This window comes from Cavia porcellus, unplaced genomic scaffold, assembly GCF_034190915.1.
Source record: "Cavia porcellus strain 051 isolate PalLab524CR breed Dunkin Hartley unplaced genomic scaffold, mCavPor4.1 scaffold_2, whole genome shotgun sequence".
NCBI classification, from domain to species: domain Eukaryota; kingdom Metazoa; phylum Chordata; class Mammalia; order Rodentia; family Caviidae; genus Cavia; species Cavia porcellus.
In genome coordinates this window covers 73,070,599-73,283,445 of record NW_026947485.1, presented here as the reverse complement: position 1 = coordinate 73,283,445, position 212,847 = coordinate 73,070,599, and the positions used below count along the sequence as shown (strand labels likewise).

Here is a 212,847-nt window from a genome sequence, read left to right as displayed (position 1 = left end):
TGCTGAAATCCACATAGTAAGTACACTGAGATGGCATATATGCTTTTTTTGAAAGCTGATTCTCATGAATTACAGTAGTGAGTTTATTCATCCTGTTTACTAAAATACCTACATAAAATACACCAAAACTTGGAGCAGTAGTTTTATGTAAATGTTCATGAGTTTATTATCATTAATATAATTATTGATCCATTCATACTTTGTGCAATAATGTATGTAGAGATTGAGTTACCAATTAAAAACTTTGACCTCTTTATGGTCATAAAAATGTGTTTTCTTGTTTGGAGGAATAGCCACTAACCCTGCTGAAGAGTAACTGCTGTATTTTCTGCTCAATTTCTACACAGCCCCATGAGACTGATCTCAAGTTGCTCTTATCTCCCTGAGTGCACTTCTTGCCCTCGCTTTGTAATGCCCGTCCAGGGTGCCTGCTTCTGCTCCTGCCCCATACCAGATTGCTTTCTTATCCCCAGGAAAGAGCAGGACCCCACCAGGAGGGCTCATCCCGCTGTCATCTAAGCTTCACATTCACTTCTTGTCCATAGAGGTTCTGAGGGTTTGCTTCAGGGACAGTAATGAGCACTAGCTCCACTCTTTCTGAAGCTTCCCAGATAAAGGCTGCCCAGCCTTGAGATACGAGAGCTGACTCCTGAGACACACACAGCCCCAGGGTACCCATCAGCATTGTAAGCATACTTACTGTTCTCCATCACCCCCTGGACAGCTGGCAGGTGGGTCTGACTGCCATCTTTTTTGCGTGAGATTCCGAAGCACAGGAGTAAAATGTTCACCTTAATGGCCTGGTCTGCATTAATACTCTGCTTTGTAGGGGAACAGCCCCTGTGCTTTCCCTTGAGATGCAAATGGGAGGGGTGCACCTGTCTCAGGTATTCTAGAGGTCATGACAAGCCTTAAAAGATGAGATTTGAGGGGAAGGGAAGAGAATGAATTAAACTAAGGTAAAAACTTGGAAGAATAAGGCATTCAAAGGGGCAATGGTGAGGGGGGAGGTGGGGTAGAGGGCCAGGGAGCCCCAGCGCTGCTCGGGAGTGGTTTATGAGGGAGTCCTGAGAGACGCTTCATGGCAGAGCAAGGAGTGGGCTGGAAAAAGGGTGCATGAGCAGAAAGCCCCAAGGAGGCCCTGCTGAGGACTAGGAAGGTGCACAGGGGACTGCCCAGCTCTAGCAGGACTGCTGCTTTATAACTTGATACTCCCGTATCTCAGTTATTTTCTCTTGCTGCTGAGACCAAAATACTTGATACAGTTAAGGGGGAAAAGTTCATTTGGCTCACTGTCTGTAGAGGTTTCAGGGCATAGGGCTAGCTTCAAGACAGGGTAGTATGGCAGAGGAGAAACAGTCTGTGGTGGGCAAAACGTAGCAAAATGCTGCACCACGCAGTCTAGATGCAGCCACCTCTGAAAAAGCCCCACCTAGTACTTCATGAGGCTTTGGGAGGAGAGACACAGATACAGAACAACACTAGTGTAAGCAATATATAGAAATTCTGCTGTATTTTCTTCAAATGTAATACTGTATAATACTGAAAAATGTTTTTGAGGCAAAATCTCTTTCTGTGTTCAGTTAGCAGCAGGCACATCATTGTTTTCTGGCACATGGCTCTGCCCTACAGTCATACCAGTCAAGTGGTGAATCCTGACCTGAAGCTTCTGCCAGTGCTATGCCCCACTGAAGTCCCAGGGGCCCCAGGTGAAGACAGTTGATAGTTGGAGGAGGAGTAGATCTCAGAGGAGAAGCCTGCTTTTCCTGTTAGAACACTAAACTGAAATGTCCAGGCCACCTGGTTAAACATACCCCTCGGCTGAATTTGAGGAGAGCCTCCTGCTGTGCTTCATTGTTAGAGTATCTTCCAGCCCTGTTGCTGCACAAACAAGAAGCATTGCTTTTATCAAAGAGGGAAGGAGGGTAGAGGGTTAGAGAAACCCCTGAAGATCAGAGGCCCCTAAGATTGCCAGTACTTCCTTGGATTCATTCATTAGGAAATGCCTTAAAAATGAACCTTTCGGGGGCTGGGGATTTAGCTCAGCAGCATAAGCGCCTGCCTTGCAAGCAGGCAGTCGTGAGTTCGATCCCTGGCACCGATAAAAAGGAAAAAGACAAAAAAAAAAAAAAAAAAAAATGAACCTTTCTTGTCAAATTGGGGTACCCAAGCGATTGGGAAATACAAAGGTGTGATATATGGTAAGCTATGAACTCTCCTTTGAGACTCAGAGTGATGTGACACAAGCCAAAAACTGCATCTACTCAGAGTCAGCACAGCAAATCCACAGGGCTGCGGGGCCCAGCCCTGTAGGCCTGGAAAGGTGAGGTCTGGGGGGAAAGAGCCTAGATTCCAACTGTGGCTGCTGTTGTTTTGAACTGCTGTGGCCTTCCAGCCGTCTTGCTTCTCCGGAGCACTCACTACATGTAAACCCATCCTGCTAGGAGTAGATGCTCAGTGGATTGTAGTGTTTGTTTTTTTGACCCATTGCCCATGTCACACAGGATAAAGTCTACAGCTGATCAGTGAGAAAACAAAGGTTTAACACAACCTGATAATTATTGTCCCATGTTAGAATCTTGAGAAACATGGCTGTATTTCTTTCAGATTTTTGACCATGGTGGCTGTCTTTGTATACTTAGTTTATATAATGAAATCACAAAGAAATTTCAGTCTCACAAGCTGATTACCTGCCTTACCAAGGAGCTGTTTTGAAAAGCTTGCTCCCCATAGAACTGTGCCTCACCAGACTGGCGAGCACAGGCGAAGGAGAACCACTTCTGCCAGGCTGAGCCTGCACAGGTGGTGTGCTCCCTGGCCCTTCCTCCCTTGCTGTCTTACGGAGTCTTCAGCAAGGTAAGGCTGCAGGGTGATGCAGCTGACCTAGGGCTCTGAGCAGTGCGCTATCCTCCATGGCCCAGGTGGGATTCCTTTACTTCCCTTACCAGGAAGTTCTCATACACTGTTCTCCAGGACTGTCTGCTGGAGGTTGAACCCAAGCCTCAGGGCATGCCAACTGCTGTATTCCCAGCCCGGATTCAGGGTTTGAAGCAGTTCCCAAACTTCCAGGTACGAATCAATCTTGGAGATTTTGCTCGAAAGCAGATTCTAATAGCTAAAAAATTAGGGGGTACAGGGGAGATTCTGTGTTTCTAGCAAAGGCCCAAGGGAAACTACCATTGTTGCTCTGTAGACCACCTTTGAATAGCAAGGTTTGAAAATATTCTCTCCAGAAGAACCTGGTTGCAGTAAACCACCATTTGTACATACATTTGTCTGTACTAAGCCCTAACCATGGTGGTCAGGGTGTTTTGGTTTTTTTCTTTTTTGTTTATGGTACTAGAAATTGAACTCAGGGCCTTCACACTGAACTACATCCTCTTACCTGATTTTTAGTTTGAGACAGGATCTCACTAAGTTGCTGAATTGCCCAGACTGGGCTTGAAATCCTTCTGCCTATGTCTTGATGAGTGCTGGGATTGCAGGCATGTGCCACCAGGCTTGGCTTGTTCAGGATTTCTGATAACATGCTACCAGGAGATGACATCCAGAGCAGGATGGTGTGACTCACACTTTTAATTTCACAAGTGCTATCCAAGCAGAGCATCCCTTGTCTCGGTGCTAGAACCAGGAGTTTCAGGCAGTTTGTACTTAAGAGTATTACAAATATGTAATAGCTGACTGCCTTTTTGTCTGCAGTCCTGGGCACTAAACCCAGGGCCTCGTGTGCTGCACTGAACTATATACCCAACTCTAGATTTAGAAGTAGGGTCTCGGTAAGTTGCCCAGGCTCATTCTGAACTCTTGATCCTCCTGCCCAGCTACCTGAGTAGCTGGGATTGCAGGTATGTGCCACTGGGCCCCGCTGATGAGCTGTGTGCAGATACGTAAAAGATGCAGTCTGTCCTGAGCACAGAATCTTTCCATGCTCTTCCTGCTACCGGTGCGTAGCCTGTGAGCAGTTGTATACAGTATTTTTAGAGCACTGCATTTTGACTAACCTGTCAAATGAAATCTGGCCCACTTGTGGTATGTCAGCACTTCAGAAATCTTGGATTTTGGAGCATTTTGGATTTCAGGGTTTTAGATTACGGGTATTCAACTTTTATATGATTTCCTTTGGGTATTGAAACTACTGAATGTATCTCAGGTTCCGGTTGTACTTTCCTGGCAGCCACTCCTCATTCTCAGCCTAAGGGTTTTGTACTCAGTCTTCCCCATTTAAAAAGATACCCTTTGACCTCTCTGGTAAACAGAAGTTAGGTGTCTCAGTGGGTCTGGCTTTGAGTGCATCTTTAGGGAGTCCTTGAAGCTAGAAATTGATCACCTATGTGGGGCTAAAGCAAGGCCAGCCCAGAAAAAAACAGACCAAAACAAGCTGTGTAAACAAGTTGTTACAGCGCCAGGAAGGCAAGAGGCCCAGGCCTGCCAAGCAATGGGTGGCTAGGCAAAGAGGCTGAAATTGACATGATCTTTCCCAGCATATAAATAAAGGTGCTACAGTGGTGGTACAGTTCCTTTCCCCCCATCAGGAAGATAAGGGTTCCATCTGACCCCAACTTTGTCTTTTCTTTATTTTGCTCATCCTCTCTGGTCCTTAAATCCCAAGAACCTCAGGACCCGCATTGGGTCAACGTGCAGCATGCATCCTTAATAAAGGCCACACACAACCTTGCCTTTCTCAGGTAATGCATTATTTCCTTTCTTTTTTAAGTTGTAGTTGTGATTTTAAAAACAAAAAAAAGTTTACGATTTTCTGTTTTATGTTCATTAAGTACATTACACTATGGTGTAACCATCACCATACCATGCCCTTCCAAAATTTTTCCAGCTTCCCAGACCAGAACTCTCGTTCCAATCACCAGTAACACCCTCCACCCCAGCCCTGGCAACCCCATCATACTCCCTGTCACTAGGACCAGTCCACCTTCCTCACAGAGACGAACATTAGCGTGTTTGGCCTGTGGTGTGTGGGTAGGAGATTATACTGTGGGTCCTGCATTTGTCAGCGTGCTGTGTGTTGTCCCAGATTGCTGCCATTCTGGAAACCTTGCTGCTGAAGTCCTTCGTTACTCAGCCAGGAAGCTATGCTTTGATGCCACACTGGCTGTGGCCAATGGGGTGGGCTACACATGCATGGGCCCTGCAGGAGGTCTTCCAGAGGACTGAGCCAGGCCGTCCTCAATCACATAGAGCAAAGTGCATTACATCTGAGGCTTCCCTCGCTCCTGTCAGAAAATTAAGTCCCTTGACACCATACCTTCTATTACTCCCTTTTCCCAACATTCAATTCATTATTAACCATTATAAGTAAGAACTTAGTCATGCAGAGCTATAATTATAGGGCTTCCCAAGGCCCAGAGGATTCCAGAGTTGGCAAAACCTCAGAGGCTCACCGTTTAACATACATAATTTGCTAAAAATAATTTTCTAAAAATGAGTGTGTGGAAGATTGCCGGTGGAAGCAGCATGAAGACACAGCTGCAGCAGCCACCATGCTGGATAGGCAACAGACCTCAGCCCCAGCATAGCCAGGGTCTCATTGGGATCTTGCAGAGATTCACTGGACCAAGGCGCAGGGACATCTCAATGCCGCCATCTGGAAGAGGTGTGGGTCTTCAGGACTTCATTTTCAAAGGTAAGCTTTTCAGAGCAGAGAAGGGTAACATTTAATAAAAAAATTTTTAAAAAAAAAGTAACAGCATTGTCATTCTATAGGGAGGAGAGCCCCTACTCAGCAAGGCAACCTTCTCTATCTAAGACCAAGAAATACTGTAAAAAGTGTCATCTGTATTTTAAAAGTAAACAAACTTGTAGGTAAAGGATCAAAACAGATTACTGCAGGCCGCTTCTGCCCTACAGCACCCATCCAGGGTCACTCGCATTCCTTATCAACACCAAGATGTCCAATGTGTCCCCAGGAGAAAGGGCATGGCATGGCCTGGCCCACAAAGCCCTCGCACACGCCTTGTCCCAGCAGAATTATCAGCAGTGGGCACAGTCACTCACAGAAGGGACCATGTGTGGCTGATAAATTCCATGGAGACTCATCAAATACTAAGTCAGTCTAACAACATATCTAAGGATTTCTATGTTGCTGAATTGTTTAAAATTTTTATTTATTGGTTTACTCGTATTTGTAGAAGCATTATTCACAATAGCCAAAAGGTAAAAGCAATCCAAATGTCCATCAAAGTGCTATAGAATTGTTAAGAAACTAGAGAGACCAGGGGGAATTGAGGAAGACTTTAATGATGCACCATCCCAGCTATTAGAAATGTTTAAAACTAGGCTGGGTCTTGAACCACAGTGGAGCTGTCTTTTCATACTATTTGTGACGTCAGACAAGTAGAGATACAGGAGGAAAACCAAGGCAGCCAGTCTCCTGAGCAGTGCACCTTACCCTCGCCATAGAGGAAACACATCTTGTGTATCTCAGGTGTTAGGATGCTGTGAAGCTGGTGTATAACCCCATTTGCTAGTTTTATCCGTGTTGCTACCCAGTGTTGTCTCTCTAGGGAAGAGATTCTCATGAGAGAGAGAACCACCTGAAGTGTCCCCCCTCAGGAAAGTGCAGGGCCGCATTCCCAAGGCAGGGGCAGCAAGAAGAGCTGCTTGCCCAAGCGCGGATTTTAGAGGGGGAGGAAGGCTGGGTTTCTCTCTGAGTTCTGCTTTACTCTCCTCTTTGGGTTCTCTATAAGCAAACTTAATAGAGAGCAGCACTCCTGACATCTTCCTCTTGGAGCATAGTTTTTTATCAGGCAAGGATGGTATCTGGTCAGGGCCATCAGCTGTGTGATGGTGTTTCTTAGCTGATTGTTTTGAGTGTTGGTAGGAGGCAGCGAAACATGAGCAGACTCCTAAGATTGCTAGAACTATCCCAACTAGGGTTTTGAACCCTACACAAGTTGAAAACCAGCCTCTCTACAAAGTGCCTGGACACCATTCTTGCCACTTTTGAACTGAGTCATGAGCCAGTTTTTGGATCTTGGCAGTGATGTCTTAATTATTTTATCATTGTCATTAATTTTTAGACAACATTTGGTTAGACTACTTTCTAAATATTCCTTGTTTGCAGGGGCAGCTGGGAGGTAATCTGAGGCCTGTCTGCTTTGGTAAATGGCCTTCTCATTTTCCAAGCCTGTTGAGCCAGTTGATTACAGGCCTTCACGGTGTCCCTGATGATAAGTTGAAACACCGCTTATAACCCAATGGTGTGGCTGGGCCCATGGGTGGGGCTGTGGTATCCCACTAGTGTCTTGTATCATTGGGAGGGACTTCAGTTTTGTTTAAAAATCACCTGTTCTTTGTCGTCTTTTTTCCTAGCATAGACCTTAAACCAGGTTTCATAAGGTAGGGAGGACTTGGATCCTAACTGGCGTACGGCTGTTTATTTCCTGGGTCACAGACTGAGAAGGTCATCTGATGGTGAGTAGAAGTTTCTCTATGTATGCTTGCACACTCAGATATAGCACAGCAGGGTTCTTGTTTTAATGTTTTTTTTACTGCATGGTATAAATACAGTGGAAACATTGTTTTAAGGATTTTTTTTTCTTAGTCTGAAGCAATAACAGAATTGTAACAGAAATGAAAGCAGTCATATGTGGTTCTCATAACTCCATGACAATCTCAGGCTTTGCCCATGTCAGCTGGTCAGCCTCTAGAGTGACCAGAGCAGGGCTGTTGACTGGCAGTAGCTCAGTCTCCCCACAGGGGCGGCCAGTCTGGTCTGGATCCTGTCAGCCAGTCCACTTGCCTTGGGCTGTCAGCCTCAGCCAGCTGTGGTGGATCCAAGGCACAGCTCCTGCGACTTTAGCACCTGTAGGTTAGACAAGACTGCAGTGTGGGGCCCATCCCAAATGGCCCTGGTGTGGTAGGATTCTACCTTTTGACCCAAACAGTCTCTGGTTTAAAGAGGCAAATTGGGTCTGTTAAATTTTTCTCTTGTACCTTCTCATGGATACCTTGCATGGCTTTTTTTTTTTTCATTTTTATCAGTACCAGGGATCAAACTCACGACCACATACTTGCAAGGAAGGCGCTTATGCCGCTGAGCTAAATCCCCAGCCCCCTTGCATGGCTATTTTTTAAGCCTGTATTTGTCTCCTTAGTTAATTATTTTTTTAGTTGGCAGATACCACCTTTAATTTGACCTAGTTGGGAGTGGCCAGCCGAACAAGATTTTCTAAGGGTCATACGCTGTTTGTTTAATGGGGTACACAAAGGAGGGCCATCATGGGAGTTTATAACATCTTAAGTGTGCTTTTTTATATGATTTTTTAGCAGTTGTTTGCATGCCTGGTTTATGTGCTATACCTTTTCAGAGCTTTGAGGCCAGTAGCTGTGTGTAATTTTTATTTTTAACATCTGCATGCACTCTTGAACCATTGCAGCCATGAACACATCCCCATTGTTTGACCCCAAAGTGAGGGACAGTCTGATTGAATGATGTCCTTTGACAGTACTTTGGTTACTGTCAGTGCTTTCTCTGACAGGTGGGGAAGGCTTCCACTCACCCCAAGAAGATGCAGACTGGCCCCAGCATACATCCAGAACCTCCTGCTTGGGGCACCCCGGTGAATTCCACAAGCAAGTTTTTACATAAGGTAGCACCCGCATCTTAGATGCCTGGGGTCCTGGTGGGCTTTTGTTTTGGGTTGTTCTGTACACAAGTTAGGCACTTTTTGCAAACAGCTCAGGTTACGGCAGTAAGCCATAACATGGAAATGAGGACTTAGGTCTTTCGTGTCATTTTTTCCATGTGAGACCCTTGGTGGAACTGCCTCACTAACCTAGGGCCATCATTTCAGGGGTAGCCAGTCTCCTGTCAGAGACTTCACCATTCTCCCTTGATACCAGCCTCAGGCTCCTTGGCAAACCATGTCTTTTTAATTAACGTATACTTTGGGTTCTCTAGAATTGGGGGTTTGTGGATGAAGGGCAGGACTAGGACCTTTTGGGTTATGGGGCTGCCACAGCAGCTTTTTGGTCTCCTGTGGTCTCTATGGTATCAGTCTGCTGATATCACCTGCAGTGTGTAGCAGCCACTTTCCTTGGTGCCCACACAGCATATAGGAACTACAGAATTACTTTATATTTTATCTTCTTTCCCCCAGCAGTCAGGAGCCCTCTCTCCCTGTATGTGACTCCATGAACAAGTAGCATGGCAAAGGCATATGTAGATTCAGGAAGAATGTTAGCCTTTTTGTCACTACCTAGTTACAGGGCCCTTGTCAGGCGATTAGCTCAACCAGAGGTTCTGGTAGGCAGAGCCTGGGCCTCTCCCACAGTGTCCAATGTCACCCCTGCATGAGCTGCTTGTTGGACCTTGTCTAATATAACCTGCTCCTGTCTGTAAAATACTGAACATCTGGGCCTTGCAGAAGGCAATCTGACAGATCTCCAGAGCTTGAGAATTCTTTATAGTTTCCACACAGCCATGGAAGAGACTTCTGGTTCCCCTGGAAGCAAAGTGGCTGGATGCAGAGTGTCTCTATCTAGGAAGACATGAAGATTTTCACATGGGAGCGCTGATGCCAAATCATGGGTCATCCTTGGGTTGGGAGCCAGTGGTGCCCACTCTAATACCCAGCTGTCTCAGCATCAGCGTGTCAGCTTCCTGCATCAGGGCAGTGGTCAGCTTAGGATCACAGAGTCCAGCCGTTTTGACCTGGGTGACCAGGTCTGTGACCTGGGTGAAGACTCCAATAGCCATTTTCTTTCATTCATGGACACACAGGAAGAGGGGTTTAGTTATGTCTGGCCGTCTTTAGGCTTGGGCTTGAAATTTGGGATCCAGGTGCTACACAATCTCGGGGTGTCCCGTCTCTCAGTGACCTCTGTCTCTACAACCCCCACCCCCGCTGCCACCCTACACACTGCAGCTAACGGATCTTTCCCTTTGGTTTGTTTGTTTGTTTGTTTGTTTGTTTTTGGTCTTTTTCCTATTTATCGGTAACGGGGATCGAACTCACAATATGCCACTGAGCTAAATCCCCAGCCCCTTTCCCTTTGTTTTTGAGCTGTTGTTTGGCCTCCACTTGGCTTCTTGGTCACAGTTCACACACACTTTAGTGGCTGCTTCCAGGAGCTGAGCGGCATTTGTGCCTGCAGAGCCTTCTCGCCTCTGTTCTTTCTTACCTGATGTCCTGTGGGCTCACCCTCCATTTCCAGTTACCCCAATGTACCCTTCCATCAACCCTGCTCTCTTGTCCCTGCAGCAGGCCCCCCACATAGAAAGACAGCCAGTCAGTTTCATGGAGTCCTCAAGCTATGAGGCTAGATTTTATTCCATATTCCCTCATGTGACCTTTCTTAAGGCTCTTTAACATTCTTTCTAATGGGGCGGTGGCCACGCTCTTCCTCCCACCCCCAGTGACCTGGTGAGAAAGCCTGAGTGGCACTCCCGAGGAGGGCTGCTGTCCTGTCCGAGCTGCTTGCCTAAGCCAGGAAGATTTTAGAGAGAGAGAAAGGCTAAGTTTTTCCTCCAAGATCTGCTTTAAAAGTAAGGATAGATGAGCGAATTGCAGTGGAGTATTGTTCTGCCTAAAAGGGGAGGTGGGGGGCTGCCATGCCACCACCTCATGGAGAAACCCTGAGGACAGCATGCTGGGCCTCCGAGTCTCCTCCAAGGGCACCTGGAGGAGTGGAGCTCACAGCACAGCCTAAGGTTGGTTGCTGGGGACTGGAGGAAAAGGGAGTGGGAAGGAGTGGGGAGCCACTGTCTTGGTCCCTGAGTTCCAGGAGAGGAGGGCTCTGGAGACCAGTGCTAGTGACACTGCAGTCACTGTGGGTGGAGTTAATGCTGCTGAACTGTACACACAAAAATACTTACAACATTGTAACGCGAAGTTACAACGGTCAGCTTCACTGTTCTTGTAGTTATTTACATATTTGCTTACTTATGGACAGAGTCTTGCCACATACATAGTCCATGCTGGAGTTGGAGAACTCACAGTTCTCTTGCCTTGGGCTCAGGTTACTACAATTTCTTTAAAGTTGATAATTCTTGAATTAATAAGACTATTCGATTACTCGAGTCCATTCTGGGAAAATGGCCTCACCTTAGTCCATTTCCTGTTGCTACTGAAACAAACCAACCTGACACTGGGTAACTTAAGGACACAACAGGGTGTTTCTTAGGGTTCTGGAGGCCGCAAAGTCTGAGCCTGACGAGCCCTGCCCAGCGAGGCTGCCTTGCTGTGTCCTGACAGCAGCAGGCAGCAGGGACCTAGAAATGGAGATCTGTGTTGTTCTCTTCTCAGCTCACAGATCCCGTCGTGGGAACTCCAGCTTCCGGGTCTTCTCTAACCATAATTTCCTTCAAAGTGTCACCTCCAAATGTCATCAACATATTAATTTGGGAACTGATTTATAACACATGAATTTGAGGGACCCATTCAAATTTGTACAGAAATGTCAGTAATTGCTGTGACAATCTCCCAAGGATAGAGACCCTGGTGCAGGGCCCACCTGCATGGCAGAGCTCCCACCCAGCTTCTCTCCACATCAGAGCAGCTATGGGGAGCACAGGCTACCTTTTAGCTCTCTAACTGCTTCAGCTTCTCCAGCACTTTGCCCATAGCTGGAGCATGTAACTGAGCAGAAATGTGTCACAGCTCCATCACTTAGTCCTCACTCCCCCTGTACCCTCCCCTCACCTGTGAGCCATGCAGGAAGACAATCCCTGCCTTTCAGCACCGCACAGCTGCTTGTGAGACCCAAGTGTCATAATGGGCAGTTGCTTGTGCACTGACAGTTGCTTGTGCACTATCAGTAAGCACTGGTGTGTGCCAGGGCTGAGGATGGGCTGAATGGAACCGGTTACCACTCCATGTAAACACCTAACTGTAGAACAAGTGGTAAGTAAAATGACCAGTAGAGCCACCAGCATTATGACAACACAGAAAAAGGGGAGATTAGGTCAGTCCAGGCTAGGCAAGGGGAGCTAAGGAGAGATGGAAAGATAGAGCTGAGAAGTGCCAGGGCATTGGGCTCTTTTCTACTGATAAGGATGGGGAAGCGCCCCCATCTCTTCAGGACAGGTCACAAGATGCTAAAAACTAGTGGTTCATGACTGAGCCCCTGGAATCTCTCCTCATCTGTGGCGATCACCACTAACAACCCTCCCTCTCTGTGCCTCCTTCCTTCTCCCCTCATTAGGCCTGCTTTCCCAACTCCTTCCTGTGCAAGATACTGGGCTCAAGTGTACAAAGCCTTGGTAGAAAGAATCTGAAAGGGAAGAAATAGAAAACATGGTAGAGAGCTTCCTCTCCCCTTTTGCAGAATGAGGACATGGGGACAAGTTAGCCATCTTGAATCCCGAAAGTGGTGGACATCAATGAACTGGTCAAACTGGATCCCATCCAGAGTAGCCAGGACGACTTACTCTCCCTGCCCATCATGTCTCTGTATGCCGCCTTGTATCTTGGGCTGCAGGAGCACCCCAGCATATGGGTGCTGTGGATGCCATGTGCCAACAAGGCTGGCAAGTTGCTTGTCCAGAACCCCATTCGGGCCATCCGCTGGCTCCCTGGGGCATACTGGGCCAGTGACTCACACTTGTAGCTGCATGGCTTTTCTTTGCACTTGAAGAAGCATGGAAAGAGTTTCGGTAGAGAGATGGATGGCACAGTGAGAGTTGGGGAAACATGAAAGAAATCTGTCGTTGCTCTTTCAGATTGCTGAGCAGAAGAGCAACCCTCTTGTCTGGCTTTCTGTTTCTGACAGCCTGGCTCCATTTCAGGATTCTGTCCTGCGGGCCAGTGCTGCTGCCTCAGCAAAGTGAAGCAGGAGAAGCGTAACTCCCTGGAACCTAGAGCAGGTACCAATCCTTCTCCACTTCTGGAAAGACAGGCATCCTCCATCCCTCTCCTGAGGCACTCAGCTGTGCCCAGTGTGTATGAGTCTGTTTCTGTTGCTACAACAAAATGCCTGAGGCTGTGTACTTGGATCTCAGTCCTTGAGGTTAGGAAGTCAAAAATCAGACAGCTGCCTGTGATGAAGCCTCATCCTGCATTAAACCAGGGTGCGAAAGCAGATGGACAATCCAGTGCCCATGGAAGAGACAGCAAGAGAAGCTGGGTTTACCTCCCAACAGCTCCCTCTCTCTCTCTCTCTGTCTAAGCATCAACCTCCTTTACCACCGCCCAGCCCAAAAGTGCTACTGCCCAACATCACTATGCTGGCTTGAGTGTCACCAAGGAACTACACAGCTGACATTGACATGAATATTGCTTCCCTCCGCTTACCCAACAAGAGTAATGCCAAACCATTGGGCCCAGTCACTAATCATACTCCCTTCATCCCAGCCTCACACCCCCCACTCCCAGCCTCAAACCCTCATTCCTGGAATCACACCCTCTCTCCCAGCATCATACCCTGGATCTCAGGGTCACATACCCCAAATCCAGCCACTTCTGAAAAGCTCCATGACTGTGTGAGGCTCTGGGAGCATCTAGACACAAGCTGTAGCACACACTGTAAAGGGCATATTTAGGAGGGGATCTGCTATCTTGAGAGAGGGCCGCCAGCATCTCAGGGGTAGCCAGGCAATGGTCCTCACCAGAAAAAGAAAATAAGCAAATTAGATATGCAGGGACTAGAGCACCAGGGAAACTGAAGCCAGCAAGCAGTGTCTAAGAGTACTTTTGGTGGTTTGTCTATATTGATATCAATGCTGTTTTGTCATGATTGGTGTAATTTTGTGATGAGTCATGGGGCTGGGGAGGGTTGGAACTCAATTTTGTTCCCTTATCAAAATTGTTTAGACTTTTAAGATCAAGAATTTGGAAAAAAATTGTTTAGACTATTCTATTTTATCTTTACAGAAATGTCAGAATCAAAATGTTACATCTATACAAAGAATCATGTAGGCAGTTTGATAAGGGATTGTGTTTTTTGATCTTTATTATTTTCTTCTTTTTTTTGGTTTTATTCTGTCTTTTATTTTTAATTTCTTTTAAAAAGATGTGAGGATATTTTATAACTTCCTCCTTTTCTAAAAAATGTACTTGATGTTAAAAAACTATATTGCTGTAACAAAAGATTGAAGAGGACATTTAAAAATGGAAAAACAACCCCTTTTCAGGAACAGGCAGAACTAACATTACTAACAGTCATATTACCAAAAACAATGTAAAGATTTAATACAATTTCTATCAAAATAGCATCAGCTTTTTTTCCCAGGACTATAAAAAAAATTCCAAAATCTATATGGAAGGGCCAGGGATTTAGCTCAGTGGCATAAGCGCCTGCCTGGCAAGCACAAGGTCGTGCGTTCAATCCCCAGTACTACAAAAAAAAAAAAAAAAAACTATATGGAAACCAAAGAGAACCCCGGACAGCCAGAGCGATCCTGAGCTGGAAGAGCAAGGCATGAGGCATCACAGTCCTGGCTTCAAGTTATCATTCAAAGTCACAGAATAAAAGCAGCACAGAGAGCCAGGGGTTTAGCTCAGTACCATAAGTGCCTGCCTGGCAAGCGCAAGTTGTGAATTTGATCCCTGGTACCAAAAAAAAAAAAAAAGCAGCAGAGTACTGGCATGAAAACCGGCATGCGGACCAATAGAATAGAAATAACTTCCAGCACCTCCAGCCTGCTGAGTTTCGGCAAAGGGATCAATAATACACTGGAGAAAAGATGGCCTCTTTAACTAATCATGCTGAGGAAAATGGCTACCGCATGCAAAAGCATGACTGCTGATCCAGCTCTCTCATCCTGCACTGAAATTAAGTTAAAATGGACCACAGATCTAAATGCTAGAACACAAACTTAATCTGCTGGAAGATAAAATAGGGAAAACTTTTGAAGACATAGGCACAGGCAAAGACTTCCTTGATAGAACCCCAGTTGCGTAAGGAATCAACAAATGAGAACATATTAAATGAAAATGCTTTTACACAGCAAAGGAAATAACCAACAGAGTGAAGAGACAACCTACAGAGTGGGAAACAACTTTCACAAGCTAATCCTCAGAGGATTAATATCTCTAGGATATTTAAGGGTTCAAAAAATTAGACTGGCAAAAACAAAAGACCAAATTAAAAAAATAGGCAAGTAAAATGAATAGACAGTTCACTGAAGAAGAAATACAAACGAACAATGAATACTTGAAAAATGCAAATTGAAACAACACTGAGATTCCACCTCACTCCAGAAAGAATGGCCATTGTCAAGGACTCAAACACATGCTGGCAAGGTTGTGGGGGAAAGGAACCAGTACAACCAATTTGGAAATCAACAATTTCTTAAAAAACTAAAACTAGAAATTCCATTTGGTCCAGCTACACTTTTCCCGGGTATCTTTCCATAAGAGGTAATGTCAGGGGCTGGAGATTTAGCTCAGCGGCATAAGCGCCTGCCTTGTAAGCAGGCAGTCGTGAGTTCGATCCCCGGTACCGGTAAAAACGAAAAAGACAAAAAAAAAAAAAGGAGGTAATGTCATTCTGCTGCAACAATGCCTCTTTAGTCATGTCTGCGACAGCATGACTTATCACAGGTAAGTCACAGCAGTAGCCTGAGCACCGATACACAGCAGATACACCGACGGGGACACTGCAGGCTGCACCCCACGTGGCCTCACAGAAAAATGGAGTCTTTCGCAGGGACATGGTACACCTGAGACAATGCAATCACAGTCACAAAGGTTGAGTGTTGCCTGGTTTCTCTAATGTGAGAGACCTAACATAAAAACAAATTAAAGAGCAAATTAAGAGCCAGGTTGAGAAAGAGGGAGGCAGTTGGGACACAGACAGGAATGGCTCAGGGAAAGGATGCTGCCTGCCTGTGCGTGGGACCCCCGGCCGGATGTAAGCACAATGGATCGCAAACACGTGTAGTGGGTTGGTAACTGGTGGTCACCCTAAAGTAACAGCTGAACTGAATCAGCACGGTGCTGAGTGTGAATGCCCACCTGAGGAAAGTTGCCAGCATAAAAAGGAGACCTGGAGAAGAAAGGTGGCATTGTGAGTGCTCCTAAGTAGTGTTGTTTGGGATTGTTGTTTCATCTGGAGGAGCTTGTCATGCTGGCTTCCCTGATATGAACTTGGCTGTTATCATCAGAGGGGACCTTGTCACTGAGAATGGCTGCAGTTCACTTTGGGAGAGCTCTGGTCCTCAAGTTGAGCATTGCTTCCTGGCTCTGGAGGGGAAAACGTGTGCTGTTCAGTCTCCAGGAGAAGCTTGTCATGGTAACTTCCTGGATATTCTCATCAGAAGAACTAAGGATCTCATTGTCACTGAGGATGGTAGTGGTACTTTTCAGGGGAGCCCTGGTCCTTGAGTGTTGCTTCTTGGCTCCAATACAGAACCTGGCACAGAACCTTCCCTCCACTGGAGGAGACTTTCTAGCTTCTACCATTGACCTTTGGGCCTTCCCAGTGCAGATCCATGGGACAGATATGCATGAGTCACTGTCATGTGCTCTAGGTTTTTGGCTGAACTAATGCAAGTTTTTGTTATGGGATCCAGACCCTTGGCTGGATTCTCTAGGTCTTCAGTGTTATGGACAGATTTCCTGCAACTTTTTTGTATTTGACTCGTTGGGTGACCATTATAAATAATACTGTAAATTATATATTCTGTATGTAATTGTTCTCCATGCAACCTCTGATTACAATATGCCAATGCAAAAAGAGTTTATTTACCAAATGTTGACTGAGAAGAAAAAAGTTTATTTATTGGGTTTTCTGCTGTTAGGCTTTGATTTCCTGAGTGACTTGAGTTTTAGCAGAGTCAGGGTTTGCTTAAGTGTTTTAAACTCTTTTGATATCACTTTATAACTCTGGTTAAATAAACAATGATTATTTTAGGGTATCATAGGGGAAAAAAGGATAAATGATGCAGGAAAGATCACTCGGGTGTGGGGCAGAGCTCAGGGGTAGAGTGCATGAGACCAGGCTTCCACCCCCGGCAGCTTCCCGTGTGAGGGAAGTGGTCTTGTGAATGGACCTGCACTGTGTGAGCTCTGAGTGGCCAGGGGCAGAACGCCTGTCCCAGGGGAGCTGCTCAGGAGAGGTCAGGCAGTGACTCTTGACAAAGACAGCTCTTGGCTTTCTGGGGAAGCTTGGTTCACAGGAGTTAATAGCAGTAACTGTCTTTACAGAAGCTACCAGGTGTTTTTGTCTCATTTTGTCTCTCTCATACTGAGTGAGGAAACAAATCCTATCTCCATAAAAAGACAGCTGTGCATAACTGTGCATACCCATAACCCCAGCATTCTGGGAGGCTGAGACAGGAAAACTGAAAGTTTAAGCCCTGACTAGGCAACTTAGTGAAGCAAGACTCAGTCTCAAAATAAAGAGTAAGGGCTACAAATGAAACTCAGTGCAAAGGCCCTGGGTCCAATCCTGAGTACCACAAACAAAAAATACAAAATAAAACAGGTCACAGCAGCCCTGTGTGAGCCACATCTTCTATGATTCTCTGACCCTGTCGCGTTGCTGTCCAGAACAGACTGTCCCTCTTGGGCAAACTGCTCCTTGGGATGTGCGCCTCACAGCACAAACCCCCCACCTTCCTGAAGAGGAGTTCGTACTGCTCTGGTCCCTGCATCTCAAGTCCAGCTGGCTGCTCAGGGCAGACTAGGTGCTGAGAGAGGCAGGTGAGTCCAACGGGGCTGCAGGAGAAGGGAGGGGAGTTAGTCCCGACTCTAGTTTGTCTGCAGCAAGCTGACTCCAGCGGTTTAGCCAGTGGCCGGCAGGGCTGCAGCCAGGTGGCCAGGTCTCCCGGGGGATGGCTCTGGGGATGGGGGAATGGGTGCCACATGTGCATCACTTTGACTGCCTAGCTAGCACCTGGTTTCCAGTCTCTGCACATCACACACAGACCATCCCTTCCCGGCACTAGTGCTGCCACCGAGCAGCTCCAGGTGATGCAATGGGTGGCCCAGAGGCCAGAGCAGCAGCCAGAGCCCTTGCTGATTGTTCAACAACCAGAACAAAGCACCAGCATCCTCAGAGCTAGGTTTCCCAATCGTGCAGTGTCCTGCACACACTGAGGCCGGCCCTGCTGTGCTGAGAACAGAGCTCAATACCACCCTGCCTGGCCCTGCACTACCCTTCCTTGTTCCCCTTCCCCCAGGCACCTCCAGCATCCTCTGCTCAGGGAACTAACAAGCCACATTCTCACGGTGATCATTTCCCGCTGTTGAACTTGCTGAACCTAAGCTCTCTATTAATTCTCTGTCAAATGAGCTCCTCTGGGATAAGCTGTCCTGGAACTGTTATTCCTCTGCCTTTGGACCCCACCAGCAGCTCCGAACCCCTGCCACACCACGCCAGCCACTCCTGCTGCCCTGAAACAGAAGAGAGCCCCACCCAACTCTCCCCTGCCCCTGGGGAGCTCTGAATTAGAGATTGAAGTAGAAATCAAAACAGGTTCTTGAAGAGATAACAGGCAGCACCTATAGGAACCAGAAAGTCAGCAGTTTCCACCAGGAATCATTTGCAAGAGTAAGATGCAAAAAGTGAGTACAACATGATCACAGCTCTCTGAACAATTCCTATGCACTTTTATGCGTAAGATGTGATCAAAATATATAGTGACGGGGCTGGGGATTTAGCTCAGCGGCATAAGCACCTGCCTTGCAAGCAGTCGTGAGTTCGATCCATGGTACCGATAAAAACGAAAAAGACAAATAACATATATATATATATATATATATATATATAGTGACATATATATATATAATTTTTTTTTCTATATAGGTACCAGGGATCAAACTCACAACTGTGTGCTTGCAAGGCAGGCACTTATGCTGCTGAGCTAACTTTCCAGCCCCTAAATGTTTATATTTTTAAAATGTATTACAGTAAAAGACATTAGTCCCATCAGGGATTTAGCTCAGCAGCTTAAGTGCTTGCCTGGCAAGCATGAGCTCATGAGTTTGATTCCCAGTACCCAAGAAAAAAAAATTCAGGGCCAGGGGTTTAGCATAAATGCCTGCTTGGCAAACGCGAGGTCATAAGTTCCATCTCCAGCACCAAAAAAAAAAAAAAAAGATATTCGTCCCCCTCAAAATACTTCCCTTCACTGGGAACACCCTGTCTTACCATTCCTGCCACTTTCTGAAGTGGTTCTAGAAGTGCTCTTTCATGAGTGTCTTTATGAAGTGTGATAAAAAAATACAGCTACTGCTCCTGCTGAGTCCCAACCATTAACATTGTGTTAAAACACTACAGTGTTCCCATCCACTTATTCACTGGTTTGGCATTGTGCACCTTCTGGCTCTTCCACAAAGTCAAAACGAGCAATGAAAGGTAAATGTTTTAAATCAACTCAGGGCATTGAGACAGCCAGGACAACTCAACCAAAGACACAGAAGTATTTCCAGAACTCACAACCTCACACTTGTCGGGGCAGGCACACCACTGAGCTAAATCCTTGGCCCCTGGTTTTGGTTTTTGAAACAGGATCTTTCAATATAGTTCAGGCTGGCCTTCATGGCCTTGAACTCACTGTAGCTGAAACTGGTCTATAACTTGTGGCAATCTAACTGCGTCAGCCTCCTGAGTGGTGGAATGACAGGCATGAGCCACCACACCTGAGTTAAATTTCATTATTTTCCCAAATTTGTTCCATTACAAGTTCATCCTGAAAATCATTCTTATTTTTTCTATTATAAAACTTACCAAAAAATTTCACACAAACATTTCTGACATGTATTACATTATTACACCACCTCACTCGCCCAATTGGGAATATCTTTATTATCATAATTCATAAAATATTTTTAAATATGAAGACAGGAGAGTTCCACTGTAACCCAAACCCTTAGGGACTACCACTGTTTGGATGTATTCGTCCAGATGTGAAAATGGATGTATAAGCTTTTCTATTAAAAAAAAATTATACCCCAAGTATTTGGGGATTTTCTAGCTTTTTTTTTTTTTTTTTGTCACTGCTGTGTAGTTTAATTCTATTGTGGTCTGAGAACAGGCATTATATCATTTCTGTTCTCTTAAATTGTTCAAGTATGTTTTGTGGTTCACAGTGAATGTTCCATGTGGCTGAAGAACAGATATTATACTGTTTTTCATAAAGCATTCCATAGACGTTATTTCTATGCAGTTGATTGATGGTGTCCTTACAATTATGATCTTATTTTCTGTTTGCAGGATCTGTTCATTTTGGATCGAGGGATGTTAAAGTCTACAAATGTAATATTAGGGTTTTCCCTCTTGCAGTTCTGTCAGTTTTTGGCTCATGTATTTTGACAATCCACTGCTAGGCACAGATGCATTAAAGCGACCTTGTGTCTCCTTGGAGAATTGACCCCTTCATCATTATGGAAAGCCACTCTTTATCCCTATAACTCCTGTTCTCTTTTGATTAGTTTTAACATGGTATATCTCTCTCCATTCCTTATTCTTTTTTGGGGGGGATTGGTACTGGGGATTGAACTCACAACCTCACACCTGCCAGGTAGGCACTTAAGCCATTGAGCCAAATCCCCAACCCTATTCCTTATTCTGATCCATGTCTTTACATTTAGTGTTTTGTAGGCAATATATAATTTTGATCTATTCTGACAGTCTCTACTTAGTGTCTTCAAACCACTGACATTAATGGAATTGGATTGATGGAGTGACTTGATGGAATTGGATTAAAATCTTTTTTTTTTTTTTTTTTACTATTTTCTGTTTGTTGATCTTGGTGTTTTCTTCTTTTTGACTTACATTTCTGCTTTCTGCAGTTTTAACTGAGCATTTTATATTATTCCACTTTTCTCCTTTCTTGGGTTACCAATTATACTTGCTTCATATTTTTTAGTAGTTGTGCTATAATTTGCTATACACATTTACAAATTATTCAAGTTTGCTTTCAAGTAAAAGCATCTTATAAAACCAAATATTCCCAGCTCTTTTTGTCCTTGTATCATTGCTGTCATTAATTTCACTTATACATAAGCTATAATCATTTAATGGTTTTACTATTTTGAACACAGTTGTTAATAAGTATAAGCGATTTTACCTTCATTTATTTTTATTTATTTTTTTTACGGTACCGGGGATCAAACTCATGACCGCCTGCTTGCAAGGCAGGTGCTTATGCCACTGAGCTAAATCCCCAGCCCTACCTTCATTTATTTCTTCTGAAATGCTTTTACTTTCTTTACGCAGGCCTGCATTTCTGAGTTATATAATTTTCCTTCTCTCTGAAGACCTTCAGTATTTCTTACAAGGTAGGTCAACTGAATGTTTGTCTGAGAAGTTCCTTACTTTTCCTCAATTTTTGAACTATAATTTCATAGAATACAAAATTCTAAATCATGGGTTTTCTCTCTCCATTCTAAATATCTCACTCTTCAATTCTCTGCTTTCTAAGGAGACATTAAGCATGATTCATATTTTTGTTCCTTACAGATAGGGTGTCTTTTTCACTGCCTTCTTTTAAGCTTTTTTTCTTTGCTTTCCAGCAATTCGGATACAATGTGCCTGTATGCAGCCATTTGCTTGTTTAGTTCTGGGGACTGAGCCTGGCCTTCATACAGAGTTAGATCATCCCTTTTCATGTCTTCCTAGTCATTAAATTGTCCAGGCTGGGCTCAAACTTGTGATGCTCCTGCCTCAGCCTTCCAGGGTGCTGGGGCTATAGTTGTGCACAGCACCTGGCTAAAGTTTTGGTTTGGCTCAGCCTGGTGTTTTACATCATCCTACTGGGTGTTCTCGCGCAGCTTTGATCTGTGTTCAGCACTCGTGCGTTGTCAGCTGGGAGTCTTGAGCAGTCATTCTTTAAATGTGGTTTCTGCTCCTTCATATCCTGAAACCCTCCGTACACAGAGGCAGGCCACCCTTTTATCACCGACCTGCGGGTGGTGGACATTCTGTTCTAATTTCTCAGCGTTCCTCCCCTTTGCGTTCAGGTCTGAAGCTCAGCGCTCCCGCGGCCAAGTCCAGTCCGCCGAGGAGCCCGCCGGAAGCACTCTCCACTTCCCTCCCGGCACTTCCGGCCCGTGCTCCGTCAGGCCCCGCCCGCCGGCGTGAGCGTCGGCGTCCTCGCGCACGAGCTGCGGCTGCGAAGCGCGGCTGTTTATCTCACGCTGCTGCGGCCGCGTGCGTGGCAGGTTCCCGCACCGGGATGCCCCCTCTGCCCACACCGGCTTCCAACGCCTGGTTGGCTCCTCCCCACGCCCCTACCGGGCCGAGCCCGCGTCCCGCTTTGCTGTGGACTCCGCGCGTGCGCGGCCCTTTCTCCCTGCCGCCGATGCCTCCCGAGCCCGCCGCTGTGCGGCCTGCCTGCCCCTCCGGCTCCAGGAGACGCCCTCTGCCGTCACCTCGCTTGGCGTCCAGATGTAAAGACTGTCTCTTTCCAGCGTTTTCCTGCTGTTACCACGGCGCGGTGACTTCTGAGCTTGCTGTATGCCAGGCCCCCGAAGGTCCCCTCTGCTCAGATTTTAATCGGATTGTCTTTATTGTTGATTCATTAGTATTTCTTATGAACTCTGGGACAAAGAGATATGACTTGTAAACATTGTCCCTTCTGTGGGTTCCCCCCCCCCCCCACTATAGCACAAAAATTTTTTGTTTTGTTTTTGTGTATGCTGAGGTCCAGGGGTTTTTTTGGTTTTTTTTTTTTTGTTGTTTGTTTGTTTGTTTTTTGGCTTTTTTTTGTTTGGTCCCGGGGATGAAACTCGCAAGCGCTGAGCCGCTGAGCTAAATTCTTGGCCCTAGTTTGTCTTCTTTTGTCTGTTCTTTTGCCTTGAAGTTCTATTCAAGAAACCATTGTTTAAACCAAGGAAATAGCAATTTACTGCCATGTTTTATGTAGGAGCTCTGTGGTTTTAGATCGCATGTTGAAAGGATCTTGCCCCAGATAGGGCACTACAGCAGTGAGAGGCGGGACCAAAGGATGTTTACCTTGAGGGCATTCCGCCCCCCCCCCCATGAAGTTTACCTTTGGCGGGAAATGAGTTCCAATCGACTGGGGATTTAGCTCAGTGGCGGAAGCGCTAGCGAGCTGGCTGTGCATCAGCAATTCCCCTCTAGGTACCACCCTGGGCCAAAGCCTGCACACCACGTCCGGCCCCGGCAGTCATAGAGTTTCTTTCTGCATCCTTAAAGTCCACTTTGCTTTATATTCTGACTTCTAACCGTGCTGAAAATTCTTTCACATGTTTAGGTCTATAATCCATTTTAAATTGATCTTTTCATGAGGTAGAAATCCAGTCTCAAGCTTTCATATGTGTATACCCAATTTTCTGGCACTTTTTATTCAAAAGACTATTTTATCCCATTGAATTGTCTTGCAGCCTTGTTAGAAAACCACTTGGTTATTGGATCAATGAACAGAACTGTTTGCAGTATCATTGATGGAATGTCCACTTTACAAGCTTTAATTTTGTGACTTGAACAATTATTTCTAAGATGACAATATGTAATCCATTAACTAGTGATTTCCTACTGTTCATTTTTTTTTCTGTAAATCTGTATAACTTGAACCCTTTCCCTGCTTTTTTTTTTCTTTTCTCCTTAAATAAAATTTAAAAAAAAAAAAGAAAAAAAAAAAAAGAAAACCACTTGGTCACAGATGGATTCTCTAATTAATTTAAAATTTCTTTATTTGCGCTTCCTATTGTAACACAAGAGCTCTTCTGACACTGTGATTTCTTCAGTGTTACGCTCATTTCTGTCGTTTTTATTTAGGTTGGCATAAAAGAGAAGAGAACATTCTGGCTGGTTTCAAGAGGAATCACAGTGAGTTCAAGCTCAAAGGATGAATGCCCAGAAGTACCAAAGTTCCTGCCAGATAATGAGTCGACTCAGCTGCTGAAGTGTAAAAAACATTTACAGCGTTGTGGTAATATCCAGACATGTTTTTAAAGTTTATTTTAATTTTAGTGTCTTGTCTGGTGTTTTCATTTGGTTTTTTTTTTGTTGTTTTTTTTTTGTCTTTTTCGTTTTTATCGGTACCAGGGATCGAACTCACGACTGCCTGCTTGCAAGGCAGGCGCTTATGCCGCTGAGCTAAATCCCCAGCCCCTTCATTTGTTTTGAGACAGGTCTTCCTGTGTAACCCAGGCTGGTTTTAAACTCTTGGGTTCAAATGATACTCCCGCCTTGGTTTCCCAGGTAGCTGGGACTATAGGTGTATTACACATCTGGCTTGAAGTGTAACTTTTACTTATTTTATTTTGGGGGAGTAACACTGAATGAACTCACAACCTGGCGCTTGCCAAGCAGCCACTTGTGTGGCTGACATATATCCTGGGTCCCTAAAATCTGCTTTTTAAATGATGATGAAGTGCTAGAAGGAGATTGTGAGTAGTCTTTGTAAGTCTAGTTGAGAGGTTTGTATAGTGTCCTTGAAGCAATAAGTAGCCAAGTTTGAAAAATAATCTACCTAGTGACTAAACAGGAAACCCATAATAGGTTACAAGACACGGTCCTAACACAAGGCAAGAAAAGTGTGACTGCAGGGTCTGAAGCTAAAGATGATTAGCCTTGTCACTAGGTCATTTTGCAATGGGCTTAGAAATAATAGGGAAGTTATTTTTAAAAGTTGGTTCAAAATGAGACGACAGTTAATAGCTGAGGTAGAGAAAAATTAATACAATAAAAACTACCTTTAAAGTGATTAAGGGGCTGGGGATTTAGCTCAGTGGCATAAACACCTGTCTTGCAAGCAGGCAGTTGTGAGTTCGATCCCTGGTACCAATAAAAAAGTTTAAAGTGATGATTAAGAAGTCACTATTCCCCTCAAAATTTGAAGTTTAGGGAGAGAAGAACAAATATCCCCCAACCTTCCATCTGATTTAGAGGAACTGTAATGTTTGATTGACCACAGGCCTAAAGCCAAGCAACTACTTAGAGGACAAAAGCATGCAACATAGTAATTATTGGAGATTTCTTACTGTCTTACCACTATTTTGATTTATTTTATTGCTGTTTTATTCCCTTTAAAATTTAATAAAACTACAAGATGAAAAAATCAAGTTTAGTTCATCAGCCAGCATCAAGCTAAATGTCATCATACTGAGAGATGATGGCTAGTGCTCGCTTGGTCAGCACAGATACTAAAGATCAGATGACAAGTGTGCACAGAGCAAATACAGAGCTGAAGAAGAACTTGTGCTGGGAGACCCTGGCCTTGGATGCCCCTGAGGTGCCCTTGCTTTTCTCTGACGGTCTGAATGTGACGGTGGGAATCTCTGACCATGACCTGAGAGGAACAGCAGAGTGCTGAGGAGCCCCCAAGTTTCCACAGCCTCCCCTGGGTGAGGCTTGTCAGGAGAGGCTTGAATGCTGGTCAAGCCAGGGGCCTGAGGTTAATGAAGTCACCGACAGGAGAAGATAAATTGCCTCTGATCAATGATCCCGTCGCTTTTCCAAATCCTGATGCTTCAGCAAGAAGGGGACATGCCCAATATGAGGTCAGCGAGAATTTAAGCTTCCAGATGCTCCCCTCTCTATCCCACTACAATGAAATGAGCTGTGTTTTAACCTACAGCTTTGTCTGCGTAGAACCGCAAGGTCAGAAACCTTGTCCTTGGGTAATCACTGATTTCAAAAGTTCATTTTCCCTCTTCTGAGGGGAAGAGAAGGAAACACACTGTGTGTTGGGATGGGAGAAAGCACCTGAGCATAGTGGACAACACTACTGAGAGATGGCGTCCTGGATGACTCCCAGTTAAAGCAAGTTAGAGAAATGTTTTCCTTTATAGGAGCTGTTGAAAGAAGTCGCAGGCCAGTCCTAAAGTGTTGAGGGCAGAGGGTCTGCAAGGCCACTGCTCGGAAGTCAGGAAGGGGCTGGACATGTGGCATCACGTTGATGTAGAGGTCTCAGACGTGACAGTGAGATGGCAGGAGATCTAGCTGTGTATACATAAATAGCCTCTGAATTATGATAGTTCTTTTTTTTTTTTTGAGATAGGGCATCACTGTGCAGTTCAGGCTGACCTTGAACTCACTGTGTAGCCCAGGCTGGTCTCAAACCTGCAATGATTCTCCTGCCTCAGCCTCCTGAGTGCTGGGATTATAGGTGTGCACCATCACCAGCTGATAGTTCTCTTTTACAGTGTAGCAGAGCAATACAGGTTGAGTGCAAACACCCAGAATATATATGTAGCCTTTTCTGCCTTGCTGGGGAAGGGGAAAGAACAAAAACAGGTTCGCCTCATTAAGCATACCCTTGGTTCATCTCAGAATTCACCCTGGGGCCACTGCTACTTGTCAGGGAGGACAGCGCCATTTCCTGCTTATACACTCCCTCTCCTCCCACAAGAGGGCTCAGACCAAGAATGCTCTACCCTGTGGAGTTGATCATACTCATTGGGAACAACCCACCCCAAAGCTAGTGGCTTGCAGTGACCAACTCACTGTCATTGTGTAAGAATCGGTGGCTCTACTCCACTGGGACCTGGGGTCACAGGTGCAGTTGTGGCCCTGGGAGGCACAGTGGCTGGGGAGGGATGAACAGGTGGTCTCACTGTGAGCCCCATGCTTGGCACTGTTTGCTGCCCCCCCGCCAACATCTCCCTTTCCACAGCAGCGCAGGCTTCCAAGAACATTGGTACAGCTGGGAGGCCTCAGAAGCCCCAGACACTGGCACTCACAGGACAGGGCCACCTCCTGTTGGTCAAAGGCAAGCGTAAAGCCAGAGGCAAAAGTGGGAGGGACTTTGCTGCCACCTACTGATGAGGGGAATGGTGAAGATCCTGAGGCCAGTTTCAATGCTCCACAAAGGGACTGAATTAAAACCCCAGAGAAAAAATGCCTCCTAGTACACATGACACAAAAGCTATTTCAGAATGTTCATATTTCTTGTTATCATTAGCTTTTTCTCCTGAATGAAAAACAGTTTTTGGGTAAGGAAGTAGAAGATTTTTGTATTTAGGTGAACTAAGAGTTTTTCAAAATATGTAAGATAAATACAAATAAAACAGGATTCATTGAGCCAGTATTAAACCTGGTCATACATGTTGAATAGGAACTTGTCTGTTTTAGAGAACAAGTTTGGTTGAAATGTGATTAATTTCACAAACCTAGACTAAGGAGAAGACAAAAATTAAAACTGTGTAAATTTTTAAAAGTTCAGAAGATTTAAAAACACTACACTGTTCATCATATATTATCTAATCTTTAGTTTGTACTTTTTGTAGGAGGTGGAGAATAAAACCCCAGCACAATGTCCCACTTGAGAGTCTCTAGTCCAGCTAAAGACAGCAGTGTGCAGCAGTGTGCGGTGTGTACTTCAGGCCTGTGGTACTGTATGGGGAAACTACATTAAAAAACGAGAAAAGTTCAAGTTATCAAATATGCAGTGATATGCCGGGAAGCCATGGGGATGCCCCAGTTTCTCTCAGTGACTTTTTTGTCCAAACAAAACAAAAAAAGCTTTTCCAAGAGTGCGAGAGCATGCATGGCTGCTGGTTCCTTGACAATGGCATTTTCAAAGATGTTTAGTTTATTTTCTGTCCATTGCCCTTGCAAGACAACTGGCTGGGATTAAAGGAAACACTGCATTTGGTCAAATGACCAAATACCCCCTGGTGTCCGTGCCGTTTTGTGTGTGTGTGTGTCCTGTGCTGGAGATGGAACTCATGACCTCGAGTTTGTCAAGCAGACACTTATGCCGCTGAGCTGAACCCCTGGCCCCTACCCCCTGGTTTTTTTTCTTCAGTGCTGGGGGATCAGATCTAGATCTTGGGGACGCTAGGCACACATGTCACAGCAGACCCACATGCTCAAACCGTTGATGCTGCTTAGGAAGGACGGGCTAGGTAGGCAGGAAGCTCTGGAAAAAGAAGACCATTGTTAACATAGGATTTTAAATGGAAAGAGGTGTTCTGAGAAATAATGACTTTAAAAATCTGTTTGCCAATAACTACTCTCAAATACTTCATAGCTGTAACCATTTGTTGTGGTAAAATATTCCAGCATTCTTTACCCTCCACTGCAGAACCTTGTGAGCTCTGACCAGGAGAAAGCTGCTAGCTGGATGGCCAGACACTCCTTCTTCCCTAAGGGAAACTAAGGAAACAAACACAATTCGCGTCAACCCAAGAGCACATGGCCCCGCCCCACACCGTGCAGCTGTCTCTGGCCAGTCTCACTTGTAGAATTTTAGAGTGGAAAAGATCTGAAAGACCCTCAAATCCAAATATACCTGGCTTATTTTCCAGTGGAGGGAAGGGATTAAAGGTGTGTCTCAATAATTTTGGAGAACTGATCTCAGAGTCAGCCTTCTGTTAGCTATTCCATATTGCCACCACTGACTTAGTTTAGTTAGGCAAAAATACCTTTCCATAGTCAATGTTTCTGCTTCCTTGGCTATTTGTTGTTCTGTTTTTCTAGAGGGCTGGGTCTGTCAGATTGTGTTTTTCATTTATGTTGTGACTCCCCTGCTTTTTTTCTTCCACAGCTGGCAGAATTATATGCTTTGGTTGAAAATTTTAATGAGGACAGTAAGAAATCAAGTCTCCTAAAAACATGCAGCATTTCCCTCCCAGAAGCACAGGCACTACTTGCTAAAAGCCTGAACACCATGGCATTCATCAGCAGAACTGGCTCCAGAAGGGAAGACACACAGCCAATGTTTTCAACCACAGTGATTAAGAAGGAGCGCAGGAAGCCCCCGCCCATGGCTGAGCGCCTGCACCACAGCCTGCTACAGGGCTTGTTCTCCCTGGCAGGGCCCCCCAGGGCCCGCAAGAGGCTGATGGAGGGTGGGATAAACCCTCCTGCAGACCCTTTTCCTTACAACTTTATCCAGGAGGGCTTGGGTGCTCTGGCACAGGGTACAGCTGAGAAGACCCAGAGCCTCCAGGTATTAGAAAGACCCCGCCTATTCAGGCTGGTCTTTGAAGACAAACTTTCCAGATACTTCTTAGTGGACCCAGGTAACCTACACAAGAGGCTATTCGGGAGAGGGTGGGTGGGGATCTTACTGCAGACTTGCAAGCCAAGGTCAGTTTCGAGAGCAAGAGTAGTCGGGCGCTGACCCATGAAAATGCTACATGTTCCCAGGTTCCTGACAGCCTATGGGGCAATGAAATGCAAAACAGAATCCAAAACCCCAGAGCTAAGTCCCGTCTGGATCCTGAAATCTGTTTCTCAGGCAGACCTCTTGAATTCTCCCCTAAAAATTGAGCCAAGTAGAGGCAAGACTGTGGAGCACACGTAACCACTGCTTCCTGTTACATGAAGTCAGGGAAAGATTGTTTCCAAAGCATCTCAGCTTTGCTGCCACTTAGGGGTTTCTGTAGAAGTTTTTTGTTCATAAATCTTTACTCTTTCCTTATTACATGGCTATCAGGACTTTAAACAGCGGCCACAAACAACATACTTTTTAATAGCGTTAGCTTTCCATCTATATAACAAAATACCTGCAGGGGAAGCATTTATTTTGGTTCACGGCTTCAAAGGTTTCAGTCCATAGTCAACTGGCTCATGTCTGGGGCTGAGGTGAGAAATGCATCATGGGAGAGGAAAGCTGTTTCCTCAGGAAAACTTGGAAGCAGAGACAGGACATGGCATTCCTTTTTAGGTTAGTCCCCCACCTATCTGCTTCCTGCAAGTAGACCCACCCCCTAACAGTACATTCACTGACAGCTCATCAGATGGTTAGCACCCCAGGATCCAATCACCCTCCAAAGCCCCAGCTCTGAACACAGAAGTGTTGGGGGATTGTTTTTATACAAGCCATTAAGAGCCACAAAGTCCATACAGATGATGTGAAAAATACAGAAAATGTATGATGTTTAGTTTTAATGAGCAAGAAGTGTGTTATGTTCCAGGTCTTGCTGTCTTTAAGTTATCATAAGAGGAAAGCTAGGGACATAGTACAGTGGTACATCATGTACAAGGCCCCAAGTTTGATTCCTAGCACCAAAAAAACAAAACCACCAAAACCCCATGTGTAATATTTTACTGTTTTGTAGTTACTAGATTAAATTGTGGTCAGGGATTTAGTTCAGCAGCGTAAGTGCCTGCCTTGCAAGCACTTGGTCATGAGTTCAATCCCCAGTACCAAAAAAAAAAAAAGATTTCTAGACTAAATTGTGAAGGGTATGCTGGTACACACTTGTAATCCCAGCACGCAGGGAGGCTGAGGCAGAATTACTGTTAATTCAAGCCAGTGTGGGCCACAAAGTGAATTCAAGGCCAGCATAGAGAAACCCTGCCTCAAAAAACGCATAAAATAGATTAAATTGGCCTGAAGTTGTAGTCCAGTGGTAGAGAGCTTGCCTAGAGTACATGTGGCCCTGAGTTTGATCCTCTGCACTACCAAAAAGAAAAAAGCAATATTTGGGTCCCTCTGGTTTTTAATAAGTAGGGTTAAGATCAGATGTACACAGTGTATATTCTGACACCACCATTGCTTTATTTATAGCAGTGGGGAGGATAGAAGAAACATTTGATACACATTAATGTAGGGAGATGAGCTGCTCTGGGCATATTTGGTTCAAAAAACTGAAAGATCCTCTGCCGTAATGTGCTGCCCTGGCATCTGATGAGGCCTCACTTAGGTCTCAGTCTGAGAGAGTCATTCTACAGCAGAGGTAATTGAAGGAATGTTCCTAGGCAACCCAGGAAAGTACAAACACGTTTTGGGCCACAAAGCGGCACTGTGGAGAGGACTGACACTTGGGAGGGACCACCAGCCCAGTTTGCTGATGAAGGCATCTGGGTGTGCAGCTTCATCCCCATCAGGACTCAGTGGTTCTCTGCGGCCATAACTCCCATCTCTTGAGGACCCCATAGGGAAACCTCTGGAACAAAATGGAAGCCAGGTGGACGTCCCTAGGATAGACTCAGAAATTCCTTAGGTCCAATTGCTATTGTCACAAGTTCCTTTTTGTTTTTCTGTTCCATTCCAAAGAACTCTGACTGGGCAGCCACAGACCATGACAGAATTGGCTCTCACATGGGGCAGTGGGGGACGCTGACAGTTTGCTCTTCCCTGAATGTGTTGGGCTCACTCAGGCTGCCCTGTGGAATTGGGGAGGTTAGAAATTTGAGCAAAAACAAACCAGACAGGGATTATTTTTCTTACGTAACCAGAAGCCCGACTGGCAGCAGGCATTTGGAGCTATGTCTTTAGAGGTCTCCAGTGATGGCTCTGTGGTCATTGGATATATAGCTTTTGTCTTTGTGCACAGAGACATCCCCTTCACCTCTGTGCTGTGGCCACACTGTAGGCAGGAAGTGGGGAGGGATGAAGGGCCATGTTTGTATTTTTTATAACAGCCCTATGTCAATATCATGGAAGAAATGACACTATCTAGTGGTCTTGCTAAGGTGGATGCTAACTACTGGTACTAACTAATCTCCATACTTCTGATAGTGTTGTTTCTTGAGAGTCCTTTTCTCCCTCATCACAGGCCCTGCAAGTCTTGTTTATACCTGCTAGCATTCATGTAGCAGAGAGACTTGTCTGCTGCCTGCCAAGCTTGTGTGGATTCCACTGGATTCTAGTCAGCTGGATTTGCCCACTCAGGGGGCCCCCTTTAGAGGAAGCAAATACCATAGGCTCCCGCTTAGTTTAAGAGGGTTACAGACACCTTTGTGCTGGGGGTGAAGGAGGGGGCGAGCTCCCTGAATGTGTATTCTCTTGAGTAACTGGAAGTTGAATAGCATCATCATTGAGTCTCTGAAAATATGGTTCTTTTCAGAAAAACAATTCATGGATCTAAGGGACCTGGAGTGGAGATATTTTAAGGGGCTTGCAAAATGGAAGCACACAACCATGGTTTCAATCGTGGAGATAAAATACAACAGCGAGAAGAGATTTGTAGAGAGCCCGGATATGCCTGGTCGTCTCTCCCCACCTCTAGTGCATAGGTCTATGTTCATTTATCCTCAGAAGGAAGGAAATTATGATCTTAAATGGAATATTTAGTTTATTGAAAGTCCTTGGATGTGAATTTTTACTACTGAGAGCATTGAAGTGAAGAAGAGGCATGCAATGTAACATCTGAACAGTATTCATGTAAAGCTGCCTAATAAAGTATCAGTGTAGAGTAGAAGACTCAGAGTGATCTGCTAGTGTAATGTTTGGTTTGACTCCTGTAGCCCATGTAGGGCAGGGCTGAAGTAGATATTGATCCTATGAAAATAAAATGATGCACCTGGAGAACTCCCAAGCAAGAATAGCTTTTACATGGCCTGCACAAAGCCCTAGGTCAATCCACAGACCCCTCCTCCCTACAGAAATATAAGCACATAAGGAAGCCCATCACCATAAAAGCAGCCAATAAATTCAACAGAGTCTGAGAACTTCAGTGTTAACTGCTCAAGGCATTAAGAAAGGAAGTAGCATACATGAAACAAGGACTGAAAAAGGAACACATTGAAAATCTCAAGTGAAAACAAAGCCACTACAGTAACAATAATCCTCAATAAAGTATCCCATTATTATTATTTTTGCTACCAGGGATTAAACTCAACTTCGCACTGGCCAGGTAGGCACTTACGCCACTGAGCTAAATCCCTGGACCAAGGCCTCTCACTTTCATCCAGTTATCTGTAATTGGTAGTGTTGCTGGCCCCAGAATTTGAACAGTGCAGGTACTCATAAAAAAGGTAAAAATACTCTTCCTGAGCCTGGTACTTTTTCTGCTGCTAAACTGAAACATGCTGAGCTGAGCATTTTTTGTAACTGTCATTTAAAACTTTGTCTTTACATTTTTTTTTCTTTTCTATTTTTTATCAGTACCAGGGATTGAACTCACGACCACCTGCTTGCAAGGCAGGTGCTTATGCCGCTGAGCTAAATCCCCAGCCCCTAAACTTTTGTCTTTAAATCATGAATACTAAACAAGTTTTGGGAGCTTGCATTAACCACCATGCATTAACATTAACTAAAAGTAAGACTTTCAAATCAAAGTAATCTTACTAGACAATCAACCAAAATGAAATGTGAATATCAATATCTATACCAAATAAACCTTGCGGTTGGATCTAGAATTTGTATTTTTTTTTTATGAGTAGTGGATTACAGTAAATGAAGATTGTATTCACCATGGGAGCTGCTACATGCATGCACACAATGTCTTACTTTATGTCCCATAACTGGCATATGCAAGTGTCAATCGAGACTGCCAAGGAGCTTTAAATCATGTAAAATTAGGTAATGAGTTAACATATATTTGAGCTTGTCAGGATATTGGAACAGAATCATATGCGACAACTTGGTGGGTTTTGCAAATCCAAAGAGTAATATAAACTGCATTTAATTGTGGAAAAATGGGACATTAGAGAAAAAAATTGTAGAATTCTTGCAGGATATGTTAGGACCGTTGGTGGCTGCAGGCTGCAGTAGTCAGAGAAACAGTACCTCAGTTCTCTGGCATGGAGGGTTTAGCACCTCCCTCCCACAGACTATGATTATTCCCCCTGTCAGAAGTGCTCTAACATTGTCATTCTAAATTGTGACAGAATTTGTGGCGTGGCTAAAAAGATAGAAACATGGAATAAAAGTGGCCTTTATTTTTAGAATGTGGAAAGAGAACCCCTCCTCCCGACCACTGAGGTCTGGCTTTTCTCTGCCAGGCACGTATTGTGGGGGGCATACATATAACTTAGGTTTGGGGTGGTGCCTAAGGGGCATTATCAATGCACAGGTAGCCCATTGGAATTCATTGCACACCACAGGTAAATTGCCTAGGGGCAGGGAAGGTGACCTCAAGATAGAGTCCCTTGGTTCTGCCTCCCAGCCTCCCACCACTGTAGTGTCTCAGGGTAAAATTCTTTTCCTGTCATTTTATTGTTAGAAAAAAGTGTGAAGTTTTTTTTTTCTTTTACTGTTTCCTGCTGAAAGGGGGTACTGTACTGGGGTTTAGGTGGGTCGATGGGATGATGGTTGATGCCCATGTAGAAGCTGGTGCCAGGTGTTTTAACTAGGACAACTTTACCACTGGTGAATGCCCGCACATTAGACTGGGAAAACAAAGAGACAAGGTGTTATGAGGAGATGGGCCACTATCATATTTAAAGGACCCAGGTGAAACAGAAGGAAAGGTGCCTTTGATTTAGATATATCATTTTATCAGGACCCTGGTGAGGTAGAATCATTATACCATGGTGAGCTAAAATTCTGAAAAATATATGTGGGGTTAGGAGGTGATTATTCCCCCATCTGAAAGGGTAAAAGTTAAGAGGGTAAGACATGTCTCTGGTATGCATGATGTGGGCAGTCTTTAGGAAAGACTATTGAGACTCCTGCTGTAAAAAAGATAATTAATAGAATGTAAGAAATTAGGAACCAAATTGGACAACAAAACATGACTTAGCCTGAGAGTTGTGGCTGTGAGGCCTTGGTGAGGTGGAGATGAGTGAGCAAAAAAGATGGTTAGGTTTAGGGCTGGGAGGGCATTGCTTAGCCTGCATGATGTGAAACCAGGATGGCAGTCTAGCAACTTTGACCGCTGTTTGTCAAGAAGACCAGGTATGGAGCTGGGGATTTAGTTCAGCGGCATAAGCACCTGCCTTGCAAGCAGGCAGTCCTGAGTTCAATCCCCGATAAAAAAAAAGAAGAAGAAGACCAGGTATGAGCCACTCCACCTTGGTTGTAGTCCTTGCGATGATTTCATGTAATAGGACTTTAGTAAGTATATCAGCAATTTCCCTGGTTGTGGGAAAGGCTTTTATTTATCCTGAAAAAGTACAAACAAAGGTAAGAAGATATTTGAGAGTTTTGTGGCAAGGCATATGTGTAAAATTTATGTCAGTCTTGACCAGGGTTGTGTCTGAGAAACTGATGAATAGGAAAGGAAGGGGATGCTGTGTGTCCCTGAGGAGAGGTTTTACAAGACATAACAGGTGTAAGCTATTGAGACCTCAGAGTGTCTGGGCCAGGTGCATAAACACTAAGGAATAAAAAGGCATTTTTAAGATCTAGGACTATAGGGGCTGGGGATTTAGCTCAACGGCATAAGCGCCTGCCTTGCAAGCACGCAGTTGTGAGTTTGATCCCTGGTACCGATAAAAAGGAAAAAGACAAAAAAAAAAAAAAAAAAAAGATCTAGGACTGTAAAGTGAGTGGTGGAGGGAGGTATAAGGGTTTGGCCCCACTGAGTGGATTGGGGTAACAGCATGATTGAGTATCCTAAGGTTTTGTACTAGAGAGTAAGAACCATCAGGCTTGAGTACCAGGAGAATGGGAGTATTATCAGGTAAATGGGTAGGTTTAAGAAAACTGTTGTCTAAAAGGCTCTTAATTAAAATAGGCATAGCATGGGCAGTACAGGTGGGATTGGAGGTATCTCAAACTATGGGATCATCCAGAGAAGAAGCAAGTCAGGAACCTGCATGAAATAGGCCCTCTCTATAAAGGCTGCATAGGTTGGCCGTCAGTACCCCCTATAAATACCGAGGACTTAATATAATGGCCTGAAAACTCAGGAAGAACCCTATACATGGCCTCTATGTCCACAAGTATAGATAGTGTCTTACCTGAGACCTCTAGTGGGACTTGGGGCTCTGAGAAGAACATCTTAATGGAGGGCGGCTATGGGCTCCAAGCCCCATCAGTCTTCAGCAAGTCTAAGTAGATGTGTCAGCAATGAATCTGGCAGTGATGGCATTTCCTATGAGGGCAAGGAATTGGAGGATGGCCTACCTGCTCTCTTGCAGCTAGGACAGTCTAGTGGCCCTGGGGCAAGGCCCTAAAGGAACACCAGGATTGGGGTATTTTCTTCCCAATTTCTGCTGCATTCGAAGCATGGTCCAGGAGGGGCTCAGGCAGCTCCACCTTGTGTCAGTTTACCTGTCTCAGACCTCCAGGTGTCACTGCTAGAAGATCAGATTGTTATTTTTTATCGCTGTTGTTGAAAACACGAAAAGCCATAATAAGAAGGTCTCCCTGTAGGGTTTAAGGGCCAAGTTTAGCCTTTTGTCTTGGGATCTGGCCCACAGTGGGAGGTATCTGTAGAATAAATTGAGTATGCAGGAGTCAAATAATACAATCAACAGGGTATTTTATGATCATAACTTTAGTAATGGCTTCCCATAAGGAGCATTAGGTCCAGGGAATTTTAGGAACTGACATGTCATTTATTTGTCATATATAAGTATCTCTTTACGCTGTTAGAATGTCTAATGCCATGTGATTTTTGGAGGATGGCCTGTTTTATTAATCTTACCTTTTTATTTAGGAGAGAGATCAGCTATGGTGTCATTTAATGCCAGTTGAGTATAGTTGATTATGGCTTGGCAGAGGGCAGGCTGGGAAAGGCTCAAACCTGGCCTCTGCCCTAGTGCTGGTCTTGTTGTTCTGCATGTATCACATAACCTTTTTTCTGGAAAAGATCTGGTGGATCCCAGCAAAAGGAATCCAAAAGGAATTTATAATTATCTCTTAATTTCAGTCATTGAACATCCAGAAGATTGAAAATAGTACAGTATAGGCAGTAAGCTTAACACAGAACATTAAATGGCTATTTACTATGGGTGTTTTAACATTTGAGCACTGAAGAAATTTGTGAAGCATCTCTAAGCATATGTCTGGATCTGAATGAAAACATTTGTAATTATACATTACATAGATTTTTGTTTAAAAATGATTTGACTGGTGAACTCATGTTCGTCTGATTTGTATCTTGGCTGGAACACAAGAAAAAGGCAGCAGAAAGAATCTCAATTTTATATTTGAAGGCCTGAATATACCATCAGATCAGCAACACTGAACTGTCTTAGTCATACGAAGTTTCGTTGAGGTGTCTCCCATACGGCTATGGAGATTATTGGAGGCTTCAATTAATGAACAAGAGCTGGTAAAATTACCAGGTGGCCACTTTTCCCGTTTATCCATTGAAGTCTTGTCCAATGTCTCCTCACCCCAAGAGATTTTATTTAACCAGTTTTAGCACCATTTTGACCATCTGGCAAAAGTGTGTGTGGGGGGGATTGTTGCGCTCAAATAAAAGGAACAGCTGTTTACAGAGCAGGCAAATGGACAAACATGAACAGATGATCTGTACATTATAAACAGACTGAACAAGCAACAGATATATTTTATAAAATCAGAGTACACTCAGGGGCTGGGGATTTAGCTCAGTGGCATAAGCGCCTGACTTGTAAAGCAGGCAGTAATGAGTTCGATCCCCAGTACTGATAAAAAGGAAAAAGACAAAAAAAAAAAAATCAGTGCACTCAAATATATTTGGTCAATGTGAATCATAATAAATAAGACTGGTGTGAACCTTTTTGTAGATTAATTGAGATCTCTTGAAATAAGAATACCAGAAAAGGAACATGGTTAGCTCAGAGAGTTAAGAAGGAATGACCAGGGGGTGGGGATTTGGTTCAGTGGCATAAGCGCCTGCCTTCAAGCAGGCAGTTGTGAGTTCGATCCCTGGTACCGATAAAAATGAAAAAAAAAAAAGAAGGAATGACCAGGCGTCCTGCCTCGCCGGGCAGCCATTTGTCCCTTTTACTCCTGGCCCCTTTTCCTCCCACCGTATCCCATTGTGTCCTCCTCCAAGCCACCACCCAGAGCAGGGCTTGGGGTTTGGCCTGAGCCAAGCCGAGCTCAGGACAGGGGCTGGGGCTGGGGCTGGGGGCTGGGGGCTGGGACTGTTCGGGAGGTGCTCGGAGCCCACAGGAGATCACAGAGCCGGCATGTGCGGCGTTAGAGCCCAGAGCAGCCCGCGCAGCCCCTCGGTGCCCACTGCGCCTGCCCTGCCAGCTGGCAGCCCAACGCTGTCCGCTCGCACCTCCTGCGCATCCCAGCCACTCATGCTCAGGAAGAGGCAGGCTGGCATACAGCAGGGGAGGGATTGAGAAATGGGTGAAGCGGGGAGGAAAGGACGGTGCTGAGAGAGCTGCGGGATTTGATGTGTGAGATATAGGGGAGAAGCTGTAAAGAAAGAAGCCACCTCCTGAGTGTGGGGAGGAGGAGGAGGGATCCTGGAGGAGCAGAGGGAGAGAGGGACCCATTCCTAAAAGGCCTAAAGATGGAGAGTTTTTGTCAGTTTGCTGCCATTGAGATAAGCATAAATAAAAGATCAGCCTTTTGGTTTTTGGTAGCCTTTTGAGCCATGCACCCCAGAGATATGGTCAATTAAGGTAAAATGAGCCAACTGGACTGTGGCCAATATAAGAAGTTGTCACCTAATATTTTGGATACATGGTTAATCGGTTCCAAAACTTGTGCTTTTTAATTGTCACCAAAAGGCACGTGTGGAGTAACGGTTCTGGCTCTACCTCAGCTGTCCGAGGAACGTGAGAAAGAAAATCCGGCGTGGGGCCCGGCCCACTACCACGGAGTAATCTTCAGACAGAAATCAGCTCACCTGCGGTAAATGATTGGACCAGTGTTGTTTGCAAACCAGCAGCAACAAGTTGAACAGCTTCCACGTGTTGAGATGGTCCAGTCCGTGAATCGGCAGGGGACTCAAACTGGGACAACCAGGAGTCCCTTGCCTGCCATTCCTGGTCGGGGAATCAACTGATAGAATTTTTGGCGTGGCTAAAAGGATAGAAATATGAAATAAAAGTGGCCTTTATTTTAAGAATGTGGAGAGGGAACAGCCCGACCACTGAGGTCTGGCTTTTTTCTCTGTCAGACAGGTGTTGTGGGGTCATACCTATAGCTTAGGTTTGCGGTGGTGTCTAAGGGTCATTACTGATGCACAGGTCCACTGGAATTCATTGCGTACCACAGGTAAATTGCCTAGGGGCGGGGAAGGTGACCTCAAGATAGAGCCCCTTGGTTCCACCTCCCAGCCTCCCACCCCTGTAGTCTCCCATTGAGGGCAAAATTCTTTCAAACTGAAGGCCTTCCTTAAGGCCAGCCAAAAAATAGAGATGGGGAGAGCAAATTCCTGTGGGAACTGGGGTAGGTTTAAAATACAGCTTTTTCGATTTGCAAAAGACCTTTCTCCCTGTGTGCCTTGGCTCTAGGATCTGCGTTATCTATTGCCCAGACCAGACCCTTGTCAAAGGCTGAAGGGTTGCAGAGCCCCACCAGCCCTCTGCCGAGGCAGCTGTTAGTGCACCGAGAAAGGGACCGAGTAGGAGGTGGAGGGAAAGGAGGAGGGGGAAGGCCAGGGGGGGAGGTGGGAGTGGAGTGGAAGGGGTTAGAAGGAGGAATAGGGGAGAGGGTAGGAGAGTCTCTGAGGCTGCCCACCAACCTCTCCCAGATAAGTGCTCGGCCCCGTGGGGTCGCCCACTCGGAACAGCCTCACTGGACCGCCACCTCCGCCACATTGGCCAGGGCGGCTGACTGCCTGCCCCGCCCACCCCCGGCCCCGGCATTTTATTTGCGCGTTATTTTTTAAACCAGATTTTGGTGTTGAAAGTTTTGCTTGCTTCAGCAAAAGACGTTGTCCACGGTGTGCACGAAGGACTGTCTGCGCGCTCACCGGGCTCTGGGTTTCCCCTGCTCCTACACAGATTTCCACTCATGGTGCACTCAGACCCCAGTTTGTCTTCCTGTGTGCTGCTCTGCAAAGAGCTTTGCAAACGTGTTTAAGGTATGCTAACTTCATAAAATGAATGGGAGAATGTTTCATCTTTGTAAAGGCACAAATATTTAAATCAGAAATGCTTGTTCCTTGAGATGTAGCTAAAACTCAACACCAAAAGCCCCCAATCTTGTCTTTTCTGGCCATTTTTATTACAAATACTCAAACATTGATAAAAGTAAGGACAAGTGTACGGTGAATCTGCAGATGCCCGATGAGGCAATTTCCTCGTTTGTGGACCTCACTGAAGGCTTGAGTTGCCCAGGATGGGCCTGCGGTCCTCCCGTCAGCCTCTCCGAGTTCTGGGATCACAGGTGTGTGTGGAGATGCAGGATTTCACGTTTGCCTTGCTAGAGTTTGGTCTCACTTTGATTCAGTTCCTTCCCATCTGCCTGTTCCTCCTTTCTGGAATAGGAGTACTTACCCCATGCCACTGCCTTTCGGAAGGATTTTAACTTTCTATTTGAGTTTTTACAAGGGCTCACAGTTGCGTCTGCCTTGAGGCTCAGGTGCTTTAGACTTGGACTCTGAGCAGTGCTGGCACTGTCGGGACTCCTGCAATCTCTGGACATGAACTGACAGCATTTTACATAATGAGATGGACAGGAGCCTTTTTGGGATCAGTGGTAAAATGTTATAGTTTAAATCTAAAATGTTCCACAAAAGTCTCAGGTGTTGGGAGCACTTTGGGAAGGCCATGGACCATGGATGGGGTTGCACTGCTCATCAGTGGGTTAGCTACTGACGAGTTCATACTGAATGTGCTTTTAGGAGCTGAAACTTGGGTAGAAGGGTCACATCCTTCCATCATGCTGCTTCTGTAGCCCACAGACTGAAAGAAACTGTGAGCCACATAAACCACCCCTTTGATTTGTGGGCACCATTATTTTGTCCCAGTGGAGGGAAAATGACTAATACAGTTTTCTACAGAAAATCACAAGCATAGTGAACTGTAACAAACTGAACCCCTCCCAAGAAATCGCCACCCAAGTAATGAGAAAGAACAGTCCTGGGAGAAGCTTCTCTTACCCTCTCCTAAATCATTATTCCATCCCTTTTCTCCAAGGGTAACCAATAATTGCCATGGGTTAGTTTTGCCTGTTTTTGTACTACTTTATATGAATGTAATCATATAGTATAAATGATTTCGTATCAGGCTTTTAAGACATTTGAAAGATTCATCCATGTTTTGTTTAATAATTGTTTAGTAATTATTTTCACTGATATGTGGTATTAAAATGCATGAATATAACCTAATTTAGTTATCCATCCTGCTGCTGACAAATATTTGGGACATTTTCAGTTGGAGTTATCACAAGTAATAACAGGCATTTTAAATAGGATTTGATTACTAGAGGAGAGTCACAGACAAATGACCACACTTCAAAAGTTCATTGCAGGAAAATTGTGGAATACAGCAAGAGAACCAAGTAAGGATGTGTCTCCTGAGCCCCATGGATTCTTCTCCCATCAGGTAGAGATCAGATGAAAGATAGCCAGCATGGAGAGAACAGATGTGGGTGACTCTGCATATGTAATGTGTGTTACCTAATGTGCTCTACTCTTATTTCCACAAGGGATAATACTATGTACATATATGTACGAACATGTCCTCACAAGACAGCCTTTACATTGCTATTTGTACAGTTAATACTCATTTAGACTTAGCCACATATTCACTTTTTTATTGCTTTTCATTTCTTTGTGCATATCCAAGTATCTGTCTGGCTCAATTTTCCTTCTGCCTGAAGAAAAATCTTTACCATTTCCTTCAGAGTGAGTATACCAGCAATGAAGCTTTGTTTGTCCAAAATGTCTACATTTCACTTATTCTTTTTGTACTAGGAATTGAACCCAGAGCCTAGACTGGGCTACACCTCTCAGCATCTACCCACTTGATACGAGGTCTCCATGACTGCTGAGCTGCTCACGCTGGTTTCCAATGTGTAATCCTCCCACCCCACGCCTACCCCGTACCTGCCACAGCTAGAACTCCTATCAAGCACCACCACGTCTGGCTTCCTTCCGCTCTTGAAGATGCCACACTGCTACTTCTTCCATTTTCCTTCTTTTGATATTTGACCGCTGGTGTTATTTTACCTTTAAAAAGCACATACATGCTTAATAGTGAGAAGATGAGCAACCCAGTTTTTTAAAATAAGCAGATTTGATCAGCCCCTTTACCAAAGATACAAAGATAATACAACAGACGTTGAAATTTAGAAAAATTTAATTCTCACCGGACTTCCAGTCAGATAACGTGAGTTGAAATTCTGACTCTTTGACCTTAGACAAGCCATTTTACACTCTATTGAAATATCTTCATCTGTGAATACAGATAATATAAGAATTGTTCTAATGATGAAATTATAAACCAGGCATAGTGCATGGCTGTAATCTCAGTGTAATCTCAGCTTTTGGGAGGCTGAGGCAGGAGGATCACTGCAAGTTCGAGGCCAATCTGGGCTATGTGGTAAGACTTAATCGCAGAAACAAAAATACACCAAAACACTTACTTTATACATGTTAAATGTTTAGAAGACAAACAGGCAAAATAGAGTGTTTGTGAGAAATGTTCTTGATATGTAGTTCAGGCTGGCTTTGAACTCACTCTATAGCCCAGCTGGCCTTAAAACAGTACTCTTGCCTCAGCCTGAGTGCTAGGATTAAATGTATTTGCCAGAAAAATGCATTTTAATTTCTAAGACTCGCCAAAGTTCCAGCACTGCTGCAAAATCCAAGTCTCAAGTCTCATCTCAAACTCAAGACAAACTTGACTGTGAATCCCTGTAAAAACCAAAAAGAGGAGCTGGGGATTTAGCTCAGTGGCATAAGTGCCTGCCTGGCAAGTGTGAAGTCGTGAGTTCGATCCCCAGTACCCCCCCAAAAAAAAACCCAAAGGAAAGGTAAATAGGTCCAACATACTATGGCATAGGGCAAACATTTCCATTCTGAAAGGGAAGAATGGGAGATAAAAAGGAATTGGATTAATGTCAGCTGAAATTCATCAGGCCAGGCCATAAATTTTGTAGTTCTGTGTCCAACACCTAAGGCAATTGTGGCAACATGTGAGCTCCAAAGGAGTCAGGCAGCCCTGTCCTATGACCTTTCCAGTTGCAGCCCAGCTGGCCTCTTTCTCAGGCTGGCTCCATTTACTTCTGCAGCCTTCCTCAGCAGGTGTTCCACATTCCTAGCATCTCTATCTCCCTGGGGTCTCCACTTTGAGCTTCACTCACAGCTTCAAACACTGACCCTTTAGGGCACACTGAATGGCCACCCAAGTCTTCCTATGAAACCTGAAGCCTTCATGACCTCATAATGCTTACATTCTGCATACCTGTAAAATGCAGACTACATTGGTGACTTCAGATTCTGCCACAGACTGATCAGTAGCCAACCCATCTTGAACCATGGCTGCAGAGGCCTCTGACTGCCTGGATGGCTGGGTATTTTGAAACAAACTCCCAGGAACCAATTTCCTATGTGGCCTTTCTACAGCAGGGGGCCCATAGGTTCTCTTTCCAAAAGAAAACTTTACAGTTTTGAATGTTTGATGCAGAGGTGAGAAGAGTGTCTTGCTGATTCTTGAGATGATTTCAAACCATTTTTCCTAATACAAAGCACTTTGCTTCTTTTTAGCAACTATGTCCTCCATGGCCCCAACTTGCACTTCCTTTCTGAGGAAATTGCAGACTTTTCACATTACCTTTTTGTTCCTGATTTTCACTGTAGATTTGACTAAAAACATATCAGTACCCATGCCCCAGCCTAAATGTTAGGCTGTTTTGAAATTTTCTCCACCAAATTAGTCCACTGCTGTTAAGCTCAGTTTCTCACAGTTTCAAGACATGGCAAAACGAAGACAAATTTTCTGCCAGAATATAACATACATGTTGTCATACAATTATCAGTGGGATTCTTGTTTCCAGCCAAAACATTCTGAACCTTGCCTTACTGCATTCCTATCAGCATCTTAGCTGGTTATCTTAGCTCTAACCAGTATCATCTATCAAGCTCCACTTACAGCATTCCAGGGCTTCTAAACCATGTTGTTCGGTACAGTCTCAGCAATGACCCAGCTTCTCAAAGCCAAAATCTGTCTTCACAGTACTCAGTACCCACAACATAAAGGAGGAGAGGTTACTTTCACAGTTTCAGTACATGGTTGTCTCCAAGGTGGAAATGGCATGGTGGAATTCACTGGCAAAAGAAGATTGCACAAATCATAGTGGCTAGGAATCAGAGGAGAGAGCAGCCCAAGAAAGAGATATATCTTTTTGGCCCTGTCCTGGTGATCTGTGTCTTCTTACCAAGCTTCACCTCTTACCAGAATATTCAGCTGTGAATTCATCTGTGAACTAATCTACTGACGAATATAGCACCCCTGTGGTCCAATCATCTTCTGCAAGCCCACCTCTGAACACAAGCAGCTTTGGAGGACATTCTAAATCTAAGCCATAACTACCACCTGCTAGGAGTTGGTAGAATTATATAAATCTAGAATGTTCTTCTTATCATCATTCTAGATTTATATAATTAACCAGAAGTCTGCAATGTGACCACCTTTAACCACAAGGAACTCTGCACATAAGGATTTTTAGTTGGGATAATCTAGCCCCCGACAAAATTGGCCTTTGTGATGAAGGGAAGCAATGAGGAGAGACAGTGACAAGGCAGGTATCTGGCAGAGTCTACCATGTTGGAGTACATTTAAGACCTCCTCAGACCCTAGGTTCAACAATGTGGGGTGTGGATAAAGGTCACAAAGCTGTAACTTTCTGATGCCTCCATATCCATGGACTCCATTGTAGACCTAAGAACCTTGGCCAACACCATCCCACCACACCCACTTCCTATCAATTGACTAAGACTTACACACTGAGGTCTCTGCGGAGAATAGGTCTCCAGCATAACAGGGCTGCTGCTTCTCACCCCTGGCATCTTAGGGCTTTCTGTCCAGTTCTTCTCAGGAGGCCTCCCAGTCACCCTGAGCACACCATCTTGCTTCATCCTTATGTGACCATATAACTACAAGCACTGCATGTGATTATGCAAGTGGGAAAGCAGTTTTTCTTGCTCACTGTTAAATTGATCTGTCCTTACCAATAGGAGCCTACTTGTTCTGTTTGTCATTGAATCTCCTGTGCTAAGAATCTTCTTCGATGCATACTACATGGTAAGGATTTGTGGAGTGAATGATTCTATTACTGAATGAACCAGACCATCCATACAAAACTACACATTTCTGCCTATGACACACAACTTACTCATTTTCCCAGAAATTTCCCAGAAGAGAAAAAATTCTGCAGCTATCCAAATGACCCCACACAGCAACTGGGCCTAGCAGCAGATACAAATGAATTCTATTTAGGGTGATGAATGCATGGATTTTCTTTGCACTGGACCTTCAAGAAAAAAATAATATCCTTCAATATCCACTTACGTGATCATTGATGCTACTTGAACTTTTCCCACTTGTGATAAATTTTACTCTCAGATTTAATGCATCATGAAACTGTGAAGCCACTGTGCCAACCCTGCTACTAATTTCCCTAATTTGTATCTGTTCTAGAATAATAATAAAATTAAATCTATATCATACTTTAAAATTATATTAGGGGCTGCAGATACAGATGGAGTTTCCATAAGAGTGTCTGTAACATTATCAGGACACTGAGATAAAAATGTAATAACATATAAAATTACCATGAGGAAATTAAGGCTTGAATGATGCAGTTATAAGATGAAAATAAGCGTAATTATTTTGAATTTGTGTGGTTTTCTAAAAAGAAATGATGAAAGGGAAACTGGGCCAATTGAAAAGTAACTGTCGGGATCTTTAACAGGTCTCCTCAAAAAACAAACAATCTAATCACTTGCATACCTCAAAATAGAAACTGAGAAAAGGCACTATTTACCATGTCAGTTGAGTCAGAGACTGATAAGAAACTTTGGATGGCACTAGTTAAAGCATTTGGGATACATGGCTAGAAGGCAGACAAGAAAAAAAAGAAGGCAACAAAAACCAACCACACTGACTCAGCCTTTGGGCCTTCAAAACTCAAGATGGCTGAGGGTGTAGCTCAGTGGTAGAGCGCTTGCCTAGCATGCACAAGACCCTGGGTTCAGTTCCCAGCACTACAGAAAATGATGGTGATGATGATGAAGAAATATCAAAGAACAAACGCACACATTAAATTTTGGCTTATGGTGTGTTGACTTTTATATAGCTACCCCCCTAAATATGAACATAACAAAGATCCTTATTTAGTCCTGTCTGACGTCCTTCCTCTTTTGATGTGCCTTTGTATTTCTAGGTCAAGGTGGAGAGGAGGAGTTTTTGTTACAGTTTTATCTTTTTTTTTTTTTTTGGCAGCATATGGGCTTTTAAACGGTTTTAGCTTTTAAAAAACATCATCTCAACTGTTTCACTTGAGCTATAGTGTTAAGATAGCTTTATTGCCTATTCAGACAGATACACCATGGGACAGACTTGATGTTTTATTCACTTATATTTTTTCATTCAATATAACTAATAAAGGACCATTACTCGGTTGTACTCTAAGAAAAATAGCTTCATTATATTTGTATTATAGCAAATTACCTGTTACATGGCCTTACTGTAATGTGCTTTCCTGTTCCCTCTGGCTGACCTAATTGATATGTTAATCAATGCTCTTCTCTGTAAAGAATTGCAAAACTTACCTAATTGATATGTTAACCATTGTTGCCCTCTACAAATAACAGATGTGGTGCTAAGATAAGCTAACAGGAGTTGTTAATTACTCCTTGGCTTCCCCATTCTCTGCTGAGGAAAACAGGATTTCTTCTTATCTAAACTTGCTTGTATGCAGGGAGACTTGCTTGTTAGCACAACCCTTACCTGACATTGCTCTCCCCAAGGAATGTAATCTCGCCATATTTTATGTTCTGTAATGCGCCGCACTGCCTTCCCCCTTTCCCTACCCGGTGGTAGTCTGTCATAAAATGTGCTAATTGCGCTGTTCTTAAGAAATGCTTAACTTCAAAGAAATTACAAAAAATGTTGTGGCTTAACCCTAATGCACCAAAAGGGTTGAGTTCCGAATCCTTGTAAAAACTTAAGTTCCAGCTTCTTGTAACTTCTTGTAACCCCTTCTCACAGGTTAGCGCTAACAAGCTGTCCTGGGATAATTAACTTTCTACTTTCTTCCCAAATGTTATTGCAGATGTGCTATTCCAAGATAATGCTTATCTGCAGGATGGGAGTAAATTGTAAGGCGCCAAAGGCTCCGGACCTCGTCAGAACTAAGTGGACAGCTTTACAGTTTCCAGATTTGTGGTCAACAGTTTAACAGCTCCGAGGGTCTCCTTTGTCCCCCCCCCCCCCGCCTGCTTTTTAAATCCCTTTCTCCAGTCTCTGGTGCACGCAGTCTCCAAATTGGCTCCCAGAGACTTGTCACCAGGCCTGGCCTAAATAAAGCCTTTGCTCCCCAAATTTAATGTCTTGCTTCCTTGGATTTTATTCCGGGATCCGAGTTATCACATTTAGGGGCTTGTCCGGGATGGGAGCAGGGCCCCAGACTCATTTCTGAACATTAGAAAGTAAGTACTCTGGAGGGTTTGTTTGGGCCGTGGTCAATTTTAATTTGGACGGGACGCCCTCAATTTGGGGAGTGGAAACCTCCCGAGGACAGAGTCAATTGGTTTTTTTGGATGAATTTCGTCCGTTTGTGACTCTGCACTGGGTGGGGAACTGCTATGTTGGGAGGGGACACCCTCAATTTGGGGAGTGGAGACCTCTGGAGGACAGAGTCAATTGTTTTTGGTTTTTGGGACGAACTTTGTCCATTTGTGACTCTGCCCCAGGTGGGGAACCGCTCCATTGGTTAATTTGTTAATTCCTCCAGATCCCAAAATTTGACCAATTTTTGAGCAAAGGCCATTTTGCTGCAGCATGTCTTGTCTTGTATGTCTGTTTGTGTGTCCATTTGTTTTAATTGTTCTCCTTTTGGTTACCCCAAATCTAACAGAACATTCTCTCCTAGGAACCCCTTCTACAAGCCCAAAACAGACAAAGGGATTTAGATATTTATGTTCAGTGTTTTTGTACTTTAGAATTGTCTGCCTGTTTGAATTTGTTACTAACTTAGGGGCTTGTTGCCCATTTCTGTTGCAGGATCCACATGGCTTATTAGACTCAAGGTTCATAATAAGAAAAATTATTTCCTTTAGCTCACCAAACTGTGCACGAAGCAACCTTTGTTTGTGTATTTAATATTGTGGCACCTTGTTTAATGTTTTAGCCCTCAATTAATTACTTGCAACTTCGGCATGCCTTTTAAAAAGGAGTATTTTTGTTTCTGGTTAAAATGTAAACATATGTGCACATATATGTGTATATTTATGGTTTTTAAGAATCGTATCAACTTTACCAAGTAAAAACCAAGTCATACTATATTTGAGCCAGTTAAAAGGTTACAGTTTTTCACATAACAAAGCTGTTGAAAAAAAAAAAGGTTACAGTTTTTTAAAATACAGCATTTTTATGTGGTAAAAGGACATAAAATAATTAAATATGTTTTAGACTACTAAAAGGTGACTTCAAGGGTTTTGTTGAGAGTTTTAATGTTGTCTGAGAAGCGAGAGGAAAGGTAATTGACTGATAATATTTAAAAAAGAGGGACAAAGAAAGTGGTTTTGTCTTCAAGTAAAATGTCTGGCTGTGCCAGAATGGGGAAGAAGATAAAAGCTGAACTTGGGGGTATACTGTAAGTTATAGAAAGCTTGAGAGGATGTGAATTTTATTTGTCTTGGTTTATAGTACTGCAAATAACAGGTTTGACAAGAAGTAAATGTGTTGAGAATTTGACAGTATTAGATCAGTTTTGGTAGATTTATTTATAAGATTAGTAAACCTTTGCTGCAAAATGTTTCCATTAAAATGAGATTATAGGTGATACTAGAGATAAGATACAAGTTCTTGCATGTGCTGTGAACATCTGGGAGATTATGCAGCACAATTTTGTTACCCATGAAAAAGCCCTTTTTTGTTAAGAATGTAATTTCAGTAAAATTATGGTCTGCCACACAGCACCCTGGGACAAAAAGCGGTGTGCTATCCAGATGAAGCCAGCTTTCTGATCCGGAATGCCAAAACCATGTTCTCCTTTTGTCCTACCCCAATCGGACATCCAGAGGTAAGGAGGTTTCCCCAGTATCACCAGTTGTTCTCTTTGCAACTCAGTCGGCCCCACATGTTAGACAAAAATTACAAAGGTTTGAGAGTTTTGAGAAAATGCCCCTGAGCCAGTTAATAGGGATAGCACAAAAGGTCTTTTAAAACAGGGAAAAAATTACTGTCTACTGGGAAATTTGTCTGGTGCACCTGAGCCATCACAAACTGACTAGCAAATAGAAACACAAAATCCCAGAAGTCTGGGCACAGACCAACCCCCCAGGGCTAGCAATTAACCAGGTTCCCCTTGTGGTGGAGCTCTTACCCCAAGCACGCCCCATTTGCTTACAGAAATACCGGATAAGCCTGCAGGCCCGAAAAGGGATCAAAGTCCATATTTAGAGACTAAGAGACAATGAAATCCTCATTCCTTGGGTCTCTCTATGGAATGCACCCCTGCTTCCAGTCCAAAAGCCAGGGACAAATGACTATCGCCCTGTACAGGATCTCCAAGAGGTTAATAGCTGAGTTCTGACTCTACACCCAACAGTGTCAAACCCTTACACTCTGCTCAGCCTACTCAGCCTGGAGAACACCTGATACGCTGTTCTGGACCTGAAAGATGCTTTCTTCACTTTGCCTCTTGCTCCGGTGAGTCAACCCCTTTTTGCCTTCGAACAGACTGACCCAGATACAGGGGTAAAAGAACAGCTGACCTGGACACGTTTACAAGAACTCTCCCACTCTTTTTGATGAGGCATTAACAAGAGATCTTTTGGAATTTAGAAAAAAATACCCCGAGATAGTGCTCCTCCAGTATGCGGATGACTTGTTAATAGCCTCGACCTCCCTAGAAGGTTGTCGAGAGGCAACTGAGAAACTGTTAAGGATTTTGGGGCAATTGGGCTATAAACTCTCGGCTAAAAAGGGCCAATTGTGCCACCAGGCTGTGACTTATCTGGGCTACAAATTGCAGAAAAGAAAGAGGACTTTGTCTAAAGAAAGAGTCCAGGCCATATTGCAGATCCCATCCCCAGAAACTAAGAAACAAGTGCGCAAATTTCTGGGAGCTGTCGGATACCGCAGGCTGTGGATTCTAAATTTTACTGAAATTGTTCGCCCGCTGTATGACTCTCTTAAGGGAGAGACCCAAAAACCACAGATTGGACGGACGAATATAAACAGGCTTTCCAACAACTCAAGCAGGCTCTGAACGAGGCCCCAGCCCTAGGACTCCCTGATGTTACCAAGCCATTCACTTTGTTCATAGATGAGCTTAGAGGCATTGCAAAACGAGTTTTAACTCAAGACATTGGCCCTTGGAAGAGGCTTATAACCTATCTTTCCAAAAGGCTCGATCCAGTAGCAGGAGGGTGGCCTCCATGCCTAAAAATCCTAGCTGCTGTGGCAATGTTACTTAAAGAGGCTAAAAAATTCACTTTTGGACAGAAGATTTCTGTGGTGATCTCCACAGTTTAGAGACTCTTATCAAAACCCCTCTCGAAAAATGGCTTTCGAATGCTAGAATTTCACACTATCAGGCCCTGCTCCTAGACCCAGAGCTGATAGTTTTCAAGACTTCTTCAGCTTTAAACCCAGCCACCCTTATGCCTGATGATGACTGGAAGAATTTCACAGATGGAAGCAGCTTCATCCAGAATGGCAGATGAGTGGCTGGGGCATCAGTGACCACGGAAAAGGAGGTACTCTGGGTTAAGCAGTTAGAGCCTGGCACTTCTGCCCAAAAAGCGGAGCTCATTGCTTTGACTGAAGCACGAAAACTAGCCACGGGAAAGAGGGTAAACATCTATGCTGACAGTAGATATGCTTTTGCTACTGTACATGTACATGGAGACATCTATCAGGAGTGAGGTCTCTTAACCTTGGCTGGGACTAAGATAAAAAAATGCTCCACAGATCCTAGACTTGCTGGCAGCAGTCTGGCTGCCTCAGCAGGTTACTGTTATTCATCCTAGGAAACAATTTGTCAGATCAGGCCACTCGAAAAATAGCAACCACATCAGAGGGGCCAACCGAGGAAGTAACTGCTCTGATGCTAGTCCCTCCGACCTTGTCAGAACCATTCTACACAAAGAAAGACTGTACTGGTTGTTGCGAGCCATCCAACAGATTCCAGTCCCTGTGACTAAAAGGCAAGTACAAAAATTTCTAGGAGCCTGATCCAAAGTTTGGGACCCTGACAGAGGCCTGTTGCCTATCTCTCCAAGAGACTTGATTCTGTGGCAGCCAGATGGCCACCCTGTCTGCGGTGATTTCCTCAGTGGCCCCCGCATAAAGGAGGCTTAAAAATTGACTTTTGGACAAAAACTCTTAATTGTTTTCTCCTATTCACTGGAGACTCTCATCAAGGCCCTGCCAGACCAATGGATGTCTAACTCACAAGCCATACACTATCAGACACTACTTCTGGAAACAGCAGCTTCAAACTCGGTTACTTTGCTGCCTGAGGACAACTCCTCGTTGCCTCACCACAATTGTACTGAGGTCATTGGTCACCTCATGGGACTTCGACCTGATCTAGTGGATAAGCCACTATCTGGAGTTCCACCCTACTTCTCCAATGAAAACAGAACTTCAAGGTAAGCGGGTCACGGGAGCTGCCGTTACACAAACTCTCAGGTTCTATGGGAACAAACCTTAGAGCGAGAGACATCAGCCTAGTGGGCTGAACTCATTGCCCACACTGAGGCCTCAAGTTGTCTTTATCAAAAATGGTGTTTATTGGCTTCTGGGGTCAAAAGATTAAAAATGCTCCCCAAATTTGGACTTGTTGGCTGCCATCTAGATGCCAAGGAGAGTGGCTACTATCTGCTGTATAACCCATTGGGCAGAAGATGATTTTGTTATACGGGGAAATAACTTGGCAGTCGCCACCATCCAAAAGACTGACAGACAGCCCCCAAATCAGTGGGGATTAAAATAAGCTTGACATTACTGCTGATCCCACCTACTTTCTTTGTCAGAGCCTATTTGCACTTGAAAAGACTAGAATCTGATAGCTCAACTTCTGAGAGATCCCTGGGGGCTAATATCAAGCTAGCCCCGTCTGTGAGCCTCAGGTGCCTTCAGTGCCAATTGGTGAACCCAAAAGAGCTGAACAAAAAGAAACCACTGGTTATCATGGGACTATGCCTAAAAAACACTGGGAGATAGCCTTTACAGAAATAAAAAGCCTCAAGGATATAAGTATTTACTTATAATGATTGATACTTTCACTGGATGAGCAAAAGAGTTGCCTACTAAGTCTGAGTTAGCCCTGACAACAGTTTCCCTGATTTGGTCTCCCTTTTTATCTGTGGGGTCCAACAATGGCCCAGCTTTTATAGCCTAGTAACTCAAATTAATCTAAGCTTTGCAGATCAATTAGAAAACTCCATTGTGCTTACCAGCCTCAAAGTACAGGACAGGTAAAAGATAAATCAGATTTTTAAAGACAGTAATTACTAATGGCCTTAAAACTGGCAAACACTGGGTGAGTCTCTTTTCCTTTTGCCCTTTTGCATGTGCAATGTACCTGCTATATTGCAGATATTTCCTCTTTTGAGGTTTTATATGAGAGACCTTCCTCTTATCCTTAAATGTTTCTAAACATTAGCTGTTTAACTAATCAAGATCTTATTAAGTCCCCCCCAGACTTTTCAGCTAGCTCTGACTTCCATCCACTGGTTATTTCGCTGCTGCCCACTGCGAGCTGGAGAGCCTAGAGACCTGGACACTGGTCCTCATCAAGCGACCTCACCATGAATCTCTTGAGCTGCAATGGACTGTCAAAGTAGCCCAAAGCCTGCCTGTATTCATCATTCCCACTGCAAGCAGGTCCTGGCTTCAAAGGACAATCAGCCTGCAGATAAGTAAACTGTCATTTCTTCCAAGGACTCTTTAAAACTTAAGATTGTCTAATGTAACTGACAATCTTGTGTTCTCCTCCTTTGTAGAGACCCTGAGGAGGCCTCTGTCTGACTTAAAATTGTTATTTGTATGATAAAACAGAGTAAATTTAAATGTTGGTTTTCTTTTTCCTTTTGGTTAACAGCTTTAATGACAGCTGCAAGACCTTTGTTAATCCTCCTACTGGGCCTTGTATTTATAAACAAGTTGATAAACTATGTCAAAGATCTTAAAGCTTATGATTTTAAAGATACACAAAAGGTTATAAACAGATGCCTATGAGTCAATGATTTGACTCACTGACTAAAATCAGTGGGAAATGTACTCTAAGAAGAATAGCTACGTTATATTTGTATTATAGCAAATTACCTGTTACATGGCCTTACTGTAATGTGTTTTCCTTTTCCCTCTGGGTGACCTAATTGATATGTTAATCAATGCTCTTTTCTGTAAAGAATTGCAAAATTTACCTAATTGATATGTTAACCATTGTTGCCCTCTACAAATGAAAGATGTGGTGCTAAGATAAGCTAACAGGAGTTGTTAATTACTCCTTGGCTTCCCCATTCTCTGCTGAGGAAAACAGGATTTCTTCTTATCTAAACTTGCTTGTATGCAGGGAGACTTGCTTGTTAGCACAACCCTTACCTGACCTTGCTCTCCCCAAGGAATGTAATCTCGCAATATTTTCTGTTCTGTAATGTGCCGCACTGCCTTCCCCCTTTCCCTACCCGGTGGTAGTCTGTCATAAAATGTGCTAATTGCGCTGTTCTTAAGAAATGCTTAACTTCAAAGAAATTACAAAAAATGTTGTGGCTTAACCCTAATGCACCAAAAGGGTTAAGTTCTGAATCCTTGTAAAAACTTAAGTTCCAGCTTCTTGTAACTTCTTGTAACCCCTTCTCACAGGTTAGCGCTAACAAGCTGTCCTGGGATAATTAACTTTCTACTTTCTTCCCAAATGTTATTGCAGATGTGCTATTCCAAGATAATGCTTATCTGCAGGATGGGAGTAAATTGTAAGGCGCCAAAGGCTTCCGACGTTGTCAGAACTAAGTGGACAGCTTTACAGTTTCCAGATTTGTGATCAACAGTTTAACAGCTCCGAGGGTCTCCTTTGTCCCTCCCCCCTCCCCCCCTGCTTTTTAAATCCCTTTCTCCAGTCTCTGGTGCGCGCAGTCTCCAAATTGGCTCCCAGAGACTCGTTGCCAGGCCTGGCCTAAATAAAGCCTTTGCTCCCCAAATTTAATTTCTTGCTTCCTTGGGTTTTATTCCGGGGTCTGAGTTAACACAACTCCAGAGGGCTTATTCTGGGTGCAGGGGCTGGAGGAGCAGCAGAATCTACCCACTTAATAACCAGAAACCAAAAGTAAAATGAGCAAATGACTGGAATACACATGCCTCAAAAGAAGATACACAAATGGTCAGCAGATATGTTAAAAATGCTGTATGTTTCAGGTTATCAAAGAATGTAGAATGTAGATTAAAACCATACTGCACACGTGTTAGACTGTCAAAAACATGAAAGAAGGGGAAAGAAAATGGTGGAGTGTAGCAAAATTCAGCTATCTGAGATTCAGAATCCAGACATTGGAAAATAACAAACTTGCTGGGGGAAACATCTCCAGGAAGTAGGAAGGTATTGGGAGCTGTTGAAGCTGGAGATTGAGTACACGTGTGGGGATAAAGCAAGGCCAGGACAGAAAAAACAGAAGGACCAAAACAAGCTGTGTAAACAAGTTGTTCCAGCAGGAGGAAGGCAAGGGGCCCAGGCCTGCCAAGCAATGCCTGGCTAGGCAGAGGGGCTGAAATTGACATCATCTTTCCCAGTATATAAATAAAGGTGCTACAAGTGGTTGAGTAGATCCTTTTCTCCCCCAGGAGGATAATGGCTCCACCTGACCCCAGCTTTGTCTTTATTCTTCTCATCCCCTCTCTGGTCCTTAACCCCAAGAACCTCAGGAGCCGCATTGGTTCGGGGCAGGAAAGAACTGAAAGAAAAAGAATCTCCAAAGAGGTCCACAATACAGAAAAAAGAAGGAAACAATTTGGCTCTCCTGGACGCTCAGTGAGGGCAGGGCAAGGACCCCCACTTCTCAGGAACTGGTAAGCACCCAGGGCAGGAGATCAGGGAAGGAATCTGATTGCAGAGTCTGTGGCTGCCAGAGGAAGTGTGTGTGTGTGTGTGTGTGTGTGTGTGTGTGTGTGTGTCCCTGCTCTGAGACATAGCCAGGGAAGGATTCCAGTGTGGGTGTCCCACAAAAGGCCATGTGGAGAAAATAGATATGCTGGACTCCAAAATGGCAGAGCCTAGAAGGAAACCACTCATTCAGAAATACTCATTTTTTTCTTTCCATTTTTGTTTGTTTGTTTGCTCCTTTGTTCTTCTTGTTTCTTCATTATTCTTTATTTTTTCTTTTAATTTTTCTATTTTCATTCTCCATATTATGCCATTTTTCTTGTGTCTTTTGTTTCTTATTTTTCTATTACCTTTATTTAACTGTATAATTTTCCTCCAACACTATGACAGGATCTTTTTTCTCACTTTTCTCTCATCTCCAATTATTTTATTTTTCACTTTTTCATTCCCCATTGCCAACCTCCTATACAATAGTATAACCATTAAGCTTTATTAATCTTTAGATAGTGAACTATGTTACTTCAGATGGATTCTATCTTCAGTGGAGGTGTATTTATCATATTTAGTATGTATTTGCTGCATGTTACTACTTGACCTGCCTTAGGGTTTTTACTGTGACTGTAGATTTCTAAGGTTATGGGTGGTAAGTTACTTGGTACTTACAGTATTTAATAATAGACACTCTATCTTGGACCATGTTACTGCTGCAGATTTACTTGACAGTGCCCAAGGCACATAGTTGTTATTTATAGGTTCTCTCTTTCTGCCAGTACCTGGATTACCTCTGTGACATGAGCAATACTGTGTTCATTCCCAGAGAGATAAGTGTCCGGCCAATTAAGTTGCATACCCCTTCTGTATTAATAGTGGTGATCAGATCTTGAAAGAGACACAAATGTTTCTAGTTAGCCACAGACTGAGTGCATTGCTGAAAAGCAGACTAACTGAAGAGTCTCCATACCATTGACAGTCTTCCCACTTCAAGTGACCCACCTACCTAACCACAAAACGAAACAAAACCAACCGACATCTGAGAACACATGGCAGTGAAACAAAACTCCAGCTCTCCAAAAACAGATGAGTGGTGATATGGGCAGAAAAGTGACAGACTCCAAAAGATTTTAAAAAGCACTTTATTAGCTGAGCTCAGCGGCCACACTGTCCCAGAAAAGCAGCAAGGAAAGTGTGTGCCCAACACAGGGGCTGCAGGGAGTTATAAAGTAGCCAGCCGCAAGGGGAGGGGTCAGGGTCTTAGGATCAGTTTGTCCCCATAAAAGGAACCAGGGAGGCAGAACAAGCAGTTACAGGAACCAGGGAGGCAGGGAGGGGGTTACATGGTGGGGATGTTAACTGGCAATTACACGAGTTTACAGGAAGAGAACAAATTATAATAAGAACAGCACATTTTGGGTCTTTGAGCTTATAACAAATGGGACATTGAAAGGAAGGAAAGTAAAAGCCACGCAGCAAATTATTTGAAAGAGTAACATTAAAAAACAGATCAGTGAGGTGCTCAGTAGGTTCATAGGACACAGAGCTAATCAGGTAATGGAGGAAATAAAACAGAAGACACCGATAAAAGAAGACACTGATAAAAAGCTGAGCCAAACAAAAGGACACAAAACACAAACAAGTTTAATAAAGAACTAAAATATGTGAAAAGGTTCCAAACAGAAATCCATAAATGTGAAGGTGGATTATCAGAATTACAAGACAGAGATGCTTTCAAACACCAGTTAATTAGATATACCTTCAAAACCACAACAGACCATAAAAATTAGTTCAACATGCTAGATGACACAAGAAGAAGAATCTAACTAGAAAGTGGAAAATCAGAAGACCGTACTAAGAGCATGAAGAACTGCTTTCAGAAATAGCAGATAACTTTCCAAATAATGGGAAAGGATGAAACATACAGACATTGAGGCATATAAGACGTCAAATGGCCATGGTCAGAAGAGAACCTCTCCAGGTCACATAAGAGTCAAAATTCCAGGAGTCCACACATGGACAGAATCTTAAAAACTGCTAGAGAAAAGCAAAGAGTCTCTTTCAAAGATAAACTCACTACAACTACAGAAGACTGTGCATTCAAACTTTAAAGTCCAGGAGATTTGGAGTGAAGTATTTTAAGCCCAAAAGATAACAACTTTTTTTTTGGTCTTTTTCCTTTTTTATTGGTACCAAGGATCGAACTCACGACTGCCTGCTTGCAAGGCAGGTGCTTATGCCACTGAGCTAAATCTCCAGCCCCAAAAGATAACAACTTTTAACCTATACTTATATCTTGCAAAATTTTACTTCAAAAATGATGGAGAAATAATTTCCCTGATAAAAAGGACCTCAAGAAATTCATGACCACAAAACCAGCACGCGCGCACGCGCACACACACACACACACACACACACACATCCTCAAGGAAATCTTACAAAAAGACAATGAAGCCAACAATGCAAAAAAAAACCCCACCTTGATATATATATATATATATATATATCTCAAGGTGGGGTTTTATATATATATATCAAGGTGGGGTTTTATATATATATATATATCTCAAGGTGGGGTTTTTGATATATATATATGTATATATCTCAAGGTGGGGTTTTTTTTGCATAATATATATGTATATATATTTTATATATATATTTTTTGCATTATACATATATATATATATATATATATATATAATGGCTCACCAGGCAGGGTGAGCCATTAAAGGAGGAGGGGAGAAATCAGTAACAAGAAAATAATAGAATGACAAGAATACGTCAGTATTTTTCAGTAGTCACTCTCAATGTGAGCAGCTTCATTTCCCCAATCAAAAGACACAAACTAGGGGCTGGGGATTTAGCTCAGTGGCATAAGCACCTGCCTTGCAAGTGCGCGGTCGTGAGTTTGATCCCTGGTACCAATAAAAACGAAAAAGACAAAAAAAAAAAAGACACAAACTGGCAGAATAGATCAAGAAACAAAGCCCAGTGATATGTAATATACAAGAAACTCACTTATTTAAAAAAGCAATATACAGATTTAAAAAAACAAAAGATGGAAAACGATATTCCAAGTGTCAGAAACCAAAAATAAAACAGAAGTAGCTATCCTAATTTCAGACAAAGTGGATTTCAAGCCAGAAATGATCAAAAGAAGTGCAGAAGTTCATCATATATTTATTGGCTAAGGAAATTATTTAACAGGAAGAGATAACAATTATAAACATAAAACAAATACTATCAGACATAAAAATCAGATCGACCCAAACAATTATAATGAAGTACTGCAATATTTCACTGCCACAAGTAGTTCAAAAGAAATACCAGAGTTAAAGCAAATCTTCAAAAAATGGATTTAACAGATACCTACAGAGTGTTCCACTCACCAACAGAATGCACATTCTCCGCAGCACATGGGACTTTCTTCAAAATAGACCTCATGCTTGCCCATAAACCATGCTCAGGTAAATGTAAAAGAATTGGTATTATCCCATCCCTATTGTCAGATTATAGTGCAATGGAACTAGAAATTAATGGTAAAAATCCACAGGAGTTATCAAAGCACATGAAAATTAAACAATACCCTCTTGAATAATTAATGGACCACAGAAGACTAGTTTCTAGAATCAAATAATAATACCAGTATAACACAATGGAACAAATTTTTATTTCATGTTTTTTTACATTAGGTTTTCTTGGTGGATTTTAGATATACATAATGATCATATTCATCATGGAGAATTTATACCTGTACATTATATAACTTGATTTCCACCCTGCCACGTTCCCCTTCTCTCCCTTCTTCATCCACTCCTTCCCTCCTGATTTACAAAGCTTTGTCTCTGTATTTTTCTTCCCTCTCTCTCTTTCTCTCTCTCTCATACTTTTCTTTCCTCCCCCCTCTCTTGTGAAGCAAATTTTTAGATCTTTGAATTATTTGATTTTAGCATAAAATATGGTAAAAGACATGGGTCTAGCTTCAATTTTCACGTGTCTAGTTTGCTTTCCCAGCATAATCTAAAAGGCTATCTTTCCTCCAGGACATGTTTTTGTCCCCTTTGTCTGGAGCTGGATGCATCCAGGGTTGTTTCTGCATCCTCTTTTCTGCTCCATTGGCCCCCACTTCTGTTTTTGTGCATTTACCCTGCACTTGCATCACTGTAGCCTTGTGATATAACTTGAAATCTGGTGTGCTGTCTCCTGCTTTGCTTTTGTTACCTAGGTTTTGTGTTGCTACTCTGGGTCTCTTTTGGTTCAACATGCATGTTACGATTGTTTTCTCTAGTTCTGTGAGGAATGCTGTAGGTATTTTGATTGGAACTGCATTAAAGCTGCATACTAGTTTTTGGCAGCATGTTCTTTTTTTTGTCTTTTTTATTTTTATCGGTACCAAGGATCGAACTCACGACCGCCTGCTTGCAAGGCAGGTGCTTATGCTGCTGAGCTAAATCCCCAGCCCCTAGCGTGTTCTTTTTGACAGTATTGGTTCTGCCTATCCAGGAATGGGGGATGTCTTTCCATTTTTAGCATTCTCTTTGAGCTCTTTTTTCAGAGTAGATTTCACTGTAGAGCTCTTTTACTTCCTTGGGTAGGTTAAATCAAATATTTAATTTTTATTGATGTTCTTATCAGTTCACTGTTGCTGTGTAGAATTGACTTTGTATCCTACTATATTGCTGAATTTGGTTATTAATTCTAGGACACTTTTGGCGGATTTTAGGGGGTCTTCTATATAAAGAATTCTGTCATTTGAAAATAGTGATAATTTGACTTCTTCTTTTCCTATGCAGTACATGTTCTATTTATTTCTTGCTTTTGTCTGATTATTCTGACCAAATATTGAACAGGATGGATGATGGCATCCATGATTTCTTTGACTTAAAAGAAAAGCTTTCAGTTTTCTCTTATTTAATATGATATTGGCAGTAGATTTGTAAGTTAATTTAATTTGATGAGATTTGGTTCTTTTATGTCTATTTTCTTTATATATTTTTATCATGAATGGATACTGAAATCTGTCAAAAGATTTTTCTGCATTTCTTGAGATAATCATTTATTTGTCATTACTCTGTGTATGGGAGGTATTATTACATTTATCGCTTTGTGTATGTTGGACTATATTTGCATTCCAGGAATAAAGCCTACTTCATCATGGTGTATCTTTTGATTACTTGTTGCATCCTTTTTGTCAGGATTTTTGCATCTTTTGTGCATCAAAAGGATTGGCTGGTAGTATGGGGAGTGGCTGTAGCTGGAGATCAGTCATATGAGAGGTGTTGCAAGGACAGCCTCAAAGCACCCAAGGCAAGTAAATGAATAAGCTGCTCAGTCTCAGGGACACAGAGCCCTGGAGACAAGCCATGTGGATCAACTCTTGGGTGGATAAGTTTCATTGATATTCAGCCACCCAAATGTATGAATAAACACACTGCAGCCATTGGAGCTCTTACTTCCCCTCTTCCTCCTCCTCCATCAGGAGAGAGGGCTCCATCTGGCCTGTTTTCTGTATTTTGGCCCTTGTCCTTATTTCTCCATCTTCTCACCTTCCTCACCCTGGGAACATTGAGAGCTGTGTGGGAAATGGCAAGGTAGTTTCTTCTTGTAGTTGAGTCTTCATCTGGTTTAGGAACCAACGTTACTGGGAACCTGGCCTAGATCCCCAATATCCCAAACAAGTGTACAGCAAAGGCTTAAATAAATGAAACAAGTGGTATGATTTTAGGGCTCCAGGAGGATCAAAACCCTCTGCAGAGTTTTTGACTCTGTGACTAAGACAAAGAGCTTCTCTGGGCCACCTATATATATTGGGTTTTCAAACATAAAGCTACTGAGGAAAGCATGGGAAATGAGCAGGACTTTGGGAGTCACTTCAAAGACTTCTCCAAGTAGTAAATTATGCCATTTTAGGAGAACCGTCTTATCTCCATGATGACATTTGTGGTAGGAATGAGACCACAGGAGATGCCTGCAGCTGCAGTTTCTGATATAGTACAGTAGTCATCCTTAGTTTCTTATTAACTTATTCTGGAGCCCTGTATAATTTATACTGTTTTACCATGACTGATCTTTGTTAGATCTCATTTGTTTGATTGCTGTTTGGTATTGACAAATTTTATTCAAAACTTATATGATAGTATCAAGTTTGAGAGTACAGACAATTACACTGAAGATTACAAGATTCACTACAATACCTATTCTGGTTTGATTATTACCTGTTTTTGAAGTTTTACACCCTCTACAAAGTTTTATTTGTATTAATATTGTTATGTAGTGCTATATTCAATTATACTATGTCTGATGATATAGACAATTCTATTGAAGATAACAAGAGACAAGACAGTAACCATTGTAAACACCTTGAAGTGGTTTTATATGATTTTTTCCTTTCATTTGTTTATAGGAAAATGTTTTGTTTTGTCTTGCTTTGTTTTGTTTCTCCCTCTAACACATGCATGTTGAGACTCATGCATGCATAGGATCTATAAGCAGTTTACAAGAACTGATCTTACAACGCTTGATGCAATGAGCAACTACTTTGAAGAAAAAGAGACACTACAGCACCCAGTGCTGATCCCATAGTGTCATGATGTGAAATCCAGCAATACTGGATATTGTTCTTTGTTCAGAGTGATTTTAGCCTGCTCTGGTTTGTTTAATCTTAACATAAATGAAGTTATGGATCACTGCATGTATGTTTAAGTGTATAGGATTGATAACCATATTACTAAGATTTTGTTGGATAGTTGAACAGAACTGTTTGCAGTCTTGCTGTTTGAATGTCCACTTTGTATGTTTCACTTTTGTAACTTGAACAACTATTTTTAAGAGGACAATATGTAATCATCAACTAGTTATTTCTTAACTGTTTTTTTTTCTTTGAAAGTATGTGTTATTTCTACCCTTTTTCTGTTTTGTTTAGTCTTTCTTTAAATAAAAATTTTTAAAAAGAGTTATTACTGAAAAGTATTGCCTTATTCTCGTCCTTGTATTCTTTTTGTTTGTAACTCCTTTAATTTTCCTTTTTGTTCATTTATTCACCTTGCTTCACATATTCCGTCTGACTTTTTGGCTTTTTTGAGTTCATTTTCTCTAAAAGACCCTTGAATATATTCAGAGTTCTGGTTCTCTGTGTCTGTTTCTGTCTCTGTTGCTCTCTTTGACTTTTGCCAGTGTATGGTGCATGTTTGCAATGAGTAATGATTATATTCACTACAGGAAATTTGTACATGTACATAGCATATTTCAATTTTCCTCCCTCACCTTTTATTTTTCCAACAGCAGATTCTTTATAAAGCTATCATATATACAGATTGAAAAACAGACTAATAGGGCAAAGAACATATAAAACATGTAAGACAACTGTATTAAGTCAAGGTAGACTTTTAGTATTTTGCACTAGATTACATACTTTCTCTTTTTTCTATTATCTGCCTTTTATTTTGTATTTTATATGCATTGTGTTTTTCATGTAAGAGAAAGCATTTGATATTTAAGATAATGTATCTGAATTATTTCACTTAAATTTTTGGTCTGAAAAAGTGCATCCATTTTCCTATGAATGACTAAAGTATATCCTTTTTATGGGAGAGTAGTACTCCATTGTGCATAAATAACACATTTTAAAATTCATTTATCTGTTGATGGCATATTGCTGTTCCCAAGACTTGACTCTTATGAATTGTGTTGCTATTATAATTTGTAATTACTGGGAATCAAACTCAAGGCCTCACACTTGCCAGGTGGTGCTGTGCTGTTGAACTACATCCCTATCCCCTATGCTGCTAAATCTGGATATTATTCTAGGAGTCTTGGTGGAGTCTTTGGTGTCTTCTATGTAAAGGATTATTTCATCCACAAATAATAACTTCTTCCTTTCCTATGCATGCCCTTTTTATTTCTTTCTTTTCTTGTACTGTTCTAGCTGTTTCCAGACTGTGTGAAACAGAAGTGGGATAGCAGACATCTTTGTCTAATTCCAGTTTAGAAGGAAAGTTCAGCATCTCACCATTACATATGATGCTGGCGTTGGTTTGTCATAGGTGGCTTTTGAGATAAAACCTATTCCTCTTTTCTTCGGGGCCTTTTTTTTTCTTTCATGAACAAATACTGGATTTTGTCAAGTACTTTTTGTGGATCTATTGAGATAATCATGTAAATTTTATGTGGTATATTACATTTATTAATTTTTGGGATTTTGTCATTCCTGGGATGAATCCTACTTGGTCGTAGTATATAATCTTCTTGATGATTTGCTACATTCTGTTTGCCAGTATTTTACTGTGAATTTTTGCATCTGTGTCCAGTTTCTAAGAGACAGAAGCAACTGGACCTGGAACAGGAACTCTTACCTGGGCAACTAACAGACTGAAGTATACTGACTGAGGGGGCACATTTTCTGTTACAATTACAGTCCAGGTTCTCAAAGTAGTTACTGATAATCTTCTGTATTTCAGCAGAATCCACTGTGATTTCACCTTTTTCATCTTAATTTCATGGATTAGGGTCTTTTCATATTTTAGTAAGATTAGCTAAGTGTTTGTCTATGATTAGCTATGTGTTTATTAGCTAAGTTTTTGTCTATCATGAACCAACTCTTTGATTCTTTGTATTGATTTTTTAGATCCATTTCATTAATTTCTGCCCTGATCTTTATTATTTCCCTCCTGATGTTAGACTTGTGTTTGTATTATTTTTGTTTTTCTAGGATCTTGATGTACATCATTAGGTTTTTTATTTGACTTCATTCTATTCACTGCTATGAACTTCCCTTTTAGGACTGCTTTCATTGTGTTCCATAGGGTCCAGTATATTGTATTGGCATTATTGTTTGATTGTAAAAACTAACTTCTTTATCTTCATCTGTGACCCATTGATTATTCTTAATTTCTATGTGTTTGCATAGTTTATGTGGTTTCTTTTGCCCTTGACTTCTAGTTTGTTGCACTATGCTCTGATAATATGCATGGAATGATTATAATTCTTATGCATTTACTTAACCATGTTTTATTGAGTATTGTGTGGTCTATTTTGGAGAAAGTCTCACGTGCTGCTGAGAATGTGTATTCCATTATTGGATGGAACACCTGTAGATATCTACTAAGTCCATTTGCTCAAAGGTTTATTTCCACTCTGATATTTTTTTGTTGATTTTTGTCTAGCTAGTCTGTCCACATGTGATGGTGTGGTGTTACAGTCCCCCCTTACTATTGTGTTGGTGCTAATCTGATTTTTCATGCTAATTCACGTTTGTTTTATGAAGCTGGATTTGCTGGTATTGTTGTGTTTATGTTTATAATTATTAATTCTTCTGTTGAATTGGTCCCTTAATTAATGTGTAGTGTCTTTGTCTCTTTTGAACAGTCTTATCTTGAAATCCACTTTGTCTGAAATTAAAACAGCTTCTCCTAATTTTTCTGGGTCCCCATTACATAGAATATTGTTTTCCATCCTTTGGTTTTTAGTCTGTAATTATTTTTTTAAGTTAAATGTGTGTCTTGTATGCTCTTTTTGCTAGGTTTTCTTTCTTGATCCATTCTGCCTATCTGCCTTTTGATTAAGGAATTAAGACTATCCCATCCTCATTGAAAATTACTACTGAGAGATACTGACTTTTTCCTGTCATTGTATTATTTTCTTGTTGCTGATTTCCTCATTTCCCTCCTTTTGCTTATGTGCTTATCCCTCTCAATATATTCATTCTTTTTGATATATTGACATTGTTGGTTTCATCCTCTCTTTCTAGAATAACCTTGAGAAGTTTTTATAATACTGGTTTGGTGGTTATGAATGTGTTGAGGTATTCCTTGTCATAGAAATACATTATTTTTCCATCAATTTTAAGGAAATTTTTGCAGGATATATAATTTTGGATTGAAAACTGTCATCTTGTAGGGCTTAAAACACTTCCTTCCAAGCCCTCCTGGTCTCTGTGTTTGTGTAGTCTACTGTGCTTCTAATGTGTTTAGCTTTGTATGTGACTTTTTGTTTTTCTCTAACAGCTTTTAAGATTTTGTCCATGTGTCCATGTGCAAGGATTTGTGGAATTTTCAGTATAATGTGATACGGAGAGGTTTTCTTTTGGTCATTGTTATTGGTATTGTATATGCCTCATTTATCTGTAATAAAGAAATAAATTTCTTTCCCTATCTTTGGGCAGTTTTCTGCTGTTATTTCTGTGAACAAGTTTTTGTGCCATTTGTGTTGTCTGATCAATTTTCACTTATCCCAATTACTCTTAGTCTTTTTTGTATCATCTATCAGTTGTTGAATCAAATTTTTCATTTTCTCTTGCTGTCTTTTTTTTTTTTTTATTGGTACCAGGGATAAAACTCATGACTGCTTGTTTGCAAGGCAGGTGCTTATGCCACTGAGCTACTAAATCCCCAGCCCCTTCTCTTGCTGTCTTAAGCTCTCTTGAAGTGGTTGGTCTTTGAAGGCATCATTGGCTTCTACTTCTGAAATACTGTGCTCACATTGGTTCATTTCACTACCCATATTTTCAATATGATTTTCAATTTCCTGGATTACTTATCAAACCCTTTCATGCACTATAGTTGGTTAACTGATCATTCATGTTTTATATTATTTTGTTTAGCTCATTTAGCTTTCTATTAACATCTTTGGAGAGCTCTTGGCATCTTTTGATTATTACGTCCATTACATGTTTAGCTATACCTTTTCTAATCCTGCTAGTATCTCTTTGATCTATTTTTTAACCTCCTCTACTATTCAGATGTATTTCTTATACATCCTTTGTGCCCTCTGATAGATTCAGGGTAACTACCCTGAAGTATTTTGAGAGGTGTTTTGTTTTGTTGCCTTTCTTTTCATGTTTCTGTTCATTCGTTTGTTTTGTTTTTTGCTGAGGTTTGTGGATGCTTAGAGTCTAAGCACTTTGTTGCTAATACAGAGACATCTTTAGTTGCTTTTAAGTGATGTACTTTGGGCATGGCTAACTGTAATCCTTTGTCACAGGCCCAAAATTCAACCACCTTGGTTATTTTGTGAAAGGAGGATATAGAGTAGTTAGTTGAGCAGCTAAATTCTCTGGGATTGTACTCCACTATTGTTAATATCACAGAGATAATCTCTGTGATATTACAGAGTGTTGGATTACAGAGAAACAGCAACAATTATGTGAGCCTGTTAATATCAAGTGAAATGGCTACAGTAAATATTGCCTGAGACAAATTAGATATTAACATAACATAATGACCAGTTATGTAGCACCCTTATTCCTAGAAAAGAAACTGTAAATTATGATATAAACATTAAATCAACCTGGGTATTGATTTATAGCTGCTATGTACTAAATGTAACTATATGCCTGTTAATGGTAGAAAATAATTTTTCAGAGTCAACTATTAAATATTAACAAAGCTTTATTTTTATACTATTAACAAATTTAGGGTTTGATAATGGGAAATGCAAAAGGAAATCTTTGAAACCTTAAACTCAGTGATATGAGAAGGAGAAGAAAGTGGAATAAAGGATCGTATTGGGATGTTTATAGAATTAAGTAAATGTACAACAGAAAAACTGGTGAGAAATAGAAGATAAAAGAAAAAGAGGAAGAAAAAAATTTTAAAAATTAGCCAGAGAGTAAAAGTAAGAGAGAAAATTTAAAAGGCAGGAGAGGAAAAATAAAGAAAAGAAGAAATAGAGATTGGAAGGGAGGCTGAAGGATAAAGGCAGATTATCCAATACTCAGTAAATCTGGTGAAGACAGCAAGAAGGCGAAGAAGAAAGAAAAAAAAGAAACCAAGACCAGAACCTAAAAAGAATGCTCACATTCACCAAAAAATACCCCAATCAATGAAAACAAATAAGGAAAAACCAAACAAAAAAATTTTTAAAAAAGGAAGAAAATGAAAAGCAAACTGTCTCTGTGATTTTGAATCTGTGGTTATCTTCTGAGGTGTATAGTTTTGTGACAGTGTCTAATTCAAGGCATGACTGTCCTCTCACTGTACACAAAGGAAGCAATCAGAGCCCAGATCCATGCTGAGCAATCACCAGCAAGTTGGCACAAGAGTCCAGTGGGTGCCTATTCTGAGACTAACAAATCCACTGATAATCAGACTGAGCCTGGCCTCTGGTTGTGGGTGGGAGGCCTGAGCTGGTGTAGCTTATAACACTCTGGGAGCCTCTTGCCAGCTTGACCATGGCTTCCTGACCCTGGACATCTCCTGTGGTTGTTCCTCACCCATTCACTGTGGGAGTTTAACACTGGAAGCCCTGAAATAAAGCCAATCCACGAGTTGAAGAGAACCATGCCTTTGAAGATCCCTGACTACAGCCCCCTGCTACGGTCTCTTTCCTTTTGTTTACTAAACCCTGGCATATAATTATAGAAGTACACACAGTGCTAGCTGAACAGAGATAAATTTCTTTTTCATTGGCCTAGAGAATGCAACTGGAGTTCAACTAAGGTATTGAGATGTCCCATGGAGGCAAAGCAGTAATACATAGGCTAGAGCACCCCCCATTAATGGCCACCCCTGAGGCCACATAAGTGGCTGATGAGGAGGTTAGACATATGTAGCTCTCACATCCCCAATCCTAGCACTGGAGAATGAGCCAATCACAAATTCAGCTGCCCCCAAAAAGCTCACCCACCATGACCACATGAGGGGGAAATTGAAACAGAAACCCAAACATTCCACCTCTGGCCCCCCAAAAACTCATACACGTCCCTTTATGCAAAAGGCATTTAGTCTATCTTCAAAGAGTTGCCAAAGTTGTAACAGCTTTAGCACTGCTGAAATGTCCAAGTTTCAAGTCTCCTCTGAGTGGTAAGGTAAACTCTTAGCTGTGAGCCCCTGTGTGGACAAACACTTGGAAGACTCTCCTTGAACAAAGAGCAGTTATCTCCACTTTGGTTAAACCTGGCCCTATCTCCATGTACTGATATGTACAGAGCTGTACAGAGCTGGCTAAGCCATTTCTTTTTCCTTCACTTGGCTCTAAGCAATGTACATAGGTCTAGCTGAAGTGCTGATTTATAATCTTTCAAGACAGGTGACAGTCACTGTTTCCTCACCCTGTGACTCCCAAAACATGATTGAGCCAGGTGGTATGAAGAGCTACCAGTCTAAAGGCTGTCTACTGGGTTTGAGCCTTGAGATAAGCAGCTATGACTTCCTAAGGCAGGAAAAGTTTGCATATCAAGCTGAGGCACCACCACCTAAATGTTAAATGCTATCTCAGTTGTGTTATACAGATTGGTTTTTCTACATATCCTTCTCTCTGTATATTGTGGAGGTACTTTCGGGCCTACTACATAGCCCAGCTCATAGGACTCATGAATTTCCTACCATTCCCATGGTTAGTCATCCTCAAATCACTCCCTTCTTCACAAATTAATAAAATCTAGGCTGGGCCCTGGGTTGGCATTTGTTCCAATGAACCTTCATCCTGGCCAGACTTAGGATCCCTTGGCTCCCCATAATTTTAAATATGACTTAGTGTCTTTCTTCTTGCTGTGGGTTGCACTATAAGTGGTAAATTGGAATTTACTGTGTAGAATTCCAATAATATTTCTATGGGATTACAAATATAAACTTCCCAGACTGACGAGAATGGGAAAAGGCTTTCTATATCCCTGCACGCCAAAAAAGAAAGTTACACTTCTAACATTCAAGGGCATAAGATAAACATTTCCACTCCAAAAGTTACAAACAGGGTTACACAAGGGAATGGGCTCACAAGAAATCCAAAATCCAGCAGGGCAAACGTTAAGTCCTGTAGTTTCATGTGCAGCATCCAAGGCAGTCTGTGGTAAGTTGTGAGCTCCAAAAGGCTTGGATTGCCCCACCCCTATGACACTTTCAGTGCTGCAGATGCCATGACTTCTCTCTTGGCCCTACTTTGATCCCTCCTTGAAGTTTTCCTTAGATGATCCATGTTCCTGGGTTTTGCAAAACTTCTGGGGTCTCTGTTCCACCTTTGGCTTCACATTCACAGCTTCACACATTGTCCTCTCAGGTACACTGCTTGGCCTCCCAAGCCTTCTTCTGAAATCTGAGTGAAAACCTTTCTGACCCCACAACTCTTGCATGTACCTAAAACCAGCACTATGTGGATAATGCCAATGGCTGCTGCCAGCTGGAGGCTTCCCTTTCTTTTGGATTTAGACTGAGTGCATGGATTGCTGGGCACTCTGAATCTAATTCTGAGTGAACTCTCTATGTGGCTGCCATTCTGGAACATGGTGCAACCATTGCTATTCTGGAACATGATACCTGCAGCTTTCTTCTTAAAGCAAATGTTTTCACTTTTGCAACTTTGAGGCTGCAAAGGGTGATGACTTGCTGTTTCTCATGATGTCCTCAGGCCATCTTTGATATTCTCCATTCCTTTTCAGCAGTCAAGATCTCTACTCTATCTTAGCAGTCCACAGCTCTACTTGAGCTTCCTTTCTGGTCAAACTCACATTTTAAAATGTTCTGCTGGGCTCTTTGCTGTTGCTTCTCAACAAAAATATAGCCCCCAACGTAGCCATATCACTGTCTCAACACCATTACACTGCCTTGAACTTTGTTCTGCCAGATTAATCTGCTGCCCTTAATCTCACTCTCAGGCAAAGGCTCTGGACATGAGCAAAATTCAGACATCATGTTATAACACATCATATGGAGTCTAGCATCCCAGACACAAACCATAACATACTGTGTGCATATGCAAGAACCTGCTCTATGTACATCACATGAAAGGTGGGAAAGAAGCTTGGGAAGTCACAGAGATACATAAAACAATGAAAGGTGAAGAGAATAGAATAGGGAGGAAAGAAGATTAGAAAGAATACACTTAGAGATGAAGAGAAAAATTTTAAAAATTAAAAGTAATAAATAAAAAAAGTAAACAGAAGCAAGAACTAAAGAAAAGAAAAAGAGAGAAAGCCAGAGAAAATCCATAGCAGACACAGCAGAAAGAAAACAGCAGCTCAGTATTATAGAGAACCCTTTCCCATCCTTATCACGGTCCAGGAAGCTTTATAATTGGAATCCCAAGGAGAAGTTACGGGGATTTTAGTGAGTTAACTCCAATCTACCACTTCTAGTGCAACTCACAGTGAAAAGAAAGACACTAAGACATATATACAGTTACGAGGATCCAAGGGGTTCTAAATCCAGCCAAAATGATGATCACTAGAACAAAGGCATTGCACAAAGCCCAACCTGGGTTTTGTTAATTTTCCATGAGGGGAGTGGCTTGAGGATGAGTGACAGTGAGAGTGGCGGGAAATAAGTGGCTGCCATGGTTAGTGTGAGCTTGGCTAGGTAGGGCATCTGAGATCACCTCTGTGAAGAAATTCGAGAGAATAATCTGCATAACACAACTGAGGTACTATCTAATTTGGAGTCAGTGCTTCAGTTCTTAATTACAATCCTATTTGTTGGTTTTCTTCAGAGATTACACATCAGCTTCTCAGCCAGCCCAATTTGCACTGCTTCAAGCCAGCTGAAGGGACAAAAAAATAACCTAGTCAGCTCTGTGCTTATCAATAGTTGGAGACAGGGCCAAGTTTATCCAAAATGAAATAGCTGATCTTCTTTTCAAGGAAAGTCAAGGAGAGTCATCTGGGTGGTTCCCTACATATTCTGCCAATCTGTTTCTTTATATTGATGAATTGAAGCCATTTATATGATAGTTATAACTGATATATATTGGCTTTTTTTTTTTTTTTGTCATACTGTTTTCCTGCTGTTGGCTCCCTAATTTTTCCCTCTGTTTAATTGCTTGACCTGCTTGGTGGTTTCTGTTGTTCATTGAATTGTGGTCATTTTTATCTCTGTCTAGAATATCTTTGAGTACTCTTTGTAGTGTTGGCTTGGAGGTCATGAATTTCTTCAGTTGTTCTGTATCGTGGAAGTATCTTATTTCTTTATTAATTTTGAAAGGCAGTTTTTGAAGGTACATCAATCTGAGTTGGAAGTTGGTTTCTTTTAGGACTTGAAATACTTCACTTCAAGTTCTTGACTTGAGGGTTTGTGTTGAGAAGTCTGCTGTGATTCTGATGGGCTTTTCCTTTATAGGTGATCTGTTTCTTTTCTCTAGCAGTTTTTAATATTCTGTTCTGATGCTGAATTTCTAGGATCTTGATTATTATACATCTGGTTATAGATTTATCGTGGTTATGGCTGTTTGTATTTCTATATGCCTCACTTATCTGTATGTCAGATTCTTTTCCATGCTTGGCAAAGTTTCTGCTATTACTTCTTTTTTTTTCTTTTTTTGGTACTGAGGATTGAACTCATGACTTCGCATTTGCCAGGCAGGTGCTTATGCTACTGAGCTAAGTCCCTAGCCCCTCCGCTATTACTTCTGAAAATAGTTTTTTATGTCATTTGTGTGGACTTTTGTTTTTTCATTAACATCAATTATTCTTATTTTTTTCTTTGCATTGTCTTGCAGTTGTTGAATTGTTATTTCATGATCTTTTGTTATTTTCAAGAGATCTCTCCTTTCATGATCACTAGCCATGATCCATCCTGTCTTCAAGGTCTAAGTGTCTGTCTTCAGTTTCATTCAAGTGGTTTGGCCAACTTTCAATGGAATTTTTAATTTCCTGGATATATTGCTCATGCATGGTTTCTATCCTCCTCCTATCATTGTCTATTTTTTAATCTATCTTTAGATTTGCTGAGCAATTCCTTTATAAATGTTGACATTTCTTCTTTTACTTGTCCTAACAGATTCTTTCTGATCTGATTTCTTCTATAATATCATGGATTTGTTTCTTTATTTCAGATGCTATCATTTCAGAAATTTTAGATGTGTATATTCCAATTTCTTCTGTGTTGACATTTGATTTTGTTCTGGGAGGGGTGTAGGTCTGAGATTGACATCTTTTTAACTTTGTTTTCAGTGAGGTTTCATAGTAGGTAGGCTATATCATGAGTGTCAAAGCCTCTCTGGGAAAGTCTGTTCTTTAGGGATGTCTTCTATGTGAGATTCTTGGTTTGTGTACGTTACAAGATCCTACCTTCCCAATTAATTCAGAGTAGTATGTTGGTGCGTTGGTATCTGTTTGGCCCAGTCCTCAGTCATTTGCTGTAGGACTGTCTTCCCAGTATTGTAATAGAACAGCTGGTTATGGCATCCAAGATAAAGTAGTAAAATCAGTAATAATAATAGTGTCAAGCACAATTTAGAAACTGACAAACTGTGGTAACTATCGATTTTGTACCTCAGACAGCAGGAGCAGAGTCTATAGTTATAGAACAGAAGACTGTAAACTAGGAGTTTGTATGACATCTGTTTCCCTTTGATAGAGTGGTTTTACGCTGTGGTGGGGAAATTTAGGGAGGGCAGTGAATAAAACACAGATAACTGGAAAGGAAGTAGAAGACTGATGGACAAAGGGTGGTCACACAACGTTTGGGAGACTAGAGGAGGGGTAGAAAAGAAAGAGAAGGAGTGACGGATATCTAAACTTGGTCTCTGGGTTTGGGGGTGGGATTAGTTTTCTGTGACTGGAGTTCTCCCCAGCTGTTTAGAAAAGAGAAAAGAAAGAAAAAAGAAAAGAAAAGAACAAGAAGAAAAGAAAAAGAAGAGAAAAGAAAAAGAAAACTGAGAGAAAAGGGCTGATTACCGAGCCCTGGGCTCTTCCTGAGCTGGTTGCCAGTCTGTAGAGGCCTCAGCCACTGCTGGCTCATATTGTTGTTGTTGCTTTGGACTTTTCTCACCGCTCGTCTTGTCTGACCATCTTGTGCACCCCTGTTGGGACTCCACTGTGTCGCTAGTGTTCCCGCTGGTCTCTGGACCTTCCCCAGCAGTCCACGTCAGTCATGGCAGCAGCGAGGGGAGGAGCCTTCTTGGGCCTTCTTGTGCGGCTCAGCTGGGTTACAGATGGCAACGGGAGGGGCCCGTCCTCCTCCTCTGTGTTCACCTGGTTCCTGTGGCACAGGAGAGGCGATGAGGGGCTGCCTTCCTCCATGCTCAACATTTTTTTTCTTAACCATATTTCCCTTACAATCGATACTCTGGACATACTCATTGTCAAGGTTTATGTTTGTGTCCCCCAGGCCTCATGAGTTTGCATTGTTCATATGTGATGGTTCATTGTATAGTGCTTGGATTGATGGTGTCAGTGCTCCATCCACATAGGGGTGGAGCCAGGATGTAATGTAATGGCAGGAAGAAGGTGTGTCTCTCTTTTTTTTGCTGGTTCGAGTTTGCTGTGGGCGGCCACCATGAACTGCGGTCCAGCCATGCCCGCCTGTCTTGGAGCCAACTGAGTGTGGACTGAAACCTCCAAAAACTGTAAGAAATAAACCTTTGCTTTCCCAACTTTGGGCTTCAGGTATTTTGTCTCAGCAACGAGTAAAAAGTAACTAAGACACTCATAATAGAAGACTTATTTGTTGTGTATCTGAAGTTCATATTTAAATAGCAAACCTATATAGGTTACAGAAGGACTCTGTTAGGATTCTTTCAGCTGTTTGAGATGAACCCAGCTCAAATTGGCTTAAGTAAAATGGGGAATAATTGAGTGATATAACTGAGAAATTCAGGATAGACTCATTTCAGAAGTGGCTGGATCCAGATGATCCAAAGACATCAACACCAGTGTTTGTTTCTGTTTTCTAAACCTTAGACCCCTGTCTTCACACCATGGTCTGAAGTGGCTCTTATACTTACAGTCTCCCAATATTATCTGCTTTGGTGGGAAAAGAGATTTCTTTATTGGGGTAGCTTCAGTGATTGTTCTGTAACGGAGTTTCACTGGATTAACTGGGTCATGAGGTCAACTCTGCACTAGCCCCTGTGGTCTCTAGAGTTGGACACCTAATAGTTTCATGTAGCTACCTCCACAAACAACTAAACCCAGATTACATAAGAGAAAAGTTTTTCTCCTGGAGTTCTGGAGGGTCTGAGCTCTCTCCAAAGGTGCAGGAGAGAATCCATTCCACTGCATCCTACTTCAGGTGCTTTGGCTTGTGTGTGTCACTCCAATCTTGGCGTGCAGGTCAAGGTGCAGCTCACACTGCTCCCTCCTGTCTTTTGCCTTTCTTTTACAAGGATACTTATAATTCTACTTAGGGTCTGCTGCATAAGCTAGCATGAGCTCCTTCTCTCGAGATCCTTGATATATCAACATCTTTGGTTCTATCAGGTAAAATTTATGGGTTTCATATGTATATACATATGTATATAAAAAGATAGTTAAGGTGGTTATACTACTGATTTCTCTGAGTTTATTGAAGAGGAAGAGTTATGCAGATAGTGTTTGGCCAATTGAATGCAGATATTTTGTTCTCTGAGTGAATGATTTAGGGATGACAGTGCGCAATGTACGTACCATTGTTACCCCTAATTGATGTGTTTTCTAATTTTGTTTTATTCTTTTCTTTTTTTCTCATTGAAATAAAATGGATTTGAAAAAAAATTATAGGTTGTGAGAATTAAACACAGATATATATTATTGTGGGAGAAGGACCATTTAGCTCTCTACCTTTTACAAAGTCATCAAGGAATAATTCCCCCAAATGAAGCTGGAAGCTGATGATAAGAAAACAGATACTGGAGAACACACATAACAAGATGTCTATGCCATTCCAGAACTTTCCATTCTGTCCAATTCCATTTATTACATGTGTACTCCCTGGAGAGGGCCTACTTTGTCCTGGGTACTGTACTGTCCATGTAGGCCTATGACCCAGCCTGAAATACTTACCCAGCCCCTAGCATGCACATGTTCAGGAGAAGCCAGAGTTTGCTGAGGAAGAGTCCTCCTGTCAGGAATCCTGCAGACTTGCCATGATGGGTGCAGTGAGAAGCTGTCCTGACTGTGATTGTGAGCTGAGCTGTGAGAAATGGAGAGAAAACTGACCTTACAGGCAGACAGATCACAAATGGCTGTGGGGAGATGAAGGCTAACAGCTCCGTGTGGCTGAGGAGATCTGGGCAGGCAGCCTAAAATGCTCAGATTGTATCTTTGCAGAGAAAAACTGTCAAGTACTCATAGAGTGGTGGCCAAGTTGGGATTTGGGGTATGTTACAATGTGGAGAATAATTTGGCAAATCTGAGGGAAAGCTGCTACAATGCTATCTCATCTTCCCAATCCAAAATGGCTCCTTCGTGGGGAATGTTTGGCTGTGTGCTTATCCCCTTTTAGGCCTGCCTGCCACCTTGCTGGGGGAATCCTCCTTCCAATCTTCACCTTTACAGAAACGTACACCTCCAGACCCTCATCTATTCCTGCGGCACATATGGACTCCCACTGCCTGGCTTCTGCAGGACATAGCAGCCGGGCACCAGAAGCTTGTCCTGCATTCCAGAAGGCAGAGTTCTAGAAAGTTCCACCAGGCAGAGTTCCCAAAAGTTCTACTGGCACCTTGGGGACTTCTCTGTCATCAAGGACACCATGGTGATGCCCCACACAACGTCTCCATCTTATTTCTGGGAGTGAGTAGGGCAGACAGGGTACCCTTCCTTGGGCACTGCCTCTAAGCCCTGAGGGCTAGTGGTTGTTCTGTGTATCTGCTATATATTTGCAAATGAACCTAGGGTCTTCACACTGAGGTATAACCCAGCCTTTTTCTTTTTCTTTCTTTCTTTCTTTCTTTTTTTTTTTTTTTGGTAGGATTTTAATAAGCTGTTAAGTTGCTAGGGCGGGACTCAAATTTATGATCTTCCTGCTTCAGCCTCCCAGTGTGCTGGGATTATACCTGTGTGCCATCAGGCCTGCATTCCTTAGAGTCCTGTTCTCGACAATCCCTTATCTCTCCACTCCTCATTTACAGATAATGGCTCAGATATTAGACTTCCTTGGGGTCACTGTGTGTTTTCTCTCATTCCTGACAAAACCCAGGGTGGACTTAAGCTATGCAACAGGGCAGCTATCATCATAAATGCAGCTGGTACAATGAGGGACTGAATTTTTAAAATTTAATTAAGAAATCATTTAATTATAAAAGGAAATATTTACCATCTTAACTTTAAAGTTATAGTTCAGCAGTGTTGATAATATTCACATCATTGAACAACAGCTCTTTAGAACTTTTTCATCTTGCAAAATGGAAATGCTACACCTATTAAACATCACTTCTCCCTTCTGAGTCTCTAAAATTAATTTAATTTTAATTAGAAGAACTGGAGCAATATATTCTTTTTTTTTTGTCTTTTTCCTTTTCATCGGTACCGGGGATCGAACTCACGACTGCCTGCTTGCAAGGCAGGCGCTTATGCTGCTGAGCTAAATCCCCAGCCTGGAGCAATATATTCTTATATTGTAGAGGTTATTTTAATATAGAGAAAATTTTAAAACTTATATGTCCAATATTAAGTATGTTTCTAATATAGTTCAGAGATAAAACTAAAAGACACAGCCTGTTCTCATGGTTGGAAAGCTACAAACTTGACAGCCTCCACACTCTGGGTGCCAATTGCAAGATAAGTGTAGCTCAGCCAGGAAGGAATGTTTCTCTTACTGCAGAGTCCCAGAGAATGTTTCTTGCAAGGTCTCAGACAGTGATGGATTCTTCCTCTATGTTACATGATAGCAACCTTATTTAGTTGCTGTTTCTGTAACTGAATTCTGCCCAGCAGGTAGTGATAAAGACATGTGTAACCGACTGTAGGATATGTTATCAGCCTTTTGTACTTCCTTTTGGAAACCTATATAAATGACTGGAAAACTCAGGTCAAGGCTGATGATTTGCAACTGAGATTCCCATCAGCTCACTGGCGTAATAAAGCTGCCTTCTAAAGTCCTCCTAGTGCTGTGTCTCCATTTGATCTGGTCCTAAATTCCACATCAAAATCAATACTTTGTTGCATGTAAAGTGTCTCATCAATATTTTATTGTTATTACATATCAAAATTATATTTTGGATAGTTGGCTAGATAAATTATTAAAGTTTGTCTTCTTCATGGACCAGTGCAGACAGGATGACAGGGTTCTGTGTGCTATCTGCAAATAGCAGACAACCAGTTCTGATTTCCCTTTTTTCCTACTTAGAGCTGGCTCTCCTGGGAGATGGTGCTAGTTATGCAGAAAGGCACACAGAGCTGGATGCGTTGGCTTCAGCTCGCATAGTTCCTACACAAAGGAGGAGACAGCCTTAGCTTGACCATCGAGACAAGGCCCAACTGCCAATGAAGAAGTCTGCTTTCCTTCCCTCCACGTCTAAACTCTGGAAGTGAAAGCCGTGGACAGAGGACATGGTGCCCCCTCCTGGGCCCCCACTATTTTTGTTCCTACCTGATTTCTGGAAGAAGCACAGGCCCTCCTGCCAAGCAGCAGCTGGGACCCCGGAGTCTAGCATAGGATACTTCACACTTGAGCAGCCACCCCTTCTCAGGTCACACAGTGCCTTTTCCTGGAGAAATGCTGCTGTGGAGGGGTGTTTGTCTCTGGCAGAAAGGAGGGCTGGGGACAGCCTCGGACTAACCCCAGGACAGCTCTCTTTGAGAAAGAGCATCTGTCTCCATTTTGGGTAGACCTAGCCCTGACTCCGTGTATTAATCTGTACAGAGATGGTTAGACTATTTCTTTATCCTCTCAATTGACTTTAAGCAATCAAGGCAGATGGGTCTAGCCAGCGGCTGATGCATACTCTTCGAAGCAGTATGACAGGTCAGTGATGCCTGAGCTAGGCCAAGTGATGCTCTTGGGTTTGAGCCTCAAGAAAGAGCCTGTGACATCTCAGGGCATGAAGACTACACATCAAACCTGAAGCACTGACCCCAAAATGCAAGACAGTTCCTCAAATGGTGATACGCAGATAACTGTTTCTACACATTTCTCTCTGCGTATTGCAGAGGTGCTAGCTCTCCTTCTACAGGCCCAGCTCACAGCACTTACATACTTCTTGCCACTCCCACAGTCACTCACCCCTAAGCCATTCTCCTCTTCATGAATGAATAAAACCCAGGTTCAGCCCCGGGGTGAGGCCTTTGTTCTGGTTAGCCATCGGCCACCCCCATCTACAGATAACATGTTTGTCTCTTTATTCTCACTACGGATTGCACTGGTTAATTGGAATTTACTTGTTGGTATTCTGATAACTTTTCCTTGGGATTACAACCGGACCTCCAACAAAGTCCAGAAGGGCCTCCTACAACGGCCAGTCCCAGCACCTGCCCGAGGGAGGTAGTCAGAGCCCTGAGCACACAGGTGGCTGGCCCAGGCTGACGTGTGTGTGCTGGAAACTCTAAAAGAGGTAGTGTCAAAGACTTAGTTCATCCTTGAAAATATGCTTCATTAATGCTAGTTCACTGTAACCCAAAAAAATACTCACTTTTTTAGTTTTTTAATGCAGCTACTGGGAAATTTCCAGGTATGCATGTATGTAGCTGAGATCCTGCTTTTAGAGGATGTCCTCCATCTACCTTCTGGTCTTTATTGATTTCCTTAAACAGTTACACTTTTTGGTTGCTTCATGCTTCCATGGCTCTCTGAATCAAAGGATATTTGGAAGGACATTAGTTTTTTGCCTGTTGGCATCCTGTATCTTCATTTGTATGTGACAGACTAGAACCCAGGCAAAGCCAGACCAGACCTTCTGCTGCAAGAAAGAAGCTTTATTGGGTGGAGGATGGACTGTCTTGCAGACTAAGACAGCCACTCTTTGGCTTGGGGAAAGGGCTTGTAAGGGTTGTTCTGGTGGGAGGGTGTGTCTCTGCCAGTGAGCCAAGTGTGCGCAGTGAGTGTCATCAGGTACCCTCCTGGGCAGGGTTGATTTTTGCAGTTGGAACAGCTCTGGAAAGTTTCTTTTCTTGCAGCCCAAGCGTGAACAGATTGAGCACCTGGGAAGTTTCTTTTCTTGCAGCCCAAACATGAATGGGCTCCGAGGGCAGGCTGACCCTTTAGTATGGGCGTCCTTATCTCCTTTGGGGACCTGTACCATGGGTGAAGAAACCTCGGTGAGCATTCGTGGCCACTCTCCACTACAGAAAATAGTTTCTCTGCTGGCTTGCAGCAATGGGCTGGCCAACCACACACCTTCCACAGGAAAACACAGTTCCTATTTTCAGCAAGTGTTGCAAGGACATGCGGTCAGCTGGAGGTCCAGTCCCTAAAGCTGCAGCAGTGTGACACACACACCATCCTCATTGTCTTTCCTGTGAGTTCAGTTCCCCCAATCAGCTTGATTTTACTAGTTCTCACCACTGGTTTTGTGAGACTTTGACAACAGCCCAATCATTTTCCTCCTGCTTCTGCTTGATACCACCAGGAGCCCTGCTGCAGTTGCAGCTCTGCTGCCCTGTGCTGTCTTACATTTAGGGCTTCAAGTTTTAGGGCTGGAACTTAAGCAAAACTGAAGAGACAAGATTTGAGATGGCCCAGAACCAGCCCTACAGTCTAGGTACTAAGAAAAAGGGGCGGGGGGGGGGGCGGGGTGGAGGGGGTAGAATGAACTCATAGCAAGCCCTGGGAACAGGCCCCTCTGAAGTGAGGGGTCTGCGGTAGGCAGAGTAATCCCCCCACCCAAGTCACATCTCTGGAAGCTATGAGTCTCCTTTTATGGTAAAAGGGACTCTGAACGTTAAAGACCCTCGTGGGCAGAGGGCCCTGGATTGTAGGGTCGGATCCAGTGCCACTGCCAGGAAGCTTCCTGCGGGATTAAATGGGCTTGGCAATAGGAACAGAGTTAGGGTGCAGCGACCACACCACTGCAAGCCAAGGGTCTGGAACAGCCAGGGGACAAGTCTCCCTAGAGCCTAGAGGTGCACACCCCCACAGATGCGTCCTGGGCCGAGTCCAACGTAGAGAACTGCACGTTAGTGTTTTTTTGTTTTTTTTAAAACACACTCAAGTTATAACAATGTGTCAGAGCAGCACACAAAACTACACAAGGTCAACTACTTGCTGTGAAGATGCCCTGGGCCCTGATAATGGTCCTAGCACAGCCCTCTGGAGAGTGGGGAGTGGCAGGTTTCTGAAGGGTCCTGCCTAGTTTCCTGATTTTCTGTATGAGCATCACATCCCCTAAGCAAGTGAAGGATGCTGAACAGGCAACATGTGAACACCTGCTGTGAGAACACACAAAGGACAGGTCAGGGCCAGTAACCGATCAAGTCAAGAGTTTTAGGTGAGACAAACTGAGGAAAGAGCGGACCTTTATATACGGAACGTCCAGCCAGTGCTTACACATGTGTAAAATAATATATATACATTTATTTTATAATACAAAATACACATAACACATATATATGCACTTAAAAATTGTAAGCAAATCTGATGATACTTGGAAAGACTCACTCGGTAGAGATAAAGCTGAGTCAGTCAGCCGTCTTAGCACCCAGATGTACAGATCTGCTCCGTAACGTGCCCACGAGTCACTGTCTTTGTCACTGGCTAATCAGCTAGGGTACCGGAAGCCCTGGTGGAGACCCACTTAGAAGCGGACGGGCCAAGGCTGCGGTCCGCCCGCCTAGCAGGCAGAAGATAGCCGGAGTTCAGCGCAGCGCCGGCGTGGGCCGCCACGCTTGACCGGGTCTCCGGAGCAGTCTTCGGCCGGCCCGGCCCAGCCCAGCCCAGCCCGGTGCGGCCCGACGGATCCGTGCGCGCTGCAGGGCCCGGGCCTGGCCCGCGCCTGCTCGGCTCCTTCCGTTCCATCCCTCGCCCCGCTCAAAAGCTCTTCCTTTCTCTGGCGGTGAACTCCGCTAAGACGCCGCGGTGCACCAGGAGCCGCTCTCCGGGTCAGGGGACGCGCGGGGCGGGTCGCCTGGGGTGGGGGCTGGGCCCAGCCGCGGCCGGCCCGCCCGGAAGGAGTCGCAGCGCAGGGTCGGGGCGCCCTCGCGGCTGCCCCGACCCCCGGGCGGGCGGGCCTGCGCCCTCGCTGCGCGGAGCCGCCTCGCTGCTCTGCCGTGAGCGGTCGCGGTGGAGGGCGGGGCGCGGCTCAAGTCGGGGCGCGCGTGGGCGGCCGCTCGGTCCCCCGCGCTCCCGCCGCCCTGCGCCGCGCCGCTTCCGGTCGGCAGGACCCGCGCCGCCGGATGGGCGCTCTCCCCCTGGCCGCCTCCGGCCGGCCTCCCTTTGTCCACGGCGGGGCCCAGGGCGCGGGTGCCGGTCCGGAGCGCGCCGGGCGGGGCGGGGCGCGCGGCTCTGGGGCTTGGCCCGGGCCGGGAGGCGCGTGGGTGGCGCGTGCGGTCCTGGCCCCGCTTCTGGGTGGCGTGCAGACCCCCGCGAGCCGCGCCGCCGTCCGCGATGAGCCGCCTGCGCAGGTAGAGGCCGCAGCCGGGTCTCTCGGGGTGCCGGGAGAGGTCCCGGAGCCGAGGTGGGGGACTGAGCCGGGACGTCTGCGCCGAGCCGCGGCCCCAGCCCGTTTTACCTTGTGGCTGTGAGACAGGGTCTCTCCACTTGTCCCGAGCAGGATCTCTCACTTGTGAGCCATCTCCCTCGGCCTCCCCCGTACGGCTGATTTTGCAGGCGGGAACCCCCGCTCCAGGCAGAGAGGTTTTCTTGTAAAATATGTGTTGTCCTCCTTAAAAATTGATTTTGTATGAACAGGAAAGAAATGAGAGCCAAGGGGAGCCGGTCCCTGAGGGTGCTGTTGCTCTCGGATCCTGGCTGCAGTAAAGGCCTATGTTTCCTCTTTGAATGGGCAGCAAGGGGGAGCCCGGAGGCCCTGTCAGACTCCAACGACCTGAGTGGTCCACTGTCCCTGCCCTGGGAGACCCTCCTGCCTCTGCCGCGGGGTGGGTGCGGATCGCCCTCACCCCAGGACAGCAGGCCCGCTGAAGCAGATTCTGTGCCCCAAGAGTGCCAAGGAGGCTGGAGAATGGGGCGCTTCGGGCCTCGGCATTATTAATACGGTACTGCCACATTATTGTTACCATTTTTCTCGTTGAAAGAAATTGCTTTATGGAAAGATTCAATTGCTTTTTAAGAACCTAACGTAAGTGGCATCCATATATATATTTTAAAAGACCTTTTTTTCCCTAAGCACCTACAATAAAGCAGACGGAATGGCTCGCTCTTGGCTTAGAAAAGTGTGTGTGGTATTTCTGTTGCCCCCAACTCATTCTTGGAGACTGTGGCCGTTTTCTAGACTTTCTATGTTGCTAATGAGGGTAGGTTAGAAGAGAGGAAGTGTTTCCTAAACCCTGGAGCCTGTCTGGGGCATCACTCTTTAATTTCTCACACTTACAGGAAAAACCAGAAATACAACTTCTCAGGTTTTCCTTTAAAGCTTTTAAGGATTAATCAAGAGGACTTCCAATTCTTAGAGCCTAGTAGAAAGAAAATGTGTGTGCAGAGACTGGTGGGATCACAGTAGTTTATATTGTAATTTTCTGTGACTTCCAAATGTTTCTGATCATCTCTCCATGTGTCTGCGACTTACTGGTAAATAATGTGCCGTGGATGTGCATGTGTGCGGCGCTAGTTATCCTCAAGGCCCAAAGCATACTGAGATCTGGATTCATTCATTCTTTGTTTCTGTTCTCACATCGTCTTTTTTTCCTAGTATGCGCGTGCAGTGCGTGATGTTTCCAGTCCTGGGGGAGAGCTGACAAGCGCATTGCACGTCTGCAGACTTCTCATCCCGTCCCTCTGTTCTTCCTTTCCTCCTCCGCTTCTTGATCCCCTTTGAGAAAGTTCTGTATGCCTACTTCTTTTACATTTTTGTTCTTATGTGGGATTATCATGTAAGAGAAGTCACATGTTTTAATCTCGAGTGCCTGATTATTTCAGTTACCATCCATTCTCCTGCATGTTTCAAGTTTATCCTTCCTTATGGCAGAGTAGTGTTCCATTGTATGTAAATGCTGTGTTTTCTTCATCTATTCGCCTGTTGGTGGACATCCAGGCAGCTTTCAAGATTTAGCTATTACGAGTTATGCTGCTTATAAACATAGCTTGTCATGTATCACTGTTTTATGATGTCTTTTATTTTAGGAAGAAACCTACAAAGGAGAGTAGCTGGGTCCAATGGAATTTCTAGCTTCAGTTTTTTGAAAAATCCCCACAGTGAACTCCATAGTGATTCTGCTAGTTTACATTCCCTCCAGCAGTTTAGAAGGATTCCATTTTCGGGACAGTCTCACTAGTGTTTGTTATTATCTGGTTTTTTGATGGTGGCTGTTCCTTTTGGGGTGAGATGGAATCTCGTTTTAATTTGTATTTCTCTAATGGTCCACGATGCTGAACATTTTTTCTTGTATTTATTGACCATTTGTACTACTTCTGAGAAGTGTCTGTTCATTTCACTTGCCCATTTTTTTTTATTGAGTCTTTTATTTGGGGGTGTCTAATTTTTTGAGTTCTTTATACATTCTAGAACTGCGTCCTCTGAGAAGAAGCTGGCAATACTTTTTTTCTCCTTCTGTAGGTTTTCTTTTCACTCTGTTGGTTGTTTCCCTTGCTACTCAGAAGCCTTTTAATTTGATGTGATCCCGTTTGTTAATTCTCAGTATTATTTCTTGGGAATTTGGGTTCTGTTCAAAAAGTCCTTGCCAGTATCTGTGACTTCCAGAGTTTTACTCTATCTTCCAGCAGCTCTGTGATTCTGTTTTGGCATTTAGATCTTCTGTCTGTCTTGACTTTGGTACATGATGAACATTATGGGCTTGGACTCTGTGCTTGGCATTTAGTTAGCTGATTTCTCTGCACCATTTATTAGAGAGGTTGTCTTTGCTGCAGTGTGTGTTTTTGTCTCTTTTGCAAAGGTCAAATAACTGAATGTTCCTGGGTTTTTTCTGCATCCTCTGTTCTGTTCCATTGATTCTCAGGTCCATTTTTTTACCAGTACTGTGCTGTTTTTGTCACTGTAGCTTTGTAATATAACTTCAAATCCAGAGTTCTTTTTAACAGCTCTGAAGGTAAAATTTTACTTTTGTTTTTGTTTTTCTTTTTCCTTTTTATTGGTACCAGGGATCAAACTCACGACTGCCTGCTTGCAAGGCAGGCGCTTATGCCGCTGAGCTAAACCCCCAGCCCTCAAATTTTACTTTTAATATTCTCTCATTGAGTGTTTTGGGCCCATTTCTCATCAGATTGGACAGCATCCAAAAGTTTTGGGATGTGGTTCCTACAAACTGACTCAGATGAACTATGCCCTTGGCCAGCTACAGTTTTGTTTTGCCTTTATCAGAATAACTTTTGCTTTTTATGGGACTCTTGAAAGCTTTGTGTCCCTGCTGAGGTTTCATTTAGTTGTAATCTGCCTGTCTGTGTCCAGTGTGCACATGCTGATGGTGTAAGCTGGGGGTGTGGGTGCCCCATTCATCTGCAGCTACCCCCTGCTCGGCCGAGGGACGCGGTGAGAGTGAGTGGGAGTGTCTGCTTGTTTTAGAACCGTTGACATTGTATGGTGGTATAATTAGCATGAACTGACAAAATATGAAATACTTCACATCGTGCAGATGAAAATTATATATAGGTACTGTGTGTCATATAACATCAGAGAAATACAGTTTTCTGTCTTTTGTACATGTGCATGTGTGGTGAGAATTGAACCCGGGGGTTCATGTATGCTAGGCAAGCACTGTACTGCTGACCTGCAACCCTATATGCTCTCCTTTTTAAACGATGCTGAGACCAGGTCTTGCTAAGTTGCCCACACTAGGCCCAAAGTTTTTGTCCCCTGCCTCAGCCAAGCAAATGCGTAGGATTATGGACTGTAGTCTTTCTGCCCCACCCCACAGGTAGCCTGGATTCTCTTTGGGGATAAAAATAAATACAGCTCCTAGGACTTTCTTCCCCAGCCTGGTAGGAATCTTCCACACCCTCTGAGATGCCAGTGTCCTGCTGGTCAGCAGCTGCTTTCTTACTTCAGCCTTGATATGGGTTAGGTCCAAAGTGCCCCTTAAAGTCGCACTTATTCAGAGATGAGGTTTTTAAGAGATGACTGGATCAGGAGGGATCTACCGTCATCATAGTTCGGTAACATATTGGGAGGTGATGGAGGCGCACAAGATGGGACTTAGTGAAGAGTATGGTTATCAGTTGTGACTTTGGGGTCCCCACCTGCTCTTGGTCCCTTCCTCTCTGGCTCATTCACCCTGTCTCTGCTTTCTAGCTGCGGTGAGGTGATCCACTCCTTCTGCCATGCCTGTGCACTGTGTTTTGGCTTGACCACAGGTCCGTGGCAGTGGAGCTGGCTAACCATGGACTAGGCCTCTGAAGCCTTGAGCCAAAATGAGCCTTTCCTTCTTGGTTTGGTCAGGTTGTTTAGTCACAGCAGCAGAGGGCTGACCATCACAGGACTACAGAATTCTCCCATCTGATCTTCAGAAGAAGCCCAGAGATGGCAGGGATAGCTCAGCTGCTCCTTTTCACGGGTACACAGAGACCAGAAGGGTAATGTAGCAGCATAGCAGGACCTTGGGGTACAATCTTTACTTGAAAGTGTCTACTTTCTTTGAAGATCTCATTTTATGTTCATGGGAGGCAGATACCAGGGTTATCCCTTCACAGATGAGGTGGAAGGTGTGTAGATGAGGCCTGCTCCAAGTGACCCAGTCAGAGAGGAATCCTCTTCCCAGCTCAGGCTGAAGGGCCAGTCTCTGGAGGGTGCAGGGCCTGTACCCACATTTGTGTCCCTACTGGATAGGGTCCAACTAAGAAGAGAACCTAAGTGTGAAAGAGACCAGCATTTCCCCTTGTGGTATCTTGGTTTTGGTTCTGTTTTTGTTTGTGTTAATGAGTAAGCTGTGAAATACTATGGCTTCCTCTGTCAGTGGTAGAAACAGCTTCAAGACTTGCTAATGTTGCAATGTATATAATTTATATCTTCCTTATATCTTAATTTTTTTATTCTTTCTGTTTGGCTTTGGTTTTGAAAAGATGATTGTTACTGGTTACCATGGCACACACCTGTACTCCAGGCTACTCAGGAGGCTGATGCAGGTGGATCACAAGTTGCAAGTCAGCTTGTGCAGTTTTAGTGGAACTGTCCGAAAATAACAAGGGCTAGGATGGTAGCTAAGTGGCAGAGCACTTGCCTTACATAGGTAACCCTTGGTTCAATCCCCAGTACCACACACATATGCATACACAAAGTCCAAGGTAAAAAGGTGCTCATTGAGGGAGAGATTGAGTGAATAGGGAGGAGGGCATTATTCCTTTCTTCCTTTGCTGTGTATTTCCATTCGTAGTATAGTGTGTAAGCAGCCTTTCTCAGAGATGTTTGCTGTGCATTTTCCATGATAGAAGAATATATTAATATATTGAATGTGTTTTTGAAAAATTTCCAACAAAAATAAGATCACATTCTGCTTTTTCACTCCGTAATTTGTGTTTTATCTGTGACTCAGTAATGAACTGTCTCAAAGCTTAAAACCATCACTTTCGTATTGCTCATAATTCTGTGGGTAGGTAGGCTCAGCTGGGTGGTTCTTAGGTTATTGGCCCAGGATGTAGTGTTCTGGGGACTCATCTTTGAGGGCTATGAATTCAAAATCATCTATTGACTGTTACCAGTTTTTAAAAGCATTGCCTTGCTAAATTCTTAGAAGGGACAGAGTTTTAATGCACTAATGTTGTTGATTTATAAAAAAATTAAATTTTAGACTGGACATGGTGGTGCACATCTGTAATCTCAGCACTTGGGAGGCTAAGGCAGAAGGATGACTAGAGTTTGAGGCCAGCCTCAGCCACAGAGTGAGTTCAAGGCCCTGTCTGAACTGTGTATGGAAACCCTGCCTCAAGACAAAATAAAAATCAGACTTTAATTTGTGATTATAGTGCTATCAAAACTGGAAGATTTCTACTCCTTTTTTTATTAGTACATGTTTACCATATATAATCACATTCATTATAGGGAATTTGTATCTGTACATAATATAATTCTTTTTTCCTCGCATTCCCTTTCCTTCTCCTCCCCATTGACAAAAGCTTTGTTTCCATTTTCCTTCCATTGTTTTTTTCTTTTTAACCCCTTTTCAATTCCTTTCCTCTTCTCTCCCCTTCCTTTATTCCCCTCCCCTTTGAACAAGGTCTTTGTACTTCCCAGTGTCTGTCCTCCATTTTGCTCCTGACTTACCGTCTGGGTTTCTCACAGCAGAGAAACAATCCAGTATTCAAACTTGTGTGTCTGATTTATTTCACTTAAAATTATGGACTCAAGGTGCATCAATTACCTAAAAATGTCTCAAGCTTATCCTTTATGGCAGAGTAGTACTCCATTATATACAAGTGCCACATCTTCTTTATCCATTCATCCACTGATGGGCATTTGGGCCTTTTCCAAGAGTTAGCTATTATAAATTGCATTACTGTAAACATAGATATCTTGGTTACTTTTTTGTTGCTTAGACAAAATACCCAATACCAATAAGTTAAGGAAGGAAGGGTTTTAGCTCACAGTTTGTGGAGGTTTCAGTCCCTAGTTGTCTGGCTCCAAGACAGAGTGGCATGGCAGAGGAGAAACAGTGCATGGTAAAACAGGCAGGAGACAGTGAAGCAGAAAGCCACAGCAGAAAGCCTGCCTGTATGTTTTATCCAGACTACGAGATTTTTGGGTGGTGCCAACCACACTCAGGGTACAGCACACTCACCCCAGCACCACACCCTTACCCCACATTCAGACACACTAATCCAGCCACCTTTGAAATTCCCACCTATGACCACGTGAGGCTTTGGGGGACATCTAGATCCAGACCTTAACAGTGTTTGGATAGGTCACTGTGGTGTGATGCTTTTTACTCTTTGGGGGAGATACCAAGAAAGGGAACAGTTTTACTTTTTTGAGAAATCTTTACACTGATTTCCATAATGGTTTTGTCAGTTTATGCTTTCATCAAGCTTCCTTTTCTTCCCACAGCCTCACCAACATTTGATTGGTGGGGCTGGTTGATTTCTTGATGATAGGCATTCTTTCTGGAGTGGATGGAATCTGTTTTAATTTGCATTTTGTGGATGGCCAATGATGTAGAACATTTTTTCTTGTATTTGTTGTTTGTACTTCTTCATCTGAGAACTATCTATTCCTTTCATATGCCCATTTTGGGATAAAGTCTTTAAATTTGGGGAGTCTGATTTTGAGTTTTTAAAAATATAATTTAGATATTAGTCCTTTTAAGAGTAGCTAGTAAAAAATTTTTCCCATTCTGTGGGTTGTCTCTATTCTGTTGGTGGTTTCTTTTGTTGTGCAAAAGCTTTTTTAATATGTTGTGATCCCAGTTACTGATTCTTGGGAATATTTTCTATGTAGTTGTAGAGGTTTTGTTCATGAAGTCTTGTGCTTGCACCTATGTCTTTAAGACATCATGGAGTGTGATTCCACCTGCCTTGCCCTCATTGCTCAAAATTGCTTTTGCTACTGTAGGTCTCTTCTGGTACCATAAGACCTTTAAGATTGTTTTCTTCTGTGAAGTGTGCCATTAGTATTTTGATTGAGATGACATTAAATCTGTGTAACAGTCTTGAAAGTATGGCCACTTTCACTGTATTGATTCTGCCTACCCAAGAACGGGATGTCTTTCCATTTTCTGATACCTTCTTTGATTTCTTTTTTCAATTTTCAATATAATGATCTTTCCTTTGTTAGACTGATTTCTATGCATTTCATTTTTCTCGCTGGGACTCTGATTTCTCTCTCATTTCCCTAATTTCTCTCTCATTGAGGTGGTTATTTGTGTACAGAAAGGCAATTGATTTTTTTTTTTTTTTGTCTTTTTATTGGTACCAGGGATCGAACTCACGACCACCTGCTTGCAAGGCAGGTGTTTATGCCGCTGAGCTAAATCCCCAGTCCCAGGCAATTGATTTTTGAGTGTTGACTTTGTATCTTGCTGTGCTGCTGAATTTAACCATAAAATTTAGGAGTCTTGGTATTTTTGGGACCTTATATGTAGAGTGTCCTATCATCAGTAAATAATGATAATTTAACTTCTTCCTTTCCTATCAATATTCCTTTTATTATTTTAATTGCCTTGGCTAATGTCTCCAGAACTATATTGAACAGGAGTGGTAATAGTGGGCATCCATGTTTTATTCCTGATTTTAGAGTGAAAGCTTTCAGTTTTTGATCTTTTAGTATGATGTTGGATTGTCATAATTTTTTCAGATTGTGATAAGGACCCTTTATTCCAATTTTGTTTAAGAGTGTTTTAACATGAATGGGTGTTAGACTTTGTTACATGCTTTTTTGCACCTATGAAGATGCCATGTGGGTTTGTATTCTTGGTTCTGTTAATGTGGTGTATTAAATTAATTGATTTGTATATGTTAAAATATCTTGCATCCTTGGAATGTATAATTTTCTTGATGATTTGATCCTTGTATTGTTTTCTTAGTCTCAGTTGCATTAATTTCTGCTCTGATCTTTATCATTTCCTTCCTCATGTGGGCTTTGAATTTTGCTTGTTCTTGTTCTAGAACCTTTGAGGTTCAACATTAAGTTACTTGAGTTCACTCTGATTTCCTGATACAGGAATTCACTGCTACAAATTTCCCTACTTGGACTGCTTTCATTGTATTCCCTAAGTTCCAGTATGTTTTACTGGAATGACCATTTAATTGCACAAAATGTCTATTTTTTTCTTCAGTTTCATCTGTGACATATTGGTTGTTCAAGAGGGTGTCATTGCCAGGGATGTAGCTCAGCAGCACAACACCTGCGTGGCAAGCATGAGGCCCTGTGTTTGATTCCTGGCGGGGGAAAAAAAAAAGAAAAAAGAGGATGTTATTTAATTTCCATGTGTTTATGTAGTTTTTGTGGTTTCTTTTGCTGTTGATTTCCTATTATTTGTGATCCCCAGACCATCTAGGTATTGGCATATAAGAAAAATCAACTAGGAAAACAAACAGTCAACTTCTGGTGGTAGAGAAATGTACATACTTGACCCATAATAAACAGTACACCTCTGAGCTGCCTCTCTGCTGCCTAACAGTGAGTGGGTATAGTCAGAACCAGATTGAGAGAACCAGATTGAGCAGGTTGGCTGTAGCCACTCCCAGCATTGCCTGGTTTGACTTTTAAACACTCGCCCAGCGCCACCTGAGTCTCCAGTTTGGGTTAGGCCAGGAAGTTGTATTCTCAAAAGAGATTTCCAGGCACAGTCTGCTGATCTCACCCGGGGGCCCAATTGAGAATCAGTGAACTAAGCACATATTGACACGCTTTCTATGAAGTGGCCCTTACAAGCCACAGGCCCTGTCACAGTTTGTCAACTTGGGTGTAACCCCATGCCGTAAAATACACCCGGTTGGTCCCTTTCCCTGAGTTTTGCACCTGCAGATTCAACCAACCTCAGATCGAACCCTTAAAGAAAGTATGCTCGTGTATGGAACATGACCAGGCCTTTTTTTTCTTTTGCCACTGTCTAGGTGGTACAGCATAACAACTCTCATATAATGTTTATGGATAGTTAGGTGTTACGAGCCATTTAGAGATGAAGTGTGTAGCGTACAACCAAACCCTGGACCATTTTATAGAAGGCCTTGGATTTGCTGACCATGGGGTATGCTAGGGTAAGGGACAGGCATAGTTATGTTCTAATAAAAGTTTATTTGTAGGTATAACTCTAATTTCATATAACTTTCACGCATCATGAAGTGCTAATGTTTGAATTTTTTAACCCTTTAACCTCACTTGTGGGTGGCTGGCAGGCTTTGGCCCTGGGAGTTGGGAACCATGGAGCTGAAAAGAAGATTCAGCAGCTACTGCCAAGGTAGGGACTCAGAGAGCAGGTAGAGCCCACCTTCAACAAATTCCGTGTGCTGGATTAGGCAAGACAATATTGTTTTCTTACGATTTTTAGGGACCTAGCTTGCTTTTCCTTGTTTCTACCACCTAGCACTGAATGTACACATTTGTTTTTCAAGTTTTAATTTCCAGAAACAGTGTTCTTCCAGCAGTGGGGAACACAGTATTTTTGTGTGGGGCTTGAGGCAGTGCCAGGAGGAGTTCTGTGGATCTCCCGGTAGCTCTGTGAGCAGGTTAAGCATCCCATGGATGGGCCGAGAGTTGGCAGTTGGCTCCCAGTGTAAGCCTCCGAATGAACTTCTCCTGGTGTCTCTGTTCAGCCTTTTTTTCTGCCTTGCAGCCAGGCAGCAGCTACAGAGGACACTGAGCATGCTGCGTGGCACAGCGTGGCCGCATCTGGAACCTTTGCTCTCAGGAAATGCTGGTGGCCTAGAGCCACTCTGGGGAGGGGCAGAATGATTCTCAACGCTCAGAAGGCCCGGTGGCCATGGGTGGCAGAGTGCTGCACTGGCTGCATTGGGGGTGAAGGGGACCTTCTGTGTTGGCAAGCCTGGGACCTGGCAGGGACCGGCTCCTTCATGGGTGTGGCTGTGGCAGTCATGAAAAACCCACATGAAAAGGAAATTTTTAAAAAGGAAATAATAAGAGGTAGCGCTCACGCCTTTGACAGGTTGCCCGTTTTCACACAGGTTTCTTCCTTCTCTAAGTGAGGTCCTTCCTCCTGCCTTCCTCCCTTCTCTCCTCCCTGCGAGCTGGGGACCACAGCTGGTCTCGCCCTCCTCGCTTCGGAGTTCGCTTTTCAGTCCTTCCGCCTTCCCTCCTGAAAACTTTTTTGTCTTATAGGCCCGTAAAACGTTTGCCCAGGATGTGGAATTGTTCAAATTAAAATGACCAGAAGCTGCAGGTTCCCTGGCTTTTTTTGACTTTCGGGAGCCTCATACCATATAAGCGCATCACATCCCAAAGCCCAGGGTGCGTGCACCTGCAGGCCGGGCCCCTGGTTCTTCTGACCTGCGGGGTCCGGCAGGCTCGGGACCGTGTGTGTTGCGGCTTGGCCTGAAAGGAGTCTCCAAAGTTCGTTTATATTTACTCTTCGTTGTCAAAAAGGGATTCCAAATCGATGCACAATTTAAATGTAAATATGAAACCGCAAGCTTGGGTTCTGCCTAGAGATTCAACCAACTAGAGAGCAAAATACTTTTTTTTTTTTTTTTGTCTTTGTTTTTCATTTTTTATTGGTACCGGGCATCGAACTCACGACCGCCTACTTGCAAGGCAGGTGCTTACGCCGCTGAGCTAAATCCCAACCCCGCAAAATGCTTTTTTGAAAAAGATCTTTCCGGGGAGGAGGAGGATGTATCTCAGCAGTACAGTGCCTGCCTGGCAAGCGGGAGGTCATGGGTTCGATTCCTGGTACCAAAAACAAAACTCTTTCTGTAAGGAAATGTCTGGATATTCATAAGAAGGGAGAAAGATTAAAAAGTAGAAGTAATGTGAGTTCTGATTAGACCTTGATTCAGGTAGGTTATTTGGTTTAAAAAATTAAAAAACAGTTTCAAGGCTTTCAGAACATTTTGGAGATCAGAACTATGGATAAGGCATTTGTGTACATGAGGTGGATGTGTGAGGGTGTCTATGTTCTGGGTACCCCGCTTTTCTGAAAGAGACAGTCTAAGTGCTGCACATGTGTTGCAGGGAAAGGGAGCAGTGTGGGCGCCCTCTCCCCAAGTGTTTGCAGAGCACCCTGGCTAGGTCTTGTTTAGATGAAAAATAAGGGTGTTAGCACTAGAGGAAACAGCTAGCCTGTGGCTGCACCTTGAACCAGGCAGGGAGATTAGGAGACACCCACACGGCCTCGCCCTGAACCTTGGAGTTGGGGTGGGGGAGGCGGAACCTGTGTCCTGAGGCTTGGGAGCGCCTACATTTTGGGATGTGGAAAGGCAGTGCTGTCCTTCCACTTGGGGCAGGAAGGGGGCGATGTAGCTTCCTCGTCTACTGTGCAGTGGTTCTCTTATGTTACTAACTTTTATCTTAAAGGTTAAGGAGAATTTTTTAAACAAATCCTTTCTTTATCCAAACTGATGTGATGGAGCACTTTTCAGTAGACTTTCGTAGAAGGTTAGTGTTTCTACCTGAGGCTGCTCTCCTGCGGTGCAGACTGCCTTGCTGGTGTCTGGTAATCATGGAACTAAAAATACTCTTTCCTGTCTATCCTGAGATCAGAAGCCTGAGATCAGAAGTTTGTGGAAACGACTTTAGCGTCACTGGAGCTTCCATCTCCCCGTGGCTGTGTGTGGGTGCTGTACTGTAGACCACTCTGTTAGGTTGTTGCTCTTGGGTGCCACCAGGCTCCCACATTAGGAGCCAACCACTAAAAGAGAAGAATCCTTGTGGGGGCACAGTAGACAATGAGGGTGGGGGGTGCTTCCCAGCCGCCTCCCATTCACCCCAGTGAGAACTGTGCCTCACAGGGGAGCCCCTCATGGCTCTCCTTGTCTCCTCCCTATTTTCACCTTCCGGTCCTGCCCTCAGCTTCTCCTCCTCTCTCCGGTTTATCGCTAGAGTGACCCCGCCCGCAGCACCGTGTTTGGAAAGTGACTGGGACCTCACCGCACTGTGCTGTCCTGGATTCAACTTGGACGAGTAGCTGCAGGTGCAGTTGTAGGTGGGGCCAGGCAGGGTATATCTAGCTCCTTTCTCCCTGCACCCGCTGTTTCCTGCCTGCCACCAGGGACACGTTTCCTCCTGCAGCCTTTCTGTCATCCTGTCCTGCTTTGGAGCCAGCAGACCTTGGACTGAAACTGTGAGCCAGAGTAAACCTCTCCTCCTTTACTTAGTGGGTGTTGGGCATTTTGTCCCAGCTGCTGAAAAAACGGTGAAAACACTGCGCGTCCTCCTTCTTTCTGCTTTCTCCTCTCCTCTCCCCTCTCCCAGATGGCCCCCTCCTCCCGCTCCTGTGCCCCCACGCCTGGCACATGAGTCGAGACACGCTGTTTTCGGGAGCATTTGTTCTGGTGTGGCCTCATGCGCACTGGTAAAGCCCTGTTCCGTCTGGTTCATCAGAGGCCCTCTGGAAAAGCAGCTTCCTTGTTCTTGGAGATTGGTGCTTCTGTCCAGTTAGACCTGAGTACAAACTTGGCAATCTCTGTGTGCCAGCCTGCATGGAGAGCATTTGCCCCCTGGCTCAGGCTCATCCTTGACAGAGGGTCACACTGTGGGCTTTGTGAAGTCAGAGAACCCACGCAAAGGCTAGGAACTCCTCCTGGTCCCAGGTGAAGCATGTGTACTTTGAGCGGCAGACTGGGCTTGGTCCCTACCCCGCCCAGCTTCAGCCACCCTTGACCTTTGGCACAGAGGAGAAACACTTGCTACGCCTCCTTGTGGGAGCAGTGGTGCTGCCTGGGATTTCTGTGGGGCTTTAGGCTGCATCCCCAGGGGTGTGGTGCTGGCTGGAGAGCTGCATCTCCACTTGAGGTTAGGGTCCTGTTAGGGACAGCTTCTGTAGGAACCCATAGCACTTCTCCCCAAAGGGGAAGCATTTAACATATGACGCATAACCCCACTGTTAGACTGTGCTAAGGAGGTGCAATCTCCTCACACCACCGTGCAGACCAGGGGTGGGTTCGAGGAAGAGAAGTGGGGCTGCTTGGTCTCAGTGGTGTGTGTGCTGGGCAGCAGGGTGTACATGCCTTGAGGAACCTCTGGGTGACGCCTGCCTGTGGTGATGCTGCTGAAGCCAGTGCTCCTGTTTTCCCCAGCAGGTCCACGGCCAGGCTTTGAGATGATGGGCTTGGGAAATGGGCGTCGAAGCATGAAGGCCCCACCACTTGTGCTAGCTGCCCTTGTGGCCTGTGTCATTGTCCTAGGCTTCAACTACTGGATCGCCAGCTCTCGGAGTGTGGATCTCCAGGTATCTGTTGGTGTGTGTGTCTGGATGCCATCAGGGATTTAAAGTTGCTGGGACTGATCTCAGGATTAGCAGTGTAACTGGAGGCCTGTGTTCTGTGGACACTGCAGTGGGTGCTCAAGGCCTATGGATTCCTGACCCAGCCCCATGGCCAGGAAGGCTTTGGGCAGAGGGCTGCTTCTGCCATCCTGTCCAGGATTGCTCCTGGGCCCTCTGCTCTTCCGCCGAGCATTTGGGTGGGTTGAGAAGGCAGCCAGCTGGGGTGCACTGACTATACCCTGGTCCATGGGAGGTAACAGAAAGCCCTGTTGGTAGTGTGTTGGAGTGATGTTATAAGAAATGTGCTTTTGAGAGCCCTGGTCTTTACCACCATCCTTCAGTGGTAGGAGTGATTTAGCTCTCCTACACATGGTGACTGTCATGGGCTGGGATGGTGCTGACCAATGAGAAAGACCTTCTCCTTGGACGAATCCAGGCCTCACACATCCCTGGCTTGATGTGCCCAGAGCCTCTCCTGGCCTCATATTGTCTGGTTCTGAGCACCCCATCCCTGAGGCCTGGCCCTCCACCCTCCATCTTCTTCCCTCAGCAGCAGTGGCCTTCGCTGCTGAGTTCTGTCCCCAGGGGGGCTGGCCCAGGCCTACCATAGCCTGGTGACTTGCTTCCTGCAGGACAGCATGAGAGCAGCTGTTCTCTGTCAGCCCTGTTCACAGACCATCTCCTTAACACAAGCCCCACAGAATGGTGCAGGTTCCACCCCGTCCATGGACCCCACATACTGCACTGTCCATGTATATCCTTCTGTCACTTGCCTCACCTGCCAGGGTTGTAGGCCACAACTGAGCCTCACGGAGCCCATTTCCACAGAGGTCTCTGTGACTGGAGTTGGAGAATCAAGCTTTCTGAAATTCTGCCTGATTAAAGAGTTAAGTGCAAGCTTGTGATCCCAGCACTCAAGAGGCTGAGGCAGCAGTAGCAAGTTCAGGGCCATCCTGGGCAGCTTAGCAAGATATTCGTCTCAGGAAAAGCAAAAAAGAGTTAAGTGCTTCATTAATGAGGAAGAGAAACTAGCCTGGGTAGGTTATGGCAATGCACAGAATATTTTAGTATATGTGCTATATGTAAACCTGAGCTGGTTTTGCAAGCTCAGGGAAGTGTACTGCCTGCTTGGGGCAGTGTTTCTCCAACAGAGCCTGTTTCAGCTTTCTCAGAATAGTCAGGCCTAGATCCTGGGGTGTGGACCGGGCCCCCATGTGCTCGGTGTCAGGGGCTCAGTGGTCCTGCCTGAGGAAGGTTTGCTTGGCCTCACACTATGGTCTCCTTGCAGACGCGCATCCTGGAACTGGAAGGCCGGGTGCGCAGGGCAGCCGCGGAGAGAGGTGCCGTGGAGCTGAAGAAGATTGAGTTCCAGGGAGAGCTGGACAAGCAGCGGGAACAGCTGGACAAGATTCAGTCCAGCCACAGCTTCCAGCTGGAGAGCATCAACAAGCTATACCAGGATGAGAAGGTGGGTGCCTGGGGTCCCGCATGGTCTCTATTGAGTGACAGTTTCTCCTGGTCTAATGCTGGCTGTAGATATTTGGGTACCACATGAGTATGGTGCAGCTGTGGTCATCTTCTCCAACCCCTGCCCCATCTCTCTGTTGGTCCCTGGCTGGGCTCTTTGGGAGAGCTCGGTGCCAGCAGAAATGCAGAAGAGTCAGGGTGTACTGGGTGCTTCATTCTGTGTAATTCTGGGAACAAGCCCAGGGTGTTTTACTACTGAGCTATGTTTCAGTGCATTTTACTTTTCATTTTGAGGCAGCCTTGTTAAATTGCTCAAGCTTGTGATCTTCCTGCTTCAACGTCCTGAGGCAGTGAGATTATAAGCCTATATCACCATGCATGGCTGTTTTGGTTTTTAAGCATTTTTTTCTTTTTGAAATAGTATAGTAACATGTGTCTGCATGTGTATCTGGTTGTTGTTATTTGGTAGTTGGCTGTTGTGTCAACTTGCCAGCTGCTTCTGCAGTTTGCTGATGTGTAAGATCCCAGATTCTGGGAATCTCGAGCTCTTTGTGTACTCCTCCAAGTGCCCAGGTATTTTGTGCACATATGAAAGTGTGGCTGCCTCCTTTGAATAGGAGGAGGAGTGAGTGGAGAGGAGTTGCTGCCCGTGGTTGGCATAACTGTGCTGTGGGTGCTGCTTTCACCTGGGATATGACTCGGGCTGCAGGCCCTGACAAACGAGGCTGGCTTCCTAAAACATGTGGAGGGGTCTGTGGAGCTCACTGCAGCGCAACCAGAAATGGGCTGCTGTGGGTGAGTTCAGTGCGGAAGAGCTGCAGCGTGCCATGGAGATAAGACTACAGACGTGAAACTTCTCAACTCTGATTCATTAGCTGTCCCTTAAAAAAAAACACTGCCTGTAAGCTGGGCAGGGTGAGGCAGGAGGACTGCAAGTTCAAGCCCAGCCAGGGCAGCTTGGTGACATAGCAGGACTCTGTCTCAAAATATGAAGGACTGAGGGTATAGCCATAGGTTCCATTCTGACTGTTTACAGAAAGAATCTGTGTCAGGGCTTCTCCAGCAGCTCAGTGACAGAACATGTGTGGAGCACAGCGAGGCTCAGGATTTACTTCTGGCCCCAAAAAAGGAAAGAAAAAAAAAGGAAGAATAAAGAAGAAGCCCACTTAAAGGATGAATTCAACAGGTGACTGCTTCTGTGTTGTAGCTTTTATTTTTTGAGACAAAGTGACTTGGTACTTCCCCAAACTGACCTTGAACTTGGTCTTCCTGCCTCAGTCCCCCAAGTGCTGATTACAGGCCTGTGCCACCACTCCCGGCCCTGCTTTCCATTTTCAAAAGGGAGTGTGTGTATGGAAACCACTTGGGGACCTCGCAGAGAGGAAGCTTTGGGGGTCATAGGAAACATGCTGAAGGTCAGCCTTGGAAAAACCAGAAGCCACAGTGAGCAGAGCAGCACGCCCTTCACAGGAGCCTTGGGGCGCTGGGAGTTCTCGGGACGCTCAGGGCTCAGTGCTACTCCATGTTTGGTACTCATCTTTGTTACAGTGAAAACCAGATTGTTTCTGCTGGGAAGGAAGTGTGGTGAGCCACAGTCCACTCCCATGAACTATCACTTGTGTGTTGCATACCAGGCCTTGAGTACTGGCACAGACTTTCCATCAGAGCCACATGCCGAGTCTGAGAGGTGACCGCTTGGATCTCAAGTTCTTTCCTGGTGGGGTGTGGCAGGGTACCATGTCACATTCTAGTACCAGCAGAGGGTGGGATAGGGAGTGAGTTGTGTGTGGCGTGGAAGGCACAGAGTCAGTTGCCTGGGAGTTTGCTTGGCTGTGTAATTTTAGGCAAGTTGCTTAAATTCTCTGGTCCTGTTTCTCAGTTGTAAAGTCGAAATAATAATGGAAGACCAATGGAAGCCCCATCTCCAGTATGCCCCCAGCGGTTCAGGTTCAGTGAGGTGCTGCTTCTCAGTGTTAGCATGTGCTTGACAGGAGTGGAAGCTGTCCCTGCACTGTTACCCGTTATCCTCACAGTGGTGGTGGAGGAGGCAACTGCAGCACAGCAGCAGCGATGCCATCTTTCTGCATAAACTCCCAGCTGCTCAGAGGCAGGCAGGGCCTTACAAACCACGGGACCCGTGGCTCTGGGCTATCGGGGAACAGGACACTGCAGATTGAATGTCTAGGAGGGCCTGCTTCCTAATTTGGAGGTGCCGCCTCTGGCTGTGTCCCTGTGGGCAGGAGGGGACACAGCTACTCTCTGGAGCATCAAGCGTGCTCACCACTTGGCTTCTTCCCAAGGGCCCACTCAGCACTGTCACGATAGCCATTGTCCTGTGGAAGCCAGCTTTCCAGGCAGTGTCACAAATACCCGAAGGAATCAGTGACAGGGAGAAAGGGTTACTTTGGCTTACTGTTCAGCAGGGTTCAGATAGGTCGTGGGCCTTTCCTTGCTGGGCTTTGATGAAGCAGAACAGCATGGAGGGAGCAAGACGAAACTGCTCTTGCTACAAAGAAAGAAGGAAGGGAGGGGAGATTAAAGGGAAGGGAGAGAAATGGGAAGAGAAAGAATCAACTTGTATCATGTACAGGTACTAATTCCCTGTGGTAAGTGTGATCACTGTGCATGTCGGAAGTGTACCAGTGAAATTAAAATGCAAACACACATTGAGGAGATGAGAAGGGAAGAGGAAGGGAGAAGCCCAGAACTCACCCCCTTCTGCCAGGCACCCCGATGACGTGGAGACATCCCTAATGCCATGCTGGGGGCCACTTTTTTAAACACATGACCTGTAGGGGACCAGGTCCAGACTACAGCAGGCTTCATCACCTGAACTCTGAGAAGACACAAGTCTTAGACACGGTGCCATTTTCTCTTTCTGAGATAGGGTCTCACTGGATAGTCCAGGCTGGCCTCAGACTTGTGGCCGTCATCCTGCGTCGGCCTCCTGCATGCTCGTGCTACAGTGTGTACCACCGTGCCCAGCAGTGCCTTCTTTTTCTTTCCCACATTGCTCTGAAAGGAGGGGGAAGGCGGGAAGGGGAAGTCCCTGCCCTGTACGAGAGGCAGCTCTGTGCGTTTCACAGCAGGACGATGTGCGGAACTTTCCAGGGAGCTGGGAGCCTTTTGTTCTGGCTGTTGACACTGTACGGAAACAACAGGTGATTTGGGGCAGCAGAAACATAAAATGTGTACTGTGGGTGTGGAACATCATATGGTGTCCCATCCGCACATATGTTTTTTATGGTTTATGTGTTAAAGAGTTAATATAAACTTTGAAAAGTAAAAATTAAAAAGTAACAGGAAGAAAAGGATTAGGAGGCTGTCTGAGAATAAAGAACCTTACGCAGACAGTGCAGCTGGCTTACAGGAAGAGGCCCAGAGTGACCACAGCCTGACGTCAGCACAACCTGTGGCACTGGCTAGTGTCTTGCTCAGCCTGCCCCAGCCCTTTCCATAGTCTCCTAAGTCCAGGTCTCCTCCCATCACAGGTGTGGGGCCTCAGGGAACCAGCCTGACCTGGAAGGGCCTGGGGAGCTCCGTGTCTCTGCTGCCCCTGTGGGAGTGTGTGACCTCAGGCTCATTGGGTGGCCCGTTTGCCTTGGGACAGTGTAGCCTTTTCCAGATAGAAGGTTACAGAATGTCATCTTGGTATTGTCCTGCTTTCAGAGACTATTATATTCCAGCTGGCCTTTTTTTGGTTATTTTGCAGTCTTGGGTGAGAAAGATCTATTTTATTTTTTTTCCAAATTATTTTCTTTCAAGGATAAAAAGAAAAGAAGAAAAAAAAGCTACAACAAAATTTCAAAACACGTCAGTCAGGGGGCAATAATAGTACATACATATATTTCTCATTATCATCCCCAAATCATTCACCCAGAGCACAGAACATCTGCATTCAAGTGTCCAAACAATACCAGCGCAAATCTTTCTCTTCAGTGAATTCAGAGAAATCAGAAGTATAACTATATTAATTTTTTTATATACATACATCTATTTCAAACAGCATCACTACATTATCTCTGTTTTCCTTAATTTTAGAAAAATTACCATTTGAGGGCTGGGGATTTAGCTCAGTGGCATAAGCGCCTGCCTTGCAAGCAGGTAGTCGTGAGTTCGATCCCTGGTACCGATGAAAAGGAAAAAGACAAAAAAAAAAAAAAAAAAAAAGGAAAAATTACCATTTGGATTTGAATTGGGATAAGGCTGCTCTTTATAATCTTACGTACTCGTACAGTGTCTGATGCAGATTGTCTCAACTGAAATTCCTGGGACCAAGAGTGTTTCAGATCTTAGATATTGTAGACTTTACAATAACTGCATATGTGTGGTGTGCTGACATGCGAAGGAGACCCAGGTCTAAACTCTAAATTCACTTGAGTTTCATACAGACATCACACACACTGTGTGAACATGATATCTTGTGATATTTTTGTTGAACCTGTGTTTCATTGTGAGCTATTGCAGAAGGTCAGATGTGGGGTTTTCCACTAGTGGTGTCATGGATGCTCAAAAAGCTTTGGAGTTTGGAGCCCCTCAGATTCTGGATTTTTCAGAATCATGATAAGCAATTGTAGTGACCGACAGAGATGAAGGAGGTCATGTGTTGGGACCTGTGGCCTGGCCAGTTTGCAAATCTTGCGGAACATCAAGATTTTCTGCCTTCACCAATACCCCATTCCTGGGCATTTGCTGTTACCCTGGGTGGGTTTTATATCCAAGTGAGGGCCTAGACAAAAGCTTGAAAACCAAACCTGTCAGGAAAAATGTGGTAAACAGACAGACCCCTCTTCCTGATCACTGCTTCAGGTCAGCCTTGTGTGATAAACGTTTCCTTGATGATAGACACAGTCTCTGTGCTCCACATTACCTGTCTACTGGCTGTGTGAGGCTACTGAATACCTGGACTATAGCTGCTGGGACTAAAAAGCTGAGTTTAATTTTAATTTGTTATGGTTTAAATCAAGAATTTCCCCAAGAGGGTCATGTGCTCAGAGATGGATGTTACAGCTGCTTTGCTGTTAGGAGCAGGACCTGATCAGAGGTGGGCACTAAGGAATGTGACCTGGAAAGTTGCGTCCCCCTCCCTGTTTCTCCCTTCTCTCTGTGCATCCTGAGCACCGTGCCATGAGTGCTTTTCCTCTGTTATGCTATTCTTTAAAGTTGCTCCTCATAATCTGGAATAACCTCTTCTTTAGAGCGACTGAAACATAAGCCAAAATAAACCTCCACTTCTTTAACTTTTGGGTGGCTGGTGTTGTGTCCCAGCAAAGAAAAAGTTACTAAGACAGGTTTTGTTGCCAAGAGAGGTGTCATAGCTGTAACTAACTGACCATTTAGTTCAGAAGCCTTTGGATCTGGTTTGCAGGAGGAGTTTGGGAAGGTTTGAAGATGCTGGTTAGAAGAGCCCTAGAATTCTATATAAGCAGAGCTCGATGGGTGATACTGGTCAGAGCTCAAAAGACAAAAATGCTGATAGAATGCAGGGAGTAAAGGCCACGTGGTCAGGAAGTTTTAGTTGGGAGCAGGTACTCCATTGTTTGTTTAGCTGGATATCATGTATATTATGTTCTGGCAGAAAATTTATCTTCATATTGCTATGTCCTGAGACTTGATAGGAAACAGATTAATGGAGCAGACCGATTACTCTCATGGAGAAAGTTTCAAGACTGCCCAATGTTTAGACTGTGGCATGGATATACATTTGAAATATACACTGAAAAATATACACTGAAATATACACTGAAAAACAGGAGCAGAAATTCTAGTTAAAATGTTTTGAGTTTCACAGAACCCCCAAAAAAACTAAAAAATAAACAAACAAAAATACAACAACCTCTATAGTTGGTCCCTGTAAAATTTTGGCCAAGGTTGCTCAAAAGATTAACATTGAAAGAATCCAGCCATATGTGGTTGCACATGCCTATAAACTGAGTACTTGGGAGGCTGAGGCAGAAGGATTCTCATGAGTTTTAGGCCAGCCTAGGCTACATATGATGAGTTCAAGGATGCCTTACAATACACAGCAAGACCTTGTCTCCAAAACAAAACAAAACAAAACAAAGCAAAAGAAAAAAAAAAATCCAAATACTTTGCATCAGGACAAGAATGATGCCTTGCTAACATTACAGGAATCAGCAAGCCTTCCCCTTTCAGAGGCTCATAGATGTAAAGCTTTCATTTAAAAAGAAGAAAAAAACCAAAAGCCTCAGGAAACCCAGCTCATTCAGAGCCAACTAAAAAGAGTTTCTTTGAGTTTCACCATTTGGTACTCTGATGTCTCTACAGCCATGACTGAAGGAACTCTGGGTGTTGCTTGAGCTGGTGGCAAAACTAGGTGTCATCCTCATGGCATGGAGAATACCATGGTACCTCAGTTCACAAACACTTTTGTTTGTAAACATTTTGGTTTACAAATGGAAGCATTTGATGAAAATTTTTGTTTGTAAATTCTGTATCAGGCAACAAACAGGACCATCGCTATCACTTCCAGAATCTTGGAATGAATTCTTGGTTTACATACCTCCCTGGCTTGCAGAACAGGTGCCCCCAGTTTCTGCAGTATTGCACTCCTCCTTTCTGATTTGTTCTCTGAGGGCAGCTGCAGCTTGATCCTCCATCCCATCTTGTGGGTGTGAGATTGGCACTGTTGCATGTCCGGGGCTCTTGTTATAAATGGGGTGACTGGACTGCCAGTGCACACATACTTGCAGGATGTCAGCTGGGCTGCAGGCTCTGCATCCTGGGCAGCTTGCATTGTTTTGAGGAAGGCGAGTTTCCTTCTGATATTTAACAGCCTTGGGAGTTACATAAACAAAGAGATCTGTGTTAACAAAAAGAAGTTATGGTGTTTTCCTGAAAGAGCCTTAGAGAGTGAAGAGGCTTGTTCTTGGAGGGATGTAATACAGACGATCTCATTTCCCAGAGTGGAGTGAGCATGCCAGATGTGTGCCCGGCGCACCCACAGGTCTTCCTCTGTGCTCTTAAGCAGGGCTGGAGGGTACCTTGGCCTCTTCCATGTGTTTCCAGGGACATTTCACACACATGTGTGCACTGCTTGTCCACCACCCCCAGAATGTGAAGAGCAGCCTGATTGTTTAGGATGGAATGTATTAACTCATTTAAAAAGTTTTGTTTCATACAAGTGTTTGTACCTTATACAGAAGATAAAAAGAAGTCAGGAAACTTCTGTGTAGTTACAAGTAGCTGGGAGGAGATAAAAATGTATTTTCTTTGGGAGAGTAAAGTCCCATAGAAACAGAAATATCTTCAGATACTTCAAGTTGCATTAACTCCTAACTCCTGGACAGTTGCAGAATGACATGGATTTCTGGGGGGAGGCTGAGGGAACAGGTGGAAGAAGCACCTGTGGTGCGCTCTTCCTCTTCTATGGCAGAAGCGACATGCAGACGCATGACAAGGTGTGGCCCAGGTGCGGGAGGCTCTCCACCGCCCTGTGGGGACCACTCACCCAAGGGAGAGTCGCTCTGTGCTGAGGCTCAGGGGCAGGGGGCAGGGCGGTGCTGTCATTTAAGTGCGTGGCTCAGCCACGTGATGTCTACGCACGGTGTCAGCCAGGGCATCTCGAGGATGGTCTCCTTTTCATCACTGAGCTTCAGTCCAAGCTCCTGCACACTGACCCCATCTCTCACCGTCCTGGAAACCGCCTTTCCATGAGCTGCTTCTGCAGTGCTGACTCCATCAGGTGCCTGAGGCCCTGGGATCTGGGGAGCATTCCCTCATGACTGGCTCACTGTTTGCCTTAATCCGGTGTCTTGGAGGTGCATGTGGCAGGTGTCAGAATTTTCTTTAGAGGCTGCGTGATATTGCTGTGTGTATGTGTCACAGTATGTCGGGCCACCTGTCTTCAGGGCCACTTGCGTGGTCCCCTTCTGTGACTAACACAGGGAACGTAGGAGTGCAGGTATCTCCCAAGAGCCAGCTTTGATTTTATTTATTTTGCCTCTGTAGAAATGGGATCCTGGGATCCTGGAGAAATCTTAGTCTTTTCAGCTGAGCGTCTACAAGCCCAAGTTTCCAGCTGTGTAAATCTGGTCCTTGGTCTGTGCTCTTCCCTTGCAGAATAAACACCCCTGAAAAATCTCTTGCCAATTGGTGAAGTCACAGACCCTTGCGTTGGTTTCTCCCTTGCTGCCATCCTGGTGGGTCACAGGTGCAGGATCATTGGCACAGTCTGTCCATGGGGTCAGTGCCTGCGTCACTGTTGGTGGGCAGCTGGCCTTTTGAGTCTGGTTCCTGGGAGCTGCCCACAGGGCTGGCCTTTGGCTTTGTCTCTCTCTGGACACTGGACTCTAGACACACAGGCAGCCCGTCCCCAGACCTGCACCCGGATGATCCACTACTCCTCACAGGGCTGCTGTAAAGGTGGGGCAGGTGGAGTAAGTGTCTGGCTGCATGCCTTAGGAGGCCCCCGAGTTCAGTGCCTTCCCTGTGCTCCTTGTTATTATCCCATGTTGGCTTTGTGCTGCTTTCCCTCTAATGGTCGTTGGCCCACTCGTGTAACCCACTGCGTGCGCAGCTCTGCCTTAGGGCCCAAAGACTGCACAGAAGCAGCCAGGCCTGAAGTGAAATGGATTAAGGGCCTGTTTGTGGGGGCTGCGGAGTCCCTGTGTCCCCCATAGCCAGCCTGGGTTCAGAGCTGGTGTTGAGGAAACAGCCTTGAGCCCGCTGTTGGAGTGGGGGTGGAAGAGCCAGCACCTGTGGCAGGTCAGCTGGTGGCCCTGACAGCAGGGTTCCCCTTGGCCTGCTGGGTCCTGTCCCCCTTGCCAGCATGCATCTTGTGGGAAGGCTGGGCTGCTCAGTGTGCTGCTTCACATTGTATCTGCTTCCTTGCAGGCTGCACTAGTGAACAATATCACCATGGGGGAGAGGGTCATCCGAGACCTGCAAGGTGAGCCACCCTCCCCTCTGGCCGGAACTGGCTTCCTTGGGGAACCGCCTCTTCTGTCACTCCAAGTGTTCAGGATGGGCAGTGTCAGGACTAACTTAGCAGGTGATGTTCTGCCGAGTGCTTGGTGCACACTCAGCAGCTGTTCTGCCACTAAGCCCCACTCCTGGTGTTTTTTAAGCTTCATTTTAAGATGTGGTTTCATTGAGCTGCCCGGGATGGCCCCAGGCAGCTGGTGGACAGGCTTTCATGTGCTCTTTATGTCCAGCTATAGTTCCTTAAAACATTTCACCTTTAGCAGTGTCAATGAGTGTATCACAAGGTTAAGGTCCAGGATATCAGCTCATTTATAACTAGGCAAAGAAACACTGCTTTGGGCACAGCTGCACCACAGAACCTGCCTGGTGAGTGCGAGGCCCCTTGATCCTCAGCACTGATGAAAAATCACGGAGGCTGACATGGAGGAACCCAGAGTGCTTCAAAATCTCAAACTTTGAGACCAAACATGATGCCACAACTAGAAAATTCTACACCTGAACTCACAAGCTGGGTCGCAGTGAAAATTCACAAAAATACTAAAAATGCCACAAAAATTCCCTTCAGGCCATGTTTACAAGGTGTGGATGAAGCAGGCGCAAATCTTACATTTACACTCTGTCACGTCCCAAGAGAATGCAGAAAATACTCCAGGTCTGAAGCAGTTGGAAACACTTGTACTTCCAGGCATTTCCAGTAGGGGAAGCACAGCTATATGTGATATGCACGTGTGAGTAGTGATAAGGTTTTCTATTGGCTTAGATAAGGTATATTAGAGAAGCTCCACCTGTTGTTACTTACTTTTTTAGAACAGTGGCTGTTAGGAGCATAAATTCCCTGTGTGCCCGTTGCAGACCGGGCTCTTGAGTCCCAGTGAGAGCGTACCTGTGCTGTGTGAGGTTTGTCAGCTCCCCGTATCAGTCCACGCCCCCACACACAGCCTGTGGTCTGCAGCTGTCTAGATGAGTGCATTCTCCACAGGGTTATAGCTGTGTGGAATCAGTCTGTCAGTCCCCATCTGGCCCCTTTGACTTGATGTGATTACTGTGAGATTCACCTGTGGTGTGTGTGTAGCTGCAGTGCACCGCCTTTTACTGCTGAGCAGCGTCACTGTCCCACACTGGATCTGATTATGGGCTCTTTGTCATTAAAGGCTTTATGGAAGTGACTGTGCCTCGCAGAGCTTTCCCCACATGTAGAGCACATTTTAGCGCCTGTTGACAGGTGCCAGCCTCACAGCCGCCACTGCCATCCTTCTCCAGTCTGTGCCCTTGACCCAGCCGCTGTGCTAAGCCTTTACTGTTATACTGCTGCCTGCCTTGGCCTCAGGCTCCTAAGGTGCCCCTGTGGACACTTCTGAGACTGGCCCGTGTCCCTGAGTACAGCAGTTGTTCGTGGAACTCCACCCCACACACTGGGCACGTGGGCAGTTGTCCAGGGCCATGTCTGGGCCCTGCTTGCTCCTGTCTTCTGCTCTGGTAGACCATTGCTGCAGCTTTGCCTTCTGCCAGCCTGGCTGGCAGCCCTGCTGGTTTCTGTAGAGCTTTTGAGCAGGCATAGGTGGGGCTAATGAGTTTCCTCCAGTAAGTGGCTGCTGCCCTGCTAGAGGACGGGGTTACCTGGTGAGCACAGGGTCATGGGGTGGCGCATGGTATGCAAGTGCTAGGGGCAGTGTCCCCATGGAGGGCTGCTTGCTGGGCTAGATGTCCAAGTCAGGGTAAGGACCACATGTGTGGGAGAGCCCCTGGGGACAGCTTAGGCGTGTGAGGGCTTGCTGTAGGACAGAAGCAGACTTGTAGACCTACCAGCACACGGTAGGGGTTGAAGTCAAGGAGAGTCAACAGACATTTGAGACATGGTGGAGCTCAGGCTCCTCGGTGGCCCTCAGCCTGCTGGCGTGGGCTGGCAGTGGCCGGATGTCTCCTCTTGTGTCTGCCCTTCGTCTCCCCTTTGTGTTCTAATACATTTCATGATCACAGTGACTTGTTCTCTCCTCGGCACAGACCAGCTGAAGGCCCTGCAGAGGAGCTCTGGCCGGCTGCAGCAGGACGTGCTCCAGTTCCAGAGGAACCAGACCAACCTGGAGAGGAAGTTCTCCTATGACCTGTGAGTGCCCCCGTATCCCCACCGGTGCAACCCAGCCAGAGGCCGAGCATGGGTGCAGCGAGCTCACTTGTCCCCTCATGGAGTGCTGTGTGAGGTCTCTGTGAGAAATGGGTCCTTCTGGGGCTCATGTCCTTTTTTTAAAAAAAAATATTATTACTATTTTTTATTTATAGCCTCCTTTTTTTTAAAAGCAAAACAGAAAAAAGGGTAGAAGTAATACAGAATTTCAAAAGAAAATAATGCCAAGAATTGACTAGTTGATAAATTACATATTGTCATCTTAGAAATAGTTGTTCAATTTCAAAATTAAAGCATAGAAAATAGAAATCAAACAATTAGAGTACAAACCATTCTGTTCAGTGATCCAACAAAAACTTAGTAATGTGATTATCTATCTTACACACTTACACACTTAAACATACATGCAATTATCTCTTTTAGAACACTTCCCTTTTTTTTTTTTACAATAGCTATTATACATTGTGGATCTTATTACTCCTACAGTTTTTATTACTTTTTACACCAGAGAACCATTGTGATATTTATAAATATGATTCTTATTTATTTCACTTATGAGGATAGTCTCCAGTGGCCTCCATTTATCTATAAAGACCTCAAGACAATCCTTTTTATAGCGGAGTAATATTCCATTGTATAAAAATACCACCTTTTTCATCCACTCTGTGATTGATGGGCATTTTGGTTGTTTCCAAGATTTAGCTATTACAATTGTGCTGCTATAAACATGGGTGTCCATTCACTGTGACATGATCTTTCCAGTTTTGAAGAACCAACGTTGTGAAAATGCCCATACTCCCAAAACCGTTACACAGATTTAATGCAATCCCAATCAAAATACCATTAACATACCTTACAGATCTAGGGAAAACATTCCTAAATTCATTTGGAAGCAGAAGAAACCTAAAATAGCAAAAGTGACTCTGGGAAACAAAGGCAAGATAGGAGGCATCTCAATTCCTGACTTGAAACTATACTATAAACCCACAGTGATAAAATCAGCTTGGTACTGGCAAAGAAATAGATCTGAGGATTGATGGAACAGATTAGAAGATGCAAGCACAACTACAAAGACACTCAGCCACCTGATCTTTGACAAAAGGACTAAATGTGTTCACTGAAAGAAGGATAGCCTCTTTAATAAATGGTGTTGGAAAAATTGGCTCTCCACATGCTGAAAACTAAAATTAGATCCATGTCTATCACCATACACTAAACTAAAATCAAAATAGATAAAAGATCTAAATATTAAAACAGAAACACTTAATCTACTAGAAGACAAGGTAGGTAGAAATCTTGGACATATAAGGGGTAGACAGAGAACTCATGAACAAATACAAACTGCACGGGAAACACTTCAAAGAATCAACAACTGGGACCTCATATTATTAAAATGTTTTTGCGCTTCAAAAGAAATCACCAACAGAGTGAAAAGAAAACCCACAGAATGGAAAAAAATTTTAATCAGCAACCCCTCAGACAAAAGATTTCTATCCAAAACATACAAAGAATTAAAAAACATCAGGCCCCCCAAATTCAAAGACCCTCTCCAAAAATGGGCATTTGAGATGAACACACAGTTCTCAGATGAAGATATACAAATGGCAAATAAATACATGAAGAAATGTTCACCATCACTGGTCAATTGAGAAATGCAAATTAGAACAGCATTGAGATTTCATCTCCAGAAAGAATGGGTGTCATCAAGAAATCAATTAATAACAAATATTGGTGAGGCTGCGGGGGAAAAAGGAACAGTGCTCCACTGTTGGTGGGAATGTAGACTATTGCAGCCACTATGGAAATCAGTATGGAGAATTCTCAAAAGACTAAGATTGGAAGTTCCATTCAACCCAGCTGTTCCCCCCCTGGGTATTTTCCCAGAAAAACTGAAAAGGTCATATCACAGTGATATATGTGTACCCATGTTCATAGCAGCACAATTTGTAATAGCTAAATCTTGGAAACAGCCAAGATGCCCATCAACTGCAGAGTGAATGAAAAAGATGTATTTTTATATAGTGGAATATCACTCAGCTATTAACAAGGATGATCTTGAGGCCTTCATAGGTAAATGGAGACAACTTGAGACTATCCTCATTAGTGACCCCCTGAGGGGTCACGACAGCAGGGCACACGTGACAGAGTGCTTATCTAGACTGGGCTGGGGGCTGTAGCATTACCGTCCTGAGTACAGTCTGTCACTGACTAGTACTGTGTCATGTGGCCCATGACTTGCGACCATGCTGAAGACGTGACACAGAGCCCACACAGAGCAGCAGCCTAGAAGTCATGTCCAGAGCTGTACTTAGCCACGTGTGGGTTTCTTGGGTGGCAAATGGTTTTGCTACCTGTGTGTCAGGGTCCGGGGATCAGGGTGCTGCTGTACATGGGTCAAGGCACAAGACAGCTTGATGTAGCCCACAGCATCTGTAGTGCTGGGGTAACAACCCTGAGTTGGGCTGATAATCAAAGAATTGCATTTGGAGAAGAATGAAATACCTGCATTTCATTATTATTTTTCCTTGAAAGATGCATTAATGCTTTTATTTCCCCTCCACTGATTAAACTGCAAAAGGCCATTCATGGTCTCACCTGGAAAACATTGACCCAGAAGACTCTGAGCTTGCTGGGGGATGCAGGGTACGGAGTCAGGGGAGGACGTGTGTGCACACCCGGGGTGAGTGTGCACATGGGCACACTTGCCAGCTTAGACTCACAGCTCTTTGAGGCTCTTTTGGAGAATCTGAGGGAAGTTATGGGCAGCTTGGCCGTACGATTATAAAAGGGTGTGTGCGGGCCCTATGCCAAGTCTCCAGTGTGGTGGACGCTCCATCAGACGGTGAGGAGAGTGTAAGAACTGGAGGAATGCCTGGCTGGGCTGCCTGAGGCTCAGCCAGTGCCTTCTCAGGCTGTCGGTAGGCATGTGTGCCTCGTCCTCCCCCTTCACTAGTGTAGACATTGCTGAGTAACCGCTGCCCTGTCCAAGCCAGCCCTGCGCTTTCCTCCCCAGAATGCTTATGGTAACCCATTGCCATCGTATCTCCACAGTGGGAGGGATAGCGGCAGGTGCTGGGCTAGAAGGGAGCCAGTGTCCAGCTACGGCCTTGCTCTGGAGGAGAGGTCTGCCTGCCTCGCTAGCTTCATGCTTTGAGATTGAGACGGGGTTGTGCCCTCAGCCAGTGGGTGCATCCATTACAGTAACTACCAGGGCCAGGCCTCCCTGTGTCTAAGTGGGCCCAGGTCACCCTGGGCTGTGTGCACATGGTGGAAAAACCAGTCATGGCTTTCAGGAAGTAAGGCTGTCAGTCTGCAACAGCTGCATCTCAGAACTACAGGTTTTTGCAAGTTGTTGCTCTTATTCTATGAGCTGGAAAATAGAGCATGTTCAACCCAGAGTTCGAGACCCTCCATTCCTCCTTCAGCAGGCTGGGAGCAGGTGGGTGTAAAGGGTAGCAGATGACCTGCTTGTTAAGTTTCTCAGGGTATAGCCATCTCTTTTTTTTGTTTACTGTGTATGTGCTCCTGTGTGCCAGTCTGCCAGACATGAGTTACTCTACACATGTTGGAGAAGTTTTTCATGTGAGTTTGTCACTCAGTCTCTCAGCTCTCTGAGGTTGGAGTTCCGTGTTCCTATGTGTGCAGGGCTGTGGCCCAGTGGTACTTTAAACTGGTGTGAGCATTGTAGGTCAGGCTGAGTGTAGCACATGCTTGGCTCGGAGGGCTGCCTGCTCCCGACAGGCCGCGGAGGACCTGGCCCCACAGCTGTAGCCTTTGCAGCATGGTCCATGGCAGGTAGCCAGCTCACCTGCCTTTTAGTATTCTTGTTGGCAAAGCAAGGAGATGATTCTCTCAACTGTTGCACAGCTCTGACACTTGCTGACATGCTCCTGAACTCCAGGGAGAAGGCCGAAGCCTCCAAGCATGTAACACAACCCAGTTCTTTGGCAGCCGAGTGTCCTCCTGTCTAGTTCAGGAGTGACACTACCAGAGTTAGACCCCACGGTTAAGGACTCAAGTCCACAGCAGTGGCCCCACCTCACACTTCACCGCAAGTCCTAGCTATCCCCTTGCCACACCACTTCTACTTAGATGCCTCCAAATTCAAGGCTGCCTGTCCCTGCCCCTTAGGTTTAATAATTTCCAGAATGACTCAGAACTCAGGACACTATACTTACGATTGTGGTTTTATTGTATGGGGTGCGGCTTGGAAGCAGCCACACGGCAGGAGCTGTAGGCCGGGTGTTTATTGGGTGAGTGGACAGGAATCTGGTGGAGTCAGCTGCTGTCCTTCCTCATGACCGGAGATCCAGCGTCCGTCCTGTCCACATTGCGTAGGTGTGACTGATTAAATCCCTGGCCATGGCATTGGACTCAGTCCCTTTCCTGGGTGGAGTGGAGCTGAATGAATGTTCAGCCCCTCCATTGCTGCGGTTGGTTCCTCTGGCAACCAGCCCCATCCTAAAGCCAGCTACACACAGTCACACTGACCTGTGAGTTGCTGCCTAGGGCCAGGGCCAGCCAAGGAGGCTTTGTGAATAACCAAGGGCTTCCACACGCAGGAAAGCCCAGGGCTTGCAGAATGGCTGGTAGTCAACAACAGAGACCAAATCTATTTTTTTGCATTCTACAGATTGTATTTAAAAATGTTTTGCAATTACTGAAGTTCAGCTCTTTTAGAGCAGTGTGGCTGGGCTCTAGTGGGTTCAGGCAGCTGCAGTTCTTTTGCTTCTGTCCTTAGTTGTTGAGAGCAGGCGCACTGCCCTGCTCTGAGCTAGCTCTGGGCTGGAGCTCCTGCAGCAGAAAGCGGAGGTCTGTGATTTTCACTGAGGTGGATTTCAGAGTCTGAGGTGGGAGCACCATGGCACATAGTCACGTCTGTCAGTATTTGTCTGTTCTTTGGCCTTTTTTCCCCCCAAAGGAACCAATGTATCAGCCAGATGAAAGAGGTGAAGGAGCAATGTGAAGAGCGGATAGATGAGGTCACCAGAAGGAGAAGTGAAGCTGCTGCTTCCAGAGGCCTGAGCGGAAGAAGCAACGAGCGTCAGCAGGTACCAGGGGTTTCTGCCCGGGGCGTCCAGAAGGTGCGGTCGCACTCTCTGCTGGTGTATCTTTCCCTCTCTCTGCTGTCTGCTTTGCCCTGTCATGACTCTCCTCTGGGGTTTGTTCCCTGACATGCAGCACAGCAAAGCCTGGTCCCAGAGGCCGCGCTCCTCGCAGCTGTGGCAGCCGGGCCCAGTTCCAGGCTCAGTGCCGTATGGGAGTTTGCTCCTTCAACGAGCAAAGCCATCTGGGAGGCAGGTGATGTTCTTCATGACTCTGAAGGTGCTAGGCCGGTGGGAATGTTAAGTACTGTGGTGAGGGTGCCTGGTCGGTGGTGAAGCTGGATGTCGCCCCTGGTGCTGTCCCCAGCCCGGGCCACCACGGCACAGAGCCTTCCTGGAGATCATTGGTGTTTACTAATACAACAGCTTTACTGAGGGATAATTCGCATTTATATTTTTAGCTCATGCAAAGCTAATGCAAATCCAGTGGTGTTTGGCATATTTACATTGTGCAGTCATTGGTATGACCAATCTTAGAACATTGCTTTAAAGAAACTCTTTTCTAGCCGGGTGTGGTGGCACAAGCCTGTAATCCCAGCACTCAGGAGCCTAAGACAGGAGGAGGTTCAAGTTCGAGACCAGCCTGGCCTACAAAGTGAGCTCAAGGCCAGCCTAGAGCCTTAGTGAGACCCTGTCTCAAAAAGACAAAACGAAACAAAACAAAACAAAAACCCAACAGAAACTTTTTTTTGCTCCTCACAGCCATAGACACTACCAGTGTCTTTTCTTTCTTTCTTTTTTTTGTCTTTTTTGTTTTTATCAGTACCAGGGATCAAACTCACGACTGCCTGCTTGCAAGGCAGGCGCTTATGCCGCTGAGCTAAATCCCCAGCCCCTTACCAGTGTCTTTTCTGTCTGTGTATATTTGCCTTATCTGTATGTTTGTCATCAGTAGAATCATACAATCAATATATGTATGGCCTTTTGTGTGTGGTTTCTTTTCCTTAATCACTGTTATTTATTTATTTATTGGTTCTGGGGATTGAACTCATGACCTCAAACAGGCAGGGCTACAATGCTTACAATGCTGAGCTAAATCTCCAGCCCTTTCTTTTCCTTCATATAATATCTTTAGGAGTCATCCATATTGTAGCCTGTTTCAGCAGTTTATTCCTTTTAAAACTGAATAGTTTTTTATTGTATGGATACATCGTATTGCATTTAATGACAGTTGATAGACATCTAGTTTTGATGTTTTGACTGTTGTGAGTAACGCTGCTTTGAATGTTCATGTACAAGTTTTTTTTTTTTTTTTTTTTTAGTACTGACGATCAAACCTGTGACCTCGAGCTTGCCAGGCAAGCGCTTAAGCCACTGAGCTAAACCCTCAGCCCGATGTTCAAGTTTTTGTCTGGACGTTTATTTTCATTTCTCTTCATGAATACCTAGGAGTGGAATCCTGGGTCATACGATAGTCTATGTTTAACCTGCTGAGAGACTGCCAGACCATGTTGCACAGTGGTCATACCACTTTACATTTGCACCATCAATTTCTGAATGTTCCTTTTCTTTACATCCTTATTAACTGTCTTTTTGAGTATACCCCTTCTAGTCAATGTGGAGTGATACTTCATTGTGGTTCAGATTTCCATTCTGTGGTAACCAGTAATACTGAGCGTTTTAAGGCTTTATTGGTCATTTATGTGTCGTTGGAAAGTATCTGTTCAGATACTTTGCTCACTTTTTAGTTGAATTATTTTTATTAAGTTTTACGTTTGTAATATATCCTACACATGATGCACGATGCTGGATATATGATTTGCAAATACTTTTTCCTATTATGCAAGGCAAGAGCTGTATCACTGAGCCACATTTCCAGCGCTATTTTTCCAATTATGTTGGTTGCTTTTACACTTTCTTGATGGTTTATATTTGATCCATTTTGAATTAATTTTGTGTATGATGTGAGGTAGGGCTCCAATGTCAGTATTTTCTATGTAGATATCAAGTTGTCTTAGTACTATTTGTTGAAAAAAATATACACAAGACTGTCTTTTTTCTCAGTGAATTATTCTAGCATCTTTGTCAAAAGTCAGTTCATGGAAGTAAATCAGTTTATTGTAAGTATGAGGACTTCTGTTTATTGTGCCGAACCATACAGTCTTGATTACAGTAGCATTGCGGTGAACTTGGAATTCAGGAAATCTGACTCCTCTAACTCTGTTGTTCATTTCCAAGATTGTTTGGCTCTTCTGCATTCTTTAACTTTCCATATGAATTTTAGGATTGGTTTGTCAGTTTCGTCTTAAGTCATATACAGGATATTGACAGGGATTAGGTTGGATATGTAGATCAATTTAAGATTAACTGTAGTACCATTTAAGAAACAGTAAGTGTTAATGATCCATGAATATAAAATGTCTATGCATTTATTTGGATCTTTTAGAAAAATCTCTTTCAAAAGTATTTTATATTTTAAAGAAGTCATGCACTTCTTTTTTTAAAATTAATTCGTTTTATGCTGTTATAAATGGAGTTCTCTAGGTTTCATTTTCACATTGTTCCCTGCCAGTATTTAAAGTGTAATTCTTTTTATATTGGACTTCTACCTTCCAACTTTGCTGACTTTACTTTTTTGTTGTTGTTTTTTGGTGATTCTTTATGTCTTTCTGTATATAAGATTACATTATGTACAAAGATAGTTTCATTGTTCCCTTTTCAGTCTGTGTGCCTTTTGTTTCTTTTTATTGACTGATTCTCTTGGCTAGAATGTCTAACATAGTGGTAAGTGGGAGTGCACAGTGCAGACACACCCTTGTTTTGTTCCCGATCATAAGGATAATAGTCTTTCGTTATTGTTTGATGCCAGGTATCGTTTTCACTATGTCAAACTGAGGATATTTGTCCTAGCCTTAATTTTTAAGTATTTATTAAAGAAGAGTGATTGGATTTTGTTGGATTCTTTTCTGAGGCAATTGAAAAGATCTGTGTTTTTAGTTCTGTCCGTGTTGATAACCTGCATCATTGGGTGATTTTTTTGAGGTTAATCCAGCCTTACAGTCCAGGATAAATACTGTGTTGTCATGATATATAATCCCTTATATTCACTGGATCTGGTTAATATTTTGTTGAGGATTTGGATATCTATGATAGATTTTGATCTATCATTTTCTTTTCTTGTTGTGCCTGTACTTGATTGTAGTGTTGAGATAATGTGGGCTTATCGAATGAATCGAGGAGTATTCCTGTTTTGACTTTTAGAAGGGCTTGTACAGTTTTGGAATTCTTAAATGTTTTGTAGAATTCACTAGGGAAGCTATCTTGACCTAAACTCTTCTTTATAGAAAGTTTTAAAGTTACTAAGTCAGTCTCTTTCTATTTTAGTTCTACTGAGATTCTTTTGTTTTTGAATTCGTTTTGATAGTTTTTGTCTTTCTAGGAGCTTTCTGTTTCATCTAAGTTATCAGACTTGCTGGCATACACTTGCTCATAATATTGTCTTATAATATTTTTGTATGTATGGTTGATAGTGTCCTCTTTTATTTTTAATTTTAGTAATTTAAACCTTTTCTTTATTAAACTAGCTAAGGGTTTCTCAGTTTTATCTTTTTAAAGAACTGCTTCATTGACTTTCTGTATTTCTCTAGTCTCTATTTCATTAGTTTCTGCTGTTATCTTCATTTCTTTTCTTTTACTAGGTTTAGTTTGCTCTTTTTTTAGTATATTAAGTTGAAAATGATTCAGGTGTTCATTTGAGATCCATCTTCTCTCCCTTTGTGGTACAGACATTTATTTTTCTAGAGCTATTTTGGATCCACAGCAAAATTGAGAGGAAGGAACAAAGATTTCTTGAGTGCCCTGGGCTCCACGTGGTCCGCATTCCCCTCACAAGTGAAAGTGTGCATCAGCGCCGCCCATACGCCGTGATTTGGATTAGTGGTGTTTGGGTCAGTGAGTAATGGCCCGTGTCCATCAGTACAGCACCACACAGCATTTTCATCGCCCTAGGACATTCTTCCTACTCTGCCTATTCATTCCTCCCTCTTCATGAGCTTCTAACCAATACTGGCCATTTTACCGTCTTCCAAGTTTTCTCTTTCCCAAAATGTATTATAATGGAATCGTACAGTTAGTAGCCTTTTCAGATTGGCTTCTTCCACTTAATAGTATACATTTATGGTTTTTCTGTGCCTCTTTAGCTTTGGACTGCTGTACATAAGTTGTCTGTATGTACCACATTTAGTTTATCCTGTCACCTATTGAAGGACATTGTAATTGCTTTCAAGTTTTGTTAATTGTGAATAAAACTGCTATGAGTATCTGCAGGTTTTTTTGTGTGAGTGTAAATTTTCAGGCCCTTTGAGTAAATGCTAAGTAGTGTCCATGCAAAATCATATGGAAAAAATGTTTCATTTTATATAGGGACTGAGGTGGTACGGTGCCTGCCTGGCACAGAGGCACTGAGTTCAATTCCTGGTACAAAAAAGAAAAAAACTATTTTAGTTATCTTCCAGGATAGCTGTACAATTTATGTTCACACCAGCAAAGTATGAGAGTTCCTTTTGGTCCTCAGCCTAACCACATTTGGTATGGTTGTGTTCTAGATTTTGGCCATTGTGACTATTATTTTTTTTTCTTTTTCTTTTTATCGGTACCGGGGATCGAACTCACGACCGCCTGCTTGCAAGACAGGTGCTTATGCTGCTGAGCTAAACCCCCAGCCCCGTGACTGATTATTTTTAAAATTGTATTTCCCTGACCTGTGATGTAGAACATCTTTTCAAAGCTGCTTTGTCACTATTATGTAATCCTTGGTAAAATGTTTCTAAATGTCCGTTAGTCCATTTCTCTAACTCAGTGATCAGTCTTATCATTGAGTTTGAGTTCTTTATATGTTTTGGTAACAGACCTATGAGAGGTGTCTCTTGCAGATATTTTTTTTCAGTCTGTAGCTTGCCATCTCATTCTGTTGTTAATGTGTTTAACATAACAGAAGTTTTTAATTTGAACGAAATCGAGGCCATCTTTTATTTCTTTTCTTTTCTTTTTTTTGGTACTGGGGATCAAACTCAACGAGCTTATGACCTCCTGCTTGCCAGGAAGGCACTTATGCTGCTGAGCTAAATCCCCAGCCCCTGTCTTTTGTTTCTTTCATGGATTATGTCTTTGGTATTGTAACAGAAACATCATTGCCCTGCACAAGGTCATCTAGGTTTTTTCCCCCCTATTTTAACATTTAATTTTAAAAAAAATACTGGAAATTGAACTCAGGACCTTTGCACTGAGCTATATCCCCAGGCATTTATTGTTATTTTATTATTATTTATCCTAAAAGTATCTAAATTGCCCAGGACCCTTACATACCTAGAACAAAGTTCATTTGACTACTATATTTAAATCTTTTTATACATTGTGCAGTTAATCTGCCAATATTTTATTGGCAATTTTTGTATCTGTGAGCACTGTAGATCTGTAGTTTTCTTTTCTTGTTAGTGTCTTTGGTTTTGGGATTAGGATCACCCTGGCTTTATATAATGCATTAGGAAATATTCTGTCTTCCAAAAGAGAATTAGTGTAATTTCTTTCAATGTTTTTATAGGACTCAGCAGCAAACTCATGTGAGCCCTGTGCCCTGTGTTTTGTAAGGTAGTTAATTATTGGTCGATTTCTTTTCTAGATACAGCCTATTCAGATTGTGTATTTCTTGCGTCTGTCTTAGAGGAGCGTGTCTCTGGAGACTTGGTGCGTTTCATCAGAATGATGAAAGTTGTGGGCCCAGAGCTGTTTGTGGTGTTCCTTTAGCATCTGTAGAGAGCCTGTGATCTTTGGAAATGTCCCCTATTTTATTTGTAGTATTAGAGATTTACCTTCTCAAAGGACAAACTTTGTTTTTTTTTTTTTTTAATTTTTCTCTATTGGTTTTCTTTTGTCTGTGCTTATTTTTTTATATAATGTTTTCAGGGTTTATGAATATTTATTTATTTTATTTTAAAGATAGTAAAATACAACAAAACAATACAGAACAATATCAATCAAGATAATGGAATGAAATCGGTACAGAACTTCAGAGCAAGATACCAGGATAACAATAATAGGTACCATAGTATATCTTGTTAGCTTCACAGTAGTTGTCCATTCAATCAGGTATAGCAAAGTCAAACCAAAAACAGAGCACTATAAAACCAGTCAAAACAGAATACTGAATAGACCAAAACAATTATAACAAAGCAAAACAGTGAAAACAATATTGGCCTTCTAAACAAGATAGGAGAAAATCCCTCATAGGTACTATATTGCATACTGCCATCTTCCCAAGAGGTGCTCAGACCTCTGGCCCCAAGTGATAGCACTGTGGAGGGGAGGAAGAGGAGGAGGACTGGAGGCAGCTGAAAAGATAAGAAGTATAAAATATAAATAACCTTTACTTTGGGAATGTGGGGAGAGACACCCCGACCCCCTGGGGAATGGCATCTCCACCCCAGGCCGGTCCATGGAACACGTGGAGTGAGGCACATAAGTAGCCTTGGCCTGGGGTGGAACCCAAGGGGGCATTAGGGATGCACAGGTAGCCCATTGGTCTTAGTTTGGCACCAGAGGCAATTCCTAAGGGTGAGGGGAGATAGGAGCTCCTTGGCTTTATGGGCTACAGTATCTGGGCTGGGCCAAAACCCTTTCACCAGGTCAGCATAATCAACCAAACAATGCAAGCATTTAGTTACTTTATGTACCTTACCCAGGTGCTAATGAGGGGGCAAGCCTCACCTTTGAGTGCTAGTAGGTTCCCGGGAGACATGGCTGGCGCCACTTATCAGGAAGGCTGGCCTGTTGCTTTCTTGGTTGGTCCCCCAAGTTCCAGCCTGTATTTATTTCGTACATTTATGATTTAATTTGCTAGACTTTTTCTAGTTTCCTAAGATTTGAATTTACATCTTTCTTCCTTTTGAATGTATTCATTCAGTGCTCTAAATTTCTTTCTAAGCACTGTTCTCACTGCATCTCACAAAGTTTAATAAATTTTATTTTATTATTATTATTATTATTGGTATCTGGGGATCGAATTCATGACCTCATGCCTGCCAGGCAGGCACTTGTGCTACCAAGGTAAATCTCCAGCTATAAATGTTATTTTTATTTAGGCCAAAATGTTTCTTTTGAGAGTTCTACATATTTTTACTCATGTGCTATTTAGAAGTGTGTTTAATCTCCATTATTTTGGAATTTTTTGGCTGTTTGTGGTATAGATTTTTGGGTTCCTTGTATTAAGATTGAGGAATAGGCATTGCATGATTTCTCTTCTTTTAAATTTGTTAAGGTATGTTTTATGGCCCAGAATGTGCTGTCTTGCTGAATGTTCTCTGAGTGCTTGAGAAGAATGTGTGTTCTATTGTTCTTGAAAGATAGAAATTGGATTACTATCTTCGCATTTTAAAATTATTTGTTTGTTAGCCCATCTTTGTTATTGTCTTTCACATGTCCTACCTTTTATAAGTTTTAGCGGAGCATTGTATGTAATTCCATTTTCTCTCCTTTCTTGTCATACCAGTTATTTATTCTTCTTTATAAATGATAGACCTAGAGTTTGCAATATTCTTTTACAACTATCCATTGCTACTTTCAGACAGCACTGTACTGCTTCACAGATCACATGAGGCTATAACAGTGGGAGAACCCTTTCTCCTGCCTCACATGAAGCATCACTGCTGTCATTCATTTCACTTACAGACAAACACACCAAACAGATTCATATGTTATATCCATAAACACATATAAACAAATGATATATATTTATCATTAGCACTATTTGGAGTGGGAGCACTGGGGATTTACCTTAGTTACTTTTCTCATTGCTGAGAACAAATACACAACACTCAAAGTTAAAGGTTTATTTAGCTCATAGTTTATAGAGGTTTCTGTTCATAGTTGGCTGCATTCAGGGCAGGGTGACAGAGGGGCATTGCAGAGGAGAAATAGTTCGTGGTGGGCAGAAGGCAGCGTAATAGTGAAGAAGCAAAGCAGCAAGTGACAAGCATCCATCCTCTTTCGGTCCCATATATTCTATCCAGACCTCCCATGCCCAGGACAGGTAGCACTCACGGGTAACACTGAACACTTCACAACCAGGGAAGGTAGCTTTAATCCTAGTATCTCAACATGAATCAATCCCAGAATCATCCTTGGTCCCAGAAGCACACAATATAGATCCAGCCACCTCTGAAAAGTCCCTTTTATGATCACATGAGGCTTTAGGGGGACACCCAAACACAAGCCATAACATTTCAATCCCAGCCGGCCAAAGACTCATACACATCACTTTATACAAAAAGGCATTTAGTCCTTCTATAAGAGTTGCCAAAGTCCTAACAGTTTCAGCACTTTTCAGCTGAAAAGTCCAAATGCAAAGTCTCTGAGATTTAAGGCAAACTCTTAGCTGTGAGTCCCTGTACAAATGCAAACAAAGTTAAACAGTTCAGTATACAATGGCACAAGATAAACAGTATCATTCCAAAAGGTACAAATAGGGAGATACAATGGAATGAGAACCAAGCAAGACAAAAAATCCAGCGGTACAAACATTAAGCCCCATAGTTTTGTCCAGCATTCCCAGAAGTCTGGCAAAATATGAACTCCAAAGGGCTTTGGTGGCTCCACCCCTACGGCATCGTGGGTGGTTGTAGCTTCCATGGCTTCTTGCTGGGGCAGGCTTTACTTCTTCTTTGAAGTTTTCCTCAGGTGACCCATGTTCTTGGCCTCTCCAAACCTTTGGGATCTCAAATGCACCTACAGCTGAACACTTACTGCTTTACACACTGCCTTCTCAGGGGCACACCGCCTGGCCTGCCCGGCCTTCTTCTGAAATCTGGGTGGAAGCCTTTCTGACTCCACAACTCTTGCATTCAGCATGCACTTAAAACTAGCAGCACGTGGCAATGCCAGTATCTGCTGCCAGCTGGAGTAGTAGCCAGGCTTCCATCTCTCTTGGCTTTGGGGGTCTGGTGCCTATGAAGTAAATCCCAAGGAAGAACCTCCTTAGGTTGCTGCCATTCTGGAACATGGTGCTCTTGGGACCCTCTTCTCAAAGCAAAGTCTTTGACTTTTACAATTTTAAGACTAAAGGGTGGGCCCTGGTAGTTCAGGTTCTGTATTGTCCTGTTCCTTCTCAGCATCCAAGGTCTCCTCTGCTCTATCTTTGCAATCTACAACTTTACTGGAGCTTCCTTTCTGGTCAAACTCAAAATATTTTAAATCTGCTGGGTTTTTTGCTCTGGCTAAAAGCCCTCAACAGTACCCATGCCACTGCCTCAACATTAGACTGTCTTGAAATTTCTTCTGTAAGATTAGTCTGCAGCCCATAATCTTGGTGTCAGGCAGATATTCTAGACATGAGCAAAATGCAGATACGGTTTCTTCCAAAGCATAACACCCATGGTCTGGAGTCCAACATCCTGTGCTGTCCTTCCTGAGCCTGGTCTTTACCTGCAGCATTCTGACCTTCTGAGCTCTGATCAGAATCTCCTGTGAAGTACAGTTTAAGGCATTTCAGGGATGCTGCTTTACTGCATCCCTAGACCTTTCATAACTCTTCCCAAAGGCCTCTACCACAAGGTCAGGGATGTTACAGGAACGATCCCTCTTCTCTGGTACCAAATTCTGCTTTAGTTACTTTTCTTCTCGCCGAGACAAAATGGCTGACACCCAGAGTTAAAGAAGAAAGGTTTATTTCGGCTCACAGATTGTAGAGGTTTCAGTCTGTAATAAAGTGGCTCCAAGGCAGAGTGGCCTCAGAAGCAGTTTATGACAAACAAAGGCAACAGAAGCAGCAAGTGACAAGTGACCAGCATCACACATCCTAATCCAGCCACCCCTGAAAAGCCCCACCATGACACATGAGGCTTTGGGGGACATCTAGATATAAGCCATAATGAATTGAAACCAGGGTTTTACTCTGAGCTACAGCCCAGCCCATGTTTTTTTTTTTTTTTTTTTAAATTTCAAAATAGGATCTTAGTCACTACATTGCCCGGGCTGTACTGGAACTTGAGTTCCTTCTGCCTCAGCCTCCCAGAGTGCTGGCATGGCAGGCTTGTATCATTGCACCTGGTTCACTTACTTGCTAAATTAAGAACAAGGAAAAGTTTTTATGTTCCAGTCCATTACTCTGTTTCTTCCTATTTTATAAACATCTGAGTTCCTTCTCTTTATTATCTTCCTTCTCTCCAAAGACCTTAACATTTCTTAAATCTTCTGGCAACAAGTCCCAAATTGAGATGCATTTTTTCCTTTGGCTTCTTGGGGAATTTTGTTAGTGGTAGTGTGTCCTCTGGAAATGATTTGCCCATGTGCAGGGCTGTTTTTATTAATCCTGCTTGAGTCTGTGCTCTGAGCTTTCTGGAGCTGTGGTTTGGTCACCTGAGAGTAACCTGGGAGATTGCTGGTCATCGCTGGCTCAGGTGTTTTTTCTCTTCTGCGGTTCCTCTTTTTTATATTCCCTTGATGTACACTCTGTACCTTCAGGGTTGTCCTTCAGTCTGTGCTGTCGTTTCAGTCTTTATTCTTCGCTGGTTTGGGAGGTTTCCACTCAGCCCAGAGGTCCTTTCCTGGGCTGTGCCCAGGCTCCTGGTCAGCCCGTTGGAGACATTTTTCATGTGCTGCAGTGTTTTCCACATCTGACTTCTCTTTGTGGTTTCCTTGAGAATTTCCTTTTTCTGCTTACCACACCTGTTAGCTAGCATAAACACTTCATCCATTAGAGTCTTTAGCGTAGGGGAGCTGTTGTAAATTCCTGGCCTGGTAAGTCTGATGTCCCTGCCGTGTCTGGTTCTGTTGTTTGCTCTATCCAAATTGAGTTCTTAGTCTTTTTTTTATAATGGAGAGGGCTGGGGGTGAGGATAGAGGCATGGTCTCGGCATGCAGGCAGGCTGGCCTTGAACTCACTGTATAGCGCAGGCTGGCCTCAAACTCATGCTAGGCCCCCTGCTCAGCCTCCCAAGTGCACCACTGTGCCCATTGGTCTTGGTCTTGTAAAACGTGCTTTCATTCTTGCCTCCCAGTGACACAGCGTCCTTGGTGGATAAGGGAACGCTCACGTCGGTCTCTGGTCCTGTGTTGCTAAGGTGTGGTGAGGGGGCTGTGTGGTGAGCCTGTGCCCAGGAGCTGGGGCTAAAATGGGATGTGGTGCTTCTTTTCCTAGGTCAGCTGGCCTCTGACGGTACTCAGGTAGTTGAGAGAGGACTTCCTTCTGGGGAACAGAGTGCTCTGGCCTGTTTAGATAGATCCCTTCCCCTTGAGACTACTAGAACCTTGAGAGCGTTTTCCTCAGTGTTCACCATGAGAACTTGGCTGAGCTCCTGTGGTAAGACAGCTTGAGGTGCCCCCGAAGCTGTTAGGCTCCATTCTGCCCAGGTGAGCTGGGCTCCGTGTGGTCTGCTGCCGCCCGCCAGCTTCGGGGCTTGCTCCGGGTCCTCACCTCCCTGAGGGATGCAAGAAGAGGTGAAGGTGTATCAGTTAGTTTGGCTTTTGATTTGTTTGTTAGGACAAGGGATGACTTCTACCCCCTACACCAGGGATGGCAAACCTGTGGCACGCGGGTTATCCTTTCTCTTTTAGACGAAAGGTTTGGATGTATTTCTTCTCTAAACTAAAACCTCAGTATTCAGGTTTAATGGCAGTGTTGGGCTTTGTAATAAATATGTGGGTTCTGAGTTGCAGCTTGGCGCTCTGTGTCTAAAAGGTTCTCCATCCTGTCCTCAGTAGTCATGGCACTGGGAACCAGAGCAGTATCTGTCTCAGTGTTTAAAGGTACTGATGTCCATCTGTGCACAGCCATAGCTTCTCCCATGTGTTTTGTTTTTCTCTTTGTTTCTTTGAGACAGGGTCTTGCTGTGTAGTTCAAGGTTATGAACCACGGTGATCCTTCTGCCTCAGCCTCCCAAGTGCTAGGATTACAGGACCGCACCACGGTGCCTTCTCTTAGGTTTTAGTGTGTTGTGTTTCCGTTTCCTTTATCTCAGCAGATTTTCCTGACGCCATGTGATTTGTTTGACCTTTTGGTTACTCAAGAGTGAATTTCCCAGGTTTTCCTCTTACTGTTTTACAATTTGTTCCATGTGGTGGGATGCCAAACCCTGTGTAGTGTACGTCATTGGCATTGATTGAGGCTCGCTTTGTGCAGCTGTGCCCCGCCTGTGGGGGGTGCCCATATGCACGCATGAAGAATAGGAGCTTTTCTCACGCTGCATTTTCTTACGGACATTTGTTTGCTCTGGGTTACTGCATTGTGCACGTCTCACATCTTCTCTGTTTTTTCCCTGGTTATTTGTGTATATTCTGAGTTCTTTCCAGGAGGCCTGGTGTGACCCCGAGCCCTCTGACTCGCACCCATGCCGAGGCACAGTCAGGGCAGACCCCTGCTTCCTCCCTTTTCAGGGGCCCTGTTGTGCGGTCTGTTGCACAGGCCTCATGCGTCCTGTCCTCTGTTTCAGCTCCAGACTCCCAGCGAGTCTCAGCCCAGACTGCAGGGGGCAGGCTTGCCACAGGCTACAGTGCCACAGGCCAAGGGACCTGTGTCCCCCAAAGACAAGCCCCAGACACCTGCCCCCCACGCTAAGGGGGTTTTGGATTTGAAGGGACAAGGTAAGAAAGATAAGCGAAGCCTGCAATTTCTTTCACATGCTCTCCAGCATGGAGTGGAGCTGTGTGCTGTACCCATGCACATCCTGGGAGGTCATGTGTGCATCCCGGGATGCAGGGAGCTCAGCAGTGGGGCACCAGGAGGGCCCTGAAGCCTGTTCACATTCCTGTCAGTGGGAACAAAGGTGACCTGTCCCAGATAGACAGTGCCTGCCTCCGCTTGGAGGTCACTGAGATTACTTTCTTCTTTTTCTTGAACTCACACCTTACACTTGCCTGGCAGGCACTTGTACCACTGAGCTAAACCCCCGGCCCCAGATTTCTTTCCTAAGTTGCTTCTCACTTCCTCACTGTAAGGATGAGCTGCCACATACAAGCCTGTGCTCTATTGCTGTTATTACAAAATAAGGCCCTCTGCGGTTCCCACGTGCAGGCCAGCTCCTCCCCACCCCTTGGAAGCACCCTAGGAATCGGGTGGCACAGGTACTTTTTAACCAGAGTGATGTCAGCATGGTCCCAGCTAACCACGTTCTGTGCAGAGGAAACCAACGAGATCCAGGGCATGAGTGAAGAGGCCCGGAGAGCCGGGGATGAACAGCCCAGGGAGCCTGGCCGAGGTCAGGATGCAGAGGACACTGCTGCGGCTGGCAGAGCCCTTGAGGGAGCTGGAGAAGTTGGCCGCACTTCACAGGTGCTGGCCGTCCTGTCGTTGAGCCCAGAAAACCAGGAGCCAGAAGAACCAGAGCGGGACCAGTTCGTTATCCGTGAAGGGCAGGAGGAGCCCGCTGCTGCTGAGGAAGGTGGGTGCGGGCCCTCTGCCACCCCGGCCTGCTGCCTGCGTGGGTTTCAGCAGATGCTGCCTCGCAGTCTGCTCTCTCCCTCTGAGAGAGGGAGAATGTATACAGAGGGCAGTGTATACCGAGCCCTTGAGGTTTCAGAAGCGGCATTCACGCAGTCTCTGGGACCCTGAGGGCACAGGATCCTGAGGGGAGTGCTTGGTGGGCTGCTCCGCCTGGCCCTGCCCTTGCAGTCCCAGCCCTCTGATTGCTGCTGCTGCTGCTGCTGTGGGGCACACCAGTGAGCACTGCAGGTGGAGGGGAGGAGGGATAGGGGCTGGGGGTCAGTGTGCATGTGAGCATGGAGGGAGTGAGACATACGAGTCCCATCTTTTTAATGTTTGTTTGTTTTTCTTTTCTTTCTTTCTTTCTTTTTTTTTTTTTTTGTGGAACCGGGCATCGAACTCAGGACCTTGCACTTGCCAGGCACTTATGCTGCTGAGCTAAATCCCCAGCCTGTTTCTTTCTTTTTAAAGAAAGAGTGGAAATATGAGATCAACAAAATATTCTGGAACATATTTCCAGGCCTTAAAGATGTAGAAATTTCCATTCTACCCAAGCCAACAGTGCTTAGGGGGACATGACTGACACTTGTCCTGTGATGGGCAGGACACGTAACTCAGGGTACGTGTCCATTTGTGGAAGGCATCCCAATCTGGTTTCCATCTTATTTCCACTGTTTCTCCTCTTAGAAGAAGGCTCCTTACTGCTCACAGTGGGAGGACTGGGGCCACGCCTGGAGCACTGGTGCCCAGTGCCAGATGGACATCGAAGGCTGCCTGGGGAGCCAGGGCCCCAAGAGCCCTGAGTGCCAGTCCGCAGGGACTGCCTTACACAGGCCTGCAGCAGACTTCCCCATCTTTCTCTTCGAATGCCTTTGCTTACGTTTCTGTATTTGTGTGTAAAGTGTTTGCACCCTGGGAATGGAACTCATGAATGCGTTTTGTCCCAATCTTCTTTTTTGGTTGCTCTTCCTCTGGGGATGAAAGCAACAGGGCTGTTCCTTACATAGGGCTGCTCTGTTCTCTTGCTCACAGTCGAGACTCTATTCTGAAGAGTGCTTTCCTTATCTCCAGCCTAGGTTGGGCCTTTTGGGCACGAGATGTGGCCCGGCTAGTCCTGACTCCTGGTTCTGTGTGATCTCCTGCTCAGCCTCCCATAGCTGCCAGAATTACAGACAGGACCACAGCCTTCTGTCCCTTTTGTGGGGTAGGAGTTGCTGAGGATTGAACCCGGGCCTCATGCATGCTAGGCAAACACTGTACCCGAGCTGCACCCCAGTCCCCAGGGCCATGCTTTATATAGATTCAATTTCCTCCCGGAGTAATGAAGTTAGATGACTGTGGGTCAACCCCAGCACCTGGACATGGATGTCACTGTGACACCAGAAGAGAAATGATGTAGCTTATACTCTAATTTCACAGGAGGAAACCAGCAGAAAACAGGAGACGATGACAGCTATAACATGGATGAAAATGAGGCGGAATCTGAGACAGACAAGCAGGAAGCCCTTGCTGGGAGTGACAGAAACTTAAATGGTACTGGCAGCATGGTGGCAGGGGGCTTTCCCTTGATCTAATTAGTTAACAGTCATTTCAAGGAGAGTGTTTGGTTTAGCTTTTGAGAGTAAAAGTTGTGGGGTTAGGTGAGGGGTGGAGAGTTTGCTTTCAGTGACATTTAGAGCTTTTCTTGCAGAATGGCTGGGTCGTCCCCTGATCAGTCTACCTCTATAGCCCCTGGTGAAGCTAGCTTCCCTACGAAAGCTGTCAGCATCTCTTTGAATAATGCTTCCTGAATGCTGAACTCAGGCACTATACTAGAGCTACATCCCCTTTTAATTGTTTTGAGTCTGTCCTGCTGTGTAGCCCAGTCTGATCTTAAACTTGTGATTCTCCTGCCTCGGCCTCCCAAAAGATAGGATTATAGGCTTGGTACCATGTCTGGCTTGATCACCTCCTAAATTCAGATTATCTTCTGATACTATTCTTCTCTATACTTTTTCCATATTTTCTGTTTCTGCCTGAGATGGAGTCAGTACTTCCTCAAAAACAAAGCCTTCAGTTTGCAAATCTTTCCTTCCAGACTGCCTGCCACATTTGCTTCCCCACATGAGGTGATTACTGTCCCTGCAGTGTCCCTCTAACACCTTCTCTCCTTGTGTGGTTTCTAGCTGTGAGCCCCTAGTGTGCCTGGAAGCCGCTGATGTGAGTATAGTAGAGTCCAGCAGCAAGCAGCTTCCGCAGACTCACAGCCTCTGTAGAGGAAATGCTCGTTTGCTGCTCAGATTCCGGTCCTGTGAATTTTTCCAAAGCTGCAGTCCCAGAGTGGCTGGAAACTGTCCGTCTGCACCCAGCTTCCCTGCTCACCTATCTGTGTCCCAAGCTTCTGTGCTATTACCTCAAGGTTGCAGCTTTCTGTGCTGCTCCCTGCTCACTCCCCACCTTGGTGGGAGCCCCACATCAGGAGAGCGAGAGGGGAGAAGTTTAGCATCTTCAGGCTTCTGCAGAAATCCTCAGAGTCAAAGTTGGCTTTGATGCTTAATGCTTACCTGCAGGAGCTGATGACTTTCATTACTATTATGAGCAATGCATTAGTTTTAATATTAATTTTGCTAAATTTAACTTACCATTTTCTAGGAATTTCCATATACCCTTTATCTAGGTTCCTCAAATGTTACCACCTTAATATGTATCACTGTAGTACTTTTTTCTAAATGAATTCTCTCAGATCTGGGCCGTGCCTGCCGAATCCCCCTTCTTTGTCTGGGACTGCCTTCTCTGCGTTGCACCTCTTTCACATCCCTTAATCCTGAGCCATTCTGTACTATCTCTCCTCCTCGATCAACTTGGTCATTTCGGGATAGTGACCCTGTTGGATTTGTCTGATTCAACAGTGTGTTCTTGAGAATGTATTTTGTACTTATGTAGGATGTCAGAGTTGCTTAGTTTCTCGAAATTAAAGTCCTCTTGTGGCTTTTAAGTTGTATACGTGGACTACCTAAGCAGTTCTTTTCAAAGTAAAGGGTACCCAATTTCTGGGAGGTTGAGCATCTCCTTTCTGCTCCTCGAGTACCACTGACTCCCCCAGTCACCACCCATGCCATCTGGAAGCAGGTTCCATCATCTCTGCTCTGGCTTGGCCATCCTATACTGTGGCCCAGGGGCCTGCTACACCCTTGGCTTTGCAGTGAAGCCTCCATCTTTGTATAGTTCCCTTTTTTGTTCTTGACGTAGGGTCTTGCCGTGTAGTCTGGGCTGGCCTAGAGCTCACTGTGTAGTCCAGGCCGGCCTTGGACTTGTGGCAATCCTCCGGCCTCAGCCTCCTGAGTGCTGGGATTACAAGGTGAGTACCACCATGCCGGACCCAAAGCCTTGCTCTTCATCTCCTCCTCTCAGGTGCCCTCCCGAGGGACTGACTGCAGAGGCGGCAGGGAAAGGCAAAGACCCTGTCAGCTCGTTTAAGATAGTTTTAAGGTGAGGAAATGTCATCAGCAACAGCTTCACCATTATTAAGGCCTTATTTGCTTCAGGGAAGTAAGATGAAAAGGGCACTGATTTTGTGATAAGACACTAATAACTATAAGTCATTTAATTAAATCATTAACTTTTTATCATTCAGTAGTTATACTGGGTTCGGCTTTTGGGACGTGTCTTTTACATCCTGTGTGAAGGCAATTTGTACACCTCTAGCATGCACTAGGACAACGGCTCGGCAGGTCTCTTATGTCCTGTTTTAAACAGTTACCACATTTTTGGGTATCTGAGCTTTTGCTAAATTTGTGTTGCTATGAGTAATACAGTCCTTTATATGAATTTCCAGAAACTCAGGAAATATGGGACCTGCTTAGGCTGGTTTCTCAAAGTACTTAATATTGGAATACTATACGGCTTTTTTTCCTTTTTAGTTTTTAACGCTGAGAAGAGACACATCATAAATTTATTTGATCAACGTGCAAGGCGGAATCATACACTCTGAATCAAAGTGGTATTGTGTACTTCATGTCGGGATTGAACAGATCGCTGCAAACCATTTATGAGTGACCGAGTTCCCAAAGCTGTGAAAATGTACACCTCAAGATGATTGTATGGGGTTAGTGTGTATTTCATGTATGAAAACTGGGACCGTCTCAGCAAACTGGGACACTTTTTCGGGGCACTTTTTGTCTGTCATAGGATGCCAGTTGGTCAAGCTTTTTTGGTAATGGGTATTTCATGAGACAGTCATAAATAGAATTCTCTTCCAATATGGTAGCAGTGGAGCTTCTTTATTCCAGAATATGTGTTTAAAAGAAAAAAAAAAAAGCTTGTAGGAGCCACCTGACAGGAAGCAGGCGGGCTGTGCAGCTCTGTCTGGCTGGGTTCCTGTACACTCCTGGTTCTGACCATCCCAGCCTGGAACACTGTGGACAGCAGCAGCAGCAGCAGCAGTTTAAACAAACCTGAATACAGAGCTATTGGTTGTTTTAAAAAGACTACTTGTGCATCAAGCCTCGTTGTTCTTGATGTATAAACACTACTGATCTGTAATTGGAACATTTGTGGTCTATCCTTACTTTGCTTACTTTTTGTATGTGTGGGCAGAACAAAACCATTAAGTACATGTACATTACCAAGAGGAGCAATGACTGAACTAGACTTCTGACAACAGGGGCCGAAACAGCTGGCCTCAGTCCCCCCACAGCAGGACAGGCCCCTGGCTCCTGCCAGAGTACAAGAACAAAGCTGCTTGAGGCTGAAGGATCTATAGTGTTACAAAATGGGGATGTCCATAAAGGCAAGAGAAATGCTGTGCTGTTTATCCTTGCACACTTAGCTCTGATAAATGACTCGGGAAATTGATTTAAAAATCAAAGGTGTTAATTTTGAAACACTGAATCACAGCCCAGTGACAATGACCATTAGGTTTGACTTGATCCTTCATACTGATGGTAAACAGGCTCTTATCACTTAGAGTCACACTGATGACTTTCAGGGAAGTGGTATGGGACAGTAGGAAGGGCCACAGGGATTATCTGGCTAGCACCCTCTTTTCCAAAGTGGATAATGGGGCCCAGAAAGCCAGGCGCATCTAGCTGCAGGGTCTACAGAGATAGGCCTTTGTGTGTGTGTGTGTGTTCATGTGATCGACTTCTTTAGCTTGTCCACATGAAAAGGCAACTGAAGAAAATACGGAAGTATCTAAGTAGGTTTTTGTCCCAGTTCTTTTTCACTCTCCCTTTGTGCCCTCAGTCTTAGGGCTGACATGAATTCTAAAGTTTTCTCAGTTGAAGTATTCACCTCATGTTTAATATGAGAAATAAAGTACTCTGTTCAACTTTTAAAAGTTTTTAGTTATTTTCCCTTTATAGCCTGAGATTCCTAGTCACCATTGCGGATAAAAACTGGTTTGCCTTAGATGGTTTGTGGGATGAGAGAGGGTATCAGTATAAATAAAAGTTAGCTATGCTGCTAACACAGCCTTTAAAAAGGTGCTGAAGCCTTGAGGAGAGTTCAGGTGAAAGCTTGAGCTTTACTCACTTGTCTCTCAAAAGACAGAGCAGGATGACAGTGGTGGGACCTCCAGAGTAATCATCCATGTGTGCCTGTGTCAGGAAGGAAACATTCACTTCCGTGTGTGTGTGGAGGGGGGGGGTGGGCGGGGCAATCCAACTCAAGGCTTTGTACACAACAGACAACCAGAAAACACCAGCATATTATAGCTCATTCTCTAAAACCGCTGCTGGTCGCATTTGAGTATCACTTCCTAGAGTAGTCCTGTGAACTCACCCAGTCTGCAGTCGCATTTCCTCCTGTAAAGAACCATCTTAACAATCTTGCTCTGATGATGTGAGAGGGCCTTGTTTCAAGTTATTTCAGAAGTTAACAGAGGCCATGTCTGTGCTTAAACAAAAGCACCGCACTGTCCTGGAATGTTAACTAATGTTTGAATTTTAAACAAGTTACAGGTACTGCTTCTAGTTCATAGAAGGGCTGCACTAATAACTACATCTTCCACCAATACCTGACTTTTTAAAATGGAAGACAGTGCAGAGGAATGAACTCTGATATACCAACTTGAATTTAGACACCTACTGCATGTATCAAACTGACCCATCTTCATCAGATTCTACTTTGCCAGACCTCCAGAAACCTTGTTCTTACCACAGGGTTACTCTTCTCCCAGATTCCCAAGCTCCTAAGGACTTTGTTTTAGCTTGTTTCCACCTACCATTGCTCACTGCCATTAGGACACGTGTTTACATTTTTTAAAACATCCACATGCCCCAGAGTGAGCAGGTGCTCCTGACTCACCACTTACTAGATAAAGTCCTCACAAGATGAAGTCCTTTTCCTCAAGTTTATACTATGATCTGGAAGACAAGATAGTTCTAGGTGTGTTTAGGAGGCACGGCCCTCCCTGAAGCATGACCTTCCCTGGGATGGGGCACTTCGGATGAAATGCCAAGGATGCCAGCAAAGTGGCCACAGTGGGGAGGCAATGTGGCTGTAGCGTGAGAAGCCAGAGGCAGAGGGGGCCTCTCTAGGGCTCCTGGTTGGCCAGGTCTACTGTGCGCAGGTTCACATCACGCTCCTTCAGCTCCATGCCGGCTCCTCCAATACTTGCATAGGGGTTCATTTACCACCTCCATCGCTTCACTCTGCGTCGTGGGTCTTTGCAGCCTCTGCCCCATGTCAAGAGCGAGCTCTCCATGTTGTCACCAGGAAGCTATACATACCCAGTGCAGTGGGCCCACTTAGGCCATTCTGTTCCTGGCCCTGTCACTATGCATTCTGTTCATTTTCCTCTAAGTCCCCTGCAGGCATTTCCAGTGACTGGAAACAGTCAGGAAAGGAAGAAGGCAAGCAGATTCCTGACACATGTTTCAAAGAAGCTGCTCTGACCAGCATTTATAGTGCTGGCCAGAAAACTATGTGAAAAAGTGAACTGACTACAAACTTACACAGTGGTAGCCCATGCCTGTCTCTTAAGGGGCCTCTCCCTTCCCCAGCCCACTTTTTATAACTGGACCATCTCCAGCATACCTCTTGGGAGCCCTGTCAGGCTTGGCACCATTTCTGTGCAGCTGCACCACCCCACACACAGCTACACCTATGGCCACTCAGTCCTTCATGCATCTCCATCTTGGACCGCAGCACCTGCCATCTTCACCAGGACATCCAAGACAGCACGGAGTTAAAACGATCCTCATAACCTACATAAGCAAAGGGCACCTGATTTGTCCAGTTGCCAAAGCCAAAAAACTGAGCCGATTTCCATATGATAAACCCACCTCCTCATTAACTACTTCCTGTTCCCTGTACTAAACCATCTGATCCCATCCATTTGTCTACCTCCCCTCTTAGCCACAACTGTCACTAAGAACATTGTTACTCACATCCCTGCATCCAGCCCTGCCCTACCTGAGCCAATCATAGGTAAGCAGGTGTGAGTTGAGCCCATCAGTTCCCTCATTGAAGCTTTCAGCACTAGCAGAATGAAATCCAGATCCTTTAGCCTGGCTTCTGGCTCAGCGTCCTTCTATTCCCCCATCTAGCACACCTTGGACAACCAATACCTTCAAACCTTCAGGACTCAGGAAGACGGACTTTCTCTGTACCATTCAGTATGAACTAGTTCTATACTCACGCCTTAGCTTTCTGTTACTATAATGAAATACCTGAGATAATCAACTTAAGAGGAGTGAAGGGTTTCAAATACAGCCCATGGTTGTTTGGCTCTATTGTTCTGGGTTTGCATTCAGTGGAGTATATCATGGCAGGAGTCTGACATGGAGGTCTGTTTACCTTATGGCAGTCAGAAAGTGACAAGAAGGGGTGAGGGTCCCAGGTCCCAACAGCATACCCCCCCAGTGACCCAGCTTCCTCCCAGTAGCACCACCAGCTGGTGGGAAAGCCTTTAAGCACATGGGGACATTTAAGATACAGACCAGTGATGGCAGAATTTTAGAGGCCAGAGCCCAAAACCAACTTATGTATTGTAAAATGCTGACACTGCAGTTATACTTGAATATTGAGGTTTTAGTTTAGAAAACTCATACGGTAACATCTTTTGTCTTGAAAACACGGTGACACTCATGCCATAGGTGTATCTTCCTTTTCTTTTTTTTTGTTTTTGATATCATAAGTGGTAGATGTTTTAAAATGCAAAGAAGCAACTACAGTGACACCTTGGTCGTTGAATTCAATTTGTTCCAAATTCATGTTCAAATATTGAAAAGTTCAAGAAATGAACATATTTTTCCTTAGAAATGGAAAACTAATTGGTTCTGAGGCCCAAAATTACACTTGTAAATTCATCTTCCCAGGACTGTAACACATTTCACAATGATTTCTTTATGGCTCTCAAGAGTTTTTCTCTTAACTTTACTGTTATCAGTAACTTTCTTTGGAGCTATGGTTACCGTATTTTATGAAAATAAAGCACACAAAAAAGGGCACAGTGACAAATATTTTAACATATTAACAAAAGCACTGTTATGTTGTCTGGGTAAGAGCCGCACTCAGACTGAAGTGTCACCCTTTTGTGTCCATGGTGAGAGAGGACACGTTACTCCGCTGAACAGATTTTTTTTTTTCAAATTGGGTTTTCTTCAAACTTTACTGTTTAAGTAGTAGAAACTTTAAGCTTGGAGCTGTCTGATAACTGGGTTGTATCACACTATTTTTCTAGCTAAAAATCTGCTAGAAGAAACAACACTTGAAAAGCTATCAGTAACATACACTAATCTGCTTTTTAGCTGATAACAATTTAACTGCAGCACGCTTTAAGAACCACTTCAAAAAGAAAATGCAGATGTTCTTAATTACATACCACTCTCTTAATTATACACCACTCTTAATTATACACCAGTGACAGTCACCTGCAGCAGGTGATCCAATCAGACACTGCAGCTAAGAAGTGCCACCATAACTGCACTGATCCCTACAGGTGGCTTCTTTCATTTTCTGCTCTGAAGGATATGTACTTTAGATTTCACATCCTGGCCCGAGATGGAGGAATAATTTCTCAGCTTCCTAACTTGCCTCAGGCCTTTCTGGTTACTTCAGAATGTCAGTGTTTTTTGTATTTCTTCTTTGCTGCTTTTGTTTCTCCTATTGCCTATTTCCTATTATTCCTCTACTGTTTTCTGTGTTCTACATTTAGAAAGCGCCAACTACTAACAGTGCTGTTTTCCTTCTCAGCAAATGTGAGCTTTTTTTCTTTTTGTTAGTTCAAGTTTCTGTTGTACAGGCCATTTTTCTCTAAGACTTGTGAAATCTCAGGCTGCCTATGAGAGGGTCCTGGTTAGGACAAGGGTTGCCACTTGGAAAGGAAGCCAGACATTTCATTCATGGAATGGCAGGGTCAGGAACACCCCTACCCTATCATCTTCTTTCACTGTGGGAGGCACAGTCAGGTTAGCTGCTTCAGTTATTTTCAGGAAGAAGTGTGAATACCATGTTTTCAAGAATGATGTCAAGGAGCTAGGGATACAGCTCATTTGCTTAGCATACACAGGTTGGACCCATTATCATCAAAACGAAACAAAAAGGTGGCATATCAGTTAAACCTTATCATAAAAACTGAAAAACTCACTAATCTCAGGCCATACTACAGAAGCCAGCTTAAGCCAGTGTACCTCATTCAAATAGTACTATTCCTTTAGAAAACAAAAACAGAAAGCCCTGAAAACTTGGGACAGCTGCCCCCAAACTTCTGAAGGAGGCACAGGGAGAATGAAGGACAGGGCAGGGCCGCTGGCACTGAGCACTCACAGGGACAGTTGGGGTGAAGCAGTGTTCGAATCAGAGGATAGGAACAGACCCCCCCACCAGAGTACATGTCATGGATTAAAGTGAAGACAAAGGAAAGAAAAAAGATACCACAGTTAAGGCCAGACATCCCCTACCTTTTCTGCATCACCAGTAGACAATGTTCACTCTTTAAAATGTGCCAAAGGTAACAAAAGATTTTTAAAAATCGGTTAGTCTCCTTTTATAGCTCAGAGACCCCCAAAATGCTTTTAAATGTATCTCACCAAAAAAAAAAAAAAAAAAAAAAATCTCACATGACAGTTTAACAAATCCTACGATTTGAAAAACCTTTTGAACAATTTTGTACTACTAAACAAAGAGCAAACAGCTTCAGTTCGTACTATGTTTCAAGTGGTACTGTCTCTCATCTCCAGCAGTACATTTTTTTTGTCAAGAAATTTATTAGCCTTTACAAACACTGTTTTCACTCATTCATAAAAAATGATTTATGATTAAATCTGTAATAAAACCATGTAATGTTCATTAAATCATTCAGTAAGACTGGTTTCATCCACGGAACATAATAAACCACTTTAAAACAGCAGTTTCATTCATGTCATGTAAGGCGGTCAAACTAAAAGTATTCTTTACGTGGGTTGTCACCCCAGAAATTCGTTTCACTTCACGCTGTGTGGTGAGACTGATGGATATATCCTCTAAGAGTGGAATCTGAAAGTAGATTCTATCTCTTTGTGGTCATGTTTTCAGTCTCTTTCAAACAAGTTTCACAACAGGAAAGTATTTGTGAATAGAGAAATCAAATTCGGGAGGAACCTATAAAGAAAATCAGAAAGTCAATATATCTACAAGTAACCATGCAATCAACAGAGTAAGTACTATTTTTAAGTTTTTTTTTTTGTGTGTGTGTTTTCAGAAACAAGGAAACACAGGAGATTTAAAAGTTAATTTAGACAGGCCTTATGGTACTGCCTACAATCCCAGCACAAGAGGCTGAGGGAGGAGGATCACCATGAGTTTGTGGCCAGTCTACATTACACAGTGAGTTGAAAACCAGCCTGGATTACATACATAGTGAGACTCTGTCTCAAAAAACCAAGAACAAAACAAAAAGAAGCAAAACAAACTAACAAAATGGCTGAATGACAAGAAAAAAGCCAGGAACTAACCTGGAGGAAAAAAGCAACTGACTTATTTCAGTTATCAGAAAATACACTCACTATTTTCTACCTCCCAGGGAATAGATAATAATAAAGGAAAATAGACTTACATTATAGAAAGAAACTCAAGTTAAATCAGATGATGGCAAATTTTTAGTTTCCATAGACAATAAAATGAGACTCAGTAAAGGAGGGCAGGACAGAAGCCAGCCAGAAAACAGGAAAAAGCCAACAGGCTGGATATAAGGGGCGCCTCCCAGGCAGCCTCCTCTTCAAGGCACAAGGTAGGACTTGCTTGTTAGCTAACAAGCTGCCGCCATCCCACTGAAACAACCTGACCAAGAAAACCAACACACTCCCATCTTTGAGCCAGTAAAGAAAAAGACTTTGCAGTGTTTTAACTTTTTCTACAATAATTATGTATCTCATTGAAAATATTTTAATAATTTCCCAACAGTGTACTTACCTTTGACTCCTTTTTGTGTCCTCCTGCTAGTAACTTCATAACCACAAAATTGGGTTTGGCGACCTTTAAAATTCTATTGATCTACAACATGAACATTAAATTACCATAACAGAAAACTCAGTCAAATTTTCTTTATATTACAGATACAAGTGGGAATGTGGCATAAAGGAAGTACTGAATTTAATAATAAAGGCACACTAAAATAATAAGCACTTTCTAACAAACAGAAAAGGGCTTTTATGTCTTGCTCTCCTGGACACAGAAGACCTTTAGCTGCTGCATCCTGTGAAGGCAGTGGAGGGCAGTGCTCAGAGCACAGACACCAGGGTCAGGCTGTGCATTTGCAGACTGCAGCTTTGCCAATGACTACCTATGAACTCTCCCAAGTTTCCCAACCCTTCCACTCCTTGCCCCACGAGCTCTGTTGTGAGGACTGTGCTATACAGTGAAGCTCTGGTCAACCACAGGCACACGTGCAACACTTTAACAGTAGTCCCAGAGGACACCCCCACACTGCTTTAGTTTGTGTAAGTGTGGTAGGATGTTCACACAGCAACAGCTTTGCCTACAATGCATTTCTCAACACAGTCTTGTCCTTAAGTGATGTATGACTACAGTAAGAGCTGAAAACTGCCTAGAGGTATTTGTATCCTTTGATTACATGACTTTTGACTAGCACTGATCTAAACAGTTTCCATGGACACAGGAGTAGCAATGGAATGGAATGCTGGCTCTCTCAAGAGACCAATCCAGGAAGTCCCCACTACTGCCCTCTTCAGAATTGCAAGTTCAGGACCAGTTGCTTCTCAACTCCAGGTAGACACTCAGCTGCTTTAAGTAATAACTCCATTATGTGTCTAATGAGGACCTCAAAATTTACTCATCCAAATCTGCCTGGCACCCTGCTCCCCTGCTCCACTGGCAGCCTTGTCTACATGAATCAGTCCATCCAGCTGCGAACACCAAAACCCCTAATGTCCTCCTTGACTCCTCTCTTCTGCTAACATCCCACATCTGATCCACCAGTAGCCCCAAAGGCTGGATCTTAAAACACACAGAAAGAGCAATCACTGTGGATGCCCTCGATTGCCGCACCTCTCACCTGGATCACTGTCACGGTCCCTCCAGAAATGACTCTCTGGACACCACCTCTTATCCTACTACAGTCTATTTTTAGCACAAGGCCAGACTGATCCCTTAAAATCTCCTCTGCTCAACCCCTCCCACAGTGCGCTCGCTTGCTTTCCCATTCCAGTCACACCAGTTCTTCAAATCCTCATAGCTTTGGGAAGATTTGCTTCTTTGACTTCAAAGATTCTCTTAAAAGCTACTGTGTTGACAAATGCCCATGGCTTGGGATTTAGCCAGTGGCAGAACACTTGCATCCATGTGCAGTATCATCACTGAAAAATGTAGCATTTATTTCCAACCATAGTTTGATTTTTTTATCATGTTCTTATAATATATGATATAACTTACTTTACTGCTTATAATTCAGTATCCCCTCCTCATCCCAGCCTATAAGGGTTAAGATTCTAGTCTTAAAAAAAAAAATTCTAGTCTTTATTTTTGATTGGAGTTACAATAGGTGCTCAATAATACATCAAATACATCATTTATTATGGGTACCTCCTTTAAATTCATATTACCACTTCCTTTAGAAGGTGGTCTCACTTCTGTAAGACACTCAGCTCTCTTCCCAAGAAGCAAACAATAATCATGTATCTTTCCACAGATACACTTTCCTCTAAGAAAACACTAGTAGTTTTCTTGGTCCCTTTTTGAACAAAATGGTGGTACACAAAAACACTCTATGGTACTTTCTTTTTAAATTCTGAAGTCCTGAAGAGCATTCCACTATGACGCATAAAGCTCTTTCTCGTCCTGAAGACTACAGCTTTCCACAGGACACACCACGATTCACCTGGCAGACCCCTGCAGAGGAACGTTAACATTTCTCTCACTTTTGCCACTAGAAATCCTGGTGCAATGATATATGTATTCACACTTTCCCTCACCTCCTGTATATGCATATGGATCTACAAGATATGGCCCAAGAAGCAGCACTGCTGAGCATAAGCATCTGTGGTTTTTAACAGATCATGGCACAGTACCCCTCCATGGAAGTAGTTCCCAAGACATATACTTCCCAAAGTATGTGTTATTATTTTTAAGATTTAGATATCTTGGGGCTGCGGATTTAGATCATTGACATAAGCACCTGCCTGGCAAGTGCAAGGTCATGAGTTCAATCCCCAGTACCAAAAAAAAAAAAAAAAAAAAAAAAAAAAAAAAAGATTTAGATATCTCAAACTCTTTGAAACAACAATAGCCTTAAGCAGTCAAGTGGAAAATGTTCTTGTGATAACTGGTCATATTAGTTTTGAAAATTAATATTTAACAAAATTAAATTGGTGGGCTGGGGATTTAGCTCAGCAACATAAGCACCTGCCTTGCAAGTATGCGGTTGTGAGTTTGATCCCAGTACCAAAAATAAATAAATAAAAATTAAATTGGCAAAACTACTGGCAAAAAACATGACAGGTTCTGCTTACTAACACTATAAAGTTGATTAGTATAGTTCTCTTTCATCTCGTAGTAAGGTATGTTTTTTTTTAAACTTTTTATCAGTACCAGGGATTGAACTCACAACTGCCTGCTTGCAAGGCAGGTGCTTATGCCACTGAGCTAGGTCCCCAGCTCCAAGGTATCTGTTTCTTGCCCCCTTAGAATTATAATGAACCCAGTCTTACCTCATGGTCTGGGTTGGGGATATTTTCCAATATCATTTTTGCCTGCTGAAAGTGCTTACTAGCTGCCACGTATAGCTCTGGAGACTGAGGAGGTGGACTGTATTTATTGAGGTCAGACATTTCCTGAAAAGAAAAAGAACATTATTCAAAATATGTCTAATGTGAAAAAACTAAAAAATTTTTTAATTGTTACGAAGTCTATACGATCAATTCATATAAAACATTCAGCCTATATTCCTGTTTTTCCCAATGTAATACTCAATTCTTCATACTTTTATACCACCTCATAATTGCATTACTTAAGTAACTGTTAGTGCAGTTAGGATATGCATCAAAGCAAATAGTTCTCACACTACAGTTGCTACTTTTAACACCTGCCCCAGGTATTCTGACTACATATTTTAACACAGTGATTGGGCACATTAGCACATTTCTAAGAAAGTGTGAGACCAAGGATCATACAGTGGCCTCTGTGTGCAGGTTCACCTTGAACTGTAGGTAGTGCACTGGTGGCGGGGTCATCACACTATTGAAGGGAGCAAACCTGTGCTCATATCGAACTTGTTCACTATCGAGCTCAAACTTGGGTTTGCGTACTTTGCCGTCCATGTCAAATGCTACCATGGTCTAAAAAAAAAAAGGAAATTAAGAAAAAAGGAGAAAAGCAACATAAAAACAGGACCATCATCATTTTAATACAGAACAGAAAGCAAAAACCCAGCTTTGTATGTATAGTTAAAAACAACTGATAGCTCAGCAATCAGAAACAAGAAAAACTGACTTCTTGGTATTCATTTTTATTTCATGTGCTATGCTTTATGCAAAAAAAATTTTCAAGCTCCAGCACTCATTGTATTACTGTGTTGCTACAGGATGCACACACTTTTCTTCCATGCCTCATGCTTTTCAGTAGCTTTGAAACCTTCAAGTAATCGCTTCTGAGGAAGTGACTAGCACATTCAAACAGGTCTTGTTTTTCATCTTTTTTTTTTTTAATTGGTACCAGGGATCGAACTCATGACCCCCTGCTTGCAAGGCAGGTGCTTATGCCACTGAGCTAAATCCCCAGGCCCCAGTTCTTGTTTTTCAAATACCCTTTGACTTTATATATCTTCATGTAATCTGTCCAACTTAATTCTCAGCAGCTGCTGAAAATGCCTACTTTTGTTTATATCGTCTGAAGTGCAGCCCACACCCTTCCTCATATATCAGTAAAAACCCTAATGTACTCCCTTCCACAAAACTTCCTGGTCACCAGTGAGAAACAAGCTCTTCTCTTTTGTTTCTCCATATTTGGCAAATGCCTGTCTGGCACTGACCAGGCCTGTCAAACAAGGACCAATGGACATAGTGTTTGACACAGCAAAGTTTCAAAAGCTTGCTGAAAACACCTAGACTTGAAAAAAGGTAACCTTCAAGTAGGTGGGAAGTAAAGATGAAATAATCTGGAAAGAATCATAAAAAGAGTTCATTTAAAATAAACTAAGTTTTCAACAACTTACTTTAAACATGCCAGCACACATGTTCTGATATGCTTGGCTCATTGTGATCTCCCGGCTCAATGGACGAACTGTAATCAAGAGAAAACTCTCTTTACTCTTTTTCCCCCTGTTTCTTGAATTATTACAGGAGAAAAATTTTAAATATTCCAACTTGTTTACTAATTGTGAACTTCAGTTTGCCCCTGCACGCTAAATTGTCTTTTGACCCAAATACAACTGAAAAAGCTAAATGACTGTGTTCCCAAAATAACGCTATAAAATTCAAATATGAAGTTTCAATTTTCTTGACTTCACCATATGAGACCCAAGCCATGAATACAGTCATTCACTGACTCATGGAACCTATTTATCTTAAGGAAAAAGCACACTGTGGAGCAATATCTATACCATCCCCTACAAGAGTGGACACTCCTCTCCCCATGGCCTTTAGGAGCTCTGTGTAGCACCAGCCTACATCCAGTGCAACCACCAGGCTCTAAATCAAGATGAGCACCTGCTGAGCTCTTCAGCTCTCACCATGGTCTCCTGCTGTTTTGTTCCCTAGCCTACCTTGTTTCATGTGACTAATTCTTAATCTAAGATCCTCTCATACACACAACAGCAAAGAAAGGAACCCAAAAGACTTCTATTAAAAACCTGGGATTCAGCTTCGACCTTCCAATTTCTGAGGGGATGAAGGATGAAAACTAAAATATAATGACTAACTCATCCATTACAACTCATGAGAAGCTCTCTACTCATTATTCTGTTGAAAGTAAAATACACTCCAGTAGTATTTCTTAAGTTTAGACAGTCCACCGAACCTTTCTTTTTTTTCTTTGTTTTTTTACTGCTCCGGCCTTTCTGCTGCTCTTCCATTATCCTTTCCTCGGCCATCTGAGAGCCATCAGCACGACTCAATGTGGACATCAACCATGCATAAAGGAATTCGGAGAGGTACCTTAAAGGATGTAAAATGTTAGTTAACAGAGCTGTCTAAGTGACATAGCTCTATCAACATGTGTTAGTAACAATAGTATTTTCTTCAATTTATTTTCACCAGAAACCAGGCCCTCAAATCCACAAAGCTCCCACCTTCAGCCACCATGAGTATATTTCATGAGGCTTTAAGCACTTAAAAAGATCATCCAATTTGGTAATAGATTAGATCTCATAAGAAATGATGTATTAAAAGTGACTACCTTTCCCTTTCAACATTTTACAACTTTTCATGACTTGTTTTATATATATATATATTCAAACAAATGCACATTAAATTGTTTTTCAATAACAAATCATATTTCACTATGGCCAATTAATATTTTCTTTGCCTATTAATTGCAATGTAAGTGAAATATATATAGGTACAGCAAGTAAATTCGGCAAATGACAAAAGAACAGCATTCTAAAGAATTAAGAACCATTAAAATAAAAGAAAACTATTCTAAAAAATTAAGAACATTCGGGGCTGGGGATTTAGCTCAGCGGCATAAGCACCTGCCTTGCAAGCAGGCCGTCGTGAGTTCAATTCCCGGTACCAATTAAAATGAAAAAGACAAAAAAAAAAAAAAAAAAAGAAAAAAAGAAAAAAATTAAATTAAGAACATTCAAGCTTGTAATTTACTTGTTTTTCAATAAATAAAATGTTAAGGAATATTCTATCAGATACTTAACTTTTTCAGGTATTTAAATTAATCAACATACTCCACAAAGTCAGAAAAGTAGTTCAAATCTAAGATATCAATATATGTATCTTATAATAATAATAAGTAATAAAATTAAGGACCACTAATAAAAATAAAAGATCTGTAAGAGGTGCCTAATTCCCAAATTTCCAGAAAGTTGTAAAACAGGTTATAACATTAGAATACATTATAGAACAGTATTTTAAAGCAAAACAAAAACTATTCAAAAACCATGTAGTACTTAGGCTGAACTGATGCCAAGCAAAGCACTATAATTCTTTGCAGGTAAGGCAAAATGGGAAACGTAAATAATTTCTGAATTTAGGAAAAGCTTTTATTATAATGTTCTTTCATAAGATATAAATGGACTTTTCCTCCAACACACTCTGAAATTTGAGGCTCTATAACCTGCATCCTAACTTGAGGAAAGATTGCTATTATGAAACAACAAAGTGCTTTGTGTCTTCAGATCATCTAACTCAGCACAAATGCATGAAACATTAGCTGACAGGATTCAGCACCCCCCTCTCAAACACCAGGCAACCAGTCAGCTTTAATTCAAGTATTTTATCAGCGTGAGACACACTGTTAAGGAGAGTTAGAATGCTGATACTATCACTGGTTCTCAAATGTCATCTGTGGGCCTGTGGCAATATCCCCTGGCAACTCCTTAGAAAAAGTAATGGCTGGGCCCCCCACCCCTTGACCTCCTGACCCCAGGAACTGTGGGAACTGAACCCAGCAAGTGATTATGATGCATGTTAATGGTTAAGACCATACACATAAAAAATAAAAGGTTTAGGAGCCAAGACATATCTCAGCGGCACAGTGCCTGCATGGCAAGTGTAAGATGCTGAGTTCAATTTCAAGTACCAAAAACAAACAAACAAACAAACAAAAAGACTATTTTGGGAAAACACAGGTGTCCATTTTGTAATTTTAAAACCAAAAAACAATTCAGAGTATTTAAGGTCACATGAGTATTTATAGGGAAGAATTAAGTTTCTTTTATTAACAAGAAATGAAACTGCTTATGTATGTATGCAGACATACCTGTAATAGAGTGCCTATCATTCATTTGCTGAATTAAGATCCTAATTCTTTGAACAAAGCAGTGTATGAAAATTATACTAAGAAGTGGAAAGAAAAAGCTTGCAATTAGCTGCTTCAAGTGACAGAGAACTCTAACATGTTTGCCTATCAAAGAAACCACCAGAAATACATACTATAGGCTAATAACAAAACGTTATATAACCAACATTTAGTAACAGCCATTTATTATGTATAAGAGCTGGAAAAATACAACATAAATCTATTAAAACAGTCACTGCTCAACTACCAATTTTCTTGAGTTTTCTGTTAAAAGCTCATGCTATTCTGCTCATGATAAAAATGTCAACACAGAATTACTTTTTTCTTCTGAGTAACAACTCCAGAGAATACATACTTTAAGTTAAATTTAAATGAGTTTAAATGGAAAACTATATTAAAGTCTAATATACCAAATTTCGGTGTTTGTGATGGGGGACCAGGTCATCATTAGCTTAAAATTACTTTCATAACTTGCCTCTTTAAGGAAGATTCAAGATACCTCAATCCATTAATGCTAACTTTTCTTAAATTATTTGGACAGGTTTTTCATGCCCAAGCCATCCTCCAACACCCTGCTCCTCGGTTTTTCTATCTTGTTCACTGACACAAGGGAAGAACTATTCTGCATCTTTTACTGATTTCCAAAGTACTGAAGCAAAGCCTCGGGGCCACAAAATAAACAGTTCTGCTCTCAGTGGTTACCCTGGCTGTGACCTCTTCTGAAAAGGAAGATCTGGCTCCAGTCTGAACTTCCAGTCAGTCATGAACATACAGCTACTCCCTCGTCCACAGAAGTCAGGGCACAACACGTTTTCAATCTTGTTTTCTGTGCTGCCTAGGCTGGCCTAGAATTTATAAGCCTCCTCACCTCAGTCTTTCAAGTAGCTTGAACTACAAATTGTACCACCATGCCCAGCTCGTAAAATGTGTTAATTTCTCTCCACAGAACCACATAAAAGATCCCCAATTAATCCTTATTTTTGGAGAAATTTTTAGATAGATATTAAAATGGCTGAGAAAATGTGCACAGTGTTATGGTAGTAAAGATGCTCAAGTTGATTTAATTTTCAAGAGTTATTTTCTCAACTGTCCCACAACTAAAGCACTAAATGAAAAAGTACCATAAAATTAGTTTGTTCTATAGATGCTCTCTCAGATCTGATCCATTTTATGGGCCACCAACTGTAACTAAAATTGTTCTCTTACCAGTATATGTAGTAGTACTCATGCATGCTGTAGAGTTCCAACTCAAAGCCACTTAGAAGATACTGTATCATGATTCGAAGGTTATGATACAGGACCCATGTCCCCAAACAGGCCAAATGCTGTCTTTGGGGTTCTTGTTTCAATAACATAGTGTGAAGTGCTGCATCGACCTTCTCTGCCTATCAAAATAAAACGGAACATTGACTTCCTTTTAGGTAACAGAAAATGTTAACTATGAACAGAGAAGCTGGTTGTGATGGGGCCCCAGCACCTGTAATCCCAGCACACTGAGAGGCTGAGGAAGATTACAAGTTCAAGTCTAGCCAGGGCAACTGTGCAACTTAGGGAGTCCCTGTCTCTAAACAAACAACAGAGAAGGGCTGGGATGAGGCTCCATCCCACTACCATGGCTAGTACCACCATTTAAAAAAAAAAAAAAGGCAGAAGATTCAAGTCTTACCCCTAAAGGAATCACACTTTCAAATGTATTTTACTAGGTTTGCATGCAGAGTTTAGTAATAAACACTGTCTACATACTCCTTACAGTAAAAAAGACATCGATTATAAATAAAAATAAAAAATTAATTGAAGAGCTTTAGTCATATTGCAGGTGCTACAACATAAATTAACCTTAAAATGAATATATTTTTATTACAATGTAAACTTGCTTTATAGTTCTAAACACGTTACATGTTTTATCCTGATTATCAAAGAATTACTTAACATATATATCAGCTTCATCATTATTCTATTTTTCTCATAAATTTTTCTTTGGTATGTGAAACCATTAAATTTTAAATGAAAAGCAAATATCATAAGGAAAAATTAAATATTCAAAATACTGTTGTAAAGAATTATTTTTAAAAATCTAGGCAAAGTGTGAAATTATTTAATTTTAGAAAAAAAGGAACTTGGCTCTTACCTCATCTTGCAAGGTTGCAAACTCCTCGAGAATATGCCCAAGCTTATCTCTCTGCCGTGCTCTATTATGTCCATGGATTTGAATAAGACTACAGAATGGCTGGAATACACATACAACTTGTTTACCATCAATATGAAAATTTCCTTAAAGAACAACATTCCAAGTTCTCAAAATCTGGCTTAATGAAAAGAGCTAGATCCATACCCATTTGAGACAACAGCACAATCATCACGGCAACAGTTCAAAACTGCCCTGATAATGCATACCTCCCTCTTCCCAGCAGCCCCTATTGCTTCTCCCTTCCAAGTCTGTGCCAAAGCTTAGGCATGTAACGGTTTACCCAATCCCCTGCACTCTCACAAAACAATCAGCTCACATCAAGCCCCAGAGCCCTACCCCCATCAGAGTCTATAATGCAAAACCTGCCCTTTGTCTGTTGTAGAGAGCCATCACAGCCCTCTGTGTGGTGAATCCCTCTGTGTCCCTTCCTCATTAAACTCTTTTCCTGTCTAGTAGTCTTCTCTTCTCTAGATATTAAGAGTACAAACTTTCTATTCAATCAAAAAGATGTTGTGTATGTAAGAATCATGCTTATGTAGGTTTTTTTTTTTTTTTTTTTTTTTTTTTTTACACAAGTGTTTGTTCCTCAAGAACTCAACACCAGCATTTATCAGTAGCAAGAAAAAAGTGGCAGGCTGGTGATTTAGCTCAGGGCTACAATGCCTGCTTGGCAAGCATAAGGTTCTGAGTTCAATTTCTGGTACCAAAAAATTTTTTTTAAAAAAAGCGGCTGTTAGGTCTGAGAGAAGGGAGAGGAGGAGAAGAGAGAGAGAGGAAGAAGTCCGTGGGAGGAATGGAGTGGACGGCCGTGAAAGTAGTGGGCAGCGGTGACTTTATTTCAGGAATGCCAGGAGAGGTCCCCCTCCGCCGGCCCGGGCGCAGCCTCTCCACTGCACCCGGGGCCGTGGTTAACACGGGGAGAGGAGACTGGCGCGCTGGCTGCTGGAATCCGGCGATCTCTCTCTGGCGATCTCTCTCTGGGACACGTGGCATGGGGGAATATAAATGGCCTAAGCTTAGGGCAGTGCCCTAAGGCCATTAGAGATGTACCGGTATCTCATTGGCGCAGAGGTTTAGCGCCAGAAAGCAGGTTCCTAGGGAGGGATATAGGATTACAGTCAAGTTTATAGGGGGCGGGGGGAGGCAGGAGTTTCTAACTTAGCTGCAGCCTTTCCTGGTTACAGTGTTTGGTCTGGGCCAGCAACTCTTCCAGCGGCAATTTGTTAAACTTGTTTTCATACAGCAAACATATCTCCCTTCAATCTTTAGTTATCTTCCTGTAACTTCAAGAGGACAACTTTTCTGTTTAGGCTAAGAGGAAACATTCCAGGCTGTTGTTTCTGTGCCACTTTAAATATTCCAGAATGGAAGGAAAATGGCAAGTATGAGCCCAGCCCAGCTAGAAATAATCACTATGATTAAAACTTAAAAAAGAAAAGAAAAAATACAAGCCTTCTGATTTTCTTTTGGTCACTATACTTTCTTACATGTATTCAATAAACAGCCTTAGGCCTCGAAGAGTGGCTTGCTTGAGTTCCCTAAGATAAATGCTTATATAATTAAGAATATCATTTTCATAGAATTCTAATTATTAAGGTAGTACTAAGATAAGCATATAAGAATGTTAGAAATATTCTTTATATGGTCAACAAAAGTAAATTCTCATGTCCATTTACAAAAAACCCAAAAACAAAAAACTCCCCCAAAAAACAAAAAACCAAAACCACCATGGAAAACAGTGCTGCTTTCCCAGGTAACAGTCACTGCCCGCCCTGTCCTGCCATACCTGCCCCCCCCAAGCCACCCAAGACCACCTCTGTGCCTAATAATTTGCCAGGAAGGCTGTAGGGCAGAAAGCCATCCAATGAAGTGCTAGGAGACACAAGTTTTTTTATCTCTTCTATGTAAATAGTTGATGAAAATTCATAAATTAATGATATGGAAGGAATTACACCCTGTAATTTTTCAAAGTGTCTATCACAACATTCCAAATTATACTTCTTACCCGAACACAGTGAGTAACAAAGGCGTCAATACAGTCCTTAGCCTGGTGATTATTATATAGGCAGCACCTGCAAGGCAACAGTCACTTCATTAAAGCTAAAGTACCAAGCCTAGAAAAAGCAGCAGAGATTACTGCAGATGCTATTTATAAGAGCAGGTGGGAAAGGGAGAAAAAGGAACCAAACACATCACTAAATTGAAGAATGACAGTATAAGATTGAGAAATATTCAAGTAGTGCTGTGTATCCATCTGGTAAGTGGGTGATTATTTCCATTTCTTCAGTTCTATACTGAAGTTGTCTGAGTTGGGTCTAGTAAGACCACACAAGCAAAAGGAAATTCTGAAGCCCTACCAGTGTCATGTATTTTTACACAACTGATAACCTCATAGATGGTGTTCCTAAGAATAACTGCAAGGGAAATAATACAGAGAATCCTTCAAGAATGTATCCCACTTCCAGCCACTAGCTATCCTATTCCAAGCACACTCCTCTCACACTGCATCTTCTGTCGCTACAAACTAGTCTCCTTGCAGAGTTCTTTGTCAAGAGTATCTCCTCATCCCCTATCCCCAGTGCTAAGGATCAAAGCCATGGATGGCCTCTTGCACACTAGCCAAATGATCCACCACTCTTAATCTATAGTCCCATTCCTTTATTTCACGACAGGGAAAATTCTAGTTGTCCAGGATGCCCTCAAACTTTAGTATATGATCCTTTTGCCTCTACCTGCCAAGTGGGATTACAAAGTACCACTTTAAAAACAAAACAAAACATGTACCACTTCTTGACAACTGCTTCCTGAACACTCTTTAAAGACCTGCTTCCTGCCCTGGGGAAGGTGTAGATGCCAAGTATACTAGATGGAAAGTTTGCTGTTAATTTTTCTTTTTTTTTTTTTTAATATCTGGAAATCACAATGTTTTGTTTTTTGCTTTTCGAAACAAGGTCTCACTATGTAGTTCAGGCTAGCCTTGAGTTCACTATGTAGTCTGAACTGGTCTCAAATTTATGGTGATTCCCTCCTGCCTCTGCCTGTTGAGTGCTGGGATTGCAAGTATGCTGGACCTCCTCCAGCTCTAGGATTTTTTTAAAAAACTGAAGAGATTTCCTCCTGGGGTCTCACCAGGAGCTGCTAACTTGCTACTCAAAAGTGTTTATCACTTTGGCAAGAACCACAAGATAAATAGTCATGGAATGGCAAACAGGATACCGAGCAAGCCAGAAGGAAGACAAGCAGAAACCCTGCTTAAAGAGTTTTTATATTTTTAACATCAAAGGAAACAATTATTTACACACTAAAATACACAACGTTTTAAAAAAAGACTTTCTGGATCTAAAAATAATTATTTTTGAACTGTAAAAATTCAGTATGTCAGTAGATTAAAGATGTTCACTTTTAAGTTTCAAGAAAAATAGTATCCACACAAAACAAGATGACAGTTGTGAGCTCTACAAGGGATCCAGACGACCCAGAATACCAAATATTCTAAAACAAGGCAAAACAAACATGAAAGTGAGACAAAAGTCAAATTAGTAATAAACTGATATGAAGAGTTGAGACCTTACTGAGGGCCAAAATGATTACACAGTTAACCACACAATAAGTATTAAACAGTAGACTCCCCATACATGATTCACCATAACTGAATAAATCGGAAATAAGCAAAAAAAAAACTTCCCTTGTATCTTTACTTAAAATTTTACAAATGAACTTTGGACTGAAAAAAGGGCGGGGGGGGGGGGGAAGAGACAGAAAAGAAAAAAGGAAAGGAACAGGAAGGAAAGGCAACAAAAGAGTGAACTATAATGTCCTGAGAAAGGAATATAAAAAAATCCTTTTCTATTGAAGTCTAAACACAAAATTTAACTGGCAGAACATGAACACCCTTAAATGTCAGTATTTTAAAAAGCTTTAAGAAAAAAGATGTAAAAAATAACAATAGCTGGGCATGGTAGTGCACACCTATAATCCCAGCACGTGGGCATCTGAGGCAGGAGGACATCCATGAGTTTGAGGCGAGTGTGGGCTAAATGAGTTCAAGGCCAGTCTGAACTAAATGGCGGGACCCTGCCTCAAAAAAATAAAAAGCCAACTCAACAAGCCTTTTAAAAAAGACCTTTCCCTACTGAACCATACTACTTTTTCTATTAATGTGATCTCTGAAATCTTTCTTGTATCTGTCCTCCTTACAGTCCCAGAGTTTAATCCTTTATCATCTCTCACATAAACAAATCAGCCTATCTACTCTATGTGCAATGTCACTCCTTCCCATGACCCATTTCTTCCTATTAAAAACCGATCATGCCAATTCTCTAACATCCTGAACAGTTCTGTTTAACAACCAACCAAACATCAAACCATAACAAGCATTCAAGACTTACCTGAGTCTCATCCTAAACTGAGCCCCTATTCATTTGCTCAAGAACTCACTGTGCACTTTTTCTGTGACACACAACGTTCAAGTAACCATACACATCAGTCAGAGTGCTTGGCTGCTGTGAAATAACAGCCATAAGAAGCTACCAAGGTTCATGAAATTTATATTCTAATTACAGGAATGGGGAAATAGGGAAAGAAAAGAAAAAACGTAAGTACATTATAAATTATGTACAAAAGAAATGCTGTTATGGAAAAGAGAAATGGAGTGAAAGCAGAAATTGCAGTTTTCAAATAGGGTGGCCAGGGTAGCATGCTGAAGTGACGCTAAACAGACGTGAAGGTGGCAGGGGCATCATCCATTAGGATTTCTGGGGAAAATGTTCCCTCTCTGCTATCCTGTGTAAAGAACCCAGGGCAAGAGAGCAAGCCTTGAGAGTCCCAGACTAGTAAGGAGGCAGAGGAAGAGGGTGACAGCAGCAAAGCAGAGGCAGGAAAGCAAAGAGGGAGCGGGACAGAGATTCAGACCTAAGCTACTCAAGCCTCCTGGGCTCGGCCCTATGGATCATATCTGTTACTATGAAATGGGGACTGTAATGGCCACTGTGACAGCTTCTGCAAGCCATGCTTTCCAGACTCTCTATGACAAAATGAGCTTAGGGCAGTGATTATCACAGGACAAGGTAAAGATCAATTATTTGCATTTTTAAATTTTTATCTAGACTCAAATCATAGAGAAGAGACCTTACTTTTTGTAATTATCCCCTAAACTGCCTAACACGGTGCTTTGCGAAGTAAAGGTCCAAAACAAAATATTGAATTTGTAATAACCTAAAGTCAACATTATAAAAATCTTAGTTTAATTCTAAACAATATGTGGCAGAGATGGATTAATTTGAACACAATTATGCTATTTTTAATACTGAGACTTTACCCTCAACAATTTTTATACTTTGGTTGTGCAAAAAGGAGTGCAGAGAAGACTGGGCTTTTTATATATTTTTTAATAAAAACACATACACTTGTAAGGGATACAGCTCAGCAGCGTAAGTGCCTGCCTGGTAGGCGCAGGGTCCTGAGTTTGATTCCCCCACATCAAATAAATAAATAAATAAATAAATAAATAAATAAATAACATATAATCTAAAGTGTCTTATGTACTCACTTGGGGGAAAGCACCGGAGGACTGACGAAAGACCGAAGGGCATCTTTAACCATGTCTTGCATGAGATGAGTTCCAAAGACCTTTTTGTTATCCACCAAGAATGTGGTCTTAAAAGCAAATATTATATATCACTTTAGTTATGTATGCACTAGTAACACCACTAGTAATTATTGAGGCATAAACATGCTATAGTATCCATAAGTACTACAGAACACAAAATTAAAATATAAAACATTGAACAATTTTTATAAATTATTTAGCTACATAAGTATTTTTTTATTAATCCTTATTTAAGGTGAAATGCTATGATGCAAGGAAATTTAAAAAAATACAGAAATAAAATCCCAAGTCAAGAGTAGCTGCAAGAACTAAAGAAATCAATGAACTGACCAAATATGTCAAATGCAATAACATGTAAGGAAAGGTTTCATAAACTATGAAACATGAAATGGTTATGTATACAAATTATTTCATAATAGTTTTGCTGTTCTGCTTGATGTTTTGGGGATCAAACTGTTAGGCTTTTTACATACAGGTATTGTCGTGTAATACAAATTTCTAAAAATGGAAAAAATATATTTTAAAGTTTGTATTTAATGCTAATTTGTATTTAATTTCCTCCTAACAATCCCAGAGTATTTCAATATTAATATAAAGATCTTGATTTTCTAAACTGTTTGAAAGTTTACATAAAGTAAAACACAGTTTTGTTGTACAGTTCTTAAATGCTCATAAATACATGGTTTACCTCTTACCACAATCAAGACATAGATCTACTAAACCACCAAAACATTACCTTCTAGTAGTCTTCTAAAGTCAAGACTATCCCATCCAAACCTCAGGTGACCACCGGCATGCTCTCCAACACTTTCATTTTGCCATTTCCAGAATGTCATTAAGATGAAATCAGACAGTTTTTAAATTTGGCTTCTTTTACCTTTTATAATGGCAGAGATTGACCTGCACTGTTGAGCATATTAATACTATACTTTATTTCTTTGTATTTATTCATTTATTTTTTTGGTACTGGGGAATGAACTCAAGGCCTTGTACTTGCCAGGCAGGCACTGTGCCACTGAGACACATTTGTCTTTCTGAGCAGTTTGTCTTTTTGAGCACTACTGTGCTGTCTGCATGATATCCACCCATTGCCTTGAGAATGTCTGAGTTGTCTCAGTTTGGTGATCATGAGCCCACAGTTCTAAACATTTGTGCAGAGGCTCTGGAGAATGTCAGATCTCTTCTTAGTTAAACAACTGGAAAGTGTGATTTGCATGTTTAATTTTATAAGAATCTGCCAAATTCTTTTTCAAAGCAGTTGAATCACTTCACATTCACATCATCAAGACAGATTTTTAAAAATATATATTCTAAAAAGTGGATAGTATTTCATTGTGATTTAATCTGTATTTCGTTAATACCATGCTGAATTATCTTTTCATACTTAATTTCAAATCTTTTGTCTATTTTAAAAATTAGTTTATCTCTCAAAGAATTATTCATATGTTCCAGATACAACCCCTTGTCAAATATATAATTTGTAAATATTTTCTCCTACTCTGTAGCATCTCTTCTTTAACAGCGCCTTTCACAAACAAGTTTTTTTTTTAATCAGTTTCTTGTTTCCTTTTATGAATTAAACATTTGAGGTCATACAAAAGAATTCTATCTTTTTCAGGTTTATAAATATTTTTTAAATTTTTATGGCTTCATAGCTGGGTGTGGTAGTGTACACTTGTCATCCCAGCACTTGGGAGGCTGAGACAGGAGGATTAGTGGGTTCGAGCTACATAGTGACTTGAACGTCAGCCAGAATTATACAGTAAGACACTGTCTCAAAAAGACCCCAAAAAAAGTTTATGGTTTTGCCTTTTATAAATTATGACATATTTTGAATCACTTTTGTCATACGCCTGTCCAAATTGTTCTTGCACCATTTGTTGAGAAGACTATCATTTCTATTTTGAAATACCATTCTAAAAGAAGTAGTTAACCATATTTTTGACCAATTACTTGGCACATTATTCAACCAATAAAGGATTATGGGCTACATAATTCTACATATAATAAAGGGTCAATTTTTAAAAAAAGGTTTTCTCTTTGGTTCTACTCAACTATGTGCCCATCATTTTGCCAATCATATGTAAGACAACAGTGTCCGTTCTCCCTCTCCGTATTTTTTATGTTTGTGCCAGTCTAGTTCCTTGCCTTTCCATGAAAATTTTAGAATTAAACCCTTGACAGTTACAAAAATTATTTTTGTGATTTCGACTGAGATAGTTCTGAATTTGGGGAAAATTAACATGTTAAAAATTTCAATCCTTGCAATCCATGGATAACATTTTTCTATATCTAAGATTAGAGTTCGTTTTTCTTTTTCTGGTACTGGGGACTGAACTCATGACCTTGCACTTGCCAGGCAGGCACTGTTTGCTGAGCAATATCCCAGCCCCTAGATTTCTTCCATTACTACTGTACAGCTTTTCAGCACACAGACTGCACACAACTGGTTAGATTTCTACCTGAGTATTTCAGTGTAAACACTGATCTTCCGATACTGTTCATTCCAAGTAAATAGAAACACGACTGTTTATGACTACTGGCTTCGTTCAACCTATTCATCAGTTTTAGTAACAAGGTTGTTCCTTGGCGTTCTGCACAGCGAATTGTGCTACCTGCAAGTAGATACCATGCCTTTGATGACTTCTTCCTGCTTTACTGCACTGGCTAAGATCTCCAGTGAGGAAGAGGAGTGAGGACAGGTGGCCCTCCTTGCTTTCTTCTCACTCTCAAGAGGAAAATATTTACCCTTTCCTCATTGACTGTGACGCTAACTATAGGATTTTTTTTTGTATATGCTCTGTATCAGGTAAAAGCAGTTCTCTCCTATTCCTACTTTGTTTAGTTTTTCATCATAAACAAGAGGCTGAATTCTGTCAAATGACTTTCCTAAATCTACTAATGATAGACTGCATAGTGAATTACAGTGACTTTCAGATGTTGAACCAGGCCTGTACTCCTGGGATAAACTCCACCTGGTCATCATGGAACTACCTCTCATTTAGCCAGTGCTGGATTCGTTAGTATTTTGTTGAAGTCTATAGACAGCTGCGCTTCTCTGATAGACCTCCAAATAAGCTCCCTAAGAGATTCCTCCTAGTGATTATTACTTTAATTTTAAAGCTGTCACAAAGTTAAATTTTAGGATTTCAATTGTTCTAAAATTATTACGAGGTGAACCTGATGAATGCCTAATACTCTAAATCCATAATTTGATTAAAAATGTAATAGTAAAGTGGATACCCTTTAAAAGCAACTATCTTTTATCAGTCAATGGAATATCAATCCATATATAAAGTAGTACTTTGACACTCAAAGTGACTTACTTGTAACAGTGACCTTGAAAGAACACATGGCGACTGTTCACTAAATTCACAGAAAAAATCCTGACAGAGAAAAGGTAATTGTCATTAACAAATTAAATAATACCAGAAAATATTTACATCTACTATAATTTTTATAAATGACATGCTAGATTTAAAATATGATAAAGGTCACTTCCATAGGAATTGTATAATTTTATTAAGGGACAATTGATAACTTTAGAGCCTAAAAAAATTTTTCTTTTTGAGACAGGGCCTCATTATGTAGTTCAGGCTGGCCTTGAACTCGCTATGTAGCCCAGGCTGACCTTGAACTTGTGGCGATCCTCCTTCCTCAGCCTCCTGAGTGCCAGAAGTACAAGCATGCACCACCGTACCCAGCCTAAAAAACTTTTAAATAACTAATGAGTGATAGAACTATGTGAGTAGCAACACACATTTATACGCCATAAAATATCAATTATAATTGACCAATGACAGAACTTTAGTTCTGACTTCAAAGAAGTGCTGAGTAACAGGGCAACTGGATTCCCATTATGATTGTGGACTTTGGAGAAAGTCCAAAAGGTATGGGTTTAAAACATAGAGGGAAAAAAAAAAAAAGACAAAATATTAACACCTATAGTTTGTGGGACAAGTTATTTATCATTTTATTTCTCCACATCTGCCAATTTTAGAGATTAAAATGTGGGATTGCCAAGGTTAGATACCCATGCCTAGGAACCCCTATACTGCAGCTACAGGTTGGGAGAGATCAAGACAGGACTGAGAGCCTCTCTTGGTAAACAGAAGTTGCTGTGGTTAGACACTCAGGATGCATCCCCCAGGAGCGTATCTGCCACCCCTGATGCTACCAAGACACTCAATACCACTGTGAGCTGGGGCCTCATTCTGTTCCTGTGCAACACCTCACATGGGGTAGGGGCAGACATGGGACGGACAGAAGGGCAGAGCAGAGCGAAGGAAGGGAAGATGTTCACTTAGGTCATGACTATTTCAGAAAGGTTTCCTTTTTCTCCAGGAACTGCTATTTTCCCTGGTAAGCATCTCATGACTCCTGACTTCCCTTCTCTATCTAACACTATTGTTGTAATCTGGTTTTTCGTTTCTTTTTTCTCAAGATGGGGTCTCCCGAGGTGGCCTAAAACTCACCATCCTCCTGCTTCAACCTCCCAGGTGTAGGGCATGTGACCAAACCTAGCTTCTTTCCTTTTGTAAAGGAGAAATAAGTTTGTACTTCTCTATTACACTTGGTTTTTTTTTTTTTTTTCTCCCCCATGGTACACAGGTATTAAACCCAGGACCTCACATCATCCTTCAAGTCCTCTACCACTGAGCTACATTGAAAGCCCTTTCTATTTTTTCACTTTGGGATAAAGCCTCACCAAGTTTGAATGTTGGCCTTGAGCTGAAGATCCCTGTTATGGTTTGGGTCTGGATGTCCCCTCAAAGCCTCGTGTGGTCAGGGAGATGGCTGAATCTAGTTAATGACTGATTCACTGTCTAGTGCTGGGGTGAGGTTTTAAGTGCTACATATGCCCTTGGATGGGCAGCCTGCACACAATTTAAGAGAAGGAAGGGAGGCTTGTTTACCTCTTTTGCTCTTACAGCTTTTGCTGCCTTCCACCACCCCAAACTATTGCCCCTCTTCCATGTGTCACCCTGCCTTGGAGCCAGCTAATTGTGGACTGAAATCTCTACAAACTATGAACTAAATAAACTTTTCCTCCTTTAACTCTGGGTGTCAGGTATCTTGTCTCAACAGTGAGAGAACAGTAAGGCACCCCTTGACTGTGCTTCCCAAGTAGTTGGGATTATGGTGTGCATCACCCCATCTGGCTTATATTCATTATCTTTATGAGCACACATTCTTGCTCCTTTATGAATTCTCTTCTTCACTCCAATTTAAGTATGGCTGTCCCCTGGCTCCTTTTCTTTCTATACGTATCCTCTAGAATCATGATCTCCCAAGTTTAGATGGATATTCTAACCATTTCACAACTGACTCCTCAAGATAAATATTTCCTACCAGAAACAGTACCTTTCTATATCACAAAGGAAACAAAAGGAAGAGGAAACCTGTCAGCATCAGCATCAAACCACCAACTGAGCCCAATTTATCCCTCCCCTGCCTCAACAATAAAGTGTACTAAGGACGCCAGCTTTATTAATATTAATGTGTTATCAATAATTCACCCTTAATGGCCCCAGACAGCAAATTCTCCTCTGGACCATTGTATTTACGTCACAGCCCAGTGTCTCTCATCTCTCACATGCTCATCAAACGTCCCAAAGGTGACTCTGCATCCAGTGTCTCCACCCCTCCACCATCTGCATGCAATCTGTCTCTGAGTGATGCCAGCAGTGTCTCCTCACCTAAATCCAGTGACCTATCAGCAAACTTTGAAAGACTTTTTTCATGAAAAAACCAAGCAACTTTCCAAAATTTGTCTTTTTAGCCACTTGTTAAGTCTGACCTGAACACTTGAAGTTTAGTCCTAAACCTTCTATATTCTTTCTACTTGACAGTTTTAATCCTGCTCATGTTTCACTTACTACCTATACGGTAAAAGCCCAAACCTGTTATCTCTCAGCAAAGAACTTTAACATGCTCCTGTTGGTTGGAACCTCCAGTAGTACCTATGTGACTATACCACCAGTGTCTTGGCAGTGAATTATAGCCCCATCATGAATGTTAATTTCTGTTACCATTTGTGGCTGGATGTCTCCCCAAAGCTTCATGTAGTCACAGAGGCTGAATCTATAGTTTGTGATTGATTTATGATAGGTGTAATGCAGGGATCAAGGGTGTGAGTGCTACACCCACCCTAGTGTGGCTAGCCTGCATACAATACAAGGGACAGAAAGAGGCTTACCTCTCTCTCCTGCTTGTTGCTTGTGCTGTCTTCTGCCACCATGAATGGTTGCCCCTCTGCTATGCTACCCTGCCTTGGAGCCAGCTGACTATAGCCTGAAACTTCTACAAACTGTGAGCTACATACAACCTTTTTCTTTTAATTCTGGATGTCAGGTATTTTGCCTCAGCAACAAGAAAAGTAAGACACTATCCATATCTACTATCAACATCTATACTTAAAGGCAACTTAAATCCAACTTTAATAAAACCTCTGTGAGCTCTATTATTTCAATGACTAGTACAGAGTACATCCAGAGCTGAAGTTAAAAACTTGGAAACATTAGTAAAAATTTCTCTCAAGCTCCACATATGATTCACCACCAGTGTTGTGTCAACTTAGCTTACATATAGCTCGAAGTCTAACAAAATCACATCATCTTCCTGTCATCCTTTTATTCCAAATTACCACTGCCTCTTCTTTGGACTACAGTAATGGTTTCTTAATTTGTCTTCCTGTGTTTACTCTGGTCCCCTTCCAATTCTTTCCACAGTGTACCCACTACTATCTTAGCAAATTATTAATGTAGTATTACCACCTATTATGTACTGATTCTACATAACTCTATTCCTGATTTTCCTTTGCTCTCTGATGAAGACCAAAATCCTGAGTGTGGCTTAAATGATCTCACATGGTCTGTGTGACTGTCTTCAGTAAACCCAACTCCTCCACCCCACTCCATGTTCCTAGCTTTCTCATACTGTAGTTTTTACATTGTTTTGTGTTCTTCCTCATCACAAGGTGGAACATTCAGGTTCCTTCACCTGGAACTGCCAGACTTCAACCATCCTAACTAATGTCTACCCAATCGCAAGATCTTTTCTTTGTCCTCCCTGATCACTTAGGTCACTCTTTCATCGTGTTCCTTTCCCTCACACATCACTAATCTCCTGCGTAGTTCTATAATGATTTTTCTAATTATCTGAGCAATTTCCCATTCACTCTAAACTAAGTTTAAAGATAAGCCAGATGATACGCTTTTGCTCATCAATACATTAGCACCGAGAAAATGTCCAAAAATAGTTGCTGAGTTGATGAACACATGCTTTCATAGTTTCACGTGTACTCCATATTTGCCTTTTTTTGCTTGATGTGGTGCTGGCGATGGAACCCAGCATCTCCCATCCTGTAACAACTACACTTTTAGTCTTTATTTCTGCATTTCTTACTTCTGGTACATATCCGTAAGACAACATAATACACTGTATTATCTTGTAGTTGGGTGCATATCCATTAAGACAACATATACATCCTGGTACATATCCATAAGACAATATACATAGTTTATTATGACTGCATTTAAACTCAATGCTCTTCCTAGTAATTCCACAGCTATCACTCTAGACTGTTAATTTGAGCTTCTCTTTACAAATTTCTCTACCCTTTCTTTGCTGTCATCTCTCCCCCCCCCCCGTAAATCACTGACAAGTTGGAAACGGCAGAAAAATGCAAAATAAATTATTCTTCAGTATTCTACCACTCCAGAAATAGAATTAACATTGTGAATTTACAATTATTTTTTGTCTTTTGAATTTAAAATTTTTAAAAAACTATTTCTAACAATGTTTTCTTTTGTGTGTCACAGAATGTCAGTATACAGTGTTCTTGAACAAAACTTGATATTCATAAGCATCTCCCCATGTCAGTATTTTTCTACAACATGCTTTTTAATGGCTACATGGTATGTATCCTACACATACTCACACAAATAGTTGCCACTTTTAATGTATCTTTGTATCTACTTTATTCCAGACCATGAGAATTGCACAGTCAAGAGAATACATGGCTGTAGGTTTCTGAGACGTGTAATCACAGGAATATAGGAGATTATTTCCCTTTATCAATGTTAAATAGTACTATACTTTTCAATCTAGTTTATCTTACCCATATGTAAACATTTTTAATAATAATTTGGCTCTTCATTCTAATAGTTAGTAACAACAGATTTCTTAATGCAGACAGATCCAGACTTATCTAGTGCCCTCCCTCTCTCCTCCTGGCCTGTCACACATCCTCCACCACTACCAGTTCCTGTCCCAAGTTTTCTAAGCAGTTACAGTCTTTTTTCTTTTCTTCTTTACTATGCCCTCTTCATATTCAGTACCCACAGCACAAGAGTAGTTTCTCCAGTCCCCTCTTCCATCATGGCAGGGTCTCATGCAGTCGTCTCCCTGAAAAGCGATCCTTAATTTTCTGTAGAGTACTGACCATCAGTGGGGCCCTGTCTGGGTTGAGGAATACTGATATTATACATAACAATACGTTGTTTTGCTGCTCTAGAATACCTCTGGTGATAAGAATCAGATTAGGTAGAAGAATGGAAAGCACAAGATGGACGGAAACTGAATCCATAATCACGAGATTCTAGTGTGCATGAATAATGATAAGAACTCATTATTGTACTGGAAAAACTGCTAGTTCTATGGATGATTACAGATATTCAAGATTTAAATGTAAATGAAACTAAAAATTTTATCTATATAGTTGCAATAGTTATACCTTTCACCTATATTATTGAGCTGTAAGAATAACTTTTGCTTGTATCATTTCACTTCTCACTCAATAACATACAATGGTTCCACAATCCAAAAACAACCAAACAATATTAGGGTTTGCATGATTTTGGTTCACTTTCATTACCCATAATTAATCACTGAACTTCTGAATTCTTAACAAAATACTCAGAACACCCTTCTTATAGCCACACTCCAGAAAGTCCTTTATCTGACTGTTTGTTAGCAACATGTTAATCATTTTTCAACACTGAGGTCAAATCCAACCATACTCTAATTCACATTTTTTTCCCTATTCTAAAACTCTACTGAATATGCAGAAAACTGAAGTATGTATTAGATCATCTCTCCAAGTAGAAGGGAAAGGTAGAACACAGACCCTGCCATGTCACCTAATCCCAACTATACTTTTGTGTCACTTTATAAATCTTAAGAGACTGTGAACCTTAGAAGTATCAATTACATATTCTTACATATGGACCTAATATTAGTATGATCTATTTAGTATAAACAAAATTTCAAAATTTAGGGATTGTGATACCTACAAAACTTGTATACACTAGTTCCTCTAATCGGGTATACTCAAAAAAGCGGTAACTGAACATAGGTGTTTCTGTAGACTGAGCTAGGACAGGACTATACACTCTCAACTTTGGGCCTACAATGCTTGATAATGAATAAAAAGCCTTTTTCCTTTAATAATCTCAAAACTCTCATGAAGACACATTAAAAACAATGCCAAAACCATAGTGGGAGTAAAAAAGCCTCCATTACCTTCAGCTTAGGCTTTATAGTCAGAAGTCAAAGTACTTACAGATGTGGGTGAGACGCAGAAGTATGTCAAAAGTGCATGAAAAGCTACCATGACCCTCCCTGTTTCTCAATCCTATACCAGCTCAAAACCAGACCCCTGTCCACTCAGACATATATGCAATCATCCTTTAATATGAAATCCTGCAGCTTGCAGGAAAATGTCCAAAAGATCACTGACAATAGCTCAGCAACCTATCCTGATTGGAACTACTATGAATTTCCTGAAATGCCTGGTATGTTATCACAAAGTACTAAGTCTTCAGAAAGCTGTCGGTCCTGTGGCTTGTTTCAGAGAAAAACAAAAAACAAAAAAAATCATGTCAACTAAGAATAAAGTAGAATTGACAAAACGATATACACATGAAAAGCATTACAGGATATAAAACAATAAAATGGGTTGCTTGTACTTCAAGATCTTATAATTGATCTAGTAAACATGAATACAAGCCCAGGTAACAATTAGAGTCAGGAAAGTAGATACAGCAAAAAAGAGTAAGAAAATCTCTATTCTAATTCCTGCTATGAAATTAGAGTCATCTATTTTGGGCACAAACCCTATGAACCTCAGCTTGCTTATCTGTGAAATGTCTGCAAAATGAACTAGATATATGGCTCTCATCTATTTTCCATTTTGCATTTCTACACTTGTAACAGCATTAGGGCAATCTACTAAAAAAAAAACAAGTACAGCAGAAAGTAAAGGCAGTATCAAGAAGCTTCACTAAAAAATAAGGATTTAAGTTGGACTTTAATAATAAAGAATTAATGGCCAAGATATTATAAGAGCAAAAATAATACCACAAATCTTCATCACTCATTAACTATTTCCCAGAAACTAATACCTAATATAGAAATATAAACTAGGTATTTGACTAATGACCTTGTGCTTGCCAGGCAGGCACTGTGCCACTGAGCTATATCCCCAGTGCCTGACATCTGTGATCTTAAGGAAGAAAAGTATAAAGAAAACCTTCAACCATTAATGGAGGCTCCACAGAAGACAGGCAATGAGCCAGGGATACAAGCACGCAATGTCATAAAAGTCAAACGCACAGTTAAACAACACATATTATTATGCTTAAGTCCTAAGAAAACAGTATTATCTTGTGAATTTTCTAATATGCCACTGTAACTTTACAACCAAAAAGCTCCATTTCTCAGTATTTTAATATTCTTGAAATAAATCTTGTTCTTCTGTATTTTAATACATAAAACTGATAAATTGCAAAAGTAGCTTCAAAATGTGCACGCTCTTTCAGTCCTACACCCTCATGCTCTAGGAATTTATCTTAAGGGAGAAGGATACATATGATTCAAATTTACATACAAAGGAGATCATCATTGCTCAAAACAGTGCAACATTGAAAATGACCTAATGATCTAAATGTAACTAAATATGAAGGAACTCAAAAAATCTGCACAAGCTCATAATGAAATACTCTGCAATCATTAAAATAACAAATATGTAGTTATGACATAAAAATATTTTACCATATTGAGATCGGTAATTTTTTAAGAAACTGGTTATCAAACCTGTAAGTCCATTTTTATAGCTAAAAGTAGTTACACTAAACATATACATATGTATACATATACATACTCTTTAAAAAAAAATTTTTTTTTAAATTTTTATCGGTACCAGGGATCAAACTCACGATTGCCTGCTTGCAAGGCAGGCACTTATGCTGCTGAGCTAAATCCCCAGCCCCATAAACATACTCTTATAAGAAGGTTTTAAAAGAATCTAGGATCCAAATTTCATTCCTAAAATGTGGATGGTAGAGTTAACTTTACTTCTTAATCTCTAAAATAGTATAAACTCTTTATAAAGAGTAAATGGAATGTGCATATGCATGTACGTCTATGTAATACACATGGTCATGCACACACATGCAAGTACAATTTATTTCGTTATTAAACCAAAGTTATACTGGAGATTACAGACTGGTACTTACCAGGATACAATGTAAATTTGTTAAGTTCACAACCTCACACACAGTTTTTATTCTATCTATTAATCTTGCAAAATAGTTAACCATTTCTTCCCTTTTAATTATTTTTGCATATCGAGGGAAGGTAGGTGGAAGCAGCCTCTGATTAACAAGGGGCTCAAAACCCATCATAATTGGATGATCTAAAAAAGAGAAGAAAAAATTTTCAATGTTTTTGTAAATTTTAAACTGCAAATGCTATTCAATATAAAGTTAAATGCTGATTTCAAAGACATCTCCAATTCTCATCACAACATCCCATGGACACTACAGTTTATAACTACAAATACTTTTCAAAAAGTGAGATAAATAGATTTAGCAATCTGACAACTGTATTCCCTACATACATGGTAGTGGTTCTAGTGACAGGGATCTCTACCTCAAAATGAACTTCCAACCAAGAATGGGATAACAGGGCAAAGCAATCTCTCCAAGAAAAGTGGAAATGCTGTAACTAAGTCATGAGACTGAAGAAAGGTAAAATGGGAACATGAAGGCTTTTCTTCCCTTCAATTTGCTGAACAACATAATAACTTCAAATTTAGTTTCCTAACAATCCAGAATAGCAGAACTGACAGCCCCCAATAAATCTTGAATGAATATGAAATGTAATTATAGAAAGTTAACTCATTTTAACAACATTCTAAGAAACTGGAGAGTAAATTTTTTCCTCCATTCTCTGTGTACTGGTGATCTCACACTTCCTACCAGTACGAAGCTTCAAATGGGGATCTATAGCCCAGAACTAAGAAGTAATTATGAATTTTGGGTTCAAAGTTCTCCTGCTGATCTACAAACAGGCTACAATTTATGAATGAAAAACTAAAAACCAGGCATGGTGGCACTTGCTTATTATCCCGCCATTTTGGATGCTGAGACAAGAGGATTCCAAGTTTAAGCCCAGCCTGTGCAGGTGGGCAAGACCATGTTTCCAAACTTAAAAACAAACAAACAAATAAACAGTAATGAAGGAGAGCTTGAGAGAAGAAAGTGAATAAAAAATAATTTAGATGTGTTATGCACATGTAACAACTTTCCACAGGAATTTGGTCATTATGTACTACAAATGTATACTAAGTAAATATTTAATTTAAAAAAATTAAAGCTAAGCAAGTATATTAAGAATTAAAGACAAGACTGATAATCAAAACAGTACTCCAACTATACCTGTAAAATTCTTGTATATTTTCATTGTCTGACTTGCTGACATGAATCAGGAATTCATGCATGTTAGGCATAGGCTCTACACTTAGCTACACCTTCAGTCCTATTCTTTAAGATCCTCCAACAAAGATGGGCCAAATGTTCACAGACTTTTTATTCTACTAAGTTCTCCATGGCTGAAATTATTCTCACTAGAAAGTGCTTGACAATATCCTGTTATTCCTATAGAAAAAGATTTTCTATTTCAGGTGGAAAATTGTTGGATTGATTCAATGGGAGCTACTTTACACATCTATTATTTAGGTAGCTGATGGACATATAAATTTCATTCTGATTCACTGATTTGCCTCCCCTTCCACAGGAAGAAGTCTTGATAGCTGCAATTCATTTCGACATTCTATTACTTCAGATAAATCAGTGTTTAAAATTTTTCATTTGAGGGCTGGGGATTTTAGCTCAGTGGCACAAAAGCCTGCTTGGCAAGGGCAAGGTCCTGAGTTTGATTCCCAGTATCAAAAAAATTTTTCATTTGAACTGGTTATAAGGTCTCATTTAACAAATTAATTAAATTCACGACACATGCTCATTTTTATATATGTATGAGAGCCTGGTTCTACCTTTTTCTAAAATAGTCTTTGAACATCTCTATTCCCTAAGCACTGCACACTCTAAGCACAGTGACTCACAATGTTTATTAGGCTTCTTTCCTTTTCCTCAACTATTTTCTCCAACTTCAGTAGTTCCTACCTGATAGACTTGACACAGGTTGAATGCTTTTCCCTGCTTTCTCTAGTAGCACTGTGTATACACACTACTATACTGTCTGTGTGGGATTATCCCGCTCCCCAAATCCAGCTCTTTGAAAGTGGCAAGCTACTATGTCCCAAACAACTAAATACCTGGCTCGTAACAAGCACTAGAAATGTATGTGCTGAATGATAAGACATGCAACATAAAGCATGCTGAAGATAAAAGGAAAGGTTATTAACACTATAGTGAAACAAGTTAACACTTCACTTAAAACTAAAGTGAAAGTACCAGTACAAACACTCTGAAAAGCTTCTATACAATATGAACACGAGTAATTTTGGGCTTTAATGATAAATGCACAAATGCTCTAAAAGCTTCTATACCATACAAACATAAGCAATTTTGGGCTTTAATGATAAATGTATCACCTTGCCTGGATTCTCCCTCAAGACATACATCCAAAATTGTTATCCAGGAATATTCTTTTATTCTTAATTACACAAATGTTTAGGGCTTACACCACAAGATTAAGAAGATTAAGCAGAGACAGCCACTGGTGAAAACCTACATCATCATGGAAAGAAATATTAGTGGGAAAAGGACAATAAACACATTTTGTACTCTACCTTTTTTTGGGAGGGGGCGCAATCCTGGGGGTTGAACCCAAGGGCACTCCACTACTGAAATTCATCCCTAGCTTTTTGTATTTTTCGATAGTCTCACTAAGTTATACAGATTAGTCTTAACCTTGTGGTCCTTCTGCCCCTACCCCAGGTAACTGGGATGGCAGATATGTGTCTCCATACACAGCTGTACACTATTTTCTAACAAATTAACAACATAAAACTATTAATTTCTGAAATTAATTGGAACTGTCTTGCATATATCAGGGAAGGTGCTACTAGAGAAAGCAGGGAAAAGCATTCATCCCTGACCTCTTCTCACTAGGTGAGTAGCAAGCCCTGCACTGCGAATCAGTGTGCATCCAGACATCATCAAATGTCCCTGAAAGGCCCCAACAAGGAAACACTGACAAATACAATAAATAGTTATAAGTATAAACATGCATAGAAAAATTAAAGAAAAAGACTTCCTCGAAGAATGGAAGACTAAGGGAAGACACAAGGATGAGAACTTAGTAACAGAAGAAAATATTAGGAAGGTATTTAGCATTTGTGAGTCCTACACAATGGAAAATATGGCTCCTTTTCTTTTTCCTGTAGGTGGTTGGGATTTTTCAAGTTTTAACTTCTCCAAACTCTTAAAGTAAAAACAGATGCGTATAAATAGACTGGGGATAAAGTTTCTTTGTATAAACTAAGAAGTTAACTGTATGAGTGTTACGGATTAAAAACTGGTGGTCAACTTAACACCAGCTGGATTACATCAGCATGGTTCTGAGTGTAGATGTTCCACCTGAGGAAAATTGCCAGCATAAATAGATATATGGAGAAGAAATTTTGCATTAGATTGAGGCCTTGAGGCCTTGTGGGTTCGCCTAAGTGTTGCTGTTGAGCTGTTAGGTTCTCTGGAGAAGCTCTGGTCCTCACATCAAGCACTGCTTCCTGGCTCCGGAGAGGAAGACGTGTCCCGCTTGGACTCCAGGATGAACTTGTCATGCTGGCTTCCTGGCATGTACTCGACTGTGCTTGTCATTGGAGGAGTTTGGGGCCTCCACATCACTGAGGATGGCTGTGGTGACTTTCAGGACAGCCCAGGTCTTTGTTGTGTGACTTCGTGGCTCCAGCGTAGAACCCTCATCCCACCAGCACAGCTCCTTCACCTTGCTGGCATAGACTTCCTAGCTTCCACCGCTGACCTTTGGGCCTTCCCAGCACAGATCCATAAGAGACTGGTGTGAGTCCTTCTTGTGGGTTCTAGAGTTCCAGTTGGACTCGTGGGAGGCACTGTGTCATGAGCTCTGGGTCTTTATTTGGACTCATGTGGGACACTGCTGTGGGGTTTGGGCCCTTGGCTAAATATTCTTTGTCTTTAGTGTTGTGGATAGATTTCTTGCATTTTCTTGTGTTAACTCCCCGTGACCATCGTAAAAATAATATTAAACTCATGTCCTGTTTTTAATTGTTCTCTGCACAATCCCTGACTACAACGAGTTTCTCCATTTTCCTGCTACATTTAAAACTTTTACATTTCTCTGAAACTTGTTCATCTTAATGGTTAAAATGGTTACTAGCAATTAAGCTATTTTTAAGTCTCAAGCTATTGTTTCACATCATACAAAAGGACTCAGTAATCATCCTACATAAGGATTCACAAGTTGTTTACAAAGAAAAGCGATAAAAACTAAGACATAATCAGGTGGGCATGGTGGCACATTCCTGTAATCCTAGCAGTAGGGAGGCTGAGCCACAAGGATCATTGCAAGTTCGAAATCAACCTGGGCTACATACAAAGCAAGCCCAAGGCCATCCTGAACTGTGCAGTGAGACCCTGTCTCAAAAAGACCAAACCAAACCAACAAACAAAAAACACTGAGACTTAAAAAGGCAAAGAAATTATTCAGGTTAAAGACTGCAGTTGAACAGAAGAGGGACTAAAAGGTAGATTTGAGTTTGTGTTTAGTTTTCAAGGCAACAGAAACTGAAAAGCTAAGTTTAGTACATCCAATATCCTACCACAACATATTGCTTTAACACTTTCCTCTGTATTTTATATCACTGACACTATCTTAGTCTGTCTTATTTAAATTAACTTCAACAGGTTTTGAAATAGCCTTATGAAAAGTCACTCATGAAATGAGTTCAAAAAAGAACACAATTCATATTACCTAGTGTAATAAATTGTAAATAGTGTAAATAAATTCATATTACCTAGCGAATAAATTTTCTAAATTGAATACAGATCAGACAAGAACTTCTAGCTTTCCTTCTGATTTTACAAGTTTTTAGGTATATGAAAGTTGCCTTGTTTTTCCTGGTAAAATTCTTATCACGAATGGTGGAACATCCCTACAACCTCAGCTACAAAGGAAGCTGAAGTGGAAGGATAGAGATTTCCTGGTCAGCCTCGGCAATATACTGAGATGCTCCCTCCTCCCCCAAGATGTCATCTTAAAAAACAAGACAAAATCTCTTACTTGTAATATTAGCAACCAAATTATTTTCCCCTCACATTAAGTATAATAAAGCATAACCATTATTTTCAGAATATTTTCACTGATTTAAAGTATTTCAGTCACTAAAATTCCACTAGATCACTTATTTTCATTTTTATTAATACAAAACTATCAAAACACAATGTCATTGGAAATAAGTTTTACATAACAAGGTGCTTTGGTTTTAGATGTCAAAATTAAACATGTGGAAATGTATTAGTGAAGAGATAGAGAGAGATACTATGTAGTTTTTATATGATGATGACTTTTAGGACTCTCCCCAATTACTTAGGAAAGTAACATTTATTAAAATATATTTTTTATAGCACATACAGCCTTTTGAAATTTATTAAAATATTAAAATAAGTTGTAGATGCCTTGGCTGGAAAGAATTCTGCAAAGGTAACACAAAAAGCAATCTAACTAGATTTGGTTATATTTGCATTTCTTGAATGATATACCTAGAAGAGTCAAATTTATGGAGATACAAAATACAGACTATATTGTATTTGTTGTTTGTTTCTCACTAATAATTCTTTCTATCCACTGTAACATAGGTTTTCATGAGTGGCTATTCTCCATTTAATCTGCTTTTGGTATACAGCCTTTTATGAAAAGTTAAAGCATTATACTAGGTAAAATAAGGCAGATATATATAGTGTAAAATTTATGATAGCATATGCAAAGGCAAAAAACAGTATGCATTTCACTGGGTCTTTTTTCCTTTGTTCCTTCAATAAGAAAGTAGTTTATAATTCAAATTTCTCAAGTCCTGAGTAACTACAACCTTCTCTTCAGTTTTAATATGAAAATGACTCCAAAACCTGATTTTCAATTTTGCAGAGCCAAGAATTTATTTTTCTAGTGGACGGCTCCATGGCAACACATCAAACAATACCTTTCATCACCTGAGCTCCACACCTCTTCTGCCTTGTGCATCTTGGAGTGAACCCACTAACAAGTCATTCTTACATCGCGTTTTAGACTTCTAATTTTCCCTTTAATGCCACTGTTTCCAAGTCCCACTCAACATACACTTTTTCACTGAGAAGCTAAATGATTGCTTACTGCTTCTAATTTAGCTATTTTGTCACTAACGGAAATTGTAAAAATTAGAAAGTAAAGTGAGTAAGCTAAAACCAAAATTAATCTACATTGTTTTCTCACCATTCTCTTTAGAATAGGCATCAAAAAGATATTAACTTTTTTATTATGTAACTTTTAAGAAGGAAAATTATAATGTTAAATTAAGCAAGCTAGAAGGTACTATACAGAAAATCAAGCACGGTAGTTATTACTTTTAAAAGTTAAATTTTCACTTGTGTAGTTGTCAATTACATTTTATAAAAATGTACACTCAAGGTAATTTTATGTAAACAATCTTCCTGAATCTTACTTATCTGAAATACACAGAAGTCATTAAGATGCAGCGCCTAATGATCCTACAATTATCCGCAGTTTGCTTGACTGCAGATATGAAGCAGAACAGCTCCCAGGAGTGACACATGGTGGAAAGAACATCACGTTCCAATAACCTGGAAGCCTCCTGGTTTACATCATTAACATTACTATGACACAAACCAACTAGGCACTCTCAAGTCATGTATTATACACTGGCTTTCATGAAGTATTCATGTACTAGACTTCAAAGTGTTTAAGAGTCATAGATATCTTACACCTTTGTAAATATGTACCATAGATTACACATTAACACTCTTTTTAAAAAATATGTCCCTTATAATTACTAGAGACATATGATTGCAAGAATACTCATTTCCTAATCCAAATTACCTCTGGACTATTATACTACCTAATATCTGAGTAAAGAAAAGTTCATAAGAATATCACAATTCTTGCCCCTAAAAGGAGAGGAGTAACTGAAAAAGAAAAGGCTGGGAATCAGTAAGATCTTGCTTCCTGGTCATAAGACCAACAACTGGGAAACACTAATGTAAAGAATTTAAATACTACCTAACTTAAATGAGTTCTGAAGATAATCAGAACTGCTACTGTCTAAAATGTTAACCCAACTGCAGATTTTACAAAGGTATTCTACCTTTTTATTTTAAGGTACTTTCTTAGGGAGAGAAGTGTTAAGTTAAAGAGGAGTGTATTTGTAAAAGTGAAGAATGAGGAGAAAACTGGCTCTGCAGAATAAGCTTGAGCTGAGTAACAGAGGAAAAAAACAAAGGTAGAGGTATACCCTGGAGGACTCAGGACCAGCTATGCTAAGAAAGGTCACAATAGCCTGAAGTACCCTGCATGAATCCAATTTGAGTTCTAATGACACGCTAGGTACTGCAGAAACAGTTCCTGCCTAAGCTCACAGAAAGAAAACAGGTCAACAATTACAGACAATATTGGAGACATGGCCTAATGCAGGAAGGCCACATGGGAAATGCTGGATCTGCCTACTGCTTAGTATAGACTATATAATGAAAGTGATCAGTTTTTAGGCAAACAGCAGGAATACATGCAGAGAATATCTGAAGGACAGGGCATATATGCAGGCTAAGAAGTAAGCCACAGGGCATTGCCAAGTTCTACAATATTTTCAGTCTAGAAAAACTTACAAATGAGTCTAAAATATTCTATATGTCTTTGGAGTAAATGTTCCAAGGTCCAGGAAAACTAACCTGAATAAAATTTTAGAATAAGCCAAACACTATGCATACTCTGAATGGGAAAGAAAAAAAGAGTAACAGTGAGATGGACAACTACCTCCTTTTGTAGTATCATTCTGGGCCTGGATGCCATGGTGCAACGAATTATGAATGGCAGAAAGAAGATCTGCTGCTTGAACCATCAATTTTTGAGCTTCTGCAACAGCGCTGGTCTAGCAAATAAATCACCAAAAACATTCTTACATATTCTTTCACTGAAAGATATACATTAAATAGGAAAATCCTATAAACAATAATGAAATTAAATGCTTGCTGTAATGATACTGGCTTTCACAAATTATTCACTTAATGCAGGATGCCCAGATCCTGTTAGGATAAAAATAATTTTTTTTTCCTTCATATCTATGTATTATGGGATCCACTAAAAACATCTGAAATCTGATTTACTGTATTAATCTTATTTTTAAAAATAAAGTCCAGAAACACAGTCAACTGAAAAATGAAAAATATATGTCAACAATTCTAAAATATTCATCAAGATGGTGGAGGAAAATTACAGAAATCAGACCCATCGGAAAGGTGGTATTTTTACTCACCATTTATTCATAAATTAATCAGTAATGGCCTGGTATTTAAATGACACAAAAGTAAAAATACTGACCAACGGTTTGCCTTCGGTACACTACAAATCTAACAATTGATATTTAACTGAAGGGAAGAACAGACCTATATAAAATTTGCATTTTTAATTGTCCCTTTTCAATCCACAAAATATAACAACCTACAAGCAATTTCTGCTTCTATTACAGTTTATTAGTAAGTAATATGAAACATTTTTATATCAATAGAAATGGGTTCTAGAATTCAAGGTAAGATTCATGTGATTTCTCCAGAAAGTCTTGATGGTTACTCCAGTCTAAATATATCAAATGATGTATGAATGATTATCAGAAGCACGTGAACAGAAAAATCTCAGAACTGCTTCAAGAAGTTATTCTACTCAAGTCATTAAAATAAGACATAAATATATATAATAGTAAATTCCCTTACCTCTTTCTTAGTAAAGGCTATAAGCACAGTCAGTAACACACGAGTAAATTTCACTCTGCTGAATACTGCTAAACACTGTTGGTGCTAAAAAAAAAAAAAAAAAAAAGGAAAGGAAAGGACTACAAATTAAAACCTGCAAAGCCTGTCAAAAGAATCTCATTTTAAAATATTTTAACTTCTAAATCTCAATGTTAATACTTTACTACAGTACATCTTCACTTATAAGCTTTTAAATGCCTGAAAATTCAGCTGCAGAAAACATTATAAAACAAAACCTATGTTACTTAGCAACAGGAAAATGTTTTCCTAAGTTACATTATTATCTCAAAACTAATTTAACTAGCATTTTTTAAAAAAGGATTTAAAGTGCTATTAGCAGAGTCAGAAAACTTAGAATTTCAACAAAGATTCACCAACTTTTGATAATGTAGACATTCTTGAGCTATGCTAAGTTTTGATGTATCATCTGTAAAAAATCATTTTTTCTTCCTACCTCACTGGGACAGTGAAGAGTTTTGAATCATGTATTTCAAAGAGCTGTATTAGCATTCTATCAAGATAAATACAAGGGAAATAAAGCCCCTTGCAATGTCCATTTTTAAAGAAATACCTTAAAAAGGGCTTCCATAAATTATAACGCAGTTCATAAAACTACAACATTAAGAGGTAGACTTCTCTGATATAATCTACCAGAAAATAAGTTCAATTACTTCTAGTTCAACTTCTGGATCTCTTTCTTCTCCTTGTCGACTTCGAGTACTCTAAAATTTCAAAAAAGGTAAATTAAAACAAATACAACCCTGGAGAAATATTAGATAGTATACAAGGCAAAGAATGCACTAACCTAGTTTATTGAATATAGACAAGGATCTATTTTAGAACAAATATGAGTAGAAAAAGAAAGCTATGTCCACTATTTTCTTGCTATTAATGTTATATACAGAAACTTTATTTTAAAATAAAGGTCTCAAATCAGCAACCTTGAAAAATCACAGCACAAAAACAAAAGTCTCATAGTTAATACTAATATTTTTTACACTAAAGTATGATAGTTATAGCTGTTTCACTTGCCAAAATTTCAAGGCAGTGGCACAGGAAAATCTGATAGCAGATGTGGGTTCTGGACCTGAAGCTACTATACTCCCCAAGTATATGCCCTTAAAGTAAGACTGAGACAGCTTCACTTGACTTCTGTGAGCTGTATTTTCTTCTACCAAAAGTGGGGAAGTATGTGTTGTGTTGTGCTATTGTACTACTGGAGATGGAAACTAGGCTTTTACAATAAGCTACATTCCACTCTTTTTTAAATTTTAAGACAGTCTTGCTAAGTCACTAAGGTGCCCAGGCTAGGCATCAACTTGTGATCCTCCTGACTCACCTCTCAGAGTACTTGGGATTACATGCCTGTGACCCATCTGCCAGTGTGCATCTAATTTCCTAATTCATAGAATAATAGGAAAAAATTTAAAAAGAGACTAACACTCTAGTATTTACACTTCTACTGTCATGTACATGTAAAATAACAGCAGAAATATAGCATCTTTCCTGTCTCTATGAGAAGCAAACCACCAGGATCAACACAGCTAAAGGGTGGGAGCTCAGCCTTCAACGACTGGTGATGTTACCAGATGCTCAGCTCCCCCCGCCGTACAGCAGTCCCAATGTTGCACTCACTCCTATACCTACAGAGGTAAAGAGGACAGTCTTTACCTATGAGCAACTCTACAATTCTAAAACTCTACAACCCTAGTGGAGAAAAATATATTCTTAAAATAGCCTACTAAAAGTCAAAAACACTGACAAAAAAACTGAAAGTTAATTTTCAACACTTGAACATGACATTAGTTTATCAAAAACTATTTAACAGTTTTCAGATTCACTAACAAACTGCTACACATAAAAGAAACCACATGGTTCTATCTACTCTAGCTAATTTGTGTGTGTGTGTGTGGTGTGGACTGAACCCAAGTTTTTTTGTGCATGCAAGGCAAGTGCTCTACCACTAAACCATATGCCCAGCTCTATACTAGCTAATTTTAATTAACGTTAAACTGACATTTAAGAACACAACAGCCCTATATCAATGTGCAGAGAAGACAGATACCTTTACTCTTCTTTGCATGTCATCCTCCACATCCTTTAGCATGCCTAGAAAGAGAAACAATTACTTTTAAAAAGGAAATAAAATGCGAAACTTGTAAATTATCTTTATAAGTGGTTTTACCTGTAACTCGAAGATCTGTCACACTGTTAGCCATTTTAAATCCATAAGTCATTGACTGAAAATCTTCCTGCACAAAAACAGAAATAATTAGACCATTGAATAGTAGCAAAATCTTTACATTTCTCTCACAAAATCACTATTTGACAATAGGAGAACAGAAATGGAATGTCATTCAGCTTGCCCTGACATCTGATATCACACCTTTAAACCTTCCCTACAGGAACACACTTAAAACCCCAGTGTTTTCTCTGCTCTTAGTTGCCTGTCTTTGGACAATTTAAGTATATCTTCATTTCACATGTCCATTTTTCAAATAAGGCTAATGCTTATGAAAATATCACAGAACAGTAATTTCCACTTATAAAGTGTTCTAACATTCATAAATGAACATGTGTAATAATTACTGCTTGATGACAAGATTGCAAGACTTAGAGAAAACTTACCTTAAAAATAGTGTCTGCATACACTATTAAACTGCAAAAGCTAAGCCTTCTCACACAGACTTACCAAAATGATAGGAAAACCATGGTCAACAGCTCATAGTAAAGAAAAACAGATCCCCAGTTCCCAAATCATGTTTTAAATGAATCCACTGCTGAGTCATGAAAAAATTAGGTCATTTGCTGGACTCATTCAACCAAAAAACTAAGTGGCATACTTGTTTTAATCATAAGTTGATTTTTCTGGCATATTATAATTCCCATAAATATGTACAGAGAAACAACATAATAAAGTAATAGTAGTTACAGAAATAGTCAGAATTGCAACAAAATTTCTAGGCTTTTAAAAAAATTGTGAGCGGCTGGGGATTTAGCTCAGCAGCATAAGTACCTGCCTTGCAAGCAGGCGGTTGTGTGTTCGATCCCCGGTACCCATAAAAAGGAAAAGGACAAAAAAAAAAAAAAAAAAAAAAAAATTTTTGAGCATGAAATTCATGGTAAGTACTGTATCTCACAATCAGAATAACAAAAACCCCACAGTATTCTTGGTCTCAAGAGAACTTACAGGCCTTGCAGGACTCACATGATTAACTCTTTAAAATCATTAAGTGGAGGCTGGGGATAAGGCTCAGGAGCACAGCGCCTGCCCAGCAAGCACAAAGTCCTGAGTTTGATTCCTAGTATAAATGAATAAATCATAAGTGATATTGTAGAGCTATCAGCTTATCCTCTAGGTGTTTATACTTTATGTCTACTTAGACATGAATGAAAGAAGATCCTAAAGTTTTACATCCCCAAAGGGAGACCACAATGGACCTCTGGAAGTGATATGACCTAACTCTCAGACAATCCACCTGCCTATGACAGTGCATAGATTACAGCAGAAACAAGTGTAGATGGTAGATCCGTCTGGAAGAGATTATGGCAGAGCTGGAGAAGACCTAAACTAGACAGAGTTGTGAAAGGGTGAGGTGTGGTGAGACTAGACTTTGAAAATGGAACCTTACGTGTTTTCTGAGGGATGTGATATGAACATGGGAAAGTGAAGGACTGCATGATAAATGCTAGGAAATTAAGACATTAAGGGGTCCTTTTGGTGATGTAAAACTTTAGTATACAGTACTTAAGATGAATTTGATGCTCACTGTTTTTCTTAGGAATCTAGGAATTTTGTTGTAATTCTGACCCCTCTTGTCCCCTTCTCAGGACTAGCTGCTAACCACTCATGTTAGCTACACCACACTCTTTATCTTCTTGTTACATACACGACACGTATCGTGCCTCATCAGGACTTTTGTGTATGTTGATCTCACCTCAAAATAATTTTTTTGGAAACATTTACAAGGGGGCTGGGGATTTAGCTCAGCGGCATAGTGCCAGCCTTGCAAGCAGGCAGTCGTGAGTTCGACACCTGGTACCGATAAAAACGAAAAAGACAAAAAAACATTTACAAAAACCTATCCTTTACTATATTCCAGTTTCTGTTCTAATGTTAACTATTCTAGATTTTCTCTATGCAACCTCTACAGCAGTTTACATCCCCTTAGTCTAATGTTACTCTTTTTCATGGAACTCAATACCACCTGACATTCTGTTTGCTCACGCACTGATTATTTTATGATAAGAAATGTGTAATTCAAGAGGCCAGAGCTTTGTTTTATCCACTGCTTTATCTTTGGGGCTCAGAATAGTGCTGGGCACAAGGCACCAAACTGCACAGTAGACATATGTACACATGATGCGAACTACAAGGCACTGGCAAAACACAGGAGGCAGGCTGCCTTCCTACACACACCAGCTGGCTACCAGACACAGGTGTGCTCAACACAGTAGCAAACAGGGAATATGTGATTCATTAAACTACCGCAGCTGCAGCAAATATACACACAACCCATGTGCAAGACTCCTAATTCTTCAGAAGAAAAATCTATGTATTTGAAAGAAGGTAAAATCTAATTTTGAAAAACTGAAGGCCAACATGGTATAGAAAAAAAAACAAAAGTCTAAATTTTAGCTGTCAACTGATGGTATGCCAAGTACAGTCTAAGAAAACTATCCTTCTGAGGTAGTATCACTGGTACTATGTAACAAATACAAGCCTTAAACTGGGCATGCTGGCACATACCTGTAATCCTACTGCTCAGGAGACTGAGACAGGAGGAGCAAAAGTTCATGTTGTGCCTGGGCACACAGCACGATTCATTAAAAAAAAAAAAAACCAAAAAACAGTAACAAGAATTCAGCCCAAGTCACTGAAAAGACTGACAGCAGAAGAGTCATGAAAACAGACTGTTGCTACTAAAAGATCGCTCTGGAAGCTCTGTGGACAATCATCAGTGAAGACCAGATACTGACTCTATTGATAAATAGACCAAGCATGAAATGATGGTGACTTGGACAGGGACCGTGTAACCCTGGGATAGGAAGTTACTAAATTCAGATTAGAAGGTAGCGACAAGTACAAGGGAAAGTATATATAATGGATTTTGTTTTTGTTTTTTTTGGAGATAGGTCTTACTATGTTTTAGTCTGGCCTTGAATTCACTATGTAGACCAGGCTGGCCCCAAACTCATGACTCGCTTACCTCAGCTTTCCAGAGTGCTTAGATTACAGGCATGTACCACCATTACTGGTTCATCTTTAGGTTCTAAGTATGGATAACTGATCAAAGGATAGTACTGTTTCTTAAAATGAAACAGACTTTGGAAAGCATTTTTTTTTTTGGTACCAGAGATCAAACTAATGACCTCATGCATGCAATGCAGACGCTTGTGCTGCTGAGCTAAATCCCCATCCCTGGGAAAAACATCTTTAAGGGCAGAAATGGTTTACAATTTTGGTTAAGTTTACAATTTTTTCATTTATTCGAGTGAGGATCTCAATAGGATATCTGCTTCAATCTAAAAGGCAGAGAAGGAATCAGGATTAAAGACGTATTTGGACATCAGTGCACAGTTGGTATTAAAAGCAGATTTAGAGAACATAACCTAGAGAGCATATAGACAAGCAGAATCCTAAAGGAACTGGACTAATCTGTGATGTGGAAGTAAAGCCAAGAATATAATATCCAGAAAAAGTACTGCAAAAAGCAGTCAAGTAGGTCTAACAATGCACACAGGTTTTAGAGAGAATAATGTGAACACAGGATTCAGAGAAATAAAGATGAACTCTCTGTAGGGGTGGTGAAAATTATCATTTATTTTGGTGCTCATTCAAAGAGCTTTAACTAGTGGATACAAGGAGCCCTGGGATCAAAAGAACTAAGATGTTCTGCTTTAAAATGAATGATACTCGGGGCTGGGGATTTAGCTCAGTGATATAAGCACCTGCCTGGCAAGCGCAAGGTTGTGAGTTCAATCCCCAGTACTACCAAAACTAAAATAAATAAAATAAAATAAAATGAAGGACACTAAGAGAAGTTATATGCCAGTAATAATAATACAGCAGTGAAGGAGACACCTGTAATGCAATACAAAGGCAGGTTTATTAACTGCAGGAGACAAGGAGGGATGGAGGGCTGGCAATATAACTCAGGGGCACACCACCTGCTTGACAAGTGCAAAATCATGAGCTTGATTCCTAGCACCAGAAAAAAAAAAAAGGGATATAATTTATGACACAAGTGAAGGGGCTGAATTAAACTGTTTTAGTAATACTTGATTTTAATAGGACAGAGAATACAGTAAACAGATCCTGATATACATAAGCATTTGTGATAGCTAATACTTCAACACAGTCGGAAACAACCTAATGATAAAGAGAAGCACTGGAAGCACTGAGAACTAGGACATGGAAAAGTGTTGGCCAGAACTAAGACATTACACAAGTGTTGGCCAGAATCATCTCCATCTGAGATTTGCAGCCTTAAAGTGAGAACACAGACACAGATGAGTTTTCTCTAGCAGCTCCTGCTGCTTGGGTACAAGCAGGAGTAGGCAGACGGCTGGGGTTTTGTCAGGTAAGTGAAGGAAATGATAGAAGGGATCAGAAAGCTAGGGATGTGATTTCAGCAAATGATCATGGTATCGAGGATTTAAAGAAAGTAACAGTAATACACAGGCAGCATCCATAAATTGGAGTTAATAATAATAGGAAAAATTGGGAAAAGTACAGAGAAATTTAAGCAAATAAAAAAGAACAGATACTTATCACCTCCAAAAGAGGAAAACTTTTGTATAAGTGGAAGTAAAGGCATACATTATTTGGACTCATCTGCCACTCACATTTATATAATCTTTTTAATATCTGAACTGATTTAACCAAAAACTGAATTACTATTTGGAGAAAGCAGATAATATATTATAAATTATTATATATTATAGCTTAAATTGTAAAATATGGGTCAGGGATATAGTTCAGTGGCATAAGCACCTGCCTAGCAAGCACAAGGTCCTGAGTTTGATTTCCAGTACAAAATAAATAAATAAAATTATATAATCTTTAAATCAAATAAAATAAATTTCTTATCCAGAAGTAAGGGAAAATTATTAAGAGAAAGCTAAAATAGCAATATTATTAATGAAATCAGAAGGGAAGGACACCGAACTATTGTTCTTTGTATGTCTTGTACTTTTTTAAAAAGTATGTGCAAGTGCTGTTACTACTTTTGTTAAAACATACATGCAAGTGAATCAGACACACCTATCAACATTGCATTGTTTCTCTGGTATAAAAAAAAAAGAAAAAGGAAAAAATGGAAAAGAAGCTTTTGTAAACGGGAAGGGACTAAAGGCAAGGTAGGGGAATGGGAAAAACAAGAATCAAGTTACATCACATACAGGCACAAAGTCTCTATGATAAATTTGACCACTATGTACATCTAACATGTACTAAAAAAAAAATCATACATGCACACTTCAGAAAGAATTCTGAAGTAACAAAACTAAATATGATCAGATTACCTATTTTTAGGAAGACAACTGTTGTACATATGGAGAATGGACTAAACAGAAAAAGTGGGCCAGAAAAAGGAGTTCAGAAAATCTCACAGGAATCTAAACCTACAGTAATGCACCAAATAAATCAAGAAAAAAATGAGAGAGAAGAGGGAACAGAGCTAGATTCAAGATTTTGGCAAATTACACGAATTTGAATGTAGGAGTTAGAGAAAAGAAGCAAAGACACGAATAAAGATGTCACTTTGTAAGATACACAATCAAGAGGAAAAACAGTTTGATGGTGTTGGGGAATTATAGTTTTCATTTTGCACATGTAAGATATTAAGAAAAAAATGTTTTAAGTGGCTGAAAATGTTTCAAGTTCAGGAGATATATCTAAGAATAAAATATTCTGTTAACTAGGACCTTAAGCCACGTACGAGTCAAACAAATAAACAGCTTGTTCATTATCCTGAAATATATAAATCATTCTTATTTGCTCATTTTGAGCTTCCTTAAGCATTTTTCCAAGGCAAACAGCATGTTTTCTAATTATAAAACTAAGGTACACTTACTGAAGATCTAAAAAATCTGAAAAGTTCTTTCCTGTCCAGAAGTTAATCTTGGATTGTATTTCTTTCCATTTGTTGAATACACTGTATGCTGCATTTTTAACTGCTTTCAAGTATGCCTTTTCCTTGCACACTAAACATGCTATATATTCAATCACACTAAAAGCTATTATTATTCAGTATATATATTAAATGATCTGTGCTTTATTTCAGTTATAACCTTAGCAATACACTTTGGATGATAGTCCTGTAATTATTCACTACTGAAAAATCTTGATTAACACATTGAGGCATAAAGGGCCTGCATTTCTTTTTTTTGGTCTTTTTCCTTTTTATCGGTACCGGGGATTGAACTCATGACTGCCTGCTTGCAAGGCAGGCACTTATGCCGCTAAGCTAAATCCCCAGCTCCAAGGGCCTGCATTTCTAATTATTCCTATCAGGCTGAGTTCTAGCATGCAATAACTAGTTTAAATGTTATCAAAATAATTAAGCATCTTGTCATACAGATTGTTAAATTCTTTTCCAAAAGAGCTATGCTAATGCATTTTCACTGGTTAAAAACTAAAGTGCCAACATTAAATATTCTCATTTAAAATTTTTATAGATGAAAAGTGAACTGATTAATTTAATTTCCTAGACTGTACTGAGGGTAAATTTTCTGCCATTTAGGTCCTTCATCTATAATATATATAGACAAGCAATTATAATTTCTTCTAGTACTAAAACATTTTGTTTTTCTCAAAGTAATATAGACACATAATAAAAATTTCAACATTACAAACAGCAAAAGTTCTTGGTATCCAGTTATTCTCCTATTGATATATGAAAGATCTATGTATTCCCCTTTTAAAAAAAGAGAGAAAGAAACATTAACAAGGTATATATGGTTTTCTACATCTGACTTTTCTTATTCTGGAGAGCTAATATTAACTGTACACATAAAAACTACACACTTGATTGTGTAACTTTTTACTTTCATTATTGAGGATAAAGCCCAGAATTTTGCACATTGTTAGGGAAGCACACTACCACTACCTTCCCCCAGCCCCAAGTGTAACACCTTTTAATAAGTCTACTGAAGAATACTGACATTATTTCAAGATCTTAATTATTATACACAATTTCACAATATCCTTGTATACAGGTCTTTATATACGAGGGCAAATATTTTTAGGAAAAAGTGCCTGAAATGAAACTGCTCAGTCAAGATAAGTGCATTTTAAATTACAGGTATTATCATCCTGTTCTTCTAAAAAATAGTAAGGGTTTAAAATCCATCAAAAAGGATGAACCTTGCTTACAGAATGCCTAGTGTCAATAAACATATACAGTGGGTACTAGAATTACAAATATCTTCATTTTCCAACCATCACAGTAAAGATTACTCCAGGCAAGTTATCATTAATGGATGTTAAGTATAAAAGGAGAGACTTTAAAAGAGTTAGACGTTTTTGTGACCTTAAGTCATTTCCCAAAGAACTGCTTCACAACAAGGGGAAAAAAATAGTAGTAATATAGTAATGGACAACACCTTGATGGAGTGATCAAATAACACCACCACTGAAGAGCAACCGGACATGGTACACCTCCAGATGCAATAACCTTACATCATATTCCGAACTGCAAAATCTAAATCTAACTGTGAGGAAAGAGTACACAAAAATAGTACACAAGACCCAAGTGCATTCTATTTAAAAGGAGAAGCAAGAGGTCATATACTCATCTATGTCACTACACAAAGAAAAGCTGAGTCTGCTCTAGCCTAAAGGATACTAAAGAGCTATGTGGTTTGCAGTAGGGCACAATTCTAGACCAAATTCTGTATTACAGAAGGAAAAGAATGCATGAAGGGCTGAGTCAATCGACAATCAAGGAACACCAACAGTGCCTTGTTTTGCTGAGACTGGTAACTGTGATGTGTGTATAGGAAAGTGCTCTTTCCCTTAGTAGATGCATACTGAGGCACTCAGGCCAAAGAGATAATAATGTGTGCCGCTTATTCTCCAGTGGTTCAAGGAAACCATTAACATGATACATTATAAAAAGTTTCTAAAGTTTGCCAGTAATATGTAAAAAAAAAAAAAAACCACCTCACCATTTTAATTTGGATTGCATGACACAAGATTGAACATTTTATCCTTAAAAGTCACTTTATTTTCTCTGAACTACTGTTTCCTGATTTTTAAACATATTTGTATCCTTACAGTATTTCATCTACCTGCAAGATGTGAAATGACAATTTTCAAGAATGTTATCCAACTATTTTAAGACTATTTTTTTAAATGAATCCTTACCCTGTCCCACTGATTTTAATGTCCTTATATTTTGAAAAAGTAAGTATTTTTTCAAATCTGTATTGTATTTCTCTTCTCATTATCTTAAACCACTCTTCTTAAAACTCCATCTATTTGGATAAGGTCTTTTATAGCACTCATACCAATACAGATATTTAGCTAAATAATAAATGAGTGTTTAAAAAATAGTATTTCACTAATAACTCACAACCTATACATACCAATGTGCACAATCATATTAGGCACAAATGTAATTATTCCCGCATACATAATACAAATTTAAGAAAATTTCATGTACAATATATAGAACCATTGCTGGAGCCTGAGATAATTATTTTGGATCAGGAATAGCATTCAAAAGGAACTTAACAATTTCAAAGAATGGAAGAATCCACCAAAAAAATTATTATTAACAACTGCAAATGTGATCTCATTCTCTCTTACAACTATCATCATTTGAAATTTTATTTTTTATAAGAAAAAAAAGGCTAAAATTCTTTTGTGTGAGGTACTTAGAACTGGAGGAAATATCTTCTCTAAAAACATGCTTCAGATTGTCCTTTGCTCTTATCTAAAGCCTGAAAGCAGAGCCTTTTGTTAGGCCAGGGTTATGACTTGATTACAGGGTCAATCTCCCCAATCTCAGACTAGTCTTCCGCACACATGGATATTCAATGAATGGGATAAAACAAACAGATAAGATGAAAGCCCTTTGTCGAAAACTTGGTTATTTTTGCTATTACAAGTAGCAACATCAACACTTGTTTCTTGAGATGGGGCCCTACTATGGTGCCCAAGCTGGCATTGAACTCTTGGCTCAAGCAATGTTCCCACCTCAGTCTCCCATGAAGCTGGGACTTCAGGCACAGCCTCCATGCCTAGCAACAGGATTGTCTTTAAAAGCTATCTTAAGCTATACATGCACACAAAAATAAGAATCATAAAACCATTTAAATATATCACAGTAAAAAAAAAATGGTCAATAAGCTTCAGGAATTCTTATATTAAAAAACCTTACTTCTTCAAAAACGGCAGCTTTGTTTACTTTTTCCCTTGCAATGTCACAGATTTTCAAGATTCCCAGAGCAAATGCCTTCATAGGAGGATCTTCTATAAAGTCTGGATTATGAATGTAAAGGCACGTAAATACAGTCTGTGCCAAGGAATGGCCTTCCAACCATGTTATCTATAAAGAAATAAAAGAACATACATATTTAGTGTTACAGAGTCTGTGAAGTCTAAACTGATCCAAAAGACAAGAGACCTGAGTAAATGTAAGATTAACTGAAAGATTTAAAAAGGAATTAAAGGAAGGATCAGGAGAAAACTACAGAGTTAGAATTCATTTTCACTAAAGTTTTTAAAATATCATATACAGGCTGAATATCCCTTATCTGAAGTGGTTAAGATCATAAGTGTTTCAGGGTAGAGTTTTCTGGCTTTGGAATGTTTGCACACAAATCCATAGGTTCAGTGTGCCTGATCTGAAATCTGAAATGCTCTGATATCTCAAATTTTTTAAATAGCATGACAGTGCTTGAAAAGTTTTAGACTTTGGGTTTTTAGATTACAGATACTTAATCTGTAAATATATTAGATTCTATTCTCTTTGCAATACACCTGAAGACCAATAAGCATCTCATGTTGGATTAAAAAACAAACAAGTCCACAATGTTGTCAATAAATTGCATAAACTGGCAAATTCATGATTTTAGAACTAATCATGTTCTTTCAACTCTTCATGCTCACCGTCACTAACTCATCAACATCATATCTTACCTAGATTATTGCAGGAAGTTACGCCGTGCTTCCCCTACCTCTTATTGCAAATTTAGTACTTCCAACCAGGATGATCATTCTACAACACTAAGATTAACACACCAATAATAATCAAAACTGAGAAACTATTAGTCCCAAGGATTATGCCAAGTACAGTCATTTGACATACTCATTTCCTTTACATGTAAACAAATAGCCAGAGTTTAAATAATTCTCCCAAGTTTATACAGGTACATTTTACACTATGGCCCAAGGAATTCTGCAGTAGAGCAATACATATATTACTGCATTAAAACAGGAGGAAATAGATGTGAAAAATATTCTAATTAAGGTACGTTATTTGGAATAACTATGGCACTGGAGAGAGACTGTGCAGTTAAAAACCATGTGCCTTTAAAAGCCCAAACTGTTTAATACAGTCCTCCTGAGTCTCAAATAGTTTCTCAACTTTGGCAAACACCGCTCCTCAGTTTACCTTTTCATCTTCTCTCTCTAGTCTTATACTCTTCCCAGTTGGCTCCCTGTCAGACTTTGGGCACCAACAGCTGTTTCTGAGTGCTGCAACAGGACTCTGCCTTCCCCGTATAACACTTCGCCTGCAATAGTCTTAACCCTTTTGTCACATGCCTATTAGTCTTTAGTACTTCATATCAGTATCATTCTTTTCTAAAGGCTTTATTTCCCCACCCTAGACATAATGATCCCCTCCTTTCTGCCCTCATGCAACCATTATGAAAGCGCATACGAAAACGCAAGTCATCAGATTGTCCCTAGCAATCCTCCCTTCTTTTCCCTTCCCTACACCACAGAATTGTAAACAGATAAAAGGTATTAAAAATGACTGTGAGGGAAATTCATTTTTGGAGGACAGAAGATCAGGAGTAGAATTCTGGCTATGCCTCTTCCCAAGGCAATGTAAGAAAAACAGGTTGCTATATACATAAGCTTAAGTGAAAAAATTAGGCATGTAAAACAACTAAGGTATGTGTACTCCTAATACTCAGCAATCGATCCTTGCTGAATGAATAAATGAGTAAATGTTATATATTTCTAACGACGATTTAAAGCCAAAAAGAAAAAGGAAGGTTAGATGGGGACACAGTACAAAAGAAAAATTTTCTACAATTAAACACTGCCTAAGGGAGACACACACCCAGAAAGCATAAATCACTAAAAAATTTTCTTCACAGAACTTCACATCACAATTATCCAAGACTAGTAGCAAAGAATTTTCCCAGGCCAATCCAAATCTGTTGTTTTGATTATGCTTATCTTATGGAACTCACAATTAGGTTTATTTCTCTGGATAACTTGAAAACAAAAAGGAGTTTGTCTTCGTTGTGTTGTGGATCAAATCCAGGGTCTTATGCATGCAAGATAAGAACTCTACTACTGAGCCACATCCCCAGACCTCAAAAAGGATACACTGAATAATACTATCTTCATTGAAATAAAAATTATTTCTTTGCCCAGAAAATGAGAGTTGTAGAAGCACCCAGACGGAAGATGCAATGCTTGTTCCTGTGATACAAATTGGCTTGCTAATCGTTTATATAACTCACTAGACTCAACATTACATACAGCTTGTGTTTAACACTAGTGTGTACTTTAAATTCAAATATTCAGTTAAGATACAGATTTTTAATTAGTTAACCAACAATCTTATTTTAATTCTTACCAAACAGCAAAAACATGTATCCATTATCCCTATCAATTCAGGCAGGGTGAGGTCTTTAATTTTAATGGTGCCATCCTAAAAAGGAGGGGAAATGTGATATATAAGCAGAAATTGTTTAGATTTATGGTTACTATATACAGTAGCATTTTAGATTTCAAAACTCAGACATGTAAAAAAGAACAATTCTAAGAAAATTCTGCCTCATTATCTAATAAAACTACGATACTAAGTTGATTTTGTATTCTTAAAAATATTTATTTTTAATTGACAAATAATTAGAGAAAATAGACTTACTTTATTTATTTATTTATTTATTTATTTATTTATCTTTTTGAGACAGAGTCTTGTTAAAAGTTCAAGCTGGCCATGTGCTCACTTTGTAGCCCAGGCTCCTATTGAACTTGTAACGATTGCAAAGGCTAAGCCTCCTGAGTGCTGAGACTACAGGCATGCACCACTACACCCAGCGAGAAAATATACAGGTCTTCAATAAAATAAAAACCTCTCTAGTTTGAAATAATACTTTTACAATGCAATAAAAAATAAAAAAAGTATTTTAATAGCACAGTTCAAATCAAGTAATAAGTATTTTAATGACTCAAAACTACTTACCAAAAGTAAGTAGTTTTAAAACACTGTACTTTCCTAAAGTTGGTTGACTATACTATTTGTAAATTTTGCTTGTAGTATCTATTTGCTAGCCAATCTCTCTTCATAAAACATAAAATTAAATTCTGTGGCAATGACAAGTTTCTAAATCAGTTCTCATTGAGTAAATTTTAAGTTCATAATCATAACCATTTTGCTTGTTATATTAATATATTACATGCACAATCTAAGCCAGTTATTCTGGTATTCGATTATATTCTCACTTTTAAAAATTAATTTTAAAATACAAATCTGTACCTTTAAAACAAGTTTATAGTAGAAAACCTTGAATAATTCATTTCTAGATTTCAATATAGGTAACTAAAAAGGTCACAACTAATTCTTGTTTAGTATTTGTGCTTTTTAAAAATATACTTTCAACAAATATATTGTTTGGTTTTATTATTAAACATGTTGTTTTAACATATAAAAGATCACAGAAAAGACAACAAAGTATAATGCTGACTACCTTGATAGCTTGTTCAAAGTTGAGAACTTTTCGATTAACTTGGTTTCCAATCATGCCAGCATCCATCTTGGGATCCATCATTTCAATAGCAGACATGGCTTCAAAAAGACCAAATCTGCAAATACATTAAAACACAAACTGTTTCTGAACCTAAAATCCCACAACAACAGAAATTATCAATAACTTTAATAACTATAGTATGCTATATATTTAGTCTATTTCTAACTTGCTAATAGTTCTTAGTTAACCAACAATGAACACAAAAATTCTTTCATATATTTCCACTCAAATTATTTTACATGCTCTATGAGGAAGAAAAGAACTTAAATGTTTTCATACTTGCTTCAAAAACACTGTGCATTAAACTTACACAGGGTAGCACATTTTGGGCTAGGTAAGCCCAAAATTCTTGGATGCTGAAGCAAGAGAATCACAAATTCAAGCCCACCTGGACTACATAGTGAGTTCAATGCCAACCTCAACTACTTAGCAAGACCTTGTCTCAAAAAACCTTTGAAGAAAAAAAGGGGATGTATAACAGATTTCAGTTTGCCTCCCTTAAATCATTTTCTATAACATTCAGAAAGTTGTATTTGGAATGATCATTATAGTGTGTAACTGTTTTTCATTTTCTTCTTTCTTGAAAAAGAATTAATCTGGCACCTTTAACCTACAATGCCCAAAATTTTGGCAATTACATAATGAAAAATAGCCAGGTGTGGCGGCACACGCCTGCAATCCCAACACTCAGAACACTGAGGCAGGAGGATCACCTTGAGTTTGAGGCCAGCCTGGGGCCACATAAGTGAGTTCAAGGCAAGCCTATATCACATAGTGAGACCCTGTCTCAAAATAAGCAAACAAACAAAAAGAAAAACAATCTAGAAATCTCAATATTTTGGTATTTGTGGCTAACTCATCTCAAAAGTACACAGTTGTGATATACTATAACCTATAAGTATGGTGTTAATCAAGATACAATTCAAGAAATGGAAAAGGAAATGAAAACACTGAAAGAAAGCTCAAGCAGCCAGTTATCAAGCTACCAACTTCCTAAGTCATTTCAGTACTGAAAAAACACAGGCATCTAGCCCATCAAGTTAAGTAATTTCTTTCATATAAAAAGTAGCAGTAAAATATCAAAAAAGAACTTTAAAACACTCTTGCCCTGAAATCCCTCTATACTTCTCATGTTTCAATCAAAGATAGTCTGACAATATGATCATATGACACTATTACTAAAGATATTTTTCATGCACAAACTTGACTAGCAATTAACCAAACCTAAATGCTACTTTTCAAAGACCTTCTGAAGTTAAAAGAGAAAATATACAAGAATAGAAGACAATTTTGTCAATAAAAACAATACAGTCACTAAACACCATATAATACTTTAAAACTACAATAGCTAAAGGTGGGGGGGGCAGGGATTTATGTACAGGAGCCAACTCCACACAAGGAATTTAAACATCATGTACTACAAACATGCACTAAAAATTTTTTATACATACATTTGCCATAATGATCACAATCATCATGGGGATTTGTATCTATATGTAACATATCTTCCTTTTTTCCCCCATGCCACTCCCCTTTGGTCAACCTTTTCCCTCCCCACTATAAAAACTGTTCTCAGTTATTCCTTCTATTCACTCTCTTTTTTTAAAATTCCTGTTCCCTTCTGTCCCTTCTTCCTCCCACTCCATTGTTTGCTTTCTCATTTAAATAAGTTCTTTCTAATTTTCCAAGGTGTATCCTCCACTTTACTCTGTATGTATTTACCCTTTGGGTTTCTACACAGCAGGTATGTGGTATTTGAGATTGTGTTTCTGCATTTATTTCACTTAAAATTATGGTCTTGAGATGCATCCATATATCTAAATATGTTTCAAGTTTATCATTATTTATGGCAGAATAGTACTCCATAGTATTATTCTGTACATAATAGTACATAAATATCACATTTTCTTTATCCCTTCATTCATTAATATATGGGTTGTTCCCAAATGGCTAACCATCTGGAAAAAATTAAATCTTTCACTTATACAATTTTAAAAAAATAAACTTCAGACAGATTTAAGTTCTAAAGGTAAAACAAGTAAATTAACTACTCTTCAATAATGTATAAAGCTATAAAGGAAAAGTTGGTAACAATAACTGCAGAAATACTTTAAATCCTTAAAATAGATCAACAACATCAAATTTCTCATCAGGGAATTTATTAGCAACTAAAAGTCTATGGTCCCACACCAGACCTAATAAACATGGAACTTTAGAGATGCAACTCAGCAATGTGCATTTTTTAAAGTCCTCCAGAGGATTCCAATTTATGGTAAAATTTGAGAAGGACTGAATTTCAGACCCTGTGCCCACAGTGTCCAATCTTGTTCATTTACTAATTCAAAATTTCACATTCCTAACTTTGAAAATGAAGACTGTCCATAGTAGAGAAACTGATGCTTTCTAAGGGAGTATAATTAGACATTTCCTTTTATTTTACTGATTTTTTCGTGATATTGAGGATAAACCCGGGGTCTTCCCATTAATATACATCTACATTCCCTTTTCTATTTTTTATTTTCACCCAGATCTCACTAAGTCATTAAGTTGCCCAGGCTGGGCTCAGCACTTCAGATCCAGGTCTCCCTAGCTCAGATAGATTACATGCAAGTGTCACCACTCGTAGCCCATTTCTTTCACAGTATTTTGCATTTCCAAGGATTCTCAATAGAGGTATTTAATCACCAAATATTTGATCACCAACCTCTCATACATAGCAAACATCTGGTATCTTTTCTCTAAGAAATTCCATATGCAGTACATCTACCCTCAAGAAAAGCACCGTAAGTACAGTTCTACTAAGTATAGCCATTTCAGTTCCCAAGTAGGGTCAGCTGCTCCAAAGTAGCCCACCAAAGTTAAAAATAGGTTCATAATTCATTTTTAACAGTTTTGAAATATAACCTTATCCAGACTTCAAGGAATACTACACCACACAAGAAAAGAAAGATTAAAGTATCACACTACACTATTTCCAAGGACACATATACATACTTACAGTTTATCATGAAGCAATTCTCCCAGCTTTAATTCTGAAAGAAACAGAGACAAATCCTTTGAATATATTTATATCAAAACTTTCAATTCCAAACAGGAATTTTTAAATACATAAGCAGCTGAAGAAATGTCTCTGCATTGCTATTAAAATTAAGAAATGGTTATATCTACTCAATAATTAGTATGTTTTCTATAGACTACCTAAATATGGAGAATACTATAAACCAGTAGTGGTGAACCTATGGCATATATGTTATTATTTTTTGTTTTTCTAAGACAAAAGATGTTTACATTGAATTGGATTTTTCTGAGTCTTTTTTGTTTTTGACACAGGGTCTCACTACACAGTGCAGGCTGGCCTTGAACCCACAATGCAGCCCAGGCTGGTCTCGAACTTGAGGCAAACCTCCTTCCTCAGACTCCTGAGAGCTGGGATGACAGATGTGTGCCACCATGCCTGGTAAGAATTGTTTCTTTCTAAATGAAAACCTTAATATTCAGGTTTAATTACAGTGTTGGCACTTTGTGATAAATAAGTGGGTTTGGAGTTGCAGTTTGCCACTCCGTCTCTGAAAGGTTCACCATCATTACTATACATCAAAGTGATTTAAGAAAAGCAATAGATTTTTTAGAATTAACACATAACCTACCATGAGCCATAATATTCCAGTCAGAATGACAAATTTAAAAATCATTTTTGAATGACATAATTATACTTCTCCTCATAAACTTTTGTATTTCTTAAACTGCACTGACTATCCAGAAACTAGTCTCTCTTTGCTCCAAGAACAGCATCAAAATAACTTAAAGTTCCATTTTCTTTAAATAACACAGGAAACACTTAAATAAACAGCTAATGAAAATGGTATCCACCATTAAGCAGCAGTCTTCAATCTTGCTGCACTTTAGAATCAATTAGGTTTAGGTTTAGTGAGAGGTCCCACAAAAGCCCTATTTAATCTGTAATATAGCTGTAATACAGCTGATATCTAGAATTATTGAATAAATGGTATTTAGGTAGAATAATTAACATTTATTCCTTGGTAAAGATGGCTAACTGATCACATGCAACCAACTTTCAGTGCTTTCAGGAAATGCCATTAATTCAAGAGGAAATTTTTTTTAAAAAAAGGACAAAAACCTCAAAGAGGAAAAACAGGAGAGTAAAAGATAACATTATGAAAACCAGTGAAATTTAGAAAAACAATTTAGTTTCTTAACAGACCCAGGAAAAATTGAATTCTGAATCCAAAGTGGGAACTGATTTATCACTTATTTTTGGAAATGAGGGTAAAGAAGGGCTAAAATATGAAAGACTAGGCTGTCAGATTTTCCCATGCCCTTGCCCAAATAGATGACCTTCTGTCATCCTAGGCAACCTGAAGATTTTCTTTGGAGGGGTTAATAAAATAAAGTTTCCAAGATAATTTGAAGGTCAGAGTACAGTACTGGAAAGAGAATTAAGTGACCACGTAAATAAGCAATCCAGACTACTCCCCAAACCTACCAGGATCAAGTCAGACTGTCAAGCAGTACCCACATGCCTGCATTCTAATAGCTGAAAATGACTTGAGCCTTAAGCAAAAGTCCCTTGAAATACAGTTAGCCCAATAACAGTAAGAGTAGGGGAAAACCACCAATCTAAGTATTCCACAACACCAGTGCTGCCTAACCCTACTCTGAAAACATTCTTGATGACACAGAACAAGCAAAACCATTTTTGTTTACAAAAAAAAATCACTGTAAAAAGTTTACATGATATCCATTCTTTTCCTCTTAGAATAAAGTAGTAAATAGCAAACTCCTAGAATGATTATCAAATGATTAAGAAAAGTGAAAGCTATCTATGAGAATCTTATAAAGAATCTACACTTTTGGGGCCAGGGATTTAGCTCAGCAGTGTAAGAACCTGCCTGGCAAGACCAAGGTCATGAGTTCAATCCCCACTACCAAAGAATAAATAAAATAAAATAAAATAAAATAAAAAGAATCTACACTTTTGCTGTGGAAATGCTGTGTCATCAGGTCAATGATAATCTTTTTAAAAAAGATAACAAAAGCATATTCCAGACCACTTGGATGGTAACATTACAATCAAGAATCACAATTTTAGCAGCCATGCTTGTGTTTGTAATTATGATGGTTCTAGGCAACTGCCCAAAATGACAGCATTTAACATAATGCAGTGATTCTCAAACTTCTCTAGTTTCAAATCTAAATATTGTGTAACTAGGAAAAATACAATTTAAGAATATTGATTCTTTTGTTTCGTTTGGTCTTCTGCAGTACTGGAAATTGAATCCAAGGTCTCTGCAGTGAACTATATCTTTAGCCACACACTCCCCCATTTTCTTCTTGAGACAGAGCCTCATTTAGTTGCTAAACCGCACAGGTTGAGCTTTTTAATCCTCCTCCATCCACCTACCAGATTGCTGGGATTACAGGTATGCACCATTACACCCAGCTTTATTCATTCTTAATACACACTGAGGACCTTCAAATATTCTGAGTAAAAGAAGATAAAACAGAAAAGAAACAAGAAATATAAGCAACTCATACTTTAGAAAAGGAAAAAAAACACAATAAAAGGAGTTTTCCTAAAGTACTTGGCAGGAGCCAAAGAAACTGGGAAGACTTAAATATAATACAGTATTTGTAACAAGGACTTAACAGAATGAATTAAGGCATCAAAGAGAGAAGAAAATGGGTGAGGATGGACTTGTATCTTTTTAGACTGTAGCACAAAGAGAATCAATGTAAGGATAGCAGACTTTGAATTAGCTCTAGGCTCTAGATAGCTAGAGGCATTATAATCCTAGAAAAGATGCTGGCCATCCACAGGCTAAGAAAGCATCTGGTAGGCAAAAGAAAGTTAAGTGTATGTTATATAATCATGTATGTTTAAATGAAACTTTTAAGTTGTAGGTTTGTAATTCAGAGATCGTCTAAACATGGAAAACATGAATACAGTAGGAGCATCAGAGACTTTTTACAGGTAGTAAAATGGCAAGGTTTAAATCAAGCATGGTTTCCCAGAGAAGGGAGCCTACAAACATTACTTACTAATGTTACCCGTCAGAGAAAATAACAGTGATGGCACTGAATATTCAAAATCATCTGGAAAAAGGGAAAAAAAGTAAGAGCCTCAAGATCGGTTAGGGAGAACATGGAGGGAAAGTATGTCACCTGCCAAACAATGAAAGCAATAAGGAAAATTAAGTTTGTACCTGGATCAGCATCTAAAAGAATGAGTAAAAATGTGTAAGACATTAACTCTGTTGTTAGCAGGAAGATAAATGGAGGCATCATAATCCTAGAAAGAGGATGCTGGCCATCCATTGGTTAAGAGAGAGCATCTGGTAGGCAGAAGAAAGTGAAATGTATGTTACATCATCATACATGTTTAAATGAAATTTTTAAATTGTAGATTTTTAATTTTTTTCCAGTAGTAAGGACTGAATCCAAAATCTTCACCCATTGAGCTACATCCTTAGATCTTTTCATGTTTTATTTGAGTAACAATCTTACTGAGTCACTAGGTTTCCCAGGCTGGGCTTGAATTTGTGATCCTGGTATCTCAGCTTCCCTAAGTGCTGGCTCTGTTTACGGGCATGGAACATCATACTTGTCAGATTATTTAGCAAGAAAAAACAAAATCACTGCCCTAGGTTGACGGCTCAGGGAAGCTCCCCTCAAGAAGCAAAATGTGAGCTGAGGTCTGAGCGATGGATAGAAGGTAAACCCACAAACCAAGGAGGAGAACCTTTCCATAAGGAAAATGCCAGACATGTTGCACACCTGTAATCACAGAACTTGGGAGGCTGAAGTAGGAGAACTGCCGTGAGTTCAAGCTAGCCTAGACTACACAGTGTGCTCAAGGTCAGCCTGAACTACAAAGCAAGACCTTGTCTCAAAAACAAAGTGAGGAAAAACCACATGCAATGGCTCCAGTATGAGGGGAGGAAGAGGACATCAGGGACAATATGGCCTAATACTTTCAAAGCCTAAAAGCTTAGGGCAGAGAGCGACAACAGAGGCCAAGGAAGGTAGGCTAGGCCACATCACACAAAATATACATCACTCTTTTTAAGAAAAATGGTCCAGGAGAACGGTGTGCCAAACATCAATTTGTGTTTCAAAAGTTCACTGTAGTACAATGTAGAGAACAGCTGTGGGGGCCTGGAAAGATTCACATAGGACAATTAAAAGACTATTACTGAAATCTGGGCCTGAGATGATTGCTTCAACTAGTAGGATGGCTGGTCATAAGGAAGACAGAAGTGAATTAATTTGAGACACTGAGGTGGCAGAATCAACAGGACTTGCTAAGAGATTATACATAAGAATAGAGTACAAGGTTTCAAGTTGCATTCTAGAAATGTGTGATGCCTAAATAATAGTGCCATGTGCTGAAATGGGATAAAAAGAAGTCAGGGAAATCCTATTTTGATGGAGAGTAGGGGTAAAATGAGGACTGTGGCACAAGGTGAAAAATCCATCTCCTAATAGAACAAGAAGAGACCTGTATTGAAAATATAAACTTAGAGTCATCATCATTACTGGAGCGTGATTACACTATGGGCATGGAAGACATCAAGTAAAAAAGAAATATAGATAAGAGAAGAGAGCCTAAGCCAGAATGCCTTCATCTAAAGCACTCAACCTATCATTTAAAAGGAAAACACATCGTGAAGAAATTTATGTCCTTAAAATTTTCCTTAACCAAACCTTAAAATCTTAATCTCAATAAGAAACTTTCAAAACCTGCACTTACTTGGCACCAAATGAATCTGTAATGTTTCATTTATTAAAAGACAAAGCATGCCAAAAGAAAAAAAAAATTACCAGAATAGCCAAATACCATCATCTTGTTCTGACAGTTACAGAAACTAAATCATATTTTTTAAAGGATAGTAAAGTCTACGTGAAAAGGTAAAAATGAAGAAAGAGTGAAGGAGAAACTGTCTTTGCAGAACAAGCTTGGGCCAAATAAAAAGAGGAAAAAACTACACCGTAGAGAATGTAGGGCAGACTATCACAAGAAAAGCCATGATAGCCTGAAAGTTTTAAGCTTTCATTTCAGAAAGGCATCAGAACACGTCTAAAATATAATCAAGACTATGAATCTGATTATTTGAAGAAAGAAAGCAGATTACCAATACCAAAAGCTCTAAGCTGTTGAATCTGTAGTCCTAAATAATTCCTTCTACATCAACTTTTTGTTCCAAGAAATATACCTTATTTATGCCACCTTAGATAATGCAAAAGCTAATGAGGAAAAGTTAAAAAGATGATCTGAGTGGCAACAAAATGATGTGCCACTCACTCTCAATCCGTATCAACATGCAGATTAAACTTTATCGCTTACTCAAGGTTTCTTAGAAACATGGCTAATTTATCATGTAACAGAAGTCACACTAAAACAGCTCACCCCCTCCCAAAATTCTGACTGCTTTCTCAGGCTCATTTCTCCTTACAACCCCCTCAAAAAACAAAGAATGGAACTAAAATTGTAGTCAGCTGAGACTAAATTCTGCAGCTTTACAGTCTTCAAGCTATGGCATGCACAACTGTGGGTGTTATGTCCCAGGATATTCAAATAAACAGCATAAAAATTAGTACAGCTGCCGCGTGTTAAATTTATGTGACAATCTGGAAGGGAAAGACCTTGAACATAAATGGCAAGATAGTATAAAACACAAACTGTCCCATGAATTCTTATGATAAAATGTGTGTGTGAGCTGTTTTGAATGCTAAACCATTAACATCTGGGAAGGAGAAGCTGAACAGTATATGTGCTCACTTTTGTTTTCACTAAGGGAAACAACTAAGAAACTCTTGTGTTCCATTCATTACACTGCATTCATTAATCAAGACATACCAACTTATCCCGTGTAACCTTTTTATCCCACTCTAGTCTCAAGTCTTTATCACTTCAAAATGGGGTGGTGCAAAACCTTGTCTGAGGGTATAGGCTCTTGCTATCCCAACCATCAAAGATTATGCTGCTTTCATACACTTATAAATACCATGAGTAACAATGGCAACCATCATCCAGTGCCTATTATAGTAAATCAAGTGCTTTATAGCCACCATCTCGTTTAATCACTTTATTAAGTAGCAGCACTACTTTACAGAGATAGCTAAAACTCAGCTTAAACTATCCAGTTAACTAAATACCTGAGTTGGGACTTCTGCCCATGTCTAACTCAAAAGCCTGTTTAGCTATTTATGCACTGAGAAGATACCATCTCAGTTACTGTACTAAACATGTGGTGCATATACTTTTAAGTTTTAGTTCAATACCCTTAAAATTTTCCATGTTTATAAACCATGTTCAAAAATAAAACAAAATGCAAAAAACCAAAGATCCTCCACTGAAAAATGTTCTGCAGCTAAGCACTCACTTCCCCAAACTAAGCTCTCACTAAAGTCTGGCTCATATAATTCATTTCAGTTTACTAAGATTCCCATACCACCATTTAAAGAAACTCTTTTTCCAGCCAGGCATGGTGGCTCAAGCTTGTAATCCCAGCACTTGGGGGGGCTGCGACAGGAGGATCATTGTGAGCTGGAGACCAGCCTGGGCTACAAAGTGAGCTCAAGGCCAGCTTGAACTGCATAGTGAAACCCTGTCTCCAAAAAAAAAAAAAAAAAAGAAAGAAAGAAAGAAAGAAAGAAAGAAAGAAACTCTCTTTCCTGTATGGCTCAACTTAAGCTACATATCCTTTCTCAACTAGATTCCTGATAGCTCCCTAATACATAGCACTTAAACTCAGGGCAAGATATTTATGAGTGACTTAATTGTCTGAGCCTTTTGAGCACAAAAACTACACTGTAACTGATACTTTTTCTCTCTCCCTGAGGTAGACACAAATAGGCAACTCCCAACCTAACCCTTCCACTGTTTTCCTAAGCAATACTTTAACTACAGACACAAAAAGGGTAGGCACTTCCCTTCCGGCCTGAAGCAGCTCCAATCTTCACTCCTTAAAAGCAGGATTCAAACACACCCCACCTTACTATTACCAAATTATCTAGTAAACTTCCTGGGAAGACAGAAGCCACCAGGTATAAGTTCCTCCATCATTCCTTCTTAGCCACTTCAGTATTATACCTGAACCTTTACCATCCTAACCTCAGTTCTTTCGGAATCTGTGTCAGCCTACACTTCTGCAGTTAATTTCTCTACTCGGTTTTGATTCCATACTCTGAAGTTTGAGATCTTTCTCATCAGTCTTTCTCTAAGGCTTTTTCTTCTCAAAAAATGAGCTCAATCTTTTCTCTGATCATTTATTTTCAAAAACGTATTCATGATCTTGTGATTGGAACTGATTGGGGCAGTGGTGCAAAACTGCAGTCTTGAGTGCTAAGTAGAAATCAGATCTCAGGAGGCCACAAAGAAGAGTGAATTTTATTCTACCTGCAACAGGAAGCCACTGGAGAATCACAAGCAGGAAATAATGGGTTCTGACCATTTTCAAAGCTCAAATATACAAAAACACTTTTTGGTATATGATTAGTTCTAGCTGCGGCTAGAAGCTGTTTTAGAAATTGTTACAGTGTACTTGTTACTTTAAGGTCAGAAAAATTTAAAAGGGCACACTGTTTCAGTATCTGTAATGCCGTATCAAACACATACTACCTTTAAATGAAAGTTAAAAGCACCATGCAGAACATTAGTGTGGCTAACAAACTTGATAAACTATACTTACCTGTTGAATTTTTCCCATTTAGCACGTAAGTTTAGAAATTACCATCACAATTTTACTTCTCAGATTTTAACTTGTAATCCAAAAATTGCAACTCACCGCGACAAGCTTCTTCAAAATCTTGGGTTATGTCCACCCAGCTTGTATTGCTTTTTTCCATTTTTTCAGGGACACTGAGCTCCCATCCTGAATCATCATCATCTACAGATGCTTTCATAACCATTATTACTGTGAAATGAACACTGGTGTAAAAGAGACAATGTAGTTTTCAGGACAAAAATATTTGCAAAACTGTGTGTTTAAGTATTAAGTAAAAGACTTACTAAACCCTTAAAGCAGAATGCTTCTGAGCCTGAGGCTGGTCCTGCAAAAAACTATCTCCATGTAATTAAATCTCATACTAATTAACACTACTGCCCCTCACTTTAGTAAGTGCCCACCACCTTCCGTGGCTCACACATTGCTTTCCTACTATTTAAAAATGAAAAAAATAAATCACAAACCAGTCCGTCACTGGCCTACAACGAACCAACTCCAGAGACTCCAACTTTTAATACTGGCTATGAATGGTCCAGGAGCAGTATTAGGGCGCCCTCTCGCAGCTCAGGATCCCGAGCACCCAGTCCTGAAGTTCACCCATACGGGGACCCTCGGCCGACCCGGGTCGCCGCGGGCGGGGCTGCAGGCGCGCGGCTCAGGGTCGCTCGCGCCGCGGGGTCGAGCGCACCTGGGGCGGGGCCGGGCGCACCTGGGGCGGGGCCGCCACAGGGCCGCCAGGGCCAGCCCGGCGCACCCCGGCCCACGGGGGCGCACAGGGGCAGCGTGTTGCCGCGCCGGAGGAGGAATCCCGGGCCGAGGCCGCCAGGTCCAGAGGCAAGGCCAGGCCTCCGCGGCCGGCGGGCAAGCGCGCCTCCGCCTCCTACCTGAAGCACGGCTGAGGGCCGGGGCCGCAGGGTGACCTGGTGTCCCAAGGGTCTGTACACCGCGGGCGCGGCGAGTCTCGAGCGCCAGAGCCCAGGGGGGCGCCTCGGGGGCTCGCAGGCGCGGTCCCTACCTACTGCTCCCGTGGCCAACCGCGCCGCTGCACACCGTACGGACCACGGAAATAACGACGCTGCTGCCGCTGCCGTGCCACCGCCCCCTCCCCTCTCAGCCTAGTCCGACCGGCCGCGTGCGCGCATGCGTACGCCCGGTGCGCGCGACCCCGCCCACTCTCCCCTACTCCCCGGGACTTCGCGCTCCCCGGCCACACCCCCTTCCCTTCCCACCACCGCCGCTCGGCCGTCATCTCTTCTCGCGGGATTAGAGCCAATTGCGAGACCGGAAGCTCCCTTCCTTCCCCATCCTTAGGTCAAATCTTGGGTAGTGACCGTGTCCCGGAAGAGGTGGATCTTTTTTGCTCTGGGTTTGGAGCTTGTTGGAAAAGGTGAGGCGCCGCAGAAGAAATGGCGGGCTCTCCCAAATATTCCCAGTCGCGGACATGAGAGGCGTTTCCTGCTGCTTGACACCGAGTTTAAGTTTTCATGGTGCTGCCTGGGGGTTTCTGAGGGAAAATAGAAACCAAATAGCTACAGAGCCAAACCAGGCAAGTTCTTGTGGATTCTATTGACTGTTTAGGTTTTTCTTTTTTTAGCCGGAGTAAGACACTGGGAGATGAACTCAGGTCCTCGCGCTTGCCAGGCAGGCGCTGCGTCGCTGTACTAAATCCCTAACCCGATTTTTCTTGAATTTATTAATGATCATTTTTTAGGTGAGGTTTTAAAAAATGGACTGGGTTAGGTAAGAAGTACATCTTGATCACATACTTATTAGAGTGTCTTAAAAGGCAATGCCACGTGCTGGCAAGGACACAAAACAGCTGGACTCGCATCTACAGTTTATGAGTTGCAGAACACTAGTTAGTTTGGGAAGCTGCTGTATTCCTATGCTTATCCTATGATCCAGAAATTCCACTTCTAGGTATTTACACAAATGCTTGCACATAAGTGTTTAAACACAAGTCTTTTTTTATCGGTACCAGGGATCGAACTCACGACTGCCTGCTTGCAAGGCAGGCGCTTAAGCCGCTGAGGTAAATCCCCAGCCCCTGCACATAAGTGTTTACAGCAGCTTTAGTTTTAGTGACTAAAAACTGGAAAAAAGCCCTCATATCCATTAACTGGTAATTGAATAAACGAGATGCGGCCATGCAATGAGATGAGTACTAATTATCAATAAACAGGAATCAATTTCTGGACATGCAACAGGAATGAATCTGGGAAATCCATTGAGGAAAAAAAAGCCATAGAATATTATGGTTCTATTTATATGAAACTTTTAAAAAGCAGATCTTACGTATTGTGACAGAAAATAGATAAATGACTAATTAAGGGGTCCAGAAACGGTTAGTTAGGATAGAACTTGGTGACTTGAAATGATGGAAATAGAGACGGTTAGTGAATACATTTTGTTGTCTCCATGTGAAGCCTCAATAGTTGACTTTTTTAAAATAAAAAATGCCCCCAAACCGGGCACGGTGGCACACATGTAATACCAGCAACTGGGAAGCTGAATTAAAAGTTCCAAACGAGCCTGAGATACATAGTGAGTTCAAGGCCAACCTAAACTACATAGCAAGACCCTGTCTCAACAGCAAAACAAAATTCTCATTAAGCAAAACAGCAGGTTACAAAACCATATATGTGACAGTGCCTGTTTTCTTATTTTTAAAAATGATATCAAGACTATCTAGAATGATAATTTTTTTTTTTTTTTTGGTCTTTTTTGAGGCAAGGTTTCATTATATGGTTCCAGCCGACCTTGAACTCACTTTGTAGGCTGATCTCTTGGCGATTGTCCTCAGCCTCCCAAGTGCTGGAATTACAGGTGTGCACCACTGCTCCCGGTTTAGAATGCTATTTACATAACTTTTGATCTGTTTTGAGGAATAAGATGCTGAGCACATTCTTTGTGATTGTGTTTTTTGACTTCCATTATAAAATGTGAAGTGGAAGACATTAAGACTTGCTGTATGTGAGGTGATGGATATATTAATGAACCTGATTGTAGTAATTAATTATTTCACAACATGTGTATCTCAAAACATGATTTTTGTTTCGTTTGCTTTGAGGGTCTTTTTATGTAGCCCAGACTGGCCTCAAACTTGATGTGATCCTCCCACCTCATCCATCCTACTGCTGGAATTACAGGCATGTGCCACCACACCTGGCTCCTCAAAAGATGATGTTTTGACCTTTAAATATATATAATTTTATTTTATAATTTTAAAATTAAAATTTTATAATTATTTTCAATAAAATAATTATTTTTAAATAGATATATTTTGCCCCCCTTACAAAGTTCCTGAGGGCAGAAATTTTGGCTGTTTTAGTGAAAATTGTACCTCAAACTCAAGGTAATGGTTGACATATAGCAGATACTCACTAAATATATTGAGGATAAAAATGTAGTAAATAATTACAGTAAAACAGCTGTTTTGTCCAAAACTATTTTTATCTTTGCGGAGGCCAAGGCAAATCTAGAAAAATTGAACTGGCTGCCATCTGAATTGTTCAGCGTTAGATGCAGATTGTGGCAATAACATATGACAAAAGAGACCCATTTTAAGGGAAAAAGATTGCTTCAAATGTGTATAACTAAGTAAAACAGTTTAATTTCTGTACTAAAACTATAATTAATTTGAAATCCAAATTCATTTTCATAAGTTCTAGTTATCTGCTTTGAAACCATTTTTTCTGAGAAACAGATTTAACCTGTGATGACATCCAGTCTGTTTCCAAGTATTGGAAAAGTAAAAAGCACATGGGGCACAGATTTTGATGAATGGATGCAAAAGAACTGACATGGATGATCTGCCTAAAGAAGATGCAAAATGAATGTGCTTGGGTTTTTTTGTTGTTGTTTTTTAGTTTGTTTGCTTGTGCTGGGGATTGAACCCAGGATCAAGCAAGCACTTTTCTACTGAGCTTCATCCCAATTCAGTGGACATTTTTTGAGAGAGAGAAACTATTTTCTGCAGTTGTTGTTAGTAAATTAGTAAGTCCTAAAGTTTCCATGTTTAAACACTGTTGAGAGAAACTTTTAACTGGATGTCATCATATTGTATTGAGAGTGGGAAACAACAGTTTGATAAGAGACAAACTACAAGTCAAAGTGAATTTTACATTACACTTTATTCATTTTACCTCTACATAAAACAAATAAAGGATGTTCTAAAGGCAGCTCAGAAAAGGAAACAAAGAATAAAACTATCCTGCTGTATCATAGGACAGATAGAAACAAAGCATTATTTTAAATTATTAAATACCATTAATATTAGCTTAGTAAGTCCTACTGTATTTCCCTTCTCTTTTTTCAAAAGTCTTACCTTTTGAAGTGGAGGTGTGGTGGTTCCTGTCTATTATCCCTGCACTCTGAGAGGCTATGTCAAGAGAAGCTCAAGCTTGAGTACAACTTCAACAATTAAATGACTTAGCGAGATATTATCTCAAAGTAAAAAAGTAAAAATGAGCTTGAGTAGATTGGTGTGAAGGCCCTGGGTTCAATCCTCAATACAAAAAAAAACAAACAAAAAAACCCCACAAGAATACATAGTAATGAGATAGGAAATTGGGGAATGGCAAAGGTGGCTAGGAAATAGGCACGACCTGTCAATTACAAAATCCTGGAATCTGCACGAAACAGTTCCCAAAGCCCAGCGTGTGAACTTTTGTGGGCAAACTTGAGCAAGTTTTCAGTATAATGGCCTAAACCTGATATCAGCCTGAGGCATGGGATCCCAGTGCTGCCTCTCCGGACCCATATGTGGAAGTTCTCACGGGTTCCTCAAGATTTGGACAGTATAAAAGGACAGAGACTTAAGAAAAGCTTGCTATCTTGGCTTTCTTCACAATATCCTGCCCTGTATCCTCCAGGTTGTACTTTTATCTTTCTTTTACTCTTACTCAACCCAAGCTCACTCTGCAGAGTCAGAGTCTTACTCTTCACTCTCACATTTTAAAATAAACTTTGCCACTGTTTTTTGCTAGTTTTGTTCTATCCTTTGAGACAGGAAGAACCTGAAATCTAACTCCAGAAGAGGTGAGCAACCCTAAACCTGGTAACATTTAAAATTGGTGATGGACTTTTAGAAGGAGCTACCCTATGACAGTAATACAATAAAGTTATTTTTAAAAATTAAATTGCTTTCTCCCTGTAAACATTGGGAGGTGGGTATTTTGTCCCAGCAGTGAGAAAAAAGTAACCCAGGCAAAATGTTTCTCTTTTAGGTTCCTCTCTCTAGTGCTTGCTTTATTTTATTTTTTAGGAGGACAGGATCTTGTTGTGTAGTTTAGGCTGGACTTAAACTCTTGGTGTAGCCCAGTTGGCCTCAGATTCAATCTCTTGCCTCAGCCTTCCAAGTGCTGGGATTATAGGCATATGCCACTATGTGCAGCCCCATTTTTCAGTAGGATTATGGATTATTTTCTTACTTTAAAGAGCTCTAAGTTACTTCTGTGATTTAAGTTGCAAATGTCTAAACCAGTGTGTCATCTTTCCTTTTACTTTGTTTTAATATTTGCTGTGTCGAAGTAACAATTTCATCAATAATATCATTTACAGCCAGAAATATGATGATCCTATAAGAAAATGTGGTCCTATAAGAAAATGATGAGATGGCTTCAGTTGATTCCTGAGGCAACTCAACATCTAGAGGTAGTGAAATCTGAGAATAAACAGTGAATCAGTAGGTAAAGCAGGAAAGTGGTGTTCACTGACTATAAAAAAGACCTTAACAATATGCATAAAAAACACAATTTAAGAATTGTTTTCTTTTTTTGTCTTTTTTGTTTTTATCGGTACCAGGGATCAAACTCACGGCTGCCTGCTTGCAAGGCAGGCACTTAAGCCGCTGAGCTAAATCCCCAGCCCCAAGAATTGTTTTCTTTTTAAAAATCCTTTCCAAATCACTTTTGTTTGTTGTTTCTCCATCAGGATACCAAGGACAGTAATCATGAATTTCTCACAAAAGTTGTACTAAATCATGCTTGGGCAACATGGCCCACCTTCTTACGAAGAAAAAACAGCTCTGCCTTTGCTGTGCTTCAGACAGAGAATTCCCCATGATCTACCCAGTGATTTTCCAAAGAAAATGAAGTAGATGCATGTCCGGGGCCGTGTCCCACCCCAGGAACACAGCAAAGGCCAGTCACCCTCCACAGCAGACTTCTCCACTGTCAAGTCCCTGTTCAGGTGCCAAATGTAGGGGTTCTGCAAGCAAAGAGAAAATAAAGGGACACACACACCAAAGGTCAGCAAAATGGCTGCTGCCCTACCAGCATAAGTGAGCAGTTTTTATTGAAGTAAAGAACAAAGAAGCTCATATTGTGTATGCTTAGAGTGTAAAACTTGTTTGCTTGGGGCTGGGGATTTAGCTCAGCGGCATAAGCACCTGCCTTGCAAGCAGGCGGTTGTGAGTTTGATCCCCGGTACCGATAAAAAAAAAATTTAAAAAAACAAACAAAACTTGTTTGCTTCTTGTCCTTCTGGGCACCTCATGCACTTATCCTGAGGAGATGCTTCAAGGCCTGCACCTTTTACCAAGGCACTGTCAACCAGATACGTCCAGGCCAAAATAGAGTCAGTGTAGACTCTCTACATTCCAACTACAGCAATAACATGAAACGTGGGAAAAAGATTTGGTGATGCAAAATGTCGGTGTCGCTCCCGGCCTGCAGGAAGAACACGCGACAGATTCTGACGGTGTGCAACCTTGCCTTTATTTGTCTCCACGTGGGCCCCGCGAGGCCTCCTCTCTGTCACCAGCCCTTTCTCGCCGGTGGACTTTCTCTATCTCTCTCTGTGCTTCCTCTCGTGGCGGGAGAGGCATTCACTTTTATAGGGCAACAGTAGCCAATCAGTTCAAAGCGCGCGATGCGGGCTGACTGGCTAACATCAGCTGTTGCTAGGCAGACTATCTTACAGAGCGGGTTGTTTAAGTCGCCAGCGCAATCAGGGGGCAGGAAGCAGGCGCCAACTTGACTCACTCGATGGGAGGGGCAATCTAGCTCAGGCTCTGCTCCCACCCACAGGCCCTACGTCCGCCAAGTAAGGCGACCAGTGTCGGCCGCGGCTCCCAACATCTCCCCCTATTTTATTTACTTTGAATGAATGTATGCATCGCAGCCCGCCCTGGATCGAGTGCAGAGGCTTATGCCCTGTGTTGAGGCCCACCGTAGGCCCTTGGCTTGGACCCTGGTCGGCCGTCCCCGGGTCCACCAAGGCCTTGAGACCCTCGTCCTTTTTCCAGGGCCAGGAGTGAACTGGACGGAACCTGGATGCACATAGGCATGCACTCATGCCCCTCCGTGCGATCCCCTTGGAGAGACATCTAGATCTGGGCAGATTCTAGTAATCCAGCGGCTTTCGTGCAGTATGGGGTAGGGCCTGGCTTAGGTCGAGTCGTGCTGGGGAGGCACGCTCTTACCCGTCATTGACTCACCTACCCTGCTGTGTAGTGTCAATAGGGAAGGAGTGCGGAAGACCCGCCACATCTAGACCCGGTCGTAGGCCAGTCGAGCAAGCCATGCGTAAGCCTGGGGGTCATTGTGCCCATCACGGGCTGCTGCCAGGGCCGCATGGGCAACCAGGCGTACTTGACGCCGGGCCGCCGCAAGGCGCCCATTAATAAATGATGTGACCCATCGGAGCAAGCATGGTCCTATAAGTAAGAGCAGAAGCAAGGAGCACAGGGGACCTAACAATGGTAAAATATAGGGGAGCAAGCCATTCCAGGCTCCCCAAAAGGGATTGTCTTGTAGTTTTTTTTTTCTCTTTTTTAGGTCTTCTTGCAGTTTCTTTAATCGGTCTCGAACGATTCCGGACTTGTTGGCATAAAAGCAGCATCTTTCCTGTAAGGCAATACAGATACCTCCCCTCTCTACAGTGAGTAGATCTAGGCCCCTTCTATTCTGCAGAACAACCTCTGCAAGGGAATCAATTTGATCTTGTATCTCCTGAAGGGTTCTCTCAACTATAGACATGTCTTTTATCAATTGCTTGGATAACTGAGTATATTTGGTTAATGAAACTCCTAGGCCCGCAGTCCCGGCGGCCAGGGCTCCAGTTATCCCCAGACCAGCCAAGAGAGGTAAAATCAGTACATCTCTCTTATGTCTTTTATAAAGGTGTCCACAGCTGGGATGGGCATGGGTTGGTCCCCAGGGACAATACCAATGTCAGGCAACAAGTAAGCTAGGCCACATAGGCCGGTCTAATTACTGGGCAGGTAGATATAAGCATGACCATTGCCGCAAGCAAATACTTTGCCAAAGGGGGCACATAGCGGCGAGCTACTACTTACATTGGTTATGGACTCACACGAGGCGACTGCCAGCGCTCCAACAACAATATCATAACTATTATTCTGTGGGTACTTTTGAAAACAGGATGCATTAAACTGTCCCATAAACTGGACCCGAAATGGAGGCCCATGTGAGCAATTATAGGGTGTGCTATAATTGTAAGGTTTACTTTCATAGTCTCTAAACGGCATGGCCAGCGGCCATGATTCTCCCATCATCATACACAGCCAACAATCGGAGGCCAGCCCTGGGTCAGTAAGATTGAGTGCTTTGTGGGTAGCCTCTAATATGGATTCAGTAGCGGGGTCAAGGTTAATGCCTCGGGATTTTGGGCGTAGGAGTGGATGGTAATTGACTTCAGGGAACGGATTTAATTGTTCCCATCGCTCGATGACCTGTTCCTGCCGGTACTGGTCTTGGACCCCTCCACCGTCAGAGATGTGAACGGGAGCGGTCATAGACCAACAGACCGTTTCTCCAACCTCTCCATTACAACCCGACTGCATGAATGGAGAACTGCCTACAGCAGCGGGAATATGGTTAGGGGCAACAGGGCTTTTAGTTGTAGTTAGCGTTGCCATCCAATAGGTTGTACTCTTAAGTTTGCATTGTTTTGTCTCTGTATAGCATGTAACATGCATGGATTCCTCAAACTTAGTGCAGGGACATGTGGCGAGATCACCAGGCCCTGAGGGACTCACCTTAGGCTTAAGTATGCACTGATAGGATGGTTGACTAAATCCTCCTGCAGTGGAGGGGTACACAACTGAGAATGCTGTTTTATCCCCACAATCGGTCCCTGGTCCTTTTTTGGCGCTAGGTGGTATACTGCTTACCGTGCCACCTCCGCAATCGCACGGACTGCCAAGAAGGCTCGTGCGAAGATCTATTCCAGAAGCGGGGCCCCCCAGCCCCGCATGTACCATACTTATCCTGAGGAGTGCTAGGACAACGCCCCCAACGAAAAAAGCAGCCTTTTTCGGGTTCATCTGGCTGTCAGGCCTGCTGCTGGTCTCCGGCAGGACAGGATTAGTCTTCAGTCGAAGGGCTTGTCGCACGCGTCAGTCTTTCTGGGACCCACAATGGTTCTCGTCCCGGTTCCTGCGGGAAAACACAAACCGCACCTCGGTTCCAGCTGACTACCGGATCCGGGCCCATCCATTGTCCCGTCAGGACATCTTTCCATTTTACCCATCCCTTATTGCTAGGAGATGGATTACAATGCTCCATAGCCGGGGGGTGGTTGTTATTGTTCAGGTTTAAAAAATTGTATGTGAATAGTGCCATGGATAGCCGTGCCTTTGGGGGCAGGCCCTGGCCTACTCCCCCTTTTTGTTTACATAAGATTTCTTTGAGGCTTTTATGAGCTCTTTTAATAATTCCTTGGCCTTGAGGATTATATGGGATACCATGTTTTAAGTGTACTTTTATAGTCTTACAGAACTCATTGAAGGCTTTTCCTGTATAGGCTGGTCTGTTGTCTGTCTTTAATATTTTGGGCTTGCCCCACGCGGCCCAAGCCGCTAAGCAGTGATTGATCACATTAGATACCTTTTTACCTGTCTCTGCAGTTGCGAATATAATATGAGAACAGGTGTCCGTGGAGACATGGACATACTTAAGAGATCCAAATTCTGTCATGTGTGTGACATCCATTTGCCAAATATCGCCAGGGATCAACCCTCTGGGGTTAACCCCCATTGATATGGCAGGCGTGTGTGTGGCGCATGAGCCGCACAGTCGCACGATGTCCCGCGCGTCAGCCCTGGAGATGCGGTACTGGTTGGCTAGCGTCCTGGCATTGACATGGAATTTGTCATGGAACTGACGGGCTTGCTCTATTGGAGATAACATATTGAAAATCCATAACGGGCGAGTGGCCGCGTCAGCAGCCGCATTGCCCTGTACCATGGGCCCTGGTAGGTGTGTATGTGCTCTTATGTGAGTGATGTATATTTTGTTGTGTCTATTTATGAGCAATGTCTGGATAGACAAAAACAAGTTAGTTACTTTGGAGGTTGGTTTAATTGGGCCTGCAGTCTCAAGGACCTGCATGGCATTGACAACATATTTTGAATCAGAAACAATATTAAGGGCCCCTGGGAACTTCTCGAGGACGGTTTGTACAATTTGTAACTCTACCACCTGTGGTTGATCTGGTTTAAACTGTATGTTAACTGGAGGCATGCCTGAGACCACATAGGCCCCTATCCCGGTTTTTGACCCATCAGTATAGACTGTTGTTGCAGGAGTAAGGGGTGTAGGGGCGGTGATTTTTGGAAATATCACCGGATGTTGAGTAATAAACTGTAGTATAGGGTCCTTAGGGAACTGATTGTCTATCTCCCCAAGAAATACACATCTCAGGATGGCCCAAGTATCTATGCAAGCAGTCAGAATTTTTATTTGAGAAGCGGTATAAGGCACCCGAATAGCGTGAGGCGTGGAGCCAAAATGCTGGATGGCTCTACTATGTGCCTCTAGAGCCAGAGAAGCAACTGCTTTCGGGTAATGTTTAATAATCTTGGCAGGTGAAACCTTAGGGTGCACCCACAGAAGTGGTCCTTTCTGCCAAATCACTGCCGTGGGCTGGGAACTGGTCTGCAACAAGCAGACCTCAAAAGGCTGTTTTGGGTCAATTCTCTGTAATGTAGCTTTGCTTAGGGCCTCTTCTATCTTTTTTAGAGCAACTCTGGCCTCTGGGGTGAACTGTCTAGGGGAGGCAATATCCGGATCCCCTCTCAGGAGATCAAACAGGGGCTTTAAGTCCGAATTAGGGATGTGCAAGTAAGGTCTGATCCAATTTATATCTCCCAGTAACTTTTGCATGTCATTTAGGGTTGTAAGATTATCTGTTTTGATGGTTACCTTCTGTGGAGAAATCGATGTAGGGGAGACTTTGGTACCCAAGTAAGTCACTATGTCTCCTCCTTGAATCTTGTCAGGGGCAATATGTAAATTAGCCTTTCTCAGGGCCTTGACCAGTTGGCCTAGCATATCCTCTAACCTATTTATGTCCTTCGCACTGATCTGCAGATCATCTATGTAATGAATGCACCTAACTCTGGGGAAGGCTTTGCGTAGGGGGGCCAGTAGGGAATCAAGGTAAATCTGACACATAGTGGGACTGTTGGCCATACCTTGGGGCAGCGTTATCCACTCGTATCTGAGATCAGGGCTTTCTTGGTTAATGGTGGGTAAGGTAAAGGCGAACCTATGGGTGTCCTCTGGATGCAGGGGGATTGAGAAGAAACAGTCTCTAAGATCTATAACATAAACTGGCCAGGACTGAGGGATGGCTGAGAGAGCTGGCAGCCCCCTCTGGACCGCCCCCAGGGGCTGCATCTGCGCGTTGACTGCCCTTAGATCATGGAGCAGCCTCCACTTACCTGATTTCTTTCTAATAACAAAAACAGGGGTATTCCAAGGGGAGGTTGATGGCTTTATGTGCCCTGCCTGAAGCTGGGTTTTGACTATCTTGGTTAACGCTAAAAGCTTCTCCTTGGGTAGGGGCCACTGAGGTACCCAAACCGGATTCAGGGACTTCTAAGTGATCTTAATTGGAGTAGGCAGGAGAACTTCCTCAGCGGCCCCTAGGAAAAACCCAGCCCGTGTCTACCTTCCCTTTTTTCTACAGGTACGGGAGATGTCCGGCCCTGCAGGGCAGAGCCCAGGCCCTTGCCGGGGACATATCCCTGATTTTTAAGTATACCCTTGGCTTGGGGAGAGCAGGTGGATGTAAGAGTGACATCCATCTGAGTGAGGATGTCTCTTCCCCACAAAGATACCGGCAGCTGTAGAACAAAAGGTTGAAAATGTCCTTGGTGACCTTCCTCATCACACCAAGGCAGGGTCACGGCACTAACCTGGGGGGCAGCCACCATCCCCAACCCTTGGAGTGTGTTATCAGCTGTATTGGTGGGCCAGCTAGAAGGCCAGTCCCTCTTGGAGACAATGGAGCGGTCTGCCCCTGTATCCAGGAGTCCTGTTATATTTTTACCATTAACCCTGAGCGAGAGCATGGGTCTTTTATCAAGAGTCATATGAAGTCCTTCAAAAATTTCTCCAGAGGAGCCAAAACCCTGATCCCCTCTAACCCGTTGTCTAGACTGGAATCTCTCATGGAGACTGGGGAACAATAAAAGTTGTGCTATCTTATCCCCCTCATTAATCACCATGGTCCCTACATGAGATTGGACCATAATCTTAATGTTTTCTGTGTAGTCTGAGTCTATAACCCCAGGGAGCACGGTAAGGCCCCGGAGGGCTGTGGAGGACCGTCCAATCACTAAACCAACTGACTTTTCAGGTAGCGGTCCTTTGAAGGTGGTCCCGACCACCTGAACGCCCATATCGGGCGTTAATAGGAGTCTGGAGGCGACACAGAGGTCCACGCCTGCTGACCCAGGGGTAGCCCTTGTGGAGGGCTGCCACCTTGTGTTGTCTTGTCTAGGGGGCGGGGGCCCGTCCGTAAGGAGGGCCCCCTCTGGCCGTTTTTTGGCTCCTGAATCCCCCTGCCACTAATGCGGTTTCCCTGGGCATCAAAAACTGATCTGCAATCTTTCGCTTTGTGTGTTCCCTTCCTGCATCGTTCGCACACGCCTATTGGCCCTTCCCGTGTATTAACACTGTGCGGACAGTCTCTCCTAATATGCCCTGGTTCCCCGCAGCCAAAACATCCTTTGGGCTTACGATCTCGCTTAGGTCCAGAAGCATCCTTAGCTTGTGCTGTTGCGGCTACAAAGGCCGCCGCAAGCTTTGCTGCAGTCATCTGCCCTCCAATCTCCCTACAAATCCTAATCCAAGCATTGAGATCCTTGTTTTTATGTGGGGCAAGAGCCGCTTTGCACTCTGTTGTGCATTGTTTAAAAATGAGTTGTTTGATCAGGGGCTTTGCCACCTCTTGGTCTGAAAAAACTTTATCGCCCGCGTCTTGCATCCTAGCCACGAAATCAACAAATGGCTCTGTGGCACCCTGCACTATCTTTGAAAGGCATAATGAGGCCGCCCCCGCACCGTTCACCTGTTTCCATGCGCGGAGCCCAATATTAGAGATTTGGTCATACACCTCATTGGGGAACTGAGTTTGGTCATCCCTATATTTACCTGAGCCCTGGAGCATATCTTTGTTCCACCTTGCATGCCCCCTGCTAACATTCTTTTCTGCTTGCTCGATGGCAAACTCGGCATACCAGGCTCGCCAATCAAGATAACTACCCGAAGGAAGGCATGCCTTGGCCAGCTGCATCCAATCACCTGGTGTAAGAGGCTGAGAGGCAAGATTCTCTAGCATAGCTATAGTATAAGGAGCTGTGGGCCCGAAGGTCGTGACAGCGCTTTTTAATTCTCTAATCTGTTTTATTTCAAACGGTTCCCAAACATTGCGCCCTTGGCCTGGGGCCATTTGCACAGGATATACTCCATAAAGACCCTAATCCATTCCTTGCATCGGTGGATCCCCTCCGGGCCATCGTTCACCCCTCCATAACCGCCCATGAAAATATCGTCCGCCCCGCGGCGCAACGTCATAAGACGGCGGTCGCGACAGAGTGGAATGGGGCGTCACTTCCTGTGCCGGCTGAGAGAAGGGAGGGTTCCCTGTAGCGGCCTCTCGGCGGGGAGCCGCTTCTGGAAAAGAGCTCCAGGGCGGAGCGGATGGCTCTCTGTCTCCTCCCCGCCAGAGAGCGCTCAGGGGCCCTTTCTCCTCTCTCTGCTTTCCCCGGGCGGCGCATGCACACAATTCCAATTCACGGCGCAACTCGGCATAGGGGTTTTTGGCCTCTCGGCTTCCTGCCCCACCTTCTGGTTCCTCCTCGCTATCTAAGTCGGAGGACTCTAGAGCTTGGGTGTCCTCTATCTTTCCCTGGATTTTTTCCCCCTGGACAGATCCCTCCCGAGAGCATTCTGACTTTGCCTGCTCAAAAGCCTTGCGTGCGTCTATGATTTCCGCGTCTCTTAACTGTCGACGGGAACCCCTTCCCCTCCCCTTCAAGGCACGCATGTATCATTTCCCACAGGGGGCGAATAGCCGGCGAAATATCCCCTTCCAATTCCGCCGAGGCGAGGTCCCCGCCTAACTTCTCCCATGACGGCAGGTTTAAATGCCCCGTGGGTAAAAACCAGGGAGCTACCCTATCTACCTCTGCTATGAATAGTTCCAGTGTTTTTTGACCTACCCTGAGGTCTCTAGCTTTTAAAAGCTTTCTAAGGGCCTTTACCAAGGGCCGCGCCTCTGCGCTCGGTAAATTACCCATCTCTAACCTCTAAGGGCTGTAACTCACCGCGTGTGACTTAAAGAACCCGTCACCTACGCGTGAGCCTGAGGGGAGTCTAAAAGCCCTGTAGGTGTGCGCCACCCAGAGCCCAGGCTTATCCCCAACTCACCTGTCCAGCAGCACCACGCTGGAGCGTTGCACACCACCGCCGTGTCTCGGGGTTGATCAGTCCCCGTACGGGCCACCAAATGTCGGTGTCGCTCCTGGCCTGCAGGAAGAACACGCGACAGATTCTGACGGTGTGCAACCTTGCCTTTATTTGTCTCCACGTGGGCCCCGCGAGGCCTCCTCTCTGTCACCAGCCCTTTCTCGCCGGTGGACTTTCTCTATCTCTCTCTGTGCTTCCTCTCGTGGCGGGAGAGGCATTCACTTTTATAGGGCAACAGTAGCCAATCAGTTCAAAGCGCGCGATGCGGGCTGACTGGCTAACATCAGCTGTTGCTAGGCAGACTATCTTACAGAGCGGGTTGTTTAAGTCGCCAGCGCAATCAGGGGGCAGGAAGCAGGCGCCAACTTGACTCACTCGATGGGAGGGGCAATCTAACTCAGGCTCCGCTCCCACCCACAGGCCCTACGTCCGCCAAGTAAGGCGACCAGTGTCGGCCGCGGCTCCCAACAGCAAAAAAAAGTTTTGAGAAAGAGATCAAGGCCAGACATGTGGTGCCTGCCAGTATTTGGGAGTGTTTGGGAGGCTGAGTCAAGGGGATCTCTGTGATTTCAAGGTCAGCCAGAACTGCACAGTGAAACCTTGTCTCAAAAGAGAAATTTTATATTGTCTTCCTTAAATGTTAAGGACACAGTTATTATTTAGTAACCTAAATTCATTTTTA

The 212,847-nt window shown here is 42.0% G+C and overlaps 3 protein-coding genes across 23 annotated transcripts; 2 read left to right on the top strand and 1 right to left on the bottom strand.

Moving 5' to 3' along the window:
* The first annotated feature begins 21,724 nt into the window (after positions 1-21,724).
* CUNH9orf153 (chromosome unknown C9orf153 homolog) lies at positions 21,725-41,698 on the top strand. Of its 9 annotated transcripts, none has more exons than XM_063243881.1 (5): positions 21,861-22,295; positions 23,647-25,373; positions 27,102-27,184; positions 28,364-28,841; positions 31,617-32,910. In XM_063243881.1, exons 3-5 carry the CDS (start codon positions 27,128-27,130, stop codon positions 31,841-31,843), a joined length of 762 nt encoding a protein of 253 aa, XP_063099951.1. In that variant the 5' UTR covers positions 21,861-22,295; positions 23,647-25,373; positions 27,102-27,127; the 3' UTR covers positions 31,844-32,910. The 9 variants fall into 9 exon arrangements, 6 of the variants coding, with proteins under 6 accessions (XP_063099930.1, XP_063099924.1, XP_023423127.2 ...); XM_013158168.3 differs by having other exon boundaries at positions 21,877-22,379; XM_063243875.1 differs by having other exon boundaries at positions 21,954-22,379; positions 23,647-23,800.
* Positions 41,699-80,130: 38,432 nt separating this feature from the next.
* Positions 80,131-130,525, top strand: Golm1 (golgi membrane protein 1). 8 transcript variants are annotated; one of them, XR_010045762.1, is made up of 11 exons: positions 80,646-80,786; positions 93,973-94,124; positions 95,449-95,628; positions 104,484-104,538; positions 106,575-106,677; positions 111,617-111,746; positions 124,220-124,370; positions 124,907-125,167; positions 126,628-126,741; positions 128,599-128,676; positions 129,108-130,525. XR_010045762.1 is itself a non-coding variant. In XM_003475066.5 (10 exons), the coding sequence occupies exons 2-10, from the start codon at positions 93,996-93,998 to the stop codon at positions 129,176-129,178; spliced, it is 1,194 nt and encodes a 397-aa protein (XP_003475114.1). In that variant the 5' UTR covers positions 80,131-80,264; positions 93,973-93,995; the 3' UTR covers positions 129,179-130,525. The 8 variants fall into 8 exon arrangements, 7 of the variants coding, with proteins under 7 accessions (XP_003475114.1, XP_013013770.1, XP_063099860.1 ...); XM_003475066.5 differs by lacking the exons at positions 80,646-80,786; positions 128,599-128,676 and adding an exon at positions 80,131-80,264; XM_013158316.3 differs by lacking the exons at positions 80,646-80,786; positions 128,599-128,676 and adding an exon at positions 80,133-80,264 and having other exon boundaries at positions 93,976-94,124.
* Naa35 (N-alpha-acetyltransferase 35, NatC auxiliary subunit) lies at positions 129,464-198,588 on the bottom strand. Of its 6 annotated transcripts, none has more exons than XM_063243765.1 (23): positions 198,455-198,588; positions 197,500-197,642; positions 189,690-189,723; positions 186,632-186,746; positions 185,515-185,589; positions 183,076-183,243; positions 173,871-173,937; positions 173,751-173,794; positions 172,357-172,407; positions 171,647-171,730; positions 170,694-170,808; positions 162,908-163,086; positions 154,715-154,774; positions 151,329-151,435; positions 147,786-147,852; positions 145,721-145,819; positions 144,799-144,977; positions 141,640-141,776; positions 140,837-140,904; positions 139,821-139,961; positions 139,335-139,457; positions 136,582-136,662; positions 129,464-135,771 (listed from the first exon to the last, which is right to left on the bottom strand). In XM_063243765.1, exons 2-23 carry the CDS (start codon positions 197,621-197,623, stop codon positions 135,712-135,714), a joined length of 2,178 nt encoding a protein of 725 aa, XP_063099835.1. In that variant the 5' UTR covers positions 197,624-197,642; positions 198,455-198,588; the 3' UTR covers positions 129,464-135,711. The 6 variants fall into 6 exon arrangements, with proteins under 6 accessions (XP_063099835.1, XP_063099845.1, XP_063099838.1 ...); XM_063243775.1 differs by having other exon boundaries at positions 197,500-197,628; positions 198,455-198,571; XM_063243768.1 differs by having other exon boundaries at positions 198,324-198,521.
* Between the last annotated feature and the right edge of the window lie 14,259 nt (positions 198,589-212,847).

Excerpts from the sequence above, each read along its gene's own strand:
- Naa35 (XM_063243765.1), bottom strand. The coding sequence starts at position 197,623 with ATGGTTATGAAAGCATCTGTAGATGATGATGATTCAGGATGGGAGCTC. Across the intron at positions 140,905-141,639 it reads AACAAAGAAAAAAAAGAAAG|TTCGTCCATTGAGCCGGGAG; the intron begins GTTCGGTGGACT and ends TCTTGATTACAG. Across the intron at positions 136,663-139,334 it reads TCCCCAACCCAGACCATGAG|ATCAATAGAATTTTAAAGGT; the intron begins GTAAGACTGGGT and ends TTCATGTTGTAG.
- CUNH9orf153 (XM_063243854.1), top strand. The coding sequence starts at position 21,740 with ATGTGGTTTCTGCTCCTTCATATCCTGAAACCCTCCGTACACAGAGGC. Across the intron at positions 22,361-23,646 it reads CGGTGACTTCTGAGCTTGCT|GTTGGCATAAAAGAGAAGAG; the intron begins GTATGCCAGGCC and ends GTTTTTATTTAG. Across the intron at positions 23,801-38,118 it reads AAAACATTTACAGCGTTGTG|GCACGTGTGGAGTAACGGTT; the intron begins GTAATATCCAGA and ends TGTCACCAAAAG.
- Golm1 (XM_003475066.5), top strand. The coding sequence starts at position 93,996 with ATGATGGGCTTGGGAAATGGGCGTCGAAGCATGAAGGCCCCACCACTT. Across the intron at positions 94,125-95,448 it reads CTCGGAGTGTGGATCTCCAG|ACGCGCATCCTGGAACTGGA; the intron begins GTATCTGTTGGT and ends GTCTCCTTGCAG. Across the intron at positions 124,371-124,906 it reads TTTGGATTTGAAGGGACAAG|AGGAAACCAACGAGATCCAG; the intron begins GTAAGAAAGATA and ends CGTTCTGTGCAG.